The sequence below is a fragment of the Polypterus senegalus genome, chromosome 6, assembly GCF_016835505.1.
Source record: "Polypterus senegalus isolate Bchr_013 chromosome 6, ASM1683550v1, whole genome shotgun sequence".
Classification (NCBI taxonomy): Eukaryota; Metazoa; Chordata; class Cladistia; order Polypteriformes; family Polypteridae; genus Polypterus; species Polypterus senegalus.
Window position 1 is genome coordinate 58,052,414 of NC_053159.1, and position 288,358 is coordinate 58,340,771.

The 288,358-nt window shown below is 38.4% G+C and overlaps 1 protein-coding gene across 1 annotated transcript; it reads left to right on the forward strand.

Annotated features, from left to right (window-relative positions):
* The first annotated feature begins 1,058 nt into the window (after positions 1–1,058).
* On the forward strand, positions 1,059–219,119 carry skia (v-ski avian sarcoma viral oncogene homolog a). The gene is made up of 7 exons (XM_039756049.1): positions 1,059–2,526; positions 206,838–206,957; positions 207,614–207,714; positions 209,724–210,058; positions 211,186–211,490; positions 212,322–212,552; positions 218,017–219,119. Exons 1-7 carry the CDS (start codon positions 1,621–1,623, stop codon positions 218,194–218,196), a joined length of 2,178 nt encoding a protein of 725 aa, XP_039611983.1. The 5' UTR covers positions 1,059–1,620; the 3' UTR covers positions 218,197–219,119.
* The last annotated feature ends 69,239 nt before the right edge of the window (positions 219,120–288,358 follow it).

Sequence of the window (288,358 nt, forward strand, 5' to 3'; positions counted from 1 at the left end):
TTTTGATTTTCTCAAGTTACTTTGGTTAGTCTCCTGCCTTCTCATATCATACATGTTATATTAATTGATCACACTAAATTAGCCCCATGTGATAGTGGCTGTGGGTGTGAAAATGTCCTGTAGTAAATATTGGGGCCTTCTAGGGGTTTCTGCTTCAAGCAATATCTCCCAGTGCCACTGTAGCAGTACTGTGGCATGTACAGAAAGTAGTGAGATTCTTATTTGCATGTCTAATCAACATGCAACATATTCCTCTGCAGAACCATGACAAACAAGAATGCATTCAAATTTATTTAATGGAAAAGACAAATCAATGACAAGATGAAACGTTCACAATAAACACATGATTACACCCAGCATAATAATCTGAACAGACCACACATTACACAAAGTAAATGATGTGTTTGTGAAGAGACTTTAATATCCTGGATCTAATCGATGTAGATGGGTCATGGAAGAAAAAAAAAAATAAAGCAAAACAACAAAAGACTGAAATGCCCTGTAAGCAGGCTTTCACAATAACGTAATAGTGGCAAATTTCCACTTATACAACGGTGTACAACGGTGTAAACCTGTTTTTCTGTATATGTGTACATATCAATCTGTCTAAAGAAACATTGTGCTTTATATTAAAGAACTAATAAATGTTCAAATGAATTGGAATAAAAATAAATGCATGTTTAGAAAACATTTTCTAAAAGCATTCTCTCCATTAACAGAAGTCAACAAATGAAGAGTCTGTAAAGTTAAAAGTGTGAGAAGCTCCACCCTTCCTATGGTGTAGTTTCACAGCCTCAGCCATTATGCGCTTAGAGCCGGGTTTTTTTTTTTTTGTCTTCTCTTGCGAGAGAGAGAGAAATAGAGAGAGAGAAATAGAGAGAGAGAGAGAGCGCGAGAGATTAGACGAGGGTGTAAAGCACAGTCCTAGAAGAGCCAGCCTGGGGAGTCAGTCACATACTTGGCTGGGATTCAATGACTGAGCCAGACACACACAAACACTGAGGGGAGGAGGGAGGGGGAGGAAAGTGGAGGGGGGAGGGAGGAGAATAGTCAGAAGGCTGGAGCTGCACAGACATACCTAACTGCAAGGCAGAACAAGCGGCTGTGTGCACGGTCACCACATGTGAAGTCACAGAAACAGTGAAAAAGAGACGGAAGGTGTGCACTTCAGGACGATTGTGTGGAATTTCTTCAGCCAGAGCCGCAATCGATATTTGGATACTTTCTATTTTGTATTCGTGGGCAAGCCGAGAATATGTTACTTTTGTTTATTGGAAAGTGGGTCGCACGGTGGCTATGAACCGCACGGAGTTTCTACCCAGTGACGAGAGCGCCGGGGAAGTGGCGTTCTCTTAGGAAGTCACCGCATATCCTGGATGAAGCTCTTCCATTCCGTTGCGAAATCTGGATTTACAAGGAGCCAGGGGAGTGATTCTGTTTTTTGCGCTTTTACGTTTTCCCTCTGTATCTGTGTTGTGGGGTGGGGGGGTGGGTGTGTGTTCTTAGTTTCCTTCTTCCCTTCCTTCTCTATCCTTTTCTCTTGTACCCCTTTCCCCACTTTCCTGCTACCCCCTTCCTGTTTAGAAAGTTGTGCAAAATTCCTTTAGTGACCACCGAAACATGGATACAGTTGTGAGACCTTTCCAGCCCCATCCAGGACTGCAACAGACTCTGAAACAGTTCCACCTGAGCTCCATGAGCTCCCTCGGCGGGCCCGCGGCGTTCTCGGCTCGCTGGGCGCAGGAGATGATGTTCAAAAAGGACGGAAAGGACCCTGATCCACTAGTTCTGCCACCCATGCAGCCACCCCCAGTGGTGCCCGCTGGTCCTTTCTTCATCCCTTCCGACCGCTCCACTGAGAGGTGTGAGACGGTGCTGGAAAGCGAGACTATCTCGTGCTTCGTGGTCGGTGGGGAGAAGCGTCTCTGTCTGCCTCAGATTCTCAATACGGTTTTGCGGGATTTCTCCTTGCAGCAAATAAACTCAGTTTGCGATGAACTGCACATTTACTGCTCCCGCTGCACAGGCGATCAACTGGAGATCCTCAAAGTCATGGGCATTCTGCCCTTTTCGGCGCCCTCCTGCGGCCTCATCACGAAGACCGACGCCGAGCGTCTGTGCAATGCCCTACTATACGGGTATAGCTACCCTCCCCGCAGCAAGAAAGAAGCGGGCGTTCCCCCAGACCTGGAACTCACAGAGCTGAGCTTCAAGGTGTACCACGAGTGTTTCGGCAAGTGCCGTGGGCTCTTTGTACCCGAACTGTACAGCGGCCCCAACGCGCCGTGCATCCAGTGCCTAGACTGCCGCCTTATGTATCCTCCGCACAAGTTCGTTGTTCACGGCCACAAGGCGCTGGAGAATAGGACCTGCCACTGGGGATTTGATTCGGCCAACTGGAGGGCATACATCCTTCTGAGCCAGGATTACACAGGCAAAGAGGAGCGAGGCCGCCTGGAGCAACTGCTGGAGGGCATGAAGGAGAAATTTGACTTCAGCAACAAGTACAAGAGAAAAGCTGCTCTGGTGAGTCTGACCATATGGCTAGCTAGTTGGGACGTTTTCTGTCAGAGACAAACAACAGAGGTTTTCAACGTGGTATTTCAGTGGTAATCTTTACAGAGGATAGGATAATGTCAAGTTTTTCGTTCAGTTCCTGGCATGTTGTTTAAAGTGTCATTCTCCTGTCTGTGGGCGTACCTATAAAGGTCAGTCATAGGGTATAGGGAAATGCCAAGTGCTTCAGATACAAAGTAATTAAATACCAGCGTATAATGTCTTTATCACTGAAAGATCAATGAAAAATACTTATCTGTGCAAGTTGTCTTGAAGGACATGCAGCTGATCTCCACAGTTTAACAGCAATCTGACTTTCATGTTACACAATTGGGTGCCAGACAGTGTTTCATCTGTCTAACTACTTAACTCGCTAAGTGAATGAAGGTGTGTAGAACATTTTGTTGCCATATGTATGCCAATTTATGTAATCCCAGTATCAATTATTGTTGAATATCTTCCACTCTGTCTGTGAGACAGTTGATGTTGATCTTATTTATATGACTGGAGTTGTGCTGGAAAAGTAAAGATTGCTTAGTATTATTACTTGCACTTTTGAGGGGTTAATTAAATTGGGATTTATTTCATGTAGTAGAAAGTTTAAATAGAAAGAAAGTGGACTCCTTATTAATTTGAATCAATTCACATGTGCAGCAGGGTATATATAAGAAATTACTTTTAGGAATCGGTATTTCTCTTTACTGCTTTCAAAAAGGAAGCATTTATAAATATATCCACTGCAGCAATAAAAATAATCCACAGTTCACAATCATTAAATTCTTTGTTCAAGTAAAAATCTGAAATCCTGAAATATTATAGAAATTTAAACATTAAATGCAGGCATATACATATATTAAGGCCATAGGTCTGCTGTGTTACAGACATACGCCAACAAGTTGGTGTTTAAGTCTGTATCTCTCAAATGTAGTGTGACCTTTTTCACTGTTAAACTGTCATCCATCTTTCCTTGTCTGAGAATACTGTCATGACTAATTCCCAAGAAGACGCTAGTTTTTTCATATGTCTATTTCTCATGTTTTGTCAAGTTGACAATTCTTTGTGATTGATCTAAGAATTTGAAACTCGCAAGTAATTCATGTGAAGGCATGGTGGTGTAGTGGTTAGTGCTGCCACTTCACATGTTTGGGTACCTGGCTTTAAGTTCGTCATGGGAGACTGCATGTTCTTTCTGCGTTCCTGTAGGTTTTCTTTACTGTTTCAGTTTCCTTTTAAATCCTGAAGACTTGCATGGCAGATGGACTGATGGCTGTAATCTGTCCAGAGTCAAAGTGCTTCTCAGCAGACGTCATTGCTTAAATTTATTAAAGCCAGCAAAAAAGTCAATATTGATAAAAATAAAACTATCCACACATCCTAAAGTGAAAAAAGGTAAATATGTCTTTGTCTGCCTTAAGCTAAAAAGGCTGAAAATAGCATTCCGGGTAAACAGCTCATTCTCTATTTGTTGCTCAGACATGCATCTTTTTATAGTTTGGTATTAAATATTCTATTTATATATTAAATTTAAGCAAAATAAATTTAAATAGGTGGCACAGTGGTGCAATGGGTAGTGCTGCTGCCTTGCAGTTAGGAGACGCGGGTTCACTTCCCAGGTCCTCCCTGTGTGGAGTTTGCATGTTCTGCCTGTGTCTGCGTGGGTTTCCTCCCACAGTCCAAAGACATGCAGGTTATGTGCATTGGCGCCCTGCCCGGGGTTTGTTTCCTGCCTTGTGCCCTGTGTTGGCTGGGAATGGCTCCAGCAGACCCCCGTGACCCTGTGGTTAGGATATAGCGGGTTGGATAATGGATGGATAAATTTAAATAATATATAGTATTTTATCATATTTATTTTTGAAATTTTCACAAGATACAGTCTAAAAATAGGTATATATGTTTAAAAACCAAGTTCTTAAAATGACACACCTTATGTATGAATTTTGCAGCTGTATATGTTCTATTGTTTTGACACTGCAGATGATTATCTTTTCCAACTAACTATAGTAATAATTGGGATTGAAGGATGGTTTCCATGAAAGGCAAAATGTGACTACCAGGTGTCCAGAGGTATTGCATTGGGAAGCTGTGGTTGCTGGCAGAAGGTTTGGAATAGTCTATGAAACAGCTGAGTCCAGTGTACAGAACATTAGAACATTTTGATATTAGAACATTAGAACAATCTAGACGAGAACAGGCCATTCAGCCCAACAAAACTTGCCAGTTCCGTCCACTTATTTTTTCCAAAAAAGTTGAGTTTTGAAAGACCCTAAAGTCTTACTGTCTACCACACTACTTGGTAGTTTATTCCAAGCGTCTGTTGTTCTTTGTGTAAAGAAAACCTTCCTAATGTTTGTGCGAAATTTACCCATAACAAGTTTCCTACTGTGTCCACGTGTTCTTGATGAACTCATTTTAAAATAACATTCCCGATCCACTGTACTAATTCCCCTCATAATTTTAAACACTTCAATCATGTCACCTCTTAATCTTCTTTTGCTTAAACTGTATAGGCTCAGCTCTATCTTTCCTCATAATGCCCTTTGTAAGGTAAAAATATCTGAATTTAACAGTATCTATGGGCGTGTTTACCTTTTAGCTTAAAGTAACAGTTATATACTGAAATAAAATGATATAAAGCACTTTCTGATTTGTTGTTACTAAGTTGTTGCTGTTTGTTTAAATTCATTATTAAAAAATTTACCTTAAAAGATTTGATGTTTAAAATATTAGTTACTATACAGAAAGAAAGAAAGAATTTTAATTGTATCCAAAAGTAAAAATGCATTTTCCTACTTTAACAATAATAGGCAGATTGACAATTAATATTGAGACATGTTGGGTGTATTGTATATATGAGTAAACAATACATTTCTTTGTTCAATATAGTTTGATGTGCTTTTAAATTATATGCAAATTACAACTTTACAGCTTGTGATCGGTCAAACGTCAGTCACTGCGTTTTTATTTCTCCACACTATTAGAAGGTTTTGGGGAATCCATGTGTAAATTTGCACCTTACTGATTTATTCTGTTAGTTTATTTTTGTGATCAAAATTTTGATCACTTTTAATTTCCTGCGCAGAACTTGATTTGCCAGATTTTGTATGAAATAAAATGCAAAGGAAATGTATTAAACAAGTATTCATCACTGAAAGTATTGGTTTGATATATACAGTATATATATATATATATATATATATATATATATATATATATATATATATATATATATATTCCTTATTTAAGAAAATGAAGAGCAAGGTATTGCTGTTATGTCACAGTTTCAGAGTTTCCATTAGATTATGCTCTGTGGGAGCTATCACTTGGAAGGGCATTGAATTTCCTATATATTTCCATAGCATATGGGTGCAACACGAATTAGTCAATTTAAGTGGGTGTTAGGTCTTTTTGCACGGGTAAATTGCAATGGACTGTTGTCTCATTGAGGACTGGCTTCTACATTGTGCCCAGGGTGTCAGAATAGGATCTGTAAACCCAACACTGTGAAGTAGGAAATGGGTACAGATAATAAATAAAATATTTTCATTTTTAAATTAGGAATGCCATTGAAATGTAAAAATAAAATAATCCAGTTGATAGATGTGATACAAGGTGATATTTCTGCATCTGAGACAAAGCTTGGACTAACTAAGCAATGTTTTGTAGATGATAAAATGCTCCGTTTACTGCTGAGGTATGGATTTGGAAACTTAGAGTGCGGTCAAGTGATCTTAAATGTTGGTACTAGTGTGTAGTGGGTTAAGTCTGCAGGACAGAAGATAAGAAAAAAATTTTTAGATTTTTAAATTAAGGTAGAGATCACATCAGAAGCTGTTTCATGTTAGTGTTTTAGTGGTGTGTGTAAAAAGCAATCTACTGTATTTGTCTATACTGCTCCCCTGTATCAGATGTTCTTAGTTTTTAAATTAGCAAAGTCTGGCACATTTTCTAGATTTCATTATATATGAGCTCATTTTTAGCATTGCATGCAAAATGAAGTTAGTCACTTATTTTGTGAAATGTTTCAGAATTTACCTAGATGCAGATTATGGGGAGATGAGGCTGTGACGTCATCCTCAGTGTTCAGCTATGTAATGTGCAAGTCTGCAAATAAAGAATGAGCATCCTGTACAGAACTGCAGACTTAAATGAAAATACAAAGTAGACGTTTTTTCCTGCATTAAAGGTTACCACCATATAACACAGAAGTTATTTGCCATATGCATATCCTAGATGTAGCCACTGTGTTTATCCAGTAATCAGACAGGTTTCTGAATAATTTAATAAAAAAGATGATGGAGTTTTAGTATATGCAACAGGTGTGGTATCAATTAAAAGCTTTTAAAACATATAATTACATAATTTATGTACTTAGAGCTCTAAAGTGTACAGTTGCAGCTATAGTATGGTTCTGACTGGGGTTTTGATGTTGAAAAATTAGAATTTGTGTTTTGGGCTAGTAGAGTTACAAGTGGTGCAATGAGTTTTCATGGGCAATTTTTATGTGTGTGTACTGTAACCCTCTTTATGTATATGCACATTTGGAAAATGGGGTCCAACAGAGATCAGTAACAATGGATACTACTACTTTTAATTAACTTGAATAAGTAAATAACATCATGTAAAGTTTAACAGATTTGCAGCTCAAATGGAGGCAGATAACACAACTCTACAGGTGATCCTGGGTGAAATTCAGAATTTGGTAGCTATGTGGCAAATTATGTTTCATTTAACTAAATGTAAAAAGTCATTTTACGTTTTAACATTTTTCATTTTTTTATATATGGAGAAATATTATATGAAATATATGTATTTACAGCTTGTATAAAATAATTTTGAGTCCTAGTGGAGTATTAGCTACAAACCGACAATTTACAGAAGCAATTAAAATAGCCAGGGGATTATGGGTTATATCTGTCAGTGTGTCTAGAGAGGTTACTCTTAAGTTATATAATGCCTTTTTTGAAGTCCTGAAGCCACATACAGAGTGAAGAACTTTGAAATTTCTTATTGCAAAAAGAGTATTTATGAGTAAGGGTCAAAAGAAAACTGTCAGGTCTGCTATGTTGCAGGAATATACTGATAAGGAAAATTCATTTAGAAGTTTAATAATTTTAGTCTAAGTAATTAAAAACTGAGCAAAAATGTGTTAGATATAAATTAGCACAATATGCGCTGCATTAAAACAAAGTTACAAGAACCATTTGAAAGATATTTAAGAAATAATAGAAAACACTTATTTCCACAGTAAGTAAGTGCATGGCAGCAGCTGTTTTGCTACATAGTTGTAAATAACACCCCGTTGACATTCAGTTCTTACTTTGGACATGTTAGACAAATAGGAGTTGATGGGGTATATTGAGGTGAATGGTGGGTTTATGTCAAATTAAGTTTAATATGCTTACATATAAATATATTTATAAATGATTTACAAATCCATCCTGAAGCTTAAGTGGCATATGTTCAGGTTTGTGAATTAATGCTGTGATTTATAAAACTGTACTTTAAGATGTATAAGATTATAGACTCCTATATAAATAAAACCTAGCAAGATTTTAATGTTAAGGGGTTGTGGTGTGGCCTTCCCAAAATAAATGTTTTGGTGTCTGTCTTGAATGCTTTTGTTACCAGTCTAACCATGACTTTTACATTGGGTTTTGCTAAAATCCTGTGCATGGAAACATTATTGTATTATAATGGCTAAAGGAGAGGATTAGGTCTGTGAATTTGGGAGTAGTCAGTGTAAAAAAAGTTTTTATCATCCTTTACAAATAATAACAAAAAGAATGGAACCACATTTTAATGACAAGCAATTGCTTTCATTTGCATGAACTGTTCCTTTTGAATGAAGCTGATGAAGCAATGATGGCAGCATTGTAGTTTTGTGGTGGAAACATTATACTTTTTAACAATGGCTTTCATTCTTCCCACTCAACATTTGGATAATGAGGTTGGGTGGAGAAGGATTGCACTGATGGAGGCAGGGTGGATTGAAGAAGATGGTCTATGATAGCAACAAAAATTGAATGTCTACAAACAAAATGTAGAATTTCTTTACTTTAAACTTAAACCTCTAGATAAAAATTAAGAAATACATTTTAAGTAATTCTTTTTTTTCCTCTTTGTATGCTTGGTTGTATACACGTTTAGTATACTGTTTATGGTTTATATAGCAGAGACATTAAACTTTATACAGGATCTTAGCTCTCAAGATTAACATGAAATTGTATTGAATTTTATTTGAGCCAGGGATATGATGCTATTTATAGAACATTTACAGAAAAATATTACTGTAGCATATGTTTGTGGAATTTAAAATATGGATCTTGTAAGTCTGAGTTCAGCAATAAATAGAACATTATAAGCAAAATATATGTCCTCTTAAAGTATAAATATACATAATATATTTTGACCAGTAAAAACAAATTTTAAAAATGTTTATTTATTGATGTATGTAGTTTTGATCTGGTAGGATTAATATAACTAGCAATGGGAGTTATTCTGTATCAGTGCTAGCATTTCTGTGAGCTTTTAACAATTTATTTGAATTTCTTAAATTTGTAGGGCGATTTATTTTTAATGTAAGTAGTTCATTGTGTTCCTCCTTTTGTTAACAGATAATTAAGGTTAACAAAATATATGTTATGTTTTTTGCAGGTTGAGTAGTGAAGCAATATATTTAAGTAGACCTGAATAAATGCAACCTGTTTTTTAATGAACCACCCCCTAATTCTGGTTTCAGTTAATTTACCATGATCTGTTCTGTCTTGCCTTAGAGTTGAAGCAGTCGGATTCCTGCAGCAACGACAAATATTATTTTATTTTAAACATGTACAGCATGCTGCTTGCATTGACACATCAAGGTCATGAACTTCACTCTCAGATTTCTTGCAAATTTTTTTCAGCCAGGGCGGCACTTAATGTCTGAAACATTGAAAAAAGGAGGGCAGGGAAGCTTCAGACAGGATGTCCGGAGGCAGTAGTCTGTATCTGGGGATGTCATTGCGAAAACAAACCCAGTAAGCCTTGTGAAGAGCAACATTGAGCAATTTTTAACAACAGAAAAAACTTCTTAGCTCTGAAGGCTGTTTTTAAAAAAAAAAAAATATACCCACCGCTTATGAGAAGTCAGGTTTCCCTGTCCCTTCAGAGTACTTCCTCTTTTCTCAATCAAGAATATACATCCACCCCGTCCTTCTGGTTTTCATAAGGCTATATTAGCATGTTTATTTTAAATTAAGTTTATCCATCAACTGAAGTATATTCTTATAGCTAAATGACTAGAAGTACAATAGTCTTTATTATTTATTGTTTTGTTATGATGCTGTCTGTGAAATATACTTTATAAGGTAACCATGGAATGATTGATAGATAAATAGATAGATCTGGATGAACACATACAGTAACAAAATTACTATTTTCTTTTTAGCAGCACAAGAGCTGTTGCATCTTTACATTTACAGAGATACATCCTGGGATATCATGGTGACATTACATAGTACTGCTACCTCATAGCAGTAGACTCCTAGGTGTTGAACCAGGATTTGGGTACTTCCAGTATGAGGGTCCTTTGTTACTGCGCCTGCGTGGGTTTTCCCCTTGGTACTGTAGTTGTCCTCCCACAACTGAAAGATGTTAGGTTGGTTGGCAACCTTGAATTGGTAATTATATTGGAGGAATAATAGTGAATTCTGGCAAAAAATGTAAACATACAGAGATTGAAAATACTAGTTTAGAAGATGGAGTGATGGCAGTTGTTCTTAAAACAAACCAGATGGTTTAAAAAGATTTATGCTCCTAGAGGTTGTGTAACCACTCTATTCAAATATTTTCTTCCAATGAGACTTAATTCTCTAATGGATCAAGTCACTGATCAAATCTGTTTTCTCACTTCTGCTGTGCAGTGTGACTGCGTGACTTTTAACATTTCCCTATTAAAAGAGGAAAGTGCCAGACTTTGTTAGTACAGAATGACACAGTGCATTTTATTTTTGATTATCTTGCATAAGTGGTGATGTTATGGAAAATGAGCACTTGTGAATAAAACTACCAGCGACTACCAGGAATTTCTAAGCAAATCTTTATTTATTTGGCGTTGAAATGTTAAACTTTAGTAACTTTTCTCAAACCTTTGAGGTGTAATTGATTTGCCTCTTAAGAAATCAATGTGAAGATGCAGTATATATATACTGGGAAGGTAATGCGATAATAATAACTATTTAACATATTAAACTGCTCAGATAACAATAGTCACGTGTTGGATTGGAAAATTTAGTTCAGAGGGTGGCATAGAACTGATTTTTGTTTTTTTTAACGCATCCACTTCTGTTTGAATTGTAAAGCTTTATTGCTGCCTACTTAAACAATAAAGCTTCATCCACCTCAGGAAAAATTGTGTCTTGCACTGTGAAATGTTATGGTGGATTGTACAAGACCCACGGGATTTCATCAGGGACATGTGCATCTAAATGTCTATGAAGTGCTGAAGAAATTCAGTGAAATAAGTCAACAGAAACAGATATGATTTCTATAATATCATAACAAATAAAAGTCATTGATGTATTTCTTATTATATGTTTATTATATTAAATTTTTAATTCACCTGTCATTGTTGGTGATTGTTGTAAATATCACCATACTGTGCTGTTTTACAGTGATACGCAAGTAGTGTAGCCTGCTTATGGATTATTGCATGCTAAAACCTAAACATATCACAGTAAATAAACAGCTGGTGGTTTCTTCACTTATCAAGAACCTTGAACATGGGAAAGGTGCTATATAAATATAATTATTATTATTGACCATAGATAATTACTGCCATTGATTAATTTTACTTTGAATACTAATGGAGTTAAAATTGCGATTTTAATAGCCTTTTCAGTGTTTTGGGCGCCTTTCTAGCTGGCTTTGGCAATGCACACTTCTTCATGATCCAGCATGTCCTACTGTCTTCATTCTCATTTGGTAATGAGTCTACCCACCCAGCAAAAAGGAACTGTAGTTTAAAACCCTAAAACCAAAGCTCAATATTTATGCATCAGGTTGGGGAAAAATATTCAAGTTACTTTTAATTCAAAATTTTATTCCTCAGTCCCCTATGCTAATTGTTACAAAGTGTTAAACTGAGTTCAGAGACATGGCAGATCTCTGTTTCAGTCCACATGTGCATATAGCCAGCCAAACAAGTGAAGGGCTAATAGCTAGCAACAAAGAAGAAGTGAAGGTTAAGTACTATAGTATATCAGGCAATTAGCAGGCATGCTAATTCACATTCTCTTTTTGGCATGAAGAGCCAGCCAGAAAATGAGAGTGTCGATAATGCAATACAGCATTTAATACTGCCATTTTTTAGATATGTTTCACCACACTGCATTCAAGCTCCAAACATAAAATTTTAATTCCATTAAATACAGCCAGATAAGTAGTAATGTGAATATCACATTTTGTTTGTTCATATGTGTATTAACATTCATTTATTTTCTTAAAGTAAAATATAGTCTTGGTTTGATTGTTCTGATTCTTTGTGCATTCTCTTGTATTGTATTTAATTGAAAATTAATCTTTTTGTCTTGTTTGGCTATATGGTCCACTCAATTTGAAGATCCCAAAATCATTCTTTCCTAGAGTATCTGTTCTGGCCAAACACATCTTGTGAATCCCTGCCACCAGCTCCCCATAGATAGATAACAGAAGTGGCAAATTATATCCTGGCACAGAGCATTCCAAAGGCAGAGTCAGTCAACAGACTAGGATTGTGGAAAAATCTTGTAAATAAAAAGTAATGCTGTTTTTCAATATGTGAGGCTAATATTTTGTACCTTTTTTATTATATTTTCATAGCTTATTTTCTTTTTATTCCTATTTTACATGACTAAGATAAAATTGTTGCCTTGAAGCATAATAAATAGTTTTGTAAATGATTATATTCATACAGCTGTTGGTTGTTAATAGTAATTTCCTGAACATCTTCAAAATCTATTTTTTACTTTATTTATACTCACTGATGTTCAGTCCTTTAAATAAATTATTTGGTGCTGCATGTGCAACAATAGTAATAAACATTTTAGTTACTTCTGGGTTTAAAATACTATTCAGACTTCAAATTGAGCACCAGCAAATTAATATAATAATTATCAATATCAGAATGATATGGAAACTGTATTATGATAACAATTTTGGCAATATCACACAGCACTAATATACATTATATACTTTATGTGTCAATGTCATAAGAATTCAGTGCTAATAATGATGTAGCTTTTTTTTTAACATTAAGCATGTATATAATCGGCTATGTATAAGTCTCACATTCCAAGATAAAGTGTTGCTGTTGATAGTTTTCCAATTAAAATATACTGTAGTCCTCAGGTGTTATATGTTTACTTTTTATTAACAAAATAAAACAGTAAAGAGTTTATTGTTCATCCATCCATCCAGTATCCAACCCGCTGTATCCTAACTAGAGGGTCACGGGGGTCTGCTGGAGCCAATCCCAGCCAACACAGGGCACAAGGCAGGAAACAAACACTGGGCAGGGCGTCACCCCACTGCAGTAGAATAAACATGTTTATCTAAATTAAATACAGTAATGAACACTTATTGATAATAAAACATTTACACCACAAATTGGCTATATGACATATATGGAATATACACTATACAGAAAAATGCATGCAAAATCAAAATAGGTGACTTGTTCACATTCACTACCACACAAACAAAGTGACTTTAGTCCACATGTCTAATTAATTCATTATTAATTATGAAAATAAATTGCTAAACACAAGAAGTAGTAGTAGTATTGGTATCAGTAGTAATATTGCTACATATACAGACATCTCAGTTTTATTTAAAGCTTTTGCTTTAGTTGATAAAGAAGCTTCTTGAAGTAAAGCTGTGCTTTATTTAACTTATACTGCATACAAGTAACAAAAGTTATTAAAAGGTTTATGATGAAAGCAGTATTTTTACTTTACAGTATTTATTATGTGTGGCTGGTAACGGGCGTAGCAACACCCTATACCCTAGTCACAATTGCACAGCACATACACTCTTCACAATATACAGTAGAACAATCCAGTTTCTCTTCCCTGTGTATTTCCCTCCCCCTTGCACTCTCCTCAACAAGCATTGTCCGCCTTCTACCAACTTCAGCTCCCTGGGCCAAGTGGAGGGCTCTCTTTTAACTCCTGACCTTGGAATTTTGCACTTCTGGGCTAGGCAGAACCCCAGTGGTCCTTGTGCAGTCAGTATCCAACAGCTGCCCCTGGTGGCCCTCACAGGACTTGGATGGGCAGGCCCCTGGGACCACAACTCCCATGCTACCCAGCTGACTGATTTCATTGCAAATTGAGTATGCATCCATTATCAAACTTATTCTAACAAACATGGATACAAAGTAGTGTTCATTGATTGTTGTAGATATATTATTTGCTAAAAAAGTCAAATAAAATGAAAAACTTCACATGTGCACATACGTAAAAGCATCCAATAAATCACTGAATAACTTACTGGGCAGCGTGGAATGTACCCTTTGTAAACAGTACCATCTTGAGCAGTCAGCTTTCAAGTTTTGTTTGGATGATATGGAAAAACGTTCCTTATTGCCCATGCAACCCAAGTTCATGGAAGGATTTCCTGCTTTGCCTTAATTTGCTGCTTACTTCAGAGGAAGGGAAGTAAGCCTCCCTTGTGAGATTTGGGGTGATGTCCTGTTTAAAATCACACCAACAGACAAATCCATGCAAGTAAAAAAGGCAAAAGAAATGTATTATATTTATATATTTAGCTATCAGAAAGCAATTTTTAGACTTTACAAGTAAAGGACAAGAAACCCTATTTTATTTAAGATGTGCATTATAAATATGTTATTGCTTGTTCATGTCTAAATGTCTTAAAGTAGTATTTATTTATTAGGATATAATTAAGTCAACCTGTAATAGTTATAGTAAAAAACTGAAATAGTTACTTGTTCCATGGATATCTGGTTCATGCCTTGTCCAGGAGTCTTCCAAGATAGTCTTCCTGTGAACCCAAAATTGATTAAGTGGGTTTGAGAATGGATATTGAACAGAGTAGGAGCAAGAAGGTCAGGGGTGTGTTCTTGGTCATACTCTATTCTGTCCCTGCATGGACTGGGTGTTGGGCCGGGTCGTGAGTTCCAACAGCTGTGGGGCATCTGTTGGTGAAGAAAGATTCACTGATCATGACTTTGCAGATGATACTGATCTTCGCAGAGTCAATGGAGGCTCATATCAAGGCTCTCAAGAGACTGAGCGAGGAGTTTGAGGTTCTGGGCTTGCAAGTGTCCTGGATAAAAACCAAGATCTGGGCCTTAAATTACCTCTTGGGCACAGCCATCAGCAGTGTGTCTGTCTGCGGAGAGAGTGTTGACCTTGTTGAAAAGTTTACTTACTTGAGCAGTGACATTCATGTCTCTGGTGACTTTTCCTATGAAGTCAGTAGATGGATTGGGAGAGCATGTGGGGTCATGAGATTGCTGGAAAGGGGTGTGTGGTGCTCTTTGTATCTTTGTAAAAGGATGAAGGTCCAAGTCTTTAGAGTCCTAGTACTTCCTGTTTTGCTATATTGTTGCAAGTCATGGATACTATCCAGTGACCTGAGACAAAGACCGTACACCTTCAGTACTGTGTCTCTTTGGAGAATTTTTGGGTATCGCTGGTTTGACTTTGTGTCGAATGAGTGGTTGCTCACAGAATCCCGAATGAGGCACATTACCTAATTGTGTGAGGGAGTGTCAATTATGACACTACGGCTATGTGGTGTGATTCCCCATGGGTTCACAGGATCCTCATTGTTGAAGACCAAAATGGCGCTGTGGCAAATAGATGGTCAGATAGATAGGGACTGGGACTGGATCATGTGTCTGCCTGGGGGGTTGCCAATCAGGATCCCGAGCTGTTTTGTTGTGTGGTGGGTGCAGCAGTGCATTGTACCAGTGCATGCTTCCCGACGTGAGAATGGATATATACTGTAGATGGATGGATACATATGCTATAGATGGCTGACCAGAAATTGGCTTCACGTTTGGTTTAGGGCCTGAAAATAATAAAATACAAATTGTACAGTGACATTCTATTAATCAATACAAATTGTACAGTGACATTCTATTAATCAACATAGATACTTAGAGCCTTACTTAGGTTTGTCAGTTTATCAAGATTTTGTAATGTGGACTTTCACATTCTGTCACAACCTACTGTAGGTGGTTTGTGCTGTAAGTGTTGCTTAGAATGGCAAGAGAAAAAAAATCCAATAAAGGTATATTGGTCAGATTGTGTAATTTTATGCAACATAATAGAACACAGAGTTCATGTCTTTTCATTTTAAACTGTGGCAAAATCATTGGCTGAAATTCCTTTTCACTGTCACATCCCACATCCTATTCTTGGCCAGGAAGTAGTACGATTCCTAAGGGTTGTCTGCATTTTTGTTTTGTTTGCAAACCTCCAGTATACTTCTTCTGCATATTTATTAATAGGCAATTTCTTGTTCAAACTACTGAAGCTACATGTGGCTGTTTAATTGGCAGCATTTTACCAGTACTAGGTAAACAGTGGGTGAGTCTTTACCTACTTACCTACATATAACCACCCATCACTACAGCTGAGATACCATCAGCAGAAACAACAGAACTGAAGACACTACAAATATTCTAAATTCTGGCTACAGATTAAACCAAAGCTTAAGAAATAAACATATGCTATACTAAATAGGTGGACTAAGCCCAGAACTTAGACAGTAGACAGCGTACAGAGTGAGATGCTGTAGGGTGAGCAAAAGTCAGAAAAGGCAAGAGTAAAGAAGAGTACAACTTGAGCATGTTTCATTCAAAAGAGGGTATATTTTTAGCTTAATGTTTGTTTTACACAGATTGGAGGAATGGAGAATACAGACCCAGAAGAACTCTGAAAAACAATGCAAAAAATAGAATAAACCCATTTACACATATGCACACACACAAAAAAAAGGTAATACTAAAGACAACATAAATTTCCAATACTGTGGAAAAAAAACACCTTCTGGAGCTGTGATTTTGAATGCTGTCAAGTAGAAGTTCAGGCACCTTTCCGGATCATCCCATCCTAAAACACCTTGACCCTTGCAGGTAGCAAATGATTAACTCTCTGCAGATGCTATCTATCACCTTCACTGTACTCTGCACACATTAGAATATGAATACTACCACCGTAAAACTATTTTTTATTTTACTTGCTTTCAATTAAATGAGAAATACAGTATGCTGTTTAATGGAGCTGTAGTTTTGAATAGAGATGAACTAAAGCTGATGATTTAATGTTTCATCTAAATTTGAAAATGTAAAAAATCTTGAAAATAAAATGTCTAAAGGATTTTTTAATTTATGATTTTTAATTTTTTTTTTAAAATAATTTATGTTCACCATTTATAGCATTTCAAGTTTTATTAAAAAAAATTAACCAGCTTATATTTTGTATTTCTAGAAGAAGTGACATGGTATATATTGGAAATAAACAAAAATATGGAGCTCAGTAATTTGCATGGTTCATTTTATGTTTCATATTTTATATTTTCCTTGCAAAAGTGCAATCTGAAAAGAAACACCTTTACAAAACTAGTATAAGAAAAAATAACACAAGGATAGTTTAATTGCACCCTCAAAACATTGAGTGTGCTTCACATAAAAGTATTTTAATGATGTAAATATATAATTTAAATGCAGTTACAGTATATTACAATTACTACATGCTTTCTTGTAAGTGAATTTGTCTTGTAATTTCAAGTATTGCTGTGAATTACATCAATGAGCTTTTGTTCCATGCATATTAAGATGATGCTGTCTATCTTCAGATGACCTAGTTATGTATGTTCTGCCGATATTCAAATTTAAAGTAAAGTGTAGGCTTTGTAAGTGTTTGAAATAGTTAATGGATTCTCCTTACTTTTATGTCAAGATTCATTTTTAGAATGCTTTAAAAGTTATGAGGCACTCCTTTTAAGCTCATACTTATCAAGAATACTTGCCATTTAGTCCATCCTGGTCATTAAAAAATGATGTGTGTTTTCATTTGGAGATGTACACTGACTCAATTCTATGCAGGTTTTATTTACTACATAGTTATTTTCAGTCAGTGCTTATCTCTGCAATGCTGTGTGTAAGGTAGTAACAAACTCTAGATGAGGCATCATTTCTATTTCCTCATACTGAGCCAATTTAGAGTTGCTTGAATCTCGATTTTGCATATCTCAGAGGAAAACCTGATGCCCAGTGGAAAACCCATAAATACAGTGCCTAGGTTGAAGTTCAGACCAAGAACTTTACAATAACTTGAGTTCTAGTGCCCAACAAAGTTATTGTAATGTAACCAAAAATCAGAGCAGCAGTTAATTTATCAAATGAATAATAATAATATCTGTATAATAATAATATCTGTATACAGTATTCTGCGCTTATATGTTTACATTGTATTGTATTATATATTTATATAGATGTACCTTGCTCAGACTTTCTTAAGGGATGTGTGTTAGTTATACTTTCATTATTGATAGAATCTTAAGGGCACCACCACATAGAAAGAAAATATTAAATGATAGAGAGTATGCTTTGTTGCTAACAGTTAATATTGTATAGAAATTTAAATTAGATGTCTAGTTAGAATTAATTAAAATACTAGATTAAAGTGTATTTTCATTTTGCAACTGCATTACACTTTCAAGATTAAAAATGTTTACAGAAAAATACAAAAAAATAAAAACTAAATCTGACATAAAACATTTAGGCTTCCCTGCGTAGAGTCTGCATGTTCTCCCCGAGTCTGCGTGGGTTTCCTCCCACAGTCCAAAGACATGTGGGTTAGGTGAATTAGCAATCCTAAATTGTCCCTAGTGTGTGCTTGGTGTGTGGGTGTGTGTGTGCCCTGTGGTGGACTGGTGCCCTGTCCAGGGTTTGTTTCCCGCCTTGTGCCCTGTGTTGGCTGGGATTGGCTCCAGCAGACCCCCGTGACCCTGTAATTAGGATATAGCAGGTTGGGTAATGGATGGATGGATTCTAACATTTTTCATTTTTCTGCATGACATTAACTGTCATCCAGCCTTTTAACTATATATACAGGATGCAGAAACAGGAAGTCTATCCATTGACAGCCATTGACTCAAAATCTTACCCCCGCTACACCTACCATTTACTCATATATCAAAGATGATAAATATGGATACTGTTTAATAGTGAAATAATAGTATTTCCATCAGATTTGCCTTACTGACCAAATTAAATAGACTTTATTATCGTGCCAAAATCACTTACTCGAAAATATGCAGTATGTTGAAATTTCACGAATTGTATCTTTAAAATTGAAAAAAAATATAAGTTCAATAAGTGGTTAATATGCATTGTCAATCTAGCACTTGTGATGAAACATGTTGATGCCAAAAAAATAAGATTTTGGTCCTATCTTAAATTATGATGTATGTTGTCTCTGTTTTTTACTTGGAATAATAAATCCTACATTTTGAGATTGCACTGTGAACTGTTATGCACACACATTCATGCTGTGTGTTAAGCAAGATTAAATTGAACTGAATCAATCAAAGCTCAAAAATCAATGAATAGCTTATAATCTTTAGTAATCAGTACAGATAGTTAAAGAAAATGTGAACATTTTGAACAGAAACCATTGTTCTCAGTGCAAATGCAATAATTATTTAAGCTAAAAAGTTTTATATTATTTACTGGATTTCTTAATTTCTGGAATTTATTTTTAGTTTTTTTGTTGATTTAATTATTATTTTATCATCTTTAATGTATTTATTATCTTTATTAATTTTATAATTACTTCATCAGTTACAGCTTGTGTTTTGTTTGTCATTATCATTTTGTGATTATATTTTTGCATGTTTATAGCCATATTATTTATGGTTGCTATGCTTATTGCTGGTCACATGACAGACTGTGTCATCTTTGCCTATATAAGATGGCAGTAGACAATATTCGATATCCAGAGTTTTGGATAATTCTAAGAATAATCTTGCATGCTTTTTGTTCAACGTAAACTTTTACTTAGAGAAATCTTTATGCTAGTATTGAGTTTTTGCATTTTGCAATCCTTTTTGACTGATATTCCTGCTTTTTGATTTGGTTTTTTACAAAAGATTCTTTGGCTTTGCTGTTAATAACTGTCATCCTGACTTTAGACCTCACATTCTTGTTTGCTTTGAAAACTTTGAAAAGTTTGTATCACTATGTGCCGAATTTCCACCTACTCAGCTTAACTCTAACTTTTGAGATAATGTAAATAATTTTTTTCTATTCAGTGTTAAGTTGGTTTGATGTAATAAATAAGAATGAGTAATGGTTTTTATATATTGAAAATTAATGAAAATTAATATTGTGCTGTGTCTCTCTGTTAACACTATTTATGCTAACACAGTCGCAGCTTCAGAAATGAGCCTTACAGAAAACATCTTTTGGGACAGAATTACACAGCCTTACTATAATTTGACTTTTAGGATATTAATCACTTAAGAGCTGCGCCTTTTAACATGAGCATATGCAATAAAGCTATCATTCTAATAATTAAGACATTGAAGAAACTATAGTATTTCTTACATTAGTTATCAACTAAACTGTTTCTGTCTGTCAGTCTGAGTAAAATCCTTCTAAAAATGATTTGAACAAATTGTTGTAGTGGATTGTATAGTTTGGTGCTCTCTTTATGGAGTTTGAGTTTTCTCCTTATCTATATGGGTCTTCTCCATGGTCTTCGATTTCCTGGGCATATTTCTGTCTGGAATAGATGTGTGCCCTGGCTGTCTGAGGTCCTGTAGTAGAATAGACTAGGTCAGAATACCAATTTAGGCAGCACAGATCTGGTTTACCAAGTAAAGATATAAAAACAGTCACTTTGAAGTAAGATCATCTTCCCACTAGTGTATTAATAATTAGTGACTGAAGGCAAAATGCCTTTTATTTTGCAGTTAGTTTAACTGGATAATTCAGTGGTGAAATAAATATAGTAAATTAAATAACTTTCTTCATCAGCTTTTGCTTTCCATTAGAATATTTCTTATGATGATTTCTCTTATAATTACTTTTCTTAAGGTTTCCTGTTAAGTGTTTGCACAGAATCAACTCATAACCCTAAAAAGAGTTTTTCCAGAGCGGATGCTTATATGGTAAACCATTGTGATTTCACTGAACCATGCTTCCAATTTGAGGAAACTGAGGTAGTTAACTGTCTTTGAACACATTTTACTTTTTTATTTTAATTCTCTGTAGCTTTAATGGTATGCAAATCCAAGCAATTTGATGAGGATTTTTAATTATCAGTTAGGTTCATGTGTGAAGTGCCTAAGACTAATTATTTGCCACATACGCTGCTAATTTGCTGGGCTTTTTTTGCAGACCCATCAAAACTGTGATCCTGCCTTGCCTCCCTACACAACCAATATCCTCCATTCTACTTTAAGTTGTAGCATCTAGGGGATTGACTATGAAATTCTTGTTATTGCAACCTTTATCTAATTACTTTCTTGAGCAGGTGCTCCGGCCTAAAAAATGTAATGTCTACTATTATAAAATCAGTACAGAGGGCTCCTTATATCCATTCTCATAGATGCTCACTTTGTGATTTGTATCATTTTAATAATTAGTGAACTGGAATGGAACTATAAACCTTCAGAAGCCTTTAACACTGCGAGTTAGGAAAATCAGATATTCAATACAATTGAATATTATACTTAGATAGGCTTGATGTCAGAAAGGCTAATGCCAGTCAGTTTCTACCATATGCCTCAGATATGTTAGCTCTTCCTCCCCGTGTCTTCTTATCAGCCAGCACTAATTTTAGTTCTCAGGAAAACCTAGCTTCCTTTTCCTTCTGCTGAACTGTGCAAAGTAGAATGTACTATAGCTCACCCTTTAAAACACTACTGCTCAATTCATTGCCCATGGAATGCCCATTTACTGAATTTAATTTTAAGCAAGTATTTTTGCTTTCTAGTTTCCGTATTTCTAGAACCTTGTTTCCAATTGCCTTTTGGGAGGTATTTTGAATATGTTACTTTTCTCACGGAAGTCATTGATGTGACTTACCATTCCTTGAGAGAAACTACTTTCATAAAACACTGAGAGCAACTCTGTTTAGGGTGTTTCACCTCTGAAACAATTGCTCAAAGTGGATGAATTTTTTCTGATTTTTTTTCTTAGACATTATTCCTGAATGCTTAATGTCCATATAAGTACATGTGCAGTGTCTACCTGTTTAAATATTAAATACTTAAAATGAGTCAGATCTTATCTTTATGGCATGCCACATTGACAGTTATAAGAAACATCAGAGCCAAAATCATTGTTTTAGATTTGACTAAGGAGAGATAGACACTCTGCTTTGTGAGAGCAAGGGTAGGTTTTTGCATGAAGTGAAAACAGGAGCTTCCCCTTTTGTAATGGTAATATTTTGTTTTTTTATTCAACTTGTTAAACATTTAGTATTCTGTTATTATATAAGTCTTTCACATTCAGCTCTCAAGACGTATAAAAGTAAAAGTGATTACCAAAAATGAATTGCTAAGTTTGTAAAAGAAATCAAATACATCTTTTACTTATAATTCAGAGTTTTGTGTTCTCACTTTAGATACTTTTTGTTATGCATACTGTCATTATTTTATAGACTTCTTTGAGAATTCCAAATACTATCTCAGTTAACTTTTCTAAAATTCCCCAGATGTTGTATTTTCTATAGGCTTTTAATGAAGCTTAGGGTGTATACTGCTCAAATAAAAATGGATGCATCACATTAACATAATATAGTGTTCATTTTGATTTTCTATGTAATGTTAGCAAGCTGTCAGATAATTGTGTAAAGCAGAGAAAAAAATGTATTAATGCTTTGTCATGATACCAGAAATGATGAACATTTACATTGCTCCTATGAAATTAGTTTTTGGGTCTCCTTTTGGAACTGATGTGAATCCTTTCAAACATTACGTTTCTCAAATGTCCATGTGAGCTCCGTTACAAACTTGTGTAAAAATAGAATTAAGATCTGCAGCTTTACAGATATTGTGTCTGGTCCAGTAAACAGAGTGTGATTACTCTACAAATTTTTGTTTTATGAGGATGAGGTTAGGAGCACACACGAGTGCAGCCATGCAACGGGTAATACCTCAGCACCACACTAGTTCAGATGGAATGGAACAGTGTGAGGTTTTATATGGTGGCTGGAGTGCCAATTCTGCCACCAACCCCCAAGTTTCTCCCTGCAGGTTGGAGGGCCTACATGCAGGGCTGGATGCAGATTAATGTCATACCCAGGACGGAGCAATTGCAGGTTAAGGACCTTGATCAAGGGCCCAACAGAACAGAGTCCCTTTTGGCATTTACAGGATTCGAACGGGCAACCTTCCGATTGTTTACATGCTAAAAATGTAATGCTTTTTATGTTCAAATTTTTATGTAAAATATATGGCTAAATTAAGATAGTTACCTTAGTAACTATTTTAGGGTTCACATTTTTTTTAAATGTTTCAATTCTTTTAAAATTCAGGTAGATAAAACTAATTCCAGCCTGGCATGTAGATTTATTTACTTATGGGTCTAAGGTAAGAAGCCAGTCTCTTGTCCCATTTAAATACTGTGTCTGCTTCATTGGGTACAGTTGGAGTAACTGGCTATTGATATTTTATTTGAAATCATGTATAATAAAGTCATTCTGAATTCTGCAAATGGCTTTCTTTGCATGGATTTAAAAACTTCTTTAAATTTCCATTGTTTCTTGCTTGATTTTTTTCTCAATTACAGTTTTATTTGACAGAAAGTCATAGATTTTGTTTAAAGTAAAATCACACCATAGGTGAAGCAAGAAGTTTACTCCATGTTATATAAATCATATTAAATAGAATAACAATCTTGCTGATGGAAAGAAAGAAGCAAGTCAGTGGTTCAAAATACATGGATATGCTATGACGCTGTCTCTTGCGCATTGAAATGTACAGTACATACTGAAAAGAGAAAATTTTGTTCTCTACTGGCTGCCAAATAAATATGAAAGGGGATTAATTTTTGTTAACTGTTTATTGCTTTAGTAATGAAAGAAATAATTTAATTAAAAGAAGTACATGTAATTAAATGGCTTCTTGTTACTTTGCCATATTAAACAGTTTACCCAATTATTGTGGGAGATGGAAAAAATAAGTGGCCAATTTAAGTCATATTTACTGAAAGGTATACCTGGAACATGCATTTGTCTAAAATTTAAAGAGAGTTACATAAGTTATCTTCAACCACCATATATTGTCCACCCTCTATTGTCCCGTTCAGTGTATTTCAGATTATTATGTTTAAGCTTCCTTAGGTACAGTACTATATAATATGCTGTAAATGCTTTGAGCAGTACATAGTATGCAGTGTGTGTTTTTGGGATGAGGTTCACATTGAAAAGTGTGATGTGAAATACAGATTTTTGCCATTTTACATATAATTTGGCAAAGTGGTATAGTGGTTAAACTTTAATTGAGCATATGGAACTTTGTGGTCTTACCTTGTCTGCTTTCTTAAATAATAGTTACTTATTGGATGTAGCATAGCAGTTAGCATGACAACCTTTAAAGAGTTTAAGGAGTCTTGAATTGAATCTTGGCCTGGATGATGTTTGGAGTTCTCTTATATATTATCTTCTGGTAGTGTTCTCTGGGAGTTTAGTTTGAAAGATGTGCAAGTTAAGTTAGGTAGGCCCAGTATAAATCTGTATAGTAGTGCGAGTAACAATAGATAGATAGATAGATAGATAGATAGATAGATAGATAGATAGATAGATAGATAGATAGATAGATAGATAGATAGATAGATAGATAGATAGATAGATAGATAGATAGATAGATAGATAGATAGATAGATAGATAGATAGATAGATAGATACTTTATTAATCCCAAGGGGAAATTCACATACTCCAGCAGCAGCATACTGATAAAAAACAATATTAAATTAAAGAGTGATAAAAATGCAGGTAAAACAGACAATAACTTTGTATAATGTTAACGTTTAACCCCGGGTGGAATTGAAGAGTCACGTAGTGTGGGTGGAGCAGGGCAGTGACAGCAGTCTGTCGCTGAAGCTGCTCCTCTATTTGGAGATGATACTGTTTAGTGGATGCATGATTGACAGGAGCCTGCTCAGCGCCCATCGCTCTGCCACGGATGTCAAACTGTCCAGCTCCGTGTCTACAACAGAGCCTGCCTTCCTCACCAGTTTGTCCAGGCGTGTGGCATTCCTCTTCTTTATGCTGCCTCCCCAGCACACCACCACATAGAAAAGGGCACTCGCCACAACTGTCTGATAGAACATCTGCAGCATCTTATTGTAGATGTTGAAGGATGCCGGCCTTATAAGGAAGTATAGTCGGCTTTGTCCGCTCTTGCACAGAGCATCAGTATTGGCAGTCCAGTCCATTTTATCATCCAGCTGCACTCTTAGGTTTTTATAGGTCTGCACACTCTGCACACAGTCACTTCTGATAATCACAGGGACCAGGAGAGGCCTGGGTCTCCTAAAATCCACCACCAGCTCCTTGGTTTTGCTGGTGTTCAGGTGTAAGTGGTCTGAGTCAGATGTATATCAGGATAAGCTGATTTGTGTTTTCTATTGAATAATGCAGTTATATATTCACTCTTACATATTATGGTGCCATGAGATAAAGCATGAACGTTCTCAGTGACGGTTGGGGATTATGTTCAGTGTTAGTTTATTGATGCCCTGTGTTGGCTGGGATTGGCTCCAGCAGAACCCTGTGACCATGTGTTAGGATAAAGCAGGTTGAATAATGGAAGGGTGGATGTCTGCATTGAATATATCAATCAGCCCCATGTTTTGCAATGCAGCTTTCATTCTGAACACAATTTACTTTATAAAGTAGTTAACAACATTATTTTGATGTAGTAGTATACCAATAATATACAGTACTTCAAAGTGCTCTCAGTGGCAGAGATCCAGCTTCAACAATAACAACAACAACATTTATTTATATAGCACATTTTCATACAAAATATAGCTCAAAGTGCTTTACATAATGAAGAAAAGAAAAAAAAGACAAAATGAGAAATTAAAATAAGACAACATTAGTTAACATAGAAAAGAAGTAAGGTCCGATGGCCTGGGTGGACAGAAAAAACATAAAAAAAACTCCAGACGGCTGGAGAAAAAAAATAATAAAATCTGCAGGAGTTCCAGGCCACGAGACCGCCCAGTCCCCTCTGGGCATTCTACCTAACATAAATGAAATAGTCCTCTTTGTAGTTAGGGTTCTCACGGAACCTTCAGCTTCAGTTCTGATCCAAGTGTCTGCTGTAGGTACATGCCAGTTTTTCTCATGTAACAATGTATTTTTGTGGTTTGCATGTCTTTTGCTATGGCACAAACACATTCACTCAAACTACTCTCCAATTCTAAATTGTCTCGTGGTAAACCTGGCACTTGTTGCTTCTTGATTAGACATTGACATTTATATGACCATAAAATTGACTTACTTGGATTTGAAAAAGATTGTGACATGAATAAATTACATAAGATTTTTAAATGAGGGTTTTATTAAAGAAAACAAAAAACAAAACAAAATTGCCCAAATGTTATGTTATTTCCAGCTATAGAATTATGTTGCTAGTTAAATACTTACTTTCACAATTCCAGTTTCTCATATTTTTGTATACTTTCTAGTCCATAAACAGTTGTCTTTTATTTCTAGTCACCTTTCTACTATTCTTTTTATACTGAAACAAATCAACTTTCATTTTTAAAAATATTTTATTTATTTAAGGATACAAATTTATAGAATTTCCTTATGTTATATACATTAAATGCAGTTGATGATTAAAATTCTTTTTTGTGTTTTTGTTTATTCTTGTCCATAGGTGTTATTTTTGTTTCAGATAGGAAGATTTTTTTTCTTTTTACTTGAGACTAAAATTAGAATGAAATTATAAAATGGAGGTTCTCTTTTACTTTGCCCCTGTCATTCATTCCCCTTCCTTTGGCCTCATTCTCCTTGTCTGATACAATGCTATAGACACTCATTCAGAGAATATGTGCTGCATCAGCTGGGGACGTGCTTGGTGTGATGATGTTAGGCTCTGATTTCCCATGTGTTGTCAAGTTGCGAGTGACACATGACCTCTTCTAAGAACAGCCATCCCCCACTAACCTGACTTTCCTTTATAAGATCTGACCATCATAGCCCATCCCCTAGTGAATAAAGAATGGAAAACCTCCCACTGGACAGATGGTATGTTGATAAAAAAAAAACAGACCAGAAAGAGGAGGTGGGGGGTGGTATGTGGTGGATGTACATGGCAAATATCCAGAAATCACTAGACAGGTTTGTTGAATTTAGTCTTGAGAAGACTTCTTACTTTTTTAAATTTAATTCAGTCTGGCCGGTTAACACTAGACCATGGTCTGTACTGAAATTAATGGTATTGTTTTCTTTTGTTGGTGGTAAATTAGCCAAATAAAGAAAAAATTAATCACTTGTTTTCAACAAAGGGTATAAATCAAATGTTTAAATTTTCTTCAGTGTTTTAATTAATTGTGTCTACATGTTACCAACTTATGTATTTGTTAATTTAAGCAAAATATTATACTTTTTTAATCCCCTTATCAAAACTTTATTTAATGCCAGTTCAGCTGTGTGTCATTTGATTAACGAGACTGGTCAGGCTGTAGCTTGAAATTTGCATATCCATCTGTCTGTTTCTCACAATGGTGATGCTGATTGAATGGGGTGGGGAGAAATTCAGAGAATAAGGGAGAGTCTTGTCTATAAGTAGCATGATAAAAGATACTAACTGCTTCATCTGTGATGGTGTATAGTTTAAATATAGTACTGAATATGTGGTATTTTCTAAGAGCAGAATGCTAGATTTTATCCATCTGCTGCTTTGCACCAGTTTAATAATTCCTGAAGATTATTTTATGTAAGGAAGCATTTCAGATCTAGAATCTAAACAAAGGTGAAACTGTGGTACTTCAGTTTGTTCATGCTATCGCCTTAGCTTAAAATAGCAAAACACTACTTTCTTAGGTATTGTAATGGAAAATTTGTTGACTAGTGAATGCATAAAAATACACATTCAAAGCCTACATGAAAGGATATGGTGCACATTAAAATAACCAAATTGGTTAATTTGCAGTGATGAAGAGTGAAGCACTGTAAATTGACTTTGGCTTTTCACAATTTTTCACATCAGTAGAAGACAAAATATTATTACAATAGGCTAGGGAGCCTTCCCTGGTAAAGATTAACAACACATCCAGTTGTCCGTTCTATTGTGTTTGGTATTGAATACTAAAAAGAGTAGGTCTTTCTGGGTCTTTAGTCTCCATACATATGAGTACAGGCCTCTCCTGAAAGATTGTTTTCTTGGGAAGGTGGAGCTGAGTCAAAGGGCAAAGGAGGCCTGCCTTCTTGTCAGGGTTCAGTCAAGGCTCTTTGTTGTGTCTTGTTTCAGTGAATTCAGCTGAGGACAAGTGTCATATGTCATTGGGTAGATTTAAGTAGACAAAGCCTCCTGCTGATTTCTTTGTTATTGTTTGACAAATTCATACCACCAAAGCCAGTCAGCATTATGCTACTATCCAATGTTAACCCCTTTTTATTTTATTAAAAACATAATTATTTTATCACAGTTAATTTAAACGGCTAAGGGAATTACATTTTTGGACTTATTTGCATTTTATTTACATATTATAAACATGAGCTGATCATTTTGCATAAGCAAGCAATAAAATACTTGGATCAGGAGATCAGAACAATGATAAGAAAGTGAGGATTATTATAAAAACTGAAAGCAGCAAGGTCTACATTATTTTGAAAAGGGTGAAACTTTGACCGTTCATTATCTGTGTTTTTAAAAAACTATCTATCTATCTATCTATCTATCTATCTATCTATCTATCTATCTATCTATCTATCTATCTATCTATCTATGATATGAAAGTACATATAGAAAGAGAAAATTTATTAAATACTTATGGAAAGTAAAGACAGATATGAGACAATATTTCATGTATGATTTGATATTTTTTATATCACTTACATATTTTTGTATATGAAACACAAATAAGATCAATAGATGCATGCACATTTGTAACCTGATTTCATACATAAGTGAGAACTTATACTGATGATATCCATTAACGGAAATGTAAATTTAAAATCATAAAACACAAATAATTTCCAGTAAAATTAATGCTCATATATAATTACACATATATACACACACACGAGGAATGTTCAGAAAGTTTCCACACTTTTATATTTTTGCTGGGAACGGGGAAGGCGGGAGGAGTAGTAATTGGACATTAAAAAGTTGGTACAACACTGGTAAAAGTGCATCGCAAACAAAGGTGAGTGTATCGAAAAGTGATGTCATTTGTTTTTGAAATTCTTAATAGAGTTAAAAAAGTGCGGAAACTTCTTGAATATCCCACGTATGTATGTATATATATATATATATATATATATATATATATATATATATGTGTGTATATATATATATATATATATATCTGTATATATATACTGTGTTTATGTCTGTATGAGGTGTGTTCATTTCTGAATAACCTCTTTGATCATGGCTGATCTTTTTCAGTACTAAAGGAGTCAGTCATCTGCTCATGTTTGTAGTAGCTGGATTGCTTTGCCTGGATTATGGTTTTCAGTCAGTACACATTGTTTAAGGAAATAAAAATTTTGTGAACAATTTTTCACTGCCTTTATAAAAGTTATACAGTGTTCAAAAAATCTGTTCTTTGTTTGTGATGCTTCATTTCCATGACTAACATTGACACTGATAGAGCTCTTTACTGTTGCGATTCCATCACGCATATGTCATAGTAAAATATGACTAATTAAATATAAATAAAATAAAAGAATAAATGAAGATTGTAGGAATCAGAACTACACCAAACACCTACAAAGTTGAAAATCTTTTTGATAGCAGGTCCATAAATTTGTCATGTCTTTAATCCCAGTAAACCAAATATATAACCATACAATTGGGTATATCCTAAATCCAAACTTGTACATGTACATTACATGCAGCCATTTCTACAGTAAAGCATACCCATACCTGTATTATACTGTTTAATTAGAAAATGTGGTTCCTACGTGGATCTTCCCTGCACGATGTTGGCATATTCTCCCCATATAGATGTGAAAGAAGACATACAGATTAGGTGAATCGGATCTGCTAAATTGGCCGTAGTTTGTGTTTGTGGGTGTGGGTGTTCACCCTGCAGTAGACTAACATCCAGCCCAGGTGTTGTTTCTGACTTGCAACCAGTGCTTGCTAGGTTAGCCACAAGCTGCTGTGTGAGCCTGCCCTGAATAAACAATTAAGAAATGGATGGATAGATGGATTAATATATTCTGAACTGAATAATAAGCAGTAAAGATTATTCTGTTAGAAAGCTCCGATCAGTTTGGTAAATGCCTCAGTTCAGAACCCTCCACCAAAGCTTCAGTGGACAACAGTTATTGCAGTAGGTAAATAAAAAAGTAAACATTCTTGAATGACCTACTGATAATCTTACTGGAGGATTTAGCACCTTCTCAATCACATTCTTCGTATTTGTTGTCCATAAGTAATGTCAGAGCAACTTAAGATAGATGAAGAAAATCAGATAAAATCTAAGCAGAGCACAAAGAAGACTGGTATTCATCCATAAACACTCAAAACTGTGTTTGGAAAGAGAGCTAAATATCCGCTAATTATTCAAGTGGGAGGTCCAAATACTATTGCTCAGATAATAGTAATTTTTATTATGATTTTGTTTATTTGATGAATTTTCATCTATAAAAAAATCATAGCTACTGTTTGAGTTTTACTGAAAATAGAATATCTGGAAAAAATTTTACCATATCAGTTTTAACACAGCCTTATTTGAAGGCTTCAAAACTGTACATACAGTAGTATACAGATTACCAAACACACTATCCTCTGTAAAATATTTTAGGTCTGTACTCCCTGTTTCATCTATATTTTATTATGACCAGACCGCTCACTTTGATTTAAAAATAAACAGCAACTTTTATTACTATAGTTTAACTTTCTGCATAAGGTCCTTGGCTTTCAAGTGTATCTTCTGTGGAATACACCTATTATATGGAGCTAACCAAAGTGATCTGAAGTCTCAGCTTGTACATTATTAAAATGAGAATGCCATTGCTAACGGATTAGACGCATAGTATAAAGTCTTTAAAATGTTAAAGGTACTAACGGTGTGTAGTGTCCCCTTATGACAAACCATGCATTAGTCAACTGTGCAGATGTGTTTATTATTTATGTTAAGAAATGGCTTATTGTGGAACAGGAAAGTATATGCAGACGCTGCTGTAAAATATTTATTCACTGTAAAGATCAACGAAAATCCTTCATTTTGTAGTGATATGTCAATAAATTCTTCTCTATCTTGGAGTCAATAATTGTATAAAATAAATAAATTAAAGCACAAAAACACACACGATTTCCATATTATCAGGTTTGTCATACTATTTTCAACAGAACAGCAATGAATTGGCCTGTGTATACAGAGAACAAAGCATTGTCTATACCCCTACTCTATTTGTGATAGTGGTGTGGACCTCAAACTAATCCTTTGGCTCAGCAGGGCTTTAGGTTTAAGGGGTCTGTCACACCTAACAAAGCTTAGTGGGAAAGTAAGGAGTGGAGTTCAAAAGCAGAGTGAGAAACAACTATTCGGTTAGCTGGCCTTTTCCTTTCATTAGGTAACCTCTGGAAACAAAGGCGTTTGTACTCATTAGCATTCTGATAGGATTCCCCTCTTTTTCTCTTCAGATGCTTAATCACACTCATAAATCCAACTGAGCCTCTTTTTTAGAAGAGATACTACCTGGGGATATAGCAATAATAATACTACAACTTTTAGTCATGAGAAATGATGATTATACATTATGTGTCTCCTATCTAAACCCAGAAAGGTTGTCTCTTCTAGGTATCTCCTGAATAATTTCTTTAACAAACCATTTACCTCCAAACTTCTACATTGAAACACACACACATATTAGAGAATGCAATTGCAAACATTTTACCCATCCATATTATACCTTAAGATTTTTTTAAAAAGTAGATGTTACAGCTAGACAGTGCACCTTAATAATAGAAATATGTGAATCATTTATATTATTGTTTTATAGTTTTTTTAATTAACTTTAGAAATTAGAAAAAAATAAAAATAAAATAAGAAACATTCTTCATGCAGTTGCAAGATTAGTAGTTACAAAAGTAACACAAAATTGCTGATATGATAATACAATATTTTCTGAAAAAGGATTTTTAATTTTTTTTTTTTTTGCATATGCTTAATCAACAACATTTTGAATCATAGAAATAGCTAGGTTGATTAAATATTACAGCTTACAAACTAACAAAAAATAAGGAGGTTTGCTTCTTTTGATTTCAGCTGCTGCAGTTGGTGTTAGAGGTGAAATCATCCATTTATTTTGCTGTTGTAGCCATTGCTAGCGTGAGGGTGGTGTTAGCAAGTGCGTGTTGTTACTAGACATATCATGTTTGCTTGTGATATTAATTTTGTTTATTTTTTAACTCCTAAACAATGAAAGTAATTTTAACTACCTGGGTGATAACATTTTTTTATACCTGGCTCAAAATCTCTACTGCTATTCAGAATTACTGACTGATGGAGATTACTTTAGTAGGATATCCTCCTGTTAATTGTTGTAAACATTCAGTATGTTCTTATTTGCTTATTGCTATCCTTTTCCTAATAAAGGTTTGTTTTGTTTCCAGTTGGAAAGGTTCTAGCATTTGAAGTGCAACAAGACAATAAAAAATTTAAGCAAGAGATGGACTAGGAGATGAGAGAAACAAAAGTGGTTTAAGCTGGGGTCTAAGCCAAAATATTGAAAATATACACAAAATCCTAGCTCTCTGAATGAATCTATTTGCTAACTAAATTCTATGCACATTTTTTCACAGATCCAAAATTTTGGACGCCAATGCTAGCTCACTGCCATCATAAACATTAGTGCTGCTACAAGGTCATATGTTAAACATGCAGGTTTTGGTATAAAAAATATGGCTGCATCCATGCAAAAACATCTGAAATGGTGGCGCTTGTAATCAAAAATGATAAATAAAATGCTGTACTGTAGTCACAAATGTAAAAATAAAAAAAAACATAAGTCATAAAGGAATTAAACTCAGAATCAAAACAGTTTTACTCTTGCTGTTCTGGTAGTGTGTTTCAATTTTCCATTTTCTCATATCCTATTTAAAACAATGCTATATATTATTAGATGCAGTGACACGTGAAAAATTCCTGTATGGAATGTGTTACATTATACACAACATGTCTGTATGTGATGCAATTGAATAAACTAAGTGGATACTCCCAGAGCACATGCATTAATGTTTTCTCAGGCAAAGGTATTCTGATGCACATGTAAAAATTGTGCAGACACCCATATACTGTAACTTATGTAAATTTTAAATTTATTATGTAAATTATGTCAATTGTCATTATTACTCCAGCTAAAAAAGTATTGTTAAAAAGTGCTAAGCACTTGTTTGACTACTGCCCTGGAACATAAAAGGTTAATGAAGAGACTGTTTAACTCACCTCCTCCACCCAGCACTTCAATGTATGTTGTCAAGGAAACCATAAGAAACTAGTAATTTATACCTCATTTGGCCTAACTCTGTACATAGCCTGCCAGTCTCAAAATATCAAACTGCTTGTATATAATCAGACTGGTATGTAGTCTTACTTTGCTAATCAAGCAAACTGTCTGTCTGGCTTAATTAGTCACAGGAAGCATGAGGTACAAGGCCTTCTACCTGGGTCATAACTGTAACTGATCTAGCCACTCAGACTTAGCGGTAATACGAACTAGGTAGGTCATTTTATTACTAATTATCCAAGCCATTTGCATCAAGTCTGTGGAGCTGCTTGTATCTTAACCTGCAATTGTCAAATATGCCCTGGGAAAGCTTTTTCTCCTTCTTTTCCCTTCTTCTACATCAGCCATTTATTTTTAAAGTGAAGTGATCATTACTGAAGGTTATTTGATAGATGTTTTGTCTTGGGTGCAGGATGTAGGCAGAAATGTTTTGTCTTCCTCTTATTCTCAGGATCCTGACGGCTGGCCAAGTGTCTCCGTGTAGACTAACCAGCCAAGGGTAACAGCATAGCAGCAAAAAAGGAAGCAACATGTAACATCAGACTGCACTTCCTCCTGCAATCAATAACATCCAGACAAAAAAAGATTATTGTGTAGTTAAGAAATCTGAGGCTGAATTCAGCTTCATACTCAGGCTAATATGAAATTGGCATTTTTGGTTACAGAAAAAAATTAATTTTCACTCCTCTACTCAGGTTCAGTGATTCCCTTTTCTTTATATATAATTCGTTACTTTGGCTGTTTTTTGTCTGTCCAGGATTTTAAATCACCTGTAGCCTGCAAACCGTTTGAACTATTGACCTGAAATTTGGTACACATATACTACATGACGTGTATTATCCATTTTCATGGTGAAGATTGCCCTCCAGGGTTATTCCTCTTTTTTAAATTTTATTTTATTGTAGAATCAATTCTTGCCAGTGGCCAGCTCGGTGGCCATGCGGCGCACGTGTATGGGTGCCTTTATCATCCCTACCACCTTTGCCGTCACTTCCCCTGTCTCTTCATATCTGAAATCATTATTGAGCCAGATTGAAGATGAAAAATTAAGGAAAATGTACTAAGTAATTGGAACACAAAAACTGACTTAATCAGTTTTAACACAAAAAGATTCCGATGAAAGAAGAGAAGAAACGGGCTGCTAGGGTGGAGTAAAGAAGAGCTGCTCAGGAAGCATCAAGCGCATCAACCTCTGAGCAAACAAATGCCAAACATACAGAGAAAGAGGATGAAAACTAGGAATGCTCAGGTCAAGTGTATTCACTGCACGATTGCAGTGAGCCATTACTGGTCAGGTAAAAAAGGTGTCAACATGAAAAAAGCAGCCCAAAGATAAGATTTTGCCTGGTTTTTAGATTTACGCAAGAAAGAATAATAATAAAAAATTAAAATTCAGCAACAACAACAACAACATTTATTTATATAGCACATTTTCATACAAGAAAAAATGTAGCTCAAAGTGCTTTACAAAATGAAGAATAGAAAAATAGAAGACACAACAAAAAATAAAAATAAGTCAACATTAATTAACATAGAATAAGTAAGGTCCAATGGCCAGGGTGGACAGAAAAAACAAAAAAAAAAAACTCCAGACGGCTGGAGAAAAAAAAAAATCTGCAGGGATTCCAGACCAAGAGACCACCCAGTCCCCTCTGGGCAATCTACCTAACATAAATGAAACAGTCCTCTTTGTATTTAGGGTTCTCATGGAAGGACTTGATGATGATGGTCACATAGACTTCTGGCTTTCAGTCCATCAATGTTGGAGCATCATGATGCTTTGAGTAGGTGGTGGTGGCGCAGGCCGCCACCACAAAGAAACAGAAGAGAGAGTTGGGGTCAGTACGGATTTTAGAACCACTATGAATAGTTATTATGATGAATTGAACATACAGAGTATCGGGATTAAGTTAAAGTGAATTTAGGAGAAAGCCATGTTAAAGTAATGTGTTTTCAGCAGTTTTTCAAAAGTGCTCCACTGTATTAGTCTGGCGAATTCCTATTGGCAGGCTATTCCAGATTTTAGGTGCATAACAGCAGAAGGCTGCCTCACCACTTCTTTTAAGTTTAGCTTTAGGAATTCTAAGGAGATACTCATTTGAGGATCTAAGGTTACGATTTGGAATATAGGGTGTCAGACATTCTGATATATAAGATGGAGCGAGATTATTTAAGGCTTTATAAACCATAAGCAGAATTTTAAAGTCAATCAGGAATGACACAGGTAACCAGTGTAGTGACATCAAAACTGGAGAGATGTGCTCGGATTTTCTTTTCCTAGTTAGGATTCTAGCAGCTGCATTCTGCACTCGTTGCAAACGATTTATGTCTTTTTTGGGTAGTCCTGAGAGGAGTGCGTTACAGTAATCTAGTCGACTGAAAACAAAAGCGTGAATTAATTTCTCAGCATCTTTCAATGATATAAGAGGTCTAACTTTTGCTGTGTTTCTTAAGTAAAAAAATGCTGTCCTAGTGGTCTGATGAATATGTGATTTAAAATTCAGATTACAGTCAACAGTTACCCCTAATTTTTACTTCCGTCTTAACTTTTAATCCTAATGCATCAAGTTTATTTCTGATAACCTCATTGAATCCATTATTGCCAATTACTAAAATTTCAGTTTTCTCTTTATTTAGTTTGAGAAAATTACTATTCATACATTCAGAAACACCAGTAAAACATTGTGTTAATGAATCGAGAGAGTCAGTGTCATCAGATGCTATTGATAAGTACAGCTGTGTGTCATCAGCATAGCTGTGGTAACTCACGTTGTAACGTGAAATAATCTGACCTAATGGAAGCATATAGATTGAGAAGAGCAGCGGACCCAGGATAGAGCCTTATGAAACACCATATAGAATATCATGTGTCTTTGAGATGTGATTACCACAACTCACAAAAAATTTTCTCCCTGCCAGGTAGGATTCAAACCAATTTAAGACATTGCCAGAGAGGCCCACCCATTGACTAAGGCGATTTCTAAGAATATTGTGATCAATGGTGTCAAATGCGGCACTCAGATCTAAGAGGATGAGAACAGATAATGGCCTCTGTCTGCATTTACCCGCAAGTCATTTAGCAATATGCAGCAGTTCTGAAGTGATGGATCCTGTATATTTTCTGTACTGATTTCCTGACTCAGATTGACATACTCAGTCTTATTTTAAAGGTGAAAATAATATTTCCTGTCTAATAACTTTATATTTTGTTTTTTTGTTGTTTATTTTTTAACCTGGTAATCTGTCAAGACAGGACACCCTTGCTAACATCTATAATAACCTAACATACCATTGTCAAACACACATAAACCATTTCAGTGATAATGGAGCCAAGGCTGGAGAAAGCCCAGAAAGCGGTTACCACCAGTCCATTGCAGGACTCACTCATACACACATCCACACTCACTCAGGGCCAATTAGGAAACACTAATTAACGTAACTTAATGTAATATAAATAATATATACTGTTAGTTCTTACCTATCGAAAATAAACATAATAGGTTACACAGTAGGTTAAATATTACTTTTTTGTTGATTAACCAGTGCTGTACCCAAGGTGTTTCTATTGTCACTAGTTGTGCATTATGTGTACCTGCAAAAAAATTCAAAATTTTCCCCAGCTTAAGTAAATCTACTTGTTTACTGTTCATGGTTGAGATAACTTAAAAGTGATCTTACATATGATTTCTGTGTATCTTGATAGGCTTAAATACACCTTTTCAGAGTGCTTGTGCAATACTATTAACATTATAAGATATACATTTTCCACCATATTTATGTACAGCATTTTATGATTTTTCATAATTGTTTCACAATGTGATTGTTATGAGACCTTTATGTGCATCTTCTGTTTCAGAGATCTGTTGAACATTTACCCTGCTGGCACATATGTGGTTGGTATTTTAAGCTTGACTAATACAAATATTCTTATAGCAAATAAATTAACCTGATTGCAATTACCTCAGTTTCCTGGAATTAAAGATCACAGACAAACAAAACAGCTAGTTTTGTAAAAACGTATGTTACAAACTATTATGTTCATTTGTATGTAAAAACTGCCTTTAATTTTCATCTTGGCTCATGTTTTTGGCCTTGGTGTGTGCAGACATCAGGAAAAGAAGTCTCTAATCCTTATCTTAGCTCAATTTGCTGACCTTGCTTTTAGACAATCCCTGAATCAGCTTTTAACCTTCATCACAGCTCAGCTAGCTGTCTTTAGAATTTGCAGACATTAAAAATCATCATCTTATCATTACATCAGTTATCTGTATAGGCTGTATTTTGTGTCAAGACCTAGAATGAGTCTCCTTGATTTAACACTCCGGTCCTTCATATTTTACATGTGTTTGCTTTCATTTAGGCTGATTTTATTAGCCCTGCCTGTAGTAGTTTGAAATGAGGAAATCTTGTCTCCTGATGTTTCTGGGGAAAATAAATATGTTTAGGAATTGACTCCAGTGTTAAATGATCTTTTTGTGTGTATACACATGACAGCACAACTGCTCCCTCTACTACAAATGAATAATATAGTTTTATTCAATTTCAGAAATTTAAAAACATAAGATTTTTTTACATTGTGAAAGAAACTAAAGACAAATCCAAAACTATTCCCTTGTTAATGTACAATCAGAGATCTATAACCAATAATGGGAGCTTCTGATTTAAGCTTTTTTTAAGCATTTTTTATTGCAGCAGAATTAAAGTAGTAATTCCTAACTCCAGAGATGAAAAGTAGTCTAGCATGACTTGTATGGGTTACATATGCAGTGGTGTTAAGGAGTCTGCTGATGAAATACTTGGAGAGACATCACAGTGTTAACAATGTAATATTAAAATCATCAACAGTTTGATTAAAATATGAGCAGTGGTATTAACATTTAGTATGTTTTTTTACATTTTAAGGAAAGCAAGTAATAAATATCCTCAGAAGTCACTATTTCAGTTTTTAGGCAGTGTGGCTTGTTTTCTTGAAGGCTTGGCTTGAACAACATCATTGCAAGTTCACAACCTTTATACTTATTCTGAAATTCTGCTTCTGCCATTTTTACTGCATCTTTACATGCGTCTTTAGCTATAATACTGTATATATGTAAAGGGATTTGCAGTGGCATTCAATATGAAGGATGGTATAACAAAATCAACAGTTAATTATTTCTTAAGAGTATCTCCCCACATGCAGCTTTAACTTCTCAACAACTTTTAAATTCTGCCCCCTTGCTCTACCTTATTGTTCCCCTTAATAAGGTAATCATGTAATTTTGTGAAAAATTACAGGCCCTGCCAAATTTCAAATTAAACAGGCATAAATTTCTAGAATAGTTCAATCTTGATCTAACTGGAGTCATTTTTACTGTATACTAAATAGCTTTACAGGATGTTTTATAGTGACTTATTGTCCTTTTATGTGTATTTTTTCAAAACAGATGCACTTCTGAGTTATCAGCACTGGTTAGATGACAAATTTAAAGAACATCCTAAACAGTTGTTTGTATGCAGTTTTCTGGTTGTTTAATCATGTTGATTTGATTTACCTGTCTTTAAAACTGTTTTTAAGAATTTTGTTCACCATTCCCCATTGGGTTCAAGGTTCACAGAGTTGTTGATCCGATAGTTAATTAAATTGTAGCAGTTAGCCTATGATTCTATACCCCCATCCCCATTTGCAGTTGTTCTAGGAAAAACTGAACTGCTTATGTTTGTGATCATATGATCCTAGTAGGGTGATTAGGTTTGGACAAAAAGCCAAGGCCAGCTGCAAGGTCACTTTAAAGGCAAAGCATTCTGCTAGTTTTAATTACTGTAATTTCTTTTTTTTATCTTTTTATAACAAGTTTCTTATAAGAACTATAGTAAGCATTCCATTTTTCTTTTTTCTTGTTTTTAGAAAGAAAGAAAGTAAAAAGGATAAACTTAAAACAAATAATAATCAAGAATAGATTGACATGACTATGGATGTGTGGCTGACACTGATTGTTGAACATATTACTTATGCTTGGAAGTAAATATTAGTGTTTATTATGAGCATGCCATGTGTGCATGATGAGAATAAGTTTGACAACATTTGCTTAGAATCATTAATACTAAATCATAAAATTTGTTATGCTCTCTTAAAAATGTTGCCTTTGAACCCACTAGAAGACATTTTGTGAATTTTGAAAATAAACAGCTATTTGCTTCTGAAGTGGCAAATCTCTTTTTCTGGCAGAATTTTGATTATGGATTGGCTATTCTTACATTTTAGAGGATGAACAGCCAGCATCCATACCACAGGTCATCCACCTTGCATGTTTGGGCCCAGCCAATACTTTAATGGGTGACCTTCTAGAAAAGATTGGGTTGGGAAGAGGTGTTGGTGAGGCCAGCAGGGGGTGCTTACCCTGTGGTCTCAATGTGGATCCCAATGCCCCAGTGTACATATGGGGAATACTGTGTTGTAAAAATTGTGCCATCCTTCTAATGAGATGTAAAACCAAGGTCCTGACTCTCTGTGATCATAAAAGATCCCTGGGCCCCTCTTGTAAAGAATTGGGTGTGTCCTGATGTCCAGCCTAAATTGCCCACTAATTCTATTCTGATTTTCAAGGAAGCGCAGGCTTTGTTCTAACTAACTCTAGCCATATTTTCAAGGACATAGATGTCTATCCTGGCAACAGTGTGGCAAACCAAAAATAAAATCTTATTGGGATACTAGTCCTTTGCAAGAAACATACGTAACCATCTCCAGAAATTTAAATCCTAGATAATTTATATATGCTTTTTCACCTAAATATTTGTCTTTAGTATATGGGAGGAAAATTGAGTCCCATAGTGAAAGCCCATGTGAAAAAAGATATGGTATAGAAAATTACAGAACAGCAGCTCTGCTCAACTCAGCATCTAAGCATTAACTAAGCAGGAAAGAAATTTGCTGCTGTGCTGCTATTTCATCTTTCAAAGTAAGCTGTGTAGTAAAGGTGTTGTTTTCCTGAAGAATAAGTTAGTTATGTATTGTGAGATAGTACACATCCATTCAGACTAAGAAACACAAAACTTTTCAGTTTTTATTGGAAGATCTGTAAATGGTTCTTATACTTGGATCTTGCTAAAAATGACATCTTAGATTACCACTATATTGTGCTTGGTTCCTGTTCTTTAAGCTTCCTTAAAGAAGAAAGAACAATATGCATTGGCGTGGACTAATGCCAATTACAATCTGCTGTGACAACTGAATCTTTGACTCATGTCATCCTCTTTTCTATAGGTCATCTGGAGACCCATTGACTGCATGGCATATTTACAGTCATTTTGTTTAAGCACAGGAAGAATATGTATCAGTTCATTATTATTACCTTAGCTCACTGTACCATGCAAATACTAAGTTTAGTAGAGCTAATGTCCATTCCTAATTACCTTTATAGAGGGGTCTGAATTCACCTGCTAGATACCCAAGGACTTTTTCTTTTTCTTTTTGTAATGCTAATTTGTTGAGTAAAACCAGCATTGTTATTGCGTTATTTTATACGGTATCTGGATAACGTTTCCACTGATTCTTAGCAATCAACTGTGACAGTTGTTGCCATTTCTTCATATGGCATTCACAGTCACACAAATGAAGTTGAAATTTCATTACCATCTAAACTTCTCACCTGTCAATCTTTACACACTATACTAAACGGTTTAGATGGTGTAAAAATTCCAAGAAACAAGACATCCACACTCTAGTAAGCATATAGTATCTGTATTTGTTCAAAAATGGTGCAAGCTATTGCAAAATTGTAGTCTTTTTGTTTAGTGGTCAATTTTGCAGTTGAAAAGCCCTGCTACTTTAGAAGCTGCAGTTATATTCATCTATTGAGAGTTTTAACAGTTCTTGTATAAAGATTGTATGTTGAGTTGCTGTTGTTGGTGGAGTCTGAACTCGAAAACTTCAATCTGCTGTCCCTCTTGGTTTAGACCCATTCATTTTGTTTTACATTGTTGGCTTCTCATTTCACAGAGTGGAAAGTCTTTCTTAAATTTATCCTCACTGTTAAACTGTACACTGACAATACACTTTACAGCTTCAGATATATATTTTACTAGCCGACGCCCACCATAACACACGGCAGTGTAAGAATAGGAACGGAAAATGGTGAGAAAGAAATTCAGAAATCAAGAAGAAAGAAATACATCTTGAAAGACGCAGTTCTGAATAGGTGTTTTGCTGGAGACAACAGATAATGGGTCGAAAGATCTAACCCCAGAAAAAGCCACGTACAACAATAGTTTTGCTGCATGTATCTTGCACTTCCTGGAAATGTGGATGGTAATATGACCGTTTTGCCTACACGTACGTTGTTATTTTCAGCCTTTGCTTGCAGTGTGTCTGATAGTCCTTTGTATTGTTCCACGCGCAGATCTTGTTGATGTAATCTGAGATAGTTGAGACTCGCGACCTCTGTTTTAACATATGCATCTATGACGTACTGTTGGAATAGTTTGCCGCTGGAGTGCAAAATACTAAATGTATTTCCTCTTTGATAATCTGTACGTGTAAAATTGGCATTGAGTAAGCCTGATTCGGTTGGCGGCTCTTTTATCGGGAACATGTTGTAAATGTTTGTGCCAGTCAATGTCACAGTAAGGGAATAAAAGTGGGTAAACCTTAGGATCAAAATTCATATTGAGCATGGAAATCTATTTACAGGAGTTACCTCTGGGATAGAAGCAAATGTCCTTTTTGGCAGGGGGTTCACCATCTTCTCTGACGAAAATCGCTGTAACATCAGTGTGACATGTCGGGGCATTGTATCGTCATAAATCCTGTCCTGGGTTTTTCTTGAAAACCATTCGTACAGATGCTGTTGGATTGGACTGAGTGATTTCATGCATGTGTTTGTATGATTTAGCGAAGGGGTTGAAGGTTCTGAGCATGGAATCTAGCTGGAGAAGTACATTTTAGCTGCATGCTGAGTTTGCTTTATTTTGTAAGCGTACTTCAGTAGCTTGCGCTGTGTCAAAAAAATACAACTGTCCATATCCTGGAGAGGTACAAGTGTTAGCTTATAGTGGAGAGATTTGGTGATAAATTTGCCCGTGTATTTTAAAACAGTATGGTCCATGGCCAGGAGGTTGAGTTATCTGTGCACCCATGGAAGCAAACGCTAGAGAAGAGTTGTATTCTCGAAATGCGTTAACAATATTTTTTACCTTCTGATGTTTGCTGTGTAAGAAGCTGTTGTAAAGACACAGGTGGCTCCCGCAAAGGTGGTAAAGCTACTTTACCGTCGTGGCAGCATCTCGAGTACTTGTTGGATGTATTATGCTCAGCAGGCCAGTATAGTGCATGACAGTGTTTACACTGCTGGTCTTGAGTCTCAATATTGTACTCTTGGACGGGAAGACAGGAATGAGGTGAAGAAGAACCTGTGGTAACGGGAAGAGGAGTGTGTGTATGTCTGCTGAGACTGCATTGGTGGACTATGTGTCAGCTGTGTGTGGGCGGGACTGGTTTTGAAGAGGAGTCGGAGGCAATGTGGGGAAGTGTTTGGAAGAGGACGAATAGGAATTGAGAAATGCTGTGTCGGCTGCGTGTGGGCGGGACCGGCTTTGAAGTGAAAGGAGGACAAACCAGAAGCGAAATATGTATAAGAGATAATGTCATTAGATGAACCTCAAGCCAACACAGAGAGCACACTAATACAGGGGAAGAGTAAAAAAAAAACTTGCTGTGGATGCACACAGATAGTCACTGATTTGATTTTAATCTATATATTTGTGTAAGTTATTTTGAATTTTTTGTAAATATTGGAATTAATTTAGTTCCTCCCCTAAAATAACTTAAGTGAATTAGAGAAAATGTTGGAAAACTTTAAATCACATATTTTTAAAAACATACCTCTCCAAATATCTGTGTCTTGGAGAACAGAGTGAAGTGGTTTGTAAAGTATGTGACAGTGTATGAAAGCTTACTGTGTGGTGGGAGAGCCGCCTGCATGTCTAATGTGCATTATCCCAAAATTCTGATGCTATTGGAGCATTAATGTGGTTGCTAAGCAAACCTTCTCTTTTTGTGCTTAAAAAGAAAACTGGGTTTTCTGGCTGCTGGACTGTGAAACCTGTCAGGCAGCAAGGCAAATAGGAGAGGTTGGTTTGCTGCAGTAGGGGGGCAGGGGAGGCAGGCAGAAATGCCAAAGTAGGAACAGAAATTAAAGAAACAGAGAATTTGCTAAGTCCAACTTAATCTTTACAGCTAACATTGATTATTTTTCTTTTTTTCACAGTGCATGAATATGAGCTGAAGCTGTTAAAAATTTAAAGAAATTAATTACTGAAAAATTAGTTGGGTGAAAATGTATTTTAAATTTAACTGATATTTATTTTAGCTATAATTTTTGCAATTGGAATGTTTAAATAAATAAATGTTATTGTCCTTAATATTGTAATTGCGATTATTACTTTTGATTAATAGTACTACAGTGAAATATGTAATTGTGCTGCCAACTACATTACTGTATTCTGTATACATAAAGTACAATACATTCATCATTTATTAGTTTTCTCTGTAACCGCTTAAAAACTATTGATGTGAAATTGTTAAATACTTGATTTATTGAAAAATCTAAGTGTTTAAAACAAAAATCACTGTTACTGTTTTTAGAATACAGTAAATACACAAATACTGATATTCAAATAATGATAAAAATATGTAAATATAGTACTTCTTTTTTTAAACAAATGTTACTTCTGAGAAACAAATCATCATCACCACTCGCTATTTAAAAATATAAAATTTTTGAAAATTATAAAAATGGGAATGTTAAATTTAGATTTTACTGAATTAAGAAAACAAAATGTGTATGTATCTGTAAAATCAAAGCATTGAATAAAACATTAAAATGACAGTAGTGTAAGATTAAGAACTTAATTTACACATAACCTTATAGTTTTATTGTACAAGTAGGTAAAATCATTAAGTGTAATAATGTATAGCAATGCTTTCTGCTGCCCTTGCATCATTTAAATAATGTGCTATAATACACATTTCAGCATACATCAAATAAAAAAATCACCTCCTAAATACTTCTAAAGTTGCCTATAATCTTACACAGTATTTGCTCATTATCTATATAAGATATGGCAATATTGTAGCAGCATAGATACCATGCTATGCACATTGTTTAGGTTTAGCATAAATGTCATAGGATACTCCTGTCATTATTAGCAATTTTAGTCACTATTCTTGCCTCATTTTTGGTAATCATGCAGACTTGCTGATTCTCCTTCAAGCCTTAGACGGTCAGTGCAGCAGTTGCTTCTCCAGTATGTTGTGTGCAAGCATCCGGTTTTCAGCATAAATCCCTCATCAATACAACAAACTATTATGTTCAGGAATCCTTCCATAGTTCTGTTAAACTATGAATCAGTTAGCAGTTGCTTAAAGTGCAATGCTTTTTAGATTTATTAACATCAATGCAACTATAATAAAATTAATTTGAAGGGGATGGTGTATTTCTTACATTGGATGTTGTTTTTGATTACCTTCATTTGCACACTTTTAATTGTAGCCTTGAATTTTAATTAATAAAACATGATGACTTTGGATGTCTGAATTTGTTTTGAATAGCATGGTCAATTCGAACATGTTATAAACTAGTAATTAATGATTATCTGTGAGAGGGCCTAGTGTTGCTGGGACTTTGCATTAAAGCCAAGAAAGCAGCACAATGTGTTTGGATTTTAGGTGGTTTTATAAATGTTTGATGCAGTGCTCCAACAGTTTGTACAGTATGATTTTTGATGAACATCATTGCTATTAAAAGCTAAATAATTCCGTATTACAGACAATTCTCTCCAAAGAGGTGAACTAGATTCAGCATGACTTTTTCTTGAAGCTGCTGCCATCAAAAGATGTTTTCAAAAGATTTTAGTGATCAGACTCCAAAAAATGTGTTCAGCATAGTCACCTTTATAGTCATAGTGCCCTCGCATTTGCTGGTGCCCTCGCATTAAAGTGACTATGTGCGATTGATTACAACACTTGTTTGCTGTTTGGAACAAGTTTGTTTGACTAGTGAAAGAGCAGGTGTCCTAAGATAGATAGAGAGATAGAGAGATAGATAGAACAAATGAATGAACGAGTGAACCAACGAAGGAATGAACAAACAAACAGCTATTAGGGCTAAGTATCAGCACTGATGTTTTGATTCGTTTCTGATTCGTAATGCTCTGATTTGATCGGTTTTATCTTGACTGAATTACAATGCACTAATTAGCGAATTAGTGTGCACTGTTTGAAGTGGTGACTTTTTTAGAAATTACTTAACCATGCATAGAGAACATTAATATAATGTGACAAATTTCAGTAACACTTTATTTGAGGGGAGTTTATGTAGTGACTTCATAACATATGCATAAGCATTCTATGACATTTAAGAAGAAATACTTGATTAGTACTGCACAGTTAACGCCAGGAAGGTGTGGAACAAAATATCATTGACCATAAATAAAATAAATGGTAAATAAATTGACCATTCACCATAAATAATTTAAGCAACATATGTATTGCCGTATCAGAATTCACACATATTATGGGGGCTTTCCTTGTTTTAATACAATGCAATAGTATCTACATTATAAAATACGTATATCTTCTTGCGAATAATATTATAAAATAATCTAATTTTGCTTCTTAAATAATAAATGTTATTCAATAACCTATTTGTATGTCATGAATCTCTATGTAGACTCCCATCAACTAACTAAACTATTAGCCAAATGTATTCCACTGTTGGATATTTTAAATAATCTTGAATTAGCTGAAATTAAAGATACAGTGGGAAGAGTTGCGTCTTTCTATAATTCTTCAGTTGCTCACTTGTAGCAGTTACATTAATCAGTCTCGAAAATGTGTCGTAACAGTCCTTGGACAAAAAGAAGAATTTTAAAATGAGGATCTAGAGCTGATGCTTGTTGACAGTGGCATTGAATGAATGGAACACAAAAGTAAAAGAACTGGCCATCGTGACTGATAACGCCACTATTTTGGAGCTAATTCAAGTCAGGTGCTTTAAGCACATGCACGCTTTTATAGCACATGCTTCTCTGAAAATTCTAACAGTTGCCTATCTGCTTTGCCATTTCAGGCATGTTGCAAACTTTTTCCATAGTAGCAGTACAGCTAGACACATGTTTAAAGAGAAGCAACATTTATAGGAGTGCCAACACATAAACTTGTGATTGGTGCGGTCACACAGTGGAACAGCGCATGAGAAATGCTACAAAGGTTTTTGGAACAACAGCAAGTCATCTCAGCAGCTCTGTGTATAGGTAGCGAGGTTGCTCCCAGTGTGACTTGCATGTACCGCGCTCATCTAAAACACATCCACCACAGGTACCCAGTTGTTTTTAATGTTTGATTGTCATCTAGGAATCTGCTGCTCTGGATGTTTAGCTGTCCACACATCTGACTTAAATGTTACAGGTATTGCTTTCAGTTAAAGAGGACATACCATTTTATGCAAGATAATAAAATGCTTTTTCTGAAGAAAGCCTTAACAGGCACATTAGCAACATCTACTGAATCAAAAATGAAGATAAGCAAAAATTTTTATAATCTTCATCTTCATGTTGTTTTAATACAATGCAATAGTATCTACTTTATAAAATATATAAATGTATATGGGCGGCACGGTGGCGCAGTGGGTAGCGCTGCTGCCTTGCAGTTAGGAGGGTCCAGGTTCGCTTTCCAGGTCCTCCCTGCGTGGAGTTTGCATGTTCTCCCCATGTCTGCGTGGGTTTCCTCTGGGTGCTCCGGTTTCCTCCCACAGTCCAAAGACATGCAGATTAGGTGCATTGGCAATCCTAAATTGTCCCTAGGGTGTGTGTGCCCTGTGGTGGGATGGCACCCTGCCCAGGGTTTGTTTCCTGCCTTGCGCCCTGTGTTGACTGGGATTGGCTCCAGCAGACCCCTATGACCCTGTGGTTAGGATATAGCAGGTTGGATAATGGATGGATGGATAAATGTATCTATACTAATAAAAGGCAAAGCCCTCACTCACTCACTCAACTCACTGACTGAATCATCACTAATTCTACAACTTCCCGTGTAGGTGGAAGGCTAAAATTTGGCAGGCTCGTTCCTTACAGCTTACTTACAAACTAAGTAAAAAAGTTAGGCAGGTTTCATTTCGAAATTCTACTTGTAACGGTCATAACTGGAACCTACTTTCGTCCATGTATATGGCCATAGCCTGCAGCTCGGTCGCCATGTGAGGCGGAGTTGCGTCTCGCATCATTACGCCTCCCACGTAATTGAGTGCCTGCCCATATAAGGTAAATATTCACGGGTGAAGGACTATCGACTCACGTGAACTGACTATGAACGCAGTACGTAGAGAACAAGGAAGAGCTCCAAAGAGCGCTGAACAAAAAACACATTACACAATTGAGAAGGCAGCGAAAGAATATGAAGTGAGGGACGCATACAAGCATATTCATAAGTGCAGCTACTGCAGAAACAAAGCACGATGTAAACCGCAAGTTTAAATTAAGTTTATAGACACGCTCCCGCTGCCGTTTGTCATGCCTACGACAAATACGATATTCTCAAGATACAAGTTTAATGAGAAGACACGAGGTATAAACGAGACTTTGGATCACTTTGTAACAGAGTTAAAATTGCTGTAGCGAGAAACTTTTAAGTGCTGGGTCTTAGCTAACATTAAATAAAGCCGTGGACATCGCAAGATCACACAAGAGTGCGGCTCACGTGAACTGACTGTGAACGCAGTACGAGTGATCACTTCGATGAATGAAACCTGTTCAAAAAACGCATTGGACAATTGAGAAGGCAGCAAAAGAATATGAAGCGAGTGACACATACAAGCATATTCATGAGTGCAGCTACTTCAGAAACAAAGCATGGTGTAAACATAAAGTTTAAATTAAGTTCATAGACAGGCTGCCGCTGGCATTTGTCATGCCCACGACGAATGCGATATTCGCGAGATACAAGTTTAATGAGAAGACTCAGGGTTTAAACAAGACTTTTGATCACTTTGTAACAGATTTAAAATTGCTGTAACGGAGTTTAAATTGCTGGTATGCCAGGTCCGAGCTAACATTCGCACGAGATAGCACAAGCACAGCTGAGAAGCTTCGATGCATGTACTCCGAGCGTCTCACGTGAACTGACTTTGCAGGACTGGGAAAGGTTAAATTAAGTTCATAGACACGCTACCGCTAAATATTCGCAGGCAAATCCACAACTTAATACTGGGAATGCCTGTTAAACATCTTAGATTCACAAGTACTGATTTGGGTAGTGAACACTTCGATGAATGAAACCTGTTATCTTTACAACGGTTGACAAACAAGGAATATAACTTGAACACAACACATCCTCCAAATACGAACCTGATTGAAAGAAATAATGATAATCAAATCCTTGATAACAGCAACACTCATAACAGTGACAAAACTATTACATTGACAATCATGTTATGTTATTTTTAAAATGTTTCATTTTCTTAGCACAAGCACAGCTGAGAAGCTTCGATGCATGTACTCCGAGCGGCTCACGTGAACAGACTTTGCAGGACTGGGAAAGGTTAAATTAAGTTCATAGACACGCTACCACTAAATATTCGCAGGCAAATCCAGAACTTAATACCGGGAATGCCTGTTAAACATCTTAGATTCACGAATATCGATTTGGGTAGTGAACACTTCAATGAATGAAACCTGTTATCTTTACCGCAGTTGACAAACACGGAATATAACTTTAACACAACACATCCTCCAAGTATGAACCTGATTGAAAGAAATAATGATAATCAAATCCTTGATGACAGCAACACTCATAACAGTGACAAAACTATTACATTGGTATATATATATATGTGTATATGTATATGTTGTGGAGGACTGCCGGCTTCGTGCTCCGGCCCTCACCCCCAGGCTGCCAGGAGGAGCTCTCCCGACAGCAGGATCGTGCCCGAGTTCCAGCAGGGCCTTATGGACTATGTAGTGTTTTACACAGCCCTGCTGGATACCTTGGGGGCCACCAGGAGTCGCTGTAGGGGGGCTCATGGGCTCTTGTGTGCCCTATAACCCGGGAGTACGTCACGGTCACGTGACGGGAAGGAATGACGTGCTCCAAGGGTGAAGAACCGGACTGTTTGCCTTGAAGGAATAAGGAACTGTGGTCTGATTGGACAGGAATGCCTCCGGGTCAGGGGCTATAAAAAGACTATGTGCCAGTCCAGACACTGAGCTGAGCTGGGTGGGAGAGGAGCAAAGTGTCTGGGCGAGGAGGAGAGAGAATATTGTGTTTATTTGTTGGATTTAATAGTTTCTGAGTAGTGTGGAAGGTGCTTTGTGCACGGTGGAAAAGACTAAAAAGTCTTGGACTTTTACCCGGTATCTGGAGTCATCCCTGAGGGTTCAAGGGAGCACTAGCGCCCCCTACTGCCACAATGTATATATATGTATGTACTGTATGTGTGTGTATGTATATATACATGTATGTGTGTGTATGTGTATATATATATATATATGTATATATATGTGGATGTATGTGTATATATATGTATATATGTATGTATATATGTATGTATATATGTATGTGTATATGTATATATGTAGATATGTATGTGTATGTATATATGTATATGTGTAAATGTATATATATGTTTATGTGTGTGTGTATGTGTGTATATATATATATATATATATATATACACAGTATATATAACAGCAACACTCATGACAGTGACAAAACAATTACCTTGTCAATCATGTTACAGTATGTTATTTTTAAAATGTTTCCTTTTCTTTTTCATTACTTCTTTAACACACTACTACTTCTCTGCACGGGTATTTTGCTAGTATATAATATATCGTATAGTATTTGAGCAGGATAAAGATTCACTAGATTGATCTTGTGATTTGAAAAATTGACATTGAAAAATAAATGATTAATCAGAAAATCTATATTTTTAGCCAGGCCTATCAGCCTTAATATTTGACTAAAATATTTGAATAATCGTGGATCCCCACTTTATTTATTTTTATTTATAACATTCACATATATTAACTATTCTTAAATTTTCATTTTCCCTATTCACTAAATGTGAATTTTCAAAAGGTAGTAATGGAATAAATTAACATTGTAAATCTGAAACCTCCTGACTCCATAAGTTGTAGAATGTTAGGGAATAGTACAGGATGAGCCAAAATGAAGTACTGTACCACATTTCTCAAGGTCATTGCGCGAGGTAGAGTCAGCCATGTGGGTTGGGGTGGAGGTTTCCGTTGATTGGCTATCCCTTGTTGTTTTTTAGTTGGCAACATGCCTTGATCTGGTGCGCACCGTGCTTTCACTGTCAAATCGCTCTTCAAAAACAACAAATCCATCATCACTAAGCAACGAACGCACTTTAGCATTCCTTCTAATTTTGACATCTCAAATCGGAAAACAATTCTTCAGTGGGTGGTTAAATTTAGACAGATGGGTACAACATTGAACAGAAAATCTCCAGGCCATCCTCGGATTGTAGGAATGCCTGAAAACACCCAAGTTGTAAGGGCATCAAATTTGCAGTCTCCTAGATGTTCAGCGTGCAAATATGCTTCTGCCTTAGGCATTTCCAACACATCTTTGAGGAGGAATTTGCATGAGGACCTTAATTTACATCCATACAAAATGATGGTAATGCAGGAACTCACTGAGAGAGAGAGAGAGAGAGAGAGAGAGACTGGGAGAGCCGTAGATAGTTGTGCGTGAACATTCTGCAAACCGTTCATCGAGAGGCAATCATCATGTGCAATGACGAGGCACATTTACATTTGAATGGTTGCGTAAAAAAGCACAAATTTTGCTATTTGTCTGAAACCAACCCGTGTGAACTTCATCAGAGACCTATGCATAATAAGCATGTTACAGTTTGGTGTGCTGTTGCAGAATTTGGCATTGTAGACCCTTACTTTATTGAGGAGGGGGATGCAATGGTCATCGTCACTTCAGAATGTTACATCGAAATGCTAGAGAACTTTTTGCATCCCCAACTGGAAGAAATGAATGTGGTGGATGCCTTGTTTCAACAGGATAGAGTAACAGCTCATATGGAGCGGAGATCCATGCAAGTTTTGTGGGAGATGTTACTGGGGAAGCTGATCTTCCTATACAGCGATGTCGGGTGATCTTCATGTTCACCTTATTTTGTTCTGTGCGATTTCTTCTTGTGGGTCTATCTCAGTTCGAAGGTATACACACACCAATCTCAAAACCTTGAAGCCCTCAAGGATGCTATTTACAACAAAATCACTGCTTTTCCCCTTGAAATGGCCAAACGAGTTATAGCAGCATTCAGAAATTGTCTCGAAGAATGTATCGCTAATGATGGCCACCACTTTGAAGACATCATTTTTAAAACACAGTGAAAAAAGTGTATTTTGTGTACCCTTTCTTGTGTCGTAATGAAATTTATTTTATCTTGTAGCATTTTGTGGAATAAACATTTGAAATTTGGTACTTCTTTTTGGCTCACCTCTAATCACCATACTGTAAATGAGCAGTCATATTTTTAGATTTATATATTTTATATATATCTCCATCCAATCATTTTCTGAATCCTTTGATCCAGGAAAAGGTTGTAAGAAGCGTTATCCTGTTCTCACAATATGTTGGGAATACACATAACAAGCTAGGGTGAAATACTAGAGCATTTTAAGTTACATTCACACCAACTCTCACTCATGCTTGGGCAATTAGCTAGACAGTATGTCTTTGGACTGTCCTAGAGAACCAGTCTGCTGGTTTTGTATTTTGTATTTATACCCACTGCATGCCTCATCTACCTGGAAGGGGGTGCCTCTCTGAAACGCCTTTCCCAAAGTTGCTTCCATTTTAATGCCGGAAGGTTTTGTTTGGGAGCATTTTCTACCTTCTTAGTGAGTCAAGGCTAAGGGTCTGTCAAGAAACAAGGCCTATTAAAGTCCATTGATGCATTCTGTGTGTGTTTTTGGACTATACAAAAAATGAATTGTTGTTGTTGGTGTTGTTACCCAGCTAGGAAAATCAGCATGAATATGGTAGGAAAACCTTCAAGTGCTTTTGAAAGCATACTAGCAGGTAATCAAATTAGGATTCATGTACTGTGAGACATCAGCTCTACCTGTGTGCATAAGTGTATGCATAAAAACTTATTACAAATACTGTACCTGTTTCATTATAATGAGCATAGCCACATAAAATAATTGATTAAATTACTTATTAAACTAGAGAACGCTGAAAACATCAAAGATTACTTGTGTTTCACTTTAATGACAAGAGGCTTCTTGCATTTCTTTGTTCTCTTGGCTCTGTCACTAAGGTTTTTTGAACTCCTTTTTATAAATGTTTGCATGTTGATGCATGTGTCTCCAGAGGTTATGTTTCCAGACCTGTCTGTTAGCCACTGTTCTAGTACTGTGTGTCTGTGCATGTCTGAATCCCCGAGGCATTGACATCATCTTCAGCTGCATGCAGGCTGCTTGCCAGTCAGCTCTAAGCAGAATGCCTGGCAGCACCAGCCTTTTAATGGCAATCTGAGGTCCCCCTCATCTTTATTTGAAAGTCAAACATTTTTTATGTAAGAAGGTTTATTATATTTAGTATGACAACCTTGTGGAGAATTATTTGACAGCAGACTACCAAGACATCCCAATTCTTTGGAATGAATATTCACTATTTTTTCCCTATAATGGTTTTTTTGTGGGAGTTTTGTCTTGCCATCTTAGGGTGTCAAAGCTGCGGGGCTGTCAAATAAAGGGCCTGTTAAGGACCATTGGGGCATTCCTTGTGTGACTTTTGGCTGTGCAAGACATAAATTGTTGTTGCTGTTATTGTTGGTCACTGAAAAGTAAAGGAGGCAGTATAGTTATATTGATATATGTATATATGTGTATGTATATACACACTGTGAGGGATGACCATCATCTTTACCTTCATAATGGAAAGACCAGGGACAGAGCATGCACAGGGTATTGTCTTTTGTTAAGTGGAATCGCCCCTGGGTTCCATCTGTGCATCGGATTCCCACAGGGCACATTGGAGATTGGAGTTTGCAAACTCAGCCCTGTTGCATTCCGTGGTTGCTTCGAAGGGGTGCTGTGAGAACTGCAGAACCCAACTTCGCTGGGCTTCCATCTCACATGGAAATGCTTTCAGACCATGCTAATGGGCCACAGAAAGTAATCCCGGGTGCAAAATAAAAGAAGCCTGCTGTCTTCTTCAGGAAGACAGAGGATGAAGCTTGCTGAAGTGAGCAAAGGAGGCAATGACAGAAAGAAAGAAAGTAAAGACAAAGAGTTACAGAGTACTTATTTTTGCTCTATGCTGTGCTTAACCGTACTGTGCTTTGGTGGTGGAAAACTCTTACCTGAGGAAGAATCATTTGCCTTATAACTTGTGTCCAAGCCTGTGTTTTGTGTGTTTGGGTTGCTGGAGTTCCCCCTTACCATCCACTATGTGTATATATATATATATATATATATATATATATATATATATATATATATATATATATATATATATATATATATATATATATATATATATATATATATATATATATATATATATATATATATGTGTGTGTGTGTGTGTTTTATTTTCACTACTGGTGTCAACCTTCATACAGAACAGGGGCCTCATGTATAACGCCGTGTGTAGAATTCGCACTATAACATGGTGTAAGCACAAAAGCCGAAATGTGCTTTCGCACAGAAAAATCCAGATGCAGGAATCTCTGCGTACTCCAACTTCCACGTTCTTCCGCTACATAAATCCCGGTCAGCGTGAAAAGTAACGCTCGTGCGCACTCTTTATGTAACGCTCCAACTCCTCCCAGAATTACGCCTCTTTGAATATGCAAATCAATATAAATTGCCCTTAAGCTCAGCCTTCTGTGAAAAGACAATGGAAAAAGCACAGGGGAAAATATAAGAATTTCAGCGAATACCAAGTGGAGGCAAAGGAAAAACATACTATTTGTTCAAATAAACCGTGGTATAATCAACAAAAGGAAGTTGATCAAGTGACATAGCGTGTTGGAGAAACTTGAAAGCTCACGTTCACAAAATCGCACAGTGCTGGAAATAAAAAAGAAGTCGCATATCAAAGTCGCCGTGAAAAGGCGAGTTGTAGCCCACTGTCTGAGTGTCATATGAAAGCTTATTAGGGTACAGAGAAAAAAGGGCACACAGTGGGGAAAAAGCATGAAATGTCAACTTCAGTCTCGTAATTTCCACTTTAATCAAGTAGTTTTTTTTGTCATTAAAGTAGAACATAAACTTCATCTTAAAATTGTTTAATTAACCAGTTTCTCAAATCACATCGTAATTAAAGTAGCACGTTAAATGCTTTGTTTTGTATGTGATCTTCTATGTGCTCAATGTGTGTGAATCACTACTTGCTTCTTAAACCGGCTCTCTTCCTACGACAGGACACAGAATCCATTACATTCATGATATTACAGTTCTCTGAATAACTAAAATACTGAGATGTATACGTGATATCATTTTTCATGATGATAGGAGTTAAAGCACGTTATTAAACATGGGTTTCACGGTAGCGCAGTGATTGTGCGCGACCTTCAATGAAATTATTTACTGCAGCAGTACTCAGGGGCGGCTCTAGGCTTGTGGTGGCCCTGGGCAGAGGAAGAATCGGTGGCCCCTTCTCCCGCCAGTGTCAATATAGTATCTTATGCACGGCGGATGGCCACGTCTGTTGCTGACACTGCATAGCCGCCTCGTGCTCATGACACAAGCATTTAACTTTTGCTGAAATTTGTCGCTGCGTTTTTAGCTGTGTTGTTATTTTCTCTTTCTGTTTTGTATTCATTATATATTGGCGTAGCCGCCCCTGCAGTCCTTGCTTTTCTTTCTCCAAGTAATCGATCGCCACACAATCAGCTCTGTAATAGACGTTAAGCCATCTGTAAGCTTAGAGCGCCGATTCTTCAAAACGTTTAAGGAACATTGAAATATCTTCGTAGTACATGCTTAATTATTCTATCCTTCACGACAGTCCCAGTGAAGAATATAAATTATTTAAATGAAGTTAAAGTTTTATCTGTATAATACAATCAACATATTTTGCTGCATTTCATCTTAAAAATTATATCGTCATCATATGTAAATACGCGCTTTACAAAGTGGCTCAGGTTGTGCAATATTATAACTGTATTGCATGTTTACAGTGAGGCAGTTGTACTTATAAGTACTGACAGTTCTACAAGGAGCACTTAATTGAGTGTGTTTAAAGTTCTAGGGATGAAACTGTTTCTGAACCGCGAGGTCTGTACAGGAAAGGCTTTGAAACGTTTTGCCGTGGCTGAGGCAGCGTTTGCTTGATACTGTATCCCGATAATTCTCTTTCCGATCAGCTGCTGCTGTGATTCACACTCAGATACAGTGATATAAGTACTCCGGGTGGTGTAGTGAGATTAGTATGGAAAAAGATGATCCGCTGTGGCAACTCCTAACAGGAGCAGCTGAAAGATGAAGAAGAAGAAGAAGGTATAGTGAGAGTAACAACGCTAAAGCAGTTATGGTATTTGGAATACTATGGCAATTCCCTGGACCATTATATTGTTACAAGTTAATTACAATCAGATGCATTACACTAATAAACAATATGCGGTTAGTTTCAGTGTATTTATAAAGCCGCGTCAGGAAAATAAGGAGTAACCACACATGAACAGTAGCACTGCTTTGATGCTGGGTGCCGCCAGTCTGCAAAACCAAGCGGAGAACTTGCGTACGACAAGGTATGGGGTACCGTGGAAAAGTGCGTGGCTTTACGGCAAGTGTAGGTTTTATACATCGTGATTTGAAGGTGGAAAAGTTCTTACACAACATTTCTGTGCGTACGCACCGTTTATACAGGTAACATTTAGCAGTTGTGAGATTTACCCGGACACCACCAGTTAGAGACCACATCTTTATAAAAGATACACACAGAAGTTTGAGGATACCACCTCAGGCATTATTTTCATAAAATATTAGTTTGAATTCTGGTAACAAATTTCTTGTTTATGTTTTGGCTTAGTTGACTAGGATTTTTGACTCATGTTCTGGCCTTCACCCTGGTCAGAGCACAGAAACAGGTTTAACTTGTGTTGTAAATTATACCCTAATCCCCTCTGATGCAGAAAATGCCACCATTATTATGCATTTATAGTTTACTGCATCATAGCATTCATCTGCTAGAGATTTTAAGTGACCTACCAGGCACTTTTCTCATTTGCTTTATTTTATACTTATTTACAGTGATCTCCATAGTATTTGGGACAAGGAAACATTTTTCCTTGATTTACCCCTGTGCTCCACAGTGTACATTACCAATCAAACAATTCATACATGATTAAAGTGTACATTGCAGACTTTAATTTAAGGGTAAATATATTTGCATACATTTCAGTCACACCATGTAGAAATTATAATACTTTTTATTTATTGTTATACATTTCAAGGCATCATAATGTTTGGGACGATTGGCATCACATGTGTTTGTGATTACTCAGTTGTGTTTCATTGTTCCATTAGTGATAGCATAAGATATCTAGATTTGCTTCTACCTACTGAATACCTTTAGATTCTGTAGTTGTTGTTGTTCTTCATGAGAACAAGAGCTGTGCCAGTGAAAGTCAAAGAAGCCACTGTCAGTCTGAAAAACAAGAATAAAACAGATACATCTATAAAACCTTAGGATTACTTATATCAGCTGTCCATAATATCAGCCACTATGAGTCTGAAAAACAAGAATAAAACAATTAGATACATTGGTAAGACCTTAGGATTACTTACATCAACTGTCTGGAATATCTTTAAGAAGAAAGAATGCACTGGTGAGCTCAGTAATCACAAAGAAACTGGTAGGCTAAGGAAAACCTCCACTGCTGATGACAGAAGAATCCTCACTATAGTTAAGAAAAAGCCCCAAACACTTGTCCAACAGACTAGAAACAGACTTCAGCAGGCAGATGTGTGTTTGTCAGAGACTGGTATCTGCAGACTATTTCATGAACAGAAACACAGAGGCCACACTGCAAGATACAAACCACTAGTTAGCCACAGAAACAGGATAACAAGAATACAGTTTGTGGAAAAAATATTTGAAAGAGCCAGCAGAATTATGGAAAAAGGTCTTGTGGACAGATGAGACAAAGATGAACATGCACTAGAGTGATGGCAAGAGCAATAGGTGGAAAAGAAAAGGAACTGCCCAAGATCCAAAGCATACTACTTCATTTGTTAAATGTGGTAGGGGAATTATGCCTTGGGCATGTATGGCTGCCACAGGTGCTGGCATACTTATCTTCATTGGTGGTATAACTGTTGATGGCAATTGCACAGTGAATTATGTGGCTATAGAAATATCTGCTCAAGTTCCAGTAAAAGCCTCCAAACTAATTGGACAGTACTTCAACCTAAAACAAGATAATGATCCCAAACAGGCTGCTAATGCAACATAGGAGGTTTTCTTAGCTAAAAAGCAAAAACCTCAATTAAACTTTTTTTACATTGTCATTATGGGATGTTGTGTGTAGAATTCTGAGGAAAAAAATGAATTTAATCCATTTTGGAATAAGGCTGTGACATAACAAAATGTGGAAAAAGTGATGCGCTGTGAATACCTTCTGGATGCACTGTAGCTAAAAAACGTTTAGTATAACATGGAAAAAGTATCTGTTTTAGCTATGTGTTCAGGGATTCTAGAGTTAAGGAGGTTATTGTGTCCATATATAAACACTTGATGCATAATTTTAGGAAGTCACTTCTCACTGGGGAACAACTGAAGGACTGGGAAATGAAAAATATTATCCTGTTATATAAAATGGATGACCAGGAAGATCCATGCAACTGTAGGCCAGTAAGCTTAGCCTGCATCTCAGGTAAATTAAAAGAAGGAATTATTAAGTTTAGGATTGAATAATACGTGGCAAGAACAGGAGTTTTACTGAACAGTCAGCATGGATTTAGAAGAAGGGAATCGTGTTTTACCAACATGCTGGAATTCTATGAGGAAGCAAAAAAAGGATATGATCAAAGTGGAGCACATGATATTATTTATCTGGACATTTAGAAAGTATTTGAAAAGGTGCAACATGAGACGTTGGACATCAAGCTATAAGAAGTAGAATTTCATGGAGTTATGTGTAGATTAGTGCAGAATTGGCTCAGACACAGGAAACAGAGGGTTATGATGTGAGGAACCCTATCACAGTTGGCTGATGTTGTGAGTGGTGTCTCTCAGGGGTCAGTGCTATTTTAATATATATAATGATTTAGATAGGAATAAAAGTAACAAGCTGGTTAAATTTTCAGATGGTACCAAAGTAGGTGGATTGGCAGGTAATCTGGTATCTGCGGATTACAGAGGGACTTGGACAGCATATGTGCTTGGGCAGATTTGTGGCAGATGAAATTTAATGTAAGTAAACGTAAATTTTTACCTTTCAGAGGTAAAAATGTTAGGTTTTAATATACAAGGTGAGGTCTGAAAATCAAAAGTACACCTTATGAGGATTATTTGGAGTCAACACTATTAACACTAGAATCCATGAAGTTTACAATTTTTTTTTGTTGCTCCTGACCTCCTTAAATCTTCCTGACATACGCCAAGAAGCTCGTAGCTCCTTATCACTGTGCTAATAGCCCGGTTTTGTTTTGCAAATGTGGGGTTTAGCAGAACACAGCCTGTTACACCCGACATTCTGTCAGATGCACACCTCATTTGATTTTTTCCGGCAAACAAATTTTCAAAACAAGCCATATTTTACATCTCTAATCAGAGTCGAAGTAATAATTATGTTGGCGTGGTAATTTTAGATCTGAGATCGGCTAAAATTTAAACAATGACTGACCGTTGTTAATACCCATCCGTCATTACTCAGTTTGCCAATAGATGTCAGAAGGATGGATGCCAAAACCAAACTGCCCAAAGATACATTTCGATGTAGCAAGCAAATGGTGATACGTTCTAAATTACTTACGGTTCCGGAGCTGTCGAAGGGTTTAAGTCAGTCAATGATTTTAGTCCTGGAAAGTACGCCCCACCAAACCAATGTTCCAAAAACCAACCAAACTTACTGTTATCTGCTCGAACCAAGACCGACTTACTATACTCGGTTGTCCAGCGGCGTCACTGTAGCATTCGAACATTCTTAGCCAATCATGCAATACTGCATCCACATTTGCCACGTTATGTTCTAACTACAGAGGCAGAGTCTCATTGCATGGTTCTAACTTGTATTGAGTTGAGGTATTGACGTGAACACCATACATATGGGGTATTGACGCGAACACCATACATACGGATAGTATCAAATTATATATAAAGATGGTAACAATAATAATAGCTCACTACTCAAAATGGTAAATGCGAGGAGAACCTGGGACTGAATCCTCAACTTCTTGATTATGACACAGTAGTCCTTACTTCTGCACCAGCCAAGCAGACGTGTTTAGTTTATGTTGATTGATATTTTGGCTTTGGTTTTTACACATTCCCAGTAACATGTAAACTGAGCAATTTCTTTTTCTTTGTTATATTCGTGAATAAAATCGCATTTGTTATTTTATGCCTTTTGTGAAAGTGTTTATTTGATATCTGGACTTCACATTATACACTTCACGTCAGCATTTTGTCATTATTACTGTAACATGAATAAAGTTTCTGTTTTAATTATGTGTTCAACATTTCTTGCCTTGCATTTCCTGTTATCCTACATTTAAACAGATCGTTGTAGACACATAACACATGTGAAATGTATGTATTCCAAATAATGATTTATTATTTGCTGTATACAATTGACACCTTGCTCCCAGATAAACATACTTCAGCTGCTTTGGTGGGGAATGGGACAGCAGGTTGCTTGCTGCCAGTGCTGATCGACACATTTTCAAAACAAAGACGCTGCTGACGAGGTTTAAAGGAATTTAAGGTGGCCTGGCATTACAAATATTTTCATAGGCTTCAGGGATTCTAGTGTTAAATGCCAAACACTGTTCAGAATCCATTAAGAAGGCTAAAAGAATGTTGGGTTATCATATAGCATAATGTGTAGAGTATAAATTCAAGAAGTTTTTGGTGAGGTTCCGGTGAGGCCTCATCTGGAGTACTGTGTTCAGTTTTGGTCTCCAGGTTACCAAAAGAACATAGCAGCACTAGAAAAAGTCCAGAGAAGAGTGAATAAGGTGATTCCTAGGCTATAAGGGATGAATTATAAAGATACATTAAAATAGCAGAGCCTTTTCAGTTTAAGCAAAAGAAGATAAAGAGGAGACATGATTGAAGTGTTTAAAGTTTTGAAGGAAATTAGTACGGTTGATCGAGACTGTTGTTTTAAAATGAGTTAATCAAGAACACACAATTGGAAACTTGTTAAGGGTACATTTCGCACAAACATTAGGAAGTTTTTCTTTACGCAAAGAACGATAGACACTTGGAATAAGCTACCAAGTTAGTGTGGTAGACAGTAGGACTTTAGGGATTTTCAAAACTAGACTTGATATGTTTTTTAGAAGAGTTAAGTGGATATTAATGGCACACTTTTTGAGCTGAATGGACCATTCTTACCTAGATTGTTCTAAATTCAATTCTGCAATATGTACTTTAATTACATTTAAATTGTTTGATTTGTCATTTTAAACTGTGGAACATAGGGGTAAATCAAGGAAAAATGTGTCTTTGTCCCAAACATAATGGAGGGCACTATAGTTGTTATTAGTATGCACTCCCTATCTCCTGTCTGCACTTGCACTTGCACTTGATTCGGTGGCCATCTCTTTAGATATATATATATTGCAATTAAAAGCTCTAATTTGATTACACAATACTGATTTCATTTAATAGTGTTCAGTTCCATCATTAACTTTTTTGTTTATGTAAATCAGTATTTGAATCATAATTATTTAGATTTAGAAAAGTTGGATAATAACTTTGTGAATAATAACATAATACTAAAAATCTGTACTTTAAAGAATTGATTTTTAATTTGAATATAGTTAACTATATCCTATCCTGTAGATTTCTTACAGAAGAAATAAGGATAAATTTTTGAAAAACTGCTAACGGATTTGGTATTATTTCCATTTTTGTTTTTGCATTATTTCTTTGCTTAATCATACTAAGGAACTTGTCTAAGTGTATCAGCAGTTTGGTCATTGTGTGACAATGTAAAGATATTTGCTCAATAATGGTACATTTATAGTAAAATTATTTCAAAAATTCTAAATATTCCAAGTGAATAATTTGTGTTTAGTTGGCATGATTTGTTAAGTTCTTCACATTTGAAAGGTTTTTTAGCTTTTTAAATTTATTGACAAGCATATAAAGTTGATTTAATGCTAATGGAGACATGATCTTTATTCCTTATCAATATTGCTCTTAATATACAGAGTTAATTTGATAGTTATATCATGTAGCAAACTGCTTAGCAAAGCCTTCAGCAGCAATGACTATAGATGCCCCATATTGGCATGAAACCTATGCTAATGTAGACTCCAAAAAGACTTTGCCACAATCAAAGCAAACCGTGTGGCTTGGGTTTATCTGTGGTATGTGTATTACGTCAGAGCGGTCAAAGATTAGATTGGATACTTTTTATGTTTTCCATATGTTACAAGAAAATGATTGTGTAAAAAAAAAGGAGGTTGAGATTGAAAGTGTCAAGCTTTTCGAAAAAAATGACTGCAGTTTTCCCTTAGTTTACTGTTCTTTTTTAAAAAAGTATTTTATCCAGTGTCCATTAGTAAGATCTTTATAGATGCAATGGTCTGTCAGTGGACTAAAGGTTGTAATATAATTTTAAAATTGTGGGGAAATGTTGTGCTGCTTCTTTCGTAAAATTGACTTCTCTGACTGAAACTGCCATGAAGGGTCATGTTACCTGTTTTCTGTCATCTGCATGTACTCTAAAGGAATGTTGATGGTGAACCATGGGTTGATCAAGCAGGAGTGCATTTATAATCAAAAAGCAACATTTGCCTTCAGTTCCCTGTGAAATTTTTGTTAATAATAATAATTATGTTTTCAACATTGATTTCCAACATTTATCATTTAAATTAGTTAGATATGGCAATTGGAAACTTTTTTTCTGTTAAAGTTTTTTAAAAGAAGTATATGTAATGACTACATTTTAACACCAAATTAGCCACACCCATCATTCCATTTTCGAAGCAGTTGTATCTTTGAAAAACAAAGTTCATTTTCAATTTTTCCTCTTTTATCAGATAAAGCAGAACTTGATGTGAAACGTCCCGATCATTAACATTTTCTGATAAATTTGATAAATAATCCTACACTATGTTATGTACATATATTAGAACCCTGACATATATCTATCCATCCATTATCCAACCTGCTATATCCTAACTACAGGCTAACGGGGGTCTGCTGGAGCCAATCCCAGCCAACACAGGGAGCAAGGCAGGAAACAAACCCCAGAGCAGGCCACACACACACACACACACACACACACACACATACACCCACACACACACACCCACACACCAAGCACACACTAGGGACAATTTAGGATCGCCAGTGCACCTAACCTGCATGTCTTTGGACTGTAGGAGGAAACCGGAGAACCTGGAGGAAACCCACGCAGACACGGGGAGAACATGCAAACTCCACGCAGGGAGGACCTGGGAAGCGAACCGAGTCTCCTAACTGCAAGGCAGCAGTGCTACCCACTGTGCCTCCATACCGCACCCCGACATATTATATTTTAATATTGCTTTTATCCAAAACTACAGTCTGAGTCCATAAAGTTGAAGGTTAGGAGATAGTGATGTTCTAGTGGCATATTGAAGGCTCTCTGGCCTGAAGGAAATATAAGAAAGTATTATTACTTGTCTGAAGTATTATTACTTGTCATATAGAGCAGGTTACTTTCAACATCATATGAAACATTTAATACCCGGCAAGTCAACTTAACCTAAAACTTCTCCAATTTCTTTAGTTGGTGATAATTAAGAGAGAGCTGGTGTAGTTAACATGAACTATCTGGTTTGATGGTTTATCAAAAAAGGTAATGAAACCTCAAACTTGATTATGGATAGATCGAGAGGGTGTTTTGTGAGTTGTATGTGACATGTGGTGCACAGTTAATCAATTTTTAATTGTAGTCTTTAAACCCCAATTGGTTACTTTCCTTTGCAAGAGAGGTATTTATTATTGTAATTCCCTAATGGCAGGTGCCCCTTCTAATCTTATATCACAGCTCCAGCTTATTCAAAACTCGGCTGCAAGAGTCTTTACACGAACCAGCAGCAGCGAGCACATATCACCCATCCTGCTTCACCTTCACTGGCTCCCTGTGTCTTACAGAATTGAATATAAAATTCTACTAATAACCTACAAAGCCTTAAACGACCTTGCGCCAAAGAACATCAGTGACCTTCTCCATCACTATGTGCCTGTCGGCCAACTAAGGTCTCTGATTCTGGCAATCTTGTTGTACCCAACACTAATCTGCACTCCATGGGTGACAGGGCCTTCAGCTGTATAGTGCCCAGACTCTGGAATGACCTACCAAAATTAATTGGATCAGATGACTCCATGAATTCTTTTAAATAATAACTCAAAACTCTTCTGTTCAGGAAGGCTTTTAGCTCTACTTGACTTTATTTCCCTTCTTTCAGTTTACCTCTATGTCAAGATGCTCATGTAACCTGTGTGTGTGTGTGTGCTAGACCATCAATTATGTTGTCTGTTAGGCTTTTTCTCTGAATTTACTATCTTACTCTTCTTTATTTATTTATCTGGTTTAGTGCAATGCTATATATTGTATACCCTGCCATTCTTTCTTAATCTCTGTAAAGAACCTTGAGGCGCTATATAAATAAAATGTATTATTATTATTATTATTAGTATTAGTATTAGTAGTAGTAGTAGTAGTAGTAACTAATGCACTGCATGAATCAATCAGTGTCTTGTGATTGTTATCTCAAGTGGATAGCTTTCCAAAAAGAAGACAGCAACTTTGTGCAGCATTGATCTACACAAAACTGAATGAGAAAATACATGGAAGTTGCCACATGTGCAAAGATGGCAACTGAAATGTCCACTGGAGTACTGAGCCAGAATGGGAAATTTTGAATGATATTATTTCAATCACATTTTTGACAAATCTCCTTATATATAATGTGGAAATCAGATATTGTTGTTAGTCAGTACCAGATTACCAGTGTTACTGTCATTCATCACTTAAGAACAGCTGAAAAGCAATTTTAGCAGTCACAAACAAATCAGCTATGAACAGTCGAGAAAGTGGTTATGAAAACCAAGACTGAGAAAGACTGGTATTAGAAAGTATTAAGAGTGATGAATGCTTGGGTGCAAGAAAGTTATTTTATACATTTAGGAGATTATCTTGTATCACAGGTAGTAATCACACTTCACAACTGAATGTAGGGACTTTATTTTAAATACAAGTCTTAAGTTATTGTTTTTAATCTTTTCTTGTGGAAAGTGCACTGAGTGGTCAATTAATATTAAAATCAAAATGTATTTTGCAGCTGTTTTGAAATGGAATGTTAGCTCTAATGCAACATGCAGAGTTTAAAATGGCCAACACTAAGATTCTTTCATGTGTGCAGTATTTCATTGGGGAACTATTAAAAGGCAGAGGTTGTGGCAATAGTATTTGTTTTTCTCTCAGAGTTATGGGAAATAGAATTTTTTATATAACCTGGGGAAAAGGAAAGAAAGAAAGAAATATAACATTCAGAATTTTTAAATTGGAATATATGAAAATGGAAGGAAGATAAAAGTTATTTGAGTTATTTGATAGTAGCAAGTTGGTGGTGGGCTGTCCCTGACATCCAGATGCTGAATTACTGAGTAGTTCAAACAGGAGGATGATGTGTTATTAAAAGCTACTGTTGTTCACATTGCGCTTCATACTATGGTTAGGTTTTGTGATTCTATAAAGAGAAGCACAATAATCACCCCCAACGATGGTATCTCCTTCTGTGTGCCAGGGTACTTAATGACAACACAACTCCTGTGCGCAGGCTTACTGTGACATTGATGGTCTCTAGGGTGCTGATAGGGGGGTGGAAGTTAGTAGGGATGTGGAACAGTATTTGGGGTTCAGCTAAATTGAAAGATTGAAAAAATAAAAACTGGTGCCCTAGTACTGATTTCTTTTTTAATTTCCTGCAATGGAGTATATTGCCTGTTTAAATTGTAGAAAATGTATTACTTACAAAAACCTTCTACAGTAGTTGGACTGAGTGGGTTGAGTTGAAGCATTTTTTGTTGAATTCTTCAATATTTTCAATAACTCTTTCAATCCCCCATACTATTTTTAATAGTTTTGTTCACAGTTTCTCTTCCCTGCTAATATTTTTTGTTTGTTTCTTTTTCCTTGTCGTACTTTATGATGCTTTGTCTGTTAGTTCTTCTTTCAAGTTTTGAATTTTTGTGTTGTTTTGGTCTTCCATTAGAAATTATGGATTTGTAAGTAGGTGTGCATAATGGTAGACCTGCAGGCATCCAATCTAGTGTTTGTTTTTGTCTTATTCCCAGTGGTCCTGGGATGAATTCTGGCTCCCACAACATTGAATTTTGATTAAACAAGTTAAAATATTTAAGTATGTGGAACATCATTCTGAAGAACTTTACATCAGAACACACGTCATTGTTAGTGTGTGAAATGGTAAGACTTGTCATATTTAGTAAATTTCTTTACCTTCTGATGGACATACACAGTCATATAATTTGTTTCTGCATAGATAGTAGGGACAAAATAATAAAGGTTATATAAACTGTATAAAGCAAAGTGCACTTTACTGAAAATGATTGTGTTTTATGGTGGAAGATTTCAGTCAAAAATCATCACTTTTCAATAGTGTAGTTGCGCCTGACTTGTCTTATCTTCTTACATGAAATCCCAAAACAATTCAGAAATTACAAATGTCTATTATGTGCACTATTAGTTGCACATGGAATTACAATGCAAGCATGTGGCTAATATAATGTAAGTAATGTAAGCACACACAGTGTGGTAAGTAAATATGTTATTATTATGTAATTTTTTTAAAATTATATGAATTACAATTTTAAAAAAGAACAATGATATGATAAACTGCTCATAGGCTCATTACAGTCTTCATTTTTATTTTTATTTCATTTTTTTTTAATGTTCTCTTTTAACTCCTCTGGTAAGTGACATTCTGAATATTTGCCTTGACTTTTGCTTCTTGGGTGTACTTTGAAAACTCATTTTTTAATCTCATTTCCACTTTCTTTTTTTACAATCATAATCTTTCTTTTCTTACTATCTTAATCTTTTGTTATCCTGGTCATCACTGTCTTATTTTCTTCACCTCCATCCCCCTTGCACGGTACTTTGTCTTTTTGGATCCAAGGTGTATGTTATTCTGTGTTAGAGGTAATTTAATGTTCCAAAAGCACTCTGGTCATTTTTAAATGGTTAGTAATGTGCATGGAATTAGTAAACATTTTTCAACCATCTGGCACTCATGTTACAATGTCCTAACGGGCCAAAGAACAACAAAAAATGTGAGCAAGCAAGCGCCAGACACTCTGCAGGCTGTTAACGGCTTATGCCCTCTAGCATATTCTCTCTGTGAAACACTTCACAAGGATGTCTGCTGTGGAGGTCAAAAGTTCAGGATGTCTTTTTTCTTCTCCTCCCCCCTTGTAAAAAGTGGACCAGGAATGCTGATTGTGCCATCACCATCCTGAGAGGACATTAGTGCACATCAGTTTCACATAAACCAAACAATACCAAAATTTTGCCAATATCTATATATTACCTATGCTGCAGAAGGAAGGGTCTAAGTATAAGTCATAAAGTAATTAGTAAATTTCAGTGCAGAGAACTTCAATAATTAGCAGTTGTAATAAAAGAATTACATTTGCAATTGTGGAGCAAAATATCTTCTAAGTCTTGTTATACATTTTGTTTAATAAATAAGTAAATGTGAATATCTAAAACGTGCCTCTTGATGCCATGATTATTGTTTGGCATAGTGGGGTGAAGACTAAAACAAACATAATTCATTTTGAGGCTGTGTCATTTTCACAAAGGAATAACAAATCTTTAAACTGCCATATATGTGAAGTTTCACTATTGCAAAATATATGAAGCCTGCATAATACAATTTTACACCCAATCTTTAAAATGATAAATTAAAGGTTCCTTCTTTCACACATTGATGAACCTTTCTGCTAATCTCTATTTTACAGAAGTAGGTGAATAAAGGCAAAACATTTTGGCAGCACTAAACAATAAAGCTGCAGGAATCAATTTATCAGCAGAATGAAAACTGCTAGTTATGAGAACTCGAGAACTTTTTTGATTTCTAATGTTTTGTTGAACTTCTGTATTAGTCTGTGATTGTAGTATTGTTAATGGGCAGCAGCTTTTTAAAACCCAGACTCTTTTTTAATTAGTTACATAAAATCTTTTTTTTTTCCTTTTTATTCACTAAAGTGGTCTTTTGAACCCTCCTCCAAACTCCCTAGGGGATTTGCATGTGGGCAGAAAGATTCACCACATTTCTGAATTAGAAAATGAAATAAAACAGAGAGCTATCAATCCTTTCTGTCTTTCTAATCTAAGACCCTTTCAAATGAAAATGTGCATCTTTGCACCTGGGGGAGCGATACTAAGTCTAAAAGCATTAGCCAAGCCAATCTTGTTAGTGATGTAACTCAAAAAACAAGAAAGTGAAAGGCTCTTAAGTGATTAATCTACATAAGAAAGTCAGCCATTTCAAGACAGTTATCTACCTTGAAATTTCAACTTACTAAACTTCCATATACTGTATATTTGTGGAGAATAATTTGCATTTCAGTGGAGAGAAGACAGCAAGCTCACATAAACAGGGCAAAAATTTGTGTATGGTCCAAAGGTACCATAGTCTAGAACTCAGTGTTGTGTTATACATTGGAAGATTTATATGTCGTTGTTAAAACAAAATAATATTTTGTAATACTAGGCAATATTATTATTTATATTATTAAAACACAAGATAAAAAAAATAAAAATTGCAGTGGTCAATATTAAGTTTTTCGCCATTTTACTAATTAAATGTTACCCTATTGGATTAAACTTTCATTTACAGGCTACATCTTTTGGTTCTGTTGGTAAACTTGCTTTGTTTTAAAGGCATATCTAGGATGAAGTCAGTTAACCAAGGCAGGAGTCAAGTTGACTTTGTGAAGTAATAAGTATTGTGGATTCATAATAAAGAGACTGTTTGATATGTATGCATTGTCTCATTTTTCCATAATCTAACAACAGCTACTGGCAATACATGAGAGCAGTTATCCTAAGCAGTGATACTCATATACAGGTTCACATCATGTAAATATTCCTCCAGTTTTTGGAACTGTCATAGCATGTTCTTATCTATTTATCAACAAAGTTGACACCTCTGTGTTAAACTGTAGTGTTAAACTGCACACCTCCTCTGGTTACTCTGTGGCTTATAGAAAGGCAAGTTCCAGCATGGTTTGGAATTCTAATATGTAACTGCCTTAAGTGGCATTATTTTCTTTGAAATATGGCATATCAAGCTACAGTGAAAGTATTAGTGTGTTAAAGTACATTTTGTCCTATTTTTTTCAATTTGATTTAGATGAGCTTGCATCTCATCTCATCTAAATGGTCATCTTCCATATCAAATGGCTCAGTCTCATTCTAAAGAAATATTTAGCGGTTAGCTGCTTTGTGTTAGGTGCAGGTAGGTGCAAATTATTGGGAGAAAGGCAAGACTAGAAGATAACTCTTAGAAGATTTGGTCCTCTTATAACTTTATGATAGCCAGTGTAATTTTCTACACTTTGGTGTGCTGGGCTGGTAACATCACTTCAAGAGAGGCCTGTTATAGGTCACACTCTAGACCCTCTGGAGGTAGTAGCAAATGAAAGAATTAAAAACAAAACTGTGTGCCATTATGAACAATCCTGCACATCTTCTCGCTGATACAGTAACACTGAGAACTTTTAGCCAATTAATTATTCAGCAGAACTGTACGAAGAAATACTACTGGGGATCCTTTATGCTAACAGCAATATGTCTATAAAACACCTAACTGTGAGAGCCAAGTCAGATGTTTTCCTTCTTTTTAATTTTCTTCTTTATTCAGACAAAAGAGTTTGTTTGTTTCTTTGAAAAAATCCAAATTTACCCCTAGGGGCAAATTATCTCTATCTATCTATCTATCTATCTATCTATCTATCTATCTATCTATCTATCTATCTATCTACCTATCTATCTGTCTATCTATCTATCTATCTATCCATCCATCCATCCATCCATCCCCAGATTAAATTAAAATGAGTGAAAATACAGGATCAAATCCCAGTCAGAGAGTAAACTCAAAGGCTGGGGCAGTTCTTTTGTTTGCAGACTCTTTCCAATAATGGTCTCACTTTCAAAGGTCATAACCTTCATTTTATGATCCATAGCTGGATAACCCCATCCCCCTATATGTTCAGGTTTATATGTTTGTATACACAGAAGAGAGCCTTTGTCAGGTCAAAGATCACTCTCTGGTTTCTCTGTTTTAGGCACAGCTGGTGGTCAGTTTGCTTTGAAAGCTTTCTGACAGAATTTATTTATTTTATAGTAGCACATTTAATGGTTTTAAAAAGTGGGCTTATCTGCATTTTCTTTTCACTTTCAAAAGTTTTTCGTATTAATTAAACTTGACAAGGATGCTGTACAATATTTTTGGGATCTAAAGCAAGCTAAATAAACCAACCAATTAATTGTTCCTAAACTAAGCTCCTTTTTATTATGTAATGTTTCATTTTAAACCTTCATAAATGAATATGGCTGAAGATTTGAATTTAGGAACATTCAATCTTGTATCTAGAAAGAATCACATGAAGTACAGAAAAAGGGTTAGTGCACAATGTATTTTACAAAAAAATGATAACAAAAGCATAAGATAATTTATTAATATGCCACTGTGTACTTGGTTATGAGTTAAGGTAACATGTGGGAGGTTCTTTTCAAAGATTAGATAATTTTGCTTAGGTTATATTTAATTTCAATTTACTTCCATACTAAATGAGACTTTTTTTCTTCTTCTTTTGCATGTTTCTGGGTCTGATGTGTATTTTCCAAATCAGGTAAGTGTTACTTATTTGGCTTTATTTAATTCACATTTGCACACATTATTTTTCATTAATTGTATGAATGCAGTTTTCCTCTCAGTTTCTCCTAGCCCTTCCTTTGACACTTGCTAGTGTAGATGTTGTAAAGCATTTATAGACTTCATGAAATGAAACCAAAGGTTTTAATATGACTGAGACCTCATGGAGGACACACTCCCCTTGTACCCCCAACAAACCCACCATTTCTTCGATGTGATCTGGAATTCACAGCAATCAAGACATAAGCAGTGTTAAACTGAGGCCTGCAATTATACAACACATAAGGGTGACTGGAGTAAGGCGTGGGTTTGGAGCAATCTGATATTTTCTTTGGAACTATTTCAGTACCATTACTGAGGTCTGAAAGCTGGTATCAATAATGAAATCAGAATTTTAGTACTAATCCAACACTAGGCAGGAGTACTAACACTAGCACCAGTCAGTGATTGTAAAATGACAGAAAACACTGGTCAACAAGCATTTTGCTACTTGGTTTCTTTCACCTTTACTTTAAGAGATTTCACTTGCTGACTCCAAATCTGAAAATCGTTTTCGTCCAGCAAGTCCTGTTTTCTAGTTATGATGTTGGACAACTAGGGTGACTGGATAGTAAAGGCAATGCTTTTCAGCATTTAAGAAATAAGTTTGGTCTTGAGAAAATTGAAGCCAAAATTAAGGAAGGTGTTTTTGTTGTTCATGAAATCCATGAACTGATGCTTAACGATGAGTTCAAAAGGAAACTGAAGCCCACTGACTCAGTACCATCATTCGTGCAGGTTGTCCAGAATGTTCTTGACAGTCACAGACCATTGAATTATGCTGAGCTTGTGGAGAATATGCTGAAAGTATATTAGCTTACAGGAGCCAGAATGTCACTGAAGACGCATTTTTTACATTCTCATCTCGACTTTTTTCCAAATCTAAGCGATGTCAGAGATGAGCATGGGGAAAGATTTTATCAAGATACAAAGGTGATGGATAACCGATATCAGGGAAAATTTACTTAGAGCATGATGGGTGACTGTTTTTTCATGCAGAGAGAGACGGTTGTGAGGTACAAGCGCAAAAGCAATTGCCTCAGACAATTTTGAGCACACTGACCTCACTTTTATATTAAGGTAAATTGATGTAAACATGTTTTAAAGTGTCTCTGGTCTCGTCTTCTGGTTTGTTTTCAGAATAAAGACATTCAAACAATTTTGGTGGGACAGAATTCAAACTCTAGATATTATGTTGATACATTGTATTGATATTCAAAAGTGTCAAAACGGCAATGATGTGTATCTCAAAAATCTGATGTTCTAGCTTTTTTCCAATTTCATATATGAAATCAGTTTTAAAAAATTAATAGAGAGCTGGTCTGAAGTCCTCAGTAGCAAACAAAAAATATTTTTTGTAGACCAGTGAAATCAGAGTAGTATTCTAGTTTTCATTTAAAATATATGTCTGAACTATTCTTTTTCCAGCTTCCTAAATACCATATATTTAGGCCTTTTGAACTGTATCTTTGAACCACACAATGTTATGCAATATGAGATCAGTTACTGGTACTAAAGAACATGGATCAGTGAAACACAGTGTTTGGCTATTGAGTGTTAACAATGAAGTTTAACATGCAGCCCTCTGGTCCTCCCAGTATCTAGATTCCAGCCTCAGTAGTATATGAGTATCAGCAGGTTGCCGAGCAGCATTTGCCTGAACAGCAGTGGATGCTGGAGCGATCACTCTCCTTCATATCACATAATCAGCTTCTGCAGTTTGCTTTGTTCTTAGCAGCCTTTTCATCTTCTTGATCATTTTGCCTATGCTGTATGCAAAGCCCAATAACTTTTTTCCATATCACGTAATCAGCTTCTGAAGATCCAAACCCAGTAGTTCATGAGTACCAGCAGGTTGGGAGTAGTGGAAGCTAGGACTGTCATTTTTGTTTAGTTCTTATCACATAATTGGCTTCCACAAGTTGCTTCACTGTTAGCAGATTTTGCCCCAGTTGTTTTCCTGTCAGCAGTGCTGTGTGCTATCTTTTCTGTTCATGTCCTGTGAAGTAGGTGCACCGCCGCTTGTTTTGAGAAAGACCTTAAGCCCAATTATGTGGCCAAGGTAGCCCACATCTCCGATTCAAGTGTTGTGTTACATGTTTCATATCATAAGCTCTCGATTAAGACTAAGATCAAGATGCAAGGCCCAGTGGTTTGTGAGTTTTTGTGTGACAGACAGACGATGGATAGCCCTTTATATAATTGTAGATGTTTTTTCTTTCTAATTTGTATATTCCATTTCTGTCTTAACCTCTGGCCTGTATACTTGTCATTTATATTAATGCATGTGTCTCATGAAAATGTTTATGTTCACCTTGAACAATAAATGAAAATGCGGTTTTCTACATTCATATTTTGTGGTAAACTGAGATTTTAAATAGAACACTGTACTAAGATCTGATCAACACAATAAACTATGTGTATTTCTTTATTTTTTCACTTTGTTCTTTCCCGCTTGTGAGCTTGTTAAAGTGTTGTGTGATTTTTACAGGAAGACAACATATTTGATTTATTGACATCTTGCATGTTAAACCAATCCCTGTCACCCAGACTTCATGCCTTTGTCATTGTTTTTAAAATGTTTTCAACATGGTAATTGCGATATCAGTTTTTAAAACTTAACACCTGATTTTCATTCATTTTTACTTTATTATATTTACTATCGTTACTGAGAAGCATATTGGCACACTGGTTTACCTAAAAGCTGCAAAGACTTGGATTTGCATGCTTAAACTGTATTCCATTTCCTCTAATGTGTATGTTAGACTGATTGGTAACTCCTAATTTTCCAAGTGTGTGCATTTCCTAAGACGAACTAGAATCTGTTTAGTATCGATTTCTCTCTTGGACCTAAGTGCTGACAGAAAAAAAACTTGCTTTTTCATTGAATCTGTAATGTATTAAGCAGTTTCCAATCATGGATTAATGATAAATAGATATATTGTTAACCATTAGTTGAATTTCTATAATACTTTGCAATATAAGAATGTTTGCTTTGTTTTTTTGTTTAGAATATTCCACCCAAAAGTGGTATGTAGTTTGTATATATGACTGAGAAAATATTTTAATGTCTTGTTTGCATGCCGAACTGAGGTAAACAAATTGTATAAAGAATGAATGTTATGAAATCAGTAGTTTTGATTTTGAGCTTGCATGGTATATATATTGTGTTTAGTGATTCTGTGCATAATGCTTTCTTGTTCTGCATTCATTCATACTTGATTGCTACTGCCCTTCTGCAATAAAGACTGCTTTGACATTTTGAACTTCACAAAAGTGTATATCTATACTAAACTAAACAATTGTAAGGTACTTTTAATATATTTTTTTGCTACCAACAATACTGAGAACTAGGATTGATCGCAGCAAATGTGATGTGTTCTCTGGTGACCTTGTTCTCCTGGAAATTTTCCATGAGGCTGGCTTTAACAAACATTTTTCCCAGCATCCCATATGCTATGCGACATCAATATGATATCACAGAGCTGTATCAGCTATGTGCAGAACTTTCCACATGCATACTGTAAGACCATTGTACATATGTGATTTCAACCCTGCATGCATAAAAAAAAAATTACCTTGCTGTATTTTCATATGAGGATTACATTAGCTGACCATAATGAGAAAATTATAAGCATTGCCTCTGGTTATGTCATACTGATCCCTGTGCTCTTACAGGGCAGCACCACATGGCTAATTACATATGCATAATCAGCCATGTGCCTCAACTACAAGTTAAAACAAGACTGAATGAGCCATCCTTCTACCCTCATCATAAAACAGAGGAGACCCAGTGAAGTGATAACAATAGAAAAAATGTATTAGTATTTACTAGGTATTTCTGTATAGATACATGGGAAACAAAACAGGCATTCAAGCTGCATACGGAGCTGCAACTTCAAACAATGGAATGAGCCAGTCTCACATTGCTGCCTCATGGCACGGTCAATGTGTGCCCCAAGATTGGAACTCTGTGGGTGCAGTTAAATATTTTTTATTTACTTATTGTAAATTTCTGGGTCTTTGTTGTGTTTTCTATGTGGTATTTGTTCTGTTTGCACTTTTTGTTGTTTTTGTTTTTTGGGGCACAGCATTACAGTGGTTAGCACTGCTGCCTTGCTGCACAGATCACATTTTTGACTATAATAATTGGTCCAGCATAGTTGGCATATGCTTATTTAGCCTTCGCGGACAGATGAAAAACCTTTGCTCCATTAGAGTTCCTCATTCGCCATCGACTTTAATGCATTTCCTTAGAGATCTAGTTGCGAAACATTTCTGTGATTTCACCAAACTCACAGAGAAACACAATCCACGAGTTTTAAAATATTTCAAAAAGTTCTTAAAATATTTTAATGTTTACCAGAATACAATCAGTAGTTTAGCAGTTTTTGGTTGATGTAAATGATAAACTTCTATACATTTTAGGATAGCTACCTATGTTTTTAGAGTAGAATAATGCATTTTTGATTTTCGATATAATTAAAATTCTTTCTTTCTTTCTTTCTTTCTTTCTTTCTTTCTTTCTTTCTTTCTTTCTTTCTAGTAACTAATGTTTTTAACACCAAAAAGTTTAAGGTAACTGTTACAATAATGAATTGAACAAACAAACAACAACTTGGTAACAACAAATCAGAAACTGCTTTATATAATTTTATTTCAGCATATAACTGTTACTTTAAGCTAAAAGGTATACACATGATTTGATACTGTTATATTCAGATATATTTACCTTGCAAAGGGAATTATGAGGAAAGATTAAAAGAGCGGAGGCTATACATTTTAAGCAAAGGATAATTAAGAGGTGACATGATTAAAGTGTTTAAAATTATGAAGGGAATTAGTACAGTGGATCGAGACTGTTATTTTAAAATGAGTTCATCAAGAACAGGCAGACACAGTTGGAAACTTGTTAAGGGTAAATTTCACACAAACATTAGGAAGTTTTCTTTACACAAAGAACGATAGACACTTGGAATAACAAAGTAGTGTGGTAGACGGTAAGACTTTAGGGACTTTAAAAACTCGACTTTTTTGGAAAAAATAAGTGGATGGAATTAGCAAGCTTTGTTGGGCTGAATGGCCTTTTCTCATCTAGATTGTTCTAATGTTCTAATATCAAAAATCAGTATCCCCTACCCTGTACATGTAAAATGAACATAATCTGGGTTACATTTTCTGAATTTATTTAAAATGGAGGCATGCAGTGTTATATATCACATTTATTTTAAATGAAATTCCTACCATGTATGTTTTGAATATGCTAAAGGAATCAGCTCACCCACTTTGATGCATTGAAAATGAAAAAAGAAATACTATTTAATTAATATTTGAAATAATACATTTAAAATGTGTGAACTTATAACCAATATTATCAAATCACTTTTATAAATAATGATAATGGTACTAATATTGCTAACATCTCTACAAATCTTGATCTTTTGAAAAATGATGGACTAGAGAACCTGAAGTAGTGTCTTCCTATCACAGAAAGTTGTATAAATATAATATCAGATTTAAATGACATATCTAGCTGAGTCTTAGGTTTAAATTCTGGCCTGGGCATATATACTTCATGTCTATGCAGCTGCTCTTGTTTTCCAATCACATCTCAAACATAAACATGTTAGATAATTAATGGAGGTAAGCTGGCCCCATATAAATGAGAGTGAGAATGGAACTTCCAATGCAAGGAAGCTAATGGTTTATATTTCAGGCTTTTATTTTATTTTATTTTATATTAAAGGACCTGAATCAAAAATACCTACTTGTTTTATATGCTGTGTTACAGTTCTATTAAACTAGTACCAGGGAGTTTCTCAACTTCTGAATTAGTGAGATACATCATAAAAGTAGTCATCTAAGAGTCAGAGTTTGGAGCAGTTGGCAACCACAGCTTTTCTATGCATAAACACAAACTTAAATCTATATTTTGGTGCATTAATATGAAATTGCCCTTCAAATACACATGGCTAAAGTTTGGCAGTACCATTGCATGCCTGTAATTAATAGATGTTGTTTTAGCACAGCTTAGTTTTCCCCAATATACCCAGCATCTCTCCTCTGCACACGTCCAACCAACGCAATCTTGCCTCTCCAGTATGTCCAACCTGAGCTGACCTTCTAATATACTCATTCCTAATCCTATCCATCCATATCATACCCAATGCAAATATCAGCATCTATAACTCTACCACCTCCAGCTCAATGTCTTGTTTTTATGTCAGTGCCAGCGTCTGCAACCCATATAACATATGTAGCTGGTCACTCTTGCTGATACCTTCTGTCACAAAATGCCCCTGACACTTTTCTCCAACTGTTCCACCCTGTCTGCACTCTCTATTTCACCTCTCTTCCACAATACCAATTACTCTGTACTGTTGTTCCCAAATATTTAAACTCATCCACTTTTGCCAACTGTACTCCTTGCATCCTCACCATTCCACTGACCTCCCTCTCATTTACACACGTATTCTGTCTTGTTCCTACTGACCTTCATTCCTCTCCTCTCCTTTCTAGAGCATATCTCCACCTCTCCAGGGTCTCTTCAACCTGCTCCCTACTCTCGCTACAGATCACAGTATCATCAGCAAACAACATAGTCCACAGGGACTCCTGTCTAATCTTGTCTATCAACCTATCCTTCACCATTTCAAATAAGAATGGGCACAGATCCCATCCCTGATGTAATCCCACCTACACTTTGAATGCATCCATCTCTCCTACCGCAAACCTCACCACTGTCACACTTCCCTCATACATATCCTGTAAAACTCTTACATACATCCCGACTTTCTCATACAATACTACAGCTCCTCTTGAGCTGTCATATGCCTTCTCCAGGTCCACAAAAACGCAATGCAACTCCTTCAATCCTATGCTTACAACAATCCATGGATTACAAGTGACATCAAGGGCCTTTTGAACCAGAAGAAAAGGGCTTTTAAAGACGGTGATCAGCATGAGCTCAAGCGCGTGCAAAAGGAACTCTGAGTCCAGTTCAGGGTGGCGAAGGAGCAGTACAGGAGAAAGCTGGAGCAGAAGTTGCAGAATAACAGCATGAAGGAAGTGTGGGATGGGATGAAGATCATCACTAGCTGTAGCTCAAAGCAGGGTGCCACCATAGAGAGAGACGTGGAGAGAGCAAACCAGATGAATAACTTCTTTAACAGGTTTGACCACCCTAACCCACTCTCACCTCGGAGTACTGCACCCTCTACCAATCCTTCTGCTGATACCAGCATAGGAGAGAGTTTTCCCCCCACCCACAATTACAGCAGCCCAGGTATGCAGAGAGCTGAGGAGACTTTGTGGCAGTAATGCACTGGGTCCAGATGGAGTATCACCACGACTGCTGAAGGCCTGTGCGTTACAGCTGGGGAGTCCTCTACAGTGCATCTTTAACCTGAGCCTGGAAAAGGGGAGAGTCCGGAGGCTTTGGAAAACATATTGCATCACCCCTGTCCCAAAGGTATCACGTCCTAGTGAGTTGAATGACTTCTGGCCTGTCACTCTGACATCACATGTGATGAAGACCATGGAGCTGCTGCTGCTTCACCACCTGAGGCCACAGGTCTGCTTCGACCCTCTGCAGTTCACATATCAGGAGAAGTTGGGAGCGGAGGATGCCATTATCTATATGCCACACCGATCCCTCTTCCACTTGGACAGAGGTAAGAATTATGTTTTTGGATTTTTCTAGCACCTTCAACACCATCCAACCTCTGCTCCTTAGGGACAAGCTGACAGAGATGGGAGTAGATTCATACCTGGTGGCATGGATAGTGGACTATCTTACAGACAGACCTCAGTATGTGCGTCTCTGGAACTGCAGGTCTGACATTGTGGTCAGCAACACAGGAGCGCCGCAGGGAACTGTACGTTCTCCGGTCCTGTTCAGCCTATATACATCGGGCTTCCGATAAAACTTGGAGTCCTGCCACGTGCAAAAGTTCGCTGACAACACTGCTATAGTGGGCTGCATCAGGAGTGGGCAGGAGGAGGAGTACAGGAACCTAATCAAGGACTTTGTTAAATTGTGCGACTCAAACCACCTAGAACTGAACACCAGCAAAACCAAGGAGCTGGTGGTGGATTTTAGGAGGACCAGGCCCCTCATGGACCCTGTGATCATCAGAAGTGACTGTGTGCAAAGGGTGCAGACCTATAAATACCTGGGAGAGCAGCTGGATGATAAACTGGACTGCCAATACTGATGCTTCGTGCAAGAGAGGACAGAGCCGGCTATACTTTCTAAGAAGGCTGGCGTCTTTCAACATCTGCAATAAGATGCTGCAGATGTTTTTTCAGACCGTTGTGGTGAGTGCCCTCTTCTGCGCGGTGGTGTGCTGGGGAGGCAGTATAAAGAAGAGGGACTCCTCACGCCTGGACAAACTGGTGAGGAAGGCAGGCTGTATTGTAAGCACGGAGCTGGACAGTTTGACATCTGTGGCAGAGCAATGGGGGCTGAGCAGGCTCCTGTCAATCATGGAGAATCCACTGCATCCACTGAACAATGTCATCTCCAGACAGAGGAGCAGCTTCAGTGACAGACTGCTGTCACTGTCCTGCTCCACTGACAGACTAAGGAGATGTTTTCTCCCCCACACTATCTATCTATCTATCTATCTATCTATCTATCTATCTATCTATCTATCTATCTATCTATCTATCTATCTATCTATCTATCTATCTATCTATCTATCTATCTATCTATCTATCTATCTATCTATCTATCTATCTATCTATCTATCTATCTCCATCAACACCCTCAGAGCAAACATCACATCTGTGGTGCTCGTTCCTGGCATGAAACCATACTGCTACTACCTGATCATCACATCTCTTTCACATTCTTAACCTACCTTCCACTACTTTTTCCCATACCTTCATTCTGTGCCTCATCATTGCACATCCCCCTAATTCCTAAAAATCAGTACCATTACACTTCTATCCACTCCTTAGGCATGCTCTCACTTTCCAAGATTCCATTAAACTACCTGGTTAAAATCTTCACTGCCATCTCTCCTAAACACCTCCATGCTTCCACAGGTATGCCATCTCGACTAACGGCCTTTCCATTCTTCATGCTCTTCATAGCAGTCCTTTCTTCCTCCTTGCCAATCCGTTGCATTTCCTGACTCAGTATCACCACATCATCCAACCTTCTCTCTCTCATTTTCTTCATTCATTAGCCTCTCAAAGTACTCTTTCAATCTGCTCCACACACCCTACTCACTTGTGAATACATTTCCATCTTTATCCTCTATCACCCAAACCTGCTGCACATCTTTCCCAGCTCGGAACCTTTGTCTAGTCAATTGGTACAGGTTCTTTCTCCCTCCTTAGTGTCCAGCCTCTCATACAACTCATCATACGCCTTTTCTTTAGCCTTCGCCACCCCTCTCTTCACCTTACACCTTATCTCCTTGTACTCTTGTCTACTTTCTGCATGTTTGTCTGACTATCCCACTTATTCTTCACCAGCCTCTTCCTCTGTATACTCTCCTGTACTTCCTCATTCCACCACCAGGTTTCCTTTTCCTCTTTCCTCTGTCCAGGTGCCATGCCAAGAACCATTCTTGCTGTCATACTTACTACTTCTGCTTTTGTTGCCAAGGTGTGTGGTAACTCTTCACTGCCACCCAGTACTTGTCGTACCTCCTCCCTGAATTCAACCTTGCATCTTCCTTTTACCTTGTCCTCCTTTTCTTGATCTACAACGTCATCCTACAGACCACTATCCTATGTTGCCTAACCACACTTTCCCCTGCCACCACCTTGCAGTCTTCAATCTCCTTCAGATTGACCTTCCTGCATAAGATATAATGTAACTGTGTGCATCTTCCTCCACTCTTGTATGTCACCATATGTTCCTCCCTATTCTTAAAATATGTATTCACCACAGCCATGTCAATATCAAGGTAAGGTAGTTATTTCAAGTAAAAAGGAAATGACCAAAAAATGAATTGGTGATGGCCTGATTTGTCAATGACTCATAGTGTGGGGCATATAAAATCTAAGTTTGTCTGTGAACCCATGCAAGCTAGGAAGAGTTATTGACAAAAAGTAAGTTTAAAAATACTTGCTCCAAGAAGAACAATGCCGAACACCAATAAGAGAATAATTTTAACACAGTGATTTTGTTTTGTCATTTTTGTCATGAACATGAAACAGCTAGCTTCCACACAAGCTGCTAATATCCAATGAGATGCTAAATGTTACAAAAGTATTTCTTTGCAAATATTTGGATCTGTTAAAACACCTCTGTACTTGTTTTCAGTAATTTTCATTTGTAAAGAGACCTGCTTCTGACTACAAGTGCTACCAAATAATGAACCCATGCTCACAGCATGCATGCAAAGACTTAGAAAGAAGTCCAAAGTAATGTAAAGTACTGTCTCTCTATTATAAAAAAAAAAAATCTTGGAAGGGAGACTAGGGAAACGAGATGTGACAATTTGACGTGCCGTGAGAGACACTTTAATGTCACACGAGAGAAGGCAGTGAGGCAGCATTTAAAACAAGTTCATCTAACATCTAACCTAGCCGTTGTTGGAGTGCTTTTGGTAGACACACTTCATGTGCTCCCAGCTCTTAAAGCAACGACAAGTGACAAGCAGAACACACAGCTCGCCAGCATCAGCAAGCCAGCAGATGATCCGACCGCTTCTCCTTAGCATGCGTTCAGCCAAACAATTACGTGGGCGGCAAAGACGCGAAGTGGCAAAATGACAGCTGCTGTACAGGCTTTTTAATGATCGATGCGCAGCGCGACAAGCAGAATACGCAGCTCACCAGCAGCAGCAGCAGCAGCAACAAGCCAGCAAATGATCCAACCGATTTTCCTTAGCGTGCGTTTAGCCATCCCCCCTTCACAATGCGATCAACGTCATAGTTCTGCGAGAAATAGATTTAACTACACCCAGGGCCAGAAATAAAGGGCAAATACAGTATTGTTTTCACAAAAGTTTTAAAGTAAAAGTGAAAATAATGCATATGTAACAATTCCCATGAAAATTTCTTTAAATTGTACTGTATATCTGGTAAACCAAACCCGAGGGTGGGCAAGCGAAGCGAGTTTGTAAAAATCTGCATAGAACCTTTAGTAAAATCCTTTTTAAATTCACTATTGCATTCAAGCTATAAGAATTCTTCAGCGTTGCCCACATTAACAGCAAAAAGATATGAAAAAAAAATACAAAATATGTCTCATAGTGACAAGTGCATTTTAGTTCTTTTCTCACAAAAGAATGGGTTAAATTATGGTTTTCAACTGTTTTGTCATTCTGCTAACAGAAACCCTTTCACTGTCTAACCTTCTTCTTTCACATTGGTAAATGGTGCTCTTTATAACGATATGGGTACAGAGTCAAACTCACACTTGAAGTTATACTTCTGACCAAATTTGTCACTGATTAAAACAGCCAACTGCAAACTAATGGTGGAAAAAGGCCAGTATGATAAAAGCTTGGTTTACTCATTTATTTTTTGGTTGACACTGCATGGCAATGAGCTACACTTACACCAGGCAATCACCTTGCAATTATTTGATATACTCCAAGTAGGCCATCGAGTATTCATAACCATGGCATTTCCCAGATCCACTTAATGTAACAAAAAAAATTGGGGGAATTTCAAAATAGGCTTTACAGAAAATGATAGAATCATCAGGAACTACTTGATTTGTCTGACTAATTGCACATACTTAAAGAGAATACTAAACAAAATGTATAATATTATAACAGTGATACATTCCTTACAGATACCAATATTAGTTAGGGTGATTTCATTTACACAGACTCTTTAAGGTTGAATTTGTAACAGCACACTTTTAAAATCACTTTTGTGAACAAGTGACTTCGTCAGGTTTGAGATTGGAGTTTTTGTTTGCCTCTCCTCTCTTGTCAACTGGTCAGAGTTCAAAAATGATAGTAATAGACAGATATTGTTAGGCTCCATTTACATTCCATTTATAAAATATTTATATTATAGTCAGCTTGGGACTGCTTTGTTTTACTGAATGGTTAAACACATTTGTGTTTTTATGTGTATATATTATGTAATTAGCAATTTGTAATTGCATTTTATCTGTGAGGTTTTTATGGCACTCTGAGCCTGCACTCAGTAAAGAGTGCTATATAAAAACAGACTGCATTAAACTGTATTGAATTTGCTAGTGTGACATTTATGTTTGCAGCAATAAGTTGAGGAGTCTTTACTGAGATAATAGCATTCATTAAAGAGTATTTTCTAATTTAAAAATTTTAAATGTTGCAAACTGTTGATACTTTAATTTTCCAAATTTCTCTTCTCTGTTTTTTTATGTTTGACCCAATTTTAAGGCTACCCTTGTGAAATCAAACCATTTAAGAATGCCTGCAAAACAGTTTTTGTGCTGTTTTTTTCAATGAGTCTAATAAAAGGGATTAGACTTTCATATTGTTTAGAATTGTGTATATTAAGCTCTGGCTGACCTTAACTGAGGTAATTAATTGTAACTGGAAACTTGTGTTATTCTCTCTCATATCATTGAAATATATATATAGTGATCCCTCACTATATCACGCTTCAACTTTTGTGACTTCACTCTGTCGCAATTTTTTTCTCATACACGCTTACGTCACTACGCATACGCTTTCTGAGAACTTTTATCTAAGCCCTACGATGGCTCCTAAACGTGCTGCTTTTTCTAAGCCTTCTGACAATAAAACTAAGCGCCGGAGGAAGATGCTTACTATCCAGGAGAAGGTGAAACTCTTGGATATGATTAAAGATGGCAATACCCTACAAAAGCCTCCTTACGCATATGAAAAGACAGCGCCAGCAACTGCCTATCAAGATGTTCTTCAGCCGTGCACCCAGACACCCACTGCCTACTCCTAGTACTCCTTCAGCGGAAGAAGACAACAACGCACCTGCTGAAGATACTGCACCACCTCTGAAGACTCTCCTACTGAGGTCGTGCCTTCATAAGTTAGTGGTTGTGTATAAGAACTGTGTGTGTTTGTGTGTAATTAAATGTACAGTACAATAATCTACTATATAAAAACATTCGGGATTGTCCTTCCGTCTAGTGAGTGCAAAGCGTAGCGATATTCCGCTTATTACAGACTTACTACTTGCGGCTTGAGGTACAAAGCGTCGCGATGTGAGCAGAGTTCTGGTGCGCTCATCGTTCCCTTGCTTTTGTGCGCAATGCGCTGGAAAAATAGACAAAATTATGTCTCTGGAAATAATTAATGTTGATGGAGTACAAATGCCTCACCGCGTAGTAAATATCAGGGGAGATGGTGCTTGCTTATTCTCATCTATAGCTTATTTAGTGCATGAAACTCAGATTCGGGCTGACATTGTACGACTTTGGACAGGCACTTGAGGGGATAAAAAAAAACTTAGGTTTTCAGGAGATGTTATGAATGGGCACTTTGATGTTCTCATTCCCTACACTTACATGCCTGATGTACACATGAAGCGCACAAAAATTGAGGGTAAAAGTCGGTCGCCTTAAAAGGCGAGTGCGCCTACTAATATGATATTTGTAACGTCTAATATGTCTTATTTTCTCTTATTTTGTCTAATATATTGGGTAATACGAGTGTAATGGTGACTAAAGGGTGTTATTTCATGTATAGAAGGCTCTAATAATGTTAAAAAACTTATTTAGAAGGTCGTAAACAGGTTTTCTATACTCTGCGAAAATATTCGATTTATAAATAAAGAATCCTACTTCGCGAAAATTCATTTATCACGGTAGAGTCTGGAACGGATTAACCGTGATAAATGAGGGTTCACTGTATATATGTATCATATGTGCTTTCACAATACTTACACACGATTATGTGCCTTTCTGTTAACACTTTATGTGCAAAGTCATTAGATACTACAAATATTAGCTGAACTTACACGAACATCTGGCCAATATAGAGGTTTTGAAAAAGGATTGATTGTTAAATGGTCAACTGTAGCCATCTCCACTACATTCAGAGGATATATGCAAATATATTCTTACTATCATTTCTAATAGAGATGCTATGATCAGGTTTTTTATGGCTGATACTGATTTCATGTTACTGGATTGGCCGATTCCAATACTGATTTTTTTTTTCTTTATTGCTTTTAATTAGTTTTTACACAAAGCTCCTGCATAACCAGATGCAGAGAAGCCGTAAGTCCTATATTAAAGTGTTAACTTTGGTGTTTTTTTATCTATACTAATAAATGGCAAAGCCCTCACTGACTGACTGACTCACTGACTCATCACTAATTCTCCAACTTCCTGTGTAGGTAGAAGGTTAAAATTTGGCAGGCTCATTCCTTACAGCTTCCTTACAAAAGTTGGGCAGGTTTCATTTCGAAATTCTACACGTAATGGTCATAACTGGAAGCTATTTTTCTCCATATACTGTAATGGAGTTGAGCTCGAAAGCCGTGGGGGGCGGAGTTTCGTCAGACATCATCACGCCTCGCACGTAATCACGTGAACTGACCATCAATGCACTACATAGAAAACCAGGAAAAGCTCCAAAAAGCGCTGAAGAAAACATGCATTATATAATTGAGAAGGCAGCGAAACAATAAGAAGCGAGCGAGTGATATATACAACCATATTCATGAGTGCTGCTACTTCGGAAACAAAGCACGTTGTAAACCTAAAGTTTAAATTAAGTTCATAGACACGCTGCCGCTGGCATTTGTCATGCCCATGGGTAATGCGGGATACAAGTTTAATGAGAGGACGCAGGATATAAACAAGAGTTTTGTTCACTTTGTAACTAAGTTAAAATTGCAGGTGAAGGACTGTGCTTATGCAAATTCCGAGAGACTGTGTTTGTGGGGGGATTGACAGTTAAGGCGGGTGGGGGAGTCACATCATCATCTCCCCTCCCATTCACCTCATTTCGCTCTGAGCTGAGCTCCGCAGCTAACACAGTTTTACAGAAGTGACTTTGTGACGCTGCTACCAAATACTCATAGAAAAATCCACAAGTTAATACACACGCTGTCTGTAGAGTTTCTCCACACTGAATCCTCCAGGCACTACTTACAAAAGGTTACATTGACAATCTTGTTACGTTATTTTTAAAATGTTTCCTTTTCTTAGCACAAGCGCAGCTGAGAAGCTTCGATGCATGTGCTCCATAACACGTTAAAAAATAATGCATTTAATCACACTTTCAATTCCAAGCAAAGGGGAACTTCTGTCAATGCTTGATTTCCTGGTACACCGATTACATTGATCAGTGCACCTCGCACCCCCTTGGTTTGAAAAGAAGTATGAAAAAATCTGAGGTTAACACAGAAAAACAGATCACCAATTGAATCTTTATGAATAATCGATTCAACATCAATAATTGTTTTGGTAAAGCCATACTCGGTGTAATCCTCCTTCCATTTTATAAATTTTCCGCCACTAGCCATGATTAAATGAACGGTAAAAAAGTAAGAGCGAAGCAAGGGTGACTTATTCAGGCAGGCAGGCGACAGCTTAATAGCTCGAATTTGGATATACAGTAAGTAGGTTCTATTTAGTCGCCAGAAATATCTTTGGTAGGAATGGAAGTTGAATTTAGTCTTTAAATTTCTATGGTAAAGAAAAAGTTATGCAATGATGACTAAATTTAACTATATAAAGTCAAAACTTGTATATATAAAGTCATTCCCGAATATATAAAGTCAAAACTTGATTATATAAAGTCACTGTCGGAATAAATGAAGTCAAAACTTGAATATATAAAGTCAGCGTCGGTATATATAAAGTCAAAACTTGTTTCTGAATATATAAGCGAGTATGAGTTTATATACTCCGATGTTGACTTTATATAATCAGGAATGACTTTATAAATTCCGACGCTGAGTTTATATATTCAGGTTTTGACTTTATATATTCCAGCGCTGACTTTATATGTTCAACTTTTGACTTTATATATAGATATGACAACAACACTCATATCAATGACAAAACAATTACATTAACAATCATGTTACATTATTTTTTAAATTTTTCCTTTTCTTTTTCATAACTTCTTTTTCACACTACTTCTCTGCTGCGAAGCGCGGGTATTCTGCGAGTAGTTTATAGACCACAGATGTTAACTGGTCATTTTTTATTAACAAAATTAAATTTTGTATGCTTATTATTCTATGACAATAAAAATACTAAAATAAATAAACTTTCCTTAAAATACATATTTTTTTTATATTTTTATAAAAAGCAAATAACATTCCATATAATCAAGTCAATCACACAACCACACAAAGCACACAAAAATACATACTTTAATAAAATATGTACAAAAATATTACATATGGCATTGAAGAAAATAAAATGCTTCTCATAATTACAAGCTGTTTTTTTCTGTAGTGTACTTATCTGAAATTAACTTTAATTAAAAAGTAGTTTTCACCACTTCTCTAACAATATATATTTATATATATATATACACAGTGGCACCTCGGTTTGCAAGCATAATTCATTCCGGAAACGTGCTCGCAGTCCAAAGCACTCGTATATCAAAGTGAATTTCCCCATAAGAAATAATGAAAACTCAGATGATTCATTCCACAACCAAAAACTATTCATATAAAAATGATTAATACAAAATATAAAGTAAAAATACATAAAACAAATTAACCTGCACTTTACCTTTGAAAAGAATCATGGCTGATGTGAGTGAGTTTCTAAACTCTTGTGGGATTTCACAAAACGGGACGACACGCGCAAGAGCGTCCCAAAACAATCGCAGTCTCCCAGCGCTATAGCAGTTTGCTGTAAAAGCAAATCCAAAAATATCGTGGACATGCTATAAACGCCTGCCGTCGATGGGTGATACAAGGAACATTATAAATGTGCAGGGCACAGTACTACTTGGCAACAACTCTGCCTGACTGCTGTCTCTGTGTATAGGAGAGTGGCAGATCCCACTACAATAAATAACCGCACTGTTGCTGTTTCAAGCTTAATAATGCTGGTGTTGTTAAAGTACTGAGACTCAACTTCGTGTTTTGGGGCGCAAGACGGGGACTCACATGTCACAGCACAAACACTGCGTCTTGCAGCACACACACACAGTCACAATGCTGTAGTAAACAGTATACGCTTGTACGGATGTTGACTATATGAGTGAGGCACGCCCACAAGAGAGAGAGACACACACACACACGCGCGCATGCACGAAAGAGAGAGAGAGACACATGCGCGCATGCACAAGAGAGAGAGAGACACACAAACACACATTCGAGAGAGAGACACACACACACGCGCGTGCGAGAGAGAAAAAAACCATCAGCTCAGTTGTGATCACATGATGATCAGTAGACAAACCGTATCCATACTACTAGTATTGCAAGACCTCGCTTGTTTATCAAGTCAAAATTTATTAAAAATTAGCAAAATACCCGCGCTTCGCAGCGGAGAAGTAGTGTGTTAAAGAAGTTATGTAAAAGAAAAGGAAACATTTTAAAAATAACGTAACATTATTGTCAACGTAATTGTTTTGTCACTGTTATGAGTGTTGCTGTCATATATATATATATATATATATACACACATATAAACATATACATATATACATATAAACATATCTACATATCTACATATACACATATCTACACATACACATATCTATATATATATACATATACACAACTACATATATATACATATATACACATATATATATACACATACGTACATGCGTACATACACACACATCTATACTAATAAAAGGCAAAGCCCTCACTGACTGACTGACTCACTGACTAACTGACTGACTCACTGACTCATCACTAATTCTCCAACTTCCCGTGTGGGTGGAAGGCTGAAATTTGGCAGGCTCATTCCTTACAGCTTCCTTACAAAAGTTGGACAGGTTTCATTTCAAAATTCTACGCGTAATAGTCATACTGTAACTGGAAGCTATTTTTCTCCATTTACTGTAATGGAGTTGAGCTCGAAAGCTGTGGGGAGCGGAGTTTTGTGTGACATCATCACGCCTCTCACGTAATCACGCATTACGTAGAAAACCAGGGAGAGCTACAAAAAGCACTGAAGAAAACATGCATTATATAATTAAGAAGGCAGCGAAACAATTAGAAGCGAGCGAGTGACATATAAAACCATATTCAGCGGCTCACGTGAACTGACGCAGTGCGCAGACAAAAAGCAACAGTTCCAAAGAGTGCTGAACAAAAACCGAATTACACTGCTACGCTCAAATAGACAAACCGCACGCCATGGCGCAATAGTAGAGGCTTCGCCTCTAGCGCCGAGGTTCTATTCCCGAGAGGGGATGTACTAAGTATGTACGCCTTCTTCTCGATTCATTTTAGCCTCGCATCCCCTTGGTTTGAGACGTATGAAAAAATATGCGGTTAACGCAGAAAGACAGATCACCAATTGAAGCTTTATGAATAATGGATACTTTATTCGCAATCAATGATTGTTTTGGTAAAGCCATACTCAGTGTATTCATTAGATGAACGGTAAAAAAGTAAGAGCGAGGGGAGGGTAACTTATTGTGGCACACAGGCAAAAACCACAATAGCACGCGGGCTCGATGTACTGTAGTGCGCGTCAACTCGATCTGAATTGCGCGATCACATTCGAAAAAATATTTCTTTTCAAGTTCTGTTTAGTCCATCTGTGTCAAACTCAAGGCCCACGGGCCACATCCGGCCCGGCGTATAATTATATCCGGCCCGTGAGATCATTTTATATACTGTATTATTGTTATTAATGGCCCGGGGATATGAAGCGCTGGTAACACAATAAACTACAGATCCCATAATGCAATGCTTCAGCTGCCTTGCGAACACTTACCGCGTTAATCAAGTCTAGCTGATGATGCTGCAAGTTATTGCGAAGCTAGCCCACACGATGCCGAAGAGAAAAGGTGATTCTGAACATAGAGCCTTTAAAAACCGATGGGAGGCTGAGTATATGTTTACTGACATTGCCGGTAAACCCGTGTGTCTCATTTGTGGAGCTAATGTGGCTGTAATTACAGAATTTAATCTAAGACGGCACTATGAGACAAAACATCAAGATAACCTGAAAGACCTGAATGCAATGCACAAGATACAGAAAGCAGAAGAGTTAAAGAAGAATCTGACACTTCAGCAGACGTTTTTACCCGTGCAAAATCACAAAGTGATTTCAAGTGAAGCTACTTTTATGGGAGACACAAATGCACCAGTGCAACTTGCCCCACTTTCCCTTTTGCCAAGTAATCTTGAACCAAATCGGCACAACAGTGTTCCCAAATGCGCACTTTGCTGATAAACTGTGTTTGCACGGCGCTTTGGTGACTTTGAAGAACAAAAAAAGAATTTTGAGTTGTTTCGCAACCCATTTGCCGTCGATGTGGAAACTGCACCTGTGCAGATTCAGATGGAGGTGATTGAGCTGCAGTGTAATAAGTACGATACTGCACGGCCCGCACAGTTTATTCATATATATATATGTGTGTGTGTGTGTGTATATGTATATATTTAGATATGTATGTATATATATGTTTATATGTGTGTGTGTGTATATGTATATATGTATGGATATGTATATATATATGTTTATATGTGTGTGTGTATATATATATATACATATATGACCGCAACACTCATCACTCACAACAGTGACAAAACAATTACATTGACAATCATGTTACGTTATTTTCAAAATGTTTCCTTTTCTTTTTCATTAGTTCTTTAACACACTACTTCTCCGCTGCGAAGCACGGGTATTTTGATAGTATATATATATATACACAGACACATATATACATATATATACAGATCTACATATATATACAGATCTACATATATATACACACATATATATATATATACATATCCACATATATATATACATATCTTCATATATATACACACACATACATACATACTGTACATACATACATATATATCTACATATATATATATACTGTATATAGCAAAATCCCCGTGCTTCGCAGCGACAAAGAACTGCTTTTAAATTTTTATTAAGAAGAAAATAAAATCTTTTTAAACTGAGGGAAAATATACCAATAACTATCTGTTAAGGATCTCTTTGTATACCACGTTGTCACTTCAGCAGTCCGGTTGTAATATGACCAAGCTGTGCACTGAGATTACTTTTGAGAATGCAACATATAGTTTTGTCCAGGAGGAAAGCAATGTTGCCTCAAATCAATGGCAACCTTTTGTAGGGTGTGTCCCTGAGACTTATTAATTGTCATCGCGAAGCAGAGCCTTACTCGAAATTTGAGGCATTTCAATTGAAATAGGAGATCAGAGGGTATAACAGTGATGCCAGGAATACATTCAGAGTGTGGCACTCTGCTGTTTTTTTGTGTAGCTGCCTTCACACAGCTTTTCCGCTGCTTTATAAACGAATGCCATATAAGGCCATCATTTCTCCTTGCTTCGCGGTACTGTACTGTTTTATTGTTCGTTTATTACGATTGTTATAGTTATTGTGTAGCTATTCGAGACTTACTTTACTGTTCAGGTACTCATTTCCTTTATTTAATCCACGGCTTGTACGTTATTTTTTGTTTGTTTATTATGTTTATAGATATTTATTGATTCCCTTCTTTAGCTGACTGCCTACTCATATAAGATGCTCCGCTGGTTTTTTGTGAAACAGCCTTTACGCAGCTTCTCCGCTGTTTTATAAACGGACGACATATAAAGCCATCACCTTGTCAATTGTGTAATCCGTTTTTTGAACAGGTTTGTTGCATGGAAGTGATCACTCGTACTGCGTTCAGTCAGTTCACGTGAGCTGCTCTCTTGTGTGATGTTGCGATGTCCATGGCGTTATTTAGTGTTAGCTAAGACCCGGCACTTAAAAGTTTCTTGCTACAGCAATTTTAACTCCGTTAAAAAGTGATCCAAAGTCTTGTTTATACCTCGTGTCTTCTCATTAAACTTGTATCTCGTGAGTATTCGGCGTTTTTCTTTAGCGGTCTTTGGGAGCTCTTCCTTCTTTTCTATGTACTGCGGTCACAGTCAGTTCACGTGATTACGTGGGAGGCGTGATGATGTCACACGCTGCTCTGCCCCCCATGGCCATCGAGCTGACGTCCATTACAGTATATGGAGAAAATGAAGTGAATGAGTGAGTGAATGAGTCAGTGAGGGCTTTGCCTTTTATTAGTATAGATTTTAGCTCGTCTTGCAAAACACTGGTAAACCAAGTTACTCGTGAACCGAGGTTCCACAAATAATTATCTTTTTGCTGTTATAATTTACATTTACTATATTTTTTCAGGTGTTTTTTCTTCAGTGTGCCAGGTAGACATTCATAATTTTTGAGGTGTAATTATCAATATAGATTGCCATTTTAATAATGCAGCACATGTTTCTACCCAAAACATATACTGTATGACACTCACAAATACTAAACACAGTATAACTCTTTAAAATATCTGCAAATGTTAATAAGATGTTTTTTAAGAAGACACAAGGCTAGCAAGATGATAATTTTTACAAGTAAAGACACATGTTGCTATTTAGCTAACAATCTTGTAGTGTATATACTGTATACAAAACAGTAGAACTTGCATTTTGAAGGGAACCACATAAAATTTGTTAATGTGAAAATTTCAAATTTAGTGTTTAATATTGTTTCTTTTTTATTTTTTACAGTAAAGGTACAACACACTTATAAAAAACATTTGTGTCACTGTTTCTGCAATAAGTGAATTATACACAAATAATTATGAAATAAAAATTAGTATAATGCAAACATTGTTTTTTTTTTTCAAACCAAATGTTACTTCTAAAAACAACCAACAAAACCACTCACAAATGTATCATGTGGAAAAGTTTTAAACATGGGGAATGTTCAATTGTGATTCTACTATATTAAGAAAACAAAAGTTGAATGTGTATGTAAAAATGAAAGTGCAGAATGAAACCTTAAATGCCAGTAATGCAAGATTAAGAAGTGAACAAAGACACAGCCTAACAGTACTATCATACAGATAATATAAACCCATGAAATGTATCAGTATATAGCATTAATATATAGAAAACTCAAGCAGTATTTAGATAGTAACACACTGTTTACATGCTGCCTAAAGCTCTGGTGTCTGGTCCAGTCTCAGTCCATGAACAGTTGTGTCACCGTTATAGAGAAAATTATGGCAAGGAAAGGCATGCTCACTTAAATCAGAATTGCAAGCATCTGCTTTTCAGTGTAACTCCTCATAAAATATAATGACACGTTATGCTCATGTATGTTTCCATACTTCTGCTTAACCACAAATCACTTGTGCATCATAAAGCAACACTTGCTTCGGGTCCATTTCAGTTTTTAAGAAAGTTAATGCAATGCAACTTCAGAATAATAATTACGGGTGGGTGTGATGTGTATCTGTTGGCCCTGGTTGTTGATCATTTCTTAAATATTTACTATGCACAGTTTTAATTAGGGTCTTGTCTTTTGGTAAATATAATGTGATGACCTCTATAATGTCATTTGCTTTTGATAGCCTACTGAACACATACTTGCATTACAGTGTAAACAGATAATTAATGGTCATCTGTGTTGCAGATGTAACGTTACTGGGACTTTGTACTGCTAGTTTATCTTTCATGCACTGTATGCTCATTATTAAGTATGTGGTTGAGGTTTAGATGGTTGCATAAAAGTTTGCTTGCAGTTGGCAAGGTATGCTTATTTGATCATGGTCATTGCTATTGAAAATATGTTAATTCCAAATTATGGACAGTTCTGATCATTTTGTCATTAAAACCTGTAAAAGTGTCTAGCCATCAATACTTACAAGGTTTTATGGAGGTTGTTGCGAACATGAGAAAGCGGAAGCACTAAATGGCATGCACTAATCACTTTCTGGGAGTAGTTCTGTATATTGTGGCATCAGCAATATTAATTGCAATTACACAATACTCCAAAAGCAGACTAAAGCACAAACATCTCACCTTATACAAAACAATATTTATGAAACTATTTTTATGGCCAAGATGTTTGGAGGAAAAATAGATGACCAAGTGAACTGTATAAGTCAATATTGTATTATATTGAGCTGCTAGTTTCCACAATTTTCCACACAAAGTGAGCGAATCAATAATAGTGCAGTCGTAGTAGTTGTTTATATAGCCAGTGGCTGGATTTTGTGGAAGTCACTGCTAGTAACTGATCCTTTGTGTTACTGACCTCATACAAATATGACCAGGCTAAGAACATATTTTATCTACATTATTTAAGCTATTAGTTTTTCTATTTCTTAAGTGTATTATTTGAAAGGTTATGTGCGGTTAATGCACATAGAAGAACAGAATAGTATGGCACTATCTATACATTTGTGCTTGCCTGTAGAATGGTGAAAATAGATGGTGTTGAGCTCTACTGGAATGGTTATTCTGTTTTTTTTTCAAGTTGCAGGAATCCTATTCAAAAATGTTGTAACTGGTTATTTTCTTGTTTGTTTTATTATCTTTAAAAAAGAATTGAAACAGTGTTATTTGTGATGCCTTGTTGATTATTTTTAAAAGAGCAATATTGTTTACAAAAAATAGAGCTTTCTGGGCTCTTTCTCTGTATCCACTTAGCAGATGGCATTTAATTTTTATGTGGACATGCAAGAATTTTAAATGTATTAAATACCTTATTTTGGTTTTAAAGAAAAGCGTACCTCCAGGAAATTTCAAAAATGTGGTTTGAGCTCTGTGTGCATGTTCACATCTGTCTGTTTTATTCACAACTACTGTATGTTATGGTGGAACTTGGTTTTTTGACTGGTTGAGATCAGGACCACAGCAGAAGTGATATGAAGTCACTGGGGTTTACCACATACTTTTCATAGTTTTGACACATAGCTTTTCAACAAGTGAAACATGAAATAGTTTAATGCTTTGTATTAACCAGTCAGTTATAATAAAGGTTAAAGCTGGGCATTCTGTCTTGACCATCGGCATACTTATTTTTCTTTGGAGTCTCCCACCTTATCCCCACAGATGCCCTTAGGAAACTCTAATGATATATATATCAGTCTCTGGAATTAGAATGTCCTGCAGTAAAGTGAAAATTGCAAGTACACATATAGGAAAGAATTCTGTAGGTGTATCCTCTTATTTCTTACAATGTTTTCTAGACCACTGTAACATTATACTTTTCACCCTCACGCATCTTCCTCTGTATTTCTTATTACTCAGCAGTTCAGTCTCAACTGTTCAAGTACTCGTTCCTTATAATTCTTTGTTAGATTTATATCTGCTGAAGGTCTTCTTTTCTTTTTTTATAAATTTTAATCTTTCTTCTTAACTATTATAGAAAAGCTATCTTATCACACTTATGTGATAATATCTATGCACCTTGTAACTGTGCCAGAGGTACCATTGACATAAATTGATGCAGATAAACAATTCTCGTAGAACTGGATTTAAAATTTTTTGTTGGGCATTAATGGGATAATGAAAGCATCCTTTCTGAAGAATATCATCCATGAATTATCAAATCAGGTTTAAATTATTTGCAATCTAAGTTGGAAAAATCAAATAAGGATAAAAGACACATCGGCAGTTGTTACAGTATGGTCAAATGTCATTCATTAGCCTTTCATAACTTATCAGAGAACTGCTTTAACAGGCAAACTGAAAAATGAAAAGGGGTGCAAAAAAAAGTATAACTCCCACTAATGCTATCCATGATCTCCAAGAAAGGAAACCCCTTTACCTGTTAGGTCATTCTTTATCTTTAATTGTATTCAAAGCTACAAAGGATGTTGTTTGAAGTTTAAAGTTCTGACTGTGGGAGTCATGATTAAAAGGAGGGGAATCTTTAAAAGAAAATTAGTTACATGGCCTTTTGAAAGTGTTTTCACAATTGTATGGAGCTCACTTGGTCTTTGTAAGTATTTATAAATTTGCTTGGTTGGCTGGGGATCCTAATCCTGCCAGCCTTAATTACTCTTTTGATATTACATTAAATTATCACTCAGCATAGTGTCCACAGTATAATTCATGTGTCTTCTTCATCTGCATCCAACTTTATATGTTTTTGTTAAACCAAAGCTGATGAATTTTTCTCACAATTTTCCACATGATCGCTGTATGCTCAGAGGTGTACAGTTATGAACATTTGTTATTTATTTATTTGTAATGTACACATCCTCTTAGTCCCCTTCACCACTGTGTCTTTAATTTTGTATGACTGCGTGGAAAAAGAAATAACAAAAACCATGTCAAAGTTTTAGGCTCCTGTTGGGGACCCTGTTTAATTGCTAAAGGCAAAGTGTAAATACAGTAATCCCTCGTTTATAGTGGGAGATAGGTTCCAAGGCCGGCCGCAATAACTGAATTTCCGCGAAGTAGGGACACCATATTTATTTAATAATTTAACGTGTGGACGTTTTTAAACCCTCCCTGTACTGTTTACAACCCACCCTTTACTCTATTAATAATAGGGACAACTGTTAAGCAATATGAAATCGGTAGATAAGTTTACAGTTACTATATAGTGAAGTGCACGTACCTATATATGACGTGATGATGGTGATGAATATGCTGTGCAGTAAAAATGATGACGATGAAGGCGATGATGACTTTTACTGCGCAGCCAATGACTGTATTTTACGTCTCTTCAGACGGCGGTGCCATTTCCTGGGGTACCTCTTCCATGGTTTCCGAAGGTGTATCCGTAGTAGTAGTCGGAACTGGCTCTTTTTTGCGAGGCTGCAAAAACATTGTGATCGGCAGCTGCTGCTGCTGCTTCCTTTTCCGGTCGAAGAGCAGCTTGTAGGCGATCATGACGTCGTTGACCTTGTTGCAAAATTGGACCGATCGAACCATATCGTCGTCCCATTCCTGTGACCGCTCTTGCAGATCCTTAGCCAGTCTGCAGCCACAGACGCGAACGTTCTCCCTTCCTTCAACATATCCAGAAGTTTCACCTTCTCCGCGATCGTCATCATTCTTCGTTGGCGTTTAGGCTCAGCACCAGCCTTGGAAGAAGGAGCATGTTTGGGAGCCATTGCAGGGGGTGAAAATTGAAGCGAAGTTCAACACAAATAAACCACAAAAAAATCACACACAGTACAGTGTAAAGTAAACCGCTTGGTGAGAAAACTTGAAGCGAAATGGCCGTGACAGAGAGACAAGGGGAGGTGCTGTGGGATCTGGGCATCAGTCAAAGCACCAATCACGGGCCCGATTAGAAAGCGGGAAGCTGTGATTTGTCGTCTCCCTCCCATTTACCAATCACAGCCCGTATTACAACGCACTTAGTCACCGAACTTGTTTTGTTGTTCTTAGACTAGGAAATACTACTACTATATTTAAAAACTTGCGAAGTCGTGAATCCGCGAAAAGTGAACCGTGAAGTATTGAGGGATTACTGTATAAGGAAATGCTGTTATATTTCAGTGCTTACTGCAATATTTCTTATTTTTGAAGTTTTATTTTTTTTCTCTAGTTGAATAAGTGAGGACCAACTTCTAATATGGGTTGTGTTTTTAGCTTGATGGGCTGGTAGTAATATGGTTATCATTTGGGAGTTTGTAGTCATATTACTGGTCACCTCGCCATCCCATCAATTCTAGAAAGGAAAATGGAGGATCTGTTTCAAGAAAATGCCGTTTTCCCTTTCTCCTCTCACATACCTTCAAAGCAGACCCCAGAAGCACTCATCTTGAGTTTTTGACAACTGTCATAACTACCCTTTCAAATTGCATTGGAACTTTTTATGTCATTGTTTTCTTAAGAGAAGGAGAAATGGCATAGAAAGGTCTCCAAGAGAGTGGCCTTTAAAGACAGAATGTATAAAAGTGGACAGAAGGCAAGAAAGATGCCTTGAAAATCATAGCAGACTCAGAGAAGCAGGCTTTACGGAAGCTTAAATGAGAGAGGAAGTGCTGTTCAACAAAGGTTCAAACACGTGCAAATACAAGGAGGGCACAGAAAGTACACATAGATAGTACACAAGAGATATCAAACATTTTTAAATTATTCTATTACTTGGCTTGTATAACTTTTCTATTATGGCTAGTAATTGCATAAAAATTAGCTAGAGAATAGAAAATTTTGTTTAGCTGTACAACCCACTCATCCTTACCAACTAAACATCTGTACTATTTAGGTCTATAATCTGTCTCTTATAATATAATTGTTCATTAAAAGTGATAATATTTTTGCTGTTCTAGTCTTATGGACCTTGCACCTTTAAAATGTATAAATTAACTCAATGCATGCATTTCATTATTTATCTTATTTTTCTTAACATGTTTCCACAATGAATAGAACTATTTAGCTTAAATCTCCACACAAGCCATCATCATTGACCACATAAAATATGTATATAGAAATCCATTTAGGGCATCATTGTAGATATTTTCAGTATTGACAGGTTCTAAACATGTTTTCACATTTTGGATGGATTAACAAGTTGCATTTTGTTAAATCTTTTGGTAGTATTGGTAGTAAAATGTACTTCCTTAGTGTGAAAAACGTGTTTAGCTGCCATATTTGCGTGTTCTTTGTGTGTGTGTGTGTGTGTGTATTGGGGTCTGCGTGTGTGTGTATGTGTGTTTTACACTGCAAGCAGACATCACATTTGCAAGACAGTGCAGTTCACTGAGTCTCTGAAGAATTTTGAGGCAGGTCAGGGGTCATGATCTTGACCAGAAGTGATCACATTGAAGCTTAAGAGTTGTTAAAAAATCTTTGGGAAGCTATGAGCTTGGTAGGGTGTTGACAGAACTCTTCTAAAGTAAATGGACAATAAAAACAGCTCAATGAAGGGGGATGTATGTCTGTTAGGCATTCAGCCAGCACTGGCAGCTGGACAACAATAGAACTCTCTCAAGAAGTCACTTTTGTTCCTTTTTTGCATTTGTAACATCTGTCTCTGCACCTTGTGCTGGTTAAATGCTGTTGATATCCTGCCTTCCTGGTAGATTTCCTGTGGAAGCCTAAAAAAGTTTCTCCTATAAAATTATTCACAATTCAGTTCCATAATGAAGATATAAGAAATCTTAATGTGCCAGATACTCTTAATTTAAGGAGTGAAAAACAGGTTTAAGACAGCTATAGGAGATTAAAATTGACAATCTTTGTATTCTGCTTCATAGACATAAACCCTTCACAGATTTTATTTTATTCTTAAGAAGTTTCAGTATTTTTGTGTCTATAAGATGGAGAGCCATATGTAGGATGTTTCATATACATACTGTTTTATTATATATGGCATATTTGGGAGCATAATGCAATATTCACAGTGCAATATATTGCTCTCAAAGATCTGCTGCTTGTGTTTCATGTACAGTCACTTTAGCAGCTTATACATATTCATTTTAAAAATAACTTATCTGGTGTTGTTTATCCAGTGCCTTTGGTGAGCCTGGGAAAACAGTGACATTCTCACATGTTTTTAGACTGAAGTCACACATTATACCAGAGTGTCTTTTGCTGTCTTGAAAATATACCAGTCATTACTTCTTTCTGAAGTATATTGTTTGCTTTTGCTACAGTGTTAATATTCTGATTATAGTTAGTACTCTTAGACTCCTTGTAGCGTAAAAAAACTGAGGTCTGTAAACATTGTTCACCAATGGGGAAGTGCAGATTGCACACAGCCAGTCTGGGAGTCAAACCTACCTTCATGAAACTATTTATTTTAAATCTTGAGACATCTTTCCCAATTTTAAATCTTGAGACATATTTCCCAGTAACACTTATTTCTTCATTGTTTCATTTTCTGTACTCCACCCCACTTAGACCAATACAGGATCAAAAAATGCTGATGGCCTATCCTTAATTGCATGAACCATCCCTTAATGGAAACCAGTCCATCACCAAGTACACTTTCTCATCTCCCTAATATGTGCATCTTTGCAATGTTGATAAAAACCCGGGTTACCTGTTAAAATCTCACACAGACACAAGTGTACAAACAGGTAATTTATTTTTATTTAATGCATCTTTCTAATTGGTAGCACTCAGTAATGTTATAACTATACACTTTTGGTGGCTTTTTTGAGGTTATCATTCATATCTTTATCTTCTTAAACAGGCAAAGTTCTCTGTTTGTTTTTTGTTTTAGAATCCCTTTTTGTCTTTTACTTCGATTTTTGGGTTACCCCTGTTGCTTGGTTGGCTGTCATCTCTATTTGATCTCCTGGTTTTTGACTTTAGCCTGGTACTTACTATAATTTTTGGTTTATGTTTACATCTCTCAGTCTATTTACCTTTTGACAATAGTTCTGTTACATACTGAGAGATTGTGAGTAACCCCAAGATAATAAATGTTGTTAATGAATTTACTTGCTTGGATGAGGAGTGGGCTGCACTTAAAGAGTAAGTTAAAGTTGTCTTGCTGCTACCCTGCAAACGCTGTAAACAAAATTCCTGCTCTTACAGAGTCAATCAGGGGTCTGACTGCTGGTTCTAAATGGTCAGACCCACATATGCCACATCCGGAGCATTTTCCAGGGAACCATAAGAAATTCAGTTTGTACAGATTTTTGATGTTCTTGATTGAGTGAACACACTAAAACTCATACGCCCATAGTGTTTTTTTATTGGAGCGTTTAAGACCTTGGCAGCTCACTTAGGTTGGGATAACCAATGTCCCTGTTGTCACGGTTTATTGTAGCAGTCTTTGTAATGAAATCAAGGAGGAAATAACTAAGTATGAACTAGTGGGAACCCTAGGTGATTTGTTGAGCATTGCACAAAAAAATTGGCTCATGAAGTGAGGAATGAAAGTGTGAGAAACTGGCATTTAAATATTTTTTTCTTCCTTATGAGTAAGAAACCAAATAATTTGTCAGCTACATCGGCACAACCATCACCTAAGCCTGTGGAGCTAGGTAAAATTACATTGGGTTTTCAAGAAAGATGGCGGTGTGCAATGCTAGGATTATGCTTTTATTGTAGTGAAACCAGACAAGTATTTGTCAAAAGTTTCAGGGAAACAGCTAAATCTACCTCATTCTGGGTGGTCAAAACCTGTATAAGAATATTTTACCCATCAGGTGAGACCGTGCATTTATGATCAAATCTCCTTTTTTTATTTTGTTCTTTTCCAAACCATCTGTGATTGTGGGTTTTCCTTGGTTAGGGAAGCATTCTCCTGTTATTGATTGGAAAATGAAAAAATGTTTTTCTGATATTATTCTTACACCATGTCTCTCCATAATTTTACTAAATTATATTGCTGCCCTCCCTCCTGTTTATGAATGATGAATCAAGACATAGAGAAATGATTGCACTACTTACTGATACTTCTCAGTTCAATTGGGTGAATAGTCTATCTTTGGCATTTCACAAAATGTGTTATCCAATTCTTACCTAAAGATGTGTCACCTTTTCGGTGCCAATATAATTTCAAACCACCAATTTTCTGAATTTTTAACATTATTTTTGTGTCTGACTTCAACTGCCTTGGAGAGGGATGAAATAGCAGGCAGTCTGCCAGCTGCCGATTGACAAATTTGCAAAACAAAGGTACTAATCAGTGCATAATTGGCACAGTGATGAGGAGCTATGTGTAAAATTGAGGTGGCCTGGCATTACGAATATTTTTGCAGGCTTCAGGGATTCTAGTGTTAAGAACATATTCCACATTTTATGTTTCACAGCTTAAAGTGTTCATGACCCTGTACATTCTCCCCTCCGTATGTCCTCCTCCTTCAGTTGTTTTCAAGGACCGTGAAGAGTTTGAGGTACAAAAATTTATGATTCTATGAAAACTGATTCTAATGTAGTGTAGTTATGGACTTGAGAAGTATTCCCGGGTATCCACCTGTAATGTTCATGCTCTTGTATTACTGAGTATGTTCAACAGCCATTGAAACCGGAAGGAAGTTATGTTATAACTACAATTTTTTTGTGTCTCTTTTCAGCCGATTATGCATTTATTTGTTTTCTAAGGTTTCTAACTGTTTGGAATTTTATTTTTTTACATTTTGGAAGTTATATATTTATTTGGGCAACATGATCAGAGCATCACATGGCTTTGGGTGGTAAATCACATAATTGTTGATATTTGTTATATTCTTTGTAAACAGTCCAAGTACTAGGTGTGCTTTGTATTTTTAAATACTTTTTTGCCTTTTACTTCTATTTTTGATTTGCCACTATGGTTTGGTTGCCTGTGATCTCTATGTAAACTGCCAGCGTTTGATTGACTTTAGCCAGGTTTCGACTACAATTTCTTTCAAATATCGTCTTCTTGCGATAATCCCTGAAGAGTTTTTCTTGTTACAAGTACTACAGTTGAGTTAGTTATAGTTATAAGTATAGCATGGTTGCCATGCAAGTAAAGAGTATATTATGTGCTATTAAGAACGTATGCTGCTTATAAAGTATGTATTTTAATCTACTGTACATGTTAAATGTTTTTTGGAATACAGGCATAATGACTATATTCATATGTCACTGCCCCTGTCAGTAAATTTCACTAAAAGATTATGATTGCTACTGTTTTTGGATTCACTTCATATGCTGCATGTCTTTGTTCTGTTTCTTCTGTAAATGTACATTAAAGTTGTGTCCTTGGCACTTAGTTCTGATCAGCATACATGTATTGAAGTAATCCTTTCTATTTTATGTTTAACTTTAATAATCTTTAGTTTCTTAAGACCTGTTTTGGTTACATTCAAAGTTTAATTTTTGATTTTCCACTTCTTTTGAGAATATTGTCCTATAGCAACCTTGGAGGACATCCCTACAGATCCTTTTATTAACAATGTTGGGTCTAATTTGTGCTTTCTGTTTTGTTCTTGGGAGTAGTATTGGTAGTTCAGTTTTTTTCATCAGTTTTAGAAGAGTCTTCATTAGGCTTATTGCTTGCCTCTGAATGTACTGTTTTACAACCTTAATTCCACTATTAGTGCATGTAGTGATGATAGACTGTTTGTTGCAGTTCTTCATTGCATTATGTACTCCACTTTTGCCAGCTGAAAAGGGAGGGATAGTATAGTTGGTAATGTGAACAATTTTTATGTGAGCACAAAAGCAAATTAGATAAATCTACTTTGCACATTTTTTCTTCTTGAAATAGTTTCTGAGAAAAGAATGCATAGACATAATATTCATGATAAAAAATTAGCTTTAATGTTCACTTCTTGCCTACTCCTATAGCAGTTAGTTTTTGCCCACTCTATAGGGCATTCATAATTTAGTCAGAGAGAGAAGCTGTGTTTAAATTTGATAAAAATAAGAAAGGGGCACCGGGGGGCAGGGATGAATTTGTGTATAACCAGTTTCCTTCAGACCACTTGCAGTATTCATCACTTTGTATGTCATCCATTCATCCATTTTCCCAACCCATTTATCCTGAACAAGGTCTAAGGAATGATGAAGTCAATCCAAAGGAGTTTTGGGCACAATGCAGGAACAGTCCTTGGACAGGACATCACTCTATTGCAGGATGAACACACATACACACATTAGGGGCAATTTAACGTTGGCAGGTTATATGATCTGCAAGTCTTTGGACTGTGGAAGGAAATTGGAGCACCTGGAGGAAACCCAGTGGAAAACGGGAACAACATGCAAGCTTCATGCAGGGCGCAGCTGAAATGTGAACCCCAGTTGCCTTAGTGTAAGGCAGCAGTGCTACCACTGCATGTCTAGTATTAATGTTCTCCCATTTTAGCTCCCTCCTTTCCCTTCTGATCACTTTAGTCTTTATCTTGTTAATCATAGTCATAGTTCTTGCCTTTAAACTCTTGTTTCCTTAATGCTGGTGTCTTTTTTTCTAATTGTCACTTTCATTGTAGTCTTTTTCTTTTTTCAGCTATACAAGTTCTCTCATTCTATTCCATCACCTACTTCCTACTCTTTCCACATTTTTCTGAATTTACTCCACGTCTGTTCTTTTTGCTTCCCTTCCCTATACCTTTTTTTGTCTCCCCATTTAGCCTTTCTTCCTGAAACCATCTGCTATTCTAAGTTATGCTGTTGACATCTTCAACTTTGTTGTAATGCCCTTCTGTTTTTTATTACTACCATATTCTGTAATCACTATGGTACTCATTGGCGAGTCTATTTTATTTTTTTTTAATTTTTTTTATTTATTCCTTTATTTATCTGTTTATAAAACTCTTTATAGACTTGCAGGATGTTAGTACCTTTTCTTTTTTGCTTACTGTCTTCCTTTATAATGTTGCTTCTTCCTTTTTCTTCCTTATGTATTCTGTTAGTGTTGAGTGTTTCTGTCTATAATTGTTGCACCTTTCCTCAACCCACATTATTTATGTAAAGTTAATACCCTCTTCTCTTCTCAGAGCATTTGCACTTTTCAGAGGGACTGCTGACAAGATAGAATAAAAATATGTTTAACAACCACACCCTTACAACTTTCTGTATCGCCCAATCTTGTTAATTTTTAATTAATTCCTTTTGCTGTAGTTTAATAGATACTACTTTCGGCAGAGGAACCAAAGAATGTGGGAAAGGGAGCATGCAACGTATTTTGATGATTTGACCCCCATTTTATATACTGTTAAAGAAATTAGAAGTGCATGGTATATATACTGTAAATTTCACTACTATTTCTAGCAAGACAAGTTTACATGTACATTTTTTGTATTAAATCAATCAAACATTAAGATCCGCATGTACTGAATTTCAAATTAATAAGTCAATCACCATACTAGTTATAATGTATACTAGTATAGAAATTTTCACTTGCGTTTTTATCAGTAACACCATATTTTTTTTTCAAACTATGAAGTCGGCTATGATTAAAGCTCTTTTATATGCAATACTGTATTATAATTACTGACAATGATACATATTTTAAGTTTTCCATGTACAATTTGTACACTCTAAAAATAATGCAATTTAGTAGCTTAAGTAGTTCATCAAAAAGTGAAAAAATTAAAGTAGTGAAATAATTGTTGATTATTCTTAACTGCTGCAAGCCCCTGGGTGTATCCCATTATTCGTTTATTTATTTATTTTATGAAGGATTTCTGCGCATTAATAATTGGCAACCACTATATCTGTTTTACTTTTTTGGGTTAAAGAAGGACGTTGCTAAAATATAATAACTAACCTCAAATGTTTTTTTGAGTGTTTCATCTGTATAAAATTGTGAAAAAGATGTCAGATATGTTAAAGACAGCAAAAGAAAATAAAACATACAATACATATTCTCAAATCTGCTTTATTCAGTTCAAGGTTGTGGGGAGCCAGGGCCTATTATGGCAGTATTGGATTTAAGGGTATTGGATTTATGCCAGTCTATCATGAGACTTATTTGAGCATTTACCCCCATTCATACACTCGGAATACATGGAGGTAAGCCCGCTTAGATGTGAGTAGGAGATGCAGTCTCCACACAAACAACACCCAGATGTAGGTTTCATATCTAAGACACTGTCTCCATGAGGGGAAAGCCCTACCCCACGCCACTAGCAAATGCAGATTTTGCAAACTGTATTAAGAGTAGCATGTCATCCACTAAATCCTGATACACCACTTTGTAAAGAGTAATGTATTGTTTTGCACTGCATTATGAAGCAACATTACTAGTTTGTGTTTGTTTTAAATATTGCTAAGACTTCGGCTTTCTGTGTAAAATGCATTTTAATACTACATTTTAAGCTGTTTTTCATCCACAGTTAAAGAATAAATCCCTTGTTGAAATCTGTTTTACTGACGAGCCCCATTTCTTTTGCAATAAACAGTATTTATCCCTTAGTTTGATTTAAAATATAATCTATCACTCACATGTTTCATAAACAAAATACATTTTCAGACCAATAAAGCAAAAAGACACATACCTTCACTAATTATATTGCATCCATCTATTCAGTTTCTAACCTTCTCAATGCAGGGTCACAGTAATCTTGGCAATACTTGGAGCAAACTGGAAATTAGTCATGGAGGAGAACAAGTCCACTGACGGGTTATGTTTATTCTCACACACCCAGACTTGCTCGTTCAGGGCGAAGTTAGGGTCTCCAGTTAACGTAAAGCCCCTGTCAATCTACACATCCTGTTCAGCAACTTTCATTTGTAGCCTTCATGTACATAATCTTAGAGAGGTATATTTTATAAATAAAGAAATTAGTCGTTTAGAACTGTTATAATGGAGCTATTGTGTCTTGGGGTTCCAGTTGTTTTTTTAAAAAAGTTAAAATTTACTGAACACATCCACTTTAAAATAGCAAAAGTTCTGATTTCAGAAAATGTGCCTTCTGCTTTTAAATAATAAATTTTATCATAAATTTTTGGTACTATTATCCCAAAGTAAAGTTATGTTTCTTGTTTGCTTATCCACTTGCAGTGGCTGTCATCGGTGGGGTAACAATCCACTCAACCCAAACGTCACCCCTCAAATCCCTATTAAGTGGCCCAAGCGTGTGTGTGTGTATTTCACCCCATGATAGACTGCCTGGGAGAGGCTCCAGCTGCCTGTGACCAGGCCCTGGATAAGCAGGATAGGAAGACAGATTAATTATATTTATTATTATTACAGTTGCTATTATTATTATTATGCCAGTGGCGGATTAATTATATGAATAGTTTAATGGATGGAAGAAATAGAGGAAAGAAAGTATTATTATTATTTGGCTAGACGTTGTGTAATGTGCTGCTGGCCTAGCAAACACATCTTTGTAATGTGAGTAGATAAACAAAATACCCAGAATTAAACTCAGGCCAATATGGTGAGAACTTGCAAACGTCTGATTTGAGGCAGTAGTGCTAAATGCTGCTCTACTTTACCATGTGATTACATTTTAAAAAATTGCAAAAATTACCTATTAAAGAAAATTTTATTAATGTGAGAGTATTTAAATTTCTATTTTAAATCTGTTGTTAGATGCCATCATTATTGGCGGCCCTCAAATAATTTGCCCAATATGTAAATACTTTTTGTGAAGAAAAAACAAAATTTAAGATGAAAATGTTTTTGGGTTTTGCTTAAAATCACTGCAAGCACATTTTTGCTTTATTCTTGCATAGACATTTTTATTCTTGTGTTATTTTTATTTTCTATAGTACCTTTTATCATAATTTTTAATATATATATCTGTCTAAAGCTTTCTTTGTAATAGGTATAATTAGGGGAAAAAATAAGACAAAAAGTATGGTGTCTGAAACGTTTTCAATCAGGAAGATATCTGAAGCATAAAAACATTGGTAATATCCATATACTTCTGCTGGACTTTAAAGATGATGGGTATTTTTTTTTTATAGTGAAAAAGCAAGAATTCAATTTAATAATGAAAAATCAGATGTCCCAAGAGATTGACAAATGTCTAGGCAAAGCCTTTGATTAATTAAAATGCTTCATAATGTATTCCAAAAAAAAATTTTAGTCCAGTAGACTTAAACACTTCTGCATCAATGCAAATTAGAGGGTATGCATATTGCAGATGGCTTAGTGCAAATATAGTTCAAAATGTGCACATGAATAGATTTGTATTTTTAGTTTAAAATTACCCAGAAAGAAAAATATGAACAAAAGCACTAACTTTACAAATTACACATGAAACATATTAACACATCTGTTAATGTGTTAGAATTCACTGTTTTCTGACAAAGGGGCAGCTCTGGTCCAGTCAATTTAATTTCATGTGCTCTGTGGTAGACTAGCACCTTGTCCAGAGTGAGTTCCTTTTTTTGTGAATGATTCTGTGAGCCTCCAGCTTCTTGTATTGAAATTAATTAGCAAGCTCTGAGAGGGCATTGATTTATTCTGATTACTTTTCATCTGGAAACAGATCAAATGTTTAAGGGCCCAGAATATATTACATACAGGTCACCTTCTTATTTCTATGTAAGAATTTGCATCGCTGGCTTCTTTCTTTTGTGAGTGGATCTGTGAAATGATACAACAAGTATGAAAGGGTTTTTTTGGGTCTTTGATGTTTTTTAGTGTGTGCTAGTCAAAAACAAGAACTGTGAGGGTTTACCTGGACCTTCATTATACAGCAAAGAAGCCCAGCTTCCGCCAAATAAAAGCTTAGAAAAAAAAATGTTAAATATCAAATGAAACCTTAAGCTAACACCCAAACCCCCCAGTCCTTTAGACAGTAGGCTCTTTCAGCCTGAAAAGTAAAGGTTGAAAAGAGAGCCCTGTTCTGTTTTGAGTTAGCGGTTGCTGTAATTGGACTGATTCAGCAAAGGGAAGGAAAAGAAAAAATTAAATAAATGCTTCTCCTGTCTCTTTAAGTAGGCAGTCTGCCTGCAGAATGCATTAGCTCTGCAGAGCGGACAGGGCCCAAGCAGGGAGGGAGTTTGTAAGATGGAACAGCCTTAGTCTGGGCCTCCAGCCTCCTGGCTAGACTGCTGAAACTTATTATTGAGATCTTGTGCTCTGCTTCCCCTGCCTGCTGGTCTGTGATGTTTAACAGAGAGAGAGAGAGAGAGAAAGAGAGAGAGATGGCTGGCACCCTGCCATACCCTTTCACTCTGACCTTGCCTACTAACAGTGCATAGCAGTTTAAATATTCTATCTTTGACTGGGCATTTAAACAAATGTAACTTTTTGTTAACATTTCAATTAATTTTTAAAGGCATATATATATGTAAATAAAAATAAAGCCATTTGCAAGCTAGGCCTGAGGAGGTTTTTTGCTTCTCATAATTGGGACCCACCAAATTATAATTATTTGGTTAAAATTAAAAACATGCATGCTTAATAAGGCACCAGGAATAGACTTGCACTTTATTAGGGTAAATGCAAGCGGTATGGAGATATTTAATTGCATATCTTTTCAAAATTTGGTATCTTCATAATCTTTGGCTAGTTCACATATTCTTCTATTAAGTTTAGAATGTTGAATCAATGGATGCTTTACCTATCATTAATTGGGTGACCTAATAGGAACACATTTCTGACTTGGGTTAAGCTTTTCCTTCTTTGTCCTACTTGGCTGTTTGTCTGTAAAGGCCATTACCTGGAGGAATTATCAGTATTCAGAATTAATAATGTTTTAAGACACTTACAGACTTGTGTGGAAGTTCCACATTTATTAGAAGGACTATTATTGATGTATCCAATTCTTCCCCATTTTTGTCTGCACAACTTTATTTGAATTTCTGGCGCCCAGGATTCATAAAAGCTGCCACACTAACATATTTTAACTGTTCATATCTTTTGTATGTAGAGTTGCACCCTGCCTTTCTCCCTGATCTACATATATTTCACACATTTATAATACATTTTATCTTGTATCTACTCTTTACATTGAGTGTAATGAAACTAAAAACAGACATTTACTACAGTATAAGTGTTTTTATTTGGCCAGGCATTCCTGTCTCACAGGGACCTATGTTTAGTTTTTGGCCTGCTGACTTCCCTGTGAAATTCACATGTTCTCCTGTATCTGTGAGGACTTGTTTCTAAATACTCACATTTCCTCCCACATCTAAAAAACATGCACGCTCCATAAATTACTTGATTAATTGCTCATATGTTCACTGCATATGTGAAACTGACTGCATCCTATAGTGATCTTTTCTATGTCCCATACATTGTTGGATCCAACTTTGTGGCTTGTACTGCAGGAATAGGCTCAAGACCTATAAAAGGTCAACATACTTTTTGAACCCTATGGATCAGTCTGTGATAAGTCATTTTATTGTCGTTTGAAATATCTTACTGTCATATTTACTGCTGGAGTACATATAGTTAAAGAAACTAATCTTTGTTTCATGTTGTATAGCAGTTGTAGAATTTTAACTGGTGACATTGTGGCTGCAGTACATAGATTATAGATAGCTTATCAAAAGGACTACAGACAATGTAATCCACACTTGGAAGAATTGATGGTAAAGACTGACCTTCAGGGAAAAGCAAGCAAGGCCCTGTTTTTCAACGCTGGCAATGTGTAATTGTTTTCCAGAAAAATCCTTTTTGAATGTACTGGAAATAGTACTTCCATTGATGGAATGAGAACTTCTTATTCCACTGATATTTTCTATTCCCAAAATCAAGAAACACACAATAATTATATATACATTACATATATATTAATCAATCAGTGTAAAAACCATTGTCTGTCTCATTCATTTAACTTCTCTACCATGTCCTTTATCAATTTTATTGATTTTGTCTCTTTAGTGTGCAGTCAATGATGCAAAGTGCTGTTTGAGTTGAGGTTGGAGCTATGTGGTCTTGGTGCATATGTTTTTCAGATATTCTTTGATGTTAAGTCCCAATAGCTTATGTACAGTATTTTCATAAATGTGTTTTGCCGCCCCAATACCATTTTTTTTAACTCTTGAATTAATGGTTTGAATGTTGTGTTATTTAACTAGTTTTGTGTTTTCCTAGGATATAGCGGGTTGCATAATGGATGGATAGAAGTACGAGAATTGTTGGTTTGTCATGAGTTAATGGAAGATAACTGTTCCATGGAAATTCCAAGACCATCATCTTTTCTTTGATAGTTTATCCTCTACAGTTGAATTATAATATTTACATATAAATCAGTAAGCAAATTAAATGGTGTGCAGTGTCATCATGTCAATTGCATTTAAGTGCCATTTTTTCATTAAACATTGGGACATAGCATTGACAAGCAGAATGAAACAGATGGCAAATAAATTAGAGGGCAACAACACCCTCCTGCCTCCTCCTTGGCTCAATTTGCTTGGATGCCACCTGCTTCTGTCATCTGTTCCAAACACATGAGTGTCAGCTTGACTTGCCAGTTCTCCCATGCAACAACAGGTAGACTGGAGGGATTTCTCTTTAAGTGACCTACAAAAAACCACTAGTCTCATTAATCAAGTTCATCATCTCCAATATACTACTAGAGAGAGATCATGTTTTTTCTATCAGGGCATGTATTGATACGAAACATTTGCACTCGCTTCGGGTGGAGGGATGTAATAATAAATTAAAAAAATAAAAACATAAACAATAAAATATACCCCGACAGTCTGGCAACTAATTGCGCAAATTAAGGCAAACTGCAGTTCAAAAACATAGGTGATGTAATTAACGAAAAGGCTAACAAAAAAGGTTTTATAAATTGCAATTCAGCATTGCTAGCAAAGGACTATAAATTGGATTCAGGTTATATTGCTGGTACTGACAATTTTAACATTTCAAATCAGGTAAACATATTTGTTTGCTAACAAAGAGTTCAATTAGGTTATCTTTAGCATTCTTGCAGTTTTAACCTTACTTTATGTTTAAATTAAGTTTTCTTGAGCAAGGAAACTACATTAAGCAGGATGGCCATTTTAAAGTTCTGTCATCTACAGCTCAAAATAGGAAACCTTTCATGTGGAGTTTTGCACATTCATTGTGCATACACCTGGGTCCTTCTGAAAGATTTTTTTTGTAGTAATAAGATGTGCTATTTAGTGCTGGATTGATAGAAAATTTTTGACTGTGATACTGATACCACAAAACTGGTACAAAAACAATACCAAGCTGTTTTGTTCACCCAGCCTGCTCACACGTACTAATTGCTTCAAAGAGCAGGGGTCAATCCTTGGTAATTCAAGTGCAAAGACTTACATATATTATAATAAAGAGCAGGGAAGGGGTTTGGAGTATTTGTCCCACTTGTAGTTCTGATCTTGCTAAATATAACTCAGAGTGTGCTGTTGCCTACATGCAATACTGGTACCAAAATTAATATAAAAACGGTATTACTTTTTCAGGACCATTATGCATCACAGCACTAGTGCTGTTTGATTATGTCTGCATCCAGTGTTGCCCTTGTTTGAGTGTGTGTCCAACAAAGTACAAATATTCCATTCAATTTTGCCCCTTCTTTGAACCTGTTTCTTCTGGCTTCATGATGAATTTAGACAATATAAACAATGAAAAAAAGTATAGCCACTGTGAAACCTCATTGGTTGTATATTTTATTTTTTGGTATCAGTTTGATATTTACTTTTAAGAAATAAATTTATGTGATTTTTCCATCAAATGGATATTATATTTCCTGGAAGTGTTAATCATTGATGTTTAACACTTTGTTCTGATCATAGACTCTTTGGGTTTTGTGTGGAGGAGCTTCTGTTTGCTTCCAGAAAGTTTTCCTTGCCTTAGGAAAGGGATTGGCTGCTGTCATTCTTCAAGACTGTTATGATTAGTGGCAGTTCTATTCACATATAATCAGGGAAAAGGTCAAATAATTTATTTTAGCTTAGAAATCATGCTGCGTTTTGCAACAGGTGTAGGCTTGCCCTTGCTTTGCCCTGCTATGACAGCAGAAACTGTCTTCCATGACACACTAAGGTGTGTTTGTTTTCTTGGTGCTCAGAAGTGGAATGCCAGCACTGCTTTGTTTGATTCCTTCCACTCCCTTGTCTTCAAAAGGTTCACTGTGTGCTTTCTTTGAACATGGTCTTGGCTTGTTTTCATAGGCCACAGATACACCATGGTGGTTTGTTTAATCTAACCACATTTGCACCTGTGGTGAATGAGGCTAATGGAACAATGAATGCCTAATTCATGTGGCTATATGTTTTGCATAAAGCCAGCTCAGAGTTTTTCTTTATAACTGACATCAATTTTTGCTTGGAATTCTACATTTCACTGAAAGGGTTTTTTTTGTTGTTGTTCAAGACTATACATAAACAGAAAAAAAAAAGCTAAACAGTAAGTCAGTTTTCAAACTGTGCTAAACCACTAAGCGTGTACACTGCCAACTGGTGTATTAATGGATATGTCTATAAGATATCACATGTCTAATTGATTAGGTCAGATAAACCACATAAGATGGTTATCAAATGAGAATGACTTTTTTGAGTAATTTTTCATATCTGATATTCTTGCTGCTTCAAACTGTATTCAATTTCAGATATTTTTTTCCTGTTTTGAAGAGAAGCAATGTACATATTGGCGATGCTAGAATTTCAGAGTTTGTGATCCACCATGGGTTCATTCTTCTGTGCTTTGGAAGTTCCTATTCAGTTTAGCACCTTCTATCCAACTACAGTTTTTGGGTTTCAGATAGTTTATTAGGGTTAAAGGCTAATTTGTTTTATCCCTTTAATATGTTTTCAGTTTCTGAAGAAAAAAAAGAGACCAAAGACTAAAGGTGACTTGAAAATCAGAAAGTAAATGATGAACACTCTCAAATGTTCTTATTGCTTTCTGTCCACGTGTGAAGCTTGTCTCAGGTTTTATGTGTTGCTAATATGTGATAAATCTGTTTAGAATCTAGATGGCACTGTTTACGGTTTAAAATTGAAAAGTTAGTGTTCATGAGCTTTTTCACTATGCTTAAAGAATGGGATAACTTTGATTTTAAGACAGGATAATTTCTCATTTTTGTGTGGTTTATTGTCAATATTTTTTTTAGTTTCTCATGCATTGTAGCTGGAGCTAGATAAAAGAAGTGCAAAGGCATCCAAAACTTTATGTACAGTTTTGTTGTAGCCAATTTTATTTATTTTGTTATATATACTTCAGTTTTTAAAGTGCAGCCAGACTCTCTTCTACCTTTTGCATACCAAGGATGCTCAGAAAGTGGAAAATGTTAGAAAACGCATCATGTTTTTCTCCTTCTGTAATGATGTTGCAAAAAACCCAGAGCAGTAGCTAGCTTTATAAAATAGTTTTTGGAAAACATTTCTTACATATATCCAAGGAGGAAGAAATATGACTTGACAGCATTGGAAAATAACATTAATCAATAAAAAATAGTATTTCTTTCTTCTGTCTTTATTCTATATTTTTTGTTGGTTAAGACAAAGTGGTTATCCTCAGGTTCATCTAAATGGCAACCCTAAAAAAGTGGGAATGCAAGGGGTAGTCTGTAGGTGGCTACAAAATTAGCTCTAACACAGGAAGCAAGGGTAAATATGAGGTGGGCTTTTTCAGAATTAGATCATGTTAAAAGTGGTGTCTCTCAGGAATCAGTCCTGGAGCCACTGATCTTTTTAATACTGCATACATAAACAATATAGACAAGTATATAATCAATAAGCTGGTTTTCTGATTATAGTAAAGTAAATAGAAGGACAGATAATGTACAGTAAGTTAAAATTGTTACATATGGATTGCATACAAACATGGGCAGATTTCTGGTAGATATAATTTAATGTAAGTGTATGTAAAGTACTGTATCTAGCAGAAAAACATGTTAGATTTGAATACTCAATGGGAGGTTTGATCCTTGAAAGTACACCTCATGTTAATTTCTTAGGAGTCATAACGAACTCATCATTATCTACATCCAGTATACTGAAGTAATCAGAAGACCTAATAATATATTAAGTTAAATATTATAATATGTGGAGTATGCATTAAGGGAGGATATACTTAAGTTTTATAATGCACTTGTGAGGTCTCATCTGGAGTATTGCATTCAGTTTTGGTCTCCATATTACAAAAATATATAGCAGTGCTAGAGAAATTCCAGAGAAGAGTCATTATGCTGATTTTGGGACTAAGAGGTAGGAGCTATGAAAAGAGATTGAGGATGTTGAATCTTTTCAGTTTAAGCAAATAAAGATTAAGAAGCAGAAATGATCGATGTGTTTAAAATGATAAAGGAAATCAGAACCATTGATTCCAGTTGTTACTTCAAAATAAACTCTGCCAAAATAACACAGGGACATGGTTGGACAATTCTTAATGGTAGATTTCATGCAAATACTAGAAGGTTTTTCTTTATGCAAAAAACATTGATACATGGAATAAATTACCAAGAAGTAGGGTGGAGAGTGGGACTTTAGAGACCTAAAGACCTACCACCTAACTACTTGATGTTTTTGAGGTGAATCACATGGATGAGGTCATTGGGCTAAATGGCCTATTTTTATCATAGTTTTTCTAGTGTTCTAATGTTTAATGTGTGGTAGAATAAAAAAGTATGTTATTCTCATTGCTTTATAGTACAATAAAGAAAAAAAAGTGAATATTTGTCCCAACTTTGTCCAAAGGATGTTCATTTGAATTAATTTGAAACAACAGCCTATTGTATACTATATAAAATGTAAGCATGGTCAATACATTTTTTCAATCAATGGAAACTGCAGAAGTGCTGGTGGAGAGACAGCCTGTTAATAGATTAGTTCTCTCCACTGGGGTTTTTAGACTGTCTGCCAGAATGAATGACTTTAATTCATTGATGTGTCAGTTTGATCATTTGAATGTCCACAGTGGTTTGTCCTGTTTTAATTAGATCTGAGTACAGATTTTTATTTAATATTGAATTTGGGAAACACAACCTTTAATAAATTGTCCTAATTCTACTGAATGTCTAGACCTTGCATGGATGAGCCCAGGCTTCTGCCAATGGAACAGCTCATATAACACACCGTAAAGTTTGTGTACTATTTTGGGATAAAACAAAAGACTTGGTTTCTTATAGAAAACAGTACAAATGTTTAAACAAGTATTTCCCAAATGGTTAGGCATGCTGCATTCTTTTAATTCCCAGAAAAGAAAGGAACATCTGGAACTAACACTGAAAAAAGACTGAAAATGAATGTTTTCTAAATACATGTATTTCAGCTATATTACCCATAAAGAAAACTGATGGTGCTTTCCAGCCAACCCTTCTACATGCTTATGAAAAAAATAATCAATGTTTTGAAGCAGTTCTCTTAAACTAAGTTCAGTTTGCTTATTTATAATTGTACAGAGTACAGTAGACCAGTCTCAGAATATTTTGAATCAAAAGAATTGGAATGCAAACTATTGAAATCTATGCTCAGCTATCTTTTGTATCACTCTTCACTACTCTCTTCACTATTTGGGAACTGAGACCACATCATGACTTAACCTAATCAAGCTGTGCCTTACTGATAGCACTAGGGGCTTCCTGATAAGATAAGATCAACCCCAGGTATGACTTCAGGAGTAGGTCCCAGTATTTTATATGAAATGTGCTTCACCTCAGACATATTTTTCACTAGTGGGCCTGTGAACAAAATACGTTTCCCATCAATGTAATTCCTAAAATCCTGAAAACCTGACACATCTTACTCTTTTACACTATATTGAACAGTAACATTGACAAACTTGCTACAGACAGTTGGAAGGTTGCATTGATACAGTGTGTTGATATGGTCAAAAAGAAATTCAGTAGCACAAAAAAATTGCATCTCACAGATATGACTTAGAAAAATGAAAATTGTACCCACGTTTTTCAGGCTGTTGCTGCAATTATTTGAAAATAGATAATAATGATTATAATCCACACTCTGCCTGCATTAGAGGTATATTGCAATTTACTATACTTGCACTTACATTATATTTTAATTTCACTTGTTAATAAATGTCAGCACATTTAATAGTTAACTGTGTTATTTACAGGTTGTGCTATTTGGCTTACTGTTGGCAGTATTAAACACAGAGAAATTTTACTTAAATTTAGTTGTATTTTTTATTACTGGTTCTACCTGATATCATAGCAAATTTTAAACACTAGAGGTAAATACAGTGCCCTCCATAATGTTCGGGGCAAAGGCAAGTTTTTCATTGATTTACCACTGTGCTCTGCAGTTTAAAATTACAAATCCAAAAATTCAGGCATGATTAAGGCTTGAATGTAAGGGTATTTGCATACATTTCGGTCACACCATGCAGAAATAACACTTTTTATACATGGTCTGTCCTTTGCATGGAAGTGACTGCTTGAAGTCAGCTATTTGTCACCACACTTTGCACTTGCCATTACTCTGATACAGGTTCATCCCAATTCCCAATATCGAGTTAAATAGCAGTTTTTTGTGGTACATACCTAGAAGTTGTCATTTCATTTAACCTGTGAATTTTGACAGGACATCTGTATTGGTCACACACATTTTTTGCCATATGTGTGTTTTTCATTAAATGTGGGTGCTGATTATTAGCTATTATGTCATTATGATAAAGTTCCTCAAATCCTGCTGATCTTTCATAATTGTATGATGTCCAGGACTGTCACCCTTATGTAATGAAGATAAAACTTAAGACACTTAAGTGAGGCTGACCATATTTTCGAAATATAGACACAGTTTTGCAGTAAACGCCTGTAGGCCCAGGTTTTTCAGGGCTTTTACAGTTGCAAGAAAGTTTCTCATGTCGTTAAAGTTTCAAATGAACAGAAATGGCTTAGACCTAAATATACCTGAAAAAATTAAGAGAGTAAGAGTTTAATTATTTGGGAAAGTCATGGTAGTTGATAATTTTTGCAGTATTTAGTATGAAGTGATTCTCCAATTCTGAAAAACATTTAATATATTTATATTCTAAAGCTATCTATATATTCATGAGATCATGTCTCAGAGGCTTTTTGATAAAACAAGAAAATCCATCTAGACATCCAACTTGCAAATTGCTGTTTCTAGTGAGGATAATGATGATAAAGGAAAATCTTTTTCATGAATTTTTTCATGATGGTTTTTTCTTGTTACTTGAATTGGCTGTGTCTTTTTGTTATGGTGGTTTCTAAGGATAAAAACATAACTAGCGCCAACTGGGGGATGTGTGTGTGTCAGGAATTTAATCCAAGAATTTACAGGGCGTAGAAGCAGTCAGAGTTTTTCATTGGGTTAAAAAGCTGACATTTCTTTCCTAGAAAAATCCATTGAAAAAATATATATATATATTTTTTTTACTAAAAAGTACATTACTCAGAACAAGAAAAAAACAGAAAGTAAAGAAGAAAAATATTGTTTTTCCACAAGTAAAAAGAGCTTACCTGGACAATATGTTTAAAGCTTTTTTGATTAATACTTGCACGCCAACAGATACATCCATACAAACATTTGCACACACACTCACACACACAATATTTTAGGCTGTGTCAGTGCATAAACAGTTAATAGTATGATTAAATACTGAAACAGAAATTTGGTGACTAACTTTGCTTTTGACATAAACACGCCTGTTCATTAATTTATGTCTTATATTAATTGTGGTGAAGTTCTTAATTTTTAAGTGAACTTAAAAAGTTTTATTTACCTTCATTCATCTTTTCAAGAGACTCATTGAAACCAATCAATTGAAGATTATTGCCAAAAGCACTTATATACTTAAGCAAAAGATTACAGTAGGGATGTGCTGGTAATCTTATTTGAATGACTAACAAATAAAATACAGTAAATGGTGATACCTGCAGTGATGGGATGGTTCCTTGATGCAGTATTTGTGGTATACGTTAAGTGGCTGTTGAGGTTGATTTTCCTCATTTAAATAAATGATTTATATGCCTATTTATTTGCAAACAGTTCATTTTTTAACCTTAAGCAAACTTTAATCACTTTACTGCCATCACTAGCCTTTGTTTTATATAAAACTAGGGGGCTTTGCCCCCTGCTCGCTTCGCTCGCCAACCCTTTGTGTTTGGTTAATTGGATATACAATTTAATTATTTTTTTCTTTGGAATTGTTTCAATTTCATTATTTGCATTTTTACTTTAAAGCTTCATTAAAAACAATATTTTTTGGAGACACATTGTGACAACGCAACGTATAACTCCCTGTGAGTGACTATTGTTTCTGTTTCTCTAATAAATAATCCAACTTTTTCTAATGTTTGGCCCTGTGATTTATTGATTGTCATAGCAAAAGCTATTCTCACGGTAAACTATAAACATTTTAATACGAATGGCATATCACGCTCTCCTTTGGTGTGTAATGTTATTCCCGGAATATATACATTACTTTTCTTTTTGCCTGTTAAAATTTGCATCACTTCTCCGTGATCATCAATATACATCAGACCGAATTGTGTATTCTTTGAAATTCAACTTGTCGTTGCTTTAACTGTTCGGGGATCACAGATTCTCATAGCGTATGGTCCATTATTGTGTAAATCCACATTTGCATTGAATGATGTGAATGCGAAAAGACTTTGTTCTCTACTCTTTGCCTTTTATTTCTGACCTCGATTTGTCCTGCTATTTTTTCAATTACACCTGGTTTTGATGATTAGTCACCTTTTGTTTGCGGTAATGCGATCTTTTCTATGTTTTCTTTGATACTGTAGCGACTGACATGATAAAGTGTCACAAAAGTTTTACTTGAACAATCGCCGACTTCCTAACCCCAAACACAACTATCTAGAACCCTCTCCAACCCCTCCTCCCCCAGGTCTTGCCCCCCCTTACCACATCAATCAATACCTCACTATCAGTCTTCCGTGCTGTACTCCGCCCTTCCTCAATCAGACTGAACAGTCAGTTAAAACCAAAAAGGCCTCAACCTGCCTGGGACGCTACAATACTTTCGAATTTTACTGCTTTCATATTCTTTACATTTCTCTGCATGTGTATTGCGCCATCGTTTGTTTGAGCCTTTCGAATTCCACTGCTTTCATAATCTCTTATCTGCCTTTTTTTCTCTCCAACGCCTTTGGGTCTCATTTCTCCATATTGTCCTTATACGCTTTATACGTGCTGAGAGCACAGGATGTGTGTGTGCTAAGTGCTTTTACATGTCTGAGTATTTTTTGATGGGTGTGCTCTTATATGATATCTCTTGTAAGTAGGGCATGTCTTGCAAGAATCTCATGTTCCACGTCCCCGCGAGACAACCCTGGGACAATCTCTTGGCACCAAGTCTCATGTTTACGGTCCCTGCGAGATGCTCCGTGGCAAGTCTCTTTTGTCTCGTGGGTCTTTTAAATGTCTACCGATAATTTCCGAGAAGATCACATATGATCATATGAGCCTTGCTTTTGCTTTCCAGGATTTTTTTTTTTAAATTGACAGATAGGTGCAGTTCTTTTATTTAAACACATACTTTACTGCAAATCAAGGCTTATATATAACAATCAGCAAATAAATAAAGTGCTTCAATTTACTACTTCGATAAATTAAATTGCAATCAAAATGTTTTAAAACTTAAGGCACTGAGGCACAGTGGAGCAAAGCAGAATACAGAGCATGTCACCATTTTGAGTCAATTAGCCATTTACCAGCACAGACCTACATTATAGTGTGCATTCTGCTCATTAGAGGTATATGTGGCTATATATATATATATGTAACTAAAAATTAAACATGTGTTTTTTACCTATAGGGCTACCTGTCAGTGAATCTTAAAATATCTAAAATCATTAGGCTGCTGATGTTTTCTGCAAAATTATCTAGTTCATTCCTACATCATATATGAAACACTGATTTTGTATGATACATCTTAAGAGACACTGTCTAAAATCGTGTATCTGTTTTCAAGGTAAAGTTGTTTTAAAACTTTGTCATCGTGTTCAAAACTTTATCTTCTTGTTACTCATAAATACATGAAATTTGTTTTTTTTAGATATGTACTGAGTCCCATAGAATTCTTACTTGCTTGTGTAACCAACATTCAACACCCACACATCTGTATATGTGTTTTAATGCATAATTTTTAATACTCTGTTACAGTTTTATATTCATAAATCTGTGAAGACTCTAAATCTAACTTCAGAGAAGAGTGTGTTATATAATGATGATTAAATTTAACTGGTGACAGGTAAATACTAAAATCATATAGTATACACACTGTGGAAGGGCCAGTTAATTGTCTCCTGCACAAAACAAAAAAAGAGCACAATAATCACTGATTTCAGTTGTGTTGTGATAGACAGCACACTACAAAGCACAAAGCAAGCCAAATAATAGCCTTCTTCATGTTACGTACAGTACAGACACAACATAAAGGCCTGTATTATTTTAGATTTATAAATTTAAAGGTATAAATGATTTGATATTCTTTTAAAAGAAGACTATATCTTGATGGTGACTTTGTGCCATTTTTTTTGTTTTTTAGTAAGACATTCACATCTCACTCATATGACAGACTAGATACAGTATTTAGCATTATTCAGCATTTGCATTAACAAATATTGTCTACCACCTTAATATTTTATATAAAGTCAGTCCTGAAGCTAACTAATTTAGATTTAAGTTTCCACAAAGCAATATGTTAAATGCAAGCTGTTTTGTATATCCTTTCCCAAATAATATATGAATTAGCAAGCCACCAAACTGAACTTTTTTCATATAACAGCTACACTGTGTTAATTTTTAAATCTTTAAATTCAGTCTTAAGATTAATTTTTTTTTATAAAGGTCTAAAGATGATCTTGTGGCACAATATACAGTCAAGTAAAAAATAAACACTTGCACTTTCAGTTCTATGGTTTTAATTTTAGACCATAATTAATAATATCAGGAGTTCACCAGGTAAATTAAATAAATCTAACCTCAGGATGACAACACAGAGCAAATTTAGATTTGTTTTTGCTATTCAACAAAAACCATATAAAAAATGTTTTTGAATTTTTGTTTTGCCTTTTAATGCTTTGTTTGGAATAAGATTACCAAGATTAATTGCCAATAAATGAAACCCTCATTGTACACTGAAATTCTGGCTTGGTAAAAACATCTATAATGTTCAGGTAATGCAAGTATAGTATATTGGACTTTAAATACTGAAGCTGCTGGTGCAGTGTGATAGTGAGTAAGTTACTTAGCCTACCTGTTTTCAACTGTAAATAAAATGTAAGCAATTATAATTATTAACTGTAACTCACTATAAGATAGTATTTCAATGTCAAATGATACTGTATAAAATATATTTGTTTTGTACTGTTGTATAATTCTAGAGCCAATTAAAAACATCTTTTTTCAATGTAACTTAGACTTTAAAAATGACCCAAGTATGATAAAGAATTGATTATTAAGTACCTGTGAAAACTGCAATTTTTGTTCTCATGCCCATAAACCAGTGTTGCTTTGTAGTTCTTTACTTTGTTATCTTAAATTATTTTTAAACTTTAAAATTTTTGAAACCAGGACTTGGTGGAAATTGCAAATTAAGAATCCCTCCTTTTCTTACTTTTTACTTGTAATCTGTGTGTATGTTACTTTAGAAAAGACAAAATTGTTATTTGTCATTGTTTTTTTCTGTCTTGGCTACTTGGCTATCTACTATAATTGATGTACTAATACGCTATAGACTTTAAGCATCAATGCCTAAATACTTATGGACCTAACTGTATGTGTGTATGTATTTATATATTGTGACAGATACGGGGTGCTGTCGTCCCCTTTATTAATTATAATGTGCTCAAGCACCTCCACCTCCACTATACTTAAATAAATTACAATAACATTAATCAATAAACAATAATCAACCCTCCACATCTCCCACAGTCCTTTTATACTTCTTGACCCGGAAGAGTTTCTGTCCCTCGGTCCATGCGACTTTATAACACTTCTGGGTCAGGAAAACTCCTTTCTTCAGCCCGGAAGTCCGTCATTTCCTCTGTCCCCTCAACTGGGAAGTACTTCCAGGCTATAAGGCAAATAGAAGTCCCTGGGCCTCCCTGCAGCGTCCCCTGGCGGTCCCCATGGTATCCAGCAGGGCTGTACATTAAAACTCCAAGGTCCGTGAGGCCCTGCTGGAATTCGGGGCACCTCCATGTTCCTGGGAGGGCTCCATCTGGCAGCCGGGGGGTATTGGTCAGGATAACCTGCCAGCCATATACCACTATATATATATATATATATATATATATATATATATATATATATTGTAAAGGACCGAGGAGACAGTAGCAAGGGTTGGGGTTTTCCGGCCCGTATATTGTAAATACAAACAAAAACTGGTCAAAATTATAAACAAAAAGTTCATATGCGCGACGCCGACTCCTGGCGTCGCGCCATTTTATTGGGGAGGAGCCGAAGTGGAGGAATGCCGGGAAGGACCGCAAGGGAGGATGGGAAGGATGACGCCAGGGCAAGATGGCGGAGGAAGGGCGGAAGTATCGCACTGCGGTCAATCCAGGCCTATGGTGCAGGAAGGTCTTTCTTTCTATGAGGAAGCAGAGGGAGAAAGTTAATACCCCACCATTCCCTGGCGGAGTGGTTTCCCAGGTGCTATCGAATCAATCCGCTGCCTCCTACTCAAGCGTCGACACATCCCCCTTAGCCCAGGACCGCCAGGTCGGGCGGACCTAACCGAGAGGTCGCGGAATACGAGAGGGCATCGGCATTGGCCTGAAGGGTGCCCGCCGATAAGTGACAGTGAACTTATACGGCTGTAAGTCCAGGAACCACCTGGTGACCCGCGGATTCGACTCTTTGTGTAGGGACATCCACTGAAGTGCAGCGTGATCAGTCACCAGAGCGAATTCGCGACCCAGCAGGTAGTAACGGAGGTGGGTCACTGCCCACTTAATGGCCAAGGCCTCCCTCTCCACTGCAGCGCACGGGTCTCCCGGTCCATCAGTTTCCGCTAAGGTACATCACAGGGTGCTCGACACCATCGACGCTTTGGCTCAGCACGGCACCCAGGCCTGTGTCCGGCGTCGGTCTGGAGAATAAACGGAGCCCAAAATCGGGCGTCCGTAACACAGGTGCCGGCGTTAGGGCCTTCTTTAGGTCACTGAACGCTGTTCTGCTTTGTCGGTCCACACCACGTATAGGGAGCCCCTTTTGTCAGGTCAGTCAAGGGTGCTGCTCTTCGAGAAACGGGAACAAACCGGCGGTAGTAACCCGCAAGCCCCAAGAAAGCCTGCACCTGTTTCTTGGTACTCGGGACGGGCCATTCTAAGATGTCTTTAACTTTGGAGCTCTGTGGCGCACCTGTCCTTGTCCCACGAGGTAGCCTAAATATTTGGCCTCCTTTAATCCAAAAACACTTCCGGGGTTTATGCGGAGGCCGGCTTTAGCCAGTGTTCGGAGGACAGCTGCGACCTGCAGTAGATGCTCCTCCCAGGTGCCGGAATAGATGACAACGCCATCCAGGTAAGCGGCACTATAGGACTGGTGGGGCTTCAGCACTCTATCTACCAGGCGTTGGAAGGTCGCCGGGCCCGTGCAGCCCAAATGGGAGGACCTTGTACTGCCAGTGCCCGCTAGGGGTGCTAAAGGCCGTTTTCTCCTTTGCGGATGCCGTTAAAGGAATTTGCCAATACCCTTTTGTCATGTCAAGGGTAGTCAGATATCGAGCCGCACTCCAGCCGCTCAAGGAGGTCGCCAATGCGGGGCATGGGGTAGGCATCGAACTTGGAGATCTGATTCAGGCGTCTAAAGTCATTACAGAACCTCCAGGAGCCGTCTGGCTTGGAGACGAGGACAATAGGGCTGGACCAGGGACTATGGCTCTCTTCAATTATGTCCATGTCCAACATACGTTTCACCTCCAGTTCGACCTCTGCGGCGCTTTGCCTCCGGAGTCGGTAGGGCCTCCCGGACGATTACCCGGGCTCCGTGACTATATCGTGCTCAATCAGCGGTCCGCCGGGTGACTCGCCACTACCTCGGGATGGCTCGGAGTGTTTGGGCTAACTCCTGCCGCTGCTTGGGGTCAGCTCTTCGCCGAGGTTAAGGGCAGTTGTGCTTGCGAAAGGGAGAGTGACCTACGGGAGCTGGGAGCTCCTCTCTATCTCTCAGGGCTTTAACAGGTTGACATGATAGATCCTCTCACCGGTCGACGATTGGGCTGTTTCACCAAATAGTCGGCGAGTCCTTTCTCTCCTTAACCTCGTAAGGCCCTTGCCAGTGAGCGAGCAGCTTCGAAAGTGGGAGGTCGGGACGAGCACCATAACTCGGTCCCCGGCGGAACTCCCTGAGGACGGAGTTGCGGTTGTAACACCGGCCTGCGCTGCTTGCGCGCAGTCCGCGTGCTCTTTTAGGAGGGGCCTGATCTTTGTGAGTCGGTCGCAGTTGCGCACGCTCAAAATGTTAGAGGAGGGAAGAGCCTCGCCTCCCAGCCTTCTTTTAGGATGTCGAGGATTCCCCGGGTTGTCGCCCGTATAGTAATTCAAAGGGGAGAAGCCTGTAGAGGCCTGGGGTACCTCCCGTAGGCAAAAGCACGAGCGGGAGGAGCTGGTCCCAGTTCCTGCCGCCGCGCTGACTACCTTGCGGAGCATCTGCTTAAGCGCCTGATTAAATCGCTCACCAACCCGCCAGTTTGCGGGTGATAGACTGACGCTTTCAGGTGCTTTATCTGCAGTAATTTGGCTACCTCCTTGAACGTATCCGAAGTGAAGGGTACCCTGGTCCGTGGGACCTCCTTGGGTATGCCCGCGTGAAAACAAATTAACCAGTTCCCGTCGCGATGCTTTTAGTATTAGCGAGCGCAGGGAACCGCCTCTGGGTACCGGGTGGCATAGTCCACCATGACTAGGATATACTTGTGGCCACGGGTTGAGGGCTCCAGGGTCCCACCAAATCGACCCCTATCCTTTCAAAGGGATGTCCACGAGGGGAATAGGGACTAGAGGAGCACGGTCCCTCCTAGGAATCTGGCGGGTCTGGCACTCCGGACAGGATTGACAGAACCGCCGGACCTCCTCATTGATCCCAGGCCAGTAAAAGCGAGCTTAATCCTCTCCAGTGTTTTTCGGCCCGAGGTGGGCTTAGGAGGTGAGCATGTGCCAACTCGCATATCTCCCGCCGGAAGGTACGCTGAATTAGCAACAACTTCGCACCTCGCCCTCATGGGTAGCCACTTTCGGTACAACAGATCATTCTCAAGGACAAAGAAGGGTTCCCGGTGTGGATCCGTCCGCTGTTGAGCTGTTAGGCAGAACGATCGCATTCCGGCAAAGCGCAGGGAGTCATCATTCCACTGCTCCCTCTTAAAGGAGGCGGCGTGGACGAAATTGATGGTCCAGGCGCCGAGGGTCTTGGGGCCTGGGCCCGGGAAGAGTTCCCTGGCTAGTCCCTTCTCCGCGGAATCTTCGGGTCAAGGTCCGTAGCCACGAAAGGTCCCCGAGACACCAGCGCCCATAGGGCCTGCCCTTGTGCACGGCGTGGAGGCCGCGGAGGGGTGCCTTTTCCCCTCATAACAAGATCCAACGAGGCCCCGGAGCGCGAATGGCTTACCGCTGATTCTTTTAGACCAGTCTTGTCCCAGAATCACTGGGAAGGGGGTCAGGTAACACAGCGACCGTCATTTGATTGGTCCCCCTTCCAGGTGATATAGCAGTGAGCGGAACGATATGACCTAGTCCCCCCATGCACACAGGTGACCAACAAATGCTGTTTTAACCACTGTTGCGGTAAGACAAAACGGCGAGCAACAATGGTAATGTTGCTGCCGGAATCAAACAAAGCCACCACGGCGTGCCCATTTAGCAACACCACTCCCGATTCGACTCGCCAAGGGATGCGGCGGGTACAATACCTCTCCGATGATGTCCAGCTGCAGTCCATAGGCTCCGGGCGATGTGATGGGGCAGTTTGGCAGCAGGTGACCGGTCTCGCCACACTTGAAACAGCGGCGGACCCGGCCTCTCTCTGGCTCTGGCTGGCGCTTCTGCAGCGTCGAGGGCTTCGGGGTGGCCGCCCGTCCCTGCCGGTTCCAGCGAGCAGGCTTTTCTGACCCCCAAGTCGGAGGACCGCCAACTGACGCTCCAGGACGCCGAGGAGGCCCGACATGTTCTGATAGGCGTGTCCCCGACCTGCTGGGCGAGGGAACTGGGCATCGCATTGACCAGGCCTTCACAGGCCACCCGCCGACCACTTTCCGCCTGCCGGGCTCTCTGGCCGTAGCCAGCGCCCATCTTGCCCCAGAACTCAACGCCTGGGCGCGAAGGGCTTTTCGGGTCAAAGACCCAGTTCCGCCATTCGCCGCCTGCTGGCCCGGCTAATGCCGTAGCGGGCCAGTATTTCGGGCTTGAGGAGGTCGTAATTAGCGGCCTCCTCCTCAGGGAGGTCATAATAGGCCGCAGCGCTGGTCCTTCAGGTATGGCGCCAAGATGGGCGCCCACTGACCGCTGCCACTTTCGCTCCGGTGGCCGCCTCTCAAACATGCCCAGGTAGGCATCGGCGTCCTCGAAGGGCCCATCGGACCATAGGGAGGCGGCTGCCTGGGCGGGTCTGGTCTCGCCCCTGGGCTTCCACTAACCTGGCCTCGTGGCCTCCAGCTCCCGGTGGTGGCGGCTTGCGCGCTGCAGCAGCCTGGAGCTGGTCATTCATCCTGCAGCACGTGTTGAGGTCCTGTCCCTCCGTCATTCCGGGATCTCTATCCTGCCGACTACGCCACTTGTAAAGGACCGAGGAGACAGTAGCAAGGGTTGGGGTTTTCCGGCCCGTATATTGTAAATACAAACAAAAACAGGTCAAAATTATAAACAAACAGTTCATATGCGCGCGCCGACTCCTGGCGTCGCGCCATTTTATTGGGGAGGAGCCGGAAGTGGAGGAATGCGGGAAGGACCGCAAGGGAGGATGGGAAGGATGACGCCAGGGCAAGATGGCGGAGGAAGGGCGGAAGTATCGCACTGGGTCAATCCAGGCCTATGGTGCAGGAAGGTCTTTCTTTCTATGAGGAAGCAGAGGGAGAAAGTTAATACCCCACCATTCCCTGGCGAGTGGTTTCCCAGGTGCTATCGAATCAATCCGCTGCCTCCTACTGCGTGCGTGACAATATATATATATATATATATATATATATATATATACAGTATATATATCTATACTAATAAAAGGCAAAGCCCTCACTCACTCACTCACTCACTCACTCACTCACTCATCACTAATTCTCCAACTTCCCGTGTAGGTAGAAGGCTGAAATTTGGCAGGCTTATTCCTTACAGTTTACTTACAAAAGTTGGGCAGGTTTCATTTCGAAATTCTACGCATAAGGGTCATAACTGGAAGCTATTTTTCCCCATATAATGTAATGGAGTTTTGAGTTGGAGATGGCCGCGGGGGCGGAGTTTCGTGTGACATCATCACGCCTCCTACGTAAGTACGTAGAAAACAAGGAAGAACTCCAAACAGCGATGAGCACAAAACGCCATTTCACAATTGAGAAGGCAGAAAAACATTATGAAGCAAATGATGCATACAAGCATATTCATAAGTACAGCTACTGCGGAAACAAAGCACGCGTGAACCGTAAGTTTATATTAAATTAAGTTCATAGACAGGCTGCCACTAGCGTTTGTAATTTAGTGCCTGCCCATATAAGGCCGTCCATCAGCGGCAATCCAATACAAACACTGCCGGTAAATATTCACGTGTGAAGGACTGTGCTTATGCAGAGGAAGATGAGATGGTCAGGGTGGTGTTTGGCACAAACTCATTGAAACTGCGAGAGAAACTTTTAAGTGCGGGTCTTAGCTGACATTACGAGATGGCACCAGTACAGCTGGGAACCTTCGATGCAAGAACACCAAGCGGCTCACGTGAACTGACGAAGTGCACAGACAAAAAGCAACAGTTCCAAAGAGTGCTGAACAAAAAACGAATTACACAATTGAGAAGGCAGCAAAAAAAATATGAAGCGTCTTAAACATACAATCATATTCATAAGTGCAGCTACTGCGGAAACAAAGCACACGGTGGAAAAAGTGAATGTCCTGCTAAAGGAAGACAGTGTAAAAAAAAACCGTGCATGCAGTTTGTCACATCACAGATAAAAGGAAGACGAGTGTTTATTGATGCAGTAAGGAACTAATCGATGAATGAAACCTCTTATCTTTACAACGATTGACAAACACGGAATGTAACTTGAACACATCCTACAAATACGAGCCTGATTGAAAGAAATAATGATAATCAAATCCTTGATGACAGCAACATTCAATAACACTCACAAAACAATTACTGTATATTGACAATCATGTTACGTTATTTTTAAAATGTTCCCTTTTCTTTTCATAACTTCTACTTCTCCACTCGATACACGGGTATATATAAAAATGTATATATATCACCCGATCTACAATACATACCTTAGCATAGACAAGCCACACTCTGTGGCGCAATTGTAGAGTCTTAAGCCTCTAACGCGAGGTTCGATTCGAGAGGGGATGTACTGAATATGTACGCGCACTACCCGATTCATTTTACCTTCGCATCTCCTTGGTTTGGGACGTATGAATAAATATTAGGTTAACGCAGAATCATGTTACGTTATTTTAAAAATTTTCCCTTTCTTAGCACAAGCACAGCTGAGAAGCTTCGATGCATGTACTCCATAACGCGTTAAAAAATAACGCATTTAATCACACATTCAATTCCAAGCAAGCGGAACTTTTGTCAATGCATGATTTCCTGGTACATCCATTACACTGATGCACACATCACAGCTACAAAAATGTTACAGTCGGAATAAAGCGTTCCTACGACTGATCATTTCGACTACCCGAAGCCTTGATAAAAGCATGGTTTTGTGCACACTGAAAAGCAAGCAAAATTAGATGCATTACAGAAAGCGGACTTTGTGGCTCTTACTGGGGATCATTGGACTTCCGTCACCGTTAGTAATTCTAAATACATCTAATTACAAAATGTTCAATGATCACACTGTTTTAGCCTAATGTACAAAATAATTTTGGCTAATGTTACTCAGAGTTTAAAGAGTAAGCTGGTCAAATTACCTTTTATGTTTCTGACTTATTTTTTAAGAAGAAAAACTGCACTTTATGGTGAAATTTTGGTTATTATTATTTAAAGACAATACTATTCTGAAAATGTACTTAAAGTACTTAAACTACCACATTATTTTTAAGTCTGCCCAATTTTAACCAGGGATGATATTTTTGTTTCTGTTTTGAATTCAAATGCAGTTTAAATGCTTTTTTTAGAAATTAAAACAGCTTCAGTTTACAATATTCATGTCCATGTCTATTATTTGATTCTGTCGCCCACTAAAACCGTTTTAAATTAAAAAAAAAAACATTTGCGATTTGGGGCAAATTTACATGTGCGAATACATACGATTAATCAAGATTAATTCTTACACAGCCTCTAATTAATTGGATTAATTTTTTAATCGAGTCCCAACCCTAATATATATATATATATGTAGATATATATATGTAGATTTGTATATATATGTGTATATATATATATATATATATATATATTTATATATATGTTTATATGTATATATATGTTTATATATGTGTCTGTGTGTGTATATATATATATATATATATATATATATATATATATATATATATATATGCCAGCAACACTCATGACAATGACAAAACAATTACATTGTCAATCATGTTACGTTATTATTAAAATGTTTCCTTTTCTTTTTACTTCTCGCTGCCAATGCAGGTAATTTGCTATATATATATATATATATATATATATATATAAATAGATAGATATGACAACAACACTCATATCAATGACAAAACAATTACATTAACAATCATCTTACGTTATTTTTAAAATGTTTGCTTTTCTTTTTCATAACTTCTTTAACACACTACTTCTCGCTGCGAGCCTTGGTATTCTACTAGTCTATACTAATAAAAGGCAAAGCCCTCACTCACTCACTCACTCACTCACTGACTCACTCACTGACTCATCACTAATTCTCCAACTTCCGTGTGGGTGGAAGGCTGAAATTTGGCAGGTTCATTCCTTACAGCTTCCTTACAAAAGTTGGGCAGGTTTTATATCGAAATTCTACGTAATGGTCATAACTGGAAGCAGTTTTCTCCATTTACTGTAATGGAGATGAGCTTCAACGCCGTGGGGAGTTTCGTGTGACATCATCACGCCTCTCCGTAATCACGCAGTACATAGAAACCAGGAAGACCTCAAAAGCGCTCAAGAAAACATGCATTATATAATTGAGAAGGCAGCGAAACAATAAGAAGCGGCAGTGACATATACAACCATATTCATGAGTTCTGCTACTTGAAACAAAGCACGATGTAAACCTACACTTTAAATTAAGTTAATAGACAGGCTGCCGCTGGCGTTTGTAATTTAGTGCCTGCCCATATAAGGCCGTCCGTCAGCGGCAATCCAATAGCAAACTGCCACGGGTAAATATTCACGGGTGAAGGACTGTGCTTATGGAGGAAGATGAGATGGTCAGGGTGGTGTTTGACACAAACTCAGCGAAACTGCGAGAGAAAGTTTTAAGTGCCAGGACTAAGGTAACATTAAATACAGCCATGGACATAGCAGGAGATGGCACCAGCACAGCTGGGAACCTTCGATGCATGTACACCGAGTGGCTCACGTGAACTGGCGCAGTGCACAGATAAAAGGCAACAGTTCCAAAGAGCTGAACAAAACCAATTACACAATTGAAAAGGCAGCAAAAAATATGAAGCGTCTGATAAGCATATTCATAAATGCAGCTACTGTGGAAACAAAGCACACGGTGGAAAAAGTCAATGTCCCGCTAAAGAAAGAGTGTAAAAAAAACCCATGCATGCAGTGTGTCAGGTCTCAGATAAAGAAGAAGACGAGCTGTTTATTGATGCAGTAAGAAACGAATCGATGAATGAAACCTGTCATCTTTACAACGATTGACAAACACGGAATGTAACTTGAACACAACACATCCTACAAATACGAACCTGATTGAAAGAAATAATGATAATCAAATCCTTGATGACAGCAACACTCAGTAACACTCACAAAACAAATACTGTATATTGACAGTCATGTTACGTTATTTTTAAAATGTTCCCTTTTCTTTTTCTACCTTTTTTAACACACTACTTCTCGCTGCGACGCGGGTATATATATATGTATATATATATATATCCCGCTCTACATACTCGAATAATGGATACTTTATTCGCCATCAATGATTGTTTTGGTAAAGCCATACTCAGTGTATTCATTAGATGAACGGTAAAAAGTAAGAGCGAGGGAGGATGACTCATTGAGGCATGCAGGCTGTAGTGCGTCAACTCTATCTGAATTGCGCGATCACATTTGAAAAATATATCTTTTCAAGTTCTATTTAGTCCATATGTGTCAAACTCAAGGGCGGGCCACATCCGCCCGGCGTGTAATTATATCCGCCCGAGATCATTTTATATACTGTATTATTGTTATTAAAGCCCGGATATATGAAGCGCTGGTAACACAATAAACTACAGATCCCATAATGCAGGCGCATGGCAAGCTAGAGTTATTGCGCACTGAGTTTGCACGGCGCCTTGGTGACTTTGAAGAACAAAAAAAGTCCGTCTACATGCGGCTTGAACCTTGTGCATGTTTGGTAGCACATATCTGTGTGAGAAGCTCTTCTCAGTGATAAAGACTAACAAAACAGCACACAGGAGTCGCCTCACTGATGAGCACCTGCAATCCATCCTGAGAATCTCCACAACACAGAACCTCACACCAAACAGAAACGAACTTGTGGCCAAAAAGATGCCAGGCGTCCAGCTCTAAAATGACATATGAGCAAAGACAACTGAATGATTTGATTTGTTATTGCACGTAAGAGCGGGAGTCAACCGTTTTAACAAACAGCATATTGCACTGATACGAAATGGCTGTGTGTGTATATATGTAGGTATGTATGTATATGTATATATATGTTTATATACAGTATGTGTGTGTGTATGTATGTATATATATATATGTATTTGTGTGTATATATGTGTGTGTATATATGTAGATATATATGTATGTATATATGTGTATATGTATAGATATGTATATATATATATATGTTTATGTGTGTGTGTGTAAATATATATATATATATATATATATATATATATATATATATATATATATATATATATATATATATATATATATATATATGACAACAACACTCATCACTCACAACAGTGACAAAACAATTACATTGACATTCAGGTTACGTTATTTTCAAAATGTTTCCTTTTCTTTTCATTGCTTCTTTAACACACTACTTCTCCGCTGCGAAGCGCGGGTATTTTGCTAGTATACTAATAAAAGGCAAAGCCCTCACTCACTCACTCACTCACTGACTCATCACTAATTTTCCAACTTCCCGTGTAGGTAGAAGGCTGAAATTTGGCAGGCTTATTCCTTACAGCTTACTTACAAAAGTTGGGCAGGTTTCATTTTGAAATTCTACGCCTAATGGTCATAACTGGAAGGTATTTTCTCCATTAACTGTAATAGAGTTGAGCTGGAAAGACGGGGCGGAGTTTCGTGTGACATCATCACGCCTCCCACGTAATCACGTGAACTGACTGTTAACGCAGTGCATAGAAAACCAGGAAGACCTCCAAAAGCGCTTAAGAAAACATGCATTATATAATTGAGAAGGCAGCGAAACAATAAGAAGCGAGCGAGTGACATATACTACCATATTCATGAGTGCTGCTACCTCGGAAAGAAAGCACGGTGTAAACTTAAAGTTTAAATTAAGTTCATAGACAGGCTACCGCTGGCGTTTCACATGCCCACGGGAATGCGGGATACAAGTTTAATGAGAGGACGCAGGATATAAACGAGATTTGATCACTTTGTAACTAAATTAAAATTGTAGGTGAAGGGGTGTGCTTATGCAAATTCGAGAGACTGTGTTTGTGGGGATTGACAGTTAAGGCGGGTGGGGAGTCACGTCATCATCTCCTCCCATTCATCTCATTTCGCTCTGAGCTGAGCTCATGCTAACGCCGTCTTCCAAAGCAACCGTCAGACTGCCACCAAATACTCACAGAAAATCCACAAGTTAATACACACGCTGTCTCTAGAGTTTCTCCACACTGAATCCTCCAGGCACTACTTACAAAAGGTCACATTGACAATCGTGTTACGTTATTTTTAAAATCTTTCCTTTTCTTAGCACAAGCACAGCTGAGAAGCTTCGATGCATGTGCTCCATAACGCGTTAAAAATAATGCATTTAATCACACTTTGCATTACAAGCAAAGGGGATCTTTTGTCAATGCATGATTTCCTGGTACACCGATTACATTGATCAGCGCATCCCGATTCATTTTACCCTCGCACCACCTTAGTTTGAGAAGAAGTATGAAAAAATATGAGGTTAACACAGAAAAACAGATCACCAATTCAAGCTTTATGAATAATCAATTCGCCATCAATAATTGTTTTGGTAAAGCCATCCTCCTTCCATTTTATAATTTTTCCGCCACTAGCTATAATTAAATGAACGGTAAAAAAGTAAGAGCAAAGCGAGGGTGACTTATTTAGGCAGGTATATATATGACAGCAACACTCATGACAATGTCAATCATGTTACGTTATTATTAAAATGTTTCCTTTTCTTTTTCATTACTTCTTTAACACACTACTTCTCCGCTGCGAGGCGCGGGTATTTTGATATATATATATATCATATAATATATGAATGACCTCCAAAGAGCGCTGAGACTTTTGATATCATGAACGTGTCTGCAAAAACTGGGGTCTCCTGGCCAGCAAAAGTCGAGCAGCCAGCGTGCATAGCTGTGCCGGCCTTTGAGACGCTGACTGCGCTTCTGCCTTAAGTCAAAGTGAGCACTTTTAATTTTTTTCATCCTCCCCCTGCGCTATAGCCCAGACAAGTGCAAACACGGGACCCCTTTTCTACACCACGGCAAAATAATATTAAGGCGATTCACACTTTCTTTTGCACGTATACGATTATGAGGACGTCAGCTCGAATTATGAAGACACGCACAGGAGTGGAGGACTGACAGTGCCATCACAGCCGATTAATGGCGGAGACGTCTCACCAGTCTACACAAGACCCACCGTGACTGTCCCCAAAAGGCGATCATAACGTCAGTGAACACATCTCTCTATACTATATAAAAGAAAAAGGCAACTTTCCTTTCTTTACACCTTTTTTCCTTTTATCCCAAACCAAAGCCTTTCTCTCTTAACACTGCACAGGACACAAAACTAATTTTCTTTAAATGCCGGTAAGGCACATTACCAGAGGCACAAATTTGAACGTTCACATAGAAAATGTAATTTCAATGTACCTGTACTTCTTAAAACGTTAATGTTTTACTGTTTAATAACTTATAGACTATAATTTATTATTTTTCCCTTGCACTCAGTGACCAACCTATACACACACATATAGACACATACATACATACATACATACATACACACATATATATAATTTGTGTGTGTGTATGTATGTATGTGTGTGTATATATGATGTAGATAGGTATGTATGTATATATATATATATATATATATGTGTGTGTATGTATGTATGTATGTATGTATGTATGTGTGTTTGTGTATATATATGACAGCAGCAATCCAAGCTGTGAGAAAACAGTAAAAAGGAGGCGTGTCAGGCGCGTGGTACATTTTCTGATGCAGCTACGAAAACAACTTTGTGACGCTGCCGCCAAATACACAAAACAATTACTTTGACAATCATGTTACATTATTTTTAAAATGTTTCCTTTTCTTTTCATAACTTCTTTAACACATGACATCGCTAAGCTGGTATTTTGCTATATATATATATATATCACAGCGACACTCATAACAGTGACAAAACAATTACATTGACAATCATATTACGTTATTTTCAAAATGTTTCCTTTTCTTTCTCTTTCTTTCTTTATCACACTTCTTCTCCGCTGCCAAGCGCGGGTATATATATATATAGATAGATATATATATATATATATATAGATAGATAGATAGATAGATATTGATAGATATGAGAACAACACTCATATCAATGACAAAACAATTACATTAACAACCATGTTACGTTATTTTAAAAATTTTTCCTTTTCTTTTTCGTACCTTCTTTAACACACTACTTCTCCATCTGCTGGTATTCTGCTAGTATATATATATATATTGTCAGGGATGCCAGGGGCGACGACCCGGCCGGAACGCCGTGAGGGACCGGAAGAGGGTCAAAGCCCACCCTGGGCCACGGGTTGAGGGCATGGAAGCTGGAATATAATATATATACTAGGAGGCTCTGACCCCTGCCTGTGCTTCGTGCCATTGTGAGGAGGGGGGCTGAATGCACCCCAAGGAGATGCGTCTGCTCCTCCGAAACCACGCTTAAATGGTGATAAAATGGGATACAAATACATTTTTTAACCCCTCTTTGCTTGATCAGCTGTTGGCTTGCTGCTGCTGTTTTGCTGTGTGATCTGCACTTCACTCACCTACCCCTTCCTTCCTCCCCTCCAGCGCTATGCGCTGCCATGCCATGTGATCTGGACTTCGCTCGCGTACCAATCTCCCCCAGGCACTTGTGAAAGTGTGGCTGAATGCACACCAATGCGACACAGTCGCTCCTCTGAACCCATCTTAAACGGTGATATGGTAAGCAAGTAACAGTTGTTTTTTTTACCTCCTCTTTGCTTGATTAGCTACTGGCTAGCTGCTAACTTGATGCTGCTTTCGTTCTGCATGATCAGCATTTTGGGCAGAGCTTTGAACGTTAAAAAAAAATGTACAGCACCTGTTCTTTTGTCTTCAAACACTATGCAATTTTTGTTATTTCACTGAGTAATATTTTAAGTTTGTTAGTGCTAATGTGATCTTTTCACTCATTTTTTTGAGACTTTTGAATTTTCCTACTTCCATTATCTTTAACCTGCTCTACATATGTATCACGGGACTTGCTTACAAAGCTTGTAAGTATGATTTGACATGCCTGTCTTGCGGGATGTGAAAGTGTCTCTCTTCAAAAGATATCTCTTGCAAAGTGTCTCTCTTCTAAAGATCACATCTCGTCGCCAGAAAAAAGTCTCATCCCAAAATTCTCCACAAAGGGAGAAAATGAGTCACGTATCTTAAAATGTTTTTTTTATTAGTTTTTTCCTTCTGACGACATTGCAATGTTCCTATATAAGTGTTGCAAGTCTTTTAGATGTTTGCCCCATGCATACCGCTGGGCATGCATTGTATGGAATGCTGTTAACTGTGTTTCTTGTCTCTATGGTAGATTTTTTGCTTTTGGCATTGAAACAGATAGTCTGTAAACTGTGTGCTATCTTGAACCCAGATCTGGACAGGACACATGCTGTACTTTCTGACATGCCACAATGATAAAGGGGGTGTGGTAAGTGCGGTGAAGGACCAAGTTGAAACAAAGTCCTAACATAACTCAGTTTAAGTGCTAAAGGGTGGTTGCTGGAAAAGTGTAGTATTTTGTCTGCCTAACATTCTTTGCGATAAACATTTGCAATTAAACTGTCAAGGAAATTGATAAGTTCGTTCATTTATTTTTCCATCGCAAATTATATTGTGAGGAATACTGAGTTGATGTGGCTATAGAATTCATTCAGCTGGTTACTTTTTAATATGACAGATGTGTCATCAATATAGCTTATTCAGAGTTTAAGTATGAACTGAGTTACAGCCACGCTTTCAAATCGCTGCATAACCAGTTCAACTAAGAGTCCTTATAATGGAGATCCCATTGACATGACTTCTTTCTGTCTCTACCAGTTTCCATTAAAATGGATGTGGATTTTTTGGCAAAGTGATATTAGATGCATTACATCCTTAGTGGCCAGCTTCATTCATTCAGTTATTGTGGGGTTGTTGCTTAGTTTTCTCAGTAAAGTCTTTTGTGGCTAGATGAATTGGGGTCATAGTATATAACGACACGGCATCAAAAGAGACCATGATCTCATCATTTTCAATGGATAAATTCTTCAGCTACTGTAATGCCTTCTCTGCGCTATTAACCAAATAATCTGAGTCCTATGTTAAATATTTCAGCTTATGAAAATGTCTTTTAGATAAGTTGTAAGCTGGTCTGCCTGTTAGGCAGAAAACAGGTCTGAATTTTAAAGAGGTCTGGTGGATATTTGGGAGGCCGTAGAATTCCTTTCAGATCACATCATTCAATTTAATTTCATAGTAATCTTGTAAGTTTAAATGGCTGTTATTTTGGAGTTTACCCAGGGTGATGTTGATTGTATTTAGGGTGGTTTCTGTAAGGTTGCTGGTTAATTGCTCATAGGTAGTTGTGTCAGAGAGCATTTCCCCAAATGCAGTGACATATTGCTCTTTGTCCACTACGACAGTCGTGCCTCCTTTGTAGACTGGTGTAATAACAATGCTGTTGTCATTCTGTGGTGATCTTAAAGCCTTCTGTTCATTTTTAGAAATATGGACAGTCGGATGTCATGTATGAAACTGGCTGCTCGCAGCACACCTTATTTTCTTTGAATTGTCTGCCGGTATCTTTTCTTTTTTTTTCTGTTCCAGTGAGCCAAGGACGTTCATATCGGAGGCATCTTTGTGATTAAAGTTCAAATCCCTGGCAAGAACATTTTGTTTTGTGGTGGAAAGTTGTCTTTTGGATAAGTTGCATACTCCAGATTGTGGTTCATTAGTACTATCTTTCTACCCACGACTGGGGTAGGCGCTCTGCAGGTGGCCAAAATCCATGGGACGAGGGCATTCCTTTTTCCTATTAGGAGCGGCCAGGATGAGGTGTCTGATATGGCAGTCAAAACCTTAAAATTCACCCCTTTAAATTTCAAAGGGAGTAATATAGTCTTGTATGTTTTAACGTCCCCTTAGACACAGCAGATGCTTACTTTGTCTCTGATTTTATAATGGGTCTGCCGGAGCAAGTCACAGAGGACTACGCAGAGGCCGCTACCAGAGTCCAACATTGCCGAGAATTCCGGTCCAGCCAACATAATAGAGACCTTAAAACTGTCCTCTTTTTACATCTTGGGGGACACTTGCATGCCATATACCTGGGCCAGACCGATAGCCATTGTTTGTGCAGGCGGGTGGTGACACTCCTGAGCCAGATGTCCCAGTTGATCACAGCGAATGGAGCTGCATTTAGTCCACACTATGGTGTTTCACATTATATGCTAATGCATCTTCCTAACAGACTAAACTTATGTAAAACTAGAAAAATGTGACAAACAAATTTGACACTATTATCCTGTCCCTGTTGTCACTCTTAAAGAGAAAATATTTCAATCATTGTTTAAAAATGCCATTTTTAAAACACATTTTACTAGTAATATTTTTAAACATACACTGCCAACAATTTTCTCTTATTTTTCCTATTTTTAATTACTTTTTTATCCATGAAGGCAACGAAATCTGATAAGGAAAGATGATCTGTTAACTAAGTCTGCCACATTTTGCTTCTGTTGATGTTGACACCTCTGGCAGCATAAAATTGCAGAAAATATTTCTTGTGCTAATTAAGGTGGTCCATTAATGGACATTTGTAAATGATACAATAAAAAAAAATGTAATGGGTTGGATTTTATATTTGGTTCAGGTTCAGGAAAATGGATGATTTAATGGATAGATTGATTTTCCCTGTTGTCTTTCATCTAGGACTATCTGGTGCAGTATAAGCTTTATTGTTGTAAAGACAGGAAAGCATTTTCCAAACAGGAGCTGTCACTTTAATATACACAAACACAGCAACATCATCTTGCATTAGCACTCTTCCTCAGATTTAAAGAACAGATAGCCTTCCTCAGAGAGAAGACAGACAAATGAGTGCAAGGCCAGGTCAGCAGTCAGTTTTAAATGTCCTCCGCATCAACCATTGGGCAACAGACACGTAACATGTCGAGCCTTCAAACTTGTAGCTAACCTGACAGTGGGCAACCTACTCCTTCCTGTTTTAGTAGAGTTTTAGTGCAAATTATTTATTTATCTATTTACCTATTTATGTATTTGTAAAAAGCCAAATTCTCCTGGGGACAAGTAAAGTTCTATCTATCTATCTATCTATCTATCTATCTATCTATCTATCTATCTATCTATCTATCTATCTATCTATCTATCTTTCTATCTGTCTGTCTGTCTGTCTGTCTGCCTGCCTGCCTACCTGCCTGCCTGTCCATCCAGTCAGGAACAAGTTTCTCATTTTGTTATTCAAATTAGGCACAAATAAATACAAAAAATATTACATTTCCATGGTTAAAAGAAGATATTTCAGTATATACTGGGTCATTTTTATCTATTTTTATCAAAATTTTAGCACAAACCCTGCATGTAGGGCTGATCCAGCCCCAGCAAAGGGGACTGTGGTTCTGTGAAACATTCAGGGGTGAATGAAGATGCACTTTCTACAGCTTTCAAGGAAACCAGAACGTCTTCATATATAAAGGTTTTGTCATCTTGTTCCCATGGGAAGGACATTTTGATTGATATTTCCTGATGACCCTATAACTAAAAGCTTTAGAGAACAGAAACATATAAAGTAACATATAATATAATTTTATCTGCATCTCCCCCTCTACCATTTGTGATGTTTGTGTGTGCATAAGCATAGCATAAAGTGAAATCACAAAGGTTAATCCAAAGCAAAGCATGATTTCTAAAAGATACTACAAAAAAAAATAATGATAATAATTTATGACTAAATTTTCTGTAAATCAATCCTATTTTTGGCAGGGATAATGTGCCATTGCTTTTTAATTAAGCCAAATTCCAAAGCAAGAAATTCTCTAGCTACTTTTCCCCTTTAGACCACAATATCCTGTATTTTGTCATAAGTTAATTTTTTGTGACATTTCCTGTCCCTTGAAATGGAAATGTTTCAGACTCTCATGTTGATCCTTTATTCTTTATATTATTATTTGTGGAATCCGTTGTGTTCACAGAAATCTCTCAGAATCCAACAAAGCTCAATGGTATTGCAGGCTGTAACGCCCAGCTATGCTTCCTAAGTTTCAGCATTACCTCTTTCATTTTCTGTTGCTAACCTCTCAGTTTAAATTCACACAGGATCAGCCTGGTCCCTTTTCTCTGATCTTTTTTTTAATTATTAGTCTGTTTAATTAATCTGTTTCGCATAATATTTAAATGTGTTGTCTTATTTAGCCCACTCCACTGTATTCTTTTGCTAAAAATATTATAGACTTTTTTCACTGTAATTTATGTTCTTCTACAGTAATACATTTTTGTATTCATCCACACTCCTGAGCCTTGAAGAACTTTAACTTTTTTTCATTCATTGTTGGTTTATCTATGTGCATTTCTCCAACTTTGGAATTCATCTAGCAAGCTATATTTTTTTCATGGAAAGTCAATGTGCTGTTTTTGACAGCTGTAAAATCCAGTGTGACAGTGGACAACATGAAATACAATAAATAGAGTCTTTAGCTTTAAGTTAATTTAATTAACACATATCTTTTATGGTCTTTCAGCACATTCTGACATGCCAAATCATAAACCTGTCTAAAGGTTATTCATTGTTTCTGTTCATTGTACTCTATGTAATCTCTAATGACCAATTTTTTATTCAAACAGCTTTGGAATGTGGCCCAGACACAGACAGGTGGACATCGTTTTGTCACCCAAAACACACATTTATTCTGTACAATATTTACAGTTGTTTAGTGCACAACCCAGTGCCTCCAGCACCGATCCCCCAGAGTCCATGCCTCACAGTCTAGTGCCTTTCTTCTGGCCACCTCCGCTCCTCTCTCCAGACTCCAGTCCTCTTCCACCCAACTCTTGACCTCGAACGGCCCCTTATATACCAGCCCTCCGGATGTCCCCAGTCTTTTTCCAGCCAGCACTTCCTGGTGTGGTGGAAGTGCTGAGGTCCAGGGCTCTTCAGGCACCGGGACACCCCTGGCAGTGATCAGAGGCCTCTACAGGATTGAGCTTCCAAACTCTGCACCCATGGCCCCCAGTGCAACCAGGACGGTCGCCCCCTCGTGGTCTGGAGGAGGCATAAGCCCTCCTCTGGTCCTCCTGGGCGTCTTGGCTGGGTACCACCCCCAGCCGTCCGCCACACAGCATTAAGGTGTTTGACAATGTACATTTAAAGCATGATGTCTTATGTTTAACAGAGATACTTGTACATCTATTTGGTGTCGAATTTCTCTATATTTACTGCAACTTTAGGTTAGTGGAGTCTGAATTTTATTCAGTCCTAGATGGAGTCACATTTCATCCTAGGGTACATATTTATGTACACATCCATACCCACTCATTTAGAGTCTCCAGTTAACGCAACATGCGTACCTTTGGGATGTGGGAGGAAAATGATTTGCAAACTCAGCATGGAAAAGCCCACAACTAGAACTCAAAACTTGAAATCTGGAGTTATGAAGACACACAACTAATGACTGCCACAATAATATGTCTATGTACCACCACATAATGGTGGAGATTGGGGTAATCACGTAGCACATAAAACCAGAATTCACATATAACTCATTCACTTTCTAAATTTTCTGAGATATGCTGCTATAAGCTTGCATTATCACAAATAAGCATGTGTATGTGAAATGCATTGGAATTACTAATATAAATAAACAATATCAATGTAAAAATTCAACACCTAATAATAATTGGGTGACCCGATTTTGTTTTTCTATTATACAGTACATCCTGTTTATCACAGTGCCAGAGTTTGGTTGAATGTTGACCAGAAACTATAAATTTCACACTACTCTGCACACATGGCAGTGACAGTACTGCTACTACTACTGTATTTATATACTACACATGTCATTATGTAGAACTGGTGTTCAATTTCTGGATTTATACATACTGACATAGGTGCAAGGGAGTGGGGTTTATTGCAGTCCTGGTGCAATGCTAGGTAAATGTTGCAAAGGTACAAATTGCTCTTTTTTTCATCTTTTGTAAGAAAATAAATGAAATGTCATATCACATGAGGGCTAAATAAGTTAACTTTGAGTGGAACTAAAACTAAACTAAGTCTGTAGTACCTCTGTAATTAACTTGCCAGTCTGCCAAGTAGCTTACAGTGCTGTCTGAGTAATATAGTAATACAATTCTATGAAACAGAAGTGTAATGATTCTCTTTACCTATTATTCCAGTTTGCAATATCTTTGCTAATTTTTACCAAGAACACAGCATAACCATCCAAATAATTTATAGTGTCAGTTTTTAAGTGAGATAACAGGTACGGATATCTTTTTTAATGTGCCAGGAGGAAAGGTATAGGTAGATCAGTGTTTTCTAACAATTTTTTCTTGGGGGGTTTGGAGCCCAAAAAATACCAGGGCACACCACGATTCAACCAACCACAAAAGCATTAAATCTGATAGACGTTTTAAACTGTTTGAAGCAGCAGGACAGGGGTGGCAAAAAAAGCAGCTTGGAGATTGACGTTCACAGACACAGCACTTGTGTAGAGTATAATTTTCAGTCATTGATGGTGATGAACAATTGAGGATAATATTTGTGGAATTTTAACACAAGTTTTAATATATGCCCATTTAAGAGATGCTTATTCTTTCAGTTTAATCAGTCTTTAGCAATGCATACAAAATCAGTGGTCATTTCAATAGTTCTTTACTACTATGCCAATTTGATCATTAATACATTGGCCTCATTTTCTTATTGCCATCTTTTCAACTTGACTTTAGGAAGGCATTGAAATTCAGGTTGTACTTGCTTAAGCAGTATTTTGTTAGAAGTTTAGGTTTAAGGTCATTGTTTAAGTTTAACAATGTCATTATTTTTTTAAATTCCTTTGTGTTGATTCTACATTCATTTTGTGATTCAGTGTGTATTTACTGTATTGTTTATGTATTACTTTTATAATTACATGTTTTAATGTTAAATGCGATTAATCATGATTAATTACATACATTTATGCAATTAATTAATTTTTTTTAAACGATTCCCAGCCCTAGTAACTAGTAGCTATATAGACAAAAGTGAATGCAAGTTTTGGGTTACAGAGCATCATATATTTAAGGTATCCTTCATTGCCATACACTCAATCAGAAAAGGATAAACTGATGTGGTAGGGAGCAGGGCCATTGTGTGGGGTGAGGTGACAAGGCAGTTGCTTCAGGCGGAACTTTAGTCAGGGCAGCATTTTCATGCAACATTTTTCTTTTCTTTTTTTTAATACAAAACTAACAGTACAAAAAAGTTGGGTATGAACCTTAACAATTACATTTCAAATGTCTTATTTATATTCTGCTTGTAAAAATAATGGGGGCACAGTTGGTAGCGCTGCTGCCTCGCAGTTAGGAGACACGGGTTCACTTCCCGGGTCTTCCCTGCGTGGAGTTTGCATGTTCTCCCCGTGTCTGTGTGGGTTTCCTGTGGGTGCTCCGGATTCCTCCCACAGTCCAAAGACGTGCAGCTTAGATGCACTGGCAATCCCAAATTGTCCCTAGTGTGTGTGGGTGTGTGTGTGTGTTTGTGTGTTCACGCCCTGTGGTGGGCTGGCACCTTGCCCAAGGTATGTTTCCTGCCATGCGCCCTATGTTGGCTGGGATTGGCTCCAGCAGACCCCCGTGACCCTGTAGTTAAGATATAGTGAGTTGGATAATGGATGGAAGTCAGAGAATTATCGGTTTGTCATGAGTTAATAGAAGATAACTGTTCAATAGAAAATTCCAAGCCCATCATCTTTTCTTTGATAGTTTATCCTCTAAAGTTGAATTATAATATTTAAATATAAATCAGCAAGATAATTAAATGGTGTGCGGTGTCATCATGTCAATTGCATTTGGCTGGGATTGGCTCCAGCAGACCCCCGTGACCCTGTAGTTAGGATATAGTGGGTTGGATAATGGATGGATGGATGTAAAAATCATTCAAAATATTTTCATATTAAAAGTTTGAAACATGGCATAAAGCCGTTTGCAACACTATGGCACACTGTGAGCGCTTGAGAATCAAAATATACATGAATAGCAGTTATATGCTGGCTTCAACTTGTTTATAGCCCAGGACATACTTAAATTGGTCAGCACAGGATGGCAAGTGCTCAGAGATGCTTACAGTGGAATCATCACTGCCAAATGCATTTTTCTTTGGTGTTTCACATTTCTGTAAAAAAAATAAATAAAATCTATGTCACAAGTGATAAAAAAATTACTTCACACTTGATGATAACACATATGATTGTTTTGTGGGGTAGATCGCCATTTAACCTTTCAGCCTGCAGGATACAGTAGCTTACAATAATGGTGACAGCACCATTATAACTTTTTTTCTTTAACTTTGCAGCTCCATAAGCTGTATCCATGTAGATTCTAGTTAGGTCCTTGAAGTAAATTTACTAGCCTAATGTCATGAAACATTCAATGAAATCAAATTGTAATGATTGTCTCTAACATTTACCTGTCATTCATCTTTATGTATTCAAATAGAGCAGTATTATTATCCAATGAATGCACCTCATCAGTTTTTCCAGCTATGGAGAAATTTTTATCAGGAAAAGCAGCAAATCTGAAGAATATAACATACGTACTATTGTAAGTTCATCTAAGAGATGCTTCTACTTTGATTTAAATATGTCTTTAACAGTTAATGTTATGAGTATTGCTCCACTGGGATCAGTGCTAGGGCAGCTGCTAATTTTAATATGTATAAATGATTTGGGTGGGAATAAAGTTACATGCTGGTTTAGTTTGCATATGATACCAAGCTACAGTAGGAGCACTGGAAAATAATTTAAAATTATTAAGAGAGACTTGGACAGCATACAAGTTTGGGCAGATTTGTGGCAGATAAAATTTAATGTAAGTAAATGTAAACTTTTGCCTGTAGGAGGTAAAAATGTTAGGTTTGAATAAACAATGGGAATTCTGAAAATCAAAAGTACACCTTATGAGAAAGATTTAAGAGATGTAGTGGTCTCAACACTAGCAATTCCCAAACAGTGTTCAGAAGCCATTAAGAAGGCAAACAGCATATTAGGTTATTTAGCATGATGTGTAGCTTGCAAATCCAATGAGGTTATGCTGAACCTTTATAATGCAGTGGTTAGAACTAACCTGAAATACAGTTTTGGTCTACAAAAAGGACATAACAGTGCTGGAAAAAGTCGAAGAGAAGAGCAACTAGGCTAATTCTAGGGCTACAGAGGATGAATTATGAGGAAAGATTAAAAGAGCTTAACCTTGTAAGTTTAAGCAAAAAAGATTAAGAGGAGACATGATTGTAGTGTTTAAAATTAAGAATGGAATTAATACAGTGGATCGAGACTTTTACTTCAGAATAAGTTCATCAAGACTACAGGAACATAGTTGGAAACTTTTTAAAGATAAATTTCACACAAACATTTGGAAGTTTTTTTTACACAGGGAACCATAGGCACATGGAATAAGCTACCAATTTGTGTGGTATACAGTAGGATTTTAGGGACATTCAAAACTAGACTTTGTGTTATTTTAGAAGAATTAAGTGGATAGAACTGGCAAGCTGAATGGGATGAATTGGGCTGAATGGCCTGTTCTCATCTTAATGTTCTATAGTTACAGTCCAGTTTAATTTTGCTTTGCCATATTTGTGTCTCCTATTCTGTGTCAGTTTGAAGATAATTTTTATTATTAGTGCTCTGAATCACGCAATGGCATTATATGTTGTATCCTGAACTTTTAACCCCCTTCCCCCAGTGTCAATAAAAGGTTGGTGCACATGCATATCTCAGTGTGTTATTTTTGATGATACATTTTGTAAAATTTTTTTAATTTCTGTACTCTATTTACGATGTCAGTCACAACCGATGTCTGCTAAAAGTCTCGTAAGTTTGCAGGATGTAATTTTTTTAAAGCTAATTTTCTTTTATTGTTTTATACTTTTTCAAAAGCTAAAGTGTTTATTTGCAGAGGGTGTGCTGTATCATGAAGGCTATATAGTTGTACTTAATGTATGTGAACTAAGTGTATTGTCTTGCATAGTAAAGATTAATCCTTGGTGTGTGTGTGTATTGGGGTTGACGGATGCAGGGGTTGGTGGTTAAGGGGCAGCAAAAAATGCACTTTGCCTCAGTCAACATCAGAACTATCTCACCTTGCCAAGGTTACCAGGAAGCTTTTATGAATTTCAGAAACCAGCGTTCCATCAGATATACTGTTCAGTGCCACTGGGCACATTGTCCCCCCTTAGAGGTCACTGATTAAATCAGACAAATTAAATATGTTGTCATTTTTAAATTTTAATTTATAGCAAAGTAAACTGAATACTTAGAGGATATTAGGCCAGAAACACTTTATTTCTCTGTAAAGAGATTTAAATCACTACAGCTTGTGTGATTTTCTTATATTTGTGATAAAATCTGCATTTTGTATATTTTCTTGTAATTGCTTGTACTTGTAGTTAAAATATTAGAAACACTGAATTTTTGTTTTTTAAATGACAGAAGTTTATGTTCTGTTTCAATATAAAATGTGGTAAAATGATTTCAATGTGTGTTAGTGTTTGTTTTTTTTTAATTACCACATTTTAATAATACTGTGATAATACTGAAACCATGATCATTTCGATCACAATTATCATGATGTGAAATCTTGATAGTGTCCCATTCCTAATTTTGACCCGCCTTTCCCTCCATTCATTGGTCTAGAGTTCTTGTCTCCAATTCAAAAGCACAATCTCATGTGAATTAACTTCCTCTTTGTGTACTTTTTCCAAAGGCATTTATTTAGAAATATTTTAGCAAAAAATACATGAATCTTGTCTGTATGGATGAATGGCTTGGCATACAGATTATACGGCATAGGTAACATAAGATTTTTTCATAAATATTTTTGATATTGTTTGCTGTTGTCAAAAATTGGTCACCATAGGCTCCTATTGAGTCAGAACTATTGTTACCTCCATTCTCCATGATAACATACGATTAAAAGTTTTTCTTGGCAATCACTGCAAAACACACTGGGTAAATAACATCTAAAAAATATTATTTTTGGGTGGAATATTTCTTTAACCAAGTTCTGTTGCAAGACCTGCAAATTATTGCTCCCCAACTAACCTGAAATAACATGAGCAAGGAGGAACGGGCAAGTCTTCTATCCTCACATTCTGCAAAATTAATAAACTTACCCAAAAAAAAAAATAATTACCACGATAGCTGTGATAGTCGGAGTGGCAACACTGCTGCTACTACAAAATATAATACTTCTACTTCTACTACTGTAACCACATTTAGGCTTTGACTGTGTACCAGCACTTTCATCTGGTAAAGTACAGGAAAATAAATATTTAAACTTTGTTAGGAAAGCATTAATAAGTTTGCTTTGATTTGCTTTAAACTGAAAAAAACAGCACAGCATACACATCCTTATCATCTTGCCTATCTGCTAACAAAAAGACCACATTAAACTGTATTCTGTCTGGCATCTCTGTTTCTTTTTCTTGACTTGGCTACATATCCTTTGAGGTGCAACAGGAGACTTATGCAGATTAAAAAGTTCTTCCGAGTGGAGACAGAGGGGATTAAGTAGTTTCTGTAGACCCAAGTTACTATTGTGTGGTTTGTTGGGTTACTAAGTTATTTGTGATATGAAGTGACTATTAGAGTGAAGAATTCCTTAATTTTCATAAATTCTTTTAACCTTTAAGTGATTTTATACTTTTACATGATGCTTGAGATAATGCTTCGGTACTCAAATGATGTAACTATGAATAGTAATGTGAACAATTAAAATTAAAAATAATTACATTATTTAGTGAAAGGGGGCAGTAATATTAGTGTCTAGCCATCTACTTGTTGTTTATGCTTCTGTGTATTCAGCATTTTAGTTAACTGTTAGGGAGGTGGCTAACCATCCAAACAACATTTATCTATATACATTATCTTTTATTTTTCATAAGTCTTCACAGCAAGCATATTGTAGCAAACCCATTTTAACGGTAGTGGTGTTCTTTAGTTAGCTCTTTTCCCTACAAAGTTAACAAAAATGCAGCTGCTTTGATTATTTGTTTAATTTTAGTGCATTGAGCCAGAAAAATGCTTCAAATCCGAATGAATGTGTACTGTACAGTCAAACTCAATTATCTGTGTAGGCTTCTAGTTGAAGTGTACAGCGCACTAGTTCAGCTCTTGTTTTCCAGTTCTTATAACCAGTACTAACTGTACGAAAAAGGCACATGTTTCAGTAGATCATCACTTAATTACACATTTTACCTTAGCTGACAAAAAGATACAGTAAGTTTGAAAATGAAACAATGCAAAACTTTAAAAAAATGTCAGCACCCTGTAAACCACTTAGAGTAAGGTTGAAAGTACTGTTTATTATGCTTACTTCATAAGATTACACTGCTTCGGTTGGATTGTAATCTATTTTTATGTTAATATTCCAGCATTGTGTCACCTAATTTTGAATTATTTGCCAATACTTTATTAGCATAATGCATTAGTCAACTACAGAATTAATTATGTTTTTGTTTCTGCAGTCTAGCACAACCACTGACAGTTACTCAGAAAGTTTCCAATTCTATTGCCATTCTTCAACTACAGGCCTGCATGCATCAGCTGGAGATTTTAGATTTTCTGTTTATTGTGCTATCATGCTAACACTTTTGCATATTTTTCTCCATGTCATTAATCTGTCAGTTATTTGATCTGACTGACAAGTTTACATTTGTTAACATTTTTTTTTTATTTGTTACATTTGAGTACCCTTTTACTCATATAAATTGTTGTAAACTATTAAGATGATTTTCATATTACTCTTGATGTTATGCAATTTGCTTTTTAATCCAGTCTTTCGTCAAAAAAGAAAGCATGCAAACAGCCAGTCATCTGCTGTAAATATATACCTCAAGAACAGAAAAAAATAAGATGAATAATACATTTTTGTCACTGGATGTAATTTATTCATTTTAATTCACACCTATGCAGATAATAATATCATCCTTCTACTCTGTATACTACAGAGAGCATGTGACAGTCCCACTCATAAACTTTCAGATCAGTTTACAGAATAGCTTAGATCTACCATTGTTAAGTCTGGGTGCTGACATGTTCCTGGCACGCTGCCTGAAAGGCAAGCATCCCAACATTTCCCTCCGATTCCCAACCTGTGTGGGCTCACGGATAGAACTCTGGCTAGACAGTTAATTGATTGGTAATTGATTGAAACATTAGGCAGGCACTTGGAAAAAAGGAAGGGGAATGTGTGCAGAGTCAGCAATTCTGCATTGAGTCACTCTGATATTGGAGATTAAGTGTAATGTACTGCCTCACGAGTGGTCCAGAATGCCTTGATTCTCCAAGCTTCGTAAGAACCTATTAAAATATATTCACATAATGTCTTTTGAAACTACCACTACTGATAACATTCAGTCATGGTCTATAAATACTGGTAGATACTCTTTGTGGCATTGATATCATATAAAAGAAAATTTTATTTCAAATACACCCCATTCATAGTAGGTTTATTTTAACAATATTCATGTCTTCAAATGTAATAAAAATGATTGATTTTTAGGCCAGCTAAAGTTCAGTATCAAAGTTTGACCTTGGCCAGCTGGTTAACTAGCCACTCTCAGTTAGTTCCACATTAAATAAACATACCAGTCCCAGTATTGGTTTCTGATTGCCACCATGCCATTTGTTGAAGTGCCATCTACTAGTTTTTCTGATGTAGAAGTGAATTTTTAATGATTCAATTTCTGTTGTCTACTATGGAGCTTGTAAAAAGATCACTTGTACAATGGGTCATTTGTGTCCAGACATCTATAATGGGAAAATAATAATAATGAGTTAATAGATGCCAAAAGATGTAAAGAACATTTAAAATTAAAAAAAAGCAATATAAAATGCAGCTTGAATAGCCAGCACTGTAAATGTCAAAGGAAGTAGGCTGTTCTAAAAGAATCAGCCAGCAGACTGTCATTTCAAAGGATGTCCTGAGTCCATGGTCAATATTCAATGATTCAGTTTACTTGCAATGGTAGGATCTGGACCTTGGCACACAAGAAGTCCTAAAGATAATTTTGATCTGAATGATCCTATATACCGTAGATCCCGTTATATATGCCGAGAATTTCGTCCTAGATTTTTGGCTTGGAGTTTGGGGGTCGGTTTATACAACGAGTATCATTTCAGATTCAAGATTTCCAGCGCAATGCCGGTTTTGCCGATGAATACGGAAGTAAATAATGACGAAACCACAGAGCCATCTTTCAGATGAAGAAGTAACTTTGCATGCCGGTACTTTAAATTAAATAAAGAATTTATTAAAAATAGTGTTTTAGTTGTTGATTTTATTAATAAAATTTATAATAAATTATCGGGAAGTTTAAAATTAAATTTTTGGTTTTGATTTACGATCAACATCTTGCGTTACTAAACGGATGCAGTCACGTGTATCCGCTTGCGCGATTGTAAACAAACAACCGAGAGCGTTAGTAGCGTCAGTCGGAGCCCAGATACATGTGTTTGTGGATGTAATTTCCGTCATTGCAGTGATTTACCTACGTATATATATAATTCATTAAGACCATGCAAGCAAGATACATTTGCTAAGGAAGTAAGAGAAGGTAAAAGTAAGCGATCGCAATCGAAACGAAGATGGACATTGTGTGGAAATATCTCCTCCCTTACTGCAGCCCAAAGATGTCAAAATAAAGGGTGACTACAGTATGAAATTGTTTCTAGAATAGAATGCCTTTTATTGTCACTATACACATCTACAATGAGATTAACACTAGAATTACCAGAGCCTACGAAAAAACTTGTAATTCCGTCCCACCTTAAACTGCTTCTTAAATCCCTTCACACCTCTCCGCCAGCGCCCTTTGTCTTCTAAATGTGCTGATAAAGAGAAGCTAGGAGCAGCCGGCTATTCCATCCCCCCACCAATTTAGAACGTGCACGAACTTCTCTCATCTCAGGCCTTGATTGAGTATCTAGGAGTGAAGTGGAGTTTTAGAGTGGAAATAATAGATCGTTATTTGGAACACACGCATTTCATGTCTGTTCAGTTTCTACAGTAATCTGTGTCAACACATTGTTAAAACAGAAACGTTTTTTATATTCTAGTAGTAGATGACAAAATGTAGGCATAAACTATATAATGTATGAGCCTGAAGTCCAAATAGCAAAGAAACATTTTCACAAGAATAACACAATTGCGCTTTTATTCAAAAATATAACTGCAGAAACAAAAAGCCGCCTTAACATGCAACATTGACACCATTTCGGTGTAACTGCCACCGTGGTTCAATAGACTCAGCCCCCGCTTGGGAATCAAGGAGTCACGAGTTCGATCCTGCGCCCCTCCGTTTTGAGAAGTAAACTGCTCTTATTCTTACTGTTTTAGAATAAAAGCATACATTTGATTTCAGTCTATAACAGCCGGTGCAATATATGATCCTTGTAAAGGTTAGCTTTTTTTTTTTTTATTCACTTTTCATTCTCTCAGTCGCGTTCAGAATCAATCCATACAACACCATCTGACACGGCTGTTTTCACTAAAAGGCGCTATAGCTCTGCAGTGTACCACGATGCATACGGACGCCAAAATCACCAACCCCTGAAAGAAAGAGACAATATATGTGAAAATATAATCGCACTAATGCAATATTATTTGAAAACGAACAGCGTCAGATCGGGTGTGAATTTATGCAGGAACTGGAAATTCTCTGATTTATTTTCAAAACTACCTGTATAACCGAAGAAAAAAGAAAGCAAGTTACAGTAGGCGATTGATACGACAGCTTGCATGGTGCAATGCTAAGAAGTGCTGATTTTCATTCCGTGCTATATAAAATCATCACATTCAAATATTAACAGTTCCCATACACCCAAGGACTGTCCTTCCTACATTTACGACACGTGTACTTGTTGCCGTGTACACACCTCTCTGTGCTATGGTTTCTATTACACTGAATGAGCACCTGACACTGTACTTTCTTCCCTGGGGGAAGGTCCCGCATCAGAGAATTTCCAGTTCCTGCATAAATTCACACCCGATCTGACGCTGTTCGTTTTCAAATAATATTGCATTAGTGCGATTATATTTTCACATATATTGTCTCTTTCTTTCAGGTGTGTAATAGAAACCACAGCATAGAGAGAAGTGTGTACATTGCTTCTTACAGGAAAAGGCGATGGAAAAAGTGCACTTGAATAAAAGTGCACTTTTGTTATACTTTACACCAATATATGTTCCTGTGTTTGACGACACGGGCAGATGGGGAGTGTCTGATGATTGCATATAGCGCGAAGTTACTGGTCTTTACCATTCTTTCCTCTGCATGTCCTGGAGTACAAAAGAAACAGCATACAGCAACATGCGGGACTGGCAGGAACACTCAATAAAACTGAATAAAAAGAAAAGCAAGTGACGGTGAGATACGAAGAAGGCAGCTTCGCCAGCGTTTGTGTGTCATAATTGGGGGGATGGTGGTTTTGGCGTCCGTATGCATCGTGGTACACTGCAGAGCTATAGCGCGTCTTTAGTGAAAACAGCCGTGTCAGATGGGGTTGTATGGATTGATTCTGAACGCGACTGAGAGAATGAAAAGTGAATAAAAAAAAAGCTAACCTTTTCAAGGATCATATATTGCACCGGCTGTTACAGACTGAAATCAAATGTATGCTTTTATTCTAAAACAGTAAGAATAAGAGCAGTTTACTTCTCAAAATGGAGGGGCGCAGGATCGAACTCGTGGCCCCTTGATTCCCAAGCGGGGGCTGAGTCTATTGAACCACGGAGGCAGTTACAACAAACTGGTGTCAATGTCGCATGTTAAAGGCTTTTGTTTCTGCAGTTATATTTTTGAATAAAAGCGCAATTGTGTTATTCTTGTGAAAATGTTTCTTTGCTATTTGGACTTCAGGCTCATACATTATATAGTTTATGCCTACATTTTGTCATCTACTACTAGAATATAAAAAACGTTTCTGTTTTAACAATGTGTTGACACAGATTACTGTAGAAACTGAACAGACATGAAATGCGTGTGTTCCAAATAACGATCTATTATTTCCACTCTAAAACTCCACTTCACTCCTAGATACTCAATCAAGGCCTGAGATGAGAGAAGTTCGTGCACGTTCTAAATTGGTGGGGGGATGGAATAGCCGGCTGTACTAGCTTCTCTTTATCAGCACATTTAGAAGACAAAGGGCGCTGGCGGAGAGGTGTGAAGGGATTTAAGAAGCAGTTTAAGGTGGGACGGAATTACGAGTTTTTTCGTAGGCTCTGGTAATTCTAGTGTTAAAAGCAGCTCCTTCAGTGCAGAAAAAAGTTCTGTATTGGGCTTGTATGGTTGTTTTTTAGCTTTAGCATAACGCCGGATCTGCGGCCCCGCTTCTGCTTTCTTTCCCTCCTCCGTCTGTGTTGTCTCCTAGAGCCGACAACAATCCACGGAGAGCTCGCTGGTCTCGCTATGTTGTCTGGAATGTTGTGCGTGTGATGAAAAACACTCGAAACAGATGTCTGGCTCTGGACACCGATGTCTATAAGGTTTTGAATGGTGTAGCGGATGTTCGCCAAACCGATCGTGCACAAACAAGGACACAAAAAAAAAGTACAAAAATAACAAAAAAGTGCACTGAAAAGGAGAGCCCTGAGCCACTGCGACCATGCGTGCCGCCATGCTCCTAGCTTAATCGAAGTAGGCTTGGCACTTTTTATAACTTTTTGGTTAGTACATTAGAAAAATTATTGGTGTTTTGGTAAATTATGCACATTATATTATATATCAAAAATGCCGGCAGTCTCAAATTCTCGCCGATAAACATTATAAATATACCCGAAGAGACACTTTTAAGGAAATTTAGAAAATTTTGCTTGGAGAAGGGGGTCGGCTTAAATACCGGTCATCGGCAAATACATGTAATTTAGTAGGTAGAGAAGGGGTTCGGCTAATATACCGGGTCGGCCTGTATTCCGGAATCTACGGTATTGGTTCTTCGAATGTCAAAGAATTTTCTGCCCTTATGAGCAGGGATGGGTATCATTAGGATTTTATCAATATTGTATACTGCTTATTGATACTGATACTTATTGATACTCTTATCCATATTACTCTCCATAATGTGGTGCAAAAACTGAAGACATGACACGATGTGAAGACATTCAACAGTTATTTTAATATAACATTTTTCAAAAATAACAAGTTAGTTTCCTGTATTCCTGTAGCGTTGCTTCACTACTAGAAGCTAAACGTAAACATTACAAATTACCAAATAACTAAAGTCCTTGAACCTGTCAGAAGCTAACAGAAATAGATTAAAAAGAATATGAACAATGTGGTTAAGATTAAAGATTTGTAAACAGAACAATGTAGAGTAGTGCATTTATTCTGTATTATTTGGTCCACCCAAAAATATATCAACAGTTTATTGTTTAAGAAAATGAGCATGTTGACTTTCCCAGGGAGAATTTAAGATCTCTTCTTACTGATTGTGTCCCAAACTGTAGAGAACACTCTTTCAGATGGTGTTCAAGAGGCCTGAACACAGTGGAGAGCTATGACAGAAGAGGCAGAGTATCCTTCTTACCGCACCATCAGAGGGCAGGGTCTTATGAGGTTGGGATAGGAGGGAGCCATCTGTAGACTGATACTTTACTCTTGATTTGTTCATGGATGGTTTTTGCAGTGTTTTGCTTTTAAATGAGGCTTTTCCTTAGCTCTCTGTCATTCTTCTATATCAGACTCAGAGATCCTGAGTAACTTGGAAAAGGGAACCTAAAATAAAGTACAGTAATCCCTCCTCGATCGCGGGGGTTGCGTTCCAGAACCCCCCGCGATAGACGAAAATCCGCGAAGTACAAACCAAATGTTTGTGTAGTTATTTTTATATATTTTAAGCCCTTATAAACTCTCCCACACTGTTAACATTATTAGAGCCCTCTAGACATGAAATAACACCCTTTAGTCAAAAGTTTAAACTGTCCTCCATGACAAGACAGAGATGACAGTTCTTTCTCACAATTAAAAGAATGCAAATAGATCTTCTTCTCTTCAGGAGCAGAGAATTTCAGAGGGAGAGAGAGAGAGAGAGAGAGCGTTCAAAAAGAAAAGCAAACAATCAAAAAATCAATACCTGTGCTTTTAAGTTTGCCGCGGCATTTTTTAGAGGAAAGTTAGTATCTTCTAAGCAAACAGCCTCAGTGCAAATAGCCCCTCTGCTCACATCTCCTCCATCAGGCGCAGAGAACGTCAGAGAGAGAGCGCGAGATTAAAGCAACAATCAAAAATCAATACGTGTGCTTTTAAATATGCCGAGCACCGCAATAAAGCGGCATTTTTTTAGAGGAGCGTCAGTATCTTTTAAGCAAACAGCCCCTCCGTCAGGAGCAGAGAATGTCAGAGAGGGTGAGAGAGAGGCAGAGACAAGCAAACAATCAAGCTCCGCGCGAGATGCATATCTTATACCATTGAGGAGTTTTAGTTAATATGTAATACATGCTCTGATTGGGTAGCTTCTAAGCCATCCGCCAATAGCGTCCCTTGTATGAAATCAACAGGGCAAACAAACTGAGGAAGCGTGTAGCATAAATTAAAAGACCCACTGTCTGCAGAAATCCACGAACCAGCGAAAAATCTGTGATATATATTTAGATGTGCTTACATTTAAAATCCGCGATAGAGTGAAACCGCGAAAGTCGAAGCGCGATATAGCGAGGGATTACTGTATATAATTTATCACATTATTGTAGTCAAGCTTATTGCCTTTTTTGTTAGAATCAAAAAGTATGTCTAATTTAAGTCTTCTTCCTCCTCCTCCTGTTCTGTGTACATTATTACACTGAAAATGAAAACACACCTTGTCGAAAATGTTATACACATTCTGAAAGAACTTACATTTTTGTGATTACTTAACTTCCCTCACTGCTGCTGTCTTCTTCAGTCGTTCACAGATCATCTATCCCTTGAGTCATGGCTCTAATTATAGTGGCCTCCTCAAGAAATGTCACAATATTCTTGTCCTGTACACAAGAAAATAATTAACAATAGCTTCACAATAAGGATATATCTTGTCTCTCATTTATTAGGGATAATCAGCCAGCTATATATGTATTGGGATTACAAAGTGTTTTGTTTTTTGAACCTTTTGGATTTGAACATTTAGGTAGGTCATGCCTGACCTTTTATTTAATTGTGGCCTCAAATTGTGGGTCTTAGTCTTTGATTCTGAAGTGGTCCTCCAGCTTTCGTAGGATGGGCAAAATTTGGCCACGTATAGCATGCCTGTCATTTGACATGCACAGGGTAGATGTGTATAGAACGTGCATCACACTGATGGACTCCTGTCTTCTTGAAGTCATCTTCTTGTACTCATCATCAGTTACCTTTTCAAGATAAAAATATTACTATGTATGCATTAAGTTGCACATTTGTTTTGTATTATTAACACTTGAATTTTCATTATGCTAACATGAACTATTTTTTTTATTCATGCATTATGTCTGCTTAGACTATACATTAAAATCTACTAGTTCTTTATGAGTAATTATGAAATCTAATCTAGTGGGTTACCTGCTTCTCCTCATGAGCCTTATAGCTTGTGGGTCAAGGAAGGATGCTTGTATGGCTGGATACCGTTCCACAAATCTTTCCACCATGAGAAACAGAGAATTCCAGCCTGTCCTCACATCCAGGACAGCAGAATGGCCAGGCAGGACTAAAACGTATAAAGAGCCTCATTGAACTCAATTTAAATATATCTTGTCCTGCCTGAATGTTATTGAAACAGCGGGGTTTAGTTTATTACCCAGAATACTGTGCTTCTCCTGGGACAAGCTATTCAAGATGGAAGATATCTTGATCCACACAATGGTATCCCAGATCCTTGCTACCCACTTGGAGTTGGTTTGGATGGTTTAGACCTTCTGTGCTCCAAGGTTGTGAGTGTGTACAAAGCATCTAAGTTTTGTGATTTGGAGCTGTTGTTCAGCCATGTCCATATTTGCAGCATTATCTACTGTTATAGCTACAACCTACTCTGTTACACCAAATTCTGTAAGTACTTCTTCTATCTCCTCAGCTACAACAGGACCACTCTTAGATACTTACACTGCCTGGGTCTTTAGGACTTTCTTTCTCAGTTGCCCTTAATTTACATAGTGGAGTGTGACTGTGATATATAATGAACTTGTGTGAGACTTGTGTCCACCCTTCAGCGGTTATGGCTACTTTTGACACACTGGCAAGCTTGCTGATGATGTGTATCTTTTCAGCCTCATAGGTGTTAGATAATGTGTCTATTGAAGGGGGGTGGTAAGTAGGGTTAAAGGCTGTCGTCTCCCTACAGTTTTGCAACTGAGATAACTAATTTTGCTCTTTTTTGCATTGCTTATTCTTCTTCTGCTTTTGGCTGCTCTCGTTAGGGGTCGCCACAGTGGATCCATCTTCATTGCATTGCTTATTATGGCTGTAAATTAACTTATGCCTGGTTGTTAGGAAAGCTCAGTTCAAATTGAAGGTAGCTACGTAACAGTTAGCAATTTAAGCTATGCTAGTGATTCCCAAACTTGGTCTTGGGGACCCCCTGTGGATGCAGGTTTTTGTTCCAACCAGATTCACAATAAATTATAATAATTGATCTAATTTAGTTGGCTGGTCTTTTTTTATCTTCTCTTATTTTGCATTCAGAAAAGCATAGCAGTATGATTTTCACATTATAAGACATTTAGAAGTATTTCTGTTTTTTTGCTGTAGCTTTAAATGATGAACTCTTTGTTGTTTTCATATTATTTTTCCCTTATTCTGTGTAATCTGCTCCTTTAATTGTATCCTAGTTGTGACAATTAAAAGCAAGCAAAGCCGACACCCAGGTGAAAAACAGTAAATGATGAAAGGCTGTAACTGCTTCAGCATCAGATACACTAATTAGTCAATAATTGAAAGGCAGAAGGGAAATCAGGATGAACATAAATAAAAAGTAAAAAAAAAATCCACATATAATTGCTTAATCTTTATTAAAATTTATCAACACAGTTATTTTTATAATTTCTTCATTGACCCCAAAACACAGAAACTGGGAAATAACAGATCTCTCTTAATTAGGCTAGGAGTCCAACTAAAAACAGAAGTTGGTTGGGTCAAAAATTTATGCTAGAAAAATGAATACTCATGAAGCTTTGAGACTTTCTTTCTATTTGTGCTGAAAATGATTCAAAACCTTGAAGCCTCAGCCCCAGTATGAACAGCGACATCTGGTGGTTAATTGAGGTCAAGGCAAGCTCTCAAGAGCGCAGTTGAAGCAGCGCTCACTGTTTCAGTCTCATGTCACCAGTAAAAGGTCAAACAAGTCAGTGTTCATTTCATCCTACTAAGGTCCTTGTCCATTTATTAAATATTGATTGAAATAGTGATTTACTACTTTAACAAGTGCACTGACTTAAACTTATCAAAAATAGCATGTTTATTGAGGTGGTCATTTAGCTGCATAATGACTGCATTCTCTACGATTTTACTTAAGAAAGGCAGCTAAGAAATGGGTCTAAAATTTTAGAAAGCAGAGGAGTCAAGATTATTTTTCTTTAGCAGGGGTTTAACTGCAGCAGTCTTTAGACAGTCTGGGAAGACCCCCATATCTAATGACACGTTTACTATGTCAAAAATACTATCAGTTATACTTCTTTGAAAAAACTTGTTGGTGTTTGGTCAAGGATGCAGGTGGATGGTCTCAGTTGAGAAATTATTTTATATAAATCAGGAAAATCTATCCTGGTGAAAGAATTTTGTTTGTTTATAATGGAGTATCGGGGTTTAAGAGGATCAGTATTGGGGAGATGTACTTTATTATTTCTAATATCATTCATTTTTTTATTAAAAAATACAGCAAAAACCTCACAAGTTTCACTGGAAGTTTTTTGGAGGCATTCCATTGAATGACCTGGGTTTAGCAGATGATCAATTTTAGAGAATAAGACTCAAATTACTAGCATTTTTATTTATAATTCTAGAGAAATAACACCTCCTCTCAAGACGGACTGTGTTGTTGTATTCTGTTATATTAACCTTCAGTATCTCATAGTGGATAATTAGTTTAGTTTTTCTCAATTAATGCTCAGCTCAACGGCATGTTCTCTTTAGATCACTCTTTGAGTCTTCCATGGTATAATAGTGCTAAACGATTTTTTAACTGTCTTTTCATGTGCGACTATGTCAGCAGCAGCTCTCACTTTAGTATTAAAATTTTCCACCTTACTATTTACATTATCCTCGCTATTGTAGTAAGCACTACAAATGGACTGCTTGCTTCGAATATTTGTAGTTTTTTAAGCTGCTGATGAATCAAAGAAGCATTTTTTAACAATGCGCTTCTCGTGAATTTTTTCCATCATTATTTCTATATTAAATTGTAAGAGAAAATTGTCTGATATATATGAAAATATCGTGGACTATCTTACAAACAGACCTCAGTATGTGCGTCTCGGGAACTGCAGGTCTGACATTGTGGTCACCAACATAGGAGTGCTGCAGGGGACTGTACTTTCCTCCTGTCCTGTTCAGCCTGTATACATCGGACTTCCAATACAACTCAGAGTCCTGCCACGTGCAAAAGTTTGCTGACGACACTGCTATCGTGGGCTGCATCAGGAGTGGGCAGGACAGGAGGAGGAGTATAGGAACCTAATCAAGGACTTTGTTAAATGGTGCGACTCAAACCACCTAGAACTGAACACCAGCAAAACCAAGGAGCTGGTGGTGGATTTTAGGAGATCCAGGCCCCTCCTGGACCCCATGATTATCTGAGGCGACTGTGTGCAGAGGGTACAGATCTATAAATACCTGGGAGTGCAGCTGAATGATAAATTGGACTGGACTGCCAATACTGATGCTCTGTGCAAGAGAGGACAGAGCCAACTATACTTCCTTAGAAGACTGGCGTCCTTCAACATCTGCAATAAGATGCTGCAGATGTTCTATCAGACGGTTGTGGCAAGTGCCCTTTTCTACACAGTGGTGTGCTGGTGAGGCAGCATAAAGAAGAAGGACGCCTCACGCCTGGACAAACTGGTGAGGAAGGCAGGCTCTATTGTAGGCATGGAGCTGAGCAGGCTCCTGTCAATCATGGAGAATCCACTGCATCCACTGAACAGTATCATCACCAGACAGAGGAGCAGCTTCAGTGACAGACTGCTGTCACTGTCCTTCACCACTGACAGACTGAGGAGATAGTTCCTCCTGCACACTATGTGACTCTTCAGTTCCACCCGGGGGGGTAAACTCTAACATTATACAAAATTATTGTCTGTTTTACCTGCATTTTTATCACTCTTTAATATTGTTTTTTATCAGTATGCTACTGATGGAGTATGTGAATTTCCCCTTGGAATTAATAAAGTATATATCTATATCAGTGATTTGCTTCACATCAACTTACAGTCCTTTAGTAATTACTAAATCTAACGTATGACCTGCTTTGTGTGTAGGCTGACAAATGTGCTGGCTCAAATCAAAAGAGTCCAGAAGCTTTATGAATTCTTTTACTTTCGGGTCACACTAATTATCAATATGAAAGTTAAAGTCACCAACTATTTAGGAATGTGTCATAGTTCGTAATTACAATTACCAAATCTGAGAATTCTTCAAAGAAAGATGCATTGTATTTAGGAGGTCTATACACGGACAATACTAGACACTGAGAAACTTCATGTATAACAATGGCAAGATACTCAAAGGACTTGAATATTCCAAAGCTGACATTTTTATACTTTTGTTAATTGGGACATTTGTTAACTAAAATGTTCACATGTGAAACTTGCATTTAGGAGTAATCAAAGCCATCTACTGAGTCCTTCAGAAAGAAGAAGCATAACCGAGCCATTGAAATTGGTTAATGATTCTTTTTTAATTCATACTGTACGCTTATCATATTAGTTTCATATCCTTTAACTAAATGCTGCAATGTGCTTTGTTTGCACCCCAAAGTACAAACTCAATCTTCAGTGACAGCCTGGTCTTTATTTTCAGTCAGACTTCTTTCGAAATAGACTGTAAAAAGTGTGAGCTCTTAAAAACTGGTATAACAATGATTTCAATAGGGCATAAGAATGTAAATATAAATACTGTCAAGTCTGTTGATTACAGGAAACTTTTACTCATGGTACTTCTAATAATAAATATCGCACAGTAATGACAAAGCTGCTGATCAAGCATTACCATGGCCAGAAAGGTGAAATATTTATTAAGTGTGTTCATTTTAAGACCTATTTTGTGGGTTGATGATATAAAATATGCAGTTCATCAAACTAGATTCATCATGCCAACTACAGATCTAAATTTTGTATTTAACAATGTTGTTTCCAAATTTGCCTTTATAGTTTGTTTTTATACCACGCCTTCATGTCATGAAATGTATTCTTGACCACAATAATTAATGCAGGAAAGAGGTACTCCTAATTTAGGTACCCAAACCAAAATTGATTTGACTCAGATAAATTGGTTATGGAGAGATGGAGCTCCTAACTGCAAAAAATAAAGCAAACGTAACTGAATGATGTATCTGAGCTAGGTTTTACTTCTGTGAAGAGTTAAATGAGGGTTATCCTTTACTTGTTTCCGATCCTCTTATATGTAGTGAAAGCTGTTTAAATTCTCAGATGAACCACTTACAGCCAGAGAATTAGCACAGACATATGCATTGCATATTATGCTGTTGAGGCTGACAGTGCGAGTATTTTGAGGCTGAAATTCTAGAACCTTACACAATGGATGGAATGGATTTCTGAAGATCTTTTGGCACCAGGTGGTGTTGAAATTTCACACGTTATAAGCTAGATAGCAACCAAGATATCTAAGGCAGCAATCTGGTGGCATTTGGAACCACTCATGTCACTGAGTATGTTGGACCTTAATAATCAGGATTACATTTTTATTTATTGTTCTTGCTGATTTCCTTTTTTTACACATGAAGATGAAAAAGTTTTGTATCACACGAAATCCAAATGTGATGAAAAGTCTCCATAAAAGTGGCTGGGAAAGTGTTTTTTTCCCATTATCACAGTGTAAAGATCAACTCATCCTTTAATCCATTCATCCATGTTCTGAACCACCTTATCCCAGATAGTAACCAGCTTATTCAAAATTACAATAAGAAAAAGTCAACTCCATCCCAGCAGCCCTGGGTGTCAGTCTGTTGCAGTGAAAATTGACACTCTCTAAATTTCTCATGCCTCATCAATGTATACTAATCTTCTTTCCATTCTATGTGATTGCTTCTAAATTGTTGTCTAAAGCATGCGAAAACTGTGCCAAAAGCCTAGAATGGGTAGGCAGTAATCTGCACCATCCCCACCTACAGTGAGTAGTAGATCAGCATGACTGGCCACTTTTCATTTTTGGCAGGTGATAGTTTGTGCTTTTAAAGGATAGGTTTGGTATTTTCAAATTGGAATCATTTTTTGAGAATCATGATTGCCACATGAAATTGCATTCTAAAGTGAAGCAAATTTAATATATTTAAAAAAAATATATATCCCACTCTTGCATTTTATAATGGAGCTAATGTGTACTGTATATGTTCACTGGGAAGTATCAAAGGTTTCAATTTTGAAATGTACCTTCTGTGACAAAAAGTAAACTGGAAACATTTTATCAAAGATTGTTTGTACTGTTTTATTAAGGATAAGGATATGTTTCTTGCTCACTTCTCTACTTGTCATGACTATCGTGGGTGGCTTTATGACACCCCCCTTTCACCAAGTTATGTTCTGGTTATTATCCTATTTTTGCTTCTGCAGTTCATTTGGTTCAGTGGTTTTGTTCCACTATGGCTTGTAATAACAAACACATGTGAGCTCAAATCACATGATTATTTTTTCACCTACTTTTCACCTGTCACATTGTGTTGTTATTTTACAAAGTATACAGAGCAAGGTGCTTGCCATGTGGCTGTGGGGTGAAAAGAGCATATATGAGTTTCATTCTACCTTGTACACATAACAATTCATCTGAACTGAAATGACTACACTACATTGCATTTTTAATAAAAGCCTTGGATTTCAGAAAGATATGCGCCACCTGCATGTCCCATGTACAATAAAGAAATACTTAGTATATGAAAAAGAAAGAGTGTGGAGTAGAGAAGATTAAAGCGCCACAAACCAATTATTTAAAATGTTGATGCATGATAAGTCGAGTTGCTTTTGCTGTGGGTGTGGTAGTAAGAGAACTGAGCATAACTTTTTCAGTGAAGACTCATTGATACTTACTGATACCGATCAATCAATAAATACTCAGAGAGAACACGCAAACTTCATATAGAACCTGGTGCTGTGAGGCAGGAATGACATCTCTGCCTATGTTAGCATCAGCATTAAACTTTCTAAACTTCAACCTGATTAAACTGGTATTGGCATTGCTAAGGTGGCCCGTGTGTGTTTGAATGCATTCACCCTGCGATGGACTGGTGCAGTGTCCTGGAATTGTTCCTGTCACGTGTTCGATTGCCTGCTGGGATAGGCTCCAGCTGCCCTACAGCCCTTCCCTGGATAAGTGAGTCTTCTTCTTCTTCTTCTTCTTGTCATTCTTATTCTTAATTTTATTCTTATTGTGCCTATAGTGGAGAAATATCTAAAAATAAATTAATGGATGGAAGATATGAAGGACAAGAGTTATGTTGATAAAGTTATTATTATTTTTTATTATTATTACTATTGGGCAGCACAGTGGCATTGTGATACTGCTGCACATCTTGGGTGTTTCATATTTGAAATTTGCATATTCTCCCCGGGTGCTCTGCTTTCCTCCCACAGTCCAAACAAGTGGATTGGCATTACTTTAAGTGGCATTAGTGTGTGTGTGTGTGTGTGGGTGTGGGTGTGTGCGTGTGTGTGTATGTACTTGTGTCCGCAGTTGAATGGACTGGCGCTGTGTGGTGGAATTGTTCTTCCCTTGCGCCTGATGCTTGCTAGGATAGGCTCCAGCTGCCCTGTTAATCTGCTCTGGAAAGGTGGATTTGGAAGAGGTATGGATGCCCATAATGTCTGTTCAGTTTTTGCCACTTGACTGAATTTTACACACATGCTCAATATTCACTTTCACTTAAGTCATGCAATATTAATCCAGCGACAGCATGCAACATGTATTGGAAAAAACAAAATAAGCTTCAATTCAGTGACAATAACAGCACTTTGCAATGGCTTTATGAAATGAATCCACACCCCTGGAGCTGAACAAAAGCACACAACCACCCACCTTTTAAAATGTCTGAATCTTACAACAATGGTTGCCTTTTTCTTTTTTCTTTTTAAAATATAGTGGATACACAGTTTTGCATTATTTGTGTAATCGTAAGATGTGGAATAAAACTTGATAATATGTTTGACTTCAAAATGGACACATTCAGTAAGTTTTATGTCTTTTCTTTACAATGGGACTCATTAGCTCCATTGTAAAATGCAAGAATGGGCAATTTGTAAAATATGCTTGACTTTAGAATGCAATTGAATGTGGCATACTAATAATATACCGATTGTGAAGAAATAATTTTGACATGAAAAATACCAAACTTATCCTTTAAGGGTCCATGCACGGTTCCAGTCTAGATTTTATGTGGTGTTTTATATTACTACATTGTTATGCTATGTTAAGCTAATAATATTTTCTAGAAAATTACTTAAAGTTGATAAACAGTATCCTTAAGGTTAAATAGTTGTTATGGGTCCTTGAGTGACATTGGAAGCTCTGTATTTGTTCATCTTATTGTGTATCTGCATTCAGTAATATTGTAGTAGGGTATATCGGGTAGTCCAGACTGGAATTATCATTGGTGACATGTATGTTTAAGGTGGACCACGTATATGACACATCACACTATTTATTTAGTTTTCCAAGTATTGTTGCATCTAAACGTGTGCTTATGCATGGATTAGACAAGATATAGACAATAGCTGTCATACATCATGTCTGTGTTGATTATTTTACTGGGTTTTCAGATCTTACAGCTAAGTAAATGAGACTTTGTTTCAGGTGAAAAATATCTTAACACTTAAACACACTATGTTTCATCTATGAAATAAATTATAGCAGTGTCTTTGAAATAATTTGAATCTTCTAAAGGTGCTGGAACCCTTTTCTTACTGCATTTTTTGTATTTCACTTATTTAAATATCTTTGAGCCTTGTGCTTATCTTTTAAAATTAGCCCTATGTGCCTCACTGCATCATTTGACAGTTTTTCTTTTTGTACCTTCATTTAAAAAGTGCAAAATATTCAATAAATTGTTTCAGTTGTACATTCTGGTTTTATGAAAACTGTGCTACAACTTTAGACAAACAGACTGAGTATATTGTTAATCCTACTGGTGGGTGAAACATTCACAAAGGCACTTAAGCCTGACTACAAGGTAGCTGCAGTGGCACTGCATTAAATTAATTTAATTAAGACGTATATTGTAGTGCACTGCCCTACAGTGTGAAAGTTGGAGGGTGGTTTCTAAATAACCTAGGAAGCAGCATTAGAAAAAAATTACTTTAAACTAAGCACAGTTATTTCTTTTACCTTTTTTAACTTGTCTTTGTTGCATTTCAGTTTGTTCTCTTGCCAGTGTTTTTTCAATCTTGGTTCAAGAGACTCCTTCATACTCCAAGAAGACATTCTCATTTTTTAAAGTGGAGACCCTAATACTCTGCCTGCTGAGGAACAATAGTACATTATCAGTAAGGATGTTTTTAGTCACTCTCAGTTCTATTCATTCTTCTTTTGAATGGTGACCAAGAATGTCTCCTGGTTCATCAGACATTTTTATGTGTCTGACTACTGTAGAAAAGACACACTGTAATTCTCCTTAGAGAGGTACAGTAACACCAATGAGAGACTAAATGTGGCTGCTTTCGCTAAATCTGCATGGCTAGGCTGAAGTTAACACATTGTTCAAGGTCTAATTCAAAACTGCTTGTTACAGATTAGTCCTTTCTCATTCATCCATCAGTAATGGAAAATACAAATATGCTAATTTTATAAAGGGAGAGGTAGGACTATCCCACTGGGGGTGGGAGTGGGGTTGAGGAGAGTGAGAGCAGAACCTATTTTCTGCAACACAGCTCGGTGTTCTATTTCTGTTGACTCTTGAGACGCTTGTGAAATTCAGCTCATAGTAGGGCTTGCATGCTAATTATAAACCCTATGTCAATTTCCCAGTCCATTTTAGAAGAGCATTGTTGTGTTGGTATTGCATGATTTTGCTGTGCCATGGAAGGAGTACCCTATTTTGTGCTCTTAATTTGCATTAATGACCACTGCCACTGGAAACAGAAGCAGGAAGTGGTTCTGTTTTTATCTAAGTAACCTATACTTTTTAAATACAAACCTAAAAAAGAAGTGACCGCTAATGACACAGAAAAAGTTATTCCAACTAAAATATGGTGATTTTGTTCATATTTCAGTGCATGTTGAAAACATTATTCTTTGTTCTTGTCTCTTGTAAATATTTACTGAGCTTAGTACATTTTCTTAGCAAGTTGGCTACCCTGTATTCCAGTAGAACTGGAACTTAATTCCAAAGGAACTGGGTCCCACCTCGCTGTCAAACCAAAGGTTGTTAGGTCTCTGGTGCCTTTTTTCATAATTAACATACTGGTGACTTGTAAATTGCCATACATGAACAGACTTTGACACCTGTCAAAGATAAACATCTATCAGAAAGTAAAGTGTAATCCAGATAATGTGAATCATCTTAAAACCAGAAGGTTAATGGAACAGATCTGAGCCATAGCTGTTAATTTTACAAAGCACTGTATGTGTGTAATCATAAGACAAATGTAAAAATGCTGGTTTGCTGCATTCTTTTAGCCAGAGGCACCCTGAAATGGCACTGCAAATAACTGGAAAGTGTACAGCATGCAGCTATTCATAGCAGTTAAACAGGTTTCTTCTGCTCATTTAATCTTGTAGTACCTTCAAGACTTTAGATGTCTATATTTAACCTGTGAATCTGTTGTCAACATGACATATTCTGACTTGGAATGATTCTGTATTTTTCTAGCTTGCTTGAGCATTTTGTAGATACTGAACTTCTGTATAAAAACTTGTTGATTGGGGCTATCATCTGCCATTATATTTGCTGAAAGGTATAAACAACCAATGGAAAATTATTCTAACTCCAGACAGATTCATGGAAGCACTGTGTTTATGTTTCCCACACATCATATGTGTTTTGCTATATGCAGTTCTTTGCAAGACAGAGGCTTGTTTTGCAGAAATGCCCTATTGGATGCATTGGATGCATCAGAGTACGCTAAAATGGAAAGCCAAGCTTTTACACTTACTTTCTCTACATAGCAGTTCTGGAGAGAAAGTACTTGTGGGTCTTTTTTTTCTCCAGCTTTGCTCTGTGCCTCTTTATTTCTCTCTCACTTCTTGGTTTGAAGGTTGGGCTCATCTCTCTTGGCCAGGAGAAAGCATTCAATAGTTTGGACCATGTATATTTCTGGGAGGATCTTGAGGCCTTTAGGTTTAAATTTGGGTTTATTTCAATGACAAAAATGCTCTACAGTGACATTCAAAGTGCTCTGAATATCACTAGTGGTCTAAGTGCTCCATTTAGAGTAGGTCAGGGGATTAGACAGAGCTGTTTCTTTGCCGGCACAGTGGCGCAGTTGTAGTGCTGCTGCCTCACAGTGAGGAGACTTGGGTTCGCTTCCTGGGTCATCCCTGCGTGGAGTTTACATGTTCTCCCCGTGTCTGCGTGGGTTTACAACAGGTGCTCCGGTTTCCTCCCACAGTCCAAAGATTTGCAGGTTAGGTGCATTGGCCATCCTAAATTGACCTTACTGTGTGCTTGGTGTATGTGTGTGTGCCCTGCGGTGGGCTGGCGCCCTGCATAGGGCTTTGTTCCTGCCTTGCGCCCTGTGTTGGCTGGGATTGGCTCCAGCAGACCCCCGTGGCCCTATGTTAGGATATAGCGGGTTGGATGATGACTGACTGACTGTTTCTTTGCTCGGGGCTGTTGTATTCCCTGGCTACTGAACCGTTGTTAAAGGAGTTAAGAAGAGTTGTGGGAGGATTGTCAGTTCCAGGGTGCCCCTTCCCATTTCGGACAGTGGCATACACAGATGACATCATGGGGCTCATTGAAAAACAAACAGATGTTGATGGCATGGTGTCTGTTTTGGAAAACTTTCAAAGGGTGTCATTGGCAAAGGTACACTGGAAGAGGTTTTCAGCTGTATTAAAGGGAAAATGGAAGGAGATACCACCTAAATTGCCTTGGCGAAAAGATGCCTGAAATATCTAGGGGTTTACCTTGAAGATGAGGCTTTTGAGGAAAAGAATTGGGAAGGACTGCTGAACAAAGAGAAAAGTTGTGTAAAATGTTGGCAATGGCTTTTACCACAGTTCTCATACAGAAGAAGGGTCTTGATAATTAATAACTTAGTAGCCTCAACCACTTTTATTTAGTATTCAGAGAGTGCTGCTGAATTTTTTTTTTGAATGTAAGGCATTGACCGAGGCAGTGTGTGCTCCATTTACCTGTTAATGAAGGAGGACAAGAACTTATTAATATCTACAGCCTAAGAAATACTTTCTGGTTTCAACTTTGCAAAATCTGTTGTATTATCTGACAGACGGGTCCTGGAGAACTCTTTCCTGTGTCTTGTTATGACAAGTGGAAAATGTACATATTGACAAGGCACTTTTTTAATGGACAATAAAACAGCTGTCAACTGCTGGCCTTTTGCCTTTCTACAGCAGTTTACTTATGGTGTGTAGTCTCCTTGTGCCTTGTGTTGACTGGAGCTCTGCCAGTATCTTTTGCGCTCTAGAATAATCTGGAATAATCTAATCTGCCATCAAAAACCAGGTTTATTCTTCACATCATGCGACAGCGGATGTTACTGCTACGCAAGCGGTGTACTGCTTATACTTGCACGCGTACTTTACGTAAACCTGGAAGATTCCACCAGGTACAAGTAAGTGTGAGATATCATTATGGTGAGAAAATGTTTGGTTTCACTATGTTATGAATTGCTTGAAACATTCATTAAATTCCCAGGACACCTTGCCACAATAACTCTGAAAAAAGATGTATATTTAATGATTACATCCATTAATCCAGGAATGCACCCATTCCAGCAAGCATCAGGCACGAAACAATCCTTGGATGGGGCGTCAACTCATTGCAAGGTGAACACAGGCATACACATACACTAGCATCATTTTAGCATCACCAAATCCACAAACCTTCATGTCTTTGGAAGGAAACTGCGAAACACAGTACACTGTGGAAACCCACCAGGAAAACATGCAAACTCCAGGAAGGAAACATCAGGAACATGACCCTGCTCCGGCACCATGCTGCCCCAGATGCATAATTATTAATAGTATTCATTATTTCAATGAAGTTAACTCCTTTGCCCGAAAATTGTAACATATATACTTTAATGCATTTCATCATGAAAGTGATATCAAATATAAATTTAAGGATTCTAAATATGTAAAGAGTTGAAATATCCTAAATTTAATGTGTTCTGTGTGGCGATTGCTGCTTGCCGCTGCTGTCAGTTCAGGAGGAATCCCCAGAAGTATGTAGTGATTAACAACTGGGTCAGTTTTAAAATGATGTTTAATGATAAAATAAACTACAAGGTTAAAGTGGACATTTAAAGATTAAAGCCAAAAGTTCCATTTTAATCACAAAATAGACCTTTTCACTGTGTCCTTAATTTTTTTCTTTGTGGCTCAAATACGCTGCTGTACTTCTGGTACAGTTGTGAAGGTGCAAAAAAAATGTCATGGAAGATGGTACGTGAGACTTTTAAAATGTATTGTGTCAGTACGTTGAGGAATATTCGATGGTTGAATATAAAAGCACACCACGAATGCATTTGTATTTCAGCATTTTGCTTCACCACATCGAACTATTTATCAAACATTGAAGCACATACATTGATCCTGTATTATCCACAAATAGGCTTTCTGTCACTTGTACTGTAGATAGTAAACAGAGACTCTGACATCATGCTCCATCTTGATCATACTGCTCCCTGAAAGTTTTTGCTGGTACTGCAACTAATTTCTCAGCACATGCTTAGAGGATGCGTCAAATGAATGCTGGGAATGCGTGGAAGCCATGATGCATTCGTGTACACATTCTGAGCATGAAGTATAAACTGGCTCTAATAAATATGGAAAAACTCTGTTAGTACAGCACTGAGAAGATGGTGGAGGTACTGAGATTACACTCACTGAGGCAGGCTAATTAACTGCTTTGAAAAATCCATGCCAACCTTCCAGATGAAGTAAAATATCTTATTGGAGACATCCCCACTGCCAAAGATAAACCTGTGTCCAATGAAGGCTTTCCTGATGCGACTGTGGTGCAATCTGGTTTGGAACTTGAGAATACTGAAGTCACAGATGGTGCTGTGAGGAAAGAGCTCTACAGAATGTGCATGCTGGCACATCACTGGGAGCTACTGAGAACAACACCAGAGATACCCTGGAGGAGCAGACTTGGGGGGAGACTACTTTTGAACAAAAGAACTAGCAATTTGCAATGGCGCGTGCTGCACGGCATCATTGCTGTTAATTCTTATGTCTCACTAATTTGTTGATTATTGATTAATAAAGTTAATTCAAAACTCAAAAAAAAACCTCTCTGTCTCTGTTTTGTCTTTCTCCATTCTTCATTCTGTGTGTCCTGTGCAGTACACAAGCTCTTCTCATAACTGTTGTGACCACTACAGTACTTAGCACTTGAAATTTCGTGAAAGAAGCTTTTGAAATGCTAAGACTGTAATTGCTTGTCTGTCTTCATCCAGCAAGCCCCTGGCTCAGGGGAGATTTTAGAAGCAATAATGATTCCTTAAAGAAGCTGCAATTTGTGTTAGTTTTCTGAGCCACATATAATCCTTTAGTGAAAGAGGATTCTTCTGCTTGACCAGTCCTGAGCCTGGCCAGAAACAAATAAAAAAAGCTCTCTGCTTTGAAACAACATTGTCTGTGTCAAGCTCGACTTTGTTTCCTCAATTTCTGCGTGTACTCTTTTATTTGTTTCTCAGGGTCCTGATTGGTATTTCTTCCTGATTCCCTGCTTTGCCTGGGTCAGGCACTGGAAGAAAGCCATTTGTAAAATTTAGATAAATGCTACAAGATATTAAGTTACCATGTATCAATTTAAAGTTTAGGTACTTTAAATAGATTCATTGGAGTGAAAACACACAATTACAATGAAACCAGAAAGTAAAAACAAACTTGACTAGAATCATTCATTTAAACCCAAGTAAAGCAAGAAGGCATCAATAAAATAGCATTTTAAGTTCAGCTGGTCATGGACACAAGTTTTTTCTTGCCTCTGTTTACCACATGGAATGGCTCATCCACTTGCCCTTTACCCAAGTACCGTAGCAAACCACTCTTACTTCTCATCTCTCTCTCCACCCTAACAGCCCCCGCCCCCATTTCTCTCTCTCTCTCTCTGTCTCCCTTTTTCACTCTATGTCTCTACTTCAAATTTGCCCTACCTTTCTTCTGCCTTTGTAACATCTATTCCAGCTCTCCTACAAATCTAGATTTTTTTGTATCTTGGCTAAAGCAACTATAAAACTCATTCTGGTATAACTGATGTCCCAGCCCTGAAATCATTTCTGACACAAGTGAAATAGTTTTAGGTTGTAACTTAATAGTATGTTCATGAAGTCTCAGCTTGTCTGAAATAGGTACAATAGCAGGAAAAATGGAAGAGATTTCACAGATATATGTTGTGAAATCCAAAATCACATAAAATGCCTATATTTTGTATTTTGTTAGTTCAGCTGCATTTTATTTAACTTTTGATGTTGAACTTTTTTGACATGCTTTGTTTGAGTGCATCTTGAACATTTTTGCTATTTTATTCAAATGCAGGATTGATGAATTGCCATTGGTACAGAGAAATTTATATAATGAAATACTGCACATACTGAGGTTTTGAATATTGGTATTGTAGTGTATTATATAATGGCCATCTAATGTCTAGATAATGCAAATTAGTGCTCAAATTTCAATTATTTAAACTGTTATTGTTGTTCTTCCTGTTCATCTAAGAAATTCAATTTGGAATTACTAAGGTATATTTATAATATTACTAAATTTATATTTGCATTCCAAGTGAGGCCTTGCATTTCCTATTTTGAGCCCCATGTTTACACAAATTTTGAGTCACAATAGTTTGTGTTTCTTTCAGCTTTCAATAATAAATTAAACACAGTGAAAACAAGAAAAGAAATGTAGTCCTTCATGCAGATGTGCCAGTAAAGTTTACTAATTTGATCGGAGTCTTTTTTTCAGTAAATTCTATTCCATACAGTTTTATATGAAAATTAATTTTCCATATGGGAAGTAAAAAGCTTTGTGTAATGTTAAAGGCATGCCAGTAATTGACCAGGAATCTCTACATATATGTTTTAGATGTTTGAAGGCTTATTTCTACTACTAGGTTATTTTTGTCATAACCTTTCTCACACAATTGACTGTGAACCCCCAACCAAGAGGTTTGTTTTCTCCAGGGATGCTACTAACTGGAATTTTTGTTTTTCTCTTTTCCATTGTCAACTGACAATTGTTCAACAGTTAAATAATGGACAGATATTGTTGATTTTCATTAATGTTAATCACATTCAAACTACTTCATTTTCTGTTTTGTTTAAAGAAGCCACTTTGCCTCTCCACCGTTTGCATTGTGAAGGGGAGTCGGGTGGGGGTGGGGTATCTGAATGCACACTAAGGAGATACGGTCTGATCAGCTGCTGTCTTTCTCCTGCTGCTGCTGTCAAGCTGCGTGTTCTGTTTGTCGGGCTGCGCATTGATCATTTAAAAGCCTATACAGCAGATGTTCTTTTGTCTCACTGACGTTAAAGTGTCTTTCGCGGGAAGTCATATTGTCTCCTTCCAAGCCTCCCAAGAATTTTTTTTTATAATAGAGAGATGTGTCTTCACAGTATGTGTACTAATTTTGTGTTTATTACTTTGTAAAAATGTATACTGTAGTTGCATTTTACCTGAGATATTGTTACAGTACTTTGTGCTTTTACTCATTGCAGAGTGCATTACAAAAATAAACTAAATTTGAATTGCTGTAATGCTTTAATAGAAGGAATAGTCTTTTAATAAGATTCTTTTATGGTGTTTAGATTTTTCTTTACTGGTTAACCCTTTAGTGCATTTTATCTTTTATCTTGTAGACCAACTATGTAAATGTTCATCTGTGTATCACTATAGTTGGTCTTGTTTCTGTGTGTGTAATGTGTAAGGAGGAAACCTATTGGAGGTAACTGGGTTTGAGGGCAATAGCAAGTCTTTTCCCTAATGGGCTAAATTTTCTTTATTGCTGTGAGATGATGGGGTTTATGAGCCAAACTGGAATTTGTGCTGAGAACTTTACTGCTTTTCCTTGAATGACATTTGTCTGGCTGTCCTGTTTACACAACAGATTTTCTGGCAGTTAAGATTACAGGTACTAAGACCTGAGTCCTGGTGTTTCCTCTAAGCTGCTCACTGTGTGACAGCCACATAAGGTAGCAGACCCAGTGTTTAGTAGCATTTCCATTTCAATCCATTGTAAGCAGCTTAATGTGCAATAAATCCTTGATTCTGTTTTTTGCGTTGCGAGAAAACAATATTGCTTGAAAGGGATGGCATAGTTTGACTTGAAGACATAAATGCTCTACATTTTTCATGAACATGTCAATTCTGCATTAATGGTATAAATACTTGCCTACATCTCAAACACTTTGCATTAAATTCATGTACTATATGTGTATTCCTGGTTGATGTCAGTCAATCACAAAACACACCAATTTATATACCCTGTAAATGTTAATACTGTAGTTGCTCATTTTAGAGTTTCATTCAGATGCAACAGAAGTATTTACTCAAAATACACACATACACATGAGAAAAATGTGCTAGTTCCATATAGACAGTACAGTACTTTGAACTCAAACTCAGGGACAGCAACAGTAGCAACAATTAGCATTGAACCTTTGTGCTTTGATCTATTAAAACTTATTATCTCCATATACTTTGTGGGAAGCATACAGGATGGACAGGAATCCCGGCAGGAAGTTGTGAAGATCCCTTACCCGGACGGTAGGCCCTGAGAGTGCAGAAAGCCATCCTGGCCAAGAGAGGGAAGGAGGTCTCACCCACACAAAGCTGTCCTAAGGGATGGATGGATATCCTTGCCGGGGAAGGTTCCCTACCCGGACAGGAGGCCCCGGGCAAATTGACAGTGCCCCGGCCAGACATGATTACTGTACTTTCCCTGGTAGGAATAAAAGAAGAGGACAGGGATGGACTATCGCAGAGGGATATTTATTCCTCCCAGGCAACCCTCCATATTGGCGCCCATTCGGGAATAACCAGGTAATGATGGGAGTTGTAGTCCAGCAGCAAGCCCAGCTGTTGTCTGGGCGTGCCACAAGGGAGCACTTCAGGGAGAGCTGCTCCCTACTATATTGAACTTCCGTTTTACCCAGAAGTACTTCCAACAGGCAACAGCCCTGGCACCGAACATACTCGCGGTCCTAAATAAAAGGGACCACACTGACTTATCCAGGCGAGTCGGAGATGGGAGGCCAGAGAGCAACACTCAGCTGGAGGAGGGTAGTGCAGTGGTGAGAGGAATTGTGGAGAGGTGATTAGAAGAGAGAAAATCTGTGCTTGTGTTACTTGGAAGAGAGATTTTTGTTAAAAAAAACATCCTTTATTTGAGCCATTGACTCTGTGTGTGTTCGTGTTGGGGTTTGGGGCTTGCTGATGCCCCTGTTTCCATCACTATATATATATTGTAACAGATAGAGGCTGTATCGCTCCCTTGAACCCTTGTCCACTACTCCAGACACCAGGAAAAAGACCAAAGGTTGACTTTATTTAAATGCAACAGTGCACAAAGCACCCTCTCCTCCACTATACTTAGACAAATAATCCCAATAATACAATAACTCTCCACCACTTCCAGACATGTTGCCACACTTCCACCCAGCTCAGCTCCCGGTCTGGGAGCTCCCACAGTCCTTTTATACACCCTGACCCGGAAGTGTTCCCAATCCCCAGTCCATGTGATTCTTTATCACTTCCAGGTCAGGTACAAGTCCTTTTCTTCACCCCGGAAGCACGTCACTTCTGTTGTTGCTCTTCCTATGACGCATTTCCGGGTTATAGGCAAATGATTCTTCGGTCCTCCCTGCAGGTGCCTCTTGTGGCCCCTGTGGTATCCAGCAGGGTCGTGTATAAAAACTACATAGTCCATGATTCCTTGCTCGTCTTCAGGGCACCTCCATACTGCAGGGAGGGCTCCATCTGGCGGCCTGGGGGTACTGGTCGGGATGACAAGCCGGCCATATACCACAATATATATATATATATCTATACTAATAAAAGGCAAAGCCCTCACTCACTCACTCACTCACTCACTCACTCACTCACTGACTCACTGACTCACTCACTCACTGACTCATCATTAATTCTCCAACTTCCCGTGTGGGTGGAAGGCTGAAATTTGGCAGGTTCATTCCTTACAGCTTCCTTACAAAAGTTGGGCAGGTTTTATATCGAAATTCTACGCGTAATGGTCATAACTGGAAGCAGTTTTTCTCCATTTACTGTAATGGAGATGAGCTTCAACGCCGTGGGGGAGTTTAGTGTGACATCATCACGCCTCCCGTAATCACGCAGTACATAGAAAACCAGGAAGACCTCAAAAAGCGCTCAAGAAAACATGCATTATATAATTGAGAAGGCAGTGAAACAATAAGAAGCGAGCGAGTGACATATACAACTATATTCATGAGTTCTGCTACTTCGGAAACAAAGCACGATGTAAACCTACACTTTAAATTAAGTTCATAGACAGGCTGCGCTGGCGTTTGTAATTTAGTGCCTGCCCATATAAGGCCGTCCGTCAGCGGCAATCAATAGCAAACTGCCACGGGTAAATATTCACGGGTGAAGGACTGTGCTTATGGAGAGGAAGATGAGATGGTCAGGGTGGTGTTTGACACAAACTCAAGCGAAACTGCGAGAGAAAGTTTTAAGTGCCAGGACTAAGGTAACATTAAATAAAGCTATGGACATAGCACGAGATGGCACCAGCACAGCTGGGAACCCGATGCATGTACACGAGTGGCTCACGTGAACTGGCGCGTGCACAGATAAAAGCAACAGTTCCAAAGAGCACTGAACAAAACTGAATTACACAATTGAAAAGGCAGCAAAAATATGAAGCGTCTGATAAGCATATTCATAAATGCAGCTACTGTGGAAACAAAGCACCGGTGGAAAAAGTCAATGTCCGCTAAAGGAAGACAGTGTAAAAAACCAGTCCATGCAGTGTGTCAGGTCTCAGATAAAGAAGAAGGCGAGCTGTTTATTGATGCAGTAAGAAGCGAATCGATGAATGAAACCTGTCATCTTTACAGCGATTGACAAACACGGAATGTAACTTGAACACAACACATCCTACAAATACGAACCTGATTGAAAGAAATAATGATAATCAAATCCTTGATGACAGCAACACTCAGTAACACTCACAAAACAAATACTGTATATTGACAGTCATGTTACGTTATTTTTAAAATGTTCCCTTTTCTTTTTCTACCTTTTTTAACACACTACTTCTCTGCTGCGATCTGCGGGTATATATATATGTATATATATATATATCCGCTCTACATACTCGAATAATGGATACTTTATTAGCCATCAATGATTGTTTTGGTAAAGCCATACTCAGTGTATTCATTAGATGAGCGGTAAAAAGTAAGGCGAGGGAGGATGACTCATTGAGGCATGCAGGCTGTAGTCTTGCGTCAACTCTATCTGAATTTGCGATCACATTTGAAAAAATATATCTTTTCAAGTTCTATTTAGTCCATATGTGTCAAACTCAAGGGCGGGCCACATCCGCCGGCGTGTAATTATATCCGACCCCGAGATCATTTTATATACTGTATTATTGTTATTAAAGCCCGGGTATATGAAGCACTGGTAACACAATAAACTACAGATCCCATAATGCAGCGCTTCAGCTGCCTTGCGAACACTTACTGCGTTAATCAAGTCTACCTTATGATGCTGCAAGTTATTGCGAAGCTAGAGTTATTGCGCACTGAGTTTGCACAGCGCTTTGGTGACTTTGAAGAACAAAAAAAGTCCGTCTACATGCGGCTCGAACCATGTGCATGTTTGGTAGCACATATCTGTGTGAGAAGCTCTTCTCAGTGATAAAGACTAACAAAACAGCACACAGGAGATGACTCACTGATGAGCACCTGCAATCCATCCTGAGAATCTCCACAAAACAGAACCTCACACCAAACAGAAACGAACTTGTGGCCAAAAAAAGATGCCAGGCGTCCAGCTCTAAAATGACATATGAGCAAAGACAACTGAATGATTTGATTTGTTATTGCACATAAGAGCGGGAGTCAACCGTTTTAACAAACGGCGTATTGCACTGATACGAAATAGCTGTGTGTGCATATATGTAGATATGTATGTATATGTATATATATGTTTATATATGTGTGTGTGTATGTATGTATATATATATATATATTTGTGTATATATGTGTGTGTATGTATGTATATGTGTGTATATATGTATGTATATATGTGTATATGTATAGATTTGTATATATATATATATATATGTTTATGTGTTTATATATATATATGACAACAACACTCATCACTCACAACAGTGACAAAACAATTACATTGACAATCAGGTTATGTTATTTTCAAAATGTTTCCTTTTCTTTTCATTGCTTCTTTAACACACTACTTCTCCGCTGCGAATCGGGGGTATTTTCCTAGTATATATATATATCTATCTTCCCACAACATTGTTCATCAGAAGCACTTCCAAGTTAGGCCAAACTTCCATGAGCCTAACAGGGCTGCCTCACGGGGCTACAGTTTCCAACATGCCCTGTGGAGATCTGCCATCTAACATTTTGGGGTAACATTTAACTCAAGCAATTTGCTTCCCCCAGTTCCTCCATTGTACAGTACAGTTAGGGATCCTTTATCAAGTCCTTTTGGGATGCCAGCATATTCATTCCTGTCCATCTCCTTGCTGCAGCAGGGACTACCCTGCCAATTCGGTGGGCTGGCCTCCTGTCCAGTTAAGGAATCTTGAACCACTCCTGCCAGGATGCCAGCCTATTCCTGCCATCAATTACAATCTATATATATGTGTATATGTATATATATATAGCTAAAATAAAACTTTTACATGGAGTTGCTGATTATATAACTGATTAACTGGAGTTATAATATTTCATATATATTTATTTACCGTTTACATAAAAACAAATGTTCCATAAGTCTTTCCTCCATGTGAAAGTCAAAGATCTGATTACTGGACCAGAGAAAAAAACACAGTGAAGTAAATAGTGAAGTTTTAGGACCTCATATTTGTATAGCTGTCATATTTTGTTATAGATACTACAGGATTTACAGATAGAGTTTAGGAAGTTATGTTTTAAATCCTCTCTACTTGAAATAGACTCTTTTCCTTTTGTGTTTCAACTCTGTGTCCAGAGGGTTCCAATTGAGTCAGTTGCCAATTCAAACTTCAGGAGAGGAAGCTGATTTGTTTTAGCCTGGTCTCAGACGCTGGCTATAATCCAGCTCTTAGAGGTACATATTCTGTATATTATGAAAAAAGTGCTGGAGCTGTTGGTTTCTCTTGTTTCTTTCATAGCCTTGGCTCACCAGGTAGAGTTGACTTGTTTTTCTGTGTGGAAAAACCATTGTGACAACTCCATCCTGTTTAGGAAACTCCTACACTAACAGAACAGTTTAAAACAAACTCTGATTTCTATGGTGATCTCCAGCTTTAACTATGGACTCTCAAGGCATATATAGCACAGTTTTCTTTCAGCCATATATTTTGTGTAAAATAATATGAAATTAGTTGTTTTCTGAACTCACACAGCTAAAAATACCTTACTACACATTTGTTAGAGATGCAGGAGAAAACAATTTTGCATAGATAAACCCTATGCAGAAATGAGGAGAATGCACAAAGACAAATTACTACATTGAGTAGCAAATCCAAGGTCCTTGGCTATGCTGTTATAAGGAATTACCTCTTATTGCCTTGCCCAATGTGATGTATTCCAAACTTTATAATCACCACAATTAAGCAAATTTGTACATATTACAGTAAGAGCAAAAGTTAGGATTATAAAACATATTTGGTTAAGAATTTTGTTTTCCTTTTTATTCTGTTAAAATATGTAAATATTTTGGGGCTTTACCCCCTACTCGCTTCACTCACCAACCTCTTTAGCCCTGCCAGCAACTGCCTCTCCAAAAACCCCTCTTAAACGGTGATATAATGGGAAACAAGTAAATTTTTTATATAATGTTGATACAAGTGGAAACAAATACATTTTTTTTTTAACTCTTCTTTGCTCGAGCAGCTGCAGGCATGCTGCTGTTGCCCTCACACGTGATCTGCAATTCGCTCGCCTATTCCACCAGCAGTAAGCGCCGTTGTTAAGAGAGGGGCTGAGCATACCCCAAGCAGATGCGGCCACTCCTCCGAAACCCCTCTTACATGATGATACATTGGGAAACAAGTAACAGGTGTTTTTTTCACCTTCTCTTTGCTCAAGAAGCTGTTGCGAACGTTTTAAAGCCTGTACAGTATCTAAATATTTGATCTCTTTTCACTGTTCTGTTATTTCCTCGAGGATATTTTCAGATTATTTGTGCTAATGCGATCTTTACTGTCATTTTTGGAGACTTTCGAATTTTCCTACTTCCATTATCTCTAACCTGCTCTGCATGTGTATTACGGGACTTGTATCTGAAGGTTGTAAATATGACTTGACTTGTCTGTCTCGTGGGATGTGAAAGTGTCTCTGTCTCTCTATCTCCCTTCAAAAGAGCTCTCTTCAAAAGATCACGTCTCATCCTCAGGAAAAAGTCTTGTCTTGTCGTAAGTTTTTTTTTTTTTAAATAGATATATTTACTTTATAGACAGAGTGTATAACTGAATTGCCAGATTGTTAGGTACACCTTTCTAGTAGAATACTGAGCCTTCTTTGGCTTTGAGAACAGAATGAATTTATGTGGGCATGGATTGTAGAAGATGCTGGATACAGTATTTAAAATGTTGCACCATGTAGAGATGACTGAATTGCACAGTGAAATTGACAGAAATAACTGTGAACAACTGTTTCCACCTCATCCAAAAAAAGTGCTTAATAGGGTTGAGATCAAGAGAATGTGATGACCACTGGAGCAATGAAAACAGACTGTACTGTTCCTAGATGGTTTTGCCTTGTGACATGGTACATTATCATTCTGGAAGTATCCTTCTAAATGGATGAACTTGAAGGAATCGAGTCACTAATGATATTCAGATACATATTACCTCTCGGGCATTTTTAAAGGGTATCTGAGCCTCTGGATGTTTTCTAGAAAAAAAATTGTTACTCTATCACATGACCATAACCAGCCTGTACTGTTAACACCTAAAAGAATATCTTTATGGACTTTGCTTGCACCAGATTCTGATCCTTCAATTGGAATAATGCAAATGGAACCTGGATTTGTCCAGCCAGCAATGTTTTTCCACTCCTTATTGTTCAGGTTTTCATGCTTCTCAATCCACTGGACATATGCTTTCTTGCTTTGTCTTTGGCAGCTCTAGCCCATTTGCGAAAAAAAAAAAACAATCTGATCCACAGGCAAGAGATTTAAATCTGATATGACTGTGTACTAATAATTATCCTGAATCAGCAAAATTAATAAATTAAATTATCTTTAAACATTTACTCACAAAACTTGTTTACTATGTCCTAATCTACACTGTCATTGTCCAATCAAAGCACGCATTTTTTCAGTGACAGCCTTACTACGGAAAACTTTTTTAGCATGCCAAAAGTGAGTATGAAGCGTGCACTTACCTGATAGTCACAGATAGTAGTGAAAAACAGTATTTGAGGAATGTTAATGTAAGTTTTATTGTAAAGCCATTTGAGAAATGATTATACTTTCAATTAAATCAGCCTTTAGCAATGCATTTGAAACCTAGATTTGCAGTCCTGTTTCCATTTTGATCATTTCATTTAATTTTATTTTGCCATTTTTGTATCTCTTATACTATGCCCGTTTAAGGATTGTTATTATTATTGGATTATTGTTTATGATAAGTAGCCATTCAAGGAAACAGTTCTGTGTGAAAAATCTCATGACAATATCATCATGGAAGATGCTAGATCTGACATACCTAGCACCAACTATCATGTCACATCACATTTCTAAGCCACTAAAGTCACTCTTTTGCCCATTCCATTACTAAGCTGAACATGAACTGATGACAGAGACACCAATTTACTTGATTTTAACCATACACCACAATTATGTAACATTTAACATGTTAGAATGTAGATTATGTGTAAAGCTGTGGGGTGTACCAGATACAGTAAACTAGAAACTTCCATCCATCTATCCATTGCCCAACCCACTATACCCTAACTACAGGGTCACGGGGGTCTGTTGGAGCCAATCCCAGCCAAAACAGGGCGCAAGGCAGGAAGCAAACCCTGGGTAATCCACCGCAGGGCACGCAGACACACACCCACACAGCAAGCACACACTAGGGACAATTTAGAATTGCCAAGGCACCTAACCTGCATGTCTTTGGACTGTGGGAGGAAACCGGAAAACCCAGAGGAAACCCACGCAGACACGGGGAGAACATGCAAACTCCACGCAGGTAGGACCCGGGAAGCGAACCCGGGTGTCCTTACTGCGAGGCAGCAGCACTACCCACTGTGCCGCCCAAACTAGAAACTATTTGTATATTATGTCTATAGTTAAACAAACATCAGTAGAAGAATAGTTTTAATGATGCAAACAAAAATATTTTATTATATGCTGAGAAAACTGTAAATATCTGCATGTATGTGTTCCTTGTAGAATGCTGGAATCCTGTCCAACATGAGCCCTTACATCACTCCAGTCTGGCTTGCTTAGGTTCTCTAACAGGAAATAATATGTTTTGAAAATTGACTGAAGTATTAAATTAAACCTACTTGTGAAACAAGATTTTCTGCATATTTTTTGGGAAGGGCAAAACTCAACTTATCAAGCAAGATCTTAGTGATGCACATCTGAGATCACCTGGTAAGATTTGTGAGAGTAAGTGATGAATGACTGAAGAGGAGAAGAGACAGACATTACAATTCATAGTGTGTTGATTTCTTAAATTTTGTCATATGCATTCTCAGCCTTAATTTGATATGGTTTGCACTGTGGATCACATCATTCCTGCTCCTTTCTTATATCATTGCCTGATTTAGTTAGCAGAGAGCTTACAGTCCTGTCTGGAAATGTCTCCAGACAAACATTGTTATGTCTAGCACTTGGTCTCTTCCTGAAACTGAAAACCTCAGGCCAGGCGCAATGCTAGACTGACCTTTTTTGGGAAACTAGTAATTAGAAACTTGTCTCATGTACTGATTTAATTCCTAGAATCATTCACTGCTGATCTTTTTTAAGCAAGGATGGTAAGAGATAGGTAGTTAGCATTTTAATATTCCAGTATTATTCACAACCCCTTGCTTATTTTTAATTGGTGCTTTACAGTTTAATTAAAGTAAAATGAAGTTAATTATGACCCTTGTATTGGAGAATAAGGAGCATGTCAGACAATATTGTTACATTTTAACAACTTCTAAAATCACTTTTTGTTACTTCATATATATAATATAGAATGAAAACCAGTGCTGCAAACATTGCATGCAGAGTTTTAGAGGAACTTATTCAGAGTTTGAAACTCAAAAGGTTTTATTTCCATAATCTGTTTTCTATAATTATTCAAATTCAAATACTGAACATTGAAACTGCTAGTTATTTTCACTTCTACATTTCAGTTCAAAATAGTTAGATTTAGTTTATTCTTTCACATGTCATAGGTCCACCATACAACATAGGGCATGAGGTTGAGAGTTGGGTTAACTGTGTTGTTTTTACTGGATGCCAAGTTAGTTCTATTTTTAAAATAGCTAGAGACTTCTTATGATGTACTGAGCAATTGATGATATAAAGTGCTACATAGTAAAACCAGTGAGCCTTTCACACACCTGTGGCATTTTTTCTGGTGTAAAAACCCTCTCATGAGCCCAGCAGTATATTATTTGTGTTTCCTGTTGCTAGCAGCAGTGGAGATGTACCATGGTCCATTACACCATGATTTCTTATAGGCAAATTCAGACAAGGAGCTGGAGTTGGAGAAATAGACAGATATGTTACTGTCTGTTTGTGAAATGGTACTAAATTAAATTTGGCAGTCCAAGCATGATTAGCTTATTTTTCCTTAAATAAAGACCTATTGTGTGGCGAAATGCATCACTTCTGCAATCACTTGTTGATATTCAGTTTGACTTTATCCATTTCTTTAATAGTGTAATTTCTGTTTGTAATAATATAATATCTTTAAGCCCATTTAAACCACTTTAGGGTCATGGGAGGCTGGTGTCTATTCTGGTAGCACTGAGTGGAATACAAACACCAGCCCTGTAAAGAATGCCAATCAATTTCAGACCCTGCAGTCATTATTTTTTATTTTGTTTAGGGGAATATGTGCAGCAAGTTGTTTATTTTTCCCACTAGTTGTATTTTGTTTAACTGTGTCATTCGGAATAACTAGTTTGATTATGGCACTTGAAAACAAATGTGTGCTGTATGGGGTGCGTGCCAGTCAATGCAGAGACACACTTGGTGTCTATGTTGTATTTTAAGGTTTAAAATAAAGTTGAACTGCACCACCATCAATGTTTATTTTATGCTGTAAGCATATCCTTTTCTAAAGGGAGTGTCAAACTTAATTCTTAGCATGTCACAGTGACTGCAGGTTTTGTCACCACTTGTTTTTTTTTTTAATTTAACTAGGTTGCTTCGCCCCATGCTCGTTTCGCTCGTCAACCAACCCCTGTGTTTGGTTAATCGGATATACAATTTTAATTTTTTTTTTCTTTGGAATTGTTTCAATTTCATTATTTGCACTTTTACTTAAAAGCTTCATTAAAAAAATATTTTTTGGAGACACATTGTGACAACGAAACGTATAACAGCCCGTGAGTGAATATTGTTTCTGTTTCTCTAATAAATAATCAGACTTTTTATAATGTTTGTCCCTGTAACACGGTAAACTGTAAACATTTTAATACGAATGGCATATCACAATCTCCTTTGATGTGTAATGATATTCTCGGATTATACAGTAATCCCTCCTCGATCGCAGGGGTTGCGTTCCAGAACCCCCTGCGATAGGTGAAAATCCGCAAAGTAGAAACCATATGTTTGTATGGTTATTTTTATATATTTTAAGTCCTTAGAAACTCTCCCACACTGTTTATAAATATTCTCCACACAGTTATACAGTAAACCCTTGTTTATCGTGGTTATTCTGCTCCAGACAGATAAATGAATTTCCACAAAGTAGGATTCTTTATTTATAAATCTAATACACACAGTTCTAATTTTCACAGTTAGAGCATTGAAAACCTGTTTACGACCATCTAGATGTGTTTTTTAACATTATTAGTGCCCTCTAGACATGAAATAACACCCTTTAGTCGAAAGTTTAAACTGTGCTCCATGACAAGACAGAGGTGAGAGTTCTTTCTCACAATTAAAAGAATGCAAACATATCTTCCTTTTCAAAGGAGTGCGCGTAGCAGAGAATGTCAGAGAGAGAGAGAGAAAAGTAAACAATCAAAAATCAATACGGGCTGTTAGAGCTTTTAAGTGTGCGAGGCACCCCACGGGAATCAAATCGTATATCATTGAGGAGTTTTATTTAGTACGTAATACGTGCTCTGATTGGGTAGCTTCTCAGCCATCCGCCAATAGCGTCCCTTGTATGAAATCAACTGGGCAAACAAACTGAGGAAGCATGTGCCATAAATTAAAAGACCCATTGTCCGCAGAAATCCGCGAACCAGCGACAAATCCGTGATATATATTTCGATATGCTTACATTTAAAATCCGCAATGGAGTGAAGCCGCGAAAGTCAAAGCACGATATAGGAAGGGATCACTGTATACTTTTCTTTTTGCCTGTTAAAATTTGCATCACTTCTCCATGATCATAAATATACACCTGACCGAATTGTGTATTCTTTGAAATTCAACTTGTCGTTGCTTTAACAACAGATTCTCATAGCTTATGGTCTATTATTGTGTAAATCCACATTTTGTGCATTGAATGATGCAAATGCAAAATATTTCTGACCTCGATTTGTCCTGCTCTTTTTTCAATTACACCTGGTTCTGATGATTAATCACCTTTTGTTTTTCGGTAATGCGATCTTTTCTATCTTTTCTTTGATACTGAACTGACTGACATGATAAAGTGTCACAAAAGTTTTACTTGAACAATCGCTGACTTCGTAACCCCAATCACAACTTTCTAGCACCCTCTCTAATCCCTCATCTCCCGCGTCTTGCCCTTCCTTACTGCATCAATCAATCCCCCGCTATCAGTCTTCCGTGCTGTACTCCGCCCTCCCTCAATCGGACTAAATAGCCACTTAAAACCAAAAAGGCCTCAACCTGGCTGGGACGTTATAATACTTTCTAATTTCACTGCTTTCATATTCTGTACCTTTCTCTGCATGTGTATTGTGCCATCGTTTGTTTGAGCCTTTTGAATTCCACTGCTTTTATAATCTCTTATCTGACTTTTTTTCTCTCCAACGCCTTTGGGTCTCTATTCTACGTATTGTCCTTATACGCTTTATATGTGTTGAGAGCACATGATGTGTGTGTGATATGTGTTTTTGCATGACATGTTTTTTTACATGATCGTTTTTTGATGGGTGTGCTCTTATATGATATCTTTTGTAAGTAGGGAGTGTCTTTCAAGAATCTCATGTTCCACGTCCCCACGAAACGGCCCTGGGACAATCTCTTGGCACCAAGTCTCATGTTTATGGTCCCCGCGAAATGCTCCGTGGCAAGTCTCTTTTGTCTCACGGGTCTTTTAAATGTCTACCAAGAACTTCCGAGAAGATCACGTATTGTCGCCTTGCTTTTGCTTTCCAGGATTTCTTTTTATAATAGAGCGATTAGAAGCCAGTTCTTGCAGTTATAGAACATTTTTATTTTAATTGTACAGCTTGTTCTTTGTGCTCCCAGACATTTCTACCCCTGCTGACTGCCCTTCCCTGTGAGTATCATCAGAATGTTTTGTGGACTTGAGCAGAGTATCACTTCTTTGTCACTTCATTTTTTCAATCTTATTTATTGCCAAATATTTAATTGAAATAGATACCTGTTCAAATTAGACTAAGTTAGTTTTTTTAATTAAGATTTACATTTATGTAAAATAAAAAGGGAATATGAACCGAGCTGTTTAAGACTAAAATAAGCAATTTAGTCTTCTAAAGTTCACATTGAATGTGAACTAAACTGAGTGGCCTTTTTCCATTCTGCTTTAAACTTTCCACTTGAGTTTTACTAAAATATGCTTTAGTTTAATACTCACTGATAAGCAGGCACAGAAGAAACCTGGATTAAATCATATATTTATTAACTAAAGCTCCATTGGATTTGGCACATGAGGTTGCTCAAGAACCGTCAGTATCACTCTTCAAAATTCAGAGATGCTCCTGCTGAGAATAAGAGGATCTGTCTTGTTGTGCCAGCCGCAGGAGCTATTTCTGCATCTGCAATCTCACATAGCTTGTCTCTGACTTGCACAAATATCTGTTTTGTCTACCAGGACAGGATTCAGACAGATCATTACAATGAATGTTGTTGTCATATTGTCTGAGCCTAATCAGCAATTGCAGCGAGAGGCTTAAAAATAGTATATATCATGCAACATTAGGCTCACTGCAGTAATCACAGAATCACTTCTTCTTAAGGAGCTATGCCATGTATGTGCAAGAACCCCTCTAAATATTGTTTTTTTTCTATTTTGTTTCTCCACATATGTATAGATACAAATTATATCAAAGCATTTGGTGTTTGTCATTTAATCCTTGCTAATTTATGTGTTCCTGCTATATATATGGTCTGTTCATAGAAAAATGCTATTGTTTTGCAAAGTGTTGTACCTGTTGTGCACACTACATGTTGTCATTGTGTATAGTGCATTATGGTTGTTTACATAATATAAGATAGTAATCCAACTGAAAATTAAGCCCAGGTTTCTTAAAACCAGAGGCAGCAGTGCTGATATATTACTATAATCTACATCTTAAGGTATTCTTGTGATGTGTCATGTGATTTATTCAATGTCACCAAGCTGTTTTTCCTAAGCATGCTGTGAGTCTTACAGATGATATTTTCACATGGTTAATTAATCCTAACATTTTTTTCCAGGATCTCACAATGATAGCAGATCTAGTATATTTTATGTCCCAGTTTTGAGGCAGTTTACCATAGCTTTCTACTACACAGATGTCAGAATTTAATTGGACTGCCTGGCACAATTTAAGTGTTAAACCTCAAACTTATCAAATCATTTTTAGGTGCGTTTGCATATAATGTGAGAAGGACCTCTTGCGATAGTCAATCAGTGTCAATCAGTCTGTGTGTCCACATGAAACAGCTTAGCATTCTGTGGACTGATTTGTTGAAATTTGACTTATTTTTCAAAGAAATTTGTTGAAGCAAATTTGTTGAATTTGTTCTCAAACAGATCTTGCTATAAAGGTTTAAAATTTGAAAATCTTCATTTGAAAAGCATTTGCCGATTTGAGAACCTACCTATTTTAAAACAGAGAAACATTATGTGCAACTTCAACTACAGATTAATTTACTGTTTCAATTTCACATTGAAGGCGTTTGTAGCAACTTGTATATTTTGTATATTTTCTGCTTTTACTCATTTGACATCTGCTCAGATGCCCATTGCAAGTGAGTCAAATGTTAGGAAAGGCGTGCTCAAGTAGTCTAACACAGCAGCACCTTTCTCCTGCTGCTTTAGGTAAGTTAACCATAAAAGTAAAAAAAAGTCACTTCTCTGGAAATGAGTGGAAGAGGAAGGCAGTTATGTAAGCATTTATACAGTAAGACTGACTTAACTGAACTAATATTATCTGCAGATTATTATTGTGAAGGAGAAGCATTATCAACCTACAGCTAAACGGTGCTTGAGCTAATTAATTACACTATTAAGCCTCAGCTCCCCTAAGTGATATACAATAAACATAGCATTGATTTAGAAATGGAACTGCATTTGATATCCAAGCAGAAGATTAGAGCCATAGTACTCACAGCAAGGACCATGCTGTATGTATGAAGTGGCTGATTGTGCCGAAAAAAAGCAAGGACAGTGCAGGATTACAGTTTGCATATGGTAAAGAGTTTATTTAGCAGTATAACATACAGTACAACAGACTGAGCTGAGGTTACAGTTTATTCAAATAATTGTTTTTCTTCTGTGTATCTTCAAGCTGGAGTTAAAATCTTTAAGATAATCATCATATGTGGTTAATTCTACTAAATAATAAATTATTCCTTCCCAAGTTCTTAGTTTTAATTAATTAATGCATTTTAACTAATAGCTAGATGGGGCACATTTTTCATTAGGTAATTATTGGGTACTACTCTGTTGAGTATACTTTCAGAAATGGTATGTTTTAAGAAAACTGAACATCAGTTAGTCACAGACCCTCCACCACCAACACACATCAATGCCATTTTTACATCAGTTGAACTGGAGTCTTCTTTGTATAAAAGCTATTCAGCAATAAGAAGCCTATTTTGGCTACATTTATAACAACACTAGCAAAATACCCGCGCTTCACAGCGGAGAAGTAGTGTGTTAAAGAAGTTATGTAAAAGAAAATGAAACATTTAAAAATGAACGTAACATGATTGTCAATGTAATTGTTTTGTCACTGTTATGAGTGTTGCTGTCATATATATATATATATATATATATATACACACACACACACACATATAAACATATATACATATAAACATATCTACATATACACATATCTACACATGCACATATCTACACGTACACATATCTATATATATATACATATACACATCTACATATATATACATATATACACATATCAACATATATACACACATACATGTACATACATACATACATACATACATACATACATACATACATACACACACATATATATATATATATACGTACATATATACACACAGACACATATATTCATATATATACATATCTACATATTGTAAGATGAGGAGACCAGAGACGTAGAAAGGTTTGGGGCAGCCACCCGTTTAATTCGGTTTCCCGGCTGCAAAAGTCTTTGAGGCATATTTAAACAGTTGTTACACAACAGAGTCCAAAACAGAACTGCCTGCCTAAGCAAAGGCAGTGAGCTTTATAGCTCAGAGGGCGGAAATGATGTCGTCCTCTGGGCCGGAACTGGAAGTGACATCACCCTTGGGGCGGAACGGAAGTGACCTCATTCTTGGGGCCGGAACCGGAGGTGGTGTGTCCTTCCTGGAAATGGCGGCTCCTGGTGGGATTTCCCGGGTAAGACCTGCAGAGAACTCAGAAAGAGCGTCAGCGTACCCCGCCCCCCCCTGGGCAGATGTATAAACAGTATTGTCTAAGCCCTTCAGCTGCTTCCCATGCACACGTGTGTGACAAGACTCCCCTCAGCCCAGACCCCGGGTCGGGCGACCTGCACCGAGAGGTCGTGGGCCGGGAGAGGGCATCGGCGTTGGCATGAAGGGACCCCTGTCGATGAACGAGCGTATATTTGTACTGCTGCAGGTCAAGAAACCACCTCGTGACCCGCGGATTCGACTCCCTGTGAAGGGCCATCCACTTTAAAGGCGCATGATCCGTCACCAGAGTGAACACGCGACCCAAGAGGTAGTACCGCAGCTGCGTCACCGCCCATTTGATCGCCAAAGCCTCCTTCTCCACCGCCGCGTACCTGGTCTCCCGGTCCAACAGTTTCCGGCTCAGGTACATAACGGGGTGTTCAACACCGTCGACGCTTTGGCTCAACACGGCTCCCAAGCCTGTGTCCGGCGTCCGTCTGGAGGACAAAAGGGAGAGAGAAGTTAGGGAGATTAAGATAGGTGCTGAAGTCAGAGCCCTTTTTAAGTCACTGAATGCAGCCCCCGCTTTATCAGACCATACCACCGTATTAGGAGCTCTTTTCTTTGTCAAGTCGGTCAAGGGCGCTCTCTCGGAGAAGCGAGGCACAAACCGGCGGTAGTACCCGGCCAAACCGAGAAAGGATTGGACTTGCCGCTTGGTTTGCGGACGGGGCCAGGCCATTATGGCTTGCAACTTGGAACACTGTGGCCTCACAGTACCCCGGCCCACTAGGTAGCCCAAATATTTGGCTTCTCTCAACCCAGTAACATTTCTTGGGGTTGATGCGACCCGGCCTCTCCCAATGTCCGTAATACTGCTGTGACCTGCTGTATGTGCTCCTTCCAGGTGCTGGAATAGATGACAACGTCATCCAGATAGGCAGCACAGAACGAGTTATGGGGCGGAGCACTTTGTCCACCAGGCGCTGAAAAGTCGCAGGCCCGTGTAACCGAATGGAAGGACACGATACTGCCAGTGTCCGCTAGGAGTGCTAAACGCGGTTTTTTCCTTCGCGGACTCCGTTAAAGGAACCTGCCAGTACCCCTTTGTCATGTCAAGTGTAGTCAAGAATTTGGCTGGTCCCAGTCTCGAGGAGGTCGTCCCGCGAGGCATGGGATAAGCATCAAATCGGAAACTTGGTTGAGCCGGCGGAAGTCATTGCAAAACCTCCAACTGCCGTCAGGCTTAGCAATCAAGGCGATGGTGCTGGACCAGGGACTACTACTTTCCTCGATCACTCCTAGTGCCAGCATTCGCTTGATTTCCAGTTCCACTTCTACTTTCTTTGCCTCCGGGAGTCTGTAGGGTCGCTCACGGACGATCACCCCCGGGTCAGTCACTATGTCTGCATGCAATCAGAGAGGTCCGACCTGGTTGTTCACTTACCACCTCTGGGACCGGCGGATAGCTGCTTGAGCTCCTGTCTCTGTCTGGGAGATAGCTGTTCGCGAAATTAAGGGCACTTACTTCGCGAAGAGAGCAGGGCTGTCCGGAGGAGGGATCGGGATCCCTCTCCTTCCACGGTTTCAGCAGGTTTACATGATATATTCGCTCAGCTGGTCGGCGATTGGGCTGTTTCACCAAATAGTCGACCAATCCCTTCCTCTCCTTAATTTCGTAGGGGCCTAGCCAATGTGCGAGCAGTTTAGAGTGTGAAGTAGGAACCAATACCATGACGCCGATCCCCGGTTGGAACCTCCCGAGAGTCGTGGCACGGTCATACAGGCGGGCCTGTGCTGATTGTGCCTCCTCGATATGACTTTTTAGTATAGGTCTTATTACATCAAATCTATCCGCCAGGGGATTGCTAAGGGCACACAAACAACCCCGCCATTGTCCCCTACGGTCCGCCTTGTTCCCCGACAGGTCGCAAGCCAGACGGCCCGGCGACTTCGGAACAGGCTCTGGATTGCGTGGAAGGGACTGCTTTAGTAGGACATAGCTCCCGGGTAGTCCACAGAGCGGCTGTTCTGCCTTCCCAGGTGTCACAGCCGGCTTCTGGGTTCGCAAGGTTTGAAGCAGGTCGTCCATAGAATGGAATTCGCCCCAGGCCGGCTGGGCAAAATCCTTGGGTAGCTTTTTTAGCAGCAAAAAACAGGCCACTTGCTGCACTATCTGTAGGGGGGTCAACTCGAATGGCCGTAGCCACTCACCCACCTTTTGCCAGAGAGCCATAGCCTGCTCTGACAGCCCTTTGTTTGGGTTAAACTCCCAGTTTATTATTTCTTTCACCTGCCAGCCTGGGGACAACCCATCGTTAACAGGGACCTTGGTCCCGATGGGCAGCTCGGCTTTCCTGCCAAGGAGAGCATACTGAGCCACTCGAGTGTGTTCCCCAGAAGCCAGCCCACGCCTGTGGGTCCCCTCTACCTTCTCCACGAGATGGGTGGTCAACCCGGGTTATGCTCATGGAGCAGAGCCTGCACCAGCGTCCTTCCTGACCCTCCGGCGCACTCCCTGCCCTGAAACTCGGCCCCGGTACTCACCCACCTGGTTCCATGAAAGTTCGTGTCCCTGGTTCATCGGGGACACCATCCTGCCAACTACGCCACTGTAAGATGAGGAGACCAGAGACGTAGAAAGGTTTGGGGCAGCCACCCGTTTAATTCGGTTTCCCGGCTGCAAAAGTCTTTGAGGCATATTTAAACAGTTGTTACACAACAGAGTCCAAAACAGAACTGCCTGCCTAAGCAAAGGCAGTGAGCTTTATAGCTCAGAGGGCGGAAATGATGTCGTCCTCTGGGCCGGAACTGGAAGTGACATCACCCTTGGGGCGGAACCGAAGTGACCTCATTCTTGGGGCCGGAACCGGAGGTGGTGTGTCCTTCCTGGAAATGGCGGCTCCTGGTGGGATTTCCCGGGTAAGACCTGCAGAGAACTCAGAAAGAGCGTCAGCGTACCCCGCCCCCCCCTGGGCAGATGTATAAACAGTATTGTCTAAGCCCTTCAGCTGCTTCCCATGCACACGTGTGTGACAATATATACACATACATATATATATATACTGTACATATCCACATATATATACATATCTACATATATATACACATACATACATACATACATATATATCTACATATATATATACTGTATATAGCAAAATCCTCGGCCTTAGCAGACGAAGAACTGCTTTTAAATTTTTATTAAGAAGAAAATAAAACCTTTTTAAACTGAGGGAAAATATACCAATAATTATCTGTTAAGGATCTCTTTGTATACCACGTTGTCAGTTCAGCAGTCAGGTTGTAATATGACCAAGCTGTGCACTGAGATTACTTTTGAGAATGAAACATATAGTTTTGTCCAGGAGGAAAGCAATGTTGCCTCAAATCAATGACATCCTTTTGTAGGGTGTGTCCCTGAGACTTGTTAATTGTCATCACGAAGCAGAGCCTTACTGGAAATTTAAGGTATTTCAATTGAAATGGGAGATCAGAGGGTATAACGGAGTGTGGCGCTCTGCTGTTTTTTTGTGTAGCTGCCTTCACACAGCTTCTCCGCTGCTTTATAAACGAACGCCATATAAGGCCATCGTTTCTCCTTGCTTCGCGGTTCTGTACAGTTTTATTGTTCGTTTATTACGATTCTTATAGTTATTGTGTGGCTATTAGAGACTTACTTTACTGTTCAGGTACCCATTTCTGTTATTTAATCCGTGGCTTGTACGTTATTTTTTGTTCATTTATTACAATTATAGATATTTATTGATTCCCTTCTTTAGCTGACTGTCTGCTCATATAAGACGCTCCGCTGGTTTTTTGTGAAACAGCCTTTACACAACTTCTCCGCTGTTTTATAAACGAACGACATATAAATCCATCACCTTGTCAATTGTGTAATGCGTTTTTTGAACAGGTTTGATGCATGGAAGTGATCACTCATACTGCGTTCAGTCAGTTCACGTGAGCTGCTGTCTTGTGCAATGTTGCGATGTCCACGGCTTTATTTAATGTTAGCTAAGACCCGGCACTTAAAAGTTTCTCGCTACAGCAATTTTAATTCCGTTACAAAATGATCCAAAGTCTCGTTTATACCTCGTGTCTTCTCATTAAACTTGTATTTCGCGAATAAAGTATTCGGCGTTTTTCTTCAGCGCTCTTTGGGAGCTCTTCCTTCTTTTCTACGTACTGCGGTCACAGTCAGTTCGTAGAGGAGGCGTGATGATGTCACACGCAGCTCTGCCCCCCACGGCCATCGAGCTGACGTCCATTACAGTATATGGAGAAAAATAGGTTCCAGTTACCATTACACGTAGAATTTCAAAATGAAACCTGCCCAACGTTTGTAAATAAGCGGTAAGGAATGAGCCTGCCAAATTTCAGCCTTCTACCTACACGGGAAGTTGGGGAATTAGTGATGAGTGAGTGAGTGAGTCAGTGAGTCAGTGAGGGCTTTGCCTTTTATTAGTATAGATGCCATTGTAAAGTACTGCACTGTTAAAAAGCTTGGATTTAGTTTACTAACACATGTAATTAACACAGTAATTGTTATTTTTCAATCTGACTCATTGTTGCAAAAATATTTTGTTAACAAAAATGTGATAACTGACTGTTGGATGTAGCTAAAAATGTAAAATGCTCCAAATTTCATATCAGCTAACTTAGTCAACAAACAAACCTGAATGTTATGTCATGCATACATTTTCTAACTTGGTAATAGGTGCAGAAGACTGATGACCTGTTTTCCTCATTTCTGGCTACTGTTAGATATGGTGCCCCCTAGTGATTAATGCCAGAGCCAGATTTATTCTCATACTTGCAAACTTTACAAATGTCATTTGTAAAAATTAGTTTTCCTTCATATGCTGGTGATAGTACACTGTAGGCATATTTAAAAAAAATACATGCTGTAAATTTATGATTGATATTTTTCCAAATGGCAAAACAATGCTGATATTTTAAACTTAGCCGTTTACCAATAAATCTCTTTATTTATGACACCAATCTAACATTTTCTTATCTTGTTTCCAAATTATGTCTGCTTTACCCATCTTAGAACCAAGGGAAAATTAAAAGCAGTAAATTAATATATTATATACAGAAAAAACTATGTTATTCAGAGTCATTCAGTGAAATTGACTACTGTGATCTTTACTGTCAGAATTGTCAGATGGTTCCAATTACTACTCAGCATTTAATTCAAAGCACCAATTATTAACATCTAGTATTTCATTGGCCATCTATCTTTCCATCCTTTTGTCTACTATCCCACATATTATTACAATGAAACCACTAAATGTAGCTGTGTTTAGTTCATTGTAAAATATTCATGCAGGTACTGAGCAGCCATTTGGCCTAGGAATTTTGACCTACTTTTCCCAAAAAAACTATTGAGCCCAAAAGATTGTTTTTTCCAGGACCTCCTATAGACTGGAGTTTTCTTTTTCTTTCATGTTCTTGTTTAGCTTCATAATAAAGTATCTATCTATCTATCTATCTATCTATCTATCTATCTATCTATCTATCTATCTATCTATCTATCTATCTATCTATCTATCTATCTATCTATCTATATTATCTTTATATTGTTTAGCTTTAAATTAGCTTTTGTGTATGAAATTGAATAAACTCCTTTCAGTTAATAACTCATAGAACCTCCTTTAGCACCAATAACTTTACATAGTTGCTGCCTATAACCAGTTGTCAGTTTCTGACATCAGTCTCTGAAGGATTTTTTCCTACCCCCGTACAAAATTCTGTGAGCTGTTAGGTTTACTGGGTGTTTTGCATTATAAGTACTCTTTAGTTCCTACCACAGAGTTTCAGCATTAAGTTCAGGGCTTTAGATTTGCCATTTGAAGACATTGAGCCTCTTCTCTCAGCAAACTTACTTGAATGTTCAGAATCATCATCTTTCTAAAGATTCAAACAGCCATAGGAATGAGGTTCTGTTGGTGGCAGGCTGTGTTGGCACTTTGTCAAATTTAGGCCCAGTTGTTGTGCACAAATTGTTAAGTTTTAGTTTAATTTTTAATGTTCACTTTAACTAATTCACTCAGTTGATTGCTTAAAACTCTGTCATTGACCTACCAACCAGACCCTCTTAACATCGATGTTAGGTAATAAAACTAAGGTTTTTCATCCACAGTATCTATATACTTCATGTATTATTTTTGACATTTTCATTAAAAACACTAACATTTTTGAATGATTATATTTTATTTCAAATTCTAGCTTAGGTTACCAATGTAACATTGCAGATCCTGTGGTCCTTGCCAGAGGACATGTGCAAGGTTAAATGACCATGGAGAGTAAAGGATTCTGTTTGAAAATGCTGAGTTGCCATGCTGCCTTGAAGCTGTTGCTAGTGACAGCATAACTGTTAAGCTTATGAATTCTGTTAATCTGGAAATCTTTTTAGCACACTTGCGAACATGGCAGCATAAGTAACAACAGTTACATAAGTTCAGAAGTAGCAAAAGCTGAATGTCTTTGGTGCTGATAACAATATCACCCTTGAGTGAAAACCACCACACTCCCAAAAATCATTAAATCATGAGCATACTGCCAAAACATGATAGGTTGTTACCACTGACAATACAAAACACCCCTAGAATATTTCTCATCACCTGACAGGCTATTAACTAGTATAATATACAGTTGCACATCACTTGTTTGATGCAGTCTGATCTTTCTTACATTCCGTAATAATAATGTTTTATTTATATGATGTGGTTTTCCGCTTTCCTAAGTCACATTACAGAAAAAAGAAAGAAATAGGTTAGAAATTCAGTAGTAAGTAGACAGCAAAAAAGAACATTAAAATCAATTTTCAAAATGCCACAGTATCCTTTAAGTCTTTGTTTAAAAACTGGCTGTGATTTAACTTCACCAAAACTCACCCAGGAGCAGAATCTGATCTGTAGTACCAAACAATACTCTTCTTGGACTTGGGAACAATAAATAATAGCCCGTCTTCAAAAAACCAAAGTTGTGAATCAGAAACACAGAACTGGTTATCAGCAAGACAAGAAGGAGTAAGGCTTTAGTAGTATTTAATAAGAGTATGTGGAATGTGTTCTCAAGCCTTGATGCAAGTTAGAACTTTAGCAGCAGTATTCTGAACATGATGGAGTTTGTTTAACACTAAATTTATATGCCCTTGTAATAAGACGTTACAGTAGACCAGCCTAGAATTTATTAGTACATGAACTTAAAGTTTTCATTCCACAATAGATAAAGATAGTCCAAGACAAGAAATATTTCACAAATTAAAAAAATATGTTTTCACCAGATATTTATAACATGTAGTTTGAACAGCAGGGAGGAATGAACTTAGATGTCTAACTTCTGCAATGACCTTGGGACTCAACTATAAAACTGCCTATGTTCAGATACATGTTTAAGCTATTTCTTATACAATAGTCAGGATTTATGCAACTGATTGGCTTAAAGTTATGGTAAGTTTCAACCATCTGTAAGTTCTTTGCAGACTTTTTTGGTGTTGGCATTTTGGTAGCTTGAGGTGGCAGGATATTGAAGTGACAGAAAATCTAATTTCATTGCATATTTCAATGACACTTAAGTTACATTCACAATGAGATGTTCTTGAACTCATTATAATGCAGTTAATTGACACATTCTTTTAATACAGCTGTCTTCAGTGTTGTTAATAACTCCTACTGCATACACTTGATGTTGATTGCTTTTAGTTTGTAGCCTGTCCATTTTGTCTATAAAAAGGAAGTGCATAACTGGCAGTGACAACATCAGGAGGATATTATCCATGACAGGCTAATGCAAGTTTTTTGGGATCTCAGTGACTTTTTGCCTCACAATAATGACTGATTTATAAGCTGATTTGCAATCCTATAAATGTCCCCTTTGGGTTGTGTGTTGAATTGGAGCCAACATTACAGAGGCAATCACGTGATCCCTGTTCAGTTATATTTTTTAACAACTGTAGTGCATTTTTTGAAAGGCACTTTACAGAATGAACTGACTGACCTGTTAGGAATCTTGCAGTTATCCCTGAACCATGTCATGCCATGGGTACAGAACAGTATGATTAATAAGTGGAGATCAAAAGGCAATTTGCAGATATTTGCTGATTTTCCTAGTGTAGTTGGTGTAGTTTACTGCACGTATGTTGTGATAAAGTAACCATCACAGAATGAAGTTGTTTTTTTAAACAAAAAACACTTTCATTTAATTACTGTACAACTAATATGTGATGCTCAATTGTGTCTGACCGATGTTCCGTAGCTCAACCCTCAATTCCTTTATTTTAACAAACAGTATTGTGGGAAGCAGACTTCAGGGTTGTGTTCTATGTGATGGTTTATTTGTTGGTACGTAAGTCTAATTAATAGGGTTATAATAAAGTTTAGTACATTATAGACAGCTTGTTTAATCATTCTTTCTTAGTGGGTACATCACAAAGGGAGGTGGTATAAACAAAGTCAATTACACACATGATCAATAATAGAACAGATCATTGATTCATTAAATGGACGTTTACTTTGCAAAATGATTTTATTTTTTTAACAAGTTCAATAAGAATGTTCTTAATTTCACACAGTTTTGCTCATACAGCCTGAGTCAATGAACACTGTGTACTGATGGCTGGAGTCTGGTTAGTACATGATGGCACATTGCTATTGGTCTCTCTGCTCAGCTACTCCCGCCCTTGTTTTTTTTAATTAATTTGTGGGAGATTTTTTCCAGTTCTCTTCTTCAGTCAATAATACCTGAAGATCAAATTCCCTTAAGTTTCATTTTGTGACATTTTTCCTTTATTCTTCTATGGTTTGTAGTAAAGAGGTTGCTTGTGAACATGAGCAAATGTATATGGTGATTAGATCATGAATATTCAAAAGATATTTTATTAAGTCATTTATATGGCTTAAAAAGCGCATACACATATAGTTGATATCAGATTTTAAAAAGCAGATTATTTTTGTGCATACAATATATTTACATTTCAATCTTTAGCACAATTTTAGCATGGAATCTAAGCAAGATTTTATACATGAGGCCCTTGGACAGGAGAACAGTCAAACATTACTCTGAGAATTACCATTGAACAGACCTTAGACACTGCTTAATTTCACACAAGCAGGCAGTTGGAACAGCGGGTTTAAGTATCTTTTACATAACAACAGTAGTCCATACCATGGGCATAAACAAAGATTGTAGGAGTTGATAAGTATGAATTCCAGGACTAAGCACCATAGCACATCCTAGGTTAACAGAAGCTATTGGAAATATATGACTTCTCACTGTAATATATTGACAATGTTCGATTAAAAAGACCAGAAGTAGTCTAATAATGGCAGTAATAAACTAAATATACAAAGGAAATAAGAACTCAGGTTGTATTGTATGAAATAGTGTATCAAAGGCAACACTGAGTTCTAAAAGAACCTGCATCAGCTTATCAATTGACACTTTTGCCATTTTGTCTCAGTGCTATACCCTGAAAAATAAACAGGCTGGAGTGATTCAATAAGATCATTTAAATGCACATGTGCCTTTTATTAGCTGATATTTTCTGTTGAGCAAATTTAGTTGTTTTTTTTTTTTTACTGTAACTTGCACTTTTACTTTTATCACTTCATTTATTAAATGGGATCCATTCAGCTTACCAGGAAATGACAATGATTTATATTGAATCTTCACTGACAAGCAAAAAATAACAAAATTGAGGAGATTAGTGGTGATATGGGCATAAAGCAAGGTCTTTACAGGATGGAGAGAAATTCTTTTTTAGAAGTATTCACTTCTAAGTTTCTTTATAATGTTTCATTATCAGACGAGATCTACTGTTATTGCAAATCTACTTCAAGGAACTCTTGTCAATTTATGAAACCAAATTTTGACATTTTGTTCATGGAAGATGTTGCCAGTTCCATAGAACAAAGATCCAAAGTTGCAGGCAAGCAAAGGTCACTTTAGATGCATTTATCTAAACTAAAGGTCTAGTCTGAAGTCTGTTTTTATTTTGGATCTTTGACACTGAGAACTGCAGAAGTTACAGTAGACTGAGGTGAAGGTGAACAGTTTTTTCTTGTCAAATGCCACATGAAAAGTCAGCCATCTCCATTTTGTGCCATGAGCTAATGTGAGGTTGATTTACAGGAAGGACCCTCCTTTCCGCCAAACTGCCCTAGCTGCAGTTTGGGGAAGGCCAGCTGTAAAGGAGGGGCTAAGGGGACGTGCTGTGTAAGCTTCTGCTTGAAACTGCTTGCCAACTCTTTGCATCATCTGATTGCAGTTCTTAGCAGAGAGAAACAGAAAGACTGAGCAAGAGTTCACAGAAGAGTACAATATGACCACTCTTCTTGGTTAAAACAAAAACTAAAATTCTTCAGCCAGATCATTGTAGCATGTCCAAAAAAAAGTACTTCTATAAATTCCACCCTTTCCTCCCATGGGTGAAACTAATAAGAATGCAAGCAGCAGATGATCAGAGTGTTTCCTTAGCTTTACTAGCTCAGTTTGTTTTATTTTACCTATATTGAAAAAGCTCAAGTGTGGCAGAATGAACAAACAATGAAGAATGCTACCAAAATTAATAAGGCATCAGTTACTGAATTCTTTGGCTGGCATATGTATTTTTGTGACTGAAGAAAGTAGGATATGAGTACCATTTAGAACTGAGAATGTGTACTTGCTAACTTTACATTTGTATTACTACATTTGTTTGGAAAGGAAATACCTTCTTCAAGATTCAGGAAGCTTTGTCGTCTCTGAGTCTCAGTTGTGGGAACTACTTACTGTTTGAATGTCGATTACCATCAACATTTGGGGAAGGAGGAGGTGGGACTTAAATGCAAAGAGATAAGTATTAGTTTTCATTGACATGCCCCAGCGTGATTAGTTGATTTTGCATTTAGATAAACATTTCAACTTAAACATTATTTGGGTTGTAATGTGTAGGAAAAAAACACAAGTTTCATATTTTTCCTTTCCACGTTGAAGTGTGTACAGTGCTGAATAAGTCTTATGCATTGATTCTGGTTTAGAAGAAAACACAACTCTGTCTTCTCCCTTAATTTTAATAACTAGCCAGGACCACTTATCCTGTAAAATTTTCACAAGTTCTTTCATTTGTGTTTGTTTGTTTATATGCATGTACTGGAAATGTTTTTCCAGTAGCAAACCATCCCATGCTTTTGTCTTTGAAGCTTTATCTCCAGATGTTAATAATCAGATAAGATAAAAACTTACCTTTATTTAGGGCTCAGTTAGGGACCGTAAGTTGCACCTTTAGCATGTGTTACTTTTTAAGTCTTAGTCTCAAGTCAACTACTAATTGAACATTGTTCTAGCTAATTATGTTATGCCCAGAGTTTTGTGTTATTTCTTTTTTAATGTTTGTCTTGTGTTTGGGTTCCCACTAAATTCCAGAAGACTTCCACTTCAGCCTGTGCTAGTAGATGGTTAACCACGTCACTATAGTGGCAGATCCCTTTTTTTGTAAAATCTGACATATTAGTGGTACTTTTTTAATATGGGTTGAGGGGTTGATGGCGTAATTTTAGCATTCAATCAGAGCACCTTTCATTGGTAAAACAAAATCAAGCTTTAGCAGATAAAATGATCATTTAAAAAATAAGAAGTGGTGTATACATATACTTGTAACTGACAGCACAACAACTGAACAACATCACTGGGCATTACTGGTTAGATCAAAAGCAACAGGTACACGTGTGCCTACATTCTGAAAGCTTTCCACAGCTCTAAAAATCAGTTGCACTGAATTAACATTCTTTCACACAGGAACATTTGGACAGGATCTGCCTCCAGATACAGTTACAGTATTTTTGATATAACTGCCTCAAAAAAAGAGTTATTTACAACTTTACATAAGAATTATATAAAGAAATGTCATCAAAGAGATGTTTTTGGAAGCCAAAGCAATTTCTGCATTCTGGACTCATTCCATCCATCCCTTTTTTCAAACCACAGAGAGTACCAGTTTTGCTTCACCAATCCACCTAAACCATACGTTTCTGGAGTAGGGGAAGAAGCTAGAGCACCAAGATGTAACCTCTGCAGGCATGGGAATAACATGCAAACTCTGCATAGGGAGCATCCAGGTCTTGAACCATGGTCCTGCTACTGAGCCACCCTATTCTAGACTAATTTTGGATTCACATCAAGTGATATAGGAGAGTTAGGTAACTTTTAAAAAGCAGTAGTTAGATTCAAAAATATGAGTAATTTGTAAACAAATGTAAAACACAATCACTGTTGTGACTGTAATGAAGTCATTTGCTCTGTAAAAAAGCTTGTTTAAATTAAGAAAATGACTGCAAAATTACTTTAAACCATAGCCCAAACCAAGTGCCCCACACCTCAAATGGTGCTGGTAAAACAATCTACCATTGGGGTTTAGTTTTATTAGCTACTAGCAGAATACCCGCGCTTCGCAGCGGAGAAGTAGTGTGTTAAAGAAGGTACGAAAAAGAAAAGGAAAAATTTTAAAAATAACGTAACATGATTGTTAATGTAATTGTTTTGTCATTGATATGAGTGTTGTTCTCATATCTGTCTATATATATATATATATATATATATATCTATCTACAGTATCTATATATATATATATATATGTTGTTCTCATATCTATCTATATATATATATCTATCTATCTATATATATATATATACTAGCTTGGCAGCGGAGAAGTAGTGTGTTAAAGAAGGAAAGAGAAAGAAAAGGAAACATTTTGAAAATAACGTAACATGATTGTCAATGTAATTGTTTTGTCACTGTTATGAGTGTCGCTGTGATATATATATATATATATATATATATAGCAAAATACCAGCTTCTCAGCGATGTCATGTGTTTAAGAAGTTATGAAAAAGAAAAGGAAACATTTTAAAAATAATGTAACATGATTGTCAAAGTAATTGTTTTGTGTATTTGGCGCAGCGTCACAAAGTTGTTTTCGTAGCTGCATCAGAAAATGTACCACGACGTCTGACACACCTCCTTTTTACTGTTTTCTCAAAGCTTGGATTGCTGCTGTCATATATATACACACACACACACACACACACATACATACATATATATATATATACACATATATATACACATACATATCTTCATATCTATATATACATATCTACATATACACATATATATATATACATACCTATCTACATCATATATACACACATACATACATACACACACACAAATTATATATATGTGTGTATGTATGTATGTATGTATGTATGTATGTATGTGTGTATGTATGTGTGTGTGTGTGTGTATATATATATATATATATATATATAATGTAGATAGGGGTGTGTGTGTGTATATATATATATATACACATACATACATATATATACACATATATATACTTGTGTGTATGTTTGTATGTGTCTATATGTGTGTGTATAGCTTTGGTCACTGAGTGCAAGGGAAAAATAATAAAATATAGTCTATAAGTTATTAAACAGTAAAACATTAACGTTTTAAGAAGTACAGGTACATTGAGCACTACTGGAGTGGTTGGTAAACTACATTTTAAAGACTGTGTAACACAACAGGTAAGTAACTAACAGCAGCTAAAATATATATGGATCATCTCTCGGTAGTAGATCCCTTTTGAAAGGCGCTACACGACGGCTGTGGTATAGAAATTACATTTTCTATGTGAACGTTCAAATTTGTGCCTCTGGTAATGTGCCTTACCGGCATTTAAAGAAAATTAGTTTTGTGTCCTCTGCACTGTTAAGAGAGAAAGGCTTTGGTTTGGGATAAAAGGTGTAAAGAAAGGAAAGTTGCCTTTTTCTTTTATATAGTATAGAGAGATGTGTTAAGCTGGCGTTATGATCGCCTTTTGGGGACAGTCGGTGGGTCTTGTGTAGACTGGTGAGGCGTCCCTGCCATTAATCAGCTGTGATGGCACTGTCAGTCCTCCACTCGTGTGCGTGTCTTCATAATCCGAGGTGATGACCTCATAATCGATATCGTGCAAAAGAAAGTGTGAATCGCCTTAATATTATTTTTCCGTGGTGTAGAAAAGGGGTCCGTGTTTGCACTTGTCTGGGCTATAGCGCAGGGGAGGATGAAAAAATTAAAAGTGCTCACTTTGACTTAAGGCAGAAGCGCAGTCAGCGTCTCAAAGGCGGCACAGCTATGCACGCGCTGGCTGCTCGACTTTTGCTGGGCAGGAGACCACAGTTTTGCAGACACGTTCATGATATCAAAAGTCTCAGCGCTCTTTGGAGGTCATTCATATATTATATATATAGCAAAATCCCGCGCCAGCGGAGAAGTAGTGTGTTAAAGAAGTAATGAAAAGAAAAGGAAACATTTTAATAATAACGTAACATGATTGACATTGTCATGAGTGTTGCTGTCATATATATGCCTGCCTAAATAAGTCACCCTCGCTTTGCTCTTACTTTATTTACCGTTCATTTAATCATGGCTATTGGCGGAAAAATTATAAAATGGAAGGAGGATGGCTTTACCAAAACAATTATTGATGGCGAATCGATTATTCATAAAGCTTGAATTGGTGATGTTTTTCTGTGTTAACCTCATATTTTTCAGACTTCTTCTCAAACTAAGGTGGTGCGAGGGTAAAATGAATCGGGATGCGCTGATCAATGTAATCGTGTACCAGGAAATCATGCATTGACAAAAGCTCCCTTTGCTTGTAATGCAAAGTGTGATTAAATGCATTATTTTTAACGCGTTATGGAGCACATGCATCGAAGCTTCTCAGCTGTGCTTGTGCTAAGAAAAGGAAAGATTTTAAAAATAACGTAACACGATTGTCAATGTGACCTTTTGTAAGTAGTGCCTGGAGGATTCAGTGTGGAGAAACTCTAGAGATAGCGTGTGTATTAACTTGTGGATTTTTCTGTGAGTATTTGGTGGCAGTCTGACGAAGTTGCTTGAAGACGGCATTAGCTGAGCTCAGCTCAGACCGAAATTAGATGAATGGGAGGGAGATGATGACGTGACTCCCCACCCGCCTTAACTGTCAATCCCCACAAACACAGTCTCGAATTTGCATAAGCACACCCCTTCACCTACAATTTTAACTTAGTTACAAAGTGATCAAAACTCGTTTATATCCTCGTCCTCTCATTAAACTTGTATCCCGCATTACCTGTGGGCATGTGAAACGCCAGCGGTAGCCTGTCTATGAACTTAATTTAAAGTTTAGGTTTACACCTTTCATTCTTTCGAGGCAGCAACACTCATGAATATGGTAGTATATGTCACTCGCTCGCTTCTTATTGTTTTTCGCTGCCTTCTCAATTATATAATGCATGTTTTCTTAAGCGCTTTTTGGAGGACTTCCTGGTTTTCTACGCACTGCATTGACAATCAGTTCACGTGATTACGTGGGAGGCGTGATGATGTCACACGAAACTCCGCCCCCCCACGTCATTCCAGCTCAACTCCATTACAGTTAATGGAGAAAAATACCTTCCAGTTATGACCATTAGGCGTAGAATTTCGAAATGAAACCTGCCCAACTTTTGTAAGTAAGCTGTAAGGAATGAGCCTGCCAAATTTCAGCCTTCTACCTACACGGGAAGTTGGAGAATTAGTGATGAGTCAGTGAGTGAGTGAGTCAGTGAGTGAGTGAGTGAGGGCTTTGCCTTTTATTAGTATAGATTGAAATTAGATAAATGGCTTATCATCACCCCCCTGTATTCACTTGTATTAGTGTCTCTGCTTTAGCTCAATGTGATTGAACATGATTACTGTATATGTTTGAGTTTCATGGAGTGGTTCCTCTAGACATGCATAGTTTAGGCCTTGTACTAATGGGATTGGCTGTAACTTTCCATGACCCTGTAGTTGATGCTGTTTTACAAATATCTGTGGATGTATAGGCTGTACTGACTAACATATTCCTTACTGTGCAACCTGTGAATAAGCTGTAGCTTATGAACTGTGGCACAACACTTTTATGTACCTATGAATCCAACAGGTTTTAACAACCTGTAGTTTTTCTCCCACACTTGACCCTCACAATTGGTCTTTTTTATAAAAATGTGTAGTTTAGTTCCAAAATGTTAATGCTGACTTGATTGCTTTAAGTAAATAGGTTCAGTCCTGGAGAGTTTCAGTTAATAGCTGCCTTCCTCTTAATAATGTTTTACCACCTGTTGCTCAGCTGCTTGATTCATTTTTACCCTCCCCCTCCTCCCACACCAATATAAGGAGTCTGGCTGAGATGTCAGCACTCATCTGCAAAAATACCTTCTTGCTGCTGTCACCACAGATCTGCCAGTGGGAGCGAGACTTAGCCTGTTAACTGTACAATAGCCAACTTTAGCGCCAGAAAGTTGAGCTGATTTCAAAGAGCATGGACAGGTGGTGGAAATGCCTACACTCCACCATACTCACATTTCCTGAAGATGTCCTGAGAACAGTGGTAAGAGGATGTCAACCCCTCACACATACACACACACACACAAAAGCACACAAAAATACAGATTTCATTTTCTACATATGCTGTATACAGCAGTTTTGTTCAGTCTTGAAATCTTTGCCCAGGTTAAGTATTTTTTAAACCTTAATGAAATGTTTGACAAAGTGGACGACCAAAAGTTTATACTTTAAATTTTAATAATGGCTATTCTTGATTCAAATGTGCATCAGATTAATTTTACCATATTGACCTTGCCCTACCCACGTGTTTTCACATATGGCATATAAGTACATTAACATATACAGCACATGGTGCAGTTTTCATTCATTACTTTTATTAATTCTTTTATATGACACTGTGGGGCAATCTTTACTTTGAAAGTAACTGTATAAATGGCAGCACACAGGGAAGAATTTTCTCCTAGAACCAAAAGTTAGGGTAGAGCATGAATGAATGGTTTCTACAGGAAGCATAAAAAATAATAGTTCATCTTTCAAAGCAAAACTGCTTGGTGTCATGATTGTTTTGCAAATCTTTTCCTTGGAAGAATATTTTTTCTTTGAGTTTTTTATTTTTTCCTAGGACTCTATAATATGCACACTTTAATTTCACTTTCATTTTATTCCTTCATTTTGTTATTGGACTTATTTATTTTGCCATTGTTATTTTGTTCCTATTGGCCATTTTGTTTTTCCGTGGGCGTTACCATTTCAAGAATCTGTTGCTAAGATACCATTAGTCTTTTGCTAATGTCACATTTTCCAGAAGTCATAGATTGTGGTGGTAGCTTAAATAGCATCAAATGGAGATCTCCATCTGAATTTGTGGAAACTGAACTTTCACAAAACTTTTTGAAAGTCATGAATCTTTGGGTACTAACATTTAGGCTAATTTTTTTTTTAAACTTTGCTTTTGATTGTGTTTTGTCACATTATTATCAGATTTCCTGGTTGTTTTGATTTGCCCTTGTGGTCAGCCAAATTGTTAACAACTCTAGTAAAACACTTGGGATGTAAGCAGTAATTATTAACAGTTGTCATCTAATTATGACTGAGGAATGTGATATATGTGATATTAAGGAAAACATAAGGCAGCAGTCAGTTTTCACAAAAAACATAATTTGAAGAAACGGTTTTGTATACCACTTTCTCATTGAGAAGGAAACCAATATTTTTTTTTATCATAACAGGATAATGTCCTATTTGTCATTCTCAGGCCTCTGATATAATCCCACCCAAGAAGTCTAAAGAAGAAGAGCCAAGTTTACAGCCTTCAACAGCAGACAAGGAAAAGCAATCTGACTGGTTACATTCTTTGTCTTCCACAGCTAATAAGGTAAAATTGCTACTAAATTGTGAGTAGATAGAAGGAGGGGAATGGACATGAGGTTTACCTATAAAAACAGTTTTTCTGATGCTCAAACTTTTTGCTTGTAAAAAAGAAACAGTACTACATTCATTCTAACCAGTTGTACTATACTGGCACTTACATTTCAGTATAAACATAAAATGTACCTTTCATCTTTTTTTTTTAATTTACTTGATACTGTATGATTAATCCATTTAGAGGTATGGCAGGTCAGAACCTGAACCTGCTTCAGTGATCACAAGACATTCAGTAAACACATAACACAGACAATATAGTATTAATTGTTCAGTAATTCTTTTATGATTACAATTTGCACATTGCACATGTCATACTATACATCTGTGCAGTATCTTTGTACAATGTAGTTGTTCTGTTCTGGCTGATGCTGACAAGACCAAAATGTCAAAAAAACAATGTTGAGAAATCTACTGTAATGTGAAGCAATCTGGAAATACACACAGACACACATTTGCCATCACTGCATTTATAGCATTCTCATTTCCCTAAGGGGAAAAGTTGATATTTAATCTCTTATTTCAAATGAAATTTATCTCTGCTTTTCTCAATAATTACCTAATCTTTTTACCAGTGTTTTCAACCAATTCACTCTCCCATTAAAACAGGGCATTAACTGTATACACCCTCGTCAGCGACCATCAGCATTTCGACCATGGTCCCCCACAATTTCAGGCAGTGAGAAAGAAAACTCTTCAGGGCGAGACAGGTATGATGCTGAGACTTGTACTTTTCATGTTGCTTGGATTACTGCTGAAGCAATGAGCTCAAGCTCTCCATTGTTATACATAGTGTATGTGTGATGCCACTTGGCATATTGCCAGATGCAGATGTTTCGTAGCATAGATCAAGCTCTAAATTCTCTCTTTCTGGCTAGCATTCAGCAATACACTGCATCAAGGAAAAAGCAAAGTAGAATTGTAAATATTAAGACTGCAGTATGGTTCTTCATTGTTTAGCTGTGCAATTGCAATTCTCCCCTAAATTGTCTACTTTTAACTATTTGCATTAGCTTGCAAAATTATATAGGTATATATTACACTTTGCATAAGGGATCACCAAAAGCGATATTGGTGTTGCTAGCTACAATGAATGGTAAGATTCACATTTTCTGTGAATCCCAATGTTTTTTGTGGAGTGTTGTTAAGTATTAATGGTAGTGTAGTGAAAAGTGGTGCCAGTGCATGTTTCTCATAATATTAGCTCCTTTCATGGCTAATTTTGTGTCTTGTTGTCCTGACAAGGACTTGCACACTTAGCAGTCAGTTCTAGACTGAAGACAAGATGTCAAAGATGACGCCTTCCTTTTTATAGGGTGCACCTGTGCGGGATATTGATGGCTGTTATATTTAAATAACGTCTCCTGAGTACCACTAGATTTTTTTTTTTGCTCTTACCAGTAACAATTATAATAAAGTATAAAAAACGTGTACAAATATACATGTAGTGTCCAGGATTGTTAACCTAAATTTAGATATATTCAAATATTTACTTATTTTTAATTTGAATATTAAAACCTTATTTTGACCAATTTGACACCCCAAGGACATAAGTGTGTGCCTTGTGATAGACCGGAATCCCTCCTAAAGTTGGTTCCTTCTGTTAGAATAGGCTTCAGCCATCATGTTTTATTTTGAGTTAAGAGCTTTTTACATTTGTCCTGAATGTCTCGATAAGAAGTGTTCAATATGTGAAAAAAAATAAAACTTTTTCACATCATATGCAGCTTCACCTTTCCCTGTTTTCATTTAGTCTTGCCTGTCTCAGGCTCACTGATGTCTTAAACAATGTTACAAATAAAGTAAACTTGCTGGCAAGCATTGTGTAAGATTTAGTTGAATTGGAGTGCCCTCTCAGGGTTGGGGGAGAGATCCTGCCCCAAGTGGAGGAGTTTAAGTATCTCGGGGTCTTGTTCACGAGTGAGGGAAGAATGGAGCATGAGCTCGACAGGCGGATCGGTGAGGCATCCGCAGTGATGCAGGCTCTGCATCGGTCTGTCGTGGTGAAAAATGAGCTGAGACGTAAGGCAAAGCTCTCAATTTACCAGTCGATCTACATTCCTACCCTCACCTATGGTCATGAGCTATGGGTAGTGACCGAAAGAACAAGATCGCGAATACAAGCGGCTGAAATGAGTTTCCTCCACAGGGTGTCTGGGCTTCCCCTTAAAGATAGGGTGAGAAGCTCAGTCATTCGGGTGGGGCTCAGAGTAGAGCCACTGCTCCTCCACATCGAGAGGAGTCAGATGAGGTGGCTCGGGCATCTGATCAGGATGCCTCCCTGTTGAGGTTTTCCGGGCACGTCCAACCGGGAGGAGGCCCCGGGGAAGACCCAGGACACGCTGAAAGGACTATGTCTCCTGGCTGGCCTGGGAACGCCTTGGGATTCTCCCGGAAGAGCTGGAAGAAGTGGCCGGGGAGAGGGAAGTCTGGGCCTCTCTGGTTAAGCTGCTGCCCCCGCGACCCGACCTCGGATAAGCAGAAGAGGATGGATGGATGGATTGTTTAGCTTGTTGGTCTGATTGGCTAGATTCCATCAATATTGTTCTAATGTAAAATGTAGCAAGAAGTGTTTAAACAAATTCTAGTAGTTTGTCTCATACTGTTTACCTACATTAAAACATGACTAAGATATGAAGTAGTAGATGGTACTTAGTTTTCTAGCTTTCTAACTTTTTCATTGACAATACTTTGTTACTGTTGATTTCTTTGCTTACAGCTTATATCATTACAAAAGTTTTGAAAATGCCATTGCCCCCAATGTTGCTCTGATGCCTCTGTCCCATCAGAAGGTGGGTCCACACTCGCCATCATCTTCAAGAATTTCTCAAAGCAAAAGTGGTGGTTGTGATGGTCACATCAATGGCAGTTGTGCTGGCAACAGCAGCAGCACCAACAGCAGCACCAGCAATAGTGATGGCAAAGGGAGAAAGCAAAGACTAACTGGAGAGACATTTTCTTCACCAGAGCCCCAGAGCACTATTAGCAACAGCATCACTTTGCAGGAGCACAAAGACTCCGAAGGGGAGATTGAAGTGGAAAACCGTGATGAGTGTAAGTTTTCATTATCCATGTAGCTACTGCTGTTGAATTATGTGTTGCTGGTGTAATTTTGTAAGGTACTGTAAACAGTAGTTTCTGATTTCTGCCTTAAAGCATATACAGTATTACCAGCAAGTGTTTTTAAGACCACAAGTTCAAGTATTATTAGAACTAAGCATTCTGGAACCTAATTCCACTATTACATGCCATTTGTGTTCATATTTTTGATCTTAACTCAGGTCTGTTTAAGAAAGTATAAGGTGTATCTTTCTCGTCCTCTTGCTAATTCTCATGAACAAGATTTCAAGACACATCTAAGCTTTAGACTGAAGAATTATGGATTCCATCTCTGCACTTTGTGGACAATGTTTGTTGAGTTTGCCTGTTTGGCCCTGGAACAGTACTCTCTCAAATATAGTATGGTCGGAATGAGAATCAGTATCTCCAATTTTGAAGTCATGGTTGTTGTATGGGAAGGAGTGCCCTTCTTTTTCAAGCTTGGGAGTAGGCACTTACCCCATTGAATTAATCCCCTTGGGATTAATAAAGTATCTATCTATCTATCTATCTATCTATCTATCTATCTATCTATCTAAATGTATTTATCTTTCGGGCTTTAATCCAAAGGATTAATTCAGTAGCAGCAATTCTGGTGGGATAGTATCTATCATTATACTCAGTAGTATATTTTGTTTGTCTAATGGCCATGAACTTTAGAAAGTAATCCTAAGAATAAGATTACAGATTTAACTGCCCGACATGGGTTTCCTGCCCGGTAAGATATTCTCAGTGTGATCAGGTATCTTACATATCTAAGTGGAACTGAAAGTGAAAATGCTGGTTAAGGCGTTTTGAGTTTGTAGGACATCTTATAGGTAATAAATTTGTTTTTTGACGATAACAACTGGTAAAACATCAGACCACAAATATGATTGTTTAGGTTTCTTCTCTCTTTGCATGGTGGGCCTGATCCTGCCAATATACACTCCTATAACCCAGATCTGGATTATGTGGGTGTGAGAATGTTAATTTATATTATCTTAGCCAGTCCATTTAATTGGTTTCCAATCATTCAGTATCTCATGAATTCAGTGGATATCTCACATGTTAAAATATTATCTTTTTTTCTTTCTTTGTAGTCATGTCCTCCATATCGTCCCTTTCTTCACCATCATTTACATCGTCTAGTTCTGCTAAGGATCTTAGTTCTCCTGGTACTCAGGTCCAGAGTCATGCAGCTAACCTTTTTGAAAACTCCACTGCTACCAGTGACACCCCTGGCATCGGCTTGGAGTCTGAGCTGGAGTCACTGCGACAAGCTTTAGATGGTGGTCTAGACACCAAAGAGGCCAAGGAGAAATTCCTCCATGAAATCATCAAAATGAAAGTGAAGCAGGATGAGAAGCTCAGCACTGCCTTGCAAGCAAAGAGAAGCCTGCAGCAGGTGTGGTTTGTTGAATTTTTATTTTACATTATATACTCAATGACTCCTTGGTAGATAGCTAGAGAGAGGATTGAATAAATCTTACTGAAAACACTGATTTGGTGCACCAGAAAAGCTTCTGACGTAAGACAAATTCAATTCAGACGTCTCACATGAAATGGCTAGCAGAAATGTTTGCTTTGGGCAGATCAGAGCAAATCTGCTGGTGATTTGTCCTTTGAGGGGAGTTTACCTAAGTAGGCCAAAAGAGCTACCATATGCAAATAAACTGTAACTTTACTTTTTTTTTTATTATAATAACATTTTTTAATCATTATCACAACAACTGAAGGATACAGAATTAGACATTACCAAAAATTACAAATGAACCTAAAGTTCAGAAGAGGAAAGCAAAAGAAAAACACCCTTCCAGTAATTGTAATAATTTTGTCTAGATCATACTGTACTTCAGAGGAAGTCTAGTGAATTCCTTTTTCACTTAAACTGTTATTGATCAGTTGAGGAAAGCTTTGTTCATAGCATGTCTGACAAGTATGAATAGTGTATTAGGAGAGATATACTGTATAAATAAATATATTGGTTGTGATAGCCACATGGCGAATGAAAAGTGACTGGATCAGTGCAAGCTCATAAAGACATAGGAATGAGAACCACTTCCAATACACTTCCACCTTCAATAAACATTTTAGGTAAAAGGAAACATGTTAGAGAAGATTACGATTATGGCAAAAATACACATCACAAGGCATTCATGTAATATCTGGTTGTTGCTGAAGTTGTATTTCACTGACTGTTCTCATTATAGTTTAACTGTTATCTCTCAATCCACAGGAACTGGAGTTCTTACGGGTTGCTAAGAAAGAGAAGCTGAGAGAAGCAACAGAGGCTAAACGCAACCTAAGGAAAGAAATAGAGCGGCTGCGGGCAGAAAATGAGAAAAAGTTTAAGGAGGCCAATGAGTCTCGGATACGACTTAAACGGGAGCTGGAGCAAGCTAGACAGCTGCGTGTGTGTGACAAGGGCTGTGAGGCTGGAAGGCTACGTACAAAATATGCGGCTCAGGTACTATCTTAGTATTTATCTTCTGTGCTATACCACATCAGATGGTTTAACATTTACAACGTGTATTTCCACATGTGTATGTTTACCCGTAAACAGTGAACTTTATAAATTTGGCTGTGTTTTGAAGACCCAATGCTACTGCATAATGGTGCTTTGATGGAACAGCAGTGTGTCTGGATAATTATATAAAGTGCACATTAGCACTTTGGATTTCCCCTCATTTTGGAAATATAGTGGTAGTGAGATTATTTAGAGAATATACTATATTATCTGCTTCTCTCATCTGCACACACATAACCATAGTTAAAAGAGTATATGTCTTTATTTTTCTTGTAAGAGTTTTTTTAAACAAACAAGAATAGGCCTATACCACTGATGGCAGATAACATAGTGCCAAAGAGGAAGTGAGGTTCACTTCTGTCTTAGCACCATTGGGTGTTGTTCAGATAACAGTAAGTGAAAGAAAAATGTTATCAAGGTGCCATTTTGTGGTTTAATCTACCCCAAAAGATGCTGGGATGTTCACATGGCTCTCCTTCCAAACAATTATTAGGTAATACTGGTACATGTGTTGCATGTTTTCCCTGTTCTGAAGTCACTGTGACTTCAGGCATTTCTTTTATATCTTAAATCTTTCCTCATCTGTGATCTTCCCAAACTGCTATTGCAAGCCAGTCCTAAAAGTATTTTTGTTTACAAGTATGAAGATATTTGACTTCACGCTGATGTGTAAATATAAAATACTGACATCTAGTCAAATATGAGAGGATTTTTAAGTAAGGACATGTATATTTGTCAATAATTCATCTTACTTAGTAATAAATAGTCTTTATGACTAATTTTTGATGGATATGTAATGCATGTAGATAAATAAATTTACCAACTTGTTATTACTTTTTTTCTTATTGGTAGCAGAACATCCCAAAATATGAAGGCCCTGGAGAGTTATGCTCTCATTCTTATAAAATGCTTCAATGGCATTTGCCGCAAATAGAACTAAATGACTTTTTGATGAATTTAAGTAATAATGTAGTGTGTCTTTCAGTCTTCTTCTTCTTTTGGCTGCTCCCGTTAGGGGTCGCCGCAGCGGATCATCTTCATCCATATCTTTCTGCCCTCTGCATCTTACTCTGTTACACCCATCACCTGCATGTCCTCTCTCACCATATCCATAAACCTTCTCTTAGGCCTTCCTCTTTTTCTCTTGCCTGGCAGCTCTATCCTTAGCATCCTTCTCGCAATATACTCAGCATTTCTCTTCTGCACATGTCCAAACCAACGCAATCTCACCTCTCTGACTTTGTCATCCCAACCATTCAAACTGTGCTGACCTTCTAATGTACTCATTTCTAATCCTGTCCATCCTCGTCACACCCAATGCAAATCTTAGCATCGTTAACTCTGCCACCTCCAGCTTTGTCACCTGGTTTCTGGTCAGTGCCACCGTCTCCAATCCATATAACATAGCTGGTCTCACTACCGTCCTGTAGACCTTCCCTTTCATTCTTGCTGATATCCATCTGTCACAAATCACTCCTGACACTCTTCTCCACCCATTCCACCCTGCCTGCACTCTGTTTTTCACCTCTCTTCCACATTCCCATTTACTCTGTACTGTTGATCCCAGGTATTTAAACTCTTCCACCTTCGCCAACTCTTCTCCTTGCATCCTCACCATTCCACTGACCTCCCCCTCATTTACACACATGCATTCTATCTTGTTCCTTCATTCCTTTCCTCTCTAGAGCATATCCCCACCTCTCCAGGGTCACCTAAATCTGCTCCCTACTATTGCTACAGATCACAATGTCATCAGCAAACATCATAGTCCACGGGGACTCCTGTCTAATCTCGTTTGTCAACCTGTCCATTACGATTGCTAATAAGAAAGGGCTCAGAGCCGATCCCTGATGTAATCCCACCTCCACCTTGAATGCATCTGTCACTCCTACTGCAGACCTCTCCACAGTCACACTTCCCTTGTACATATCCTATACAACTCTTACATGCTTCTCTGCCAATCTGAACTTCCTCATACAATACCACAACTCCTCTCGAGGCACCCTGTCATATGCTTTCTCCAGGTCCACAAAGACGCAATGCAGCTCCTTCTGGCCTTCTCTATACTTCTCCATCAACACCCTCAGAGCAAACATTGCATGTGTGGTTCTCTTTCTTGGCATAAAACCATACTGCTGCTCATTAATCATCATCTCACTTCTTAACCTAGCTTCCACTACTCTTTCCCATAACTTCATGCTGTGGTTCATCAATTTTATTCCCTTGTAGTTAGTACAGTCATGCACATCCCCCTTATTCTTAAATATCGACACCAGTACACTTCTTCTCCACTCTTCAGGCATCCTCTCACTTTCCAAGATCCCATTAAACAATCTGGTTAAAAACTCCACTGCCATCTCTTCTAAACACCTACATGTTTCCAGAGGTATGTCATCTGGAGCAACGGCTTTTCCATTCTTTATCCTCTTCATAGCTGTCCTTACTTCCTTCTTGCTAATCCATTGCACTTCCTGATTCACTATCTCCACATCATCCAACCTCTTCTCTCTCTCTCGTTCTCTTCATTCGTAAGCCTCCCAAAGCACTGTTTCCATCTGCTCTACACACTCTCCTCGCTTGTGAGTACATTTCTGTCTTTATCCTTTATTACCCTAACCTGCTACACATCTTTCCCAGCTTGGTCCTTCTGTCTAGTCAATCGGAATAGGTCCTTTTCTCCCTCCTTAGTGTCCAACCTCTCATACAACTCATCATACGCTTTTTCTTTAGCCTTTGCCACCTCTGTCTTCACCTTGCAACTTATCTCCTTGTACTCTTGTCTACTTTCTGCATCTCTCTGACTATCCCACTTCTTCTTTGCCATCCTCTTCTTCTGTATACTCTCCTGTACTTCCCCATTCCACCACCTGGTTTCCTTTTCCTCCTTCCTCTGTCCAGATGTCACGCCAAGCACCCTTCTTGCTGTCACCCTTGCTACATCTGCTGTAGTTTCCCAACTCTCTGGCAATTCTTCACTACCACCCTGTGCTTGTCTCACCTTCTCCCTAAACTCAACCTTTCAGTCTTCCTTTTTCAACTTCCATCATTTGATGCTTGGCTCTGCTTTCACTCTCTTCCTCTTCTTGATCTGCAATGTCATCCTACAGACCACCATCCTATGCTGCTTAACTACACTTTCCCCTGCCACTACTTTGCAGTTTTCAGTCTCCTTTAGATTGACTCTTCTGCATAGGATGTAATCTATCTGTGTGCATCTTCCTCCACTCTTGTATGTCACCCTATGTTCCTCCCTCTTCTTAAAATTTTTATTCACCACACCAATGTCCATCCTTTTGGCAAAATCCACTTTCCTCTGACCTTCTTCATTCCTCTCCTTGACACCATAGCTACCCATCACCTCCTTATCTCCTCTGTTCCCTTCACCATGTCCATTGAAATACTCTTCAGTCACCACTTTCTATCCCTTGGGTACACTGTTCATCACTTCATCCAACTCACTACAAAAATCTTCTTTCTCATCCATCGCACACCCAGCTTGTGGGGCATATGCACTAACAACATTCATCATCACACCTCCAATTTCCAGCTTCGTAATCATTATTCTGTCTGACACTCCTTTCAAGTCCAGGACACTCTTGACATGCTGTTCCTTCAGAATAGCCCCTACTAAATTTCTCCTCCTATCCACACCATGATAGAACAATTTGAATCCACCTCCGAACCACCTGGCCTTACTCCTCTTCCATTTAGTCTCTTACACGCACAATATATCAACCTTCCTTCTCTCCATCATATCAGAAAACTCTCTCCCCTTACCAGTCATACTGCCAACATTAAAAGTTCCTACACTCAGTTCCACTCTCTTTACCGTCCTCCTCTCCTCCTGCATCCGGACACGTCTCCCCCTCTTCTTCTCCTTTTTCTTCTTCTTCAGCCAACAGTAGCCCAATTTCCGCCAGCACCCTGTTGACTAGCAGTTGGTGGTCGTTGTTAACCCAGGGCTCGGCCAATCCGGTATGGAAATTTGTATTGCTGTTCGCATATTGATTTGGAAAAAGTTTACACTGGATGCCCTTCCTGACGTAACCCTGCCCATTTATCCAGGCTTGGAACCAGCATGAAGAAACACACTGGTTTGTGCATCCCCTGTGGCTGGGTTAATGTAGTGTGCCTTTCAGTAAAAAAAAAAAAGGTTCCAAAACACTTTTGGTGAAGGTTACCACACATCTATTTTCATATTCTGAATTCAGGTTTTAATAAGTCAGTCCATTATATATATATATATATATAGTACTTTCAACCAAAACAGACACCTTAGAGATTTAATGCATAGCAGTTGCCCAGAGTCAAGTTTGCACATTCTGTTTGTGTTCACATAGATTCTCTTCAGAGTTTCCTCTCACATCACAAACCAATTTTGATAAATGAACAATGTGTATGTGTATAAGTGTTACTTGCGATGACCTTGTGTTCCAGAATTGATACCTCCCTTTATTTAATGCAGAGGGGAATCCCATGGGCTGGGGGTCCCCATGTATCTGTATGCAGGATAAGAAAATGGATAGCGGAATGAATCAGTTAAAACAGTCAGTATTCATAATAAAATTCATAATAGCCGTCAGAGATGTATGAAACATTACATTAAAACAAACAAATAGAAGCATTGTTATCTTTTTCCTTTGATACCTTACCTTTTCAACATTATTGCCTCTAACATTTTCTTGAGGTCAAGGCACAGTCTCTTCAGACTGCTGCACCTGACCTTGTATCCTAACTACATTATATCTCTTATTAAAATATGGCCTTATTAAATCACTGATAATACACATCCTAAAGTGTTCAGTAGACTCTGTATTTTCTTGCTGGACATTTAATATAAGACTCATAAACCTTGACAGTCTTCATTGAGTCCCACTCATTTTTCATGTACAGGGTTTATGTTTGGTTAACTGAAGTGACTCAGCAGCTGAGTAAGATCTCAGACAATGTGGGACTAGACAGCAGGGTGCGGCAAGTAGGCCCTTCTTTGTAAACTCAGCCAGGAAGAAGCTGCATGACAGATGACAAATGCTTCAGCTGATGCTGACATTTCAGTGGTTTTGTAATCTTAAAGGTGATGTTTTTGTAAAATAGATGAGCTGTTATACCACACAGTCTTGTGTGTAGTAATGCACCGTAACTTTATGTGACAAGGGTAGCAGTGGAAATACAGAGGTTATCCTGAATTAAAATTATGCATGTCACAGCTTAGGGGATTGAATGACTTTTCAGTAAGAAATGAAGCAGACAATTTAGACTTGCAGATGTATGTTATTTGCATGTGAGATTCTTCTGTTTCTGTTAACACAGAGCATCTTTGAAATGCATAAGTGACCTTGAACAATTCTGAAGTCCCAAGTGGCCAGCTTATTCTGATAGCATTTCACTGTTACTCTCATTGCAGATTGAAGACCTACAACTTAAATTACAGCATGCTGAAGCAGATCGTGAGCAGCTAAGAGAGAACTTGCTGCAGGAGAGGGAAGCACGGGAGCACTTGGAGAAGGTGGTCAGGGAACTACAGGAGCAGCTGTGGCCCAAGTCCAGCTGCACAGACACAACAGCCAAGGATTTAGAGAAATAATGCAGTATGAATCCCTAGGAACATGTGTGAGCAAAGAAGGAAAATGCAGATTCATGAGACACACAAATGTGTGCATAGTGTGGACGCATGCAATGCAAAGCATTGGGAAATAAGATTGTTACTAACAAAAAGCACTGAAATGCTTTTCTAATTTAAGTACCTAAAACAAAGACAAGAAACTATAAAGAAATAGCACAAGCTGCTTGTTCTAACTATTTTAACCTGAGACAGAATTTTGGATACCAACTTTTTTTTTACCTTAATAGTAACAAACACGAACATCGTGGAAAGGATTACCATTTGTTTTCAGCAGTAATAGTAGTTGGCTGGTCTGAGACTTTTTTTTTTTTTTCTGGCTTTTTCCGTTCTTTGGATTTTTTCCTATTCTTGGGACACTTTGATAACTTCATTTTAAAATAAGCTATATCAAAAACAACATAAGATATTGAAGATAATTAAAAAAAAAAGTGTTGTACACACATAATGAAACAACAAGTTTGTAGGAAAGTGTATGAGCTAGCATACCTGGCTATGACAACTTGAAAATGTGAACATTTCAGTTGGATCCACATGTTCACAGCAGATCAGCAGACAGGGCTTCAAGGCATCTAATTTTGAGTTCTTATTTATGTCTCGTTCATTTTGTGAAAACATGAAGAAGAGAGGGAAAGGAGACATGTAATTTTCTGGCCTTACTCTTTTTCGAACTGGAAAAAAAACTACTTGGAAATAAAAACATGGCACAGTTTGTATTCTGTTTCATGTTTGACTGATGTGCTCTGGGCACCCTTTCACTGATTGAGCACTTCAGTTCCTGGGTTTGTATAAGAACTATGATATTTGTCCAAGAAATTACTTGCAAAAATATATACATAAAAAGTATACACACACACACACAGATATATATATATATATATATATATATATATATATATATATATAAAACAAAAAGCAAAATTTAATTGTTTTGGGAGTCTTTCCTAAATATATTGTTCAAAAAGGATTTTTTTTTTTTTGTGTATCTTTAAAAGTGATGTCTATCTTGCCTCCAGTATTTATCAAGTCCTTTCAGTTTTAGAGGGTAAAAGAGAAAGATGCTATGTGCCGTGCATGACTATAGTTAATATTCTGCCTTCCTGAATACTTAACATATGATGACTTGCTGCTGTTTAAAAGTTACAAAGGCCATTTTATACAATAATTTTAGGGCTGGAAGCCTTGTCTCTTTCAACAGCCACAGCTAAAATGTTTTCATTTTTTACTTTTTAAATAAATCGCACTTTGTTTAAAAAAAAAAATGCTGTAGTCTAGTCTGCATTTCACTTCCATTAAATCATCCAGTTTTACTTTTGAAGAAAATGTTACTTAACCCTTAATCACAAAAACAGTGAGCGATAATATTGAATTAGTCTACTGCATCAATATTATAAATGAAAAGCAAACATTTGAACAATTTTGCATTTTTTATGCATTGCTTGCTTCCACAGTACATAAATGAACTACTGTCCTGCAGGTTAGATTGTTTCATATACTGTATACATACCTTAATTATTGTTATTTTTAATGTTGTTGATGTTAAAGTTTCAAGTATTGCATCAAACCATGATAGTTCAACTCCATTTCAATAAATCAAACAGTGGAACATGAAAAATTGCAGTACGACGTGCCAGGATCAGTCAGCGTCCTGCCCCTTCTAAAACTGCCATTTTCAAGTGTGGTTGGCAGTTTTCTTTTCTGCTGTGAAGACATCAGTCACGGCGTAAATGAACAGGGAAGTCAATGAAAGGGACAACAAGGAATATCTAAAAGTGAAAGATGTCACTGGAAGCCAGAGTACAGTGCAGATTGGAATGTAGCTAGTGTTTATGCAATTTTTCTACTGGAATTAATTATCTAGCTTCTCTCAGAGATGCTTTGTTTCTGCTTTTTTTGTTTGTTTTTTGTTTTTTTTTTTCATGAGCAAAACTTTTTTTTTATTTTCATATGCATGAGATGAAAATCTGCTATACAGATGTATTCATTAATGGGCATTAATCCAGTTTATATAAAGTATTTTTATTGTGTTATGCAACATAAAGCATTTACCATTTCTAGTTATACTTTTTTAAAGGAAACTAAAGAGTCTGTTTTTCATTATTGTTTAAACAGTATTTTTTCATGATTTCTACCTAAGTCCATTTGGGATTTTTTCTACACCCTTGTTTTGCTGGGTAGGGCACTGACCTGCGCCTTGCACCTCCTCGGTTTTGTCTGTATCACATGCCTGTCTGCCCCTGCTGTTCAGCCCAGCTGCCCCATGCTCTCTTACACTGTACTAACCAGATTTTTGATACAGCAGATCTTGTAAAGTGTCTGCTCAAAAACAGGCTCTCCCACACCTGTAGACAATGCAGACCCTAGAATTCAGTACTAATTATGTAGCATGTGAGGATATTTTTTTTGTACATCTGTAATTTACAGTATCAGACTTACATAGTTGTTTCTGCATTTTTCATCACTACAGCCTTTGTAATTTAAATATTTTTGTTCATTCAAACATTTCATTTCTTAATTTTTAAATTCTGTATTATGATATTGAGCAACTTATATTAAAGCACACATTAAAATAAAATCCAGGAACCCAAAACTGAGAACCTTTCTGGCTACCACACCACAGAACAATTTGCAAGGAGGCACACAAAAGAAAGGGTGAGTGTGTGTATGTGTGTGTGTGTGTGTGTGTAAGTATGCTGTGTGTGTTTGCATTTGGTTTCCTTTAAGAAAGTTTTTTTTTTTTTTTGTATTTTTTCATATTACAGAGAAGATTTCTTTACTAGCTTTTGCTTTCCTTTTTTTAAATTTCTCATTGTATATTCAGCTAAGAGATATATGATTTTATAAAACATGAACAAAACAAAACAATTTTTCTAAACAAAAACTAAACAGCAATAAACTGTTCATTTTTACTGTGCAGCAAAGTTGGCTGCTTTATTTTATTCACAATCTATAAAAATTACAGATTATAACTTGTAAATATGTTTATCATTTTTCACTGTTGTATTATAAGTGGGTTTTTTTTTCTCAAAGATAAAGTCTTCTCTTACACAGCAGCTATCTTGTTTTATGAACTGCGTTTTAGCATAGAGGCAAACATTTCATTGTGCTTTCAGTTATGTTTCTCAACCTAAAGTATGCTGGCATCCTTCACTGCTCCCCACTATTTTTATATTACCATAGATCCGTTTAGATCTCAAAATCCTGTCTATGGTTGAGGTGTCAAAAACTTGGAGTCTGTGCATTTGGACTAAAATTGTCATATTAAGTTCATGATCAACGCAATTGCCACTTTGCAGCTAATATCATTATATCATTTTTCAGAAATATTTTAGCCCTATGCTGCTGCTAACAGTTATTTAAATTTAACAACTCTAGAACTATTTTTATGTAAGAGATAAATGTATGCTTTCATGTTTATTAATGCCACATTTAAGTGAGAAAATACGGGGGGGCGTGGGGGGGGGATGGTTGGTTTATTTATCTGTTTTGACTTTATAACATTCTTTTTTCCACATCCTGCTCCCTGTCTCTGCCCTTCAGATTTTCCTTTTTTTCTTATACAAACTATATTGTAAAATAAAGGACTTTATGAGATTATCTATAAAATAGCTATTGCTTATATACCACAGTGACTGAATGTACAGTGTATAGATGCATTACAAGAAATAAAATTGTTTGTCCAGGATTTCTGTCTTGTCTTCTGTCTTGCCTTGACAGCATAAAAGCAACAGTGACATCTCTTAAAAACACCAATCCACGCATAAATGTATTGCTGCTGTCAGATGAATGTATTGTACTTCATCTCAACTGAATTGATCAGAACTTGATCACTACATTTCAGGAAATGCAATAGTGGAATTTGCATTTATGGAGTATCACATTAAATTGCAGGAAGATCTTAATCAAAGAGCTTGATAGGCCTGAATATGGGGAATAAACTAGGTTGCTTGGAAGATTCCCAAGACACTATTAGATGATCTTTGTAAACTAATGTTGACAGATTTTAACAAAGAGGCACATTAGGTTGTAAAAAGAAGGTCTATCATATTAAGAGGTATATGTATATGCACAGAAAAAGCTTTAAAAGGTTTTAAGGTTAAAAGTTATCCTTGATGATAATATTTGAGAAAATAAACTTGGTTTTTGAAAAAAAATCAAAGCCTGCATCATGTCCTTTGCAGTGCATTCAGTGGTGGTCATGAGGTGCAGCCAGATGCTTATGATTACAGTAATAGTAATGATGGAAGCTGTGTATCGCAAAGTAGTATTTTACTTGCCCTCTGAAGCCCTGCTTCAAGGCCAGGATATATTAGGTCAGAATGGCATAGCTGAACAGTGAAAAGAGAAAAGGAATGTGAATGAAAGTCACTATGATAAAGCTTATATCAAAAATCCACTGATGGCCACACACCGTGCTGAGACCAAATATAGTCAAAGTAAAAAGTATGTGAACCCTTTGGAATTATCTGGTTTAGTGCATGAATTGGTCATAAAAAGTGATCTGATCTTCATCTAGGTCACAGTTACTGATATACGCAATGAGCTTAAGCCAATGACACACAAAAATTTCTACTCTTTCATGTCTTTATTTTATAAACACATTCAACGTTCACAGTGGTAGTGGAAAAGTAAGTGAACCTTGGGATTTAATAACTGGTTGACCCTCCTTTGGCAGCAATGACCTCAACCAGGCGCTTTCTGTAACTGCATATCAGACCTGCACATCGTGTGGGGGTAATTTGAGCCCATTCTTCCCCGTAGAACTGCCTTAACTCTTCCATAATTCTTTAGTTGTTTTCTGTGCATGGCTCTCTTCAAGTCATTCCACAGCATTTCAATAGGATAGAGATCTGAGCTGTTTGTTCTTCTGAAGCCATTGTGCTGTGGATTTGCTGCAATGTTTGAGGTAATTGTCCTATTGCATTACCCAGTCTCTTCTGAGCTTAAGTTGATGGACAGACACCCTCACATTATCCTGGAGAATTTGTTGATAAACTTGTGAATTCATTTTCCCCTCAATGATGGCAAACTGCCCAGGCCCTGATGCTGCAAAGCAGGCCCAAATCATGATGTTCCCTCTACCATACTTTACTGTAGGGATGGATGATGTTTTGATGTTGATATGCAGTGCCCTTTTTACACCAAATGAAGTTCTACTTGTTCCTCCCAAATAGTTTAATTTTTGTTTCATCACTCCACAAAACATTTTCCCAGTACCGTTGTGGAGTGTCCAAGTTCACAAACGTCATGCGTTCAGCAGTGTTCTTTTTTGATTGCAGTGGCTTCCTTCTTGGTGTCCTGCCATGGACTCCTTTTTTGTTGTGTTTTGTGTATAGTTGACTCATGAACAGAGATGTTAGCCACTTCCTATGACTTCTTCACGTCCTTTGCTGTCACTCTAGGGTTCTTCTTTACCTCATTGCTGACTTTGTGTTGTGCTCTTGGGGTCATCTTGGCAGAGCGCCCACTTCTAGGCAGAGTAGCCACAATACCAAATTGTCTCCATTTATAGACAACTTGCCTAACAGTAGACTGATGAATATCTAAAATCTTTGAGATGACTTTGTAACCCTTTCCCGCATTATGTAGATAAAAAATTCTCTATCGTAGTTCTTCAGACAGCTCTTTTGTGCAAGGCATGATTCCCATCTAGATATGCTTCTTGTCAAAAGTTCAAACTCAAACTTTATAGTGTTTTTGGTCAATGAAAGTAATTCTAGGCCACACCTCTGAACTCATTTCATTAAATGGACTCCAGGTGTGTTAAATTCTGACTGCAATGAGCTTTTTAAAAAGTCATTAGCTTAGGGTTCACTTACTTTTTCCAACCTTCAGTTTCACAGTTTGAATGCTTTATTCAATATGGTCAAAAATTCTCTGAAAATCTGTGTATCTTTAGTTATAGGAGACTGTATTTGTTCATTATTGTGTCTGACATGAAGATATAGCTATGTTTTATATGGGAATTAGATATAAATAGAGATAATTCCTAGGGGTCCACATACTTTTTACTTTGAGTGCAAGTATTCTTTATATTAGAAGGCGGACTATTATTGAGATCTTAGGAGTCACAGTGAAGGGGTTGGCCTGTAACAAAACTTTAATTTCCATGGCATTTATAAGAAAGCTTGTAGTTTCTAATCAAAGTATACAGTGCACTAACATACAGACTTTAATGATTTCTGTAAAGCAAACTAGCAGAAGTCACTGGTGATTAGGAAACCAAAAATCATACAGAAGATACCAAGCTGTTTGGCCTTATTAGACAGTGCTTCACTTTATGGAATTCAACTGTTTACACTCTATACAAGGAGCGAGGTCCAAAAATACTTATGCAGACTCCAAATGAACTATGAATTGATTAAACTACACTTTTGTTTATAAAAGCATATCACTTCAATCTATAATTGATATAATAGCTGTTGGTATGGTTGTAAATAGATTGACCATAGCCATTTAAAAGCTATCGTACTTCAACTAAGCAAAAGTAGAAAACTTTTTGTTCTGTGTTTGTATGTTTTCATATGCAGTTAGAGGGACTACCTCGTTTAATTCAGAATAATTTAAAATAGCTATAGATATTTATGTAATGAATATATATGATAGATATGTACATTAAGGCTACCTGCTCAATTCAAGCAAGTATCTCTGAGATAAGATGGCACATACTGTCTGAAGTGAACAGTGATTGGGGTATTTGCAAAAACTATGTGGCACATTGGAGTCAACATGGATCTGTGCCAAACGTTTTATTTGTTGTTGAGTCCATGGCCCAATAAAATTCAAGACGTTGTGCACTACTTAAATTACCAAAAAAGCTAATTCATTGTGTGTAAGTTAATCCAGGCATTAAACTAACATTAGAATCAAGTGCACCTGAGCAGGTGCAAATGATTAGAGCATCATTACATTAACATGGGGGGCCCTTCCCTATATAAACCTTAGACATCTATGGTGTGGTTTGGACTTGGAAACTGAAGAATGTGGTCAAAAGACCTTTCTGAGAAAGAAATACTGTTGATGGTATTGAGCCTGAGAAGGGCTTTATTGTTCTTCCCAATCACTCAATTGTCCAAAATATCATCATCAAATTGGAAAATCTCAAACTATTGTCCATCCCGCTAGGAACTAAATGAGAGGTACTGAAGGAACTCTACTAGAACCCCTGGTTAACTTCAAGGGATTTACAGGCAAGGCCTTAGTCAGTGTCATGCATCTGCAAAAGACGGTGCAACTTTGTCCTCCATGTGAGACGAGAAAGAAAGAATCCACCTCCTTTGAGAAAGAATATATATACAGAACTGAAGTTTGCCTGGGATCATCAGAGGAGGAACACAACTATTGGAACAATATGATCTACATACGTGAGATAACAGCAGAGCTGTTTCATCAAATTGCCTGGCATGGTGTTTGGCAAAATCTAAAAAAGTGTCTATGACCAGAAGAACCTCATAACAACTGTAAAGTGTGGTGGTGGAAGTATTATAGGTTGAGGTTTCCATCAGAGTTAACCAAGAATTTCACATTGGACCAGGGTGTACTTAAGGAGAGTGTTAGGCTAGTCTTCAAAAAGCGGATGCTTGATCACAAATGGACCTTGTAACAATACAATGACCCAAACACTCAATCAAGCCCATGGCTCAAAACGACAAAATGTAGGATTATGAAATGCTACATCAGAGCCCATACAAATGCTATCGAAGAACTTGAAATAGGCAGTACATACAAGTAATTCCCCAAATATCCCACAGTTAAATGAGCTCTGTAAGAAGGGAAAGAAAATTCAAGTATAGTCAGATTGCATTTTTGGACTTTGGAAGTTTTATTTGTACTTTTGTTGACATTTTTATGGCACTCTTGAGTCTGCAGCTATGCATTTGTGTTGTTTCATGGGTGCTGTCATGTTGTTTGTGGTAGCTGTGTCTGTTAGTACTCTCATTATTGGAATAACTTGTAAGAGTTGACATAAATACTTTAGCTTTAAAAGTTGTCAGCACTGTAGACATGTCCAATAATCAAAGACAGGATATTTAGTTAGTGTTCTGACTTTTTAAAGATCATTTTCACTTCCAATGTATCAATAACCCTGCATGTTTCTAGACTATTCTTTAAGTTATAATGAAGAAATATTTCACTGATTTCTGTCATCCAGAGATGAACTTATTTTTTCCACAGCAGACAACTGTATTTCTGAGATTTTTATTGAATATTTGTAAAGAATAGTTTTTTTTTTTTGATTCTTGTTAAATTAGAGCACATATGTTTGTATATATTGCTAAAATTAAAATCAAATATCTATATGTGCAAATATGTCAAAAGAATATGTACACTATTAGTTGGGATGTATTTTTCACTGTGCTGTACTTAATTAAATAAATGGGTGCCGCATGTAGCACTTGATAAATGCCAGTCCAAATGGGACTTGCTAGTTCAAATTCACAATCTGTTTTCCCTAAGAGAAGAAGCACTGCTCCCGAAATATTACTACATTCTTGTTTTTTGCTTTGTTTTGTAATATTCTGTTTGGTGCGCTCATCACTGAAATATCAGGAATTATTCCTAACCCAGCTCAAGGCCATATCTCTCACCACTCTTGCCTCATGTTGCTCGTGACAGCTCCACGTGCTCACCATTCTGGCTCTGGCTTAAGCTGTAAGTATTTAATTTCAGCTCAGTTTGGCTTAGTGACCATCAGTAGTGTTTGTCTGACCCATGCCTGCCTGTAATACTTCACACATCTGTTGTGAGGAAGCCCAGCCTGGTGCCCTACATTTACAGGGGAATAGAAACACCATGAGCTGAAACTGGGAGTAGAAAACTTGGCTGCTAATACAGAAATGAACTTCAGCCTCTATGCTGGACATTAGTGAGGACCACTGCAGAGAAGATGACCTGTATGGGTACATTTTCATCTGAAGCTTTGGCCAAAAAGCAAGAAGAAATTTGAGAAGGAGATCATGTGGTCTTTGGCATTTGGAAGTTTTTTATATGCACTAAGGTATTAGTCCCAATCTGCTCACTTGTACCTGCAGCCCCATTAAGAAATTTTAGCATACTGGTATCCTCCTTATGAAATAATACTTGGAACTGCTACCAACTTAGTCCCCCACTGCACACACTCACTTCTTAGATTTGTTTCTCATTTGAATTGGGTGATTGTTTTAGGTTCATTAACTCTCCTGCTAAAGAATTTCCCCTTTCCTTCTTGTCATCAGTCTCCGGATTGCATTATTTTTTCATTTTTCATTCACTTGCCTCCTCTGTCAGGAATGCCTTCTTCGCAACTGCCTTCTTATCTGATCAAAATTATCTTGCATCTCCACCTACTTTCTTTTCTGATTCATGCCAAGTACTGGCATTTCAGCACCTCATTAATGTAAAAATCCCCAAATGTCTTCCAAAATAGATGATTTTATCTCTACTAATACTAGTTCTGTTGATGACCCTACCTTTGGCTTTTAATCCATTAAGGTTTCATTTCATAACTTAGATTTTTCAGCGGCTTGTTTTGTTTAAAACATATTCAAATAACTGGTTTCTTTACAGTTGCCACCATATAAACGTTGCCTCAGTTTAGGACTCAAATATTATGAATACTGTCATATCTCTTGTAAATATGTATTAATAATGTTAATTTTGGAATGTTTGATTAACGTTTGCTTCATATGTCAAAGTTGGTGTGCCTCCTTATTCACGTCGTGCCCAAAAAGCAATTGCATTGAGGAGATGCCTTGCCAGCGTGTATGACTTTCATGGTGCAAGATTAGGGGTTTTGATCATCGGCCTCACAGGGCACTACTATTCATTTCTCACCACTTCAGTTTCTGTTTCGATTGACTTGATCATGAATTTACACCTTTTTGTTTCTTTTTCAACTGCTATACAATTGTTCATGCAAGAGGCCTATGCAGTATCAGGTGCCTGATCATGTGCTAGAATAACTCTGATTGACAGATAATTGTGTGAGTTTTATGTAAATTATGTTACATTTGTACCTATATGCATATTTATTTTTACCTTTAAATTGTTTTAATATTCCATGTTAACCCTTGACTCAATATGCTCTTAATGAGATTCCCTAATTATTGACAGCAGATGCTTTGTGTGACTACTGCAGCATGCACAATTTCACCCATAAATTGCAGTATTTTATGTAGTTAGATTGTACCTGCGTCAGATCATATTCCCACCTCAAGGGAACAGCACAAATGGTTTACTTTGTACTACACGAAGACCACCCTTTCCAAATTGTCTCAGCAGTTGTTGTGGTCCGCACCGGAATGCAATGGCTGTGTTCATATCTACCTAAATGAAGCAGACTACTGGGAAAATCACACCAGTGCTTGACAGAAATGCTTCAAATAAAGTAGGAATGGAATCCATTTAAAGTAATTAAAAATGAAAAGATCACACTTGAGCTCTTCCTGAAGTTCTTTGTGGGTAAATCCAATTCCTCTCTTTATATAAAAGCCCTTTTGGGCAATCTGCCTCTCCCCAGTCATTTGGATGAGAATTTAGTTTATATGTAAGATGATCCTCTGTCTCTCTGAGAGCTTAGACTCCATGAATTCGGGAAGATCCCCAAGTCCAAATTCACTAAAACCCAATCTTTTATCTACATTCTTGAATCAATGATTTGCCTCATTTGAAATGTTTAACTCTTCTGTATCAATGACTAAATTGAACCTATCAATTAAACAAACTTTGGTTATACTTCTTCACAAGCCCAAGTGTCACATTTCTAATGAAGATGCCTGCTCTTCTCCTACAAACAGATATACATAAATTGGTACTTTTTTAAATCTTCAGACTTCTGGTAATGTTCATCGCCTTCTGTATATTACCAGTCTGTTTCAAAGTTATACTCTTAATGTTCCTCTTCTATCTTTATAGACCCTGAACCCAACAAATGTAGCCTTTCTATGGAAAGTATTCAAGCTGGTATAGTCTGGAGATGGTTTGCCATTTAACCCCAGCCACCTTGTTTCCAAAATCAGGTTTTTCTCAGCTTTTTCTCACAGAGGTTCTTGCTGCAGGTCTTTGAAAATTCAACTAGGTCTCCACTGTGCTATAATTTTTTTGTAATCTATATGATTATTTTTGTATAATCTTAAAAAATGATCAATGTTTGTATTGATTTTTGTTGACATTATCCCAGCATCGTTTTGTCTTCTACTCTAGTTTTTTGGATGTCTCCAACATTTTGAGTAACTTTTCACAGTGGCCATGTTGCTGCTGACAATGGTGCTTTGTTGTTATTATGTGAAAACTGGAAATTGCGTCCCAAGACATCTTCACTCACTAAATATAAATTTAATTATTTCAATATTCATTTTGCAGTATTATTAGTGGTAGGATTTGCTGTAATTATTATTATGATTCATTTTGATTTTTGTTGTCAGTTTTGTGACTTCTTTATATTTTAGGTCACCATTTTTTTTCACCACATGATACCAGTAAGTTATGGAAGATATTTAAAGAAGCAACACAGTCCACCTGGCGCCCAAACTTCTGATTGGATAAATAAATCTTTTTCTGTGACAATTTATAGGGCAATAACTTTCTGTTGCTAAATATTTTGACTTGAGGTTTGTTTAATGTTTTTGTCTTTAGTATTTTGGTTCATTTGATTTTTTGACTTCTGATCTTTGCTCATTGAATGGTTTCTCAATTAGTCTTTCCGTCTTCTAGTTTTGTCAAAATTAACACTGCATTTTGTCCACGGCAGTGCAAAGGAAGAACACATCCCACAACAGGCTTTTTGGACATAAAATCTCTGGTGAAGTAGTGGGATTTTGCTTTGATTAGTGAAAGGATTGTTTAGGTTAGGCCATTTTGTTCCTATTTTGACTATGTCTTATTTCTCACATTTTGGCTTTGTCTGTTTTTTTTTTTACTTCGATACAATCTATCTGTTTGGCTCTTCTTTTGATCTTTTTCTATCTATCTATCTATCTATCTATCTATCTATCTATCTATCTATCTATCTATCTATCTATCTATCTATCTATCTATCTATGACCCCATCTGATCTAGCACATGTTCTGAACTGCTTTAACTCCTTTGAACATCTGGTTGGTGGATATAAAGTAAATTGGTGTTAACTCAACAGGGATATCCCAATAGCTCCTTTTTTTAAAATACCTTGTTATTGAGATCTTGAGATCTTCATCCTGGTGAAAATCTCCCTGTATGTAATTCCAAGCAAGTTTAGGGAGTTTGTCAGAAGGTAAGGATGATCTCAAATCCAGAAAAGAGTCTAGGTGCAGAGTAGACATTTGGAGGCCTCAGATGCATTGTTTGATCGCAGGCACTTTGAATCTTGTAACATGCAATCTCTATCAGCAGTATTGAAACCCAAACCCCCCAGATCACAACTAGGCTCTCATCCTCTGATGTGTGCCATCACACACACACATATAGAAAGTCTAACATATACACATTTGGCTTTACCTTGAGGCCATGGAGTTACATGTTATGTACACTCCCAAAGGCAGAAACTTGCAGAAGTATTGTGTTTAAAAAGTAACACTAAAAATGTATTTTTTTAAAGGGCAGTTTAGAACATAAGACTGTATTTGCTAATGCCTGCAGCAGGAAACTTTTTTTTCCCTGTATAGGGATAGAAATTCATTTTTGCATCACATGAAACTTGGTGGCAACAAAAAATATGCAAGAAATAATTTAACATACAGTAATTGGTCAAAGCTTTTCCATCCTTCTGGGGTGAAATGGCTTGCTTATGTAATCGGCTTCTTTTTCTGCTACCTCAAGCTTTCCCCAGTAGGCACCCTGGTTGTCATGCCCAAAAGGATGCTACCACCAGAGTGGTCTTCATTCATTTGAGAAGCAGCTTCCAACGAGGGAAGACCTGCCCAAAGAGCTAACTTGCAGCCTGAAATGACCAGGCTCTTGTCCCTATTATTCTGGCATTTTAATTGGTTGATAATTAAAGGCACTTCCAGTGGCATCATGGTGGGGGGAGGGTGTTAATCTTTGAGAGCCCCCCTTCTTACTCCCCAATTTCTGAACTAAGTACTACTTACTTTTAACTTCATGGGGAAGATGCAGTTTTCGATCCCACAGTCATGTACAACAAGCATTATATTCACAGTGGGGCTAAGCCAATGATAATAACTAAAACTGCCGGCATGTCTTGGGCATTCCATGAGATCATTAGATTTTTATCTGCTTTTTGTATCTGGTCTCCACAATTGTTGAAGTCAGGAATAATACTATTAATAAAGGCATTTTAAACATTCATTGATCATTCAAATGAAACTTCAAGTAAAAAAATATAAAGCAGAGTTTTTACATTGTTTCTTTCTCAATAGCTTGGCTTGCCTTGTTTGTGGAAGTGGTGATGTGTAACACTGATGGAACAATTTTATTGGTAGGATAATGCATGTTATAACACTCATATTGATATTAAAATAACAAAAATAATTTACTAAATATACACCAAAATGTTTTTCCTGTTTGCATCCCTTAAATAAGATGACAGATATGTTACCTTTAAAAATCTGCTTAATCTCTATGCGTGTCCTGTTGGTTTCATCTTTTGGTGTAGGAAATAAGAATTCCTGACTTGCGAGGACTGCATGAAAGACGTATGAGGAGAATAAACACAAGCAGAGTAATTAAAAGGTCAAGGAAGTACATTTTCAACATTTCACTCTCACTTTTAGAAAGGACATCTCCATTGGAGAGTATGGACAGAGTGCAACCTGTGGTGTTTTTGTACTGAGCTATTATAAATAAAAATATATAGATTTTGTGTTTTTTTAAAAGTGTGATAACATTGTGGTTTTTCAATTTAATACGCAAAGTTTTTTAGCTTACTTATTATATTCTGTGTTTATCCATCCATCCATTATCCAACCCTCTATATCCTAACTACAGGGTCATGGGGGTCTGCTGGAGCCAATCCCAGCCAACACAGGACACAAGGTAGGAAACAAACCCCAGGCAGGGCACCAGCCCACTGCAGATTCTGTGTTTAATAAATTTCAATTTAAACAATTTTATGTATTGACATTAAAGTTTACAGATTACAGATTGAAATGGGGCTGCGGCCAGTTCAAAGTGCTCCTGAAATCTTCGGTCAGTTCAAATCCATGTCTTCACAAGTTTGTACACAATGGCAGTACATACAGTGGATGTTTATTATACTGTACATAAACGTGTGACATGACAAACCAACTCTCTCACCTACTGTTCTAAACACAATTCGACTGTGTGGCTCCTAATCTCTTCAGTCCTCCTCTTTGGCTATTTAACATTATAAGATAAATATCAGCTTTCTGTCTCTGTAACTGCATAATTTACTCCTTTCACCTTTGATTGACTGCTATTTATCTGGCACTTTGTTTTGTATTGAGTGATTGCCACAGTGCAATATCGTAATGCTCTGTAGCTTGCGTTTACATTTGTCTTTCTTCATCCCACATAATATTTATTTTAGCTGCTATTAAAAGGTTCATATAAAGTCTGTAAATTCAACATTTCACAAATGTGTTCAGTTTTTCAACAAGCGTTGTAGTGAAATTTGATCTATGATAGATATACTAAATGTTTAAATGATTCACTTAAGGAACAGAATACATTGGCACAAAAGTGAAATGTAAGGTAAGTTGAAATTGATCAGTGTCGATTATGTATGTCTTGATCAAAAAAGTAGGCTTGTCTTAAAAATATACGGCAATTGAAGTAAAACCAACTCCTCAGTGCAAATCAAGATGAAGTGTTTACCACTGTAAGTAAAATGGATGTGAATAAGTGTCTACCATCAAGAAACTGTAAAAGTTACTAATGATGTCTTCAGCCAGCCTCCTTCCACCACCTTCTAAAGAGCAGCTCAGCGTGCACTAAAAAAAAATCACATTTAATTCAGTTTAGTACTTAGTAATCATATGCAGGTGTGCAATAGTGGTAAGGATGAAAGGTTTTGCTTTGACAACAATTGTAGTGTCATCAGTTCATTTCAGCGTCCTGGTCTTGTGTATGCAATGAAATGAAATTCTTATATGCATGCTTGACTTACACACACAAATCACCAACTGCAGGTGTGTAAAATCAAACATCACAAAATAATAGGCTGTAATGAGAGAGGTTGCCTTTTGCATACAATTTCGCAAAATTGATGCAAAACATTTTGCATGGCATGAAACTCACTTAAACGGCTGTTTTGAAATTTTTGGGGATGGAGAGAAAGGAACAGTACTCATTAAGGGTTTGGCAACATCATTCACCTCTTTTGGACTTGTGTGTTTCTCAGACGTGGTTCGAGATAAAAATGAATTAAAACAAATTGTCTTTAGGAAGTTCACCTTGGCTAAACACAACCAATGATGAAACAGAAAGAAATGTTTAGGCAAAAACTGTAATTCAGCAGGGCAATGAAACAGATCTCCAGATTAAATGAGAAGAAGGCATTGTACCTGGATTCCTAGATGACATCCTGCTTTGGTTGGTACACTAACAATGGCATCCTCCCACCAGCCCAGCTCACTCCTACTGGGTAATGGGAACTGCAGTCTCCACAGTGCCATTGGTTTTTGTACCTAAAGCATTAAAACCCTCCTTCCCAATCTGCCATATCCCTGTATTATAAGCTGGATCAACGGCAATGTACGTGAAAAATCTTGTGAAAACTATTTTTGTGTGATTTGCAAAAGAAACAAATTATGATTTTATTAATATAATTGTTTTTCATTAAGAGCAAGGTTTGATTGCTAATTAAGAAACAGATTGAAGCTAAACTGTGGCCCTCCAGGAACAGAACTTGAGTCCCTGAAATCAATACAGGCGTCGTGAAAAATGGGTGTGACATGATGAGTTTATGTGAGGTGCATCAACAGGATAAATAATGAATCTCATAGTGTCCAAGGTGCACAAAAGCATTTGAGGCTGCAAACAATCCTTCTTCAACTGCTGGACGTATCCTCGTTTGTCATTCTGTTCTTGACTAGAAGTTATTGAAATGGGTTTTGTTCACTGTTTTTACTTTTGTCGTGTCTCCTTCCCCCAATCAAGTCAAATTTCTTTTGGATGTCAAAAAGACCTTCCATCCAACATTTCACCTTTGTATGGGAGAAGCCCAAAGCAGGGATATGGTTGCTAGGAATAGAATTCTATCACTGGGATTTCACTCTTCATCCATTATGCACCTGCTTTATCTGGCAAACCATCTTGGTATCTTATCGTGCTTAATCTAATATCTCCGTTCACTCCATCAATTATTTATTTCTCATTCTTAAAAAATCATAGAAAGTTTGGCTCATAAATTTCCTAAAACATCAGGATGTGGTACTACATTGAAAGAAATCTGCATTTCTTCCCAGTGTGGCACTTCCAGGCTCTCATTTTTTTGTAATGAACTGTTCAGAATATACAGTTGATGTATTTTTTTCTACTTTGTGGACACTTTTAGGTATAAAAATATTAAGTGACATCTTTGAAGTTTCTGTCCTGTCGACTTTAGTGCCCAGGTTTTCCATGTCTACCACTTCTTTGTCCTTTGCCATATCTCATTGTCTTACACTCTCTTCGTCTTTCTTGCACTCTCCACCCACTGCACACATTGCCTGTTTTTAAACAATGAACACGGGAAAGGCACTATGTACTGTAAATAAAATGCATTATTATTATTATTATTTAGATGCCAGTTTACTTATTTTACGCTATTTTTAGTAAAGCTTTCCATCAGTTCATTCCTATTTCGTCGACCTTCATTCTGCTCTTTCATTGTTCTGAAACACCATCTTAAATAATATTTCTCTAGCCTCCAAATATCAAAACCATCAGCATGTTCAGGGATCATTTGCATCTACAAATGTTTTGTCATAATCCTAGCATCTGAACCTTTGTGCTGTCTTTGCACCCATGACATGCATGGTACCTTAATCCACATGTGTGTTGAGACTGCCCCGACCCCAGGCTCTTCTTTTTTTGGACCTGTATGGTTAACTCCCTTTCTAAGATTCTGTCTTTGAACATTGCTTCTGGTTCCCTCTACACCCCATCTCTTTTCCACTTAATGTAGATTTTTCTTGGATGGGGACATCTGGTATCACTTTCTACAAGTGGTCAGGCCCCCTTGGTGACCCCATTTCCTCCTTTTCAAGGATTCCTCTTTGGTTTTTGTGGAACTGCGCCCCTTTGTGCCACTCTTGCACTGCTCTCTGTCTTTTTTATCCTTCACTCCATTCACAGGTCTGGGCAAGGTTATAAAGGAGGAGTGCTGTGGGGGCTTTATATGTACGGTGCCCTCCATAATGTTTGGGACACAGACATATTATTCCTTGATTTACCCCTGTGCTCCACAATTTAAAATAACAAATCAATATATTTTCTAATCACAAAATCCTGGTATGTTTTCTTGGGGGTTCAATTACATATGTTTTCTTATCTGAGTTTAATTGTAATAAAATTAGATTACATAGGGTTTGGAAGAAAACAGAATATACTCTTAGTTTGTGCAAAGTCAACTCTCAGGGCGCTTGATCCTTGTGACCTATGAAACCAATGCGTCTCTATGTGAAAGGCAGATTCCCATTAACCTTGGCTTTATCCTTTGTTTCATCCTTGGTAATGGCCTAAATTTTCTGAAGTTGATGCATCTCCTGCTAGATTAGGGTATTGTGGCCAGAAGAGCAGGTCCGATATGTTGTGTCCGCAAATCCTGCTGTCTTCTCCCTCACTGGCACTCTGATCAGCAACTTTACTGAGGGGATAATAGCCTGTCTGACTGCTGTCTACCAAGATTAGGCTTTATGAGGCTCCAGGATACATTTCCTTTGTGGGGTTTTCAGCATCAATAACTCTATAACAGCTATTAAGTCACTTATTACTAAATTATTTAAGCATGTGATGGCCTAACACCTCAGTCTCGGAAGTGGCCACTGAGCAATTCTGCCAGCACTTTGCGCCTAGCCCAGTGTAGCTGAAGTAGTTGAATAAAACTGAACAGAAACAGTACACTGAGAGGTCTCTGCAAATGCTATTGCATACACAAAATGATGTTAAATAACCTCTGCTTCCAAATTTACAATTAAGTACAGTCATTATCAAATAAACTTGGATTTGAGCAAGTAATGGTGTATTTAAATCTAACTAATACCAGCCTTTCCACAACACAGCACAGAAGTTCGCCTAGTACATATTTAATGCAAGAATTTAGAGAAGAGTAGACGCAGGCAGTATAGAGTTAGACTTAATTTGATTAAATTAAATAAACTTTATTAATCTCAGCGGGAAATTCAAATACATACAGTAGCAGAAACATATCAAACAAGAGTACAGACTCACAGGACAGAGAATACAGCCAATCAATCATTCAATATATAAATAAATAAAGTTAATGAGTACATTGGGTGGAAGTATTGAATTGCCTGATAGCAGTGGGCAGAAAAGACCCCCAGAGGCGCTTCTTAGCACACCAAGGTGGAATGAGCCAGTGGCTAAAAGTGCTCCATGAGAGCACCTCCTGAAGGGGATGGAGAGGATTTTTCATGGTGGCATCCAATTTTGCCATCATCTTCTTTTCCACAACAGTTTCCAGAGTATCCAGGTTTCACCCTGTGATGGAGCAGACTTTCCTGGTAAGTTTTCTCAGGCATTGTGCTTCATTTGTGCTCAGGTTGCTTCCCTAAGAGACTGCAGTGTAGAACACCACACTGACCACTATGAACTGATAGAACATTTCCAGCAGCTTGCTGCACTCATCAAAAGACCTGGCAAAGCATCACTAGTGCAGAAACTCAACACTTGGAGACGGCCATGGATTCCAGACTTTAGGCAGTCATTAATTATAAAAGGATTTTCAACCGAATATTGAAAATGACAATTAATTATGTTTATAATTATGTTAGTTTGTCCAAATACTTTTGAGCCCCTGAAAATAGGGGGACCATGTATAAAAATGTCTATCTTTTCTAAACAACTCAATATTTTTGCTTAACCCCTTGATTTAAATCTGAAAGTCTATACTTCAGTCACATCTTGATGACTTTGTTTCAAATACATTATGGTGCTGTACAGAGCCAAAATTGTGAAAATTGTGTCACTGTCCAAATACTTACGGACCTGACTGTATACACAACATATTGGCTATTTGCTAAGCATGAAATGATACCACTACACAATTAAAAAAAAAAGAAGAAGCCGATGATAACTCCACATATAACTTGAGAGGAGACAAAAGTTACATTACTTGCTAAAAACCAAGAATTTTTGTTTAGGTGGAGATATGACATATTCAAAATGACTATAAAGGCAAGGAACAGCTTTTCTGAAGATGCTGCCATTTCATCAAACATCTTTGCAAAAAGCAGCAATGTAGGCATCTTCTGAAAAGTCTGAGATTATGACTCTTTCAGAAAACATGTTTATACAAAAAATGTCTGGTAATTTGAGCCATTCACCACGAAGTTAACAAAACTTTGAGAAGGACTGAAGAGTTTTTTCAGACCACACCAATCACAAGACGCCATTGCAGGGCACCATTAATTAGACCTGTGGCCGAGTTCCAGAATATTAATCAATGCCCAAAGAAAATGAAGTAAAATTAAAAATGTTTTTATCACAAAGCTTTTTGCAGTGATTCTCCAATGATTCTGCACTGTTGGAGTAAAGAGGATGAGACAGAGTAGCCAAGAATCTGGCTACTGATTGTCAGCAGACCAAACAACCTCCATTGGGGGGAGGACGTGGAGGTGATGCACTGCTACAGATACTGGGGGTCCACATCAATGACGAGCTTGCCTGGTCGGTAACAGTGAGGAACTACAGTATATAAGAACTGGCAGAGCAGAGCCCTTTTTATTTCAGAACATTTGCGGCAAACCCCTTATCATACTGAAATTGTTGGACTTTTTTGGAGCAGGCCTTGGTTTGTTTGTTCCAAATATGGAAAGCTTAGAGTGGATGAATGGATCACAAATGAAAACTTGTGGCATAGTTGCAGAACTGCTATGCTAAGAGCCATAACAGTGCATTAACTGAGCTTTATGAAGGCACACACTTCAAGGCAGAGGTGTATTTATGAAAAAAAAAACTACTGTATCTGATGAAATGTCAATTTTCCCTCTTCAACTATTATATGAAACACTCACAGGAAGTATAAAATTTAAAGATGTAAAAGTCATACTCTTAAAGAACAAGTTTCAGGAGCACTACCGTGATTTCACACCTATATGCAGTAGAAGGCAGCATTTTATCAACAGTTGAATCCTTCAACAAATGACAACTTAGCCCATTTGTGAATACAGCTGTTCTCTCTTATGAACTTCATTCAAATCTGCAGACAAGAGATCTTCAAGAGGTGTCACTGTTTCCCTTGTTGCTTCAGGTGGACTTTTCACATGGACAAGTAGAGAGAGAGACAGAGAAGGTGAGAGGTAGTAATTCATTACATTCACTCATTTACTTGTACTTAAGTAAATATCTGGTAAAATTCTTCTTTTCAGAGCAGTTTTAGCAAGAATATTTTTTACTTTTACTGAAGTACATTTTTATATAAAAAATCCTACTTTTACTCTATTACATTTCCCTCAGGGGCAGCATGATGGCACAGTGTGGTAGTGCTGCTGCCTTGCAATTAGGAGACCCGGATTTGCTTCCTGGGTCCTCCCTGTGTGGAGTTTGCATGTTCTCCCCGTGTCTATGTGGGTTTCCTCCGGGTGCTCTGGTTTGCTCTCACAGTCCAAAGACATGCAGGTTTGGTGGATTGGCAATTCTAAATTGTCCGTGTGTGTGTGTGTGTGTGTGTGTGTGTGTGTGTGTGTGTGGCCTGTGGTGGGCTGGCGCTCTGCCCGGGATTTGTTCCTGCCTTGCACCCTGGGATTGGCTCCAGTGGACCCCATGACCCTGTGTTAGGATATAGCGGGTTAGAAAATGACTGACTGACTGACATTTCCCTCAGGCTCATTATCATTATATTTGATTTTTTTTTGCATAAACTTAAAATAAAAAAAAAATCCATATACTTTGTCTTCTTTTAGTTTCTCCATAATCTGTTCACTTCCAATTGTATCTTCCTTATTTGGTCAGGGGCTGACCAAATGTGCTGTTTTGGTGAGTTTCTTCCATGAGCATGATATCATCAGTTAAGAGTAGTGTTCACAGGTGTGGCATTTGGATATTCGCTTTGGCCATGTCCATGCACAGGATCAAGAGCAGAGGAGAGAGGGACAAGCATTGCTGGATGTCAGTTTGTACTGGGAAGGGCCATAAGCTAACAACAGAGTACCAAGTGACATTCATGATGTTGTGGTAGAGGGGTTTATCCAGTGTATGTACGTTTCAGGTGCGTTGTGAGATCATAGGGTGCAGCAGATTAGTTTATGATCAAAGGTGGAGTGGGCAGTAAGTTTTGTAGCTGCTAACACTCCCCTTGCTTTTCTAGACTGACGCAGTAATACTGGTCAACCAGGCTCTGGTGACCATGCCTTCCTTGGTCATCTTTTTGAATAACACTACAAGTCATTCAATGCGTCTACGTTCAAGTGTCTTCCAGACTTCAACTGGGATTTCACTGGGGTCAATTGCATTGCCATTCTTCATCTTGAAAATAGGTGCACAAAACTCAACTCAATATTATAAGATTGTGGTTGAAAAAGGAGCTTGGTGGACTTTGCCTTTATTGTTTTTAAAGGTCTTGGGCCACTCAGTCTACCGAGTTGGCTAAGCAGTAGATTCTATTTGCACTTAACAGGAGTTTCCATCTGCTTGTACAAGTCTTTGTAATGCTTGATTTTTGGTGTGGCCACCGCTTGCTTTGCTGTGGAATTGGGTGCTGAGTACTTCTGGTGGTCTGCTTTGAGGTGTGTGATTGTAGACAGGCCTTTTAGGCTGTCTTCTTCTCCTTAACAACTGAATGGTCTTGGTCACCCCACCACCATGTCTACTTGTCCATAATGGCAGCATTAATTTGGCTAATGATGTTGTTTCAGAAGTTTCCCTGGCTGGGTCCTCATTGACTGCATTGAGGGCATTTGTCAGCTGATTCCTATGTTCCGGAATCTTCCACCATTTGGTTGGCTTGGTATTAGTCAAGTTCATCTTCATTTGATGTTGAAAGGTCAAGCCAGATGTCTAATACCAAGAGGTCATGTTGGAGATTGATATTGTCAGATTGGATCACTTTTGCATCACACTGAATCAATTTATTGGACTGAAATGAATGTAACTTAAAAATGTTAATAATGATCATACTACTACTATTACATATATTGAAGCATATGTATCCATAAAAAGTATCATGCTGGACTCCATTACACTTCAGGTGCATTCTGATGCCTGTGTATCTATGAAGGCCAATAATGTAAAAGCAGTTATTCCCTCACCAGTACTATTTCAATATATACATCCAAAGAGCACAACAATTTTTAGTTCAATTAATTTACAGAGCCTCAAAAAATGCAATGTTGTAGACATAATCTGCATCTATACACAAGCTCTTTGTAAAGAAAAAAAATCACTGAAACCAAAAAAGATTTGAGTTTCCATAACTCATTTAATGATTAGGTACTTGAGGGGATGCTGATACTCCATTGCATGTAAATAAAGCAGTGATCAGAAGTCATTGCCCTTAGAATATATGTGCTCAAAATACTCTTGTTATTTTTCTTACAGGATTGTTTGAGATTGTGAGTGATGTTGCAGAAATAATAGGGGTGCCAGGAAACTGTGAAAGACAAAGACATACATGTGAGTGTATAAAATACCATAACAAACTTCAAGACATCATAAACCAGCAATGCTTGTGACCTGAGTTTAAATTCACATAAGAACATAAGAAATGTGACAAATGAGATGAAGCCATTCAGTCAATCAACACTTGTTTAACTTGATTAGCTGATAACAAATCTGTCCCAATATCTCAACCAGGCAAGTTTATCAAGGTTGTTGCTTCAACAACATGTCTTGCTATTTTGCTGAAGATTCCCAAAATTTTTGGTGTAATGTCTGACTTCAATTCTAAATGGTCTTCTCCTTAACTTACACTGGATCAAGTACACGTGAGTACACAATTCACCCTTTTAATTTAAAGTATTCTGCTGGATGTACATTATCAATGCCTTTCAAGATTTTGAAGACCTGGGTTGCGTCTCACATAGTCTTGTCTGTCCAAGACTAAACAGTCTTTCTTGTAGTGTGGTGACCAGAATTGCACACAATAATCTAGATGCTATCTCATTAGTGCATTAAACAATCTAAGCATAACATCCCTCGATGTGTCATGTACCAAGTGTACATCCTAATATCTTATTTTCTTTTATAATAGCTACTTCATAGATGGTCCATGTGAAAAGTGTTTTTTAGTGTGGACTACATTTCCTCAAATGAAAAAAACACTCTTGATGCCTGAGTAATTATATATGTACAAGCTAATGCTAGGGTTAATATTTTATTGGCTCATTGCCTGTAAAGAACACACAGGTTCTTGTGTGATTTAGTAAGTAAAAGTAAAACAGGTAATGTTTGCCCACTTTTCCAATTTGCTTAATATTGAGTGAAATATACTGTTTTGAAGGTTAGAGACTGCCAAATGTCTGCAATGCCATCAACTTCTTTATGACTAACACTCTCCAACAACTCATATATAGATTTTACCAAGTGACAACATGAAAAAAATCAGGTGAACTACACGATTATACAGAGGGGCTTGCTGTGCTGTGTCTGTAAAGTAAGGTCATACACAGGTCTGGACAGTACTTCATATCATTTTATACTGAGACAAAGCTGTCAGTATAAGAATGATATATCCCAAGAAGAACACCTATCGCGTCAGTTCCAAAGAATATTAGGGTTTGAGGACCTATGCTTACTCAGGGATGAAAGAAAAGAGAAGGACAAATGGGCAAACTATAAGTAACTCAAGGTTCCAAGTGCCCATAACATCCTTTCTAAGGAGACAAAATACAGGAAAAAGTGATGGATCTCAAACAAGGTACTGAGGCTAATGGACAAGAGGAAACTGTTCATGACAACAAAACATCTATCAGCAGAAGCCTGTCATCTAGACAAGGGAGTGAAGTAAGGGATGCCATTAGAAGACTACCAAATGTAAAAGTATGTAGCGGTGGACAACAATATCATGCAGTCTGGACAGTGGCATCAGGAGGCACTAACTGTTCGCCCCCTTACTCAAGAAAAAGAGCTTGGTCAAATGTACTATCTACTGGACAGTCGCCTTGATTTGCCATGCCAGTAAGACCCTACAATGAATTGATTGCATAACAGCTACTCTGAAACAAGAGGATTTAGCAAACAGGTCAGGACCCAGGATTAAGTGTTCAACTTTGGCATTCTGATGCAGAATGCTAGGGAGTACAACAAGCCACACTCTGTGTACTGGGAAAAAGTACAGATCAATGGTTGACACATAAACATTTTACACTATACTGATGACATTGTTCTTATAAATACATCACTGGGAAACCTTCAACAGCTACTTGGAAAAGTAGAGGAGGTGTCAAAGGAGTATGACATTGAGATCAGCACTGCCAAGATGAAGGTCAAGGCTGTTACCCAAGTGAAGGAAGATGGCTGAAGGTAATGATTAGAACAAATTAAAGTATCCCAGTGTCACAATCACCAAGGACTATAACTGTGACACAAAGATCTGCTGAAGATCTGCCCAGGGCAATATGATCAATCATCAGGTCTCAATAGATCTCAACAGATACATCAGACTGAGACTAAGGCCAATAATACAGCTGGTTGGTGAGCTTTGAAGCAGAAAGGTGAACACTAAAAAAAAAAACCATAATCAATTAGATAAAGTTTTTGGGATATACAGCTACAGACAGGTCCCCAGAATCATCTGGTTTAGATAAATGTTCAAATATGCCCATCCTAGAAGAACTAGGGACTGAATGGTGATTCTGAAGCCTTTTTAATCTATAAAAGCTTCAGTACTGTGGCCACATCACCCTGGCAAAGAAACTATCTTCCCTCTTTCTACTAGGAAAAGAAGATCGAGTGAGAATATAAGGAAGACAAAGAAGAACATGGCAGGATGACTTGTATGACTGGGCAAGTCTGAGGCTCATAGAATCCACCGGAGTGTCCAAAAACAGAAATCTATGGTAGTCTGTTGCACTGACATGTCCAGGTCTATGGAAGGACACAGACAGACAGACAAAATGTTTTGAAATGGTCCCTTTCCTTTATGGGAACTTTGCACTAAAATAAAGATCATCAGGCTGAATGAAATACTGTTCCAGTCTTTAATATTGAGGCCATTAAGCCTATAAAATGCAGTGCAACAGCATAAAGTACACTTCAAGTACAGATTTGTGGTTTTAAATTCAGTATAATTATAAAGATCAATGAGTTAAATGTTTATCTTACCACAGACAGCAACTGTTAAAAATGTATGGGAGTCAATGTGCAGGCTGGGCAAGTACATGGGGTCCGGCAAAAAGATGAAACAATAATGGAAGTGATGTATTTTAAATGCAATGTATTATGCTTGGATTATCTCCATTTAAATAATTGAGATGCTCTTTATTCACAAATAAACTCCAGTAAAATCATTGAGCCATATTCTTCTCACCAGAAAGGCTGTTGGATTTGTACAGAATAAAACTGTGAAGCCTCAGTTCTGTGAAAACCTCAGGGGTTTTTGGACACACCATGTAAATTAATGAAGATTTATATTTAATATTAATGCCTGTTCTTGAGATCAAAAATAAAGGCAGCATCCCCCATGGGGCAAAAATTTTGAATCCCTCTGCTAATGAAAGGACCCCGTGCATATGTAGGTTTTGGTTGAAGAATTAATTCAAACACCTATACTGGTCAAGGGGGTTCAGGCTCCTTTGTTGGAGAACAATCAGGTGAACACATGCCACAAAACTAATGTCACCCTGAGACACAGAGTTTCCATATTTTTGCAGAAATTCCATTATTTAAAAGAGTTATGCTTCACTGTTCTCAAATCACAAAGAGCATACAAAGCTTCAGTTCATTTATAAAGAAACAACAGCCTCTTATGAAATTCTTGAAAGAGGTTTAACCTAAGAATCAAGGCCTCCAGTGCTGTTTTGAATAAATGTGGCTTTTATACTCCTATTGAAGTGCAAATGAGATTTCTCCACATTGCAGTGCCTCAGGAGCCAGCTAGGAGATAAGAACTCTCAGTCAGTTCTCTAATTTGTATGTCTGTAGCACACAGGAACCATCCATAGCAGCAGTGGCTTGAGACTGATGGGAATGGAAATGTAATGTAATGGAAAGGCACTCTAAAAAATGAGCTAGTAGTGAAAAAAGCAAATGAAACCCACATGTGCTGTATCTAGAGCAGTTAGGGTGTTTGTAGGGCAAGCATGTACATTACTGGCCAGTGCTGCCAACAAGTCATGCCATCATCAGTTCTTTGGTATAGGAAAAGAGGTTCACACTGTGGCTCCACTACTTTTAATAGCTGAAGATTCTTATAAAGAAACCTTTGTGTATAATGAGATTGGTGAGGACAATAAAAGAATAAGGATAACCTTAAGTTGGCTGTATTTATATCGGAGGTTCCAGTAATGTTACAAGTGTGACACTTGCGGCCACATGACTCGTAATCTGCATTGAAAAATAAAACAAACAAAAATTGTTTCCAAGTAAATTTCAAACAGAACAATCTATAAAAATGTATGTTTACTATGACAATTCTAATATTTTCTTTTCACCCTTGGGTGCTCTTAGATTTATGTTTTGGATTATTATCCTGCTGAGGGACCCATGACCTGCGACTGAGACAGAGCTTTCTGACACTGGGCAGTGTGTTTTACTCCAGAATGCCCTGATAATCATTGCACCCTTCACAGATTCAAGGCACTTAGCAACATGAACAAACTCCATAACATGAATGAACCTCTTTCATGTTTGACAGAACGGATAGTGTTTTTTTCTTTATAACCATCATTTTGCCTTCTGTGAAAATAGAGCTGCTATAACTTACCAAAAAGCTCTCATTTATTGTCATATGTCCAATAGAAAATAGAAAATTTGTGATGAGAACAGGCCATTCAGTCCAACAGCCTTGTCCATACTATTCAGCTATATTGTCTAAAATAACATCAAGATAAGATGTGAAAGTCCCTAAAGTCCTGCTCTCTTGGTAATTTATTCCATGTGCCTATAGTTCTTTGAATAAAGAAAAACATTTTAACATATGTGCAAAATTTGCCCAAATTTCCAACCATGTCTTTGTGTTCTTCTTGCAGAAATCATGTTAATCTAATGTCAAATTAATTCAAAATGTATTTGTCACATACAAATTATACATTACTACTACAGTACAATACATAGTGAAATAAATATGAGATAAATAAATATGAGAAAAATAATAAATAACTACATAAAAACTTAATAATTTAATTTAATGTTAGAGACTTAATAATAAGGCATCATGTAATTCTGAACACTTTCCTTATTCAACATGTGGAAAAAGCTCCTCCTCAGTCTCTCTGAACTGGACGTTAGGCAGTGGTAATTTAACTGACCACAGTACAGTAAAGAGGCCGTTGCAGAGGTGGTGTCACAAATAAATCTTCTTTGTCATGGTGTGCCATTGGTTGGTGTAGATAATAATAATAATAATAATAATAATAATAATAATAATAATAATAATAATAATAATACATTTTATTTGTTCGTAGGTGCTTTTCTAAACACTCAAGGACATCCGAACAAATCACTTTATAAACAAAAACTAAAAATACAAAGAAATATAAAAAAAAAGGTAAAATCAAACAGAGCAATTGTAATCAAAGAGAGAAAGCAGTCTTAAACAGGTGAGTTTTAACTTTAGATTTGAAAAGTGAAACTGAATCAATATTTTTAAGGTCAGATAGTAGTGAGTTCCAGAGCTGGGAAGCAGAGCAACTGAAAGCGGGTGAAGGGAACAGTCAAGTGAATGGAGGAAGAAGATCTAAGGGTGCAGGAGGGAATGGCAACATAGAGGAGGTCAGACAAATATGGAGGGGCAAGGTTGCGGATAGCTTTAAAAGTTAGTAGGAGAATTTTGGATTGAATTCAGAACTGAAGTGGAAGTCAATGAAGCTGCAAAAACGGGAGTGATATGGTGAATAGAGGGGGTTCTAGTAATGATGCGGGCAGCTGAATTCTGGACCAGTTGAAGCTTATAAAGAGATTTGCGAGAAAGACCAAAGAAAAGGGAATTGAAATAATCCAGATGAGAAGTGACAAGGCTATGAACAAGGATAGCAGTGAGTGGTGTGGGGAGTGAGGGAGGGGCGAATACGATTAATGTTACACAGGTGGAAATATACAGACCTGGGAGATGTTATTGATATGGGACTGAAAAGATAGAGTACTGTCAAGGATGACTCCCAGACTCTTAACCTGTGGGGAAGGGGAGGAATTTTCAATAACAAATAAAAAATGATCAGTTTTGCATAATGTTGATTTTGTACCAATTAGGAGAACCTCAGTTTTGTCACTGTTTAATTCAAGAAAAGTTGAGGAGAACCAGGATTTAATTTCTGCTATGCAGTCAATAAGCGAGAAGGGTGGGAAAGAAAAAGTAGGTTTGCTAGTGAGGTAGAGCTCGGTGTCCTCAGCTTAACAGTGGAAATTAATGTTATATTTACGAAAGACATTGCCGAGGGAAAGGAGGCAAATAATGAAGAGGAGAGGCTCCAGGACAGAGCCCTGGGGCACACCTGAAGCAACTGCAGTGGTGTTGAGATTTAAAGGTTTCAACCTGAACAAACTGAGTGCGGCCTAAGAGACAGGATTTGAACCAATCTAGTGGAGTGGGTAATACCTTTCAATGCTAATCTATTGAGAAGAGTGGTGTGGCAAATAGTGTCGAAGGCCGCACTCAGATCAGGGAGGATGAGAATAGTGATTAAATCAGAATCAGCTGCTATAAGGAGGTTGTTAGTAATTTTGTCATGATGTCCTAAAGGCTAAGAAGTTCACACCCAGTGATGTGTTCAACTGACTGCACCACTCTTTGCAGAGCCTTATGCTTTGCAGAGTCTTATGCATACTGTTTCCAAACTAGTCGGTAATACTTCTTGTCAGAATGCTTTCAATGGTGGATGTGTAGAAGTTCTTTAGTATCTGGGTGGTGGTAAAGATGTTGCAATACCCTTCTTCACCAAGGTGTCAATGTTCTTGGACCAGTTTGTGTCCTCCATAATGTGGACAACGAGATACCTGAAACTGTCCACACTTTCCATTTGAGTGCTGTTAATACCAAGAGGGTGGTGGTGGTGCCTCTTCCGTTTTCTCCCAAAGTCCACAATCAGCTCCATTGTCTTGACAACATTTAGGAGTAGACTGTAGCTCAAGGAGCTCGTCCACGTGGGGCATTGGGTAGGCATTGAATTTGGAGACTTGATTAAATCAGTGAAAGTCATTACAAAATCTCCAAGAGCCGTCTGGCTTAGATACAAGGACGATGGGACTGGACCACAGGCCGTGACTCTATTAGATAATGTCCATGTCCAACATCCGTTGGACTTCAAGCTCCACTTCTGCACGTTCTGCTTCCAGGAGGCGATAGCTCCTGTCGCTGGTGGGGAGTCAAATTGGGGCCGAGGTTAAGGTCTGATTTTTTCGAGAAAAGGGAGAGGGTTGGGCTGGTGAGAGGGTGGTCTTCCCTTAACCTCCATGGTTTCAGCAAGTTAGCGTGATATACCCTCTTGCTTGGTTGATGGTTCGGTTATTTCATCAAATAGTCGACAAGCTCTTTTCTTTCTTTAACCTCATAAGGACCCTACCAATGGGCCAGTAGTTTTGAATGGGAAGTGGGCATGAGTGTACCATCACTCGGTCTCCCTGCTGGAATTCCCAGAAGGAGGTGTTCTTATTATAATTCCACACCGCTTGAGCTCACAACATGTGTTCCTTTAGAAGGGGTTGGATTTTAGCCAATCTATCTCATAATTGTGCGATATATTTCAAAAAGTTGGTGGAGGGAAGAACCACCCCTTCCCCTTGGCGTCCCGTATAAGAGTTCAAAAGGGGGGAAGCCCATGGAGGCTTGTGGCACCTCCCGATAAGCAAAAAAGCACTATGGGTAAAAGTTGTTCTCAGTTCCTACCATCCACGTTGACTACCATGCGGACCTCTGTTTAAAGGTTTGGTTGAACCTTTCCACCAACCCAAATGTCTGAGGATGGTAAACAGACGTTTTAAGATGCTTAATACGGAGTAACTTGGCAACCTCCCTGAACATATCCGAAGTAAAGGGTGTACCTTGGTCCATAAGGACTTCTTTAGGTATACCCACTCGGGGAAAAAAGCCCTACCAATTCCTGTGCAATATTTTTTGTATTAGCGGAGCGCAGGGGAACCATCTCTGGGTATCAAGTCGCGTAATCAACCATAAATAATATATATTTATGGCCACAATTTGGAGCTCTAGAACCTCCAGAAGGCATTTCATATCCTTGTACGGATTTCTCCGGATCTACTAGGCGAGGTATTCAGGCATGGCATTTACGAACCCCTCACAGGCTACCTGCTTCACCACCTGGCGGCCTTAGCCAGCGCCCCATTTTGCCCCAGTATTCTAATGCCTGGGCCCTGGCAGGGCGATCGGGGTCAAATTTCCAGTGCCGCCATTCCCTTGCCTGCTGGCCCTATGTTACGCCGTAGCAATTGAGGATCTTGGCCATCAGGAGGTCATAGTTAGTGGCTTCCTTCTCAGTAAGGTCATGATAGGCCCACTGTGCGATGCCCTTCAAGTATGGCGCCAGTATGGATGCCCATTCCACCTTCAGTTACTGATTTCGAGAGGCAGTCCTCACAAAAATCATCAAATAGGACTCTATGTCGTCCGACTCAGAGAGCAGGACGATTGGAGGAGGTGGAGGCCGTGTAGGCTCCAGTTTTACCACTTCTACTGCCACCAGCCGCCTCTTGGTCTCCGCTAGCTCCTGCTTCGTGGCTGCCTGCTCCTGCTTCATAGCCTGGAGCTCATTCATCATCGTCGTCAAGACTGTGTTCAAGTATTGCCCTTCCAACATTTCTGGGCTGTATATCCTGCTGACTACGCCACTGTAAAATAAGCACAAAACAAGCATAAAGATTTGGGTTTTCCGGCCCCATATACTGTACAGAATTGAAGGTTAGTGATAGCTTTTCCAAGTTTACAACAGACAAAGATGTTATCGAAGGGGAACAATTTATGGGGTGGGACTGGAAACAGGCAGACGGAATACTGGGAAGGAACCATGGTGGTTGATGGGAATCATGACTTCATCAAAAAGGGACCAGAGGGAAGGAAGGGACCTGGAATTGGCTGGGTTCTGTTAGGAAGTCCAGGTGAATTAAAGGCGGTGGTGCTTAATTCTTTCTGCGGAAATTAGGGTATCCTGCATTGCTCATTGGGTCTTCAAGCAGCTACCTATACGCTTGTGCGTGACTATACATGTATATATATATATATATACACAGTATATATATATATATATATATATATATATATATATATATATATATATATATATACAGTAATCCCTCCTAGGTGAAAATCCGCGAAGTAGAGACCATATGTTTGTATGGTTATTTTTATATATTTTAAGCTCTTAGAAACTCTCCCACGCTGTTTATAAATATTCTCCGCACAGTTATACAGTAAACCCTCGTTTATAGCGGTTGATCCGCTCCAGACAGATAAATGTATTTCCAAGAAGTAGGATTCTTTATTTATAAATCTAATATTTTCGCAGTTAGAGCATTGAAAACCTGTTTACGACCTTCTAAATACATTTTTTAACATTATTAGAGCCCTCTAAACATGAAGTAACACCCTTTAGTCAAAAGTTTAAACTGTGCTCCATGACAAGACAGAGATGACAGTTCTTTCTCACAATTAAAAGAATGCAAACATATCTTCCTCTTCAAGGTGCGCCATCAGGAGCAGAGAATGTCAGATAGTGAGAGTAAAGTAAACAATCAAAAATCAATAGGGCTGTTGCGCTTTTAAGTATGCAAGCACCGCGATAAAGCGGCGCAATGAAAGGATCAATGTGAAGGTAGCCTTTCAGCATTTTTTTACAGGCGCGTCCGTATCTTCTAAGCAAACAGCCACTGTGCAAACAGCCCCTCTGCTCCCACCCCCTCCGTCAGGAGCAGATAATGGGGCCAATCATACGTCTCCCTGATGGTATTGCATGATGGATAAGTATCTGCCTGTATTTCTCAGAGAGAGTGAGACACAGAGAAAAGCAAACAATGAAAAATTAATACGGGCTGTTAGAGCTTTTAAGTGTCTGCAGCAGCGCGGGAAGCATATCGTATATCATTGAGGAGTTTTATTTAATATGTAATACGTGCTCTGATTGGGTAGCTTCTCAGCCATCCGCCAATAGTGTCCCTTGTATGAAATCAACTGAGCAAACAAACTGAGGAAGCATGTACCATAAATTAAAAGACCCATTGTCCGCAGAAATCCGCGAACCAACAAAAAATCTGTGATATATATTTAGATATGCTTACATTTAAAATCTGCGATGGAGTGAAGCAGCGAAAGTCGAAGCATGATATAGGGAGGGATTACTTTATTGTCATAAAAATGAGTCCAAGACATTATAAAGGTTTGGGGCAGCCACCCATATATTGTTCTTCCCAGCTGCAAAAGGGTTTTCTTTATCAAATAAATGATGTGCATATAACAGAGCCCAAAACAGAACTGGCTATAGTAGCCTAACATGGAGACTTTAAAGGTCTTGAAGGAACTGATGTCATCAAAGGGGCCAGAACCAGAAGTGATGTCATCAAAGGGGCCGGCTTCGGAGGTGACGTCTTTAAAGGGGCCGGCTTCGGAAGGGACATCATCAAAAGGGCCGGAACCTTGCAGGATTTCCCGGGAAAGGTCTGTAGGGAACTGAGAAAGACAGTCAGCGCACTACGCCGCCCCCTGGTCGGATGTTTTATTACAATTACTCGAGCCCTTTACCTGCCTCCTACTCGCACGTGTGTGACAATATATATATATATATATATATATCTATAATAATAAAAGGCAAAGCCCTCACTCACTCACTCACTGACTCACTCACTGACTCATCACTAATTCTCCAACTTCCCGTGTAGGTAGAAGGCTGAAATTTGGCAGGCTTATTCCTTACAGCTTACTTACAAAAGTTAAGCAGGTTTCATTTCGAAATTCTACACGTAACTGTCATAACGGTCGATAATGGTCGACAACGTCCGCCATGTTGAACTTTCTTATTTATGGCCACATCTTCACGAAATTTGGTAGGCGGCTTTCCTGCGCTAACCAAAACCGATGTATGTACTTATTTCGGTGGTATGACACCATTGTCGGCCGCCATATTGAATTTTCCAACGTCACCAATTTTCAAACTTCCCGTGTAGGTAGAAGGCTGACCCCATCTTCACGATATTTGGTAGGTGGCTTTCCTGCGCTAACCAAAACCGATGTAAGTCCTTATTTCGTGGTATGGCGCCATTGTCGGCCGCCATATTGAATTTTCCAAACGTCACTAATTCTCCAACCTCCGTGTAGGTGGAAGGCTGAAATTTGGCAGGCCCATTCCTTACAGCTTACTTAAAAAAGTTAAGCAGGTTTCATTTCGAAATTCTATGCGTAACGGTCATAATGGTCAACAACGTCCGCCATATTGAACTTTCTTATTCATGGCACCATCTTCACGAAATTTGGTATTCGGCTTCCCTGCGCTAACTGAAACCATTGTACATACTTATTTCGGTGGTATGACGCCACTGTCAGCCACCATATTGAACTTTCAATGTCACTAATTCTCCAACTTCCCGTGTAGGTAGAAGGCTGAAATTTGGTACTTATTTCGTTGGTATGACACCACTGTCGGCCGCCATATTGAACTTTCCAACGTCACTAATTCTCCAACTTCCCGTGTAGGTAGAAGGCTGAAATTTGGCAGGCTCATTCCTTACAGCTTACTTACAACAATTAAGCAGGTTTCATTTTGAAATTCTACGTGAACGGTCATAACGGCCAACAACGTCCGCCATGTTGAACTTTCTTATATACGGCCCCATCTTCACGAAATTTGGTAGGTGGCTTCCCTGAGCTAACTGAAACCAATGTACGTACTTATTTCGGTGGTATGATGCCACTGTCAGCCGCCATATTGAATTTTCCAACATCACTAATTCTCCAACTTCCCGTATATGTAGAAGGCTGAAATTTGGCAGGCTCATTCCTTACAACTTAATTACAAAAGTTAAGCAGGTTTCATTTCGAAATTCTACGCGTAATGGTCATAACGGTCAACAACGTCCGCCATGTTGAACTTTCTTATTTATGGCCCCATCTTCTCGAAATTTGGTAGGCGGCTTTCCTGCACTAACCGAAACAAATGTGTGTACTTATTTCGGTGGTATGATGCCACTGTCGGCCGCCATATTGAACTTTTCAACAGTCTTTGTTACGTATGGGCCCATCATCAAGAAATTTGGTACTCTCGGGTTCCCAACGCTAACTTAATCCTACTTGCATACATATATACGTCCTTAGCCTGCAGCTCAGTCACTGTGTGAGACGGCGTTGGGTCCCCCATCCCAACGCCTCCCACGTTGTTGGCTGCCTGCCTATATAAGGCTGTCCGCCGTTCCGGTCTCTGCATTCCCTTCCTTGCTTTGCCACGGGATTCACGTCTCCCTACTGATAACTATAGCCTTTTGTTTAATCCACGGCTTCTCCGCTGTTTTATTGTTTGTTTATTACGATTATAGTTATTGTGTAGGTATTTTACACTTACTTTACATTGCTCAGGTACCCATTTCCTTTATCATTCCAACCCCCATTACCATGTCTATCGAGATGATCACTATCAATCAAAGAACTGTCACTTACGGAGTGGTTTCCATGCCCGGAGATACCACCTACCTTTTCCATTCTTTTTGTTACATATTGCACGGCCATATCAGGCTCAGTCTTAATATCTGGAGAAACATTGTGTCTTATGTATTGAATGACTGGGACAGGTTCAAGGTGTGGACTGATGACGGTACAGGAGATAATTAGACTACACATGAGCTTTATAAGAGTGAAATGCTTAAGGCCTTCACCTATGGTTTTGCATGTGAGTTGATGGCTGCCACTGAATTGTTCGGTTGTCGCTTTCAAGTGTACGAAAAGGCCAAATATTTTACACCTTCGACAACCGCCAATGCCTCTTAAACATCTTAGACTGACAGGTGACGATTTCAGTAGTGGACACTTTGATGTTTATGAATGTTTAAACTCTCAAAAGCTGGATGTGAAGTTATCGATGAAACCGGTTGTGTGCTTACAACGCTTGACAGATGCCAAATGTCACTTCAACACAAGTCCTACAAATACTGTCGTAATTGAAACAAACCATGAAACTCAAACCGATTATGACAGCAGCAATCCAAGCTGTGAGATTTGAGACAAGATTACTGTTCACATGGCCAACTATGCGTTACATGCTCAAGAGTAAGCTCAGCGCACAGCTTGGTCAGATTACAACCGGAGGGCAACTGACAACATGGTATACAAAGAGATCCTTAACAAATAATTATTGGCATATTTTCCCACAGTTTAAAAAGGTTTAATTTTCTTCTTAATAAAAATTTTAATGCACTACTTCGCCGCTGCGAAGGCGGGTATTTTGCTAGTATATATATATATATATATATATATATAACTTGATAGACTCAAAAAGGTTTGCGGCAGTCAACTATATAATTTCCCTGGCTGCAAAAAAAGGTTTGAAAATGGCACTGATGGATTGGAGTCCATTACTGAACTGAGAAGGGTTGGAGAAAAGATGACAGTTTTAAATGTCCAGACAGGAAGTGGTGTAGTGAACTCAGAAGTGACATTCTTCTGGGCGCCCCTGGCTTGGCGTGGAAATACCCTCACTTGGTCCATACCGCTCCCTTCTATTCGCATTTGTGTGACTATACATATCTATACTAATAAAAGGCAAAGCCCTCACTCACTGACTCACTCACTCATCACTAATTCTCCAACTTCCCATGTAGGTAGAAGGCTAAAATTTGGCAGGCTCATTCCTTACAGCTTACTTACAAAAGTTGGGCAGGTTTCATTTCGAAATTCTACGCGTAATGGTCATAACTGGAACCTATTTTTCTCCATATACTGTAATGGACTTCAGCTGGATGGCCATGGGGGGCGGAGTTGCGTGTGACATCATCACACCTCCCACGTAATCACGTGAACTGGCTGTGAATGCAGTACGTAGAAAACAAGGAAGACCTCCAAAGAGCGCTGAACAAAAAACATCATTTCACAATTGAGAAGGCAGCAAAAGATTATGAAGCGAGTGATGCATACAAGCATATTCATAAGTGCAGCTACTGCGGAAACAAAGCATGGTGTGAACCGTAAGTTTAAATTAAGTTTATAGACACACTCCCGCTGCTGTTTGTCATGCCTACGACGAATATGGTATTCGCGAGATACAAGTTTAATGAGAAGACACGAGGTATAAACAAGACTTTGGATCACTTTGTAACAGAGTTAAAATTGCTGTAGCAAGAAACTTTTAAGTGCCGGGTCTTAGCTAACATTAAATAAAGCCGTTGACATCGCAAGATCGCACGAGCACAGCTGAGAAGCTTCGATGCATGTACTCCGAGCAGCTCATGTCAACTGACTTTGCAGGACTGGAAAAGATTAAATTAAGTTCATACACACGCTACCGCTAAATATTCGCAGGCAATTTCCACAACTTAATACCGGGAATGCCTGTTGAACATCTTACATTCACGAGTACCGATTTGGGTGGTGAACACTTCGATGAATGAAACCTGTTATCTTTACAACGGTTGACAAACACGGAATATAACTTGAACACAACACATCCTCCAAATACGAACCTTATTGAAAGAAATAATGATAATCAAATCCTTGATGACAGCAACACTCATAACGGTCACAAAACTATTACATTGACAATCATGTTACGTTTTTTTTACAATGTTTCCTTTTCTTAGCACAAGCACAGCTGAGAAGCTTGGGTGCATGTACTCCATAACGCGTTAAAAAAATAACGCATTTAATCACACTTTGCATTCCAAGCAAAGGGGAACTTTTGTCAATGCATGATTTTCTGGTACATCGATTACATTGATGCACACATCAGAGCTACAAAAATGTAAGAGTCGGAAGAAAGCGCGTTGCTAGGACTGATCGGAGGCAAATTTCATTTCAAAAGACTACCCGACGGAAGCCTTGATAAAAGCATGGTTTTGTGCAAACTGTGCAAAAATGAGTTTGCATACCACCGACGCACTTCAACCTTACGGTACCATCTAAATGCAAAACATGTTACAGCGAGCACAGAAACTGCACTAGCAGTTCGAGTACCAACAAAAGGTGTCGGCAGCCCAAACCTCATGAAATGACTGGCTTCAGGACCAAAATTAGTAAGTCAACATCCGGCAAATTTACAAATTCTCTTGCAAAATGGATTGCTTTGGACTGTAGACCACTAACAGTGGTGGAAGATAGGGGGTTAGAAAATGTGCTATGGTTAGCGTCAGGAGATCCAACTTTCCAACTGCCATGCCGAAAGACTATTTCAAGTAAAATTCAACAGCTTTATGACACTGAAAAGCAAGCAAAATTAGATGCATTACAGAGCACGGACTGGCTCTTACTGGGGATCATTGGACTTCCGTGACCGTTAGTAATTCTAATTACATCTAATTACAAAATGTTCAATGATCAAACTGTTTTAGCCTAATGTACAAAATAATTTTGGCTAATGTTACTCAGAGTTTAAAGAGTAAGCTGGTCAAATTACCTTTTATGTTTCTGCCTTATTTTTTTAAGAAGAAAAACTGCACTTTATGTTGAAATTTTTGTTTATTATTTAAAGACAATACCTTTCTGAAAATGTACTTAAAGTACTTAAAATACCACTTTATTTTTAAGTCTGCCCAATTTTAGCCAGGGACGATATTTTTGTTTCTGTTTTGAATTGAAATGCAGTTTAAATACATTTTTTTCAGAAATTAAAAGAGCTTGAGTTTACAACATTCATGTCCATGTCTATTATTTGATTCTGTCGCCCACTAAAACACTTTTAAATTAAAAAAAAACATTTGCGATTTGGGGAAAATTTCCATGTATGATTACATACGATTAATCAAGATTAATTAATAACACAACCTCTAATTAATTAGATTAAATTTTTTAATCAAGTCCCACCCAATAATATATATATATATATATATATATATATATAGATATGTATATATGTATATATATATATGTGTATATATATATATGTAGATATGTATATGCATATATATGTATATATGTGTGTGTGTGTATATATGTGTATATATATATATGTATGTATACAGTATATATGTGTATATATTTATGTATTGTGGAGCCGACCCGGACACAGACAGGTGGACATGTTGTTTTTCACCACCACACGTATTTATTATGTACAATATTTACAAAGTTAGGTGTCACTCAGACACAGAATAAAGTGCACAAACCCCCAACACACAGTCCTGGCCACACAAATGCCTCTTCTTCGGGCCGCCTCCACAATCTCTTCTGCCTCGTCCTGCTTCCAACCGACTCCAGCCCTGAATGAAGGGAGACGGCCCCTTTTATATTCTCCCGGATGAGCTCCAGGTGATTCACGACACTCCTTCGTTGGCCACTCCCCAGTGTGGCGGAAGTGCCCGCTGTTCTCCCAGCAGCTCTCCGTGTGTCCTCTTAAATCTTCCCCCCAGCACTTCCTGGTGTGGCGGAAGTACTGAGCTAACAGGTCCCCAAGGCATTTGGGCGCCTCCTGGCGGTGACCACGGGCCCCTACAGGGTGGGGCTTCCATGCCCTCAACCCATGGCCCCCAAAGCAACCAGGATGGCAGCCCCCACGTGATCCAGGGTGGGTGCAGACCCACATCCGGTCCCTCACGGCATCCCTGACAGTATATATATATATACGTATATATATATGTGTAAATATATATGTATATATTTGTATATGTGTATATATATGTAAATATGTATATATGTATATATGTACAGTAATCCCTCCGCGATAGATGAAAATCCGTGAAGTAGAAATCATATGTTTGTATAGCTATTTTTATATATTTTAAGCCCTTATAAACTCTCCCACACTGTTAACATTATTAGAGCCCTCTAGACATGAAATAACACCTTTTAGTCAAAAGTTTAAACTGTGCTCCATGCCAAGACAGAGATGACAGTTCTTTCTCACAATTAAAAGAATGCAAATATATCTTCTTCTCTTCAGGAGCAGAGAATTTCAGAGAGAGAGAGAGAGAGAGAGAGAGAGAGAGAGAGAGAGAGAGAGAGCTTGCAAAGAAAAGCAAACAATCAAAAAATCAATACGTGTGCTTTTAAGTTTGCAGGGGCATTTTTTAGAGGAGTGTCAGTATCTTCTAAGCAAACAGCCCCTCTGCTCACATCCCCTCCGTCAGGCAGAGAACGTCAGAGAGAGAGAGAGAGAGAGAGAGAGAGAGAGAGAGAGAGAGAAGCGAGCGATTTTAAAGCAAACAATCAAAAAATCAATAAGTGTACTTTTGGAAGCACCGCGATAAAGCGGCCGGCATTTCTTAGAGGTGCGTTTGTATCCACTAGGCAAACAGCTTCTGTGCAAACAGCACCTCTGCTCACAGCCCCTCCGTCAGGGGCAGAGAATGTCAGAGAGGGTGAGATAGAGGCAGAGACAAGCTAACAATCGAGCACCGCTCGGCAAACATATCTTATAGCATTGAGGAGTTTCAGTTAATATGTAATACATGCTCTGATTGGGTAGCTTCTAAGCCAGTGGTCACCAACCTTTTCAAGCCGAAGATCCCTGACCTCGGCCTTAATGAAAGGCAAGATCTACCTATCGAAGAATAGACAGCCCAGATTGTACTTTCAACTTGAGGCCTTTTATTTAGTATTTGAATTGTATTTGAATTTAATATACATTAAATGTTCTTTTCTTTTTCTTTTTTTACTTAACTCGGAAGCAACCATCATATAATCAGATCATATGAAGTGGCACTGAACTCAAGAAAAATGCCATTGTCAGCAGTAAAGTGCTTATTCACTGAAATTTCTGACGGTACTACCTACCCTTAACATTTTATAAATGAACTGTTTTATCAACAAAATTATCAACAATCTCAAATTAAGCTAAGTGCAGTTATGTCCCATCATATGCAACATCACTTTTCTCAATTCCACCAGAAGGCAAAACTGCTGAAGTAATGTTACTCACTCAAGTCAGTGTGATGGCTGTGACTGAATACTCTCTGTGAGTCCTCTGAAGTCTGGCTCATAGCTAGAGATAGCCAGTTTGAGGCAGTCTGTGAGGTGTCTGTCAGTAAGGTGGCTCCTGTATTTTGATTTGATTATTTTCATCTGTGAAAATGCCATTTCACAGAGGTAAGTTGATCCAAAATAGGCACTCACTTTTAGTGCACATGCAGTGAGGAGCGGAAACTTTTCTCTGTTGACAAGTCTCCAAAAGTCACTGTCCCTTGATCTGGCTTTCAGCTCAATGTCATTTTGCAAATCAACCATCTCCATGTCAACTCCACTTGACAAAGAAAATACTTGCTGGAATTTGGCTGCAACCTGTTCTATATCAATGAGCATGAATGGGTTTGAGACAAATGCAGCAATGCATTCCATTCGTTTAACTCACCAAAAGCATATTGAACTCTGTTGCAACTTTGTCCAGGTGAGCACAGTATTTCTCAGGGTGAAAAACGTCCTTGTCTTTAATGCTGTGGGACATTTTTTCCAGGTTGGGAAAGTATGTTAGCCTCCCGTTTTTAAGATGTGTGATCCAAACACCAAGCTTAGACTTAAAAGCATTCACTGCGCTGATCATGTGTGGCAGGTGTCGGTCTTTTCCCTGGAGCTCGTTATTGAGTGTATTCAGCTTTGCGGTCAAGTCTCTCAGAAACCCCAGGTCACACAGCCACGCATCATCTGACAGTTCCTTGTGCTCCTCGTTTCTTGCAGATAGAAATGTCTTTATCTCAGGCAGTAAGTCAACAAACCGCTGGAGCACTTTCCCGCGCTCAACCACCGCACATCAGCATGAAGTAGTAGGTCTCCATACGCGCATCGAGCTCATCCAGTAACGCCTTGAATAAGCGACGCTGAAGTGCTTTTGCTCGTATCAAGTTTATCAGTTTGACCACCAATGACATTACGTGTGAAAAATCTACGACTTTCCCTGATAAAGCCTGCTGATGAATGACACAATGATAATTCTTGAACTTCGGGAAAATCAGGGTCATTACGGCACAGTGCTATAAAACCCAGGCGAACGCCACGCATCGCCGGTGCTCCGTCGGTGGTAATTGCTACCAGTTTATGAATGGGGATATCATTTTAAACACATATTTTTAAACTCAGTGTAAATATCCTCACCTCGCGTTCTCTCCTTTAAGTGCAAAAGAGTGAGGAAGTCCTCTTTTGTAGAATCCTGGAAAGCCATTCTGACAAAAACAACAAGCTGAGCTGTGTCCACTGCATCCAGAGATTCGTCGAACTGCAGTGAAAAATATTCACAGAGTGACAAGTCCTTTAACACCTGTCGATCCACGTCCTCTGACAGTGACTCGACCCTCCTTGCCACTGATGCAGGGCCGAGAGGCACAGCACGGAGTGAGGCTTTTATGTCATCTTTTTTTTTGAAATCCTTGAAAATAGTCTCTGCAGTAATGGCCATGGCTTCCTTGAATAATTCGCCATCCGTAAAAGGCTTTTTGTTTTTAGCCAGAAAGTAACTTACACGAAACGATGCTTCAGTAGCAGCCTTATTTTGATCAGCAGATTTTGTAAAAAGTGATTGCTGGGCCTTCAACTCAGATCTCAGCTCGTCAACTTTCCGTACCACGAATCGCGCTCTTTGCGGGTAGCGGTCTTTAAATTCGGGTGGTTGGTATTGTGATGCCGCTCCAGATTCCCTCTTTTACATAATGCTTGTTTTTGGTGGCACAACATACATACACACTTCTCTTTTACCAAGGTAAACAGAAATTCCTGTTCCCATTCTGGAAGAAAATTGTATGTTTTTGCCTTCTTTCGTGGAGCCTCCGCCATTCTAGTTTGTAGTATGTTACCTCGCGCGGGATATCACCATGGAGATCCATATTGACGTTTGCGACAGTTAATTGCGACAGGGTGCTCTTCTTTTATCTGATTGGTCACTTCATTGAAAATAAAGCAGTTGGATTAAGAGATACAGATGCTTGCAAAACTGAAAACGGTTTTATTTTCGGGAGCTACCGGGACAGTGATAAAGATCTACTAGTCGATCGCGATCGACGGGTTGGCGACCACTATTCTAAGCCATCCGCCAATAGCGTCCCTTGTATGAAATTAACTGGGCAAACAAACTGAGGAAGCAAGTACCATAAATTAAAAGACCCATTGTTCGCAGAAATCTGAGAACCAGCGAAAAATCCGTGATATATATTTAGATATGCTTACATTTAAAATCCGCGATAGAGTGAAGCCGCGAAAGTCAAAGCGCGATATAGCGAGGGATTACTGTTCATGTATATATATATGTGTGTATATATATGTTTATATTTGAGTGTGTGTGTGTGTGTATATATATATATACACACGTGCGCATGGGAACCAGCTGAAGGGCTTAAACACTAGTAATTATATGCCAGGCCAGGGGGTGGCGGAGTGTATTGACATCTCTCTCAGTCCCTTGCAGACCTTTCCCGGGAAATCCCGCCTGTTGCCGGCCGCAAGGATGACGTCACTTCCGGGCACAAGGACACCACTCCCAGTTCCGGCATAGATTATGTCACTTCCCTTCCAGCCCTTTAAAACTGCCATCTTGCCTCAGTACAGGCAGTTCTGCTCTGGACTCTGAACTAAGCACATTGTGCTATTTACAACTACTTTTGCAGCCAATTCAATTATACGGGTGGCTGCCCCAAATCTTTATGATGTCTCCGACTCATTCTTATCACAATATATATATATATATATGCCAGCAACACTCATGACAATGACAACTCAATTACATTGTCAATCATGCTACATTATTATTAAAATGTTTCCTTTTCTTTTTCATTACTTCTTTAACACAATACTTCTCCGCTGTGAAGCACGGGTATTTTGCTAGTGTATATATAAATCTATACTAATAAAAGGCAAAGCCCTCACTGACTGACTGACTGACTGACTGACTGACTGACTGACTCACTCACTCACTTACTCACTGACTCATCACTAATTCTCCAACTTCCCGTGTAGGTAGAAGGCTGAAATTTGGCAGGCTCATTCCTTACAACTTAATTACAAAAGTTAAGCAGGTTTCATTTCGAAATTCTACACGTACGGTCATAATGGTCGACAACGTCCACCATGTTGAACTTTCTTATTTATGGCCCCAACTTCACAAAATTTGGTAGGTGGCTTTCCTGCGCTAACCAAAACCAATGTACGTACTTATTTCGGTTGTATGACGCCACTGTTGGTCGTCATATTGAACTTTCCAACGTCACTAATTCTCCAACTTCCCGTGTAGGTAGAAGGCTGAAATTTGGCAGGCTCATTTCTTACAGCTTACTTACAAAAGTTAAGCAGGTTTCATTTCAAAATTCTACGTGTAACAGTCATAACGGCTGACAACGTTCGCCATGTTGAACTTTCTTATTTATGGCCCCATCTTCACGAAATTTGGTAGGCGGCTTCCCTGCACAAACCAAAACCGATGTACGTACTTATTTCAGTGGTATGATGCCACTGTCGGCCACCATATTGAAGTTTGCAATGTCACTAATTCTCCAACTTCTCATGTAGATAGAAGGCTGAAATTTGGCAGGCTCATTCCTTACAGCTTACTTACAAAAGTTAAGCAGGTTTCATTTCGAAATTCTATGCATAACAGTCATAACGGTCGACAACGTCCGCCATGTTGAACTTTCTTATTTATGGCCCCATCTTCACAAAATATTGTTGACGGCTTCCCTGAGCTACTCGAAACCAATGTACGTACTTATTTTGGTGGTATGTCGACCACCATATTGAATTTTTCAACGGTCTATGTTACTTATGGGCCCATCTTCAAGAAATTTGGTACGTGGGTTCCCAACGCTAACTGAATCCTACTTACGTACATATATACGTCCATAGCCTGCAGCTCGGTCACAGTGTAAGGCGGTGGTCCCCATCCCAACGCCTCCCACTTTGTTGGCTGCCTGCCTATATAAGGCCGTCCGTCGCTCCATTCTCTACATTCCCTTCCTTGCTTTGCCGCAGGATTCACGTCTCTCTATTGATAACTACAGCCTTTTTATTTAATCCTGGCTTCTCCGCTGTTTTATTGTTCATTTATTACGATTATAGCTATTGTGTAGGTATTTTAGACTTACTTTACATTGTTCAGGTACCCATTTCCTTTATCATTCCAACCGTACCCCCATTAACATGTCTATCGAGGTGATCACCATCGATCAAAGATCTGTCACTTACCGAGTGGTTTCCATGCCCGGAGATGGCATCTGCCTTTTCCATTCTCTTTGTTACATATTGCAGGGCCGTAACAGGCTCACTCTTGATATCCGGAGGAACATTGTGTCTTATGTATTGAATAACTGGGACAGGTTCAAGGTGTGGACTGATGACAGTACAGGAGATAATTATAATACACAGGAGCACTATAAGAGTGAAATGCTTAAGCCCTTCACCTATGGATTTGCATGTGAGTTGATGGCTGCCGCTGAATTGTTCGTTTGTAAACTTTCAATTGTACCGAAATGGCCAAATATTTTACACCTTTGGACAACCGCCAATGCCTCTTAAACATCTTAGATTCACAGGCGACGATTTCAGTAGTGGACACGTTGATGTTATGAATGTTGAAACTTTCAAAAGCTGGATGTGAAGTTATCGATGAAACTGGTTGTATACTTACAATGCTTGACAGATGCCGAATGTCTCTTCAACAGAAGTCCTACAAATACTGTCGTAATTGAAACAAACCATGAAACTCAAAACGATTATGACAGCAGCAATCCAAGCTGTGAGATTTGAAACAAGATTACTGTTCACATGGCCAACTGTACGTTGCATGCTCAAGAGTAAGCTCAGCGCAGCTTGGTCAGATTACAACCGGAGGGCCGAACTCACAATGTGGTATACAAAGAGATCCTTAACAAATAATTATTTGTATATTTTCTCTCAGTTTAAAAAAGTAAAATTTTCTTCTTAATAAAAATTTTAAGGCAGTACTTTGCTGCTGCGAAGCACGGCTATTTTGCTAGTATATACAGGTATATATATATACAGTGCATCCGGAAAGTATTCACAGCGCATCACTTTTTCCACATTTCGTTATGTTACAGCCTTATTCCAAAATGGATTAAATTCATTTTTTCCTCAGAATTCTACACACAACACCCCATAATGACAACGTGAAAAAGTTTACTTGAGGTTTTGCAAATTTATTAAAAATAAAAACTGAGAAATCACATGTACATAAGTATTCACAGCTTTTGCTCAATACTTTGTCGATGCACCTTTGGCAGCAATTACAGCCTCAAGTCTTTTTGAATATGATGCCATAAGCTTGGCACACCTATCCTTGGCCAGTTTCGCCCATTCCTCTTTGCAACACCTCTGAAGCTCCATCAGGTTGGATGGGAAGCATCGGTGCACAGCTATTTTAAGATCTCTCCAGAGATGTTCAATTGGATTCAAGTCTGGGCTCTGGCTGAGCCACTGAAGGACATTCACAGAGTTGTCTTGAAGCCACTCCTTTGATATCTTGGCTGTGTGCTTAGGGTCATTGTCCTGGTGAAAGATGAACCGTCGCCCCAGTCTGAGGTCAAGAGTGCTCTGGAGCAGGTTTTCATCCAGGATGTCTCTGTACATTGCTACAGTCATCTATCCCTTTATGCTGACTAGTCTCCCAGTTCCTGCCACTGAAAAACATCCCCACAGCATGATGCTGCCACCACCATGCTTCACGGTAGGGATGGTGCCTCGTTTCCTCCAAACGTGAAGTCTGGCATTCACACCAAAGAGTTCAATCTTTGTCTCATCCGACCAGAGAATTTCCTTTCTCATGGTCTGAAAGTCCTTCAGGTGCCTTTTGGCAAACTTCAGGCGGGCTGCCATGTGCCTTTTAGTAAGGAGTGGCTTCCGTCTGGCCACTTTACCATACAGGCCTGATTGGTGGATTGCTGCAGAGATGATTGTCCTTCTGGAAGGTTCTCCTCTCTCCACAGAGGACCTCTGCACCTCTGACAGAGTGACCATCAGATTCTTGGTCACCTCCCTGACTAAGGCCCTTCTCCCCCGATCGCTCAGTTTAGATGGCTGGCCAGCTCTAGGAAGAGTCCTGGTGGTTTTGAACTTCTTCCACTTATGGATGATGGAGGTCACTGAGCTCATTTGGACTTTCAAAGCAGCAGAAAATTTTCTGAAACCTTCCCTAGATTTGTGCCTTGAGACAATCCTGTCTCGAAGGTCTACAGACAATTCCTTTGACTTCATGCTTGGTTTGTGCTCTGACATGAACTGTCAACTGTGGTACCTTCTACAGACAGGTGTGTGCCTTTCCAAATCATGTCCAATCAACTGAGTTTACCACAAGTGGACTCCAATTAAGCTGCAGAAACATCTCAAGGATGATCAGTGGAAACAGGATGCACCTGAGCTAAATTTTGAGCTTCATGGCAAAGGCTGTGAATACTTATGAACATGTGCTTTCTCATTTTTTTTATTTTTAATAAATTTGCAAAAACCTCAAGTAAACTTTTTTCACGTTATCATAATGGGGTGTTGTGTGTAGAATTCTGAGGAAAAAATGAATTTAATCCATTTTGGAATAAGGCTGTAACATAACAAAATATGGAAAAAGTGATGCGCTGTGAATACTTTCCGGATGCACTGTATATATTGTGGTCCCGGCCGGGACGCCCAGGAGGACTAAACGAGGGCTTGTGCCTCCTCCAGACCCATGAAGGGCGTCCGTCCTGGTTATGTTGGGGGCCTGGTAGGGGCTTGGAAGCCCAGCCCTGTAGGGACCCGTGGCCACCGCCAGCGGCTACCGATGCCGGTTTATCCCGTGTGGTCCTCGGCCGTGTTGGGTGAACTTAAGATGTCCGTCTGTGTGTGTCCGGGCCAGTGGGCCAGTGTTCACAGTATATATATATATATATATATATATATATATATATATATATATGTATCAATCAACATTTATTTTTATAGCACATATTCATACAAAAAAATGTAGCTCAAAGTGCTTTACAAAATTAATAGAAAAACAGAAGACACAATAAAAAATAAACATAAGTCAACATTAATTAACATAGATGTATATACAGTGGTACCTTGGTATATGTCCTTAATCCGTTCCAGATCCTTGGACTTATACCAAATAGGACTTATACGAAACAAATTTTTCCCATAAGAAATAATGGGAAAATGATTAATTCGTTCCCATGAAAAAAAAAATCCTATTGTTATTGGCATATTGATACATTGATACATTGATGGGGTTGTATAAAATAATTTAAACACTGCTTAATACTAAAATACATAAATAGAAAAGCAATTAGATGAAATAAATGAAAATGACTTGTCCGATAACAATGAGTTTAATTTTACTGCACAACAAAGGAGAGCGTTACAGCTCTTCTAAAGGAGCCACTTCAGGCGATTGTGCAGCACTGCCATTGTTCTTCTTCTGGCAATCTTCAATCCAAATCCCTAAAGCAGATTCCATCCAGACTACTGCCTTATTACATCCACTTACAACTTGTTTTGCACCCTGGTTAAAAGGACACTGCGGCCGTAGATCTTATATTCCTTTCCTACTTTTTAAATAAAAGAATCGTAGCCTTCAACAAATCCAAAACGTTTACCTTTTCGGCAATCGTTAACATCTTCCGTTTGCGCTTGGGCACGGCCCCTGAAGCAGTAGCAGATCGTTTTGGAGCCATAATGAAGGGCTTGACTATGCACAAAGATAAACACAAAGGAGCACAATTCTTTACACAGCGAAACACGTTGATGCTGAATGAGCGAGACGAGACTTCCTGGTTAACACTGCATTCAGCACGCAGGAACTTAACTGTGTGCTCTGATTGGTTAGCTTCTCAGTCAGGAGAACTTTACTGCGTGCTCTGATTGGTTAGCTTCTCAGTCATCCGCCAATAGCGTCCCTTGTATGAAATCAACTGGGCAAACCAACTGAGGAAGCATGTACAGGAAGTAAAAAGACACATTGTCCGCCAGAACCCGTGAAGCAGTGAAAAATCCAGCGTTATATATTTAGTTATGCTTTCATATAAAATCCACGATAGAGTGAAGCTGCGAAAGTGAAGCCGCGATATAGCGAGGATTACTGTACAGGTTAAAACTTGGCCCTTTTTTTTTTTTTTGAGGGCACGCGCCCGGTATACCACACATGTTGTTCTAGCACACGAGTCGTATTCCAAACAAAGGTTGTATACCAAGCAAAATATTTCGCCTCTAAACAGGACGTATACCAAGTTGGACTTATTCCAAAGCAGATATATAGCGAGGTACCACTGTATATATATATATATATTTATATATATATATATATATATATATATATATATATATAGTGATGTATGGCCGGCTGTTCATCCCAGCCAATACTGTACCTCCACGCCGCCAGGTGGAGCCCTCCCTGCAGTATGGAGGTGCCCCAAAGACCAGCAGGGCATTATGGACATTGGAGTCTTTATTCACAGCCCTGCTGGATACCATGGGGGCCGGCAGGAGTCGCTGCAGGGAGGCCCAGAGACTATTTGCCTTACGCCCAGGAAGTACGTCATAGTCACATGAACAAAGAGCGATGTGCTTCCTGGGTGAAGAAAAAAGGATTTTTATCTGACCCGGAAGTGTTCCAGGTAACATGGACAGAGAGGGTGAAACACTTCCGGGTCAAGGAGTATAAAGGAATAAAGGACTGTGGGATATCCCAGATGGACGAGCTGAGTTGGGAGGCAGGGTGGCTAAGCGTCTGGGAGTGGAGGATTGGTTTATTTGAGAATTGTATTGTTAATTGAGTATTGGGGAGTGGAGGGTGCTTTGTGCACATTATTATTATAATAAATAATAACTGGACTTTTTATCTGGTGTCTGACATGGTGTCTGAGGGTACAAGGGTGCGAGAAAAACCTTAATCTGTCACAATATATATATTGTGATAAATGGCTGCACAGTCGGGATGCCTGGGGCATGAAAGGTGAGCGCCAATACCTCCCCTGGGACACAAGAGGGCTGCTGCCCTGGGATGCAGGGGAACCACAAGATCGGAGCTGGAATGCTCCACCTTGTTGGGGCACATGGCCACTGCCAGGGGGCGCCCAAACTTTCCAGGAAACATGGACTGCAGGACTTCCGTCACAACAGGAAGTACTGCCAAAACCAGAAGACACATATACCTGGTGTGCTTCTGGATGTTCATGCAGCACTTCCGCCACACCCAGAAGTGCTGCAGGAAGTTCATCAGGAAGCACCTGGAGCACATCCTAGTACTGTATAAAAGGGGCCACATCACTCCACTCCGGAAGCCGTAGTTGGGAGGTAGTGTGACAGAGCTTCATGAGAGAGGAGTGGAGGTGGCAGGAAAAAAAGATTATAGCAAAGGACTGTGAGTGACTTGTGCATTGTGGTGGTAGGCGCCGCTGTGAGTTTATCTTCTTTATCTTTCTACCTTTTTCTGGACCTGCATGTAGTTTGGCTCGATCTCGCTAATGCATATGGTTCAGTCCCACATCAGCTGATCAACTACGCCTTGGAGTTCTTCCACATGCCTCCTTGCGTCAAGAACCTGGTAGCGTTATACTTCAGTGACCTGCAGATGTGCTTTGCCCTCCAAGACTTCACCACCGGGTGGCAGCAGTTGGAGGTGGGAATTGCAATGGGGTGTGCCATCTCTCCAATCTTGTTTGAGGCAGCCTTTGAGATAATCCTCATCAGAGCAAGACAAGTGATTGGAGGAATCAAATTACCATCTGGTCAGAGGTTACCCCCAGTGAGGAGTTATATGGATGATATAACCAGCCTCCTTCAGACAGCAGCATGTACATCTCGGCTGCTGGGAAGGGTGGACGAGTTGATGTCATGGGCCAGAATAAAGATAAAATCTTCCAAATCTCGTAGCCTGTCACTCAGAAGGGGAATCAGAAATGACAACACCATCTTCACCGTCGGGGGAGAGAAAATCCCCCTTCTGGCTGAACAACCCATCAAAAGCCTGGGAAGGCAGTATACCGCAGATCTGTCAGACAAGCACATGGGGAGGTCCATCATGAAACAGCTCACGGATGGCCTGCGAAAGATCGATCGGAGCCAACTCCCCGGGAAGTACAAGGTTTGGTGCTATCAGTTCACACTCTTCAGGAGGTAATGTGGCCCCTGAAAATGAGCGAGATCCCCTCATCCGCCGTGAGTAAGATGGACGCAAAAGCCAACTCTTTCATCCGAAAATGGCTGGGATTGCCACGGTGCCTTTCCAAAACGGGAAGAACACACTACAGCTCCCACTGCAGTCCATCAGTCTGGGTTACAAGCAAGAAAAGTCCAGGCTGGTGCTCGAGCTAAGGGAATCCACTGACCAGTCAGTGAGGAATGCCAATGCCATGGTTTCCACTAGCCGGAAGTGGAATGCCCAAGCGGAGGTTGACCAAGCCATCAGCAGGCTGCAACACCAGGAGATCATGGGCAGAGTCCAGGTCGGAAGAGCAGGGCTAGGATGGGGAGCGCGCGGTTCTGGTCTAAGGCTAACTGCAAGGAGAGGAAGGAGATGGTGGTGGCAGAGGTGCCGAGGACAGAGGAAGAGTGCTACAAGATCAAGGCCGTGTCTTGCAGGGCCAACAAGGAGGCTGGACGACCTGGGAGGGAGTCGTCAGCCGGAACATCAGTTGGTCGGATCTGTGGAGGATCCCACAGGCAAGGGTCAGCTTCCTGATTCATGCAACTTACGACACGCTTCCCTGTCCTCGCAACCTCAACCAGTGGTTTGGGAATGAGGAAAGCTGAGCACTCTGCAACGCGCCCAATGCAAGTCTCCAGCACATCTTGTCAGGCTGCAAGATCGCACTTTCCCAGGGGCTACAGATGGCACGACCAGGTCCTGAGGAAACTGGCTGAGGTGCTGGAGGCGTCAACAGAGCAGCACAGGACCACCACTATCAGAGGACTGTACCAGCCGTCCGCGGAAGGGGGACAAAGTTACACCAGGCCAAGAGAGATGTCAAGGCCTTTTTCCCCCGACCAAGAGTGGAACATGAGGGTTGACCTCAACAATCAGCTGAGGTTCCCCACGGAGATAACAACTACATCTCTCCACCCTGATATTGTGATGTGGTTCACCAAAGTAAGATTGGTGCACCTCATTGAGCTGACCGTTCCATCTGAAGGGGAGATAGAGGCCGCCTTTGAGCGCAAGAAGGCCAAGTACTCGAGCTGGCTGAGGAGTGCAGGGGCCGGCTGGAAGACCACCATCTACCCATTGGAGGTGGGATGCGAGGGTATGTGGGGCTGTCAACCACACGCCTCCTGAGGGACCGGGGTGACTGGAAGGAACCTAAGAAAGGCCATTAAAGATCTGGCAGAAGAGGCAGAGAAAGGCAGCTTTTGGCTCTGGTTGAGGAGAAAGGACAGGAGCTGGGGAAAGAACAAATAACCCCAATAACAGCTGCAGGGGGTGACAGGGAGACGTCCCTGTCACTGCTCCGCCACCAGGAGGCGTTCTAGCGATTAAAGGAGGAAAGCGTTGGTGAATGGTGGTTCCTAGCTGAAGACCCTGCAGCTGACCCATGGGCACCGGAGGAGGTGCGACAGGCAGCAATGCCAAGCAGGTTATACCACCTACCTGTACATCGACTGGACATGTATTTTTACACACCGAGAGTAGTCTATTCAGGTAGTCAACTTCAACGCTGAGAACAAAGGCCTGTGCCGGTGTGGTTCCCTATTTACCTGACAAGGTAAGAAGGCGGTATCGTGGCAGCAGAGCTGCGAGGAAGTGGCGATACAAGGCTTCAGTGCCTTCTGTGATCCTGGGAAATGTGAACTCACTACCAAATAAGATTGACAAACTGGCTGCGCTGGTGAATAATATCAGGACCTACAGCGAATGCAGTTTGTTGTTTTTTTGTGAAATGTGGCTAACAACTGGCATCTCAGATGCTAACGTGGAGCTATCCAGGTTTAGCACAATTAGAATGGACAGAGATGCAAATACCTGCGGGAAGCGGAAAGGAGGAGGACCAGCTCTCTATGTGAATAAAAGGTGGTGCAACCCTGGACATGTAAATGTTAAAATCTCCACTTGCTGCAGAGACATTGAACTGTTGGTCATAAGTCTGTGTCTCTACTACTTGATAGAGTACTACTAGAGAATTTGGACATGTCATTGTTGTTATTGTTTACATCCCTCCTCGGGCGGATGTGGAGATAGCGTGTGACATCATCCACTCTGCTGTTGCTAAACTACAAACACAACACCCTGAGGTGCTTGTGCTAATCTCTGGATATTTTAACCATGTGACACTGGACAAAACATTACCTGCCTTCTCCCAGTATGTGGATTGTAACACTCGGGGAAACAGGATTATTGACTTACTGTATGCAAACGTTAAAGACGCATACAGCGCCACCTCGCTGTCTGCGATTGGGAAAGCAGATCATAACCTGATACTGCTTCAGCCTCACTTCAAACCAAGAGTGAGGGAGCTACCTACAACCACATGCTCATTCAGGAAGTCATCCCCTGAGGCAGAGAAGGCTCTGAGAGACTGCTTTGTAACTACAAACTGGGATATCCTGCAGAGGTCACATGGTGAGAACATTGAGGAGGTTGTTGACTGCACTACTGACTACATCAACTTCTGTATGGACATTGTAGTTCCACTAAGAACAGTAGATAGATAGATAGATAGATAGATAGATAGATAGATAGATAGATAGATAGATAGATAGATAGATAGATAGATACTTTATTAATCCAAAATTCACATAATCCAGCAGCAGTATACTGATACAAAGAAACAATATTAATAAAAATGAAAAAATGAAAAAAAAAAAAAAAAAGCAGTCAATAACTAATAACATAATAATGTTAGCATTTACTCCCCCGGGTGGAATTGAAGAGTCTAAATAATAGTACACTGCTATGCTAACAACAAGTCATGGATTACAAGTGACATCAAGGGCCTTTTGAACCAGAAGAAAAGGGCTTTTAAAGGCGGTGATCAGCATGAGCTCAAGTGTGTGCAGAAGGATCTCCAAGTTCAGCTCAGGGTGGTGAAAGTGCAGTACAGGAGAAAGCTGGAGCAGAAGCTGCGGAATAACAGCATGAAGGAAGTGTGGAATGGGATGAAGATCAACACTGGCTGCAGCTCGAAGCTGGGTGCCACCATTGAGAGAGAAATGGAGAGAGCAAACCTGATGAACAACTTCTTTAATAGGTTTGACCACCCTAACCCACTCTCACCTCAGAGTACTGCATCCTCCACCCATCCTTCTGCTGATACCCACATAGGAGAGAGTTTCCCCCCATCCACAATTACAGCAGCCCAGGTAAGCAGAGAGCTGAGGAGACTTCGTGCCAGCAAAGCAATAGGTCCAGATGGAATATCGCCATGACTGCTGAAGGCCTGTGCGTTGGAGCTGGGGAGTCCTTTACAGCACATCTTCAACCTGAGCCTGGAACAGGGGAGAGTCCCGAGGCTTTGGAAAACATCTTGCATCACCCTAGTTCCAAAGGTATCATGTCCTGGTGTGCTGAATGACTTCAGGCCTGTCGCACTGACATCACATGTGATGAAGACCATGCTGCTGTTTTACCACCTGAGGCCACAGGTCCGCCATGCGCCCTCGACCCTCTGCAGTTCGCATACCAGGAGAAGGTGGGAGCGGAGGATGCCATCATGTACATGCTACACCGATCCATCTCCCAATTGGACAGAGGCAGAGGTACAGTAAGAATTATGTTTCTGGACTTCTCTTCCCTTCAACACCATCCAACCTCTGCTCCTTAGGGACAAGCTGACAGAGTTTGGAGTAGATTCATACCTGGTGGCATGGATCGTGAGCTATCTTACAGACAGACCTCAGTATGTGCGTCTCAGGAACTGCAGGTCAGACATTGTGGTCAGTAGCACAGGAGCCGCCGCAGGGGACTGTGCTTTCTCCGGTCCTGTTCAGCCTATATACATCAGACTTCCAATACAACTCGGAGTCCTGCCATGTGCAAAAGTTCACTGACGACACTGCTGTCGTGGGCTGCATCAGGAGTGGGCAGGAGGAGGAGTATAGGAACCAAATCAAGGACTTTGTTAAATGGTGCGACTCAAACCACCTACACCTAAACACCAGCAAAACCAAGGAGCTGGTGGTGGATTTTAGGAGTCCCAGGCCCCTCATGGACCCCGTGATCATCAGAGGTGACCGTGTGCAGAAAATGTGCAGACCTATAAATACCTGGGAGTGCAGGTGGATGATAAATTGGACTGGAATGCCAACACTTGAGCTCTGTACAAGATCGGACAGAGCCGACTATACTTCCTTAGAAGACTGGTGTCCTTCAACATCAGCAATAAGACGCTGCAGATGTTCTATCAGATGGTTGTGGCAAGCGCCCTCTTCAATGCGGTGGTGTGCTGGGGAGGCAGCATAAAGAAGCGGGATGCCTCATACCTGGACAAACTGGCGAGGAAGGCCGGCTCTATTATAGGAACGGAGCTGGACAGTTTGACACCCGTGGCAGAGCAACAGGCACTGAGCAGGCTCCTGTCAATAATGGAAAATCCACTGCATCTACTGAACAGTATCATCTCCAGACAGAGGAGCAGCTTCAGCGACACTGACAGGAGATCGTTCCTCCCTGACACTATGTGACTCTTCAATTCCAACCGGGAGGGGGGGTTAAACGTTAACATTATACAGTAATCCCTCACTATATCGCGCTTCGACTTTCGCGGTTTCACTCAATCGCGGATTTTAAATGTAAGCATATCTAAATATATATCACGGATTTTTCTCTGGATTTCTGCGGACAATGGGTCTTTTAATTTATGGTACATGCTTCCTCAGTTTGTTTGCCCAGTTGATTTCATACAAGTGATGCTATTGGCGGATGGCTTAAAAGCTACCCAATCAGAGCATGAATTACGTATTAAATAAAACTCCTCAATGATATACGATGTGCTTCCCAAGCCGTGCTTGATTGTTTGCTTTTCTCGGTCTCTCTCACTCTCTCTGACGTTCTCTGCTCCTGACGGAGGGGGTGTGAGCAGAGGGGCTGTTTGCACAGAGGCTGTTTGCCTAGAAGATACGGACGCTACTCTAAAAATGCTGAAAGACTACCTTCACATTGCTCCCTGCTGTTGCGGCTGCTTTATCGCAGTGCGCATACTTAAAAGCCAACAGCACGTATTGATTTTTTGATTGTTTGCTTTTCTGTCATGCTCTCTCTCTCACTGACATTCTCTGCTCCTGACGGCGCTCCTTTGAAGAGAAGATATGTTTGCATTCTTTTAATTGTGAGAAAGAACTGTCATATCTGTCTTGTCATGGAGCACAGTTTAAACTTTTGACTAAGAGGGTGTTATTTCATGTGTAGAGAGCTGTAATAATGTTAACAATGTGGGAGAGTTTATAAGGGCTTAAAATATATAAAAATAACCATACAAACATATGGTTTCTACTTCGCGGATTTTCACCTATCGCGGGGGGTTCTGAAACGCATAACCCCCGTAATTGAGGAGGATTACTGTACAAGATTATAGACTGTTATATCTGCCTCACACTCTACACCTTGCATTTTTTAACTTGCACTGCTTTTTTTATTGCTCTTTAATTAATATTGTTTTAATCAGTATGCTGCTGCTGGAGTATGTGAATTTCCCCTTGGGGATTAATAAAGTATCTATCTATCTATCTATCTATCTATCTATCTATCTATCTATCTATCTATCTATCTATCTATCTATCGTGCTATTTTGGACAAGGAAAAGAGCAATAAACGTGTATTTTTGGACATAGCTGACTTGGTGTCTGTTACGTGTTCGAGGCTGACTTTCACAATATATATATATATACAGTAGGACCTCGGTTCACGACCATAATTCGTTCCAAAACTCTGGTCGCAAACCGATTTGGTCGTGAACCGAAGCAACTTCCCCCATAGGACTGTATGTAAATACAATTAAACCATTCCAGACCATACAAACTGTATGTAAATATATATATTTTTTAAGTTTTTAAGCACAAATATAGTTAATTAAACCACAGAATGCACAGCATAATAGTGATCTAAATGTAAAAACATTGAATAACACTGAGAAAACTAACACTGCAATAGTTTGCGCTATAGCGCTGCCAACCGCCAGCTAAAAGCAATTTTTAAATGAGTTTTAAGCACAGGGAAAAAAATGAACATTTGAAAAATCCACAATTTAATAAACAACCAATAAAGATAACATTGCAACAATGCACGCTCACGAACAGATCGCTGGAAACAGAAGTGAAAACAAAATCAAGCCCAGTGCATTCTTTAACTGCCTTCCAACCTTAATGCGTCCAGCTCTCTCTCGCGCTGCCTGTGTGTCTGCATTTCTGGCTGCCTCTGTGTGTGTGTGTGTGTGTGTGTCGCAATCTCTTGCGCGCTGCTCTTTCTGGCGCTGCCTCTGTGTGTGTGTGTGCATCTCTCTCGCACTGCCTGTGTGTGTGCACGCGCCTCTCTCATGCTGCCTGTGTGTGTGTGTGTGTATGTGTGTGTCTGTGTGTCCTGCTCTCTCTCTTGCTCTCTCTCTCTCTCGCTCGGTGCACAGGAAATGCACAGGAGAGACTGAACATGTACAAACCGAAGGGAAACTGGCTTGTTAGTATACGAGTGTGTGGCGTGAACCGAGGCAAAGTTTGTATGTGTACGGGATGTTAAGTGAACGAGGTTCCACTGTATATATATATATATATATATATATATATATATATATATATATATATATATATATATATATATATATATATATATATATATATGTCACACACGTGTGCATGGGAAGCAGCTGAAGGGCTTAGGAAATACTGTTTATACATCTGCCCAGGGGCGGGGTGCACTGGCGCTCTTTCTGAGTTCTCTGCAGGTCTTACCCGGGAAATCCCACCAGGAACCGCCATTTCCAGGAAGGACACATCACTTCGGTTCCGGCCCCAAGAATGAGGTCACTTCGGTTCCGGCCCCAAGGATGATGTCACTTCCAGTTCCGGCCCAGAGGGCGACATCATTTCCGCCCTCTGTGCTATAAAGCTCACTGCCTTGCTTAGGCAGGCAGTTCTGTTTTGGACTCTGTTGTGTAAACAACTGTTGCAATGCCTCAAAGACTTTTGCAGCCGGAAACCGTAATAAGCGGGTGGCTGCCCCAAACCTTTCGCGTCTCTGGTCTCCACTTATTACAGTGGCGTAGTCGGCAGGATGGTGTCCCGATGAACCGGGACACGAACTATCATGGAACCAGGTGGGTGAGTACGGGGCGAGTTTCAGGGCGGGAGTGCGCCAGAGGGTCAGGAAGGACGCGGTGCAGGCTCTGCTCCATGAGCATAACTCGGTGGGGACCACCCATCTCGTGGAGAACGTAGAGGGGACCCACAGGCGTGGGCTGGCTTCTGGGGAACACACGAGTGGCTCAGTATGCTCTCCTTGGCAGGAAAGCCGAGCTGCCCATCGGGACCAAGGTCCCAGTTAGCGATGGGTTGTCCCCAGGCGGCAGGTGAAGGAAATCATAAACTGGGAGTTTAACCCAAGCAAAGGGCTGTCAGAGCAGGCTATGGCTCTCTGGCAACAGGTGGGTGAGTGGCTACGGCCATTGAGTTAACCCCTTACAAATAGTGCAGCAAGTGGCCTGTTTTCTGCTGCTAAAAAGACTACCCCAGGAATTTGCCCAGCCGGCCTGGGGCGAATTCCATTCTATGGACGAGCTGCTGCAGCTCTTGCAAACCCAGAGGCGGCTGTGAAACCTGGGAGGGCAGAACAGCCGCTCTGTGGACTACCGGGAGCTATGTCCCACTAAAGCAGTCCCTTCCACGCATTCCAGAGCTTGTTCAAGTCGCCGGGCCGTCTGGCTTGCGACCTGTCGAGGAACAAGGCGGACCGTAGGGGACAATGGCGGGGTTGTTTGTGTGCCCTTAGCAATCCCTGGCGGATAAACATACGGGGAGCTTCTTATTAATGGACATAAGATCAGCGCTGTTCGATTCCGGCAGTAACGTGTCTGTCGTTGCTCGCCGTTTTATTCTGCCGCAACAGTGGATTAAAAAGAAGACCAGTCTAAAATGTATACACGGAGATATCCGCATACAATACCGCCCGGTGTTACATATGTCTCGGAGGAACCCTTCGACAGCTTACCGTGGCGGTGCATCCGGATCCTCCGTTTCCGTAATCCTCGGGAGACTGGTCTGATAGTAACGGCGGTAGTTTAGTAAGCATTCCCGAAAACTTATGGCCTCGTTATAGATGACAACGATTCATCTCAAGTTGCTTCCACACCGTGTAATCAGCCGACAGGGAGTGGGGCGGTAGGCCAAGAGAGTGACGAAGACACTCCCGGACCGTCGCGGGCTACTACGTCATCCACTAGCGCCCGGCAGCGAGGGAGGAATCTCCGCCCCTTGAGGTCAGACCGGACCCGCTCTCTGAGTTGCACTTTCAGTTTAGAGCGACGCCGGCTTCTTTCAAGAGAACAGTGGAATGGCGACTCTCTGAAACACATAAAGAATGCAGTGGTTCTCGTTAGCGGCCAGCGCGCATTTGCCCATGCCACAGGGACCTCACTTTGTCGTTGATAATGATTTGTTGTATCGGGTCGCTGAACATGAGGGAAGGTCGGAAGTTGTTGCTAATCCAGCGGACCTACGGCGGCAGGTTTGCGAGTTAGCACACTCCCACCTTCTTGGAGGCCATCTCGGCTCCGATAAAACATTAGAGCGAATTAAGCTCCGTTTTTTCTGGCCGGGATTAATGAGGAGGTTAGCGCTTTTGCATTTCCTGTCCGGAATGTCAACTGCGGCAAATTCCTAGGAGGACCGTGCTCCTCTGGTTCCCCTTCCCCTTATTGACGTTCCCTTTGATAGGATTGGGGTTGACATAGTAGGACCCCTAGAACCCTCAGCCGAGGATATAAATATATACTCGTCCTCGTGGATTATGCTACCCGATTCCCTGAAGCCGTTCCGTTGCGGCTACCACAAAAATATTGCACGGGAACTAGTAGGAGTCTTTTCAGCGTAGGCATTCCTAGAAGTCCTGACGGACCAAGGAACGCCTTTTACCTCGGAACCGTTCAAGGAGACTGCCAAGTTACTGAAAATAAAGCATTTAAAGACCTCGGTGTATCATCCTCAAACCGATGGCCTAGTGGAGAGATTTAATCAAACTCTCAAGCAAATGCTACGTAAGGTAGTCAGCAAGGATGGGAGGGATTGGGACCAACTCCTCCCCCTTGTCCTCTTTGCATATCGGAAGTTCCTAAAGCCTCTACGGGGTTCTCTCCATTTGAATTACTATACGGAAGACAACCCCGGGGTTTATTGGATACTTTAAAAGAGGGCTGGGAAGGGAGGCACAGCCCTCCACTAATATTTTGGAATATATCGCCCAATTGCGCGTAGATTTGATGCAATAAGACCGATTCTAAAAGTCATATAGAGGGCAATCAGCACAGGCCGCCTTTATGACCGTGTACGACTCTCCGGGAGTTCCAACCGGGGGATCGCGTCATGGTATTGGTACCAACTTCTCACTCTAAACTGCTCGCCCATTGGCTAGGCCCCTACGAAATTAAGGAAAGGAAGGGATTGGTTGACTATTTGGTGAAACAGCCCAATCGCCGACCAGCTGGCGAATATATCATGTAAACCTGCTGAAACCGTGGAAGGAGAGGGATCCCGATCCCTCCTCCGGACAGCCCTGCTCTCTCTGAAGTAAGTTCCCTTAATTTCGTGAGCAGCTATCCCCAGGCAGAAACAAGAGCTCGAAGCAGCTATCCGCTCTGTCCCAGAGGTGGTAAGTGAAAACCGGTCGGACCTCTCTGATTGCGCATGACATATTGACTGACCGGGGTGATCGTCCGTGGCGACCCTACAGACTCCGGAGGCAAAGAAAGTAGAAGTGCAACTGAAAATCAAGCGAATGCTGGCACTAGGAGTAATCGAGGAAAGTAGTAGTCCCTGGTCCAGTCCCATCGTCTTGATTGCTAAGCCTGGCAGTTGGAGGTTTTGCAATGACTTCCGTCGGCAACCAAGTTTCCAGATTGATGCTTATCCCATGCCTCGCGTGGATGACCTCCTCGAGACTGGGACCAGCCAAATTCTTGACTACACTTGACATGACAAAGGGGTACTGGCAGGTTCCTTTAGCGGAGTCCGAAGGAAAAACCGCGTTTAGCACTCCTAGCGGACACTGGCAGTATCGTGTCCTTCCATTCGGGTTACACGGGGCGCCTGCGACTTTTCAGCGTCTGGTGGACAAAGTGCTCCGGCCCCATAACTCGTTCTGTGCTGCCTATCTGGATGGCGTTGTCATCTATTCCAGCACCTGGAAGGAACACATACAGCAGGTCACAGCAGTATTACGGACACTGGGAGAGGCGGGCTCGAATCAACCCCAAGAAATGTTTCTTTGGATTGAGGAAGCCAAATATTTGGGCTACCTAGTGGGCGGGGTACTGTGAGGCCACAGTGTTCCAAGTTGCAAGCCATAATGGCCTGGCCCGTCCAAAACCAAGCGGCAAGTCCAATCCTTTCTCGGTTTGGCGGGTACTACCGCCGGTTTGTGCCTCGCTTCTCGAGAGCGCCCTTGACCGACTTGACAAAGAAAAGAGCTCCTAATACGGTGGTATGGTCTGATAAAGCGGGAGCTGCATTCAGTGACTTAAAAAGGGCTCTGACTTCAGCACCTATCTTGATCTCCCCTAACTTCTCTCTCCCTTTTATCCTCCAGGCGGACGCGGACACAGGCTTGGGTGCCGTGTTGAGCCAAAGCGTCGACGGTGTTGAACACCCGTTATGTACCTGAGCGGAAACTGTTGGACAGGGAGACCAGGTGCAGCGGCGGTGGAGAAAGAGGCTCTGGCGATCAAATGGGCGTTAACTCAGCTGCGGTACTACCTCTTGGGTCGCGTGTTCACTCTGGTGACGGATCATGCACCTCTGAAGTGGATGGCCCTTCACAGGGAGTGAATCCACGGGTCACGAGGTGGTTTCTTGACCTGCAGCAGTACAAGTATACGCTCGTTCATCGACAGGGGTCTCTTCATGCCAACGCCGATGCCCTCTCCGGGCCCACGACCTCTCGGTGCAGGTCGCCCGACCCGGCGGGTCTGGGCTGAGGGGAGTCTTGTCACACTGCGTGTGCATGGGAAGCAGCTGAAGGGCTTAGGAAATACTGTTTATACATCTGCCCAGGGGGGGGTGCACTGGCGCTCTTTCTGAGTTCTCTGCAGGTCTTACCGGAAATCCCACCAGGAGCCGCCATTTCCAGGAAGGACACATCACTTCGGTTCCGGCCCCAAGAATGAGGTCACTTCGGTTCCGGCCCCAAGGATGATGTCACTTCCAGTTCCGGCCCAGAGGGCGACATCATTTCCGCCCTCTGTGCTATAAAGCTCACTGCCTTTGCTTAGGCAGGCAGTTCTGTTTTGGACTCTGTTGTGTAAACAACTGTTACAATGCCTCAAAGACTTTTGCAGCGGAAACCGTAATAAACGGGTGGTCTGCCCCAAACCTTTCCGCGTCTCTGGTCTCCACTTATTACAATATATATATATATATATATATATATATATACTATGGTGGGCTGGCTAGGATTTCTTTCCTGCCTTGTGCCATGTGTTTGGCTCCAGCAGATCCCCACACCCTGTAGTTAGGAAATAGCAGGTTGGATAATGGATAATGGTTAGTACCCTGCCATTCCCTTCTGGCATGTGACTTCACGCTACAGTTCGGTTCTTACGCTGCCCCTAATCGCATGTACGCGGACTATATATATATATATATATATATATATATATATACAGTGGGTAATGAAAGTATCTGACCCCTTCAATTTTTCACTCTTTGTTATATTGCAGCCATTTGCTAAAATCATTTAAATTAATTTTTCCCTCATTAATGTACACACAGCACCCCATATTGACAGAAAAAAAAAGAATTTTTGAAATTGTTGCAGATTTATTAAAAAGAAAAACTGAAATATCACATGGTCCCAAGTATTCCAACCCTTTGCTCAGTATTTAGTAGAAGCACCCTTTGAGCTAATACAGCCATGAGTCTTCTTGGGAAAAGATGCAACAAGTTTTTCACACCTGGATTTGGGGATCCTCTGCCATTCCTCCTTGCAGATCCTCTCCAGTTCTGTCAGGTTGGATGGTAAATGTTGGTGGACAACCAGGCACTGCTCATCACTTGTCCAATACAGTCCCCACAGTGAAGCATGGCGGTGGCAGCATCATGCTGTGGGGGTGTTTTTCAGCTGCAGGGACAGGACGACTGGTTGCAATCGAGGGAAAGATGAATGCGGCCAAGTACAGGGATATCCTGACAAAAAACCTTCTCCAGAGTGCTTAGGACCTCAGACTGGGCGAAGGTTTACCTTCCAACAAGACAATGACCCTAAGCACACAGCTAAAATAATCGAAGGAATGGCTTCACAACAACTCTGTGACTGTTCTTGAATGGCCCAGCCAGAGCCTTGACTTAAACCCAATTGAGCATCTCTGGAGAGACCTAAAAATGGCTGGCCACTAACCTTACCATCCAACCTGACAGAACTGGAGAGGATCTGCAAGGAGGAATGGCAGAGGATCCCCAAATCCAGGTGTGAAAATCTTGTTGCATCTTTCCCAAGAAGACTCATGGCTGTATTAGCTCAAAAGGGTGCTTCTACTAAATACTGAGCAAAGGGTCTGAATACTTAGGACCATGTGATATTTAAGTTTTTCTTTTTTAATAAATCTGCAACAATTTCAAAAATTCTTTTTTTTTTCTGTCAATATGGGTGCTGTGTATACATTAATGAGGGAAAAAAATTATTTAAATGATTTTAGCAAATGGCTGCAATATATTATAAAGAGTGAAAAATTAAAGGGGGTCTGAATACTTTCCGCTACCCACTGTATATATATATATATATATATATATATATATATTTAGTCACGTACATGCGATTAGGGGCCGTAAGAACCCGAACTGTAGCGTGAAGTCGCGATGGAAGAGGAAATGGCAGGGTACTAACCTCTCTCTCTTTATTCCTGCAGAAAGAAAAACGCACCGCCGCCATATATATACATATACATATATATATATATATATATATATACAGTCATGGCCGAAATTATCGGCACCCCTGGAATTTTCCCAGAAAATGCACCATTTCTCCCACAAAATTGTTGAAATTACAAATGTTTTGGTATACACATGTTTATTTCCTTTATGTGCATTGAAACAACACAAATAAACAGAGACAAAAACCCAAATCTGACATCATGTCACACAGAACTCCAAAAATGGGCCGGACAAAATTATTGCCACCTTTTCAAAATTGTGGGTAAATCGTTTTATTTCAACCATATGATGCTTGTTTGAACTCACCTGTGGCATGAAACTGGTGCTGGCAATATAGCAATCACACCTGAAGCCAGTAAAAATGGAGAAAAGTTGACTGAACCTTTCTGTTGTGTGTCTGAGTGTGCCACACTAAGCATGGAGAACAGAAAGAAGAGCAGAGAATTCTCTGAGCACTTGAGATCAAAGATTGTGGAAAAATATCAACAATCTGAAGGCTACTGTGCGCAACATAATCAAGAAGTTCACAACACATGGCACTGTAGCTAATTTCCCTGGACATGGACGAAAGAGAAAAATTGATAAAAGACTGCAATGAAGGATAGTCCGAATGGTGGATAAACAGCCCCAATCAACTTCAAAACATATTTAAGCTGTTCTGCAGACTCAGGGTGCAACAGTGTCAGCTCGAACTGTTCGTCGACATATGAACAAAATGAAACGCTATGGCAGTGGAGCCAGGAGGACCCCACTGCTGAAAAACAAAAAACATAAAGAAGCCAGACTGGAGTTTGCCAAAATGTACCTGAGGAAGCCAAAATCCGTCTGGGCGAACGTCTTGTGGACAGGCAGAGCTTTTTGGTAAAGCTCATCATTCTACTGTTTACAGAAAATGGAATGAGGCCTACGAAGAAAAGAACACAGTACCTACAGTCAGACATGATGGAGGTTCTAAGATGTTATGGGGATGTTTTGCTGCCTCTGGCACTGGATGCCTTGACTGTGTGCAAGGCATCTTGACATCTGATGACTACCAAAAGATATTGGGGCGCAATGTAGGGCCCAGTGTTAGAAAGCTGGGTCTGCGTCAGAGGTCATGGGTGTTCCAGCAGGACAATGACCCCAAACATATCTATAAAAGCACCCAGAAATGGTTGAAGACAAAGCGCTGGAGAGTTCTAAGGTGGCAGGAATGAGTCCGGATCTAAATCCGATAGAACACTTATGGAGAGAACTCAAAATTGCTGTTGGGAGAAGGCGCCATTCAAATCTGAGACCTTGAGCAGTTTGCAAAAGAAGAGTGGTTGGAAATTCTAGTTGAGAGGTGTAACAAGCTTGTTGATGGTTATAGGAAGCGCTTGATTTCAGTGATTTTTTTTTACAAAAGGTGTGCAACCAAATATTAAGTTGAGGGTGCCAATAATTTTGTCCAGCCCGGTTTTTGAGTTTTGTGTGACATGATGTCAGATTTGTTTTTTTTTCCTCTGTGTTTTTGTGTTGTTCCAATGCGCATAAAGGAAATAAACATGTGTACACCAAAACATTTGTAATTGCAACAATTTTGTGGGAGAAATGGTGCATTTTCTGGGAAAATTCCAGGGGTGCCGACAATATCGGCCATGACTGTTGTGATGATTATTCTTCTTAAAAAGAATACACAATACAAAACAAAGTTTTGGGGACCGTCCCCATATATTGTCGTCCAGACAATTAAAGAAAAGAATGATTCAAAGTCTCAGAACAAAACAATGAACAGTTTTCTTGAGTCAAAATGGCGAATTTATACAGGAAAGGATTATGGGACAGGAAATGGTTGGCAAGAAGTGACGCTGAAAACAGGAACCGGAAACAACGTCATCATGATGGGACGGAAATGAGGTGGATTGATGGGAGAGAAGTGACGTCATCATGGTGGGCGGAAGTGGCGTCGTCGCGGCCATTTTGGAACCTGGAAGTGGAGGAATTATTTTTCTTCAGTTTTCTGTTGAGCAAAGAGATTCAGGTAAGTACCACGTGACAACCCTCTATCTCGCGATGTTTCACTCACCTTTAGGCTCTTTGACTGCCTCCTAATCGCACATGTGTGACATGACCCCCCACTCAGCCCAGACCCCTCGGGTCGGGCGACCTGCACCGAGAGGTCGTGGACACGAGAGAGAGCATCTGCGTTGGCCTGCAAGGAACCCTTACGATAAATGACACTGAAACGATAAGGCTGAAGATTCAAAACCACCTAGTGATGCGAGGTTAGACTCCCGATGAAGGGACATCCACTGTAAAGCAGCATGATCCGTCACCAGAGTAAACTCACGCCCCAGTAGGTAGTACCTCAAAGAAGTGACAGCCCACTTAATTGCCAAGGCTTTCGCTCCACGCAGCATACTTGGTCTCCGGTCCAGCAGTTTCCGGCTCAGGTACATAACAGGGTGTTCAGCACCATCAACGCATTGGCTCAGCACGGCACCCAAACCTGTGGCCGCGCGTCGGTCTGGAGGATGAAAGGAACAGAAAAATCAGGAGATCTTAAAACAGGTGCTGAAGTAAGGGCCAATTTTAAGTCACTGAATGCTTTCTCAACTGAAATATCCCATACCACTTTTAAAGGTGCTCGTTTCCTTGTTAAATTAGATAAGAGCAGCAACTTCTGAGAAATGCGGTACAAAGCGGCGATAGTAACCTGCCAATCCCAAAAATGCTTGTACCTGCCGCTTATTCATCGGACGGGGCCAATTAGAATGGCATCAATTTTGGAACATTGTGGTTTAACACCCTCCTACTAGGTAGCCCAAATATTTGGCTTCTCTTAATCCAAAAACATTTCTTGGATTAATTCGAAGACCAGCACGCTAGCTTGGAGAGTATTGTTTTAACCTGCCATACATGATCCTTCCACGTGCTGGAATAAATGACCACATCATCTAGGTAGGCAGCACTATATGAATTGTGGGGCCTTAGCAGTGTGTCTACCAGGCGTTGGAAGGTAGCTGGTGCCCGTGCAAGCCAAAAGGAAGGACCCTGTATTGCCAATGTCCACTGGGTGTACTAAAAGCGTTTTTTCTTTGGCGGAGTCCGCTAAGGAATTTGCCAATACCCTTTTGTCATGTCAAGAGTAGTTAGGAATTGAGCGTTCCCCAACCGATCAAGTAAATCATCCACCCGCGGCATGGGATACGCATCAAATTTAGAGACCTGATTAAGTCGTCGAAAGTCATTACAAAACCTCCACGACCCATCAGGTTTAGAAACTAAGACAATTGGACTAGACCAAGGGCTATGACTCTCCTCAATAACCCCTAATTCTAGCATTCGTCTAATTTCCAACTCTACTTCCGCTTTCTTTGCCTCCGGAGCCTATAAGGTCTCTCTCTGACAATCACTCCAGGGTTAGTAATAATATCGTGAACAATCAGCGAGTGCGTCCGGTATCTCGTCCACAACTTTAGGGACAGACAAGATAGCCGTCTCGAGATCTTGTCGTTGTTTGGATGTCAAATCGGGGCCAAAATTAAGATGGGCACATGACATAAAAAGAGAACGAGGCTGATTGGACGAGGGATCAGGTTCCCTGTCCTTCCATGGTTTCAGCAAATTAATATGATACACTCGTTCAGTAGATCGCCGATTAGGTTGTTTAACCAAGTAATCAACGAGATCTTTTCTTTCTTTAATTTCATAAGGGCCTTGCCAATGTGCTAACAACTTTGAATGAGAAGTTGGGACGAGTACCATCACACGATCACCCGGACAAATTCGAATGGTGGTGTTTGGTTATAATAAGGACTGCGCTGCTTGTGCCTTTTCCAAATTTTCTTTTAGAATAGGTCTGATTTTCTCTAGTCTATCGCGTAATTGCGCGATATATTCAAGAATATTTGAAGTTGGGAGGACCTCCTCTTCCCATCCTTCTTTTAACATATCCAAAAGCCCTCTGGGTTGTCTTCCATATAATAATCCAAAGGAGAGAAACCAGTAGAGGTCTGAGGACTTCCGATAAGCAAACAAAGCGAGAGGAAGCAACTGATCCCAGTTTCTTCCATCCTCGTTAACTACCTTGCGTAACATCTGCTTCAAAGTTTGATTGAAACGCTCCACCAACCGTCAGTTTGGGGATGATAGACAGACGTTTTCAGATGTTTTATTCGAGTAATTTGGCTACTTCCTGAGCGTCTCGAAGTGAAAGGAGTCCCTTGGTCCGTTAAAACCTCTTTGGGATCCCAACACGGCGAATATCCCTACTAATTCCCGTGCGATGTTTTTCATATTAGCTGAGCGCAATGGAACAGCTTCGGAAAGCGAGTGGCATAATCTACTAGCACCAAAATATATTTAAAACCTTTTAACGAGGGTTCCAATGGTCCTACGAGATCGATACCGACTTCGTTCAAAGGGATATCAATAAGGGGAAGGGAACGAGAGGAGCTCGCGTCCTTCTAGGAATCTGGCGAAGTTGACACTCAGGACAGGAAGCGCAAAATCGCCGGACCTCCTCGTTAATTCCCGGCCAATAGAATCGGAGCTTTATTCTCTCTAATGTTTTTTCGGAGCCTAAGTGGGCTCCTAGAAGGTGAGCGTGTGCTAATTCACACACCTTTCCCCGAAAAGTGCGTGGAATTAACAACAACGTTCGCACTTCTCCCTCGTGTTCTGCCACTCTATATAATAATTCGTTTTTAAGTACAAAGAACGGCATCGGTGGCATGGGATCCAGGGTTGTATAACCCTCGGTAGATACTACTGCATTCCTAATATTTTTTAAGGAATCATCGTTCCATTGTTCCTTTTAAAAGACGATGGTGTTAATAGAAATTGGGCAGTTAAATCTTGTATAGGGTCTTGTGCGACCTTAAGGGGTGTGGTTTCTGTCTCCACGTCTTCTGCGTTAACTGCACTAGTTCCCGCAGAGGTCGATGGGACATCAATTTCTTCACATTGGGTACCCGTATGTGTCCGTGCTACTGTGGAGCAGTATTCTCCATTACTAAGCCTAAATGTTTCTTAGGTACAGTTACGTTATTACCGCTGGTAATTTTATTCCAGTCTCTACCCAATATAACTGGAAAAGGGGGATCCGGTAATACAGCCATGGCCATGCTCGTTAGATGAGATTCACTGATATCACACATCTGGCCGTTTTATAATACCGGATATCCCCATGAATACATTTTAGACTAGTTTTATCCTAGTCCACTGTTGCGTAAAGCGAAGCGGGTGGCAACAATGGAAATGTTACTCCCGGAATCAAACATTGCTCTTACCTTCCTGCCATTTATAATAACTGCACCTGTATATGGAAGAGATAAAGGATTAGTCACAGTGGCACAATACCTTTCTCCCCTAACTAATGAGCAATTCATGGGCTCGATGGTACAGTTGGGGTCCAGATGTCCAATCTCCCCACACTTGAAACAGCGGGAAGACTAGCACCTCTGTCCCGTTTACTGACGGCAGGCAGGCTCGGGAGCTTGTCGGGTGGGCTCAGGAGTTGCCCCACGTGCCTGTTGGGTTCGGCGGGAGAACTGTTCTGATTTCCCTGATTTGCAAGCCGCCCAGTGACGCTCTGTGATCTGGATTAAGGAGTCCATGTCCTCAAAATTATGTTTCCGTACTTGCTGGGCGATATGGTCAGGGCGGGCATGCACAAAAGTTTCACATGCTAGTAGCTCGGCCATTTTGTGTGTATTATTAATGTCGGGCCGGAGCAAGCGACATACTTTTCCCCAGGCTTCAAAGCCCTGGGTTCTTATCGGTCTCTCGGGATCGGACTGCCACTCCCTCCATTCTTTCGCCTGCTGTTCCGGAGATACGCTGTAGCGCTTGAAGACCTCCTTTTTTAGAGCGTCATAATCAGCTGCCTGCTCCTCAGTTAGATCATAATAGGCTCTCTGCGCCGTTCCCTTCAGGTAGGGAGCCAGTATGTACGCCCATTCCGACCTCGGCCTGAAGATCAAAAAGTATGTCTCGATGTCTTCCGATTCTGTTAATGTAGCGATAGCAATAGGTGGTGGCCGAGCGACCTCCGTCCATACACCTGCAGCAGCAGCACAAGTGTTGGCTTCTGCTACTTGGGTCCTTGTCTCACCCATCTGTATTTTCATGGTTTACAGATCGCCCATGATGGTGCTCAGAATGCTGTTAAGGTCCTGTTCCTCCGACATCTTTAGAAAAACAATCCTTGTGCGACTCACGCCAATTGTGATGATTATTCTTCTTAAAAGAATGCTACACAATACAAAACAAAGTTTTGGGGACCGTCCCCATATATTGTCGTCCAGACAATTAAAGAAAAGAATGATTCAATGTCTCAGAACAAAACAATGAACAGTTTTCTTGAGTCAAAATGGCGACTTTATACAGCAAAGGATTATGGGACAGGAAATGGTTCGCAAGAAGTGACGTTGAAAACAGGAACCGGAAACAATGTCATCATGATGGGACGGAAATGAGGTGGATTGATGGAGCCGGAAGTGATGTCATCGTGGTGGGCCGGAAGTGACATCGTCACGGCCATTTTGGAATCTGGATGTGGAGGAATTAGTTTTTCTTCAAGTTTTCTGTTGAGCAAAAGAGATTCAGGTAAGTACCACGTGACAACCCTCTATCTCGCGATGTTTCACTCACCTTTAGGCTCTTTGACTGCCTCCTAATCGCACATGTGTGACACTATATATATATATTGTGGTCCCCGGCCGGGGCTGGGGCCTGGCAGGGCGCAGGGAGGACGAGAGGAGGGCTTGTGCCTCCTCCACACCGCGAGGGGCCGTCCGTCCTGGTTTTGTT

Bases quoted from the DNA above. Each gene is read 5' to 3' on its own strand.
- skia (XM_039756049.1), top strand. From the start codon at position 1,621: ATGGATACAGTTGTGAGACCTTTCCAGCCCCATCCAGGACTGCAACAG. The intron at 206,958-207,613 runs GTAAAATTGCTA...CCATTAAAACAG, and splicing joins TGTCTTCCACAGCTAATAAG to GGCATTAACTGTATACACCC. The intron at 207,715-209,723 runs GTATGATGCTGA...CTTTGCTTACAG, and splicing joins AACTCTTCAGGGCGAGACAG to CTTATATCATTACAAAAGTT.